This window comes from Ursus americanus, chromosome 14, assembly GCF_024610735.1.
Source record: "Ursus americanus isolate L20-20 chromosome 14, mUrsAme1.1.p, whole genome shotgun sequence".
NCBI classification, from domain to species: domain Eukaryota; kingdom Metazoa; phylum Chordata; class Mammalia; order Carnivora; family Ursidae; genus Ursus; species Ursus americanus.
The window spans coordinates 21,149,944-21,438,301 of NC_142140.1; the positions used below are offsets into that span (position 1 = coordinate 21,149,944).

Below are 288,358 nucleotides of genomic sequence, written 5' to 3' on the forward strand. Positions count from 1 at the left end.
TCATCATTCCTCCTTCAGTTGCTCTTGGATTTTCAGAAGAGATGAAAGAGTTATTTGTACTCATTTGTACTCATTACTTTCTTCCCATTTTTTCTTGAATATACTTCTATCAGGACTTGGCTCCAAATGTTCCACGGACATCACTACAATCCAGGTTATATATGCTATGCACCTCACTGCATCCAGTGATCAGTTCCTGGTCATCATCCTACTGGATCTGTCAGCAGCATTTGACAGTTGATTACTCCTTCCTCTTTGAATCACTTTGTTCTTCTCTTGGCATCCAGAAAAATCTGCCAATCCTTTTAAGGCTGGGCCTCAGACATCCCAGAATATCAGTTTTGCTGCGTTTAATTGGTCAAAGCAAGTCATAAAGGCCAGTCTAGAGTCAAGGGAAAGGAATATAGACTTCACATATGAGTGCACAGGGAGGGAAGGAGTTATGGGTAGCCATCTTGGAAGACTATGTCATAGACCTCAAAGATAAGTAGCAGTTAAATAGGTGGATGAAGGAAAAGGGGATAAGAGGAGACAAAGGGAATTGGTCCCATTTAACCAACATGGTCATAATTTAGTACAATATGCTTATAATGCAGACCACCTATTTTATTTTAGATTGAATTTGTGACAACATTCCCTTCCCATTTTCTTTTCTGCACCCCCAGAATAAGATTTACAAGATTTCAAGTTATCATTTTATATTAGATAGATTTACTTACGACTGATTAACAAAAATATAAAATATCAAGACTAGTACTTTTGCTATTTCCTCAGGTTTTCCCACATGGATCTACATAGCTGCCCCAAATCAAGGTTTTATGTTCACATTCAAGGCAAGCAGGTGAGCATGGGATGGTGCTAGTCATGGCCGTTCCTCAGATTTCCACAGCCACCTTTTTATTCTTATATCAAGGACTAGAACTGAGTCACATGGCTGCATTTAACTATAAAAGAAATTAGGAAGTGAGTAAATAAATTTTCTCAGACTATATTTTATTTTATTTTATTTTATTTTATTTTAATTTTATTTTATTTTATTTGTGAGAGAGTACAGAGGGAGAGTGAGAGGGAGAAGCAGACTCCCCCCACTGAACAGGGAGCCCAATTTGGGACTTGATCTCAGGATGCTGAGATCATGACCTGAGCCAAAGGCAGACGCTTAACCGACTGAGCCACCCGGGCACCCTCTCAGACTACACTGTAGAGATATCAGTGGAGAGGAAAGTTGGACTAGCTTTTGCATTCATGAATTTATAGTGATTTCTATATAAAAGAAAACCTCCCAAAACAAAATAAAAGGAAACAAATAAAGATCTATCTTTTACAGCATGAGTTAGGAAAATTCTTCTGTACAGGACAAGATAAATATTTTAGACTTTGAAAGTCATACATTTCTGCCAAAAAATACTCAACTGTGCCATGGTAGTGCAAAAGCAGGTATAGACAATATGTAAGCCAATGAGCCTGTGTTCCAATAAAACTTTATTTACAAAATCAAGTGGTGGGCTGGTTTTGGCCCTTGGGTGACTGTTTACTCACCCCTGCTTTAGAACACTAATTTTAACAAATATATGCCCAACCTACTACATCCTCAGAGTCCTCTGCTTCTACTCACTGGTCTGCACAGAGCCACCCTTCCTATTGGTGACCAATGTGCCAAGAAAGCATTCATCACTTCATTGCTTTTGTGGGTAGGGAATTAACAAACAAGCAATAACAAAACAAACAGAAACAGGCTTAAATGTAGCAAATGTAAAATCAGGATTTCATTACAGAAAACGGTCTCTTTTTTTATAATACATTTCAGTCACGTTCTACAATCAAATTTCATGTAGGCCCTTCAAGTAACTCTTACATCTTGATGATATTAAGTTGGTTGAGAGGTAAGCAGAAGCATTTCATACAGCCCCTACTGTAGGACTGTTATGATGGACCTTATAGCCATAGCACAAGAAAGAGCATATTCCTAAAAATTGTGTACTCAAAAACTTCATCCTTGGTAAAACAACTTCAGTGCTATTTTGAAGTTCATGTGACCCGATTGTTACATTTTGCCCTTAGTTAGTCAGAATCTTTAAGCTCAACAGAATTTTCCCAAGTATGGTATCATCATAATAGCTGAAAAGGAAAACGATTCCAAAAATAACTTCAAGTTAATTGTGCAGGTGAGAAAAATATATCCACCTCCACATCAACCAGTGCCAAATTGTCTGAGTGAAAAAATAAAAATCTGGAAAGAGAGCAACTAAGCCCCAGTACAAAATATGCCACAATATACTCAGAACACTACTTATTATTACAAACAGCATCATTTCAAGCATTCTACAGGACAGAGTCTCCTTCATAAAAATTATATCAAAAGAGTTTCTTTTTGAAGTATGTAAAAAACAAAATGATTTGTGCGCATTCCTCTATCCAATAGATTATTTCCCATGTATGGCATGCAGCTTTCGTGATTCTATTTTGTCTTATATCAACCTTCTACACTGTAACAATAACTGCTTAAGTCTTTTTTTTTTCAAGAGTTTAATTCTTATGCTAAAAAGCTCTTTTGGTGATCCAATGAGACCAACTTCTGGCCGAGAGTTAGATACAATCTCCACTATTTCCTCTCCTTGCCACGTCCCCCTACTTGTTTCCAGAAAATCTATAATATGTAATGATTTAGAATTAATACCCCAATTCCCTAGATCTTTTAATGAATTCACTTACACTTGGGGGTCTGACCAAGGCATCTGTTCATGAATAGTGGAATGGTTACCAAATCCTGATGGGGAAGGCACGATGCCATCTTTTCCTGAAATACATCCCAACTGAGAAATCAAGTGCCTCATGCCTGGATTTTTTGTGTGTCAATTTTTTTCATTAACTGAAAAAGCCCCTTTGGACATTTTCTTCCAAGCTACCTCCCTTTACCCTAGTATATCTGCCACTAAGATCCAAGATGTGATACTTCCCTCATGCATCTACGCTAGGACTTTACATGAGAATTTAGCATCTGAATCAGTTAATAGCCATTGCTACTCCAAATTTCAGAAATCATTTTTTTAATTACATGGGGCTTCACTGACACCTCCAAATTCCCCATCTGCCAAAAACTTCACATGAGATGAATCATAGTCTAATTCCTGCCGCACCTCCAGTTAAAGTAGTTGATAATGGATAGTGTAATATACAATCTCTATTTCTTTGGTTTGTTTCTCCCTTATCACATATTCTATTCAAGTTCAAGTGGATTTATTTATTTATTTTCATTTTATATACTTAAAAACGAAGTTAAATCCCTTCGCAAATGGGATATAGTCTTAACAGCACATGTTTTCTGTTTCCAGTTGCCTCAAGTAAACCACTTAGGGGGGGTAACAGTGGCTGATAACCTAACTCCCCTCTTGAAATCAGAGAGCCAGACAGAGCTGTTGACTTTGAAATGGGAGACAAGGCATGCCAGGGACCTTGACAATCAGTGGAACTTCTGTCATTGTATGTCTGGCTTGCATTTAAATTGTTGACCTGGTAGCATAAGGCTGCGATTTTACTCACATTTTCCAGGCTGCTTCAGAACTCTCTTGCCAATGGTATTGTGCGGTCCTGCTCCCTAAGCACGGAGGCAAGCAGCCAGTGTGATTCTCCACAGTGAATAACCTTCCTAACTCTCGCAGATTTGTGACCCTGAGTCTGGATGTTTGTTCAAAAGCTTACCTCATTTGTTCTGGGCATCACACTGCTTGTTCAAAACTCATGATGGAAAAACACTGCTGAAAAGAGACTATTAATAGTGTCTTTCAGCACTGTCTGACACTTGTTAATCTTTACCATTATCCGTAGGAATTTTTCAAAAAACAGAATGTGAACTCTGCCACTATGTAAATCAAGTTAAGACAATGTATCTGTCCTTTAGGAGCTTACACTCAATAATGGACGAGAGTGAAGAGAAAGAAGCTATTGAGTTACGGCCGCTAACGAGGTAGTTCTGTTTTTGACATCCGTCACCACGTAGGTCATGCCATTAGTCAAAATTTTCACGATTGACAAACCATTGCTGTGGCCTCCCAACTCACATACTCACACACAGACTGTCCTAAAGTACCCGCAAGGGGGCGCCAGGGTGGCACAGTGGTTGAGCGTCTGCCTTCGGCTCAGGCGTGATCCTGGCGTTATGGGATCGAGCCCCACATCAGGCTCCTCCACTATGAGCCTGCTTCTTCCCCTCCCACTCCCCCTGCTTGTGTTCCCTCTCTCGCTGGCTGTCTCTCTCTGTCAAATTAATAAATAAAATCTTTACAAAAATAAATAAATAAATAAATAAATAAAGTACCCGCAAGAACTCAGGAGCCGATGGCGTTCCTGGTGTCTCCTCGTCACTCTCCTAGGGCCTACCAGAGTGCGGAATGCAACCTGGCCCTGAACTACATCTTAAATGAATGGAATACGTCTAACCTCTGAATGAGTTTACACATTTTGGCTGGTTTCCCAGGAACCCACCCACACCTACAACCATTAAATGCTCTTTGGCTAATGGCTGTGCCCAATTTAGGCCTAGGTCTTCCATCATGAACATATTTGTAATGATTTTGAGGAAGTATTCATATTTGATTAGCACCTCTTAGATGACAGGCCTTTTTCTAGTTGTCCTAAGAACATTTTCTCTATTAATCTTCACAATGGATTAGCAAAGTAAGTATTATTATTCTTATTTTATAGAAATCCAGCCTTAAAGAAGAAGTCGTCCAAAGGGTGGAGTGTCAGGACTGGAACCTCGATGTTCAGACTCCATTACCCAATGCTCTTACTTGTACATCACTTTGCCTCTCAGGGTGTGTGGCCCAGGCTTTCCTTGGAAGGGATAGATACGTTCTTGGTTGGAGATGTCTACCACTTTGGCTAATTCATTCCCTGATGCCTACACTGTGTTATCCCATATGTTGGCCACTATTAAAATTGTGTGTGGCTATTAAAATTAATTGCAATTGCATAAAATTAACTTCAGAAGTGCTCACTAGTCACATGTGAACAGCACTACCTCATTGGATATGGAAGTTCCATCAGATCACAACAGCTCAGTAGGAAAAAAAAACCCTTATTTTCTAGGACTCTATTTTAAAAATCTGAATTCTCCCACCTTTTGATGAGAGACAAAAGGTAATTTACGGTGAGCTTCTTCTTTATTCAGAGTCCTCAATGAACCTATTAATTAAAATGTGTCTTTCGTTTACAGTTATTGTTGGCCCCCTGCTCGTCAGAGGTGTAAGTGCTTCTCCTTGGCAGTGACAGTGGAAAGGGACTTAAAATAATTTGTGCCCCTGCCCTTTTCTCTGCCCCTCACTTCCACTTCGAGAGGGAGCTGATGGGTGTCCAGAGATTCTTTTGGAGATTCAGATCAAAATACCTCAACTAAACATCTGGCCTCAGGTCATCAGATTGACCCATATTTATCTCTCTGATTGCAAGGAGGAAAGCACCCAATGTTTCTATATTTTAATACATATCTAAAACTGTGAATAGGCTTTGATGCATTCTTACCATTTGTTTTTTTGTTTTCAGGAAGTCTTATTTATTAATGTTATTATTTTTTAAGTAGACTCCAGGCTCAGTGTGGAGCCCAGTGTGGGTCTTAAACTCACGACCCTGAGATCAAGACCTCAGCTGAGTTCAAGAGTCAGATGCTCAACTGACAGAGCAACCCAGGTGGCCCTTACAGGAGGTCTTAAAAGGTGCACTAGCAGCCTTCAGATCATTTTCATTTTCCATTAAGAAACACAAAATTCCAATGTGCTTTATTAAAATTTTTCACCACATATATTACACTCCAATTTCTGTTTTTTAACTGAAAAGGATTGATTAAATCAGCAGGTAACAACAGAATCGTGTTTAAGACTCAGTATGACTGGAGTAGATTGTTTTATTCCTAGGTGCTTTTTGTTGTGGTTGTTGGGTTGTTTTTTTTGTTTTTTTTTTTTTAATCTTGCAAGGGTTGCTATCTGCTGCCTTATTCAGTGGCCCTCAAGCGGAGCAACGTTCACCAAGGATTTTATTGGTCATTTCACTCCCCACTGAGGACACCTAGAGTAAAAATACTCAAAATGCCTCAAATGATGTTGCTTAATAAAAAAGGACAGTGTTGCTATAAGAGAAACAACTGGTTAGAGGTGAAGGACCTAAAGCACAAAGCACGCCCTGCTGTAACACTGTTGGGCAGATTTTATAGGCTCGTTGTAACTTGTAGCAAAGTTAAAATAATAATGCTTTGGTAGTAATAATACCTTCCCTATCTAGAGTGCTTTTCATCTATGGTTAGCCTCAGGCTTTTTGCATTCTATATATAGATACCACTTCAAACACCGCTGAAATCCAGTTACCTTTGGGGTGGAACCAAACATCCTCCCTCTGCCAGCAACATTACACAACAGTTTTCAGGAGGGAAATGAAGAATAATTTCTCCTGTTGAAACTCCAGGAGGAATTTCTGAGTGGGAAGAATGTAATTTCTAAGTTAGACTTGGCACTGACACCAGGACTTAACACCCCAATTCATAAGAAAGTGGGTGTGGAAGCTTTAAAGAACATGAGGGGTCACCGCTATAGTTTTATTCCTCAAATGATTAATTATAGCATTTATAAAAAATGAAAGCTATTTCCCAATATGACTTCTTGCTTCTTACCTGTTAAGCTTGAGAGGACCATAAGGGTTTTTTTTTTTTTTCTTTTTCTCTTTTTTAAAGGGAAAACAATTATAAAAATACACCTACACTTTAAACCATGCAGACTGGTCAATAGATGTAACAAATGTACATTACGCCCTGCTGGGCACCGGAGGAGTGAGATAGCTTTGTATGTAATTTACTATTTTGTTAGTTTATGATTTTCCAAGTAGTATAAAAATTAAATGTAAAAACTTTTAATGAAAACTATTTATGCTTTGGGATTCCCCCTGTCTAATCTTCTATAGAAAGGATTATCAAGGGAGGTTACCTATTGCAGAAAAAGGATGGAAAAAGGGGATGGGGACGAAGAGAATATGAAAGGGCAGGAAGGACCAATTTTCACTTACCGAGAAGTAAAAAACAAACCAACAAAAACATCATCACCCACCTTCATCTTTCAAACTAGAGAAAGACTGAAATACTTCTTTTTTTCTCAGATGTTCTCTCTAATTTTCTTTCAAATTAATCCCTCTCAAGTCTTGAAAAAGAAAGGGCCTCAGAATCTAGATATTTTAGACTAAAGCTGTAATTTGAACTATATATGAACTGAAATCTAGTTCATAGGGAAAAGACCGGAAGAAAAATGTTTTACTTCCCACTATTCAAAGTAAGGATTTGGTTTCTTATCCTCTTGGCACAACCACATTATTCTTTGAAAAATACCTTACTTTCTCATACAATCTCCAAGATTCTTCAAGGAGCTCCGAATTCCTTTTAGAAAAGAATGGTACTTAGAGACCACAATCTGAGCAGTTAGTACTCATGACAACTAGGTTGTCAGTTTTTCTGGAGATTTTCGGTGCACAGAACTAGGTGTATTTAGGTACACAGAGTTGTAGAAACAGGGTATCAGCAAAAAAAATAAATTTTTAGTGAGTCAATTTCCATTTCAAATATAATGTTGCAGAACATATAAATTCTTTGATTTTAGTAATTATATCTCCCTTTTTCTTACACCGAAAATTCAGGGTTTGAACAATATCCACGTAATTACTTATCCTGCAATATATGTACTATAGACTCAAATAATAAAACCGGAAATAACAAAGTTTAAAATATTTTGTAGTCCTTAAATTTTTGATCTTAGGATCCAAACTAAGGTTATATAGTCAAAACCCCTTTGTAGAATGACTTGATGACATTTTTTTCTCTTAGTTATTATGTCTCCAATGCTTGATAAAGATTTACTTACTTCAGTTTAACTTTGTAGGTCTTTTTTTCTTTGTGTCTATAATTTCATTTTTTCAAAATATAAAAAATTTACATCCAAAGTCAAAACTATTGAACAAAGTATATTCAGTGATATCTCTCTTCCATTGCCCTATTCCTTCTTTTTGCCATTGTTAACCATTCTTATTAACTTTAATGTACACTTATTATTAACTTTCACCAACACAAGCAAGTACACCATATATTATATTTTATGCCTTTGAAAATCAAAGGTAGGGGCGCTTGGGTGGCTCAGTTGGTTAAGCTTCTGCCTTTCACTCAGGTCATGATCCCAGGGTCCTGGGTGGAGCCTTGGGTTCCCTTCTCAGCAGAAAGTGTGCTTCTCCCTCTCCCTCTGCCCCTCCCCTACCTGTGCTCTCTTTCTTGCTCTCTCTCTCACACACACAAATAAATAAAATCTTTAAGGAAAAAAAAAAGAAAATAAAATGTAGCATACATAGGATTTTTTGGCATTTTGCTTTCTTCGCTGTAAGGGGAACAGACACTGGTCACCTAGATTCCCCTTTGAAAGAGGACCATTTGCTCAGCTGCTGGAAATGATGTAAGTAGATGATCTTCAGGTGTTAGCCCCTTCACGGATGCTTCAGCCACAGAGAGCTGTCTTGACCATCTCCAGTGACTGAGGAAGAAGGTAAAAAAGACCTGCCAATGTCCTAATAGAGGACGTTGATGCATCATTTTAGCTCTAGAGCTCCTTGTGGGATCACCTAAAATCGTTTGGCTTCTCATTGCATAACTACTCCCTCTGCTCCTGTATTCACAGGTGTTGATCCAGGGACACTGCTATAAACATTCTGCACACTAAACTCTATTTCCCAAACAGGGCTGTCAGATTTAGCAAATAAAAATACGAGATGCCCAGTTAAATTTGAATTCAGATAAACTTTTTTTTTTTTTTTTTTTTTTTTTTTTTTTTAGTGTAAGTCCTCTACAATATTTGGGGCATGTTTATACTTATCCTAAAGAATATAAATGATCACTTTACAAAATATTCTACAGATCATTCTGCATTTGTGTATTTATCTTTTCTTCATTTATTTTTGCTGCTCATTGTAAGAATTTACTGGTAGCTCTTTGGATTATTTACCTTTTTTTTGCCATTACATACAATGTTACAGTGAATAACCTATGCATATATCATTTCATACTTGTACTGTTGCACTTTGGGGTACATTCTCAGGAATCGGATTGCCAGATTAAGAGTAAATGCATATGTAATTTTTAAAAATATTGTCAATTACACTTGATAACGGTTGTGCCAGCACGGTATGATGGAAAAGACAGAGATCGAAATGTTAGCATTGCTTCGCTCTGGATCAGGGGGTTACTGATCACTCTTACTAGTGTCTTTTTTTTTCTAATGCATTGCATGTGTAAAATTAGTACCACTGTTTTTAAGTGTGTATATATTATTGTTTGAATTTAAAAAATGAAAAACTCTCCAAAAAAATAAAAGAAAAATGGGATCAAGTTAGAAACTAATAGAGAGGAAAAGCAGACAGAAGTTGGAAGCATTATTCTCTAAAACCTGAATAGTATGGTAGAAATAATTTCTAAAAAGTATTTGGCAAGAGGTATTAGGAAATTTCAAAGTGTTTGTGTATTTTCATCTTATACCTATGCTTTTAAAGCCATTTCTAAGAAAATGGTCGGAAATGTGGATGATTTATATGCAAAGTTGTTCATAGCACAAATTTTGGACACAAGTAAAATACTGCGTGGTTATAAGAATGAATATTATTTTTAAATAATTTAACTCAAACCTGCTATCAAAATAACAATGACAACCCAAAGGAAAATTCTCTGGAATTTTATCACCCAGGCCACAATTTCCATTTGTACCAAGAAAACTTCAGTGCTGCTGCATGCTTCTGCAACTTGTACGGAGTTACAATAACACAGAATTCGATAGTCTGCGTTTTACAGAACATACGATCAATATGTTTCCATTGTGTTACTGCCTTGGTGTTTCTTTCTTTTTTTTTTTTTTTAAGATTTTATTTATTTATTTGACAGAGAGACAGCCAGTGAGAGAGGGAATACAAGCAGGGGGAGTGGGAGAGGAAGAAGCAGGCTCATAGCGGAGGAGCCTGATGTGGGGCTCGATCCCATAACGCCGGGATCACGCCCTGAGCCGAAGGCAGACGCTTAACGACTGCGCTACCCAGGCGCCCCGCCTTGGTGTTTCTTACTTAATTCTCACCCCACTAAGATTAGCCTATTTACTGGTGGGTTTGTATCCTTCCTCACCTTCCTCCTTCCTCACCTAAGTTATCTGCACAAATTCACATGCAGAGAACATTTTGGTCATTGCTTATTTTTACATAAATATGATCATTCTTTAGACATTTCTCAAGAAGTGGCTCGTTTCACTGAACATCATGTTACAGACATCACTATGGTCACCGGATATTGTTTTGTTTTGTTCTTTTTTTTTTTTACATGATATAATTTGGATGATTTTTATTTATTTTTTATAATAATTTTTATTATGTTATGTTAGTCACCGTACAGTACATCTCTAGTTTTTGATGTAGTGTTCCATGATTCATTACTTGCGTATTGTTCTAAATCACTCTTATTTTTGCTAGCTGAATGATCTTTCCTAAAGTGGTGAATTTTCCCATCTATTGACATTCAGGATGATTACAAGGTTTGGGTGCAGGGAGAGGTTTGTTTTTGTGTTTGTTTTGTCACTCTATGCTAAATAAATATCCCTGTACATATCACTAGATAGAATGCTTTAGATAGAAAGGATTCCCAGAAGTGGAGTTGCTAAGGCAAAGGGGATGCTGTTTTAATTTAGAATGCATATTTCCATAGCATTCATTCATTCATTCATTCATTCATTTTAAAGATTTATTTATTCATTTGAGAGAGAAAAAGAGCACTGAGCAGGGGGAAGGAGCAGAGAGAGAGGGAGAAGCAGACTCCCCTCTGAGCAGAGAGCCTGATGTGGGGCTTCATCCCAGGACCCCGAGATCATGACCTGAGCCAAAGACAGATGCTTAATGACCCAGTGGCCCCGCCATATCACTTTTTAAGGTCTATACCAATAAACATTCCCACCAGCAATCTATGAAAATCTCCTTCTCCCATGTACTCACCAGAACTTTATTAATTTTTTTGCCAGTCTGATGGGATGAAAAGTAGTATCTTATAGTTACTAATGAAATAAAGTGTTCTTTAATTTGTTTATGGGACTCTTGAATTTCCTCTCCTGTCAAATGCTTATTTATATTCCATGATCATTTTTCTACTGGGGGCACATGCCTTTTGCTCACATAATCGTAGGTATTTTATACTATTATGGCTAATATTCTTTTTCTGTCATATGTGTAACAACATTTTCCTCCAGTTTATCATTTGTCTTTTGACTTGGTTTTTGGCATACTTTAACATGCAAAACTACCTTTATGGATTTGTTTCTTTTATGGCTCTGAGTTTTCTGTCTTGCTTAAGTTACTTTCCTTCGCCCTGAAGTTATAAAAACATTTTCCTAAATTTTGTTATCAGGTTTTTGATTTTTTTTTGAAAAAAAGGAAAACATTTAACCTTTTGATCCATCTGGAATTTATTTCTATTTATTGGGTGACGTGGGGGTCCAAGACCGCTGTTTATCCAGATGGATAGCCAGTTGTGAAAGCACATTTAGTAAATAAACCACTCTTTTTCTACTGAATCAAAGTACCATCTTCATTATATTTTAATTTTCTAGGTATACTCAGGCGTATTTTTCCACAGATATATTTGTCTGTTCTAATGCTAATCCCTTCATATTTTGAGTATCATACTATAATACACTATATTTTAATTTTTAGAAATTAATCACCTCATGCAATTTTTAGTATAATTTTTTGGTATTTTGAATATTTTTTCTTCCACATGGATATATAGAGCATTTCACCTTTTTTCCTTCACTCTTTTCCAAAACATTTTAAAAGAACTTCTGATTGAGATTGTAATTTACTTACACATTAAGTTTTGGAGGCTTGACATTTTTATGATACATCTTGCTCTCCAAGAATGGCATGCCTTTGCTTTCTTGTTGTTAGTTTTGTATTTTCAACAGGACCGAATAAGAATATTAGTTCGATTATTAGGATGATATTTGAAAAGATTTTAAATAGCACTTAATAACATGAACTATTAAACCAAACAAAAACAAACAAACATATATTACATGGAAAGCATGATGCAATGAGGTTGAAATGCACAGAAAAAGACTGACAGGAAATGTTCTACAACATTAACAATGTGGCATGTCTGAGGAAAAAATTTGTAGATGATGTTTATCTACCACGTATAATTTTCTATATTTTCTAAACTTTTAATAGTGGGTTGGACCCAGAGCAAGTTTCGGGGTGAAAAAAGTATATAAACTCTTATATTTTGCTTCCTGAAAGAGGTGGCGAAGTAGGAATCCTAGAATCAATAGTGAAAAATAAGTGGCACCTCTTGCTGTGTGCCAGAGTCCCATTTTGTCACAGAAGGACCTATAAAAAACCCTCTATGACAAGGTGTCTGATGGATTCAGTCAAATTACATAGCACCATTATATGTGTAGAACGTTTCTTTCCTTATAAAACAGAAACTCTAAAATAAGCACACCAGTTCAGTCTTCCAACATAAGCATTATGTTGGAGTTCATGAGAAGTAATAGCAATTAGTGTATAGGGCATTTATAACTTCATTCCAACATATAATAAATGCTTCATGTGGAAATTTTGAAGGCACTTTACCTGAAATCACCAACTAGTCAAAGAATGAACTGGAGACAACGCCTAGTTAACTCAAAAAAAAAAAAAAAAAAAAAACTTTCTGTGAATTCTCTAGAAAGTATTTTGATGAAGGCTAAATTGCCAATTGAAAATTGTTACCCCTGAACAAACCCTATCAACACGTTCTTTGTTGTCTCATCTTCCAATATACGTCTGCTTTTGATTCTTTTGAAGTATGAAAATGAAAGATTGAAACATTTGGTACTCAATAAATGCAGGTTAAAAATTTCCACTATGAAAATGTCTCAAGTCAGCACTTTTTTTTTTTTTTTTTTTTTACCTTCTCTTCTTGGAAATCATATAATAGCAACATGAAGACAGAAGGGTGAATTGTCTGCAAACTCCATTTACAATGAAGCTAAGATAGAGATATAACCCTGAGATATACAGAGATCTGCCAAAGATAGCTTAGACTGGGAAAAGGTGAGGAGAATTAAAAAAAAAAAAAGTTGCTGAGAGGACCTGGCAAAAGTAACTATCAGCAAGAGTTAACAATAATACATTTCCGGGGCACCTGGGTGGCTCAGTCATTAAGCATCTGCCTTCGGCTCAGGGCGTGATCCCGGCGTCCTGGGATCGAGCCCCACATCAGGCTCCTCTGCTGGAAGCCTGCTTCTTCCTCTCCCACTCCCCCTGCCTGTGTTCTGTCTCTTGCTGACTGTCTCTCTCTCTGTCAAATAAATGAATAAAATCTTTAAAACAAACAAACAAACAAAACAATAATACATTTCCTGAAAAGGAGAGCCTCACCCTGTGGTGAAAAAAATTTCATATCCTGTATGAGCAGCAAGTGGGCAGAAAATAAAGTAGGCAGGGCTGGCAATAGAACAACCCTGACCTGGTTTGGTTCGGAGAAGTAGGAGCAGTGGGCCTCTACAAATAATCCCATTGACCCGCTATGGTTTAAGGAAGGGCATATTTGCCTACTTGTCTCTGTGGTAACAGAGGAGAGAGCTTTCTGGTTGTGAACCTGGAGCATCCCCAGCTGTTCCCCATCCTGAACTCTCACACCATGGCAAATCTCCTGCAAATAACCACTCAATCCTTTAGGAGTGATAAGAAAAATTCTAGAACGGTATCAACACAAAGATGTAACATGAAATCTGTGGCAAAGAACAGCAAACGGTTCAAGAGGAAAAAATATATTTACCATAAAATATTGCCAGGAAGCAGAAAATAATTCCAACCAAAAATATCACTGAGTGCTCTGAAAATGTGAGGCAGTACTCACTTCTAAGAAGACCATAAAGAAAAATGCGAGAGCCCCTGCATGAATATAAGAACATTATCAAAGCATAAATGCAAGAATTTAGGGGAAACATTGAGATATAAAAAAGAAGATATAAAAATGGGAGATACTGAGATATAAAAAAAGGATATAAAATGTGTGCATGGATAGTACTTAGAATAAAAAAAAATTGGGAGGGATTTTGCTTATGGCAAGATGAAGTAGATGTGCCTTTCACTGTTCCTCTCACTAATTACAACTAAAAACTCTGGACATAACATATATGTAATATATGTAGATATTGACAAACTGATTCTAATGTTTATATGAAAAGACAAAGACCTAGAAAAACCAATACGATATTGAAGAGCAACAAAGCTGGAGGACTCACACTATCCTATTTCAAGATGGAATATAAACATGCAATGATCAAGACGCTATGGTGTTGGTGACGAACAGATACATAGATCAATGGAATAGGAAAGAGTCCAGAACTAGACCCGCACAGGTATAGTCAATTGATATTTGACTAAGGTGCAAAGGCACTTCAATGGAGAGAGGGTACTGTTTTCAACAAATGGTACTAGAAAAATGGAAGTCCACATGCAAAAAATAATAATAATAGTGATGATAAAGCTAGATACAGATGTTAACTGTACACAAAAACTAACCGAAAATGTATCATACGCCTAAATGCAAAATGCAGAACTATAAGACTTTTAGAAGAAAACAGTAGAGAATATCTGTGCGCCCTTGGTTTTGGTAATAAGGTTTTCATGGAACACCAAAAACATAATCCAGGAGGAAAAATTTTGATAAGACAGACTTCATTCTTATTAAAATTAAAAACTTCTGCTCTGCAAAAGACACTGTAAAGAAAATTAGAACATAAGTGATGACTGGGAGAAATACTTGCAGAAACCATGATAAAGAACTTGTATTCAAAATATACAAAGAACTCTTAAAATTTAACAAGAAACAACTCAATTTAAAAAGTGGGCAAAATCACCCAACAGACACCCCGCTAAAGCAGACATACAGATGGCAAATAAGAATAATGAAAAAGTCCTCAACATCACTTGTCATTAGAGAAATGCAAATTAAAACACTGATATGAAACATATATTTGGCTTCAATTGACAATACCAGTTGCTGGTGAGGATGTGGAGTGACAGGAACTCTACCTCATTACTGGTGAGAACGCAAAAATGATGGAGTCACTTTGAAAGACAGCTTGGCAGTTCCTTATATACTAAAACAGTCTTAACATAGGATCCAGCGATTGTGCTCCTAGGTATTTACCTAACTGATTTGAAAAGTTATGTCCTCACAAAAACCTGCACATGAAAATTTATGGCAGATTTATTCATAACTTCCCATTAGTGGAAGCAACCAAAATGTCCTTCGACACCTGAATGAATGAACAAATTGTGGTACATCCATACGATAGAAAATTATTCTGTGATTTAAAAAAATGAGCTACCAGGGCAAAACCAAGGACTTGGACCAATCGTAATTATGCTGTTTCATGAATGAAGCCAATAGGAAAAGTCTACAGAGTTCATGACTGCAATTTGATGATGCTTTGGGAAAAGGCAAAAACGTTAAAAAGATCAGGGCTTGTGATACAGGGAGGAGGAGGGGGGCACCCGAGTGACCCAGACGGTTGAGCATCCGACTCTTGATTTCTGCTTGGCTCATGATCTCAGGGTCATGAGATGGAGTCTCCCGACGGGGTCCATGCTGAACAGGGGAGTCTGCTCGAGATTCTCTCTCCCTCTGCCCCTCCCCCTGATTGTGTGTGCTTGAAATAAATAAATAAATAAATAAATAAATAAATAAATAAATAAATATCTTTTAAAAAGAAAGAAAAAAAGAAAGAAAGAAAGAAAGAAAGAAAGAAAGAAAGAAAGAAAGAAAGAAAGAAAGAAAGAAAGAAAGAGGAAGGTGGAGCAGGGACAGTAAACTATCCTACAGACTGAGAAAGCACTTTGAGACTGGGAAAATGAAGCAAGCCACCCCATACTGTTTACACAGTTTTATTCCTGGTAGCTGACTGACGGGATCAGGCAGTTAAGGGATCCAGGCACAATACAGGTATTGCCCACCACCCATGCAGACCTCAAGCCACAGATTTTATGGAGCAAGGGGCATGGGGGGAGAGGTCAAAATGTAGTTATCTAAAGGGGATGCCACCTGCGTGTGAGTTTTATCTCCACTAGGTATTTAAAGCGGAGCCTTCCCTGTGCCACTTTAGGGAAGATCAGAACAAGTCTGTCCCCATTCCCACCTTGGACATACATTAACCTCCAAGGGACCCGGAACATGTAGCCCCAAGGGCGGTCATTGAACTAGCCTGAATAAGACAGAGGGCTAAAGACAGAGTCAGCATGGTCAGCACTCCTAGAGCTTGCCAGGTTTTCAGCAGGAAACACAGTGGGTTGCAAAAGCGCAGGGGATTTTTAAGCAGCAAAACTATTGTGTAAGATACTGTAATGGTGGATATATGATGCCGTATATTTTTCAGAATACATAGAACTTTACAGCACAAAGAATGAACCTTATTATATGCAAATAAAGAACATTAAGGAGGTCAGTAACTCACAGACTAGAATGAAGAGTGTGACGAACAATCTGAGTGCTTTGCCAGTGTATACAACTCACTGAAGGGGCTGGGGAAAGGAATGGATCTAGGTAACCAGAAATGAGTCGACTCTTTGAGATGAAAGACAAGAGAACCCATATATAAATACTATACTGTAGTTGATAAAGTTATTTTCTACACAGGTACTGGTTAACAATTCTGATAACTTACAAATGTTTGCTGGAAATAACGATAAGGTAAATGGATGGCAAATGATGGAAGTCAGGTTTCCTGCTGTTAGAAGGAGATTTTAGAGATAAGGAAAGGGGGGGAAGCTCTAATGATATATGTGATAACAAATGAGAATTGGACACAGTGTGAATGCATGTTTAGTCTAATATAGATACAGATACTTACATGTATAAATATTTTGAGATATATGTACATACAGGCATTAGTCTACATATATGTATTCCCTTGGTGTGTGAGCTGAGAGCACCTAGAAACAATACGCCAGTAGCAAGGAGCACGTGTACCTCCCAGATCTTGGTTTCTCATACCATCCTCCAATGAAAGAACCAGGGATCTTTGGAGAAATAGCTGATTCTAGAATTCGCGTGGGAAACATACAACATGAGCCCAAAGTATCTTCAACTAAAAAAAGAAAAAGAAAAAGAAAGGGAAAGGGAAAGGAAAAGGGAGAAAGAAAGAAAGAAAGAAAGAAAGAAAGAAAGAAAGAAAGAAAGAAAGAAAGAAAGAAAGAAAGAAAGAAAGGAAGGAAGGAAGGTGAAATTACCATAAGACCCAATAATTGCTCTCCTGGGCATTCATCCTGGAAAAGTGGATACACAAATGTTTTTAGCAGCTTAACTTTTTTTTTTTTTTTAGTTTATTTTTTTACTCTCAGTATAGTTGACACACAATGTTACATGAGTTGCAGGTGTACAACATAGTGATTCAAGTTCTCTATATATTATGCTATGCTCACCACACGTGTAGCTGCCATCTGTCACCATACAACCCTATTACAATGCCACTGACTATATTCCCTATACTGTATCCTTTATTCCCATGACTTATTCATTCCATAATTAGAAGCCTGGACCTTCCACTCTCCTTCACCCATTTTGCCCATTCCTCTACTCCGCCTTCCCTCTAGCAACCATCAGTTTGTTCTCTGAATCTAAAGGTCTGATTTTTCTTTTGTTTATTCTTTTGTTTTGTGTTTTAGATTCCACATGTGAGTGAAATCATATGGTATTTATCTTTCTCTGTCTGACTTATTTCACTTAGTATAATCCCTTCTAAGTTCATCCATGTTGTCGTAAATAGCAAGATCTCATCCTATCTGTGCTTGTGTAATATTCCATTGCATATGTACACCACATCTTCTTTATCCATTTCCCTATCAGTGGACACTTGGGTGCTTCCATAATTGGTTCTTGTAAATAATGCTTAGTCCCTTTATTTTTAATAACCAAAAACTGGAAACAACTCAGATGTCCTTCAGCAGGCTGATTATTAAGTAAACTACAGTAAGTCTGTATCCTTGCTTCTGACTCAGCATAAAAAGGAAGAAACTACTGATACAAGCAACATTTTAGAGAGATCTCCAGAGAATAAAGCTGAGTCAAAAAATCCAATCTTGGAATGGCGGGATGGTTCAGTTAGTTGAGCATCTGACTCTTGATTTCAGCTCATGAGGTCGTGAGATCAAGCCCCGTGTCAGGCTCTGCACTCAGTGTGGATCCTGCTTAAGATTCTCTCTCTCCGGGGCGCCTGGGTGGGACAGCGGTTAAGCGTCTGCCTTCAGCTCAGGGCGTGATCCTGGCGTGGTGGGATCGAGCCCCACATCAGGCTCCTCCGCTATGAGCCTGCTTCTTCCTCTCCCACTCCCCCTGCTTGTGTTCCCTCTCTCGCTGGCTGTCTCTATCTCTGTCGAATAAATAAATAAATAAATCTTTAAAAAAAAAAAGGATTCTCTCTCTCCTTCCCCCCCTTCCCCTCCCCCTGTTCATGGGTGTGCACACACTCTCTCTCTTTCTTGCTCTTAAAAAAAAAAAACAATCTTAGTAGTTTACATACCATATAATTTCATTTCTCTAACATTCTAGAAATGACAAAATCATAAAGAACAATTGGAGATTAGTGATTGCTAGGGTTAAGGTAGGTAGAGGGGCTTGGAGGTCAAGAATGAAGTGAGTATGGCTATAAAAGATCAATGTGAAGGATTTTCGTGGTGATGGAAACTTCCTATATCTTAACTGTATTCAAATTAATATTCTCGTGTGATATTGTAAGGTATTACAGTGTGGTATGGTATTGTATTACAGTTTGCATATGAATCTATAATAATTTCAAAATGAAAAGTTTAATACAAAATGAAAAGTTTTAACACAAACATCCAAATTACAAAAGCAATGAGCAAAATATTGCAAAGAACACAGGAATAGCCACTGTGGAAAACCGGGCAAAAGGTATGGACACTAGAGAAGAAAACACAAACAAAATAAGAAAAAAGGAAGTTTACATTAGAAAAATAATAACTACAGAATGTAGGAAAAGGAGATGTGACATCTGTATTATTAGAGTCCTCAAGAGAAGATCAGAGCAATGGAAAATTAATATATTTAAATATTTGATGCAGGAAAAATGTCCTGGACAGAGTGAGACTTGAGTCTCCTTAAAGAAAGTATATACCATGAACCATAGATAACTGGCCCCAAACAGTCAACATCAAAACCCATCTTTGTAAATTTTTTGGGACTTAATGATAGACTTTTGAAAAAGGAGTTTTGGTGGGGAGTAAGAGAAAAAGGTCAAGCCACTTTAAAGGGGAAGGAGATGAAGTTGGCCTCAAAATTTCTTCACAATGACATTTTTAACATCAGAAGAAAGTTGAGCAACGTCTACAAGATCAGAAAGTAAAGGATGACCCAAAGATTTTATACCCCTCCATGCTATCCTTCAAGAATAATGCTGTTAAAATACACACACATGCACACACAGTTTTGAACACCAAAGAGCTCAAACGATTTTTTCCATAAGCCCTTCTTGATAAAACTACCTGAGGACGAACTTCTCTAACAAAGGGATAATTGGGGAAACTGTAATGAAAAGACACTAGTGGGCATTGGATAGGTTTAACTATAAAAATAAAATTGAAATAAAGAGGTGCCTGGGTGGCACAGTTGGTCGAGCGGCTGACTCAGTTTCAGCTCAGGTCATGATCTCAGGGTTGTGAGATCGAGCCCTGCATTGGGCTCCATGCTCAGCATGAGTCTGAGATTCTCTCCCTCTCCCTCTCCCTCTCCCTCTCCCTCTCCCTCTCCCTCTCCCTCTGACCCCTCCCTGCCCCACTCTCTCTCTTTCTCTCTGTAAATAATAAATAAATAAATAAATAAATAAATAAATAAATAAATAAATAAATCTTTTAAAAAATGGAAATGAGTACTGAAATTAATCATAAATGTATGCTCGGCAAGGTAGAAATGGTAGAAATAAGTACTAGGGAGGAGAAGGGGAGGCAAGATGGAGATACCAACAGATAAGATCTCAAGAAAATGAACATTTATACATTTTTTTAAAAAACCCATAGCAAACTAAATAGAAAAAAAAAAAAAAACCCTAGAAATATATGTACAGATGATAGTATATTACATGGCCCATGTAAAACAATAAGAAAATATTAAAATTTCAAAAAATATATGGGAACAGGTCACAGATAAATCCCTCTCTCTCTCTCTCTCTCTCACACACACACACAAAATGCAATAATGCAATTTAAAAATATCAACCTTTAAAAAATGATAAAATTACACATGCTAATGAGGGCCAATGAAATGGACACTCGCAGAAAGTGCTGGTGGCATTGTAAATTAAAATGACTCTTTGAAAAGCAATGAATCACATATACACACACACAAATCTTGTACTAAGACCTTCAAATGTTTTTACAAAAAGAATGTTCATACACACTGACCCAGTAACTCTTCTCCTGGGCATCTATGAAAAGATAATTCTGAGCTTAGGAAAAGGCATACAACAATGCTATAATTTAATGAATACTAATTGTATGCCATTCATTCTATCGAGTTTTACATGCACTAAATATTTTAATCCTTGTACCTCTTTGGTACTATCGTAGGCACTATAAGAAGACACATTACAATACGGAAATGCTTATGAAATAGTGTAAGACACAAAGCAGGTATATATCAAACATATACAGATATATTCAATGATTGCTGCAACATAAAATCATCTAACAAAGGACCGTGTATAATCAAAGTCCAGAATATGTTTACCAAAAATTTTACTGGATTTTCTTTATAAAACTTGATAATATCTTTTAAAATTTAGTGAAATAAGTAGGGGGTGGGACGCCTGGGTGGCTCAGTAGTTAAACATTCAGACTCTTGGTTTCAGCTCAGGTCAAGATCTCATGGGTCATGGAATCGAGCCCCGGGTAGGGCTCTGTGCTCAGCAGGGAGTCTGCTTGAGATTCTTTCTCTCTGCCCCTCCCCCCTTGCTCTCGAATAAATAAATCTTTTAAAAAAAGAAATAAGTAGGTGGAGGAAATGAAGGAACAGAGGGAGGGAGGATGGGGTGGGGAGAAGTGCATACAGACTAACTAAATGCTAGTAATTTGGAAAACCATACCTAAGGACTTCCATAGGTTTTTTTCTAATCATTGTTCTAAAGCAGGGGTAGCAAACTGGCATCAATTTCATCACATGGCCTGCTAGGTAATTTTTGTTGGCATTTTGCAACTAACATATGTTCTCCTTTTCTCCTTTCTACTCTTCTTTTCCTTTCAATTTATTATTTTATTCTGTCACCCCTTTGTCCCCACTGCAGTCTATACTTGAGCCCATACATCTGGTAGATTGCTGCGTCAGAATGACCTGGAGTGCAGTGACACCCACAGAGAGACCTAGACCTCTACCCCAGACCTAGAGGTATCAGTATCATTGGAGATGATCCAGGAATCTGCATCTGTCATGTTTCCTGGGTGATTACTGCTCACACTGCACTCTGAGAACCACTGTTGAAGTCAACACAGAATGCTTGCTACTTCAATACCCATTGGAAAAAAGACATTAAGGAGAGACAGAACAGATCTTTCCCGGGTCTCTGAAATTCCACACGACAAGGCCTGCATATTGGGTTAGAGTCAGAGTTCTTTAGAAGCAATCTGAGGGTAAAAAGCAATTAAAGTGATTTAGGAACTTAAAGAAATCATACACACACACACACACACACACACACACACACACACACACATACACTTTTTACTAAGTTCAGGCATATTCAAATGGTACCATGTAGGTGGTCTTTTTCTCCCTGTCCCTCACTTCAACCAGACAAGCTCTCTGCTTTTAACTGTTTTATACTCCGTATTCCCTGAAATATTTTGTTTAATGAAATGTTCTGCTTCTCAAGGAAAAGGCTTGAAATATCATGGGTACGGTTCTACCACAGACCTCCTACCCTGATTTGCCATAACCACAGTACACAGAATAGAAGGTCAAAGAAAGACACGTTAGGGCTTCAGTAAAAGAAGGAAAGGGAAATCGCCTGCCCACTTGTTTTCTTCAAATTTAAGATTGATCCCTGCTAAGAAATTCAAGCATCTTAAACTTTACCTGTTAGATCAATTAATTTCTTATATTTGATCTTAGACTTGATCTTGTGGTCAACTGACCTCTAGCTCTCCTAATGTTTCATACAAAAGAAAATCCAGAACTTCCTTCCTTCTCCGAGAATCAATTCAAATATTAGATCCCAAATGAAGAGTCCCTGACTTCTCTAGTCATCTCTAGAGAGCGTTTCCCTTTTTGCTACTACACCTTACAGGTGTTCAATACAAAATTGCAAATGATGGTTTACATAACTATATCCCCTCTAGACAATGGCCAAGGTGTAAACATTCATCTCCGGAAATCCCGGCATAATAAGGTACATTAAAATCTAAGTATACATGCGTGAATCTAAGTATACAGTAAAAAATTCAGCCCTCTGCTCTAGATAATTCTACAGTATCTTCAGAACATATTAGGAAAGTGTTACCCACTTAAAATTGGTCTTCTATTTTGGGATTTGTTTTCTTGCTTTCTGACCTTCATTTGTGATGAAAATGTTTGAAGAATGATGTTGCCTGCTGCCGAGTTCATGTTGAAAAAGGCACTATATTGAGGTGCAGTTTGAAACATGACAGCATATGTAAATGTGTTTGGTGACGCTAAAAATACACAGATAAATGATACATGACAGCCACAGAGTATGCACAACTTTGTATTTATATAGTACCTACATGTAGACAGTAGGATTCTATTTATGCATTTGCCAAGAAAGGGAAAAGTGTCTACATATGTCTCGTAAATATGGATCCGGGCTCAAGCCCAATGCAGATGCTGCAGAGAGACGAGAGTGGAGAAAGGGCCGTGCTGCTCTGGGAGCAGGCTGTCTGTCAGATCACTTCCCCAGAATAGGTTTCTGGAAACATGAACAAAGATGATGGCCCGTAGACAACGGAAATTTATCCAAAGAGGATGAAAATTCTCTTCCATAGTGCTTTAGTATTGTGTAGAATTTCTTAAAATTCTTTGAGAATCGGTAATCTAGAAATGTCGTAGGTGGTTGCTTTTAGTTTTTAAAAGAACCGGAGCACCTTCAGTTCCTGAGTATGCGAAGACACGAGAGCTCTGCTTATTCCTTGTCTAGGACCAGGATAGTGACCCCGGAGGGCACTGCAGGCCTTTTCAAAGAAGGAAGGGTCCTATCACTGCTAGGATAGAAATACCAGGATGAGAGTTCTGGGTTTAGTACATAGTGTCTCTGCAACCTTGGGCTTCTGAGCCTGAGTTTTCCAATCTGTAATATGGGTGTGATTGAGTACCTGCTTCATAGTGGCGTTTTTAAAAAGTCAATGATATAATGCCGCAAAATGATTAGCACAGTGACAACAGAACATTTAAAAATGCAATACATGGTAACTATTCATTATAGTTATACTCTACGAATACTTGTCCTTTGAATAAAATAAGGTTTCCTTCTTCATTTAGAATAACATCAGATTACACAATATTTTAACGCTTTTAACCTCAAATAGGAATGTATAATTCCAAAAAAGCTGAGCACACACAAACTTTCCAAAAAATCTGGATTTTTTCCCCCCATTTATGACGTTTTATATGATCTTTCTCTGACAAGTGTTAGATTGTTTGGTCCCATTCAAAATTCAGTGATTGAGTTCATCTTATGATACTCAGAAAGTTCAATCAAATTCCACGTCTACCATCCCACTCTGCCTTCAGGTTTTCCTTGCAAATCAGTACCGGAAACCCACTCTGTGTGTGATCCAGGGTGGGGAGGCGGTGGAACAGAGTGCATTTAGTCTGATGAAGTGAACAAGTCCCTATAATCTCCTTCTTTCCCTCTGCTGACTAGTTTCAAGTACATAACTGTCATTTTCACAATAGGAAAAATGACTTACTTGTATCGTTGTCAGTTTTTACTTCAAAAGAATTAACATCCATAACCACTTGATTAGCATTGTTTCCAAGAAGGTCCTGGCCTTATTGTACATTAAACCGTAATGTGCAGTGATGCAGAGTCCATGTTTTGAATTTGGAAAACTTGGCTTTTTACAAGCTTAACTTCGCAGAGTCTAACCCATAGGAGGGACAAGAATCAAACAAAATGGTGTGCAGAGAGAAAGGATCTTTTGTCTTCTTCCTGTTCGTTCTCTGACTTATCTCATCCTCTCTTCTCCTCCCACTGCTCTCTAATCACCTTGTTCATTTCCTACGTTGACGACAACATAAACGGAATAGGGTGAAGGAAATAAAGGCTCTCACTTTGAGCAGCAAATGCCCTGATAGCAGTCTGTCCTGTTTATGAGCTCAAATTCCTTAGGTGGAGGATTTGATCTTTATAGTAAAACTAGTCCACATTGATACTGTTCAAACGTGAATCCCACAGCGTCAATTCCACCATCTATCTGACAATAGATCTGTATTCCTCTATCTTTGGAAAGCCTTACAAATGCACAGAAAAGTATATGCTAAACTACTGCCTGATAAGGTCTGGTATGCCACAATCACTATTCTCTCTAAAATAATTTTTCTCTAAATATCCCAAAAACATATTCCTGTTAAGCACACAAAAGCAATATCTTTGCATCGGAATTAATATTAAATGAGAAACCTAAATATTCTAAACAAGTAAACAAATATTCTTAAATGTTGGGGCTTAGCTTACAGAACAGAGAAAAGGCTCACTATAGTTTTAAATAATACCAATACAATTTTAATAAGGTTGTATTTTTTTATTAGGTATATTTAAACACTCCTTCTGATCTCTCATATTATACTCAGCAGTTAAGCAGCTTTATTTGTGGAGCTTTTGTAGCCACCTCATTTAACATTAGGTATATCTTTTAGTTTAATTAAAGCATTCCTCTTTTTCAGTAATAGTCAATTGTTTTCAGCTCACCCATTATGTATAATTGTTTTCTTTGATCCATTCAAAACCTGGCTATTTTTCATGGCTAATTAAATCAACACTTGACCACTGCATTTAATGCTCAACTCAGCTTTATTTCCAATCTTGCATACCTTGGCTTCTGCACATAATATGCCTTGAAAAGATTGCTCACATTATTAAGTTGCATACGCCTACAACTTGTCCCTGTAAGTAGAGGCAAAGTGTATATTTCAGGAATTCCAGCAGAGGGCAGTCAAGCAAGAATAATCACTTCTGCAAGAGAAGAAATTGATGATGATGTTTCCTGATATTTTTTCAAATCAAATTAACATCAGAGTATGTGTGTGTGAGTATATATGTGTGTTGGGGGCTGACGGTGGGTGGGACAAATGTATCCTTGGCGAGCCAACTCATTTCTCACTTAACCTCTTCCTCAGCTGAATAAGAGCCACTGTGTGCACAAGATAAGAGACAAGATATTTTCAAAACACTCCTCGTATTAAAACCAAAGCCATAAATTCTGTTACTACAACTGACATTTTTATCACTCTACTTTGGCTTCTTTTACATTTTATGGATTTTAAGAATAAGTTCACATCATTGAGGAAAGTAACCAAATTTTGAAGACTACTCCTTATCAAGAAATTATTGAAACACATTTTAATTAAAATAATATAAACAAAATTAGGATGGATTTCGTTTTCACAAGAAAAAAGATTTAGCAGATATATTCTCTATGCCTCTTTAGGAGACAGGAGGCAGAATTCCTCAGTCACAAAATGTTCAGTTGTAATATGATTAACAGCTCCCTACTGTCCCTGGCCAAGATGTTCTCCTCTATTACTTACCATCTATTCCTTTTCAGGGAAGGGTTCCTCTACCAACTAAAAGCACTGCACCAGGAATCACTTCCAGGGAAATAGAAATTCATTTCCATTTATTCTTATCTCCAGTGGTGTGCTGGTAAGTGGCTAACAACCACCTCTCCAGAAGGAAAAAGTTCTAATTTATAGCTTTTGCCAATTTCTGTATTGTAAATACTCCCATCATGGTCCACTTTGAACTACCACCATGAATTCACTGAACATGGACCTGGGAAGAAGCGCACAGTAGGACACAATTAGACTGTATTTCCAACCTACAGACACCGTAGCCATAAATAACTTCAAGATTAAAGAGTAAAATCACAAGATAGGAAGCGATGAGATTTGAGAATTTATTACCATTGTTTTTAATATAATTTATTTAATTGTAAGTTTGTATAATTTAACGGCTATGGTTAACAACTAGCTCACAAAGTTACTGAAAACTTAACTCTTGGGACCTGTACAGACCAGATGATCTTCTTTGGTGATTATTTTTTCTCCCTCTAGACACATATTTTCGTTTTTAATAATTTATATGACACACTCATGGGTTTTTTTCTGCCATATCTCTGGACATCTGTTATTATTTAGTAGGAAAAAATCAACTCAACTTTTAAAATTTAAATAATTTTATTTAAAAAGAAAAATCTCATATTCACAAAGGAGAAAGCATTATCATATTTTTATAAATTGGCATTAGCCCTATAAATAAATGATGAAAGCAAATTGGTCATAAATTATAATTAGATACTACTGTTTATCAAAAGCTTTATATCCAAGGCCTGTTCCCTTTTCATCAAAAAATACTCTACCAAGTTTTAACAAGGTGTTAAAAACATATTAGCACTCATTGAGACTTTCTCTCTGACATAATCAGAAAAATTGGAGCTGAATTAAGCTCACTATGTAATTCAGTGCTGTTAATTTTCTTGTCCACATCCTTATGCTTGAAATCCTTTAGGGTATACCCTAGAATCATCTCACTTTCCACTGGGGGTGCATATTCCTTGTTCTCAATATTACTACAACCATTCCCCAGTCATGCTGGCTTAAAACCCCCGTACAGTTTGCCTTCTCCAGATGTCAGGCCTATCGATTCTACTTCAAGTCAGTGCTCTTGTGTGAATTTGGGCAAATTACTTAATATTTGCCTAATCCAGAGTTTCCCACTCAGTTATTATGAAGATTAAAAGCACTTACACAGTAATTGCCTGGGGTGAAGTAAGTGCTCCCCAAAATGCTGGCTATCCTTGCTGCTTTGGGTGGAGTTATGATTATTAATAAACTTAGCTATGTGGTTTCCTAACACACAGCAAATTAAAAGCATTAAATTAGAAACAGACCCTACATGGGATTAGTACTCTTAGGGCAGAAAGAAACATTAGTTAATGTTGATCATTCATGAGAAAAGACGCTGTACAAAACAAAATTGCGGTCAGGTGTTTTTAAAGGAAGAGGAATGAGGAACTGTAGAGTGCCAGGGCAAGGAGCTGACATATCTCATATCTTGAGAATGTCATTAAGCAACAATTGGGACTTGCCACCAGGACTCAGAATTAGCAAGAGAAGTTTATAATATATTCAATTATCTGTTTACTTGGTAGGTTAGTGTATAGCACATCCTGGAAACTTTTTATTGACATGTTTAAATTTATTAAAGCTGGTGTATACAATTGGATAATATACTTTTGTAGGCATAGAAAAAAAACATTGGAAAAATAATATACCAACATCTTAATAGTTGCTATTTCTGGATGGGGAATTATGGGTGATTTTTATGTTGTTTTCTGTGATAACTTCCAAGTTTTCTAAAAAGAGTCTGTGCAGTTTTGTGATCCATAAAAGAAAACGATGTGTATTTTTAAAAAGTGTTTTTAGGGAAACAACTTCACTTCTTCAGAAACTTTGGTTAAAAATAATATTTGCTTCCACTAATATCACTGAGTCATCACTGTTAGATCTCTGATCACGTTGGTAATTCAGATTCATAGGAACATAAGGAACACATAATTTCATTAGTCTTTCCATGATGAACATTGACTTAAACTTATTTTTAATGATTATGACAAATTTATGATAAATTTATTAATGATTAGGACACATTTTTGAGGGGGGTCATTCTTTGCTGAGTACTTTTTCTTAGAACATGTGAAACATTGTAGATCAAATGTGGTGAGAAAACCTGGATTTCATAACCCAAAAGATTGTTGAAGGTACTCATAAAATCATGGCTCTGAATGGGATTTATAAACACTACCATAAAAACAATGCCAGTGATTATTAGTACTATCACATATTTAGTTCAGCTCTAAAACTCTCCAACTGTCATTTTTGTATTTCTGAGAGTGTTGCCAATAGAACACGTGTCAGATTAAGCTCCTTACATAAGTGAGGTCTTAATAATATTTTTTCTAGCTTTAGTAATGTGCAGGAAAACCCAAATGATACGTTTGAGTTAAAAAGTAAAAACCAAATAATATAAATCTTAGATATGTATAATTTGAAGGGTATTTGTATTTCCTCTCTAACTGTGGTCCTTCACTTGTGTTTATCTGCCTATTTGTTTGTCTATCATCTATCTATCTATCTATCTATCTATCATCTATCTATCATCTATCTATCTATCCATCCATCCATCTATCCATCTATCCGTCCATCTATCCATCCATCCACCCATCTATCTATGAATCCTTTCATCCACCATGAGCTCACTGGGGAAAGCTTTGACTCTCCCTAGACTAATGCATATTTATGCAAAAACTTACAAAATGCATCAAATGGTTCATGAACCATCATCTATGCCTTTAAAGACTCCCTTCTCTTTATCCCATAGCTTTCCATTTTTTATATATTACCTCCCGTTGGGATATTTTATGCATTAAGAAAATGATATGATCCTATGGTTCTGTATCTGTAAGATGTTAAGATATTCTCTTGCTGGTTTGCAAGGAATTTCACAACAATGTGCCCAGGTGTGGTGTTTACCATTCCCCTCTCCCACCATTCCTCATGCTGGGCACCCAGCCAACAGTTTTGATTTACAGTGTGTCTATCAGTTCTGGAAAATTATGCTTATGTTATTTATTTCATCATTTCTTGCCCTCTACTTTTCTCTCATCTCTCTTTTTTTTTTTTTTTAAGATTTTATTTTATTTATTTGACACAGAGACAACCAGCGAGAGAGGGAACACAAGCAGGGGGAGTGGGAGAGGAAGAAGCAGGCTCATAGCGGAGGAGCCTGATGTGGGGCTCGATCCCAGAATGCTGGGATCACGCCCTGAGCCGAAGGCAGACGCTTAACGACTGAGCCACCCAGGCGCCCCTCTCATCTCTCTTTTAAACTTACTCTTAAATCAATCCTAACAACTTTTTCTCATTGTTTTCTCTCATTTTTCCATCTCCTTCCTTTTTTTGTGTTACTTTCTAGAAAATATTTCTGACTTCAGCTTCTGATTTTAAAATTGATTTCCTTGCAAGTATTTTTCTTTTATTTCCCAAGAGCTTTCTTTTGATTTCTGGTTATTTATTTTAATACATAGTAACCTGTTTTTGTTTTATGGAAGCAATGTCATGTATCTCTTTGAGGATTCGTTTTTTTCTTAGAAAAATTTTTTTATTTACTCATTTGAGAGAGAGAGTGCAAGAGCATGAGCGGGGGGAGGGTCAGAGGCAGAGGGAGAAGCAGACTCCCCGCTGAGCAGGGAGCCCAATGCGGGGCTCGATCCCAGGACCCTGGGATCATGACCTGAGTCGAAGGTAGATGCTTAACCGACTAAGCCACCCAGGCACCAACCTTCGAGCATTCTTATTAGTTTTTCTTCTTACATGTTTTTTTCCTTGTTTGTACTCTCTGTATATATCTTATATCTGTATATCACTTTATATATCCAGTTGGCTCTTTCCATTTATTCATTTCAATATCTTTCTTCCTTGGAGGTTTTCCCCAATAGCTGGTGGTGCTCAGTCCATTCCTATTTAAAAATAAGCTATGAGAAACTGACTGGAAACTTAGCAGGGCTTGTTGACTGTGTCAGGGAATGCCATATTCCCGAGCAGATCTCCAGTGTCAGTATCTAGACATCTTTTCTTCACAGCTGTTCAGCTCATCCAGAAAAGAATCCTAAGGTCTCCTGCCTGAAAGGCTAGGGTCTGGTTGCCGGTGTTCGTTCCATCAGTCACAGGTGGGTGACTTATTTTCAAGTATAAGATTTCTTTTTATCCCTGTTTTCAGTCTCTGTCTTGAGTGTATGTTTACTGTCCTCCAGTCCTTTACTGTCCTCCAGTCCTTCTGTCTAGGGCCTCAAAGTCTTGGTAGATCTTTGTGTTAGTTCAGGTCCCCCAAGGAGCAGAAGCCAAGATATGGTTTGAAGTCCAAGGATTTTTATGAAGGAAAACATTTGTAAGAGAGAAAATGGAGAGAGGGTTTGGTAAGAAGGGGAAAACAGTCAGACCACGAGGCAAGGCTGACACCCACTGAAGGAGTGGGAAGGAAGGTTGAGTGGAAGCATTCTAGAATACATGCAGTCCAAAGAAGTTTTGGGAAGACTGCTGGGAAAGACAAATGCTGATGATTTTAATTCTCTGACTAGATTTTATTGTCTTTAAATTATTTCTAACATTTTGAGATTCTTCATTTTCCAATTTTATATTCATTTGACTTCATCTTTAATTTTCTTCCAAAGGTCTATTTTTTTTTGAATTTTGAGTATAAATCCATTATTTTCTTTTTTTTTTTTAAGATTTATTTATTTATTGTAATGAGAGAGAGAGTATGTGTGTGAGTTGGAGGGGAGGGGCAGAGAGAGAGGGAGAGGAAGAGAATCTCAAAGCAGACTCCCCACTACAGGGCTCCATCTCAGGACCCTGAGATCCTGACCTGAGCCAAAACCAACAGTCAGATATATATGAATGGAGGTTTTTGTAATTTGTCCTGTATAACTGACCACCCTGACCTGCACCCCTGCACGTATGCAAGCAGGCTAAAGAATGCTGTTTGTGAGATTTGTGATGTATGAGTGACCTCAGGAGCTTGCTTAGTTGACATCAGCCAGCCTCCAGGTCAGAATTGGCGCTTCTGGTCTGGATGCCAAGAGCTATAAATTTTGCCTTGCATCCCTGCAGCTCCAGGCTGGGCTGCAAGCCCTCCCCCCCTTCCCAGTGGAATCCGGGAGGGCAGGCAAATACACCCAGCCCAGGCTCCTTGAATATGTAAAGACATGATAACATAGGGATGCAGCTCGCTCCAACTGCACATAGGCAAACAAATGTTTAACTGCAGACCCTGTCATTCACTCTATAAATACAGCCCTTATGGGGATGGTCAGCTGGAAGTGTCACCCGAGGGAACGATAATCCACCCAGGCCTTTCCACTGGGACTCCAGCCTGGCTGTCTGCACCGGGCTTCCCCAGCTAATGAGGTTGGATGTTCTGAGTACCCGATTCAATGTATAACTCTGTCTTATTCTGCTTTACTGCTTACTATTGCCCTCATCTATGTGCAAATTTCCCTTTTCTTCTTTCTGTTTCTATTGGATTTTTATAATATCAATAAAGTGGTTTTTTTTCTCCTTTGAAACCGAGAGTACAGCAGCCCTGAATATTTGTTTACAAGAGGCGCTTAACCGACTGAGCCACCTAGGCATCCCAGTAAAGCCAGTATTTTCTAAATTTGACTTCTGTTTATTTTCTAATTAAATTTTTATTTTGAGATAACTGTAGATTCAACTACAGTCATAAGACATGATACAGAGCAGTATACCCCTAACTCACATCCCTCTAATGGTAACACTTTGCAAAACCATAGTACAATATCACACTGAGGATGTCTATACTGATATGGTCAAGATACAAAACATTTCCATCATCATAAGGACCCTTCATTTTGCCCTCCTACAGCCACACCTACCTGTCTTCCACTCCCACTGCCTCCCTAACCCTGGCAACCACACTCTGGTTTCCATTTCTATAATGTTGTCATTTGCAGAATGTTGTATAAATGGAGTCATAGGGTATATAACCTTTTCACATTATCTTTTATCACTTAGAACATATCCCTGGAGATTCATTCAGGTTGTTCCTTTTTGAGTTGTATTCCATGGTATAGATGTACCACTGTTTGTGTAATCATTCACCCATTGAAGGACATTCAGTTTGGGGTTTTAATAGATAAAACTTCTATAAACAGTCATTTATAGGCTTTTATATAAACATTACTTCTCATTTCTCTCTGATAAATGCCCAAGAATGTAATTCCTGAATCATATTGTAGGGGTATATTCAGCTTTTAAAGAAACTACAAAACTGTCTCAGAGAGGCTATACCATTTTCCATCCCCATGAGTGATGTATGGTTCATCTGGTTTTCCTGATCTTCTGACTATAATCCGACATTATTTATTTTATTTTAGTCATTCTGAGAGGTGTATAGCATAGCGATAGATCATTTGCCAGCTCTATGTCCTTGTCCGTGGAATGTCTGTTCATATCTTTTGCACATTTTTGATCAGGTTGTTTATTTAATGCTGAGTTTTGTGAGTTCTTCCTATAGTCTAGGTATTAGTGCTTTATCAGAGATGTAATTTGCAAATACTTTCACACAGTCTGTAGCCTAACTTTTCATTCTTTAACGGGAACTTCCACAAAGAAAAGTTTGTGTTTTGATGAGGTTTAACTCATTAATTTTTCCTTTTATAGATTGTTTTGGTATCAAGGCTAAGAATTCTTTGTGTAGCCTCAAAGGTATGTTTTACATTTAAGCCCATGATCTATTTAAGATAATTTTAGTACAAGATATAAAACTTAAGTAGGGTTCTTTGTTTGTTTTAAACCTTTGGAAAGCTAACTGCTCTAGTACCATTTGTTGAAAATAGTTTATTTCTTCCACTGTATTGGTTTTGCATCTCTTCCAGAAATCAGTTGAATATCTTTGTATGAGTCTCTTTCTGGGTTGTTTATCCTGTTAATCTATGTATCTCTTCCTTTACTGATACCACACAGTTTTGATATCTACGGATATATAATAAGGCTTGAAATGGGATGAACTCATTCTTTTTCAAAACTGTTTCATTCTGTTTTTAAATTTTGAAAATAATTTTACAATAGTCTTGTCTATACCTACAAAATTGTGTTTATAATATAGTTTAAAAATTATTTCCTCTACATAAATTTGTAATCACATCAATGTCAAGAATTTTGCTCAACTGTCAAACACATTTTAAAAACTTAAGCTGGAAAATCAATTGTATTTACCCATATTTTTGCTTACCACATTCTTCTTTCCTGACATTCCAGGTAGTTTCTTTTATTTACTTATTTATTTATTTTTTTCTGTTCGGAGACCTCCCTTTAGCCACCTTATGGTTAGTCTTCTGAGGATAAATTCTCTTAGTTTTCCATTATCTGAGAAAGTCTTGATTTCCCCTTCATCCCTATAGGATATTTTTGCTAGTTATAGGATTCTAGGTGGACAGTTCTTTTCTTTCAGGACTTGAAAAATGTGCCACTTACTTCTGGCATCCATGGTTTATCCTGAGAAATCTGCTGTCACTTGAATCATACTCGCTCCATAGGGCAGGCCTCATTTCTCTGTAACTGCTTTCAAGGTTTTTTTTTTTTTTTTTTTTTTTTTTTTCTTTAGCTTTTGGAAATTTGGTTCTGATGTTCCTTGGCCTTCATTTCTTTGGGTTTCTTCTTAGGGGTTTTCTCAGTTTCTTGAATCTGTAGATTTATAACCTTGCAACCCAGGAAGCTGGGCCATTGTTTCTTTGACTGTTTTTTCATCCCTGCCATTTTTTTCTCTCCATCCAGAACTGCAAAGACATGCACATTCGATCTTTTGTCATAGTCCCAAGGATCCTTAAAGTACTAACTTTTTTTTTTTTTAGTTTATTCTGTTGTTCAGATGAAATCATTTTTATTGTCCTCTAATCCAGCTGGGGAGCCTTGTTATACAGCCTAGTGAGTGAGGAAGGCTAGACTCCATTTTGATCCTTTGCTGGCAGGAGGGGGAGATGGAGTCCTTTTCTGCGGTGTGTGGCTAGAGCAGAATGATTACTGTGTAAAACATTTTGTCTTGCTAGGGTTTCCTTTCTGGTCATTTGGTTAGAGAGAGCAGGCTTTTGTTAGGATGTGTATGTATATGTGTGTTTGTGTGTGTGTGTGTGTCTGTCTGTCTGTCTCTGTGTGTCTGTGTGTGTGTGTGTGTCTGTGTGTGTGTCTGTGCCCATTAGCATTTCTTAGGAGCTAGCTTGTTCAGCTCCAAGTCTACGATATAGGAGATACAAAGAAAACCCAGGAACCCATCCCCATGCTGTTCTCAGCTCCCATGACCTCTAGGCAGTCTTCCTTTTGTCTCTCCCCACTTCTCTTCTCAGGCTATTAAAAATAAAAAATGTCTAGGAGGTTTAGTTGCACTTAGCAGGAGGAATAAGGCAAAGTGTATCTATTCCATCTTCCTGGAAATACAAGTATTTCTGTTAATTTTAAATCATTTTGAAACAGATCTTTATTCTCTGCCTCAAATAAAATGCTCTCCGTGTTTTCTGCTACAGAACCTTGTAAAAAAAGCCCGTACATTTTTTCTTCTGATTATTTATCATTAAAGAAGACAAGTTCTGACCAGGTATTTTTTCATAAACTTTGGGGTTTCTTTTTCATCCTCCACATGTCAGCTTAGATACTTATTCTTAGAATCTTTCTCTTGGTTTTTGAATTAAAGGAATGATATGAACTCCACCTGCCGTCTTCCCATTTTTCCCACTTTTATATTGGGAATATGTTTTTATTCCTGAAATTCACTTCTGTCCCCAGGGCATGATTTTACATGGTGGCCTAATTAAAAGGAATATCACAAATTATTCACAATACCTAAAATAGGATATATTTTTATACATTTTTATACATATATACATTATGAGAACGATGACAACATTTTTCAAGCCCTTTTTCCGACCCTTCAATACAGCAAACCGATTTCAACTTTAGCGGCTGTCTTGACTATACCCTCTGTTTAACTTGCTCTTCCCTTACATCTTTGCAAAACCGGTTCTTTCTCATCATTCAGGTCTCAAATCAATGTCACCTCCTTAGAAATGCTGTTCCTGACTGTCCTCCCAGTCTAAATTAGTCCATGCATTGCACAGTATTCCTGATTTCATTATCTTACATTATTTTCTTCATCGCATGTCTCAATATTTGCAATTACTGTAATTTATTTACATATTTTACATTTATTTTCTATCTTCTCTCTTGAACATAAGTTTAATGAGGAAGGATCTTTGAATTTGAATGAACAAATGAATGAATGAATAGCTAGTATGACACATTATAAAACAGTTATATAGTTATAATTAGTTTCGAAGCTTTGAGTTTGAATGAAGAAATGGCAAAAAAATGTTGCATATGGGATTGTCTTTCATAAATAGTCCTTAGTTCATTGTATCATAATAGATTAATGGTATTTCCTATATGATAACCTACTTAAACACACATTAAGAAATAAACTCAGATCTTAGAAAGCAATAGCATTGAAAGAAGAAAAGAAGAAAGAAAGAAAGAAAGAAAGAAAGAAAGAAAGAAAGAAAGAAATGCCTTATAACTTTGGCACCAAATTCTGAGGTAGAATATTTTACATATTTTGTTCAAAATAGAAGAGCTAAACAGATAATTGTTCTTTAGAATTTCAATATCCCTCCATGGAAGAAAATGTTAATTATTTTTAGCAAAAAAAAAAAAAAAAAAAAAAGTACCACAGGATCTTTGGGAGGTCAAAAAAAGTTAAAATAAGTAAACAGAACTGTATTTTGGAATAATAACTTTGGGGAGCAAATTCAGCATTCCAGAGATTTTAATTACCCAGAGGATTCCTCTCTGGCTTAAAATAGATCATTGTTAAATGGCTTCTGGTCTTTCTTATGGAATTTGGACCATCGTATTTCACCAGCACTCGTGTTCAAGTTTAAGTATCCAAAGGCAAAAAGTTTAGGGAAGGAAATTTCCTACTACTTTAATCAACGTGTCTACAGACTTTCTAATAGAGGATCCCTGTGCTACAATCATATTCACAGAAAGAGTGTGTTTTGCACTGACATTTGTTCTAATACCTTTTCTCTTTATTATTTGTTGGGGTGCACGAGAGAAAGGAGGATGCGTGTGCTAAGACAAGTACCCATTACTGTGGAGCAGTTTCACAGTCTCCTGAGTAAACTCATGCATAATTAGTGCGTAACATACTGTCTGCAGTACCTTACCTACCCCTGCCTGGGGGAGGAAACATTCAGGGCTTTGGGCCCATAATGTTTTTTCTATATTAAATGACCTCTTCTTCCACCCCTTCCTGCGCCCCCATCTCCAGATGGCCAAACCCAAACTGCCTTTCAAATTCAAGTGCTTTCGTGAGCCCCATAAAAGTGATTTTGTCTCGTCTCAACCTCCCTTCGTACTTGACTGATACCCCTCTCACTACAGGGAGTTGTGATATGGACAGAAAATCTTTATGGACACATGTTACTCTGCTAGATTGTAACTGACATGAAGTGAGCAACTAATAGGTTGCCAGCCTCTTCACACTCTTTCCCCGAACTGTTCCTCACTTTCTGAAAACTTCTCCCACGCCACGGCCCCAACTCTGAGGCACAGGCAACCTGGCCTCACCTACTGAGCCTCAGCTCCGTGGGGAGCAGCCATTGGCCTGGGGTGGGTATGTGACCTCACAAAAGCTGAAAAGGAGTAGGAGAGAGATTGCTTGATTTATTTATCATCCCCACATAGCTCAGACAGTAAGATCCAACCTGGAGACGGAATCGTGTTACTCATCTCCTCAAAGCCTCTCAGGGCTCCCATTTTCCTCAAGGAAAAAGAACCAGTCCTTAAAATAGCCTGCAAAGTGCCACAGGACTTGTGGGCCTGTTATCTCTGTGCTGGCACCTCTCAATCCTTTAGTTCTCTGTTCCAGGCACATTGGCTTTCATGCTGTTCCATACACCTGTTGCGTACTCCACCTTGAGACTTTTACCCAGATCATTCCCTCTGCCCATGACGTTCATCCTCCAGATACCTGCATGGCCACATCTCACACTTCTTCAAGTCTTTCTGCAAACATTATCCTATCCATGAGGCCTATTCTGGTAATTCTGTTATCCTGTCTAAAGTTGCAACCTCCCTGCCCTATTCATGACCCATGTAGTCTCCCTTCGGCATTTAACACTTTCTAACATTTTCCTTATATCTTATTTTTGATGTTTATTATTTATTGTCTGTGTCTATACGCTAGGGTATAAAAGCTCAATGGGGGCGGGTGTTTTGTCCCTTCTTCATTGCAGTCTGTATTCAAGTACTTAAAACAAGGCTTGGAGGGGTGCCAGGGTGGCACAGTTGCTTAAGCATCTGACTCTCAAATTCAGCTCAGGTCATGATCTCAGGGTCCTGTGATTGAGCCCCGAGTGGCTCCACACTCAGTGTGGAGTCTGCTTGACATTCTCTCTCTCTCCCTCTCCCCCTGTCCCCGCCCCGCTCACACTCTCTCTCTTTCTCTCTCAAATAAATAAATAAACCTTAAAAAAAAAAAACAAGGATTGAAATGATGAACATTCCATAAATGTCTGTGGGTTGTGTAAATGAGCAACTATTTTTTATTACGTGAACAGGAGAGTAGAAAAGGCAGGTCTGAAGCTAAAGACAACCATAACATGTTTATACAAGAAAGTCAAAGACGGAGGCAGAGGGGAGCTTGCTGTATTCTTTAGTGCCCTAGTTCATGCCTCCACAAGCTTCCTGAGGCCCTTTTTCACCCTCACCCTTAGGGCATAAGACACTCCTATCATATAAAGTTCTCCTATTGAACCAGCCCCCCAAATTACTAAGGCTTGACCTAGGAGTCTAATACAATTAAAAAGGCAAAAGCCAAGTGCATTTATTTCTTTTAACCACACTCTCTTGATTTGTCACAATGTCTTGCATACAATGCACACATTTATGCTAAATGAAAAAATGCAACTTTGCCTAAATGAAGCCTAACTTGCTAAGCTATTTGTTCCACAGTAAGGCATTCTTATATTGCTACTGCTTACAGCTAGAAATTCAGAGTGATGATGCATTTACTTGCCTATGTTATCTTAGTCTGGTTTGCTGTTAAATTAATTTCTGTACATTTCAGGTCAGTGTTTGTGGATCTTAATTTAGCCTGTTGCAATCCACCTAATGGCTCAATTCATGTTTGGGGTGGTGATATCCATTCCTCTTCTGCTTAGATCTGTAATCAATATACTATCAGTGTGTAATCAGCATGCCTTTGTGTAATGGTTATACATTAATTTCATTGCAAGATCTACTCGTGCATTCCTGAAGGAGTCAACAACTCGAAGCTAAAGCGTAACACATCAGAGATGATTGCTTTGCCCTTGAAAAGGGGACGCTCTATAACCGGATTATAGCTATACAAATACACAGTACATCTATAATGCCCAATTCTGTTCTTAAACACAGAAACTGTAATGCATTCTTTGTAAGAATTTTAGAGTTAAAATTATATTATAAAAAGATAGTTGTTGGTCCATCAAAGGGCAGGATTTGGAATATTGAGCCAACTCTGGAAGACTGATGACATGTTTCTATAATTTTCATTTCCTCCTTAGAAATTTCTGTTTAAGGGGGGCCTGGGTGGCTCAGTCAGTTAAGCGTCTGCCTTTGGCTCAGGTCATGATCCTGGAGTCCTGGGATCGGGCCCCATGTCGAGCTCAGTGGGGAGTCTGCTTCTCCCTCTTCCTCTGCCCCTCCCCTCACTCCTGCTCTCTCTCTCACTCTCTCTAATAAATAAATAAAATCGTTTTTTAAAAAAAGATTTATTTCCATTTAAGAAATGTTTCTTAAATAAATATATGTAAATATAAGTAAATATGACAAGTAAATACATGACAACTTTTTATAAGTAAATATATGACAACTTTTTCCTCTTCTTGCAATGTACCCAGTATAGAGGAAAGCTTAAATGTAGTTGTGCTGAATTTTTGAAGAAAAAGGACTCCAGGGGAAATATGAGAAAGAATTAAAAAGGGGTCTTTTGTATTTTTCTATTACATTCTCGGACTTTTTAATTTTCTGATGTTAGAAAGTCATGAAAGGAAGAAATGAAACTGCCTTTATTCACAGATGTCATAATTGACTATCTAGAAAATCCCAAAGACTTTACCAGAAAACTTCTTGAATGGATGACTAAGTATAGCAAAGTCATAGAATACAAAAATAAATTGCTTTCCTAGATAAAAGCAATGGCATTCAAATAATTGGAATTAGAAATTATAAAATATATATAAATATATAACATATAAAAATATATAAATATATAATAAATATAAAAATAATATAATTTATGTTTATAAACATATTATATATATTATATATTATAATAGACATTTGTAATAGCACCCAAAATTAAAATAATGAGGTAGAAATCTAACCATATATATAAGCCTTCTATATGTGGAAAATTACAATGAAAGAAATCAGATATCTAAATAAATGAAAGATGTTCCATGTTCATTGATTAGAAGGCCCGATGTCAATTTTTCCAAATTTGATCGTCACATTCAACATAATTCCAACTAAAATTACAGTGAGATATTTTGTATTTATTGATATGAATTCTAAAGTTTATATGGAAAAGCAAAAGACCTACAAGAGCCAGTACAATATTGAAGAAGAGAAACAAAGTTGTAGGACTCACACAATCCAATTTCAAGACTTATTATTAAACTACAGTATTCAAGAAATGGTAGTATTGGTGCAAGAACAGACACATGGATTAATGGACTAGAAGACGGAATCCAGAAATAGACTCACACAAATACAGTCATTTGATATTTGACAAAGGAGCAAAGGCAATGCAATGGAGCAAGGACAGTCCTCTCACCAAACAGCATTGGAACATCCATATGCAAATAAATAAATCCAGATATAGACCTTAATCAAAATTAACTCAGAATGTATCAAACACTTTAATGTAAAATGCAGAACTATAAACCTTCCAGAAGAACCCATAGGGGAAAATTTGTGTGGCCTTGAGTTTGATGATGAGTTTTTGTATACCATCAACAGCAAAACAACCTGTTTGAAAATAGACAAAAAGTCTAAAATGATACCTCATCCCAGAAGATATCCAGATGGAAAATAAGCATATGAAAATATGCACAAAATCATTTTTTAATTATGGAGATGCAAATTAAAACAACAATAAGAAACCTCACACTTATTAGAATGGCTAAAAGAAAAAAAAACTAACAATTGTTGAGGAGTACACAAAACAACAGGAACTTTACTTCATTGCTGGTAAAAATGTGAAATCGTACAGCCACTCTCCACGTCAGTTTGGCATTTTTTTTAAAAAAGCTAAGGATAGCTTTATCATATGATCTAGTAATTGTGCTCCTTGATATATATCCAATTGATTGGAAACCCATATCCACATGAACTTGCACAACAAAATCTTGCAGTATTTATGGAAGCTTCATTCATAATCACCAAGACCAAGATGCCCCTCACTGGGTGAGTAACCAAGCTGTGGTATATCCATATAGTAGAATACTATTCTGGGACAAAAAGGAGTGAGCTATCAAGCCATGCAAAGCTGTGAATCAATATTAAATTCTACTCCTAAGTGAAAGAAGTCAATCTTACATGCTGTATGATTCCAATCATGGGACATTAAGAAATAGGCAAAATGATGTAAATGGTGAAGCCCAGGGGTCCTGGGGAGGATGGGAGGGAGGTTTCAACAGGCAGAGTACAGGGGATTTTTTTAGGGCAGTGATACTATTCTGTATAATACTGTAATGATCGATACGTGATACTACATATTTGTTGAAATCTATAGAAATTTACAGCCAAAAGAGTAAACTTAAGTGTATGCAATTAAAAAAATAATTTAGGAAGTTGCAGAATTAAAGGATGAAATGAAAAATGTGACAAAGCTATCTGACTGTATTATAAATGTAGGAGACAACTGTATTGAAGTGTCAGGGAGAAAGGTGTCTACCTAAGTAACATTAGAAATAACTATAGTCTGTAAGACTAAAGGTAAAAGGAACTGTTCATATGTACTGAGCTACACTTGGTGATGTTGTTTCCTACGGGAACATGGGTTATCGCTTCTGGGACCACCATGCATTTATACTGTAAATGAACAATTTAATAAATGGATGACAAATGTTAGGAGCCAAATTTCTTACTGTTGAAGTAGGAGATTATAGGTAAGAAAGAGGAGAAAGCATGAACTATGTGAAAATGGGTTAGAGTTGGAGACATCAGGATGAACTCAAGTTTAATTTAATATAAATATAGGTCGTAGGAATATTTATAGATATAGGTATACAGAGGTGTTTATATACCTACATCTATTCCCTTGTTCTATCTGCAAGGAAGGCCTAGAAGCAAAGACATCCTGGTAACAAGCATACTTAGCACCTAGTTCTTGGTGTCTGATACCATCCTCTATAAAAAGGAACCAGAGATTCTCGGAGAAATGCCCTACTCTAGGGCTGGGGTAGCAAATATAGTAGGTGACCTGGGAACATCTGGTAGTGCGAGAAACTAAGGAAGTGCTCAAAAATACCCACAATGATGGAGGTATGTCTAAGGAACACAGGAACCAGTTGGAAAAGCTCCTGTTGGCCAAAGATGGGACAATTTTAGCAACAAAATAAAGCAGTATTGCCTTTTAATCTAAAATATAAAACAAATTTCCATGGGTCCAAAGAAATAAATAGAGTAAAAGAGAAAAATTCCACGTGTAGAAGAATTTCTAATAATTTTTGTACGTACTCCACCCTCCGGGAGGTGGAGCGAAACTCCCCACCCCTTCAGTGGAAAGGTGGGGGGAACCTGACATATTGAAATCAGTGTGGAAACCTGACAAACATTACCTCATTTGAGATTAGTATCAATGGTGATAAGCCAAATTGGGAGTGCATACAATTGATAGGACACGATGAGCCTCACACTTTCCCCTCTGTGGTCTTCCTCCCTAAACCCATAACCTCAGTGCATTAATGAGAAAGATATCAGAGAACTCTTAGTTGAGAGACATTCTACAGTATACCTGAGCAATGCTCCTTCAACTTGTCAAGGTTTATGTGGGAAGTGCCAAGGTCACCAACAGTGACCTCATGCAATGCTAGCTGGCCCTTGGCCACTGGTTGTCAATCTCTGCAGAAAGATGACATTTCTGGAAATTAAGGGTGTACCTCTCATAAACTCTCCGCTACATTCTGCGGCAGAATTCATAAACGACCACAAGACACTTGGGATTCCTTTGGAAAATGTAGCTTACAGTTATCCATTAATCAATCAATTTAGGGAAAGAGAAGTGGCATTTGGTTCTTCGGAAGTTAATGAGACACTAAGACGAACACTTTGGAAAGACGATAGTGTAACACCAACTACGCCACTGGGCACCATCGATATATTTCAACTCAAAACTGTAATCAATTATTCACGATTTCCAAGCCAGCTAAGCAGTTATGCTAAGATATAGATACTTTAAAATTTTTCCACTTATTAACAAGCAGTGTCAAATATGACAGCAGGTGTTTACTGCAGCTACTGAAGATATGAGTTTGAAGTGAGTCACCTAAAGTTTCTTATTATAGACACCATGTGATCTTCTCCCCAGTTTTTGCAGAAAGAAAAAAAAGTGCTTTCTGTCATTACTATTTCTGCCTGAAGAAAACAAAAACACAAAAAACAAAACTGACCCCAAACACTCAATGGTAATAGTAGTTTGTAACCAGAAATGATATAAACAGAATAAGCATTTCTATTAAAGGCTATATTCCAGAATACAGTTTGTTACTATTGTTCTGAAAGTGTGTGTTTTCCTTGTAATAATCCAAGAAGAAGTCTGTTTTGGGACTCAGAATGAAGACAGCTGTACAGCAAGCCTCAGATACCCACATATGCAAATGTTTGCTTTGGATTTGACATGTTCATTGATTCCCAGAGATATTTATTAACAGGCTTCATATAGTACTGATATATTGTAAATACTGCTGCATGTATCTAATATCAATAAAGCAATATTTTAAAAGTTTCTTCTTACTGGATTGCCTGTCACATGCTGGACACTGGGTCTCAGTAAGGAAACATCGTGATGCTCCATGGCTCCATTAAAGGCAAGGGTCTTTCTGTCCTTCTGCTCACTTTCCTGATTTGTGTCCTCATGGACACAAAATGGCCACTGTACCTCCAGTCATCACGTTCCCATTCTTGGCAGGAAAGAAGAAAAAGTCAAGGGGGAAAAGGCTTTTGCCTCATGAGGCTTTGTCTTCTTATGTAGGAAGGGAAACACTCCTTGGCAGTCTTATTCTTCCATGTCATAAATCACAACATAGTCACCTATCAACTCTTACACCTACCAGCAGTCAAGGGGATTGAGATCATGATTTGTTATAACCAACCAGGATCCAACCTCTGAGCTGAGGATGAAGGTAGAAACCTATCTTCCCTGAGACTGAGCAGTCTTATTCTCCCCAAAAGAAAAAGGTCAGAGTTCTGATCAGTGGAAATGAGGATGGTACAGATGGCCTGTTCAGCAGGCAAAAACAAAACAAAACAACCAAACACTTCCAGATGCTAGTGGGGGAGAAGTGGTTACACTTGGAATAAGTCCTTTCAGCTTTATCATAGTCTCTTACAGACTAAGTATGGAACCATAGCAGGGCCACGCTGAGAAAAGGGAGTGACCTGGATGTTTCTCTTTTCCCCTCATATTGCATCAAGAAAGTATATCCCAAAGCACCAGAAAGAGGTCTATATAAAGGATGTGATGACACCAATGCCAGTAATAATAATAACAGCACCAACTCACATACATACAATACTTTGCAGATATACACAATCACATTTTAACTTCATAGCCACCCAGAAAGGGACATCTGTCAGCATCATACACATGAAACAGAAGAGAGGATGAACTCAGAGAGGCTTACTAACTTGCTCAAGATCACTGTGCCCGGGGTCCTCAGACCACCCTCGGTTCAGTGATCAGCTAGGAGGACTCCCAGGACTCAGCACGTCATCATAGTCATGGCTGATTTTTACAGTGATGGGATATGAAGCAATATCAGCAAAGGAAAAGACACATGGGTGAAATGTGGAGGAAACCAGGTGCAAGCTTCCAAGAGTTCTCTCCCAGTGAAATCATACAGTATACATTTAATTTTCCCAGCAATGAGTTGTGACAACACATGTGAAATGTCTTCTGGGAAAGGTCAGGAGAGACTCAGTGCCCAGGGTTTCCAGTGGGGGTGGGTGATGTAGGCATCCTCTGCCTGGCACATACCAAGATTCCAGATGCCCTGAAGGAAAGTAGGTGTTCAGCATAAATCACACTGTTTATACAATCTCGGCACAGCCAGCCACTCTTATCATTTAGGGTGGTGGGAACCCTCTCGAAATTTGGCCAACATTTCAAGCAGGACTTTCTAAGGGCAGTGGTCTCAGGCCTGCTACTGACTCTTTGATGCACAATCACATACCTAGAATATACTAAAACTTGGACTCAAACCTGGACTTTCTGATTCCATATTCCATCACCCCCCTTTTTTCTTTTTGAATATAATAAAGGGAATTCATAACTTTAAAAAAAAGTCGGTATAGGGATATCTGCATCTAAGTATGGTTATGAGAAAGCAGGGGGCCAGACAATGCATATATCTTACCCAAGATTAAAAAAAAAAAGTAGGGGCGCCTGGGTGGCACAGCGGTTAAGTGTCTGCCTTCGGCTCAGGGCGTGATCCTGGTGTTGTGGGATCGAGCCCCGCATCAGGCTCTTCCGCAATGAGCCTGCTTCTTCCTCTCACTCCCCCTGCTTGTGTTCCCTCTCTTGCTGGCTGTCTCTGTCTCTGTCGAATAAATAAATAAAATCTTAAAAAAAAAAAAAGTAGCCTTTGCGAGGGAGTTACAGAACCAGGATTCTAACGTAGGCTTGTCCCAATGTGGGAGTTAAATTTTCCCCCATTAAAACACACTGCTTTATACAAATTCATCATATAATAAATATATTTGAAATGTAGTGTACCTTTTGATCTACTGAGCCATATCCCTCAAGAACAAAAACACAATTATAATCTTTACTTATTGGGAAGTATACAATCAAGAGCTTAATACCTTAACAATAACTTGATATCTACAAATTAATATATTTCAAAGGAACTGGAGAAATAAAATGGAACTGAATTTTAAATAAAGACAAAGAGATTAATTTAAAGCTATAGTGTGCCATGTGATCTATGGAGAAAAAAACATAAAAGCCAAAGTAATTACTGATTAAAAGATTACAAGACAAATGTTACTGTTTTGAATTTTATTTTTGTAAATTTTCATTGAGTACATGACTAGTGGAATTCCATTTAAAGAATCATATTTTTAAGTCAGTTTATGAAATGCACAATCATTATTTAAGTTAGTATTCAAGCCATATCCCAGCAGGAATAGAGGCACCTTCAAATATCCGCTATAGCATATGGTTATGCCAAGGAACGACAAAATCTCCCTAAATAAAGCTTGCAAAATGTCTATCATCATTGCAAGAAATTATAATAAAGTTTGGACATGCAAGATGTTGAGCATTTATTTATTCATATTCTTTGCTTGCTGCTTTTTCCTTGGGGAAAACGAACAGCTGAAATGTAGCCATAATGCAGACTATACAATAGGGAAAACAAGCACTTAACGGGGTAACTGCATTCCAGCTTCACTGGCCCACTCCTAGAGCAGGAAGCTATGGTTCTAAGAGGAGCTGGTACTCTCTGTGGTTCTAAATCCTGGAACACCAGAGCAATTATTTTTAAATTAAATACCAAAGAGCATGAGATATAAAATTCCCTATTAAGTTTAGATATTATTATTAAGTCATTCTAATTTTCTGTAACATGTGGAAGAATATTTGATTTACTGGTGGTAGCCTGGGAATAATTAGCAATCGATGAACTATTACCTCTTAGTAGGGACTCTACTCTTCAAGAACTTTCTCTCTCTCTCGCTCTCGCTCTCTCCCTGCCCCCACCCCCAGCACCACAGAGAATAGCAAGAACAACAAAACTCCACTATCTTTAACTCCTACTACAAAACATTCCAAAGAAAAGATGATGATTCTCTCCAAAGAAAGTATCCGGGAGGTATGGACATTGCAGAAAATAAAATGTCCCTAGTAAACTCAACTACTGGATTCTACCCAGTCCCAATTCAGGCATCATACTGCTGTAGTTTATTTTTATTGTACAACACTGATAAAGAACAAAAGTTGTTCATAAGTAGATGTCTATACCAATCAAAAGAACTAGAAAATGTTAGCAACACCTGGGTGGCTCAATCTTTTCAGTGCCTGCCTTCGGCTCATGTCATGATCCCTGGGTCCTGGGTTCGAGTCCGATGTCCGGCTCCTTGCTTAGCGGGGAGCCTGCTTCTCCCTCTGCCTGCTGCTCCCCCTTCTTGTGTGCCCTTGCTCTCTCTCTCTCTCTGGCAAATAAATAAATAAATAAGATCTTAAAAAAAAAAAAAAAAGAACCAGAAAATGTTATTTTCTTGAAGCTTGTCTTTATCTGCCTCCCACAAGTTTCTCCCACAAACCTCCAGGATTGACAGATATGTCCTTGTGTGGGAAAAGGGAACTCTGTGTAACATGGAAAACTCTAGAAAGGAAGTAAATTCTTGTATAACTTTAGAGGTACCCACTGCTACACTGATTACCCTCGTCTTACAACTGCCAGTACAGAGTACCGGTGAAACAGTTTTCAAAGGAACTATAATGAAATTGTAGAAAGTCATCAAATTGGTCCTTGCCTTCAAAAACTCAGGCTCTACTTACTTTTTCCCTTTTATATAACTTACAGGCAGTTCTTAGAAATGCAAAGAAGTTGATCACAATTTTCAAGTTAAAGCTACAATACATATTCCCAATTCAAATTGCAAGATTGGGAGATGTCCAAGCTCCCATATTTTCTGGGTGCTGAGTGCTGTTTTGTACAGTGATTCTTTTTTTTTTTTTAAGATTTATTTATTTTTGAGAGGGGGGAGAGAGGGGCAGAGGGAGAGGAAGAGAATCTCAAGCAGACTCCCCACTGAGTGTGGAGCATGATGTGGGACTCAGTCTCCCAACCCTGAGATCATGACCTGAGACGAAACCAAGAGTCGGACAGTCCACCAACCGAGCCACCCAAGCACCCCTGTACAGTGATTCTTGTAAATATAAAAGACCCTGATTGGCATTCTGCTTACTTGAGACTCCCTTCTGAGGAAGAACTTTCAGTCTTGCTGATGATACTAATTCCTAACTTCAGTTTGAAATTGTTACTATTCTAGAAGAATGCCTAGACCTTGATACTGTCTAACCATTGAATTCTTTTTCGTTTTCCAAGATGGAGCTCCCTGTTTTAGTACAACTATGATAACATAATGGGAAAATCAATTTGAGACTTATACCATATTTCAAATTTATTTTTTGGGGAGTTTGAAGAGTGAGATCCCTACTTTTAAGAAATCCAGATAAGCCCCTTTACCCTTCGCTGATGACATAATAAAACTGTTTTCTTGTTGACAAAGTGAATTTAGCTTCTGTACTTCACAAGCATGGTATTGACTGAAAATTACCCAGATAGGAGTGGGCACAAGTTCAAGGTACCAGCTGTACATCAATGTCACTCATAATGACAGTGCTGGACAGTCCCATGGTGGCTGAGTAAATAGGCTGTCTTTTGTGCAAAGCAGCTCCGTCAGTTATTCAACCTCAGAATGGTCCATTCTAATTGAGCCCTTTCTTAGAAATACTGTGCATGGTATCAACAACAACAAAAATACCTACGTAACATTTTGATGAAAACCTTAACAAAGATAATCATGTGCTGGTCAAAGGGACAAAAGCTGGGCATACACGTTGTTGTGCTTCACAACCAACCCCAAACAAGACAAAACAACGTTTGGAGATTTGAGGACTCTAGGAGCTAATGACAGCATTGCCTCAACATGCACTGAGCTGACTTATGTTTATAATATTGTGAGAGAAACAAAATAGCAAAGCATCCACACTTCGACCTCAAGGAATTTGTAGTCTAGTTGCAGATGAGATATACCCGCCAGGTGAGAAAATGACATTCACATAAATACACGCAAGTGCACTGTGCTAGGTGTTTCTTCATCTGAAGAATGTCTTTTTGGTCCATTCTACAGGTGAAGGAACCATGGTTTCTTACCCAAGAGGACTCATTTGTGGGTGAGGTGTGGAGATTAGACATCAGGTGACCCTGGAACGAAATCCATTTTCCTCCATTACATCACGCTGGCCTTGATGAGGAAAACCAGCTACTGAAACTATGTCACGAGGAAGGAGACAATCAAATGCCAAAAAAGTGGTAGGCGCTGTTTGTGCATAACTTTCAGGAGGAAGTAAGATTATAGTGGGATGGAAGACATGGCAGCTTCTTCATTAGAAAAAAATAGGGGATAATGCCAGCTAGCCAACAGGGTTTACTGAAAAGGTTTATTATTAAGTGTTTCAAATACCTAGCATGCTTTCTAATACACAGTATATCCTTAGTTTTGTTTTCGTATCTTTTTTTTTTTTTTTGGTCTGTTTGTTGCCACTCTGAGGGTACCATGAGAGTTGAGACAAAATACGATGCCCCACTATAGGCAAAGATTTTTAAAACCGGACACAAAAAGCACTCACCATAAAAGAAAAAATATTGATAAAGTAGACGTCACTAAGTTTTAAGAAATTCTGTTCATTAAGAGACGCCATTAAGAAAATAAAAAACCAAGCTACTGGGAGAAAATAATGCATACCTCTAACAAAGGATATGTATCCAGAACATATAACCACAGATTAATAAAGACAGACAAGCCAATAAATATATGGACAATAAACTACAACAGGCATGTCACAAATGAAGATACCTAAATGGCCAACAATATATGAAAAGGTATTCCACATCATTAGTCATCAGAAAAATGCAGTAAGTTACCACTACACTCACAAATATCTTTTTGTTATTGTTTTCATCAAAAAGTGTTCAAACAGGGTCCATGCATTGCATTTGATTGTTGTCTCTCAAGTCTCTCTTAATCTAGAATATTCCTGTTTTCTTGTCATTGCTTTAATGAACTGAGTAGGTCAATTGTACAAAAGAAAATATATTTGGGACTTGCTTGATTGCTTCTTTCTGGCATTATTTAAATTTTTTGCTACATTTTATATATATTGTTAATTAGATGAAATTAAATGTTTGATTAGATTTAAAAAATAATAAAGAGTAGTTAGAGCAGTAGGTGGGGCTTAACTGTAGACTGGATCCCACTTCTCTAGCTTATTAGCAGGGTACCTTTGGGAAAGTTTTTAACATCTCAGTTTCTTCATCTGTAAAAATGGGGGGTAACATGTAGTTTACAAAATTATTTATAAGGAATACAGAACAAAATAAATGCTATTAGGCATTGGGCTTACCACAGTGCCGGGCAAACGATTAAGCATTTCATGAATGAGAGCACTCATTTATAATTATTTTGCAATATTGAAGAAAAAGCAGGATTTAGCTCATTAGCAAAAGGAAGATACTGCCCTGTAGGTACAGGTGTCCAACTTATTCTCATTTAAATCTGAACTAGAGAAACACAGTCTTGAGTCTGTGCCCCCAGTGTGTGCGTACTTACCTACCTTTTGGACGCATGTACTTCGATCATGGGCTAATATCTCAAGGTGTTCATTTCTCAAGAGGTGGCATCATCATTAGTAATAGTGACTATAAACCCATATTTTAAATTGTCTTCTTAATAATTCTGAACTTTTTGGCTGATTCACGTTGAATATGATCGCATTATTGTTGGTGCCTCATGGTGAGACTGGCAAAGGGCTTACACGCTGAATAGTGGAAGCATGCCTGCGTAACTATACTATCTTCGGGTAGTATAGCTTAACAGAAATCTCTCTAAGCCACTTTTTTACAGTTAGTTAAGAAAAAAGCTAAATTATGTAATCCACAAATCCACTTCACCAAGCTCAGGTTACATTCAACACCTCAAATTATGCTGAAAGCAGTTGAACAAGTGAGAGTGTGTCGTCAATAGATTCCCCATGTAGAATTCCTACCTCGTGTCTGATATGTGACCGTCAGATAAATGGACTAGTGAGAAAGCCATTGATAACCAATATAGAAAATATTCGCAAAGTTTAATTTCTCTCTTTTATATATAATTTCTAATAGTTTCTTCACATGCTCCATCGGGTTATCCTGCCCACCCCACTCCATTTGAAGACCACTATTACAGAAACTAAAAACTGTTAAAGGTGTTTCATCAGAATTCAGACAAAAAATGAGCGGTTTGAAGAGTCCTATTTAGCAGCAATGTGTAGGGTAGTTTGGAAGGGTGAAAGAAGAATCAAGCAGACCAGTTAGAGGACCAATTTAGACTCTAGGCTCCATGTAAGCTTGAAAGGAATAAAATAAAATCAAGACCCAGAAGACTTCCCTCTATCCCCCCAACCCCTGCCCAACTCAGTCATCCTCTATAAAAATGGTATTTTTTTGGCTAGTATCAGGATTCCCATAGCAGTTCCAGGATGACATGTAGGTGTGACAACTTCTAATGAAGAAAACCACAAAAGTTTCTACTGAAGTCTTTTTTATGTAGTTTTTAAAAATCATTTTGGTATTTTAAAATATTTTATTATTTGTTTCTGATTATTGTTTATTTTTAAATTTAACTTTTAAACAGGAGAATACCCTTCCTAAAAGCCTCACATCTCATAGGTGGGAGTGGGTCATATGGCTCTGCTCCGGGTGCTAAAGGAGGATGGGAATGTGAGTCTCTGGCATTTCAGCCTCCAAAGTGGGAAAGAGGTTCTGTCAACAAGGAGTAGGGACCAACAATGGTTATGCAACATTTGAAGCAAGAGGCTAAGGATAACAGTGATAAGAGAAAAAGAAATTCCCAAAAGATAGTGTATACAGGAATTTGTGACCAAGTCAGACAGCCTGTGTGAGGATGACAAAGGAATGGAAATGACGTCAAGGTTTTGAGGCCAAGTGGTTAAGTAAAGATAACATGGATACAACAGGGAACACAGGAGGACCCACGAGATCAAAGAATAGTTATTATTACTTGTAATAGCATCGATTAAGAGTTATTAGGAAGTTCCTCAGTGCCAGACACTGAGCTAAGTCCTCTTTGTCTCATTCATTTCACACGCTACTCCTTAATCTGATGATCAGTAACCTCTTCCCAGAGATGGTAATGAGGTACTTGGGGGACACTAGGTCTGAGATGACACCTGGTCGCCTATGAAATAAGTGAAGACAGAAACTGAGGCTTGCAGTGCGCAAGAGGACTGGAGGAAGGGACCTGGGAGTCCTTCAGAAGGAGCTTAGCCTACATCTCCTACTAGCCTGGAGGGCCCAGGAGGGAAACAGAGTCATTCCAACATCATGAAGGAATTCTACAAGAGTCAGCCTATTTATGGGAGAGTTTTAGTGAAGAAAAAATACATATTTGAAGTGAAATTCTGGTAATAGCATTTGTATCCCCAAACCCATCTTTTCTTTTAGAACACTGTGTGTTTTGAATTAAAGAAAGCTATCCTAAAATATCTGCTTAGTGGACTTACATTGCTGTGTCCTTCACTTTGAAAATTTGTACAGTGAAAGAGAAAGCAACACTCCAAAAAGATTCACAGTTATCTAAACAAAGGTGGTTTTCATTTCTAGATCATTCATAAGATCTATCAATATGGAATTCACAAATGCCCCCCTTCCCTTTGTCTGCACATACAGTAGTGACATGGTAATTTAATTGTGAAGTTACCGTACCAAATCTCATGAGATTTTTCCAAAATCTCACGCTAGTACCATTTTGTTCCATTAACTTTTATAATCTCCTGGCACTTGATAAATTCTGAATTGTGCCATTATCTGAATATGACAGTCTTCTGTGAATAGAAGCAAATGGAACGTTATTCCTCCAATACTTTAATAACGGTAGAGATAAAGGGCAGAGATGCAAATTATCTGACAATTTTTAGAAATAAAAACAAATGCACCTTACTCCATCATTTATATAAACAAGCTGCTTTGAAAAGTTTAAGTAGATGAATTCTACATTTTAAAATGGTTAAATGCACTTCTCCGGCAAGATTTGTGTGTGCAGACTTTGTTGTTTTATTTTCATCCACAGTGCCTTGAATTTTCCAGTGAGGTGTCGAGAGCTATGTGGAACGCTCAAGCCTAAAAGAGATGGAATAAATTGGATTTGTGGGGGAGGTAAAATCTAGGGTCTGATATCAGGTGGCCCCAAGTCTTGTTCTGATAAGAAGGAAACAGAAAACACACATTTCTCCCCTGGAGTCCCATGATGTGATAAGCTGCACATAAGCTCTAGCCGTCCACAATATTAGATCATCTACCAGTACCAATTACTTCATGGGACTAAGTTTTGATTGGGCCAAGCAGGAGGGTTGAGAGTAATAGGAAATCATGCATTGCAGAGAAAAAATATAGAAGAGTGATAGAAATAAACAAAATGCTACAGGAGCTATTCCTGACAAGTGGGATGAGGGTCACTGGGCACATGTAAACAGTGTTCAGAGGTTTGAAGTGTTTGTGCTTTGTTTAAGAGGAAAAACCTCCAACTTCTAAATCCTCGTTTTCCCAAGTTTCGTATCACCATAGGCTAGTTGGGCATATTGTTATCAACTGAAATAAAACTAAATCAATTAAGATATGTAAAATGTTACACCCTAATTTAAAAGTAATTATGTTTTGTTTTCACTTATAAGTATATAAAATCACATCTAAGGCATTGCCTTTAGAAGCATCCTCAATTGCTCCAATCATACAGATTGTATACCATAAGTGTCTTTTTATAGTATTTTCTATACAAGTTGAAATGATTTGTTTAGATTCTATTTGGAATGCTTTATTGAGATGTAAGGAAATGACAGCATTAAAATAACCACTCACTATAATTTACCATTATTTTTATATTTAATTGAAAACCCCAAACATCCTCCCCTTTACAGATGACCGACTTTTTAAGAAGCAGCACTCACTCAAACAGCATAAATACCAAATACAGCATATAAACAACTAATTTTGATTGGTATGAAAAACTGTATAAATGAAAGTATGGTAGAATTAGTAAATAAGCTGTAATACTGATTTTCCCCCCTCTGGTTATTTCCTGGTGTTCTCTCTTACCTATAAAAGACCTCAGGAAATCAAAATGCTGTATTCAATGGTATTATATAAAGATAAATATAGATATACCACAAAGATAAAGATAACTTGTCTGAATATGCCATTTAATGTTAATTGTTCCTTTCACTTTTCATGTACATCAGATTACTGATATGTTCTCAAAGTTCTACAACTAATTATAGAAAAAGGTATGTGGGTTTTGAAAGATTTAGATCAACTATCACTTCATCATTAAGATTTTTAAATGATTTGACTTTTGAAAAATGTAAAAACACATTTATACATATTACTAGCTATTCCTTTTATCACTTTTGAAGTTTCTCTTGAAGTTCATCTATTCTTCCGGAATTAGGCTTATCATCACTTAATATAAATGAGGGAATTTCTGTCCTTCGTTACATATTATTCATTCTCTTTTTCAAGACAGGGTTAGTAGTCCTTTTCCATGTTGTATTACAGCTGTCTTTTTATTTAGACTTAGATTATGTTTTTTCCTGAATTAAAAAAAATTAAGTATCTAATAACTTTTTGGTTTTTTTTCTTTAAAAGGAAGGCCGACTGCTGCTTGCAGCCCCTCATGTGGGTGTGTCTGGGGTCTTGGCAATTTGATTACCTGATGTTCTATTACAGATGGACCTTGAGAGCCTGTTTAGAGGTTCTGGCAGGAGAGCACAGCTACTCCTATGCCCTTGACCAAAGAACTCTAGCGGGAGGATAGTCCTAGTCCACCACCTAGCAGAGCCAGAGCTGCAGGGTCAGGAGGGACACACACGGAATGATGAGGGAGGAAGGTGACACCTGCCTAGCCAGCCAGATCAGCCCAGTCAGCCCTGGCGATCAATGCGGTGACAGAGGCGGCCGCCAGATCCCGGCTCACATCCTACCTTGTAACTTTCTATTTCTATTGCCTATAAAAGTATTTCAGGATCTACCAATACTTGATAGATATCTACAGTACGTCTAGGCGTTTTTTGATAATTTATAAGATACAAAGTGAAAGTCTTTACTCGAAATATTTATTATTCAATTAAACTTTCTATTTCAATGAAGTTTTCAGAAACTTCAAGTAAGCAAATTAGACAAACGATCTTATTTGTTCCTCCCAAATTAAAATAAAGTAATACCTTTAAAATCCTTCCAAACATCTGATTTTCCTTTAATCCCAGATAACATGTCTATAAATGAGCTTTATGACATATGCTAAAATTCATCTTATCATTTTTCTTTCATAGACAGTGTTTTCTAATTTTGCCAGCGTATCGGAATCAGTTGAATATTTTTTATTAAAACAGTAAACTTTTTTTGTGTGGAAGTTATATTTTCAGTGATATAAGCCTATGGATTTTTTTTTCTATGATGCAATACTTTAACTATAGTTTTGTACAAATTCTTACTGAGATTCAGTATGTAGGATGAAGTTACTACTGATTGATTAATACAACTGGACACAAATTGAGTTTTGGAGCTTCTCTTACAGTACTTCCAATTTAATAGTGTTTAGAAAAATTGAGTCAAATAACTGTAAAAAAAGCTTTACCATTAACCTGCTCACAGATAACATTTTTTTAAGCTTTCTGAATGAAAAACATAAAGGAAAATGTTAATAGAGTTTTCAAAATCTAGTAACTTATAAAAGATATGAGGTTAATATTTCACTGTTATTCTGAAAGTTTCTGCTGTAAAGCTTAAGGAGTGCTGTGAGTCTTTTTTCTTCTTTAACTTTAAATATTTCAAAAAGTTTACTGCTATTATTATTTTAATAAGATAAATCACCACTACTGTATATATGCAAAAAGTGATTGCCTAAAATTTTGTACTGTGTTGCCTAAAATTTGTACCACATCTTTACTATCTAAAACATAAGAAAGGGATTTCTTTAAATATCTCTTCTTTTTTTTTTTTTTTAAGATTTTGTTTATTTTATTTAACAGAGAGAGAGAGACAGCCAGTGAGAGAGGGAGCACAGGCAGGGGGAGTGGGACAGGAAGAAGCAGGCTCCCAGCAGAGGAGCCTGATGTGGGGCTTGATCCCAGAACTCCAGGATCACGCCCTGAGCCAAAGGCAGATGCTTAACGACTGAGCCACCCAGGCACCCCTAAATATCTCTTCTTGTAACAAAGACCATTAGTAAATATGAACTCTCAAAAATGATAATAACAGTACTAGCTTAATTGCCAAAAGCATTTGTTGGACAGCTGATTTCTTTATGTTTCTTATGATTTATTTATTTATTTGAGAGAGAGGGTACATGCATGCATGCAAGTGTGCAGATAAGTAGGGGAAGGGTAGAGGGAAAATCTCAAGCAGATTCCTCACTGAGTGTGGAACCTGACGCAGGGCTTTATCTCACGACTCTGAGATCATGACCTGAGCTGAAACCAAGCATCTAATGCTCAACTGACTGAGCCACCCAGGTGCCCTGATACCTGATTTCAATTGAAATGGTCCCACCTCCTGCAAAATGGCAAAACACACTATTCCCTGGCTATAAACTAGGTCTGAGACTAGTGAAACAAATATAAAGATAGTAGTAGATCTTTTTTTAAAAAAATTTTATAAGTTTTTGATTCATGGTAAAATCGAGAGGTAGGTACAGAGATATCCTACATAACCTCTGTCCCCACACATACACAGCCTCTCCCATGATCAACATCTCCCACCAGACTGGCACATTTGTTGCAAGTGATGAACCTACAATGACACGAAGTCCATAGTTTAGGTTAAGTTCACTCTTGATGTTCTATATTTCATGGGTTTGGACAAATGCATAAGAACGTGTGTCTATCATGAAGATGTCATACAGGGTATATTCACTGGCCTAAAAATCTTCAGTGCCCCACTTGTTGATCTCTCCCCGCTGCCATCCCCCTCATGTCTACTAATCATTTTGCTGTCTCCATAGTTTTGTGTTTTCCGGTTATCATATAAATGGAGTCACCCAGTACACATCCTTTCAGATTGGCTTGAAGTCTGTAAGTGCAAACGTTATAGTCTGACTCTACCATGGCTATGTTTCTTTGGGATCCCACAACCTTAAGTTTTTACTCCATAAAGTAAGGATTCCAACAGCATGTATCCATAAAATTTAGAAAAGGATTAGATGAAGAAAAGCACATTAAATGCTTAGCACATTGTCCTATTGGACGTTTGTAATGGAGGTCTGCTGGTGACGAACTCTCTTACCTTTTGTATGTCTGAAAAAGTCTTTATTTCCACTTCATTTTTTGAAAGAAATGGTTTTTGGTGGGTATAGAACTTGTTGATTTTTTCCCCTCGATATTTAAAAAAGTTGCACCATCTTGTATTATTTCTGATGTCTATTGCCTGCTGTCATTTACCAATGTTTAGTCTACTTTCTAATGTGTTCTACTCTCTTAGATACCTTTAAGATATTCTATTAACATGAGTTTGAGGTAATTTGATGGGCTTTGATATAGTCATCTTTCTGTTTCTTCTGGTTGAGATTCATTGATCTTCTTCAATGTTTAACCTTATAATTTTCATCAAATTTGGAAATATGATTTCCCAGAAATTTGATTCCAACCATATTTCTTCAAATATATGTATTTTTCTGTTTCTCCACTCATCTTTTTCTAAGCCTCCGCTTCACTGAGTCAGTTACACTAAGTAAGTTATTCCACAGCTCACTAATCCCCTGTTCTTTTTTTTCCCCCAGTCATTTTTGTCTCTCTGTCTTTTATTTTGAATAATTTCTATTGCTATGTCTTCAGGATCACTAATCCTTTCTTCTTCAGAATTTAATGTGCTTTTAATCCCATTCACAGTAATTCTTTTCATCTCTAGAAGTTTAAATTGTTGTTGTTATTAATTAATTTATTTATTTATTTTAGATCTTCCATTTCTCTCCTATATGCATGCTTTTTTCTACCTTTTGGAACATAGGGAGTATATAGTCTCAATCGCTGTCTTGAAGTTCTTGTCTACGAATTATATTATCTCCGGCACTTCTGGGTCTATTTATGATTGATTCTTGTCCTGTATATTACAGGTTGTGTTTTTTGCATCTTTGTGTGCCTGGTAATTTTTTATTGGATCCCAGACATTGTCTTTTTACACCTTTGAGGGCTGGAGGATTCTTTTTATATTAAATATTTTTCATCTTTGTTCTGGGACACAAATACCCTGCATTGAACCTGTAAAATCCTCTTGGGAAGCAGGCTGGGGCAATCATAGAGCTCATCTCTGTTTTCCTTCTGTCAAGGATCACTGTCCTGAACTGTTTTTGTCCAGAGTCTGATTTGTCCAGGTCTACTTGTTTTCTTGTTTGTTTTAGTTGTTTTAACTGGGGAGGGGGACATGGTAAATCTGGTTCTTCTTATGCAGGTATCCTGGAAACTGAAATCCTTTATTATATACCTGATGAATGTTAACATTACTGTAGTAATCATCGTCATCATCATCACCATCAACATCATCATATCATCATCATCAAATACGTACAGTGAGGCCTAAAAATAGTAAAACAACTTTCATGCATGACTGGCCATCAGGGAATAAATTACATGTCCATGAAATTGACATTTATGGGAAAATTAAATAACAAGACTAAGGGAAAGGTAATGATATGAATCAGGGAAAAGTGTCCAAAGTTTGATAAGACAAGGAGTAAGAAGACATAGAAGGATAAAGACTCTGGTATAAGTCTTTAGCCCTCCCACGTATCTCCTCAGAATATAAGAGGTGACCACCGCACTGAACTTCATGTGTAAGTGCCCTGGACTTCTGCACTGTCAAACCAAAAACAAAGTTTGCTGTCCCACAGAGGGGAAGAGAAGATTGTATAGCACCAAGAATATCCACAAACATTTATATTGCATTTATTCTGTCCTAGCAACTGTTCTAAGCACTTAACATTTAGTAATCATTTAATCCTACAATGACACTGTGACATGGATACTATCATTAATCCTCATTTAATAGACGAGTAAAGCACAGGGTGATTGAACAACTTGCCCAAAGTCAGACAACTAATAAGTGACATAGCTGGGACATCAAACTCATCATTTGAGGGGTATATTAAGAATTCCCACTAATTTGCGAACGTTACACTCTGTGAGTAAATAAGAAGGCCAGAAAGAAAGAATAGAGAAAGAAAGATGAAAAAGAGGGAAGAAAGAGGAAAAAAGGGAGGAAGGAGAGAGAAAGCGCATTAGAAATGAGATTAGTAATTCACAGAATTTAGAAATGCTTTGCAATCATGCTGATCCCAAGAAGACCAGGGTATGGCTGAAATCATCAATGTTGCTAGGATTTGGGGAATGGTCCTAGAAAAGGTGATGAACTAAAAAAGGTTTGTACAATCAACTGGATTATAAGACATGAGGGAAAACAATTCAACAGAAGGAAAGATGTGAACAGATCTAGAAGAAGGTAAGCCAAAGGGATTTATCCAACATTTTAGACTTACCTAGGCTATCCTAAGCTGGCAATAGTAGCCAATCTGTTTGTGGAGAGAGGAGCTGGCTACATGCCCTTAATGAACCTTCAATTATTTTTTGCTGAAGTTATATGTTCACCATTTGTTAATTCATTTGCTCATCCACTCTCTCCTCTATAGTTCTGCTACTCAAAGTACCTCCTGTGGAGTAGCAGCCTGACCATTACCTGCAAACTTGTTTGAAATGCAGAATCTGAGGCTCTATTCCAGACCTCCTGAATGTGAAATTACATTTTAACAAGATGCCCAGCTTCTATAGGCATGTGAAATTCTGGGGCCTGGGGAGGAAGGGGCCACAGGACAGACAAGGTCCCTGTCCAACCCCATCACCATTGTATTCTCAGGACCTAGCCCAGATCTACACATAAAAGCCAACCACACTTTTAAAAAATAAATTATGTCTACTATTAGTCACACATAAAGTCTAAAAAACAGCCCTGGCTTTTTCCTGAGTCTGTCAACTCTGAGTTCTTTGCTACTAAAATCCTACAAAGTTATTGAATGTGCCTTCCACTGGCACTGTAGTATTATGCCATGTTTTGCTGGCTACCGTTCCATGTGCATATGGCATTGTAGGTGGGACACCTCTCCAACTACAGCAAAACCTCCCTGATGGTATGGATTACTTATACTTCCCTTAGACAAGCCCATTAAATAGTGGGCTATATTCAGAGCTATCTAGAACATGCATACCCATGCAGGGCAGCCTATAAAGCAAACTGAAAAGACCTGTATACTACAGGGTATGGTAATGAAGTAGAAGCTTAGATGCTAAACTGACCTGAGGTCAATTCTGACCTGGAGGGAATGGTACATTTCAGAGTGCAGCTGTTCCATATATACATATGTAAAGCAGTGATATAACTCATCAGTTACTCCTACTCTTCGACCTTTGGAGCTTTCAGCCCAAGGTGTGAAAGAGTAATATAGAAAAGGATTATTATGCCATAAACCAGGCAAGAAAATTAAATATTTTTGTTTTGGTCATGTGTAGGCAAGAGGAAAGATAAGAGGCTGGTATTACATCCGACCACCTATTTTTCATAGAGAGCTTAAGTTAATAGTTCAGATAAGACTTCCTTTACATTGACAGAGACATGATTTACATTGTAATGTATTTACCAGTTCTCTTCAAGGGCTGGCCTTTTGTTTTTATGAATATGTATACACAAAGGTTAAATGTTGATGCTGTGCAGATGTAACGTAAGCCACACATATTTAATTCCTTGGAAAGGGTGTCTTGTGAGTGGACGAATAGAAAAGGACAGAGTTTGAAATGAGCAAATTACAAAGGAAGGAAAAGATTGCAAAATTTCTCTCCATATAAGAGGACTACATTACTATTCTAATAAAATATTTTAATATATTTTTCCTCTCGGAGCATCAATTAGTTAGAGGCTCTTTGGAGTTGATTATTTCCTCTTTTGAAATGTAAATGAACACTTGAAAGTTGAGTTTTATTCAACCTCTCTGCAATAACTTTTATCAGCTAATCAGATCCACACCTAGTTGAGAGATACACAGCCCTCTTGCGGGAGATGACTGAAAAAGAAGAGGAAATATATGGAACCAGACGAAGTGCTTTCAGTGTTTCTCAGTGGTGAGGCAACTCCTTCTGGGTAGGTCATTTCTTTACTGTGCAGGGTCTTCCTTGTGTAACGCCATGTTTAGCACCCTAGGCTCCTCTCCTTTATATGCCAGTGATGTCGCCCAGTCATTATGGCAACCCAAAGGCAATCCTTTTGAGAACCACTTTCTGCTTTATCAAGAGAAAATAAGTACAACAAAAAGGAGCCTTGTCTACTATATTTTGCAATTTTGCCTGGGCTGGCTCTAAAGTATCTCGTGTATCACAGAAATAGCTCATCTACACGTTGACACCCAAGTTAAGATACAAAAGATGTGTGGGGACCGCCCCAAGCCTGATTTTCCTCCATTCCACTGAAGCTAAACTGGTTCCAGCTTTCAGTATCTAATACTTTTTCTTCCTGATCTCATTGCCTTTTTCACCATTCACATATTCACCTTCTAACTCAACACCAGGAGGGAAAAGGAATGGAGAGAAGAGAAGAAACATTTCCTCTCTTACCTCTTTTCATTGTCATGGTGCACTACACTTTGTCTTTCCTATGCAGGATATGTTCTCTGCCACCAGCCTTTCTCTTGTGGTTCAATATCTCCTGAAAAGTGCTGGAATGAATTACGCTGCATATCGGCACACATTGTTCTTCACTATATTCCTATTATCACATCCCCTGTTTCCATTTAATTTTGACTGCCTAAATAGGATTTTAAGTTACATTAACTCTGTACTCAGATAGCACTTAGAAATGATGAGAGCCAAATGTTAAGTGACCGAGATTATCAGAATGTATTCCAGTTGTTTCTCAAAGTGTGGTTTGTAGACCACTAGTTCCAGGGCTATGTTAACAGACACTACCCAGAAAATGATTCTGTTGTCAAAAAGTTTAAAGAAGGCTGGACTGAACAAATTACTTTAATGCATGCTAGCTTTACAGAGTCTTTACTGTGGGAGGGAGGTAGGATCTCAGTGAGGAGATGCAGAGTAATTTCAGTGTTTCCCAAATGTATTTGCCCACAGAGTCAACTTTCCCACCGATTACTGGAGCAATAAACAAGAAACAAACGATTCTAGTCTCTATGCCATTTAAGCTATGGGAATACAGACTTTCAGGGCTGCTGACGTGGCCCCCCACTGCCCCCGTGCACTACATGACTGTAGGAGGTGGTGCCGTTTATCTGATGCAATGTAAATGGTGCGCTTTTTCAGTCGGAGATCAGCCAAGGAGCAGAACGACCAGGAGGCTCATACAGTAAGGAATCTGTCACCAGGATTTGACCTTACACAATTTGGGCAGCTGGTTAAACTCTAGAAAGTTGCTGGTTTTGCTCCTGATGTAGCTTCAAGTTGGCAGAGAAAGTAGTCAGGAAGAGAGGGGTCCTTGGGAAGTCAAGGATGACAAGGACAAGCTGGAACCCGCAAGCTTGAGCTGGAACTCATGAATTCGGACAGGCACCCGAGTCCATTCTCACTGCCTCCGAATGAAATGGCTGTCCTACAGGAGATGTTAGTTTCCCTCATCATGGAGATAAACACACCACCTCCCAGGAGATGGAGAAGCTGTAGGAAGATGCAGGGGAAAATGGAAAGTCGCAGAATGGTGGCCGTCCATTCTGAAGGGAGCCAGCAGCTATGGAGCAACGAACAGGCAGGAAACACACAAGGGGCTACTCTAACCTTCCCAGTGAAAGGTTGTCTTTCAAATCTCCCAAAAAAATATCTTCTGTAGCCCATTCTAACTGGATATACACAAGGAAAGGAATTCTGGGGCACATAGTTCAGCCTAGCTAAGCTGACATATTATAAAGTCACCTCATGCAGCCTGGAGTTCTGAAGAGCCCAGTCTGCAGAACTGCACGGGCCAGCCTGAAGCCATTAACCACGCAGTGGTACCATTCCTACCGTGATAAGAGCTGCAAAGACAAAGTACACGTTGATGGAAGGGACTATCCCTAATGACGCCATGCAGTCATATCAGGGCAGTTGGCAACTGGGAGAAAAGAGCTGGCAGTGATGAAAATTTTCCTTTCAGTGATCCTAGTTTAAGATCCATAAAGCCTGAATGCAAATCCCAATCTGTCACTTACTAGTACGAAATGAACACATTCATAATGATTTTATTTCCTTCTACCTTTCACAATAACAAAAAATCTTAGGGTTTACATTTTTCTTAACTATGCGACTTATAATACAAGAAAAAGAACCTGGTACTTTTTAATTCTCCAAAAAGCAAAGAAAATGACATTTCAATCTATTCTGTGGAAGAAGAAACTTCTCCCTTTCTCACCTTCACCTATTCCTTCCCATATGCAAACATTATTTTTTTAAATCTCTGCCCACTAAAATTTTCTTATCTCTTGTCTGGAAAACCCACTTCCCCCCTTAGAATTTGTACATTAACAATTATGTATTCTTAGATCACTGTGGCATTACCTATGTAGGTCCTGTGTGGTTTTAACTTTATTAATTTCCTAATTTATGGATATACCGATATTCTTTTCCAATTAGTCTCTATGGCTCTTCAAAGAATTATTTTATCTCAGATAACATCAAATAAAACAGCTTATAATTTTTTATTTGCTTTATAGTTCTTTAAAGGATACAAAGACATCATTTGTGAATAGCTGATCAAATGTTAGAATTTCTCTTTGGATCCCAAAGTCCTGTTAAACTGAAATTGTATTTGAAGTTCAGTTTATTTAAATGTCCTGCTTTAAGACTGACCCGTGAGAGGTGGACTAGAGAAAAGACTGATCAAGATAAGATTTTTTTTCTTTCTCTCTCTTGGGTTTAAAAAAAAAAAAAAGTATTCCTCACTGATGTAGGTAGAAGACCAAGTACGGTATGAAAGAAATTATAGTTGTCTGCCCTACTTGGCAGAGAAGATCTTGGAACTACAAAAGCAGAGACATAGCCAAAAGATGACAAAGAACAGGACAAAACAGGAGGAAAATAACCGCATGCGAAAGAGACAGACGTTTCCAGATGTTAACATTTAGGGTGAATTTTACCGACATCATGTATTGATTACAGAGGACTTTGTCTTAAGCATCATGATACCTCCATCAATAGTATCTATTAGTTTACATAATCATTTTAAATAATTACTAAGAATTTAGCAAAAGGTACTGCACTGTAAGAATCAATAAATCAATACCTTCTTATTAATAAATAATTTTAAGTAATTTCTAATACAAACTCAGTAAACAACATTCTATATTGCTGCCATCACTGCCATCCAAGTATTTCAAAATATTTAGGTTTTGAGTGAGAAAGCAATGCTGCCACTTCTGTAATTGATTTTTAAAATAAAATAAACTGAGTTTGCAAATGTACTAAAGTTCACTATCTTTAAAAAAAATAGTCCACATTTACAGGACGACAGTATGCCTCTTCAACTCTACAATATAATTTTGAGAGGTTAAGGGGGGTAGTGTCTTGTCTTACTGTCTTTTTCCCCTTTAGAGGGTGTTCCAGCAGATTTTGGTTGCTCAAAGACCTCATAGTAGTCAAATGTAAGGATGAAGACAGTTGTAAACTCCATCTGCATACCAACTAGTCCTTTAAAGGTTAAGTTGTATGTTATAGGATAAAATTGACTTCATAAGTATGTGGGTGGTATGTTTTTAAATTGCATTTTTTTTAAGATCTTATTTATTTATTTGCAAGAGAGAGCTCACAAGTGGGGAGGAGGTTATCAGAGAGAGAGGGACAAGCAGACTCTGCACTAAGCTTGGAGTTCAACGCGGGGCCCGAACCCAGGACCCCGAGATCATGACCTGAGCTGAAACCAAGAGTCTGACACTTAACCAGCATCCACTAATGGCACCACTTATTGTGACTAAGGGCCTTGTTCCTATTTCCTGGCCCTTAGCCCTTCTCTCAGACTTGGATGAAGTTTGGGATTCTCTCCAGGTTGTCCTCAGAATACATCATATGATGAAAAATACTCGAGTCTTTCCACCTAGTTCTCCATCTGCTATTGATACTTGGATGTCATGTTGGATGCAGAGATTTTTTTACTAAGTCTTGAAAACCACTAAGGTGCTTCTGGGAAAGTGGGCAAAGGTCTATTCTGCTGCTATTCTCCAGATTACCTGGAGATCCTACTGTCCCAATCTTTCTAGGATTATCTAAGACAATAATGCACCAAATTCCTTTTTAATGAACATTCAGCATCTAAACCATAGTCAGACAGCCCCTTCAAACTCCCTTCCTACTCACTTGTCAAAATTTAATTTGGTGGGGTGATTAGCTCAAACACTTTTAAGCAATTTTGTATTCTTACCTAATATGTGATTTATGGCTTAAATGTGATCTTAATTCTTTGGTACTTATCATAAAAAGGACTTGCTTTCGAAACTACTGATTCTTCTATGAACTTAAAATAAAGTAAAATTTGAATCACAAAGATAAGACATCCTTTGTTCTAGGTTCATCTGCCCTGCACCAGGGGATGCGAAAGAAAGCTACCTCTGATGTCTTCTTGATAGGAAGGACAGTGGTAAAGGAATTTTTAAAATTCCTTATACTTTTGATCACAATGGAATAAATGGCACTGTACTTGCATTTCTTCATATATAAATGAGGAAGCTATTTTCCAACATTGGACAACAGGCAGAACCATACTGTAATTCTTGAGAGTAGGAAAACACAAGTGATAAGCTATACATTTGCTCTACCTCTTGTCTTGCAACCCTTTCACTACCATAGTGCAAGTAGATGGAACCACATAGAGTAGCAGATGTGCTCAATTGAAGAGGCAGAGACTGAAGTTTGGGCTAGTGAAGTGCCTAGAATTTTCAAAGTAAGATTCTGGAGACGAAAGAGTGGCACAAAGTAGGAAAGGGGCAGAGTTCACCAAAAGTAGTCTTGGCTAAGGTTTTGGCTATGCATGCATAGGATAAGACATAGAATATCTCACAAAAAGCAGCTTCTCCGGGGCTGAGCAATTCATGTGGCTACGGTGGTTAATATAGCATTAGAAGACACTCTGGCCCAACTAGAGTGGACGTATCTCACTGACCACTTTGGACATTTAGTTGAGACCTAGAAAAGGACATAACTTGGCCATAACAACCAGATCTTTTAGCATAAGCTACATCATAAAACTAAGAAAAGAACTAAAACTGACCTACCCTAACAAAACATAAAACCAAGACTGATAGTATACAAAGTATGTGCCAGTAATGTAACTGTTTGCTAGAATAAAATTCAACACTCTCTCAAAGAATGCAGCAGAGTGTAGGACTCCCTACAATGTATCATCCAAAATGTCAAGGGTATAGTAAAAAATTATTACACACTTGAAGAATCAAGAAATTGTAACTTATGACCAAGAAAACAAATAGTCGGTAGAAGTTACAGATGTTGAAGTTGCCAGATAATGACTTTAAACTAGCTATAATAGATACAATTAAGAAATTGAAGGAAAAGATGGTGATGATGACAGATAGGTGTTATCAGCAAAGAAGTGGGAACTATTAGAAATGACAAAATAGAATGTAAATTCTGGTATATCTAAAATGAAGATATATCTAACATCAAATATATATGGGATTACCTTAATAGTAGATTGGGGACTATGAAAGATGTTATTGACTTTGAAGGCAAATCTACTGAAATTACCTTCCGATTGAAGAATAGGGAGCAAATGCTGGGAAAATGCGAGCAGAGCCTCTGTGACCTGTGTGAAAATATTAAGGAGTCTAACATATGTGTAATTGGAATGTTAGAGGGAGAGAAAAGAGGGAAGGGGGCAGAAAAATATCTGAAGAAATAATGGCCCCAAATATCCTGAAGTTGGTGAAAAAGATCAATCAACTTGCAGAAACTAGAATCTCAGAGAAACCTAATTAGAAAAAAAAAATACTAAGAAAATTACACCCGAACACAGTATAGTCAGGCTGCTGAAAACCAAAGAAAAAGAAAAGAAAATTAAAGCGACCAAAGAGGGGAAAAGACATGTTAGATGTAGGATGGACGGAGGGAAGAACGTAAAGAAGGGAGGGAGGGAGGGAGGAAAAAACTGGCAATCAAGAATTCTATATCTAGGATAAATACCCTTCACAAATGGTAGTGAACTAAAACGGTTTTTAGATAAATAAAGCTGAGTTTGTCACCAGCAGACCTGAACTTCAAGAAATGGTAAAACAAACAAACACCCAAAAACAAAAAAACAAAGAAAAACCCCCAAACCCAAAAAATAACCCTCAAAACCAAAAAAAAAAAAAAAAAAGCAAAACAAAACGACAACAATAACAAAATAGCTCTTTAGGTTGAAGAAGAATGAAATCAAATGAAAACTGATGTCTGCTGAAAGGAATTGAGGAAATGACAACTGTGTAGGTTAACATTAAAAGAATTATTTTTTCCTTCTAATTTCTTTAAAAGACAACTGACTGTTTAAACACACACACAGGAACACACACACATACGTGAACACTGCCTGTCAGATTGTAACATTTGTAGAGTACAATATGTGAAAATAATAGTTTAAAGGAGTGTGTAAGTGGAATTACACTGTTATAAAGTTATTACCTTTAACATGAAGTGGAACAATATTTACACTATGTGGACTGCATTAAGTTAAGGAGGCATATCAAAATTCCGAGGAACCAAAAATCTTCATAATAAACCCACTAGTGAGTGTCATTGACATGTTTAAATCTTTTCTCAACGCCAGCCAACATCTAAGTCAGTAAAAGGAACTCTATAAGATATAAAAATAATTTGGTAAAGGTAAACAGCTCTTTTTAACGATCTGGCATGAAACAAGGATAAAACTTACTGCATTTTATATCCCTGAGTGTTATTTCTTGAACCTAAACTTTTGATGAGATCTAACATCTAATAAATCCTGGAATTGGTACGCCCGTGGTGTTAGCTGTAACCTTTTCCTGGGAAAGCCTGTGTTACAAATATGGAATTTTTTTCCTGTTTTATTTACCTTTGCCTCTGATGTTTTGGACCGACGTTTTTATTTACTCCCTGTGTATTTTTTTGTCTTGAGGCCAAAAAAATCCCAGAGAATGTTAAAAATGCAAATATTTGATGGCATATATCAGTCATTATAACGGTTATTGAAACCATTTTAAGTAACTGTACTAAATAATATAGAAATTCCATTCTATAGCAGAAAACATACTGCCAAAGAATAGCTCAACTTCCTATAACATTTTATTTGGATCCAATCCACTAATCCTTCAGAAAAACTCTGCTCTACAAATTACATACCTCAAACACAAAAATCTGCTTTGGCGACCTCTCTCCACATTCATTAATATCAGTGTCCCATCACACATACAATTCCATTGTTTTAGAAAAAAAGCAAGTGACAATGTAATGATCTTGAAGACAACGAAAAAGACTAATGTGATAGCACATAATTATTTTGTAGTTTGTAAGTTTCTAAGAATTTGTCCATTTCTTCCAGGCTGCCCAGTTTGTTGGCATATAATTTTTCATAGTATTCTCTTATGATTGTATTTCTGTGGTGTTGGTTGTGATCTCTCCTCTTTCATTCATGATTTTATCTATTTGGGTCCTTTCTCTTTTCTTTTTCGCAGGCCTGGCTAGGGGTTTATCAATGTTATTAATTCTTTCGAAGAACCAACTCTTAGTTTTGTTAATCCATTCTACTGGTTTTTGTTTGTTTGTTTGTTTTTATGTTGTTTCTTTCTGCTGACTTTAGGCTTTATTTGCTGTTCCTTTAGGTATAAGGTTAGGTTGTGTATTTGAGACTTTTCTTGCTTCTTGAGATAGGCCTGTATTGTAATCTATTTCCCTCTTAGGACTGCCTTTGCTGCTGATAGCACATAACTGTTTCTCTGTTAAGGAAGGCTCTAGCTTCATGCATTCAATTTTATTATTTTCTTTTTATAGAAAGAAGAACATGAAACATACAATGAACTTACAGATTTTTCTCTCGGCAAAGATTGCCTTCTGCTGGATAGTTTGTCCTTTAAGTTTCTACCTTTAATCAGATTTTGACTAGGAACTAGAAATGCTGATGCATGAGTCAAAATAAAAGGAATAGAATTATAAAAAGAGTACATTCAAACTTACCCTATTTAGAAAAGATAAACTAACATAGAATTTAACAAGAAAACTTGAACCTTGAAATCACATCCTTGGGTTTGAATTGTTTAGCTCGTTATTTTAAGTGGACACAATGAACATAATTTGGGCAAAGGGTTCTTTTTTTAAATATGTTCTCCTTGAATTCTGGTCAAACCAGCCTGACTTCTGAGGCTGGTTTGTCACTTTTTACCTTCATTTTGGACCATCTATTGTTTCCATGCTAGGCCTCAGATTCATTAGACTTGGTTTCTCTTCACTTCCTACCATCAACTGTGATTTATCTCATTCATTCCAAGGCTCAGTCCAGCTCAAGAGGCTGTTTTGTGGCCCAAGGACATCTCTAGGTGAATGAATAAATGGTTTAAAGGTTGGCATGAGTATGCACTACCCTTAATGCAGTGTCTCACTCGCAAGGACACTAGTGATACGTGTTTGACACAGGAAAAAGTACGTGGTGCCTATTCTTACCATCTTTACTGATAAAGTAAATGAAGGAAATTGAATATGATATTTCACGTCTACAAGTCTCATATGATTGCTAAAACAAAGACGAGAATAGAATTCAAAATGAGATGTCTGATTTCAAAAAATGGTGCTCCTCAAAATAAAACTCCATACAGAAATTTTAAGTCATGCCAAACATTCTTAAAGATCAAAGCCAATTGAAAAGGCAAAGGCAAAATCAGAGGGCAGGGAGAGGCTAAGCAAAAAGAACGGATAAAACAAAATAATAAATATTCTAAGTGTTAGAACATGTTGAAAATAATATCAGCCAAAATTAGATATTTCCAAATTAGAAATGGATTTTATCTTCCTAAAAATTCCCTCCTCAGGACAACTTTTGCAAAGGGATGTTTAAAGTTTGCAATTTACTTAACACTGGTTCTCAAGTAATTGTGTCATAGTAATTGCAAAAGTGAAACAAGTGGTAAAGATGTAGATATCAAGGATAATCAGAGAATAAACCAGAAGCAAGAGTAATCTGTAATCTCAAAAGTAAGAAACGTGACAGGAGTTTGAGTTATGGACTGCTCTTGGGACAGATGATTGGAAAATAGTTTAGATGAAATTAAATAAAATCCATAAAAATGACCACAGGATCTGACCCTGGAAGCATCAGGCTCATGGGTCAAAATGGGTTCCCTGCCTTAGAACATGAGAAAAGAGGTTAGATGACTTGTAACCCTATAAGATCCAAACTCCATTTTGAATCTTAAAAAATATATATATATTAACCATACATTATTCCCTTCTGGTTGCTTGACTGTCTCTTCTCCACTAGCTATTTGTGCCTTACCTCTTCTTACTTTCCATGTTGTCTCTGTTCACTGTTTTAAGATTGCCATAACTGCTATTTACCAAATTTCTTCCAGGCCCCACTAATGCATAAATTTTTAGATAATCTGCTTTTCCAAAGAACAATGTCTAAACTATTAAGGAAATTAGGTCACCAAATTAATGAGTAAGGCACATAAAATGCTACAATAGAACGTACCCACTTAAGAGAGAAACTCCTCTTTCTTAATGCCTCCCCTATTCCAACACTTACCCAAGCACTTTATCTAATAAGACCACTTTCACTTTCTTTTACTGAGAAGAGTCCACTTTTCCAGTGGTGTGCCCTCCTCTTCATGGCCACAGGCCAATCCAACTTCATTGGACTAGAAAAACAAACAAAAAACCCCCCCTAACTATAAGAAAGATACAACCTAAAGGAATTTTGTAATAGGTGTATCCTAAGACTTTGGGACAAAGGAAAACACCATCAGTTGCATATGCTGGTTTTAATTCATTATTAATCTGTAGAATATACATTTTCAACCCAGATACATAGTATCTGTGAGGTTCTTATGCTATAGAATGTTCTCCTCTATAGCCAAGAAGGCAAAACAATTTGAGGAGAGGTATTTTTTATATAATAACCACAGAAAGAAATGCATGCTATGGGAAGTAATGTCTACAAATAGTCACTATTTACTGCAATTAAAGAAGCCACACACTGAGCAAGATACAGAAAATGCTGAGATCTAGCCTGAGCCCTCACAGGTTTACAGTCTTGGGAGGAAGATAAGATGGGTTTATGTGAGTCCAAAATGGAGATGATCACACCAGGAGTCCCAAGTGGGATCGGAGTAGGGAGCAATCACTTCCGGGTGAGAGGTATCACAAAGGCTTCAAGGTGGGAGTGGAAATGGGATTTTGAGGAAACATTTCTGGAATGTTAATAACAGAAACGGGCAAGTTCAAGGAACAAGAGCATTACAATTAGGTTGGAGTAAAAGGTTAGGCACCTGGAGAAATATTAGGAATCGAAGCCACAGTTTCAACATGATGTTATATAGAATTGACCATTCGAGGCCTTCCTTAGTTGCCTGAAGAATTTTATCTTATTGATAATGGGAAGAAGTGAACGTTATCTTAGTATGAAAACTGGATTATCAAGGGAGTTTTTAAAAATGATGAAAACTGGAGCCAAGTGCAACAAACGAAGTTGGTAAAGGAGATGAAATGGGTACAAGGTGATCAGATAGCAGACGGTTGTCCGGGGACACTGGAGGAGGAAAACCTCTTTGGGCCACAAAATAAAGATTATTTTCCATGATGGGAAAAAAAAAGACAACACTTAGGAATGATGGACTATTTATCGTCAGGCATACCTAAGGATTATACTTCTTGTTGTTAACTTTTGGTTGAAAAATATATGATCTTTGACTAAGAATCTAATGACAAATCCTCTTTTAAAATGTTACTCCAAATCCTTTTTGGAATATGTGCAGACTCTCAAAAAAAAAAAAATTTGAAACATTTTCTTGTTGCCTAAAAAATGTTAGAAAAACTTGCTTTTCAAAATGTCAGCTGCAGGATGGACTTCTAGAGAATTTCCCTTCCTAGAGATTTCCCTTCCTTTTCTTTTAACCCACATAGTCCGTGTGTATTTTTCAGTATGTTTTTTTCTACATCCTCTACAATTAACCCCCAAGTGATGAATGGCGGGTGTGGAAGGAAAGGGACTAGAGAAACGGTCCATTTGAAAAGAGTTCATTACTTGTATCCTATTTTGCAGACTGTCCTTTTAAATAAGTGCTAGCCAGCAAAAGGTTTTTATTGTTTTGAACCACAGGCTTTATATTACCTTTAAAAAAAAAAAAAAAAAAAAAAAACCTTTCAGCCGCAAGTTAGATGCTTCTGGCAGCAAGACAAATCTAGCACCACCCAGGGAGGGAGTGTATTTGCTTCTCCGCTCACTTCTGGCAGGGTGGAGGAATGCTGGACATCCAGAAACAACAAGGAAGGCTGCCCAGAGCATCGCCAGGCTGCTCCCCTGCCCTGCACCTTGGGCCTCCTCTTTTGGGAACACACAGGTGAGTTGCACTGAGATGCTGATTCCAGTGGAGCATCCTTGCTCACTGGGAGCAAGCCACTGAAGTCAGGTGCAAATGCACTGAAGGTGCATTCACAGGTCTCAGCACCTTCAGGGAGCTCCACTTGGCCTGACTTAGGTTGTAAGGTTCTCACTGGATCCAATAAATGGCTGAAAAGGTCCTTTTGAGTTTTATTATTGGTTATATCTTTGTATATCACTTTGCAGCATGCTTTTTTATAGACTATAAAAAAGACATTAAAACAGCAACTGAGTGTTTTTTTCACAAATCTGTGACTAGTTGTTAATCTGTTATTCTTTCGTATTCAGAAATTATTAGGTCTTATAACCATCTTTACTGCTGAAAAATGAACCATCATATAAAGTTTAGTTCTCACTGTCAATGTTTTAAAATACTACAAATGGAGAAAATGTAAGACTTAACATTAGACAGCGAGCTGAAAAATTATAGAGATAAAATTTTCCTATAATATGGCAGTAGTCTCTAAATATAAAGCTCAATGTTATAAATTCGGGCTCTTAATGAATTTTTTATATCACAAATTCTGTTTCCACTTAGATGTCAGAAACTGAGCTGGAAAAGATAAAAGTAAGAACAGCTGAGCATTTCGAAAATGATAAAAATAACATTTCTTGGTTAAAGGAAGGTAAGTCCTCTTGCTGTTGATTTTCTATCCATGGGAAAAATTGTGCTTTTGTTTATTAGCAAGAGGTAGTATGGGAAAAGGAGGAAAATGTCCCAAAAGCTCAAATAATGTTAGTACTTCTGGTTTTCTTTTTTTCTTTTTCTTCCTTTTTTCTTTCTTTCTTTCTTTTTTTTTTTTCCTTTTGGCCTAAGTGGTAGTTTGAGTGCTTTAGTATTGAAATGTTTTTTGTATGCCCTATGCTGCAGTAAATGCTGATTATTTTGTTGATAAGAGAATATACATTTTCAACCCAGCCACGTATTATCTGTGAGGTTCTTACACTGTAGATGCTCTCCTTTATAGCCAGGAAGACCAAATAATTTCAGGAGAAGTATTTTTTAAATAATAATCACAGAAAGACGTGCATGCTGTAGGAAGTCATGCCTACAAATAGAATCACCATTCACTGTAATTAGAGAAGCCACCTTCCCAGGGGAGAACGCTGGCGGCCACGGGCCTCGCGTGGGTAAGATGGTTGCTTGAAATACACACAAATCGATATGTTCTCCTAAGATGAGTACGAATGTGTGCACTTTTGAAAATACGTAGAAACTCGTGATTATTTACTAGAAGGTTTGGTTTTATCATCTTTTCATTTTATGACTATCTTTAATGCCTCTTAAAAGAAACTGAATTAACATTTTATCCCAATAGATACGGGCCCTGTAGGTTATTGCATGAATCTATGCAATTGTAAAGAGACTCTGAAGTAGTTGCCATTCCTCAAAATTGTTTTACAAGGTCATGGGGGGCTTGAATGTTTATGGCGAGGAAGCTCTACAAACCAAAACAATACTAATGACATCAACCACACCGACACTGGGTATCGAGGATGACGCTGAGTCATCATACCAATCCGAGGAAGCAGTAACTATTCCTAATTTTCAGATGAGAAAAGAGAATTTCAGAGAGTTCAAGTAAAATTGCCTCAAATCACAAAATTAGCACATGACAGAGCCGGGATTCGATCCCAGACGGTGGGACTCTGTAGTTTGTGAATTTTACCACTGCCTTGCCCCCGTTTCAAAGGAAAGATACTTAACTTATTGCGCAGGGCGGGGCTGGGCTCAGATGGTTTTTTTACAGGGTTTACATCAACACCCCCACCTTCACACCCTCATATCTGCTCTGATCCTTAATCCCACCCTCATTCAAAAAGTGTTGACTTTGTAAAAAAAAAAAAAAAAGAAAAATAAAAGATCATTTCTTCCGCCATATGACCCAGTAATCAAAATTAATGGCTGGAGTTCATCTCTACTGCAGACTCTGCTTCTGGAGAAAGGCTGGTACAGACTCAAAACAATTTCAAAAAGCCACAGGGCAAGAACATTCTCTAACTTCTCTTTATTAAATATTTTTAAATGGGATGTTTTAAAATACAACGTGGAAGTGAAAAATTGAACTTAATGGTCAGAGATCCCCCTATGTTTTTCTTGTGAACCCCAAACCCACGAAGACAGAGGTGTTCTTCGCTACCACTTAGAGCGGAATTTATATTATTTATTTTTGCTTGAGTTGCTCCAGGCTATAGATGTCTCACACAGAAGTAATGGTAAAATTGATAGAACAGTCCATTGTCTCCTGAAGAATTTTTTAAAAAAAAAATTGCGTCCATTAAGTACGATTTAGGCATTGAATTCTTGTAATCTATAAAATCTAATTTCCCAGGTGACCTGTTTTATCCCATTTGGACACTTCATTTAAGCTATACTCAAATTATGTTTACTATATTTCATAAAAGGAAATTGAGCCAGATGCTAGATGACAACATCTTAATTGGGAATTATCAGGATGAGTTAGTTTTCGAACATAACTGTCTTTTTTTTTTTTTAATGTTAAGAAAAAGTATATGTGCCGGCTAATTATTTTTTTTTTTAAGGCAAACTGGTGCAGTAGGAAGAACAGAGCATTTAAAGCAGACGGGTGTGGTTTTTAAATCTCAGCTAAGCTATTCATTAGCTGTGTGACTGTGGCAGGTTACCTAACCTCCCTGAGCCTCAGATTCCTTACTTAGCCAGGGACCACGATACCTGCTTTGTGAGATTATGGGGATAAGATTCCATTATTACTGTGGGGTTTCTTTCCCTTTTTAAAGCATGATTCAAAATAAAGTAACTATGTTTTTTGAGACCTTGATTCACACTTCAAACAGTCTGTAATAGTAACAGCCCTGTATATTCTTATAGTATTTTACATAAATTCCTTCATTTAGTCCCTACAATAATTGGCTATGTGGCAACATTGTCCCCATTTCACAGATTAAAGTACTGAAGTTCAGAGAGACTTTGGATCTGTTCAAACTTGCAGAACAATTAAGTGGCAACCTGAATCTTTTTTTTTTAAAGATTTTATTTATTTATTTGAGAGAGAGAATCAGAGATAGTGACAGAGAGCACGAACGGGGAGGAGAGGAAGAAGCAGGCTCCCCGATGAGCAGGGAGCCTGATGCAGGACTCGATCCCAGGACTCTGGGATCATGACCTGAGCAGAAGGCAGATGCTTTACAGACTGAGCCACCCAGGTGCCCATGGCAACCCGAATCTTAAACCCGGTTCTAAATTCTGTTCTTGGCCTTCATCCACTTTGTCACAGTGACTTCTCCAATGGTTATCAATCCATGTTTTAAATGTATCAACCCCTCGCTTTCAAAGAAATGAAATCTGATGCTTTAAAGTTGTTCAAAAAATTTTTTCTTTTCACAAATGACAAGAGTAGCTGCTTCTCACACCACTGTGTCTCTTGCCTGCCCCTGCAACTTCAGCTGAATGCTCCCTGTTGTTACAATGTAGGGAATCCTAGCAATGCCTAATTAGGGTTGGGGTCAGCCTGCCCTGGAATCACCTACAGAAAACAGTGACCTCAGGGTCTGACCTCAGAGTGAGCGTGCAACTCACAGGAATCATCACCGTCATTGCCAACATGAGAACTGCTATGCCTTCTAACTTCTCAACTTCAAACGTGAATTCAGTTTATCCAATGTGACTCGACATTTCTTAATCATGGCATTACTGGAGACAAGGCATGAGCAGGGTAGAGAATCATAAAAAAAAAAAAAAAAAAAAAAATAGAAAAACAAACACGGTCCTGTACTCAAGGGGTTTATCTAGTTGTCTTGCGTTTGCCTGAAAGGTGAAGAGGCTCTTACTTACCTTCCACTTGCCCTCGGGTGGGGATGGATGATCCCTTGTGCCTGAAGGCCTCAGCAATGGTGTCAGAGAGCTGGTGAAAGCCACACCCAGGGCTGCGATCAACAATTAGAGTAAAAAGTGTTTGAGAAACATGCAGGCAGGCCTGAAAATGCACTCACTGTCAAATTAACGGAATCTTACTTGATTTTCTACCCAACCGTCAGGCAATCTTGTACCACTACTAAGCATCCTTTCTTTTTATAATAATATTTTTTTATTATATTATGTTAGTCACCATACAGTACATCCCTGGTTTTTGATGTAAAGTTCCATGATTCATTAGTTGCGTATAACACCCAGTGCACCATGCAATGAAGCATGAGAGACTATGGACTCTGAGAAACAAACTGAGGGCTTCAGAGGGGAGGGGGGTGGGGGAATGGGATAGGCTGGTGATGGGTACTACTAATCATCCCGCCTTTAAATGCCAGACTTTCAAATTTGAGATTTATCAGATTCCTGGGCCCCCACTTAAAGAATTCAGGAGTATTTAGGAAGCCCAGGAATAAACACTGAAGAGCAAGACAGGTGCTTCTGAAGTAAGATGTGCACAGACCTTACGCGGAGAAACTGTGTTTTAGGACTGTCAGAGAAACACAATATAATTTTGAAATATGTACGAGGCAAGATGAAGCATGATGTACAAGTGTGGACCAAAATAGGTGAGAAAGGAGATCTTAAAGGAGCTCAGGGTCTATTTGTACGGGTGGAGAGGAGGAGATAGACGACCGGGAGCGGAGGCGTCAGGGCGGGAAGACCCTGGTTTGGTGCATGGGAAATGGGCGTGTTGGCTAGTCATCTGTGAGTGGGTTAACACAAACTGCGGGGAGCAAACAGACTGAGTTCTGACTACAGGTGAAGTCGCTGGACACAGGTTCTGGGTTGTCACGACAGGTCTGAGGGCAGGGACAAATATACTGAAATGGGATTTGGGGATATGGATCTGTCACTGCTGTGTGGAGCGGAAAGGGACAGGCAGAGGCAAGGTTAAAGCAGGAGGGACGGTGATGGCTAAGACAGCAGTGCATTCATTCCGTAGCCCAGGAGTGAGGAAAACAACCTGGATAAAAGTCATAACAAGGAGAGGAAGAAAATAGGCCCAAATGTGAAAAACTTTATGAAGGAAAAATTGATATAACATAGAAATTGGGGGGAAAATTACAGGTGGAATAAGATGGCATGTAATACCCCATTAAGCCAGGGAGCATTCTGGGTAAGCATTTTAGTGCTTGTACCTTACACCATTTGATACGGAAGAGAAACATCAAAATGAAGGGATGGAAGCCTTTAAATTGTTGCCATTTGCAGTTTAAAATCACAGCATCGCCAGTGTTTGAACGGCACACAATTTTTTACAGTGTCTCCGGATTTTTCAGGAGAAGATAGAAATCTGGATTTCTGGGTGAAATCTCCAGATTTCTAAAAATGAAGTAAAAACAACAACAGCAGCAATAATAAAGCGCCAGGCAGGACAAATGACGGCAGGTTCTGTGAGTCTTTTGTAGCCCGGAGGCTACCAGTTTGTAACTTCTGTCCCAAGAGCTTGTATCTCTAAACAAAATCTATTACAATGTCCTGAAAGGCTCTTTTCCATACATATCGCTGCACTGGCACAGATATATATAAATAAACACACACATTGATAGGTATGAGCAAAGACAAGTGTTTGAACTAAACAAGATAAACTTAAGAACCTTGAAATAAAACTTTGTCCTTCAAGAGACGAGCTGTCTATAATTGTCTTAGTGCAGCATTCTCTTTATGGGTGTAATAAGCAGAAGGAAGACCAAAATCATCCCAAGTTAGAAGTGTGCCCTCAGCGTACCAAGGCATAGTTTCATAACCTAAGTGGGTGTTCACTCCACCCGACAGTTGTTAAATTGCGAGAGGCTCCAATGAGAAAATACGTACTTGGAAATCGGGTGTGGTCAAATAAAAGGAGGAAGGAAGGCAACACATAAGCTATGTTCTCACCTTCCATAAATACCAGGAAGAAAAGAGCATGAAAAATGAGAATTCTGTAGTTATTTTGAATTCAGTATAGCTCCTTGGTGATTGCAAAATCATTATTAAATACATTTTAAAGTAGACTTCCCTAAACTTATTTAGCATTGAAGTGGAGGGATCAGGTCACCAATGACTTGGCAACTTGAAAGCACTGGTTATCATTGAAACAGAATTCATGAATATTAGAGGCTAGTAATCCAAGATACTAAAAACAGCCTCGAGGTCCCAAAAGTCATGTTCCCCAAATTCCCTTTTCAATAAAATGCCAAGCCTCAAATCCATAATCCAAGCATCCCACCTCAGTCCTAATCAATGTTTGTTCGCAAATGAGACAGCAAAGTGAGAATCTTACATTTATTGACATTCACACATTCACTGGCCTTCCCTTAATCCCAAGGGAAGACAGTGTACTTCATTTGCTCAAAAAATAATTTCAGACCCTGAACATTCAAACAGTTCTAAATGCATATTTAATTCAACTCAGCAACCCATTTGACGGGGCTCTTCTAAAACTCACAGACAATGTGTTAAGCAAAGAAATAAAGATGCCAAAGACTGAAGATGCCACAGTCCCTGTCCTCCAGGAGCTTATGTATTTAGGTACTTTATTATAATGACTACTAGTAATCCATACTAATAATTAGTAATCCATACTAATTCTCTCCCTCAGATAATTCTCATTTGTAAAGGGGCTTTTCTTGTGCCTACCTTAAAAATTAAGACATGGTAATATCCACCCATCTCCAATTGTTAACTGCCACAAATAGCATATCTTGAAATGCCTCCTCCTATGTATACACACAAAATGGAATCATTAGCTCTTCTTTCTGTACTCTTCATTACCTTGTAAAAATGTGTTACCTCATAACCAAAATACAGGTGAGTAAAAAGTAACAGTCAAATAGAATGTTGTTTTGTTTTTAAACACAGTTGAAAGGGAAAATTAGATGTGAAAGTAGGCCCTTGCAAGTCATATAAATAAGAAAACAAGTACGAGAACATGATTCATTTTACAAGGGTAATTATTTTAAAGCTTGGAAGCAAGATGATGGGATAGGGATTGGCATGGGGAATTATTCTTTAGAATCAGAAGAAGTCCTGTGGCAGAAATATTTGAGTTGAGACCTAAATGACCAGAAGGAGCCAGCTGTGCTGAATCTGGGAAAAGCATTCCAACAGGGAGAAGAGCCTGTGCCAATACTATGGCTCAGCATGGCTGGAGGGGAGGAAAGAAAGTGGGGCGGGGGGAGGCAAAGCAAGGTGCTTAAGTTGGAAATAATGTAGGACCTTGCTGGCCACAGTCAGGAATTTGGATATTTTTTTCCTCATTGGAATTAGAAGCCACTGATGATTCCAAGCAGGAGAACATACACTCACTTAAATTGTATGAAGCAAAGAGTGTATGCAGAAATAAATGAGAAGACATTGCAGTTGACCAAGCAAAAGATGACAACTGGGATAGGATAAAACTTGGAAGGTGAAAGTGGGAGAATAGGGATTGGGATCTAGTTGGGAGGTAGGGCCGACTGAACCCGCTGGTGCATTGGTGTGGGGCAATACAAAGAAAGGAGTCAAGGCTGACTTCTGGTGTGAGACACTGCATGACAGTAATGCTGAATGGAGAAGAATGAGAGAAAAACTGGCTGGAGGTGAGAGAATCAGAAGATCTGGGTGGGTCAGTTTAAGTGTGGAATGTCTTCGAGGCATCCCCATGAAGACTATCAACCGAACAATAGGATATATGAGACCAGTTGTTCACTCTAATGTTGATGGGGAAAGTCTGCTAGAGATTTTGCATAGACCTAAGAATGAGAAGGCATTTGTTGATGGGGAGAGTGAAGGAAATGAAATAAAATTTCAGGTAAAGGACTAAGGCAGGAAAGAACATGTCATGCTCTTTGTGAATGAATGAAAACAAAAGTGTCTGGAGCATCTTGACCCAAAGGAAGGTTGGCATTCAATGAGTCTGGAGAGTTTGCTCAGGAACAGAGCTTCGAACCTTCCATAGACCTTGGTCAGCATTTTGGATTCCAATGCAATCATTACCCTGGAAATGCCTGCAAGAGATATATTTTATACCGTAGTAAAAATATCCCACTACATTTTATTCTCAAAAGACTCTAAGGTAAGAGACTAACAAAGGACAAGACATTACATTCAAAATCTAATAATTACAAAATAATTACAAAAAAGCTTTAATAGTTTTTATTAGTCAGGGTTCTCCAGAGAAACATAATAAATAGAATGGATGGATGGATGGATGGATGGATGGATGGATGGATGGATGGATAGATGATTGACAGATTGATTTATTATGACAAGGGACTGGCTGACACAGTTATGGAGGCTGAGGGGTCTCATGATCCATTGTCTGCAAACTGGAGGCTTAGGAAAGCCAACAATATAGTGCCCAACCAAGTCCCAATTTCTGTGAGCCAATGATGTAAAGCCTGGTCCAAGTAGCAAGTTCTGAGAAACAGGAGTGTCCAAAGGCACGAGAAGATAGATATTATAGTTCAAGTGAAGAGAGAAAATTTACCTTTCTTCTGCCTTTTTGTTTCATCTAACAGATTGGATGATGCCTACCCACATTGGTGAAAGCTTATTAAAAAAAAAAAAATCAGACTACAAATACAAGTGTTAACCTATTCCTGAAACAGACTCATGGACACACCTGAAATAATATTTTACCAGCTACCTGGGTATCCCTTAGCCTAGCCAACTGACACATAAAATTATTCATCACATAGTTCTTGAGAAAAAAAGTAACAGTGATTTTAGCTAAATTAATAAAAAGAGGAATTTATTGGAAGGCTTGGAGGTAGCTTACAGTCTAGAGGAAATATCCAGGTCCAGAATGGGCAGGAACCAATCCAGCTCTGGTGATCCAGATAGCAAGACTTAACAGCATCCTTGGGTCACCACTCCTAGAACAAATTGGCTCTACATACTTTTCTGTCCTCCCATACTCAAGACTCCAAATCCCAAGGAAGAAAACTCATTAGCTTTGGCCATGAGTCCCCCTTGTGGTTAGGCAAGTCAGGGAACCTTGACTGACGGTACCACAAGACTGCATCTAAAGGGATAGAGATGCTTCGTCAGAGGGAATTCGGCACCAGAATAGAGGGAGAACAGATGCTGTGTGGCCCCCAAATGGTGTTGACTCTGTGAGCCAGTACCCATGATCTGATTTCCAGTGTTTTTTTCCGCAAGGGAAAATATTTTCTTAAGAACCTGACATGTGCTGTTGATGGAGCGCTGAACATTTCAGGAAGGAGAGTACTTACTTTAAATGTATTGGTCCTCTACTGAAGTTCAAGTGTCAGAATCATTTTGATTCTCTGATAAACTTATTTTATGTTTAGAAGGTTCAGTAAAAAATGAGATATTCTGTGTTCTCATAGGTCAACAAATTAAATTCCAGTGGCATGTCCTACAGCTGACGTTTGAAATTTCTTTCCAACTAAGCCTATAAAGTAGTAAGCTCATTTCTTATAAAATGATGATGTTGATCCCAATGGAATGGAAGGCCTACAAGATGCCGTGTCAGCCTTGAGACTATGACCAGATGAATTAATCAGTGCAAAGTCCCTATAAGTTGTTAAACAGCAGATTTAAGGACTCTCTTTCAACGATGATAGGGCAGTACATCAAGTCCAGAATGATCTTAGCTCACCATTATTAATTGCAGTTTTATGAACTAGGAGTGAAGCAATTTGTAGAGACTGGAAACCATCTCCCCTGTCTTAACAGGAAGAAGAAAATTGTGGATAACTAGAAACTTCAAGAGATTTACTCCTTTCAGTTGAGATGTTCAACAGACACATTCGTTTTCTATACGTCACAACAGCTGTTGACGTGGTCCACTTAATCAACATTAGTAGGAAGAGCCATCTTTGAGCGAGAGAGAAAAGTCCCTTATGTTCTATGCCTCAGGAATAAGGACATTCCATTTCTTATAAATTCTACAAAGAGATACTTTATTTTTATATGATTATGGCCCATTTCTTTCAGCTTAGGAACAGCATTTAGAGGGAATAGACTCTCTAATAAAACGCACCTACACTAGGTGTTCACCAGACCATTAGTAAAAAAAGAAATGTGAATAGAGCAAATGAAGACATCACTCTACAGGCATAAATCATTTCAACCATTTTAGCCATTATTTAAGCCTGTCGAAAAGTAAATGTGCAGCAAAGACGAAAAGCAAGGGCAATGACGGTAGTTTTGCCAGTGTCTAACTTCAAGAAAAAATAGAGAGGACAACTCATAGAGGTGTAGTATTAAATAAGACATCAGGAAATCCTTCCTCTTGAGCTGAATTTCCACACCAATGTGGATTTAAAGAGCAATAATTACATTGCAGAAGGTAAGAAAGGTGCTTTGTGATGTCTAATCTCAAACAACAGACAATAGGACAGGAAAATCTGCATTTTAGCTCTTCTTTCACTTACCAATTTTATTTTCTTTTTAATGTGTAGAATAGTCAACATGACAGACAGGAAAACAAATTTCTTCTGGAGTTACCAAAAGATAGATGCTAATACTAAAACATCTTGAATATAAACTGCATAAACACAAAGTACACATAAATAAACTCTTCCAGAGAAAAAACATATCAAAAGTTATATGCAGGCCACGGTTAGTAAAAAGGAAAAAACTCCACTCTATGCATGTGTCTTAAAACTAATTTCCTACAACACTACATGAGAAATCAGATTGATAAGATAAACCATTCATACCATAAAACAAGTACAAAATAATATGAAATTGAGTAAACTCAAACAGCAAATGTTTTGATTTCCTACAAGGCACAGACTTAAATAACACACTATGACTCCCATGCCAAGGACCTTATAATTCAGTTGGGGAAAACAAAATACCAACAGTATATCCTGTTTGCTATATGATTCAGACAGGAGCAAGTTTGGAAGTAAGCTGTATTTAAATCATAGAAGAATGTCCACAAACCATTTGGATGGACTCTTTCAGTATCAAATCTCTCACATACCGAACCATATGGGTACACCCAATTCCTTAGACAGATACAGATTTCTCTTAAGATTATAACAGTGCTTTTTGCTTCATCTCATCTTTAATGGATTTAGCAGAGTTGATTTAAAACAACTATACTAAGGAGTCATTTGAAAATAGCCGAGTTCATTTAAAAATAATAACTTAGATTCATTACATAGTTTCTTAAAAGAAAAGACCTTTTGTGTAAATGTCCTTTAATGTATTACCAGCCCTTTTCCTTAAAAAGAGAGCGAGAGAGAGAAAACAACTGATATCCTCATTTTAAAATGAGGAAAAACTATAACATAAAGAGATAGAGATATTTAATAGATAGTAAGGGAGTTCATGTTTCCAAGGGAGATTCATAAGGGGATAATTTATTCCATGAAGAGAGAAAATTAAGGACTTTTTTTAAAAATTAAAATAACAACACAACCTAGAGGTATAGTGTATTTATAGGTCATAAATATATTGAGTGTCTAAATTCAGTACTCTGTTAAGCCTCTAAATACTTGTAGGCCAACATCTACTAATTAAAAGACAAACTCTCGAGTCTCAGTCTTTCACGCTAAATGATCAAGTGTGAGATCTGTAACATAACTTGCTCTCTAATAGAAGAATGTGCTCTGTCTCGGTTCTACTTAACGAAACCAGTCTCATCTTAGACTCCCCTGGGACCAATTAGCAGAAATAACTTGATCTTATCGTTTAGAAATCAGTAATGCTCCACAGGAACCAAATTTACATTTTGTTTACTTATAAATATTTTTAAATTTTTTTTCCAAATTTAAATTTGAAGACACTGAACAGAAAAAAGTCACATAGTTTAAAAATTATATATGTACTATATAAAATTATATATAATATATAACTATGTATAATATACATAACTATACATATTACGTATATAATACATATATATATGACTATGTTGCTCGAAAACATATTTTATTCCATTCTTCTCTCTGCCCTTCCAACAATACATCTGTTGACTGTCTTCTGTTTGTCAGATTACACAGTATTTCTATGAGCCAAACATAAATAACGCTCTAGGTGCCTACAATCAGTGTATGTGTGATTGGAGGGGGAGGTGGTAGTTGAGGCAAGTTCACCATAAGTCAATAGATTTAAATAAAGCAGAAATGTTTAAGTATTAGATTGTGAATTGCTCTAGGGCAAGAGTATATCAGGCTTGTTTACCTCTTTATTAGAACATCAAGATAGCCCCTAGAACACAGGAACTGCTAAAAAAATGATATGAATAAATGAATATACAAATAAATTTCAAAAATTCTATGACATTCAGAGGTAGGAAAAGTACACCTAGAATCTGGAAAAAGTGGGAGTTCAGCCGAGCTATATAAATAATTTGTAGGGTTTTAATAGGCAGTAGCATTACAGACTAATGAATATGATGATCTAAAGTGGAGACAGAAAAGTCCAGAGCGTTCAGAGAACAGTAGTTATGTTTCGCTGGGTGAAGGATATGTGTGGGAGAGCAGGAAATAAACCTTGGCTGTATTATAAAAGATTTTGAATACCACGCCAAAGAGCATAAACCAAATATCCTAAGACAAAGAGAAGTGATCAGACATATCTGGGGTTGAGGTCAGGAGAACAGGAAGGACCTAAGGGTAACAGAATCAACTCTGAGCTCTAGAAAACATTTGTGATTTGAGGATCTTCGTGAAGATGGATTGGAAGAAATAGAGGTGAAGGGTGGAAACAGAGTGACTTGTTAGAAGCTTGTTGCATCCACAGATGAGGAAGAATGACTTCCGAATTAGGAAGCTGGTTGCCAGGGCAATGGACACAAAGGTACTAGCATCCAAGAAAGTGCTGGTCCCAATGCCTTGGCCATAAACTGAATATTAAGGCATAGAAGGAAGAAGGAGTTATCAGATACTATAGAAAGCTTCTGAACTGAAACTTCAATTTCTAATGTGTGTGTGTGTGTGTGTGTGTGTGTGTGTGTGTGTCCTTATGTAAATAGTCTATGTTTATTTCAGAAAAATTAGAAGATGTAAATAGCCAAAATCACTCCAAATCCTACCATCAAGAGATAGCCACTTTACATCTCTCTTCTGTATTTTAGATTCATGAGACAATGTTTGCATGTGTGTTTGTATGCATGCATACAAAATTAGTAATCAGTAATTAATAAATTAACAATTTTAATAAAATCTGATTACGCAACATATTTAATACTGTGTTTTTCTTGTCAATGAATATGAATTCCTTTCCAGATGAATATAGATGTACAGCATCATTTCAACGGTTATACACATGGTATTCCACTAGTGAAGTAATAAAATATAGACAACCAATTTCCACGTTTGGATATTCAGGTTGTTTCCAATGTTGTGCTCTTGAATCTCACACTACAACATCTACTAGAAGCTCCTTGTAAGTGAACGAAGGAAAAGCACCTTACAGAGTCCTCACCCCTCACCTCTGTTCTACAGGTGACAATTTCCAATATTTTGTGCATCAGGACATCGGTTAAGTTACATGACAGCCACGTGCAGAAGGCCTTAGCGTGCTTTTCTTCTATAGATGAAGAAAGTTAAGTCAGAGATGTTTAGATAATTGGTCCTAAGTCTCATGGGTAATGAACACCAGGACTAGGTCTCATTCCAGGTATTCTGATTCTGAATCCAGTGCTTTCCCGTTATGGACTCTGCTTTGAGATACACTTGAAGGTAGATAACCCATAACCCCTCACTGGCACTCATTTTGACAACTAAAATTAAAGGAGCTGGGAGAAGTTCGGAGAAGTCATGCAGATGATGCATATTTCAACCTATTATTCTATTATTCCTTTAGCTGGATTCTCTCAACCCCTATCTTCAGCCCGGTCATGGTGACTTGAATGGGAAGGAGGACTTAGTTATGACATCAGGCAAAAATTCAGAAGCCAGCTTATCTACAGATTGTAGTGATTAAATAGTTCAGAATGAATTACCCCTCTGTCATATTATACTGCATTCATATTTAAGAGATAGCAATTGGAGTCCAGCTCCCATAATTCCCAGTCACTTAAGACACAAGCGAGTTATAAGGATTAATCATTTTAATATCTTCCTGTTGAAGTTGGCTAACTAAACAAAAAGCATGGCCAATGGAGGAGGGAAGTGGCTATCTTATTTTGTTTGTTGATCTTTGTGAAACAAGCACTTGAAAATAAAACATACCACATCAAAGCGTGGGGCGTGGGGGAAAAACTAATGGCAGAATCAACTATGATCAGATTATGAAACAGCAATATATTTTTGCATGGGCAATAAACAGATCAAAAACCTGCAAACTAAAGGGTATTTAGATGCCAAATCTAACTTTAATTTTCAAATATCCCTATCTGGTCATACCATCTCTCCAGCAAGAAAATTATATTACACACAGCCCTGCTTCCTCATATTCAGCAAGTAGCAGCCCATCGTCGACCCTAGACATGACCTTGACTTTCCCTCTTATATTTAGAATTTTAAAAAATTTCTCCCTTTAAATCTTTAAATAGTAGGATTTAGCAAAGAATAAAAGACACCACTCTGCAAAAGCTTTAAGCCAGAAACAAACACACTTCAGCTAGCCATTACAGACACTGCATCCATTGTATTTTTCAATTATGAATTAATCTCAGTCATACTTTGGTGATCAGAAGCCTGTGAGTTTACAATAATAATATGTTTTAGTTAAAATGATAAAGCTTGGAGTTCAAAAAAGCTAGGTAGTCAAATGATACTTTACAAATAACCGGAATTTTTTTTTTTTTAAAGATTTTTTAATTTATTTATTTGACAGAGATAGAGACAGCCAGCGAGAGAGGGAACACAAGCAGGGGGAGTGGGAGAGGAAGAAGCAGGCTCATAGCGGAAGAGCCTGATGTGGGGCTCGATCCCCGAACGCCGGGATCACGCCCTGAGCCGAAGGCAGACGCTTAACCGCTGTGCCGCCCAGGCGCCCCTCGGAATTTTTAACATCTACCTTAGAGAAGGAAAACAACAGTAACAAAAGGCTTAAGGAAGGATTTTACTTCCTCACTTTACATAAGGAGAAAACAAAGGCAAATACTCTTCCACTCTCCAAGAAGAATTGTAATGAAGCTCAAGGAATTGTGATTCCCCAAATACGCTTATTGTTCCGCAAGGTACCCAGACGTATGCAATAATAAGCATCTGTATTTCTGTCCAAATGAAACTAAAGACATTACACGAATTTGGCATTAGCAAGCAGAGAAACTAACTGAAGAACTTGGGGGTTAAACAAAGGTATAGTCTAATGACAGCCCTTTAGTGGCTCGAATATCTAAACTGTTCATTTCCACCAAGACATTCAGTCTTTTTGCGGTTTGTAACATTTACCTTACAATCCCTATCTCAACTTTCCCTCGCATATTTAAGTAAACAGGTAGGCTCTTTGGTTCTTTCACTTTGTTTTCATAAGGACTCATTTTACAGTAATTAACTATCCAGAGCCAAGCAAAAGAATTTGTACAATTATTAAAATTGTCCAATGTTAAATTCAATAAGAGAAGCGTGCTTCAATATAAATTTAGTTTGTTCTCTCTTTTTTTTAAAGATGTATTTATTTTAGAGCGAAAGAGAGAGAGGGAGAGAGAGAGAGTATGAGCACCAGTAGAGGAAGAGGGGCAGAGGGAGGGACCCTCCAAGCAGATCCCCCACCGAGCATGAAGCCTGACGAGGGGCTCCATCTCACCACCCTGAGATCATGACCTGAGCCGAAATCAAGAGCCAGACGCTCAACCTCCACCCACTGAGCCACCCAGGTGCCCCTTGTTCTCTTTTTTAAAGTTACCAGGGCTCAGAGAGAAATAGGTTTGCATTATTTCTGAAGAAATGTCTGATAAGACATGATAAATACCCTCACTGGTCAATCAACAAACATTGGTAAAGCCATGATACACTGGGGGACATGGACCAGAGCCTGGCAACACCCTAAACCACATAGGCAGAACACAGTACTGAACAGCATGTGAGCGAAGCTATACTAAGAGTAATAAGAAAATGTTAAGTGGCAGTAAGCACAGAGGGGGCATGATTGGATGTGTCTTTTAAAAAGGCACATTGGCAGCAATGTGGATGGGAAAGGACGAAAAGCTGATTGGTGGATGGCAGGTAGGAGGGCTTATGACAGCCAAAGTAAGAATTAAAAGAATGACAGTGTAAATGGGAAGAGAAATTTGAGAATACGTTGAAAATTAGAATAGTCAGGACTTCTGGTAAATTGGTTCTGGGGACGAAGCAGACAGAGACAACAAGGGCAGCACCCAGGTTGCTGGGAAAATAATCAAGCTCTTTGCTCCATTGGAAACACAGGAATTACAGTGTATACTCCACCTGGCATGAATTAAATAACAACTTATTTTAACTGTTAAAATTTACCTTTAAAAAAATTTTAATGACCTTATCTGAAATGTATGTTAATTAGTGTCAAGGTGTTAGAAGTGATAGGTCTAGAAACTGGGTCTGAGTATTTTTCAGACTTTGATGAACTAAAACAAGGTCCATCATAGTCTCTGGTAAGTTTTGGAAGCAGTAGTTAGCAGGAAGAAATTATCATGTATAGTTTGTTTCCATCTCTTAGGGAGACAATCAGCCAACAATTTAGACAGGGAAAAACAGCATAGGGTTTAAATTAAATTTCATGCATCTCATGTGTCAAACTACAATTTATTTGGGGGATTATGGGAAAAGGAAACCTAAGGTTTGTAAGAGATGCAAACAACGCCTTCGTTTTATCTTTGCCTTATTGCAAAGTGAGGAAAACGTTCTGATAAACAAGGCTTTCCCTTTTCCCCATCAGTAAACATGTTGCTGCTTTGAATGAACTGTCAGATGTACAACAGTTTTAGAATTCTGCCGGTGTCTTCAACAAGTTGCCACCCTCCTTAGACACTCGCTTAATTGGTGTACAAAGAGGCTGTGAGGACAACGAGACACAGGGTGGGGGTCGTATGCTGGGAGCTTCTGATGAACATTTGTACTTTATTTCATTTCATTTGGGAGAAGGTGGATGGCTGGTTCCTTTATTTTGTTCTGTTTTTGTCCTTTGTTCTTTGGCCACTAAATTCTCTCCGGATGCTGTCAAGTTTTCCCGTGATGCCTGAAAGTGGGGAAGCCGTCTTGTCACCATAAAGTTTGTTATCAGACTGATAATAGAGCTACACACCTAACCAGAACGGCCCAGGGGGGAAAATGGGAAAGGGGAAGGGAAAGGGCACAGGGGAAAAAAAACTGTTATAAAAGATGTTGAGCCATGGACTTGATCATCCTTGAATGCCCTACTTATGAATGGGCACACGAGAAACACATTACCTTATTTTCTAAGCCAGCTTGAGTTGGAATTTTCTGTTATTTCCAGATGAAGGCTACTTTCCTGAATGAGCAAAAATGAATGAAAAGTACCGAGCACCCAATAATAACTACTATTATTATTACTAACTTACTCTTTTTTCTCATGGCTTACTTTTTAGGTCTCTTCCTCCCTTCACCTGACCCTTTTGAAACCACCAGGGAATGTGTGGTTTCTGATTCCTTTCTCTATTTCCCTACACATCCACACGGTGTCTGGCAACAGGAAGTGCTCATAAACATTGTCAAATTGAAATGAAATGGAATCTAACCATCCTCGCTATTAAAAAGTCTTATGTGGCGACAAAAACCAAGCTAACGCCATTTTATCTCCCCATAGCACCCAACTAAAACAGAAGTGTTTAGTTTTCACTAATCTCTAACTAAAATTTAGAATTCCCTTCGATCATAAATACAGGCAGTATCACAACAGTGGTATTGGTGACAACTGTGATTTTGTGAAGACCAGAAGTCACAGATATTTTCATATCACATTATAATTGTCTCTGATATCTCAAAATGTTGTTTCTTTTTTATTTTAATTTGATTTTAATTCCAATATAGTTAACATACAATGTTATATTAGTGTCAATACTGTTTACTCTTAATCCCATCATTCGCATTCAGTTTCTAGTCTTATTTAACTTAACGATAAATATGCACATAGATTATCAAAAAAATTCAAATATTTTGCTAACTGTATGTAATTGGTTTTGTATGTATTTTTTAATGCATTTAAAATATTATTCTGAGGAGGGGTCCATAGGCTTCATCAGGCTTCCATGGCACAAAAATATGTTAAGGATCCCTAACAAGCAGAACACTTCCTGAAATCTGAACAGTGGGGCTGGGGAGCTGGGTTGGGTAACACTGAGCCTCTGCCCCTCCCATTATATAATATGCTACTGATTTCCTGTCCAACAGCACAAATCAAAGGCCTGAGATTGCGTGACCAACAACGTCTTCCCTTCTTTCAAGGAGATAATCATTTCCATTTTTAGTAATCGATTATATATATCTTTCTCTTATTAAATAATTTTAAATCATAAATATACTAAGCTTATTCTGAAAAAGTTGTTTCTGTAGGAAATATAACCATGAGGGTAATTCAGCCATTTAAGAAAAAATCTGAGGGGCACCTGGGTAGCCAGTCAATGGTTATGCATCGGACTCTTGATTTTGGCTCAGGTCAGGATCTCAGGGTTGTAAGACAGGGCTCTGTGCTGGACGTGGAGCCTACTTAAGATTCTCTCTCTCCTCTCCCTCTGCCACTCAACCCTAAAAAAATCTGAACAAAACTCCTATTTTTTTAATAAAATATCAGGCCATGGAAGCCTGATGAAGCCTATGGACCCCTCCTCAGAATAATATTTAAAATGCATTAAAAAATACATACAAAACCAATTACATACAGTTAGCAAAATATTGTATAATCATGAAAAGGGGATTCTTCCCTTTATCCACATATATATAACATATATAGATATAGATATAGATATAGATAACACCTATATCTATATAGATATATATTATCATATATATATAGTTTTAAATATCTGTGTATCATTAAAGAGAACATTTCATAGGTGTCATACTAGAAATGAATTTTTGTCAAGTTATTAGGCGGCATGAAAGGGCTATTGCTCAAAAAAAGAAAAATTCATCCCAATACAAGATACTCCTACATAAAAAGTACGTTGAAAAGTATAACAAATACAAAGTACTCCTACATGAAAAAATTAAAAAACAAGTTTATAAACTTTCTTTTCTCAATGTCTCTCAAACTAAAGGAGTCAGACACACACATAGCTTGAATCCCATCTTTGCAATTACTTCGAGATTCACTTAACAGTGATTAACAGTAATTAAGTTCACCATGTATCAGGCACAGTGGCTGAAAATAGCGATCAAGGGGAGTAAGGCAGGCACAGTAACAACACTCAGAGGCCCCAGTCGAGCTAGGCAGATATTACTTATTACAAATAATTGGCTAAGCACAATTGATATCAATATTATAAGAGAAAATCACGGGGTGTATATTCTCACTTAATTCTTCCAACAACTCTGTGATATACGTACTACTATCTTCATTTTGTAAAAAGAAGCTTGAATTCAGAGATATGATGTAATATGTCCTAAGGGGGCCACAGATCTGCCAGTTTAACAGGGGAGATTAATACAAAATTAGTCATAAAGCAATAACTTCATAATTAATATTAATCATATTTATAATTAATAATACTAATGTTTACCTTCTTGAGGAAAGAGATCATTTATTCATCTTTCAAGCCATCATGTCTCATATATGATAGATAGGACTCAACAAGGGAATGACTCTTAATTAAAAACAAACCATTGGGCAAACTTAAGTAGGAGATGGAGAATGGGAAAAAAGAAAGTATTATACTCCTACATTCTGCCAGGAAGTCAACAACAAGATCTGCAGATGCAGACTACACATCTTGGAACAAAGTAAGGTTCATCCTTAGTTTAAAAAAAAAAAAAAAGGCACCATCTGGTTTATAATGGAAGTGATGTTTATAATGGAAGAGGCTACGCCTGTGTGGGGGTTGGGGTTTAGGAAATCTCTGAACCTCCCTCTCAATTGTTTTATAAACCTAAAACTACTCTCGAAATTGTTTTTAAATTCCTTAAAAAATAATAAATAAACAGACAAAGGATACTTACATTACTCATTTAATGAGCATGTATTATACGGGTAACAAATACGTTAGCATCTTGAACTTTGTGGTTCTAATCTACTGCCAGTGAGGCCTAGGATGCTGTGTCGAAGAGGATTCTGAGTGGGATAAGGGGAGCAACTCTGTCTTGAGTACCAGAGGGAAGAATGTCAGCACACTTGCCAAAGATCTGCCCTTTTTGTCCACTGATGCTCCTGGCCCTGGGCTAAGAGTATTGTCTCTTCTCAGGAGAATCTCCGAGTATAGTGAGAGATAAGGGCCAAGAAACAGAAAAAGTATGATATACTATGACAAGTACCAGAACACAGCCAGGTCAGGACTGCGGGCCAGTCCAGAGAAGGGAGATAAGAGTTCTGCATGGAAAATTAGTAACTCATATTAGTTCTAATAACAGTGTACACATATCGCTTGCAATTTGTGTGCCATTGTCCTAAGCACTTACATGTTTGAATTCATCGAATTCTCTCAAAAAACACACAAGATGGCTATTTGTATTACCCCCATTTCACAAATGAGACAACTGAGCTCTATAAAATAGAAGTAATTTGCCCAAGATCAATATGTGGTAAGTAGGAAAGTCAGGTGCAAACCCTTATGGTCCAGAACCCTAGTTGTTAACCATTAAAATGGGTGAAAAATACTTTTTTTTTTTTTTTGCATAGGATAGGTGTCCTACAGAGAGAGGTAAAATTACTTTAAGAATATGATTTTCTTTGGTAAGAAACAAGTGATTTAGAACTACAGTGATTAAAGTTTAACCCACGTAACATTGTCAGTAAAACTTCAAAAACACGGATCAGCTACACCAATTCCATTTACTCTTGATGTTTGTCGTTCTTCAAAGACTGCTTTTCTTGCTTTTGTTTTTGTTTCCAGAAAGGTTAACACAAATAGGTAAAGAGTCAAATACGAATTTTGATAGTTTACAATTTGGAATTGAGTTAACCTCACTAGAAAATTTAGGGCAAGATTACAGAAAAAAATCATAAGAATGAACAAGTCAAATATCTTGGCCTTGTCACTTTTCCTGCTAGCCAACGTTCGTTATGTCTGTCTAATGAGATAAAAACTATAAATGAAACACCACATGACCCTTGCTTTCATGGAACTTTAACTAGAACAAGGTGACAGTTTTAAGAGTTGTACTCATGAAAACCAGTCTGATTGGGCTTTAAAATCATGTTCTATTCAGGACGTTAAAAAGCCATTAGCCAGTATTTTTGCCACCCAAACACTATGGAAAGGCCATCTGTTTAAGGGGGGATGACTAACATTCAGGGATCAGAAACAGAGTTAAGTTTAATAATCTTGCAAGATGATTAACAGCACATATATTAACTGCTTAATTTTTGACATGTTACACATTCTTTAAAAAATACATTATTTATGGGGCGCCTGGGTGGCACAGCGGTTAAGCGTCTGCCTTCGGCTCAAGGCATGATCCTGGCGTTGTGGGATCGAGCCCCACATCGGGCTCCTCCGCTATGAGCCTGCCTCTTCCTCTCCCACTCCCCCTGCTTGTGTTCCCTCTCTCGCTGGCTGTCTCTATCTCTGTCGAATAAATAAATAAAATCTTAAAAAAAAATACATTATTTATTCACCACCCAGATTTAACAGATGTTAACATTTGGCCATATTTGCCTCAGATCTTCCTCCTCCCCCTCCCCCTCCGCCTCCCCCTCCCCCTTCTTCTCCTTCTTCTTCTTCTTCTTCTTCTTCTTCTTCTTCTTCTTCTTCTTCTTCTTCTTCTTCTTCTTCTCTCTTTTTAAGAAATAAGCATCACATACTCCTTATTCTTACTCTGTATGAAATCAGGACTCTAACTGGCAGCTCCCTTAAAATTCAGACATCCAAACCCCAACCCTTATCATGATAATAGCTACAAAGAACCTGACCCAAACATCAATCTCTTTAATCTGTGCAAGGCCCACAGAGGGAAGTGGGTGACCCAATTATGTCCATTGTACAGATTAGGTAACAGGGACAAAGAGAAGCTGAGACTAGTCCTCAAAGTCCTTGTTCTTTGCATATGTCTATAGTACCCAGGAAGAATAATGATATCCATCAGTCTCAATAGTAACTACCCAGACTCAGCTACTTCCAAATCCAGGTCCTATTCATTCCACTATTATTGAGCATTTACTATCTGCCAAGCACAGTGCATTAAAAACACAGACCAACCAAAAAGCAATCACTCAGAGTACTGCATCATTTTGCAAGGCTTCTGCAAATCTATTCCAGTGTCTTCCCATCTAATAAGGCTGGGATTTACAGGCATCTCCTGCCACAGGACTGCTTATGTTCCTGACCACCTAGTGCTGGTGTCAGTGCCAAAATAAGTAGATTCTATTATTTGATTATTAATCACCCCAAAGCCATTGCTGGAGAGAATCCTACTGAGGTTTCTAAGCACTAGCTCCCAAACCCTTGATGATTGGGATATTCAATTGCTTCTTCGGTCTCCTGCTCCATTTGTCTTGTTACCAGAGTCAGTCTTGGTGACAGGCATATCTTGGACACCCAAAGTTTTTAAGACTTATCTTTTATTTTCCCTTTTCTTGTTTTGTATTGGTGAGAAAATATTGACAGATTCGTTCATTCTACAAATACTTAACACCTCATTTTTCCAGCCACTGTTCTAAGTTCTGTGGAAGGAATAAAAAAAAAAAGTCATATGTGTTTATATTTTAGTGGAGAATGGTAGGCAATCAACAAACAAGTATATGGAATGGCCAGTGTTGAGACGTGTTAAGGAGTAGAAGCAGGTAGGGTATAAACTGGTTAGTCAAGGAAGGCTTCTCTGATTAGCTAACACCCTAGCAGAGACCAGAATGAAATAAGGGCAAGAGCCATGTTTATACCCACAGGGAGAGAATTTCCAGCATGGGGAAGAGCAAGTGCAATGTCCCTGAGTCAGGAGAGTGCTTGCCATGTTCAAGGCCAAAGAGGTAGGATGAGCCAGGTTGAGTGGTAAGAGTGAGGGCCGGAGGGGCGCCTGGGTGGCACAGCGGTTAAGCGTCTGCCTTCGGCTCAGGGCGTGATCCTGGCATTCCGGGATCGAGTCCCACATCAGGCTCCTCTGCTGGGAGCCTGCTTCTTCCTCTCCCACTCCCCCTGCTTGTGTTCCCTCTCTCGCTGGCTGTCTCTATCTCTGTCAAATAAATAAATAAATAAATAAATAAATAAATAAATAAATAAATAAAATCTTAAAAAAAAAAAAAAAAAAGAGTGAGGGCCAGAGAGGTTAAGCGGCTGGAGAGAAGATTTTAGATTTTAGTTAGGGAGGAATGAGAAATCATTAGCACGTGTAAGTAACATGATCTGATTTGTGAAATTTAGGTGGTAGGAATAGTGGGAGAACACATCAGATTCCAAGTGAGTCATGTGTCTGTCCAGAATGGCTTCAATTTCCAGCTAGGACTTGCCACGTCGAGTACACAGGGTGCCCAAGCAGATCAAGGGGCCACCTGTGCTGGCATCACTCCAAGAGCTTTTTAGGCCTGAAGATTTCATGAGATCCACAAGATAGGATAAGCCAAAATTTCTATAGCTGGAGCTAAAGAATCTGCATTTCAAACAAGGTGCCCTGATGACTTAGGAGTGTAAAAATTTTGGACAACTCTGAAGTCAGGGAAAGCTTAGCAGGGAAGAGAATTATTGAACTGAGTTTCAAACACAAGAAAGAGTCAACCTGTGGGGAAGAAGCAGGAAGTGATGATGGAGGAGGATGCATCAAGGAGAGGAACCGTCATGGATAAACACTTAGAGACATAAAATATCAGCTGATAATTCGATTCCTGCATTCGATTTGACACAACTGGAGTGAGCTTTTTTTTTTTTTAACTTTTACCCTGTGCCAGACAGATATGTGGTCTCATTTTATCACCCCAATAACCATGAGAGGGCCTTTCATGAGAAAGGGAAGTGAGGGTTAGAGAAACTAAGTGGCCTATCCAAGACTACTTGGCTACTAACTGGTAAAGGCAGAATTGAAGCAAATATGGTTTAACTCTGAAGCATGGGACCTTAATTATTAGGTTGAGGAGAGTCAAATAATGAGGTCTGAGAGAGAAAAGAACGGATCAGGAGGTCCTGAATGCCTTCCTATAAGCCAAGACACTAACTTGCTACTTGTGTCATTTCATTTGTCTTCACGACAGCCCTTTGACTTGGGGTGTTTTGCTATGCTTTAAAAAGAGGAATGTGAGGCATAAGGTAACATAAATGACTTTACCAAGGCCACTCATTTATCAATTGGTAGAGACAGAGATGTCAACCTAAATCCCTGTGATTCTAAAACTTGTGTTCTCACTACCTCTCTGTGGCCCAATATATTCTCCACACATGCTCAAGTGTACATAGAAAACATATGCCAAAGCTAAGTGTATTTTTCTTGCATTTTCTGTACATGCAGCATATAAAAGCATTTTAATCTATTAAAACAATAGTGCTGACAACACAACAGCACAGAGCAGCTGGAATTTTCCTATGCTACTGATGAATGTACATTTTGAGAAAACCACTACCCAAGGCTAAAAAAACCAAAATCCCATTGTATAATACAGCAATTCTAATTCCAGATTTATCCCCAAAAGAAATGAGTGTTGATGCCTCTTGCACAAAAACATGTGCAAGAGTGTTCAAAGCAGCTTTATTCAAAATGGCCACTCAATGTCGCTTAATAATAATGTAGATAAATAAATTGTGGGATAGTCCTGCAATGAAAATAATACACAGCAATAAAAAGAATGAACTGCTGGTACATGTAATAACATGGGTGAATCTTACCAATATGATACTCAGCAAATGAAGATAAAGATAAAAGAATATACATTATATGGTCCCATTCATATGAAGAAGAGGCAAAAGTCATCTACAGTGATAGAGTCAGAATAATACTGTAGTTATTCTTGGGGCAAAGGTGCTGACTGGGAGTGGGGTGACAGGAGCTGTCTAAGGTGCTGAATGTGTTCTACATTTTGAAGGGTAGTGGTTACATGGGCATACGCAAAAAATTAAGTCAATCTGTATGCTCAAGATTTGTGAACTCTATTATACATAAGTAATATCTCAATAAAATTTTAATTTATAGCATTGAGAAGCCAATAAAATCTGGCCAGCTGGCTATCAATAGTCATCCTCTTATTAAAACCGAGTTCCATCTTAATTAGATCTGTCTCATACTTTCATCCCCTGTAACTGGCACATAATGGGACTCAGAAAGAATTTACATAACAATGAGCACAGGCCTATGACTTTACCCAAGTTCCCACCCATCTTCAAGTGCATCCATCCTTGTTCCTCAGATGAACCATAGGCCATGGTGGCAGCAGACCCTTCAGCCCAGGACGTGATAGAACCATCCCCATACCTGGCCATACTTTCATTAGAAGAAATAAACTATAAAACCAAGCAGCAGTTTTGCAATATGACACAGCAGTATTGCTTGCATTAGGCCAATTTTCCACTTATGACAGCAGTAATAGCACTAAAAGCCAATAAAAGCGGCCTGTTCGTTCAGAGATCGGCTTTTATGGCTTATTCTAAATATTATCAAGTGAATCAAGAGCCGTCATTATAGTGTCTAAAAAGCCTTCGTACCCTGTAAGCAAACAGTGTGACTTTGACAAATAATCATTAGCGTGCCTGTGTGAGGCCAGTGCAGGGGGAAAAAAATCAAACAACTGATACTTCCGTTTACATAAGTCATTAAGGTAATGTTGGTTAGTTTCAGAATAAACAAAATGGATTTCATATGTAAAATGACATTCTATCGCTTTCCACAATCACAGCATTTTTTAAAGTCTCATTTCTAGGCAGCGGAAGATATGGGTGGCTTTAGTTATTCAGGGCTTCTCGGTCCTTATGAGCATATAAGAAAAGTCCAATAAAACTTCTGAGGGCTCAATCACACAGGCTCAGCCAATATTTCTCATTTAAAGTAAATCTCAATAATTCTGATCGCACTAATTTCAGATTTGGTGATTACTTAAGCATGTCATACTAAAAATGACTTGGGTTATAAGGAGTTCCTTAAGAAAAAATAAATAAATCCAGTGAAAACGAAGACATGTTTGTCTTCTTAAAGTGAGGACTTTTCCTGGATTATAGTTGAGAATATAAACTTTCTGGAGGGTAACATGCCAAAATTAAAATTGACTGGATCAGTGGTCGGCGAAGTTTTTCTGTAATTGGCCAGATATTTTCAGCTTTGCGGGCAATACAGTCTCTGTCCCAACTATCCAACTCTGCCATTGTGATGTGAGAACACAGACAGTACATAAACTTGTAAGTGTGGCTGTGTTCCAATAAAACTTCATTTATTAGGAAAAAAATGCATTCAGTTGTGTTTGACCGATGGTCCATAGTTTACCCAACTCTGCACTAGACTCTACGATGCAATGGGACTATACCTGCTTAATTCACCATGGTATTCCCACATAGGCATCTAGTACAGGGCACAGGTTAGATATTTGGTAAATATTTACTAAATAAATGCTGAATAAATCATAAGCCTTAAAATTTCATATAACTCATTGGTCAGCCACCTCTACATGTTGCCTTAAGAAAATAATCATAAGTGAATGCAAATTTTGCTATGAGTCCTTGTCACAGTTTTTCTTTATAATAGCAAGACAGCAGAAGTAACGATAATGTCCAACATTGGGGGAGTTGATAAATAAATATTTATATTAATTAGATGGGATATTAATCACTCGTTAAAAATGATATGCAATATTGAAAGAATATTTAACACCATTAAAATATCTTCAAATACATGAAGTAAAATTTTTATTACAACAAAAAACTTTATTCCATTAAGCAAATATTTATTGAACACTTACTCTATACCAAGCACGCTATTCTAGACACTGAAATACAGCAGTAATAAAACTGGCAAAAATCCTGTCCACATACAGCCTACGTCATGCTATCTTAAATAAGTATGATTGTGTTTTTGTTAAAAAGATCATATGTGTGTGTATATATATATATGTTTTTGTGAAGTTTGAAATGTTCTTCATCAGAATATTTTTTAAAATTAATTGTGGGCAAATGTAATCATGGGTAATTTTATTGACTAAAAATATTAAAACTGATTAGGTAATACATATTACATCAATAATAAATAATCTGCTTTTAAGTAATTATTGCCTAATTAAAAACTCATACGATAAGATACAGAAGTCCTTATTTCAAATGTAATTTATTTTATTTACCAGGCCCTCATACAGCACTTACACACACACACACACACACACACAACACTGCTCTAAGTACTTCACAAACAGAAACTTTCTTAATCCTTGCACCAACCCTATGAGGTAAGTATTATTATCCCTAATTTACAGATGAGGCTACTGAGGCCTGAGGGCTTGGGTAAGTAACTTGCCTAAAGTCACAAGACTAAGCAATGGCAAGGCTAGGATTTAAACCCAAGCTAAATGGTTCTAGGACAATCATGAATACTATTTGGAAACAAAATACAAAGCAGATAATAATTTGTTAATTTCAACTTTTTTGTAAGTTAAAGTTTCTAACATTTTTAAAATTATAAGATCAGTGAGAATGATGAGGTGATACTTCTGACAACTATAGGAATTTTTGTTTGAAAGTTATAAATGACAGCTACAGACTTAAATCACCCAGAAAGGGCAGTTTATTTCTGCAGTGAGCTTTGGAAGACAAAAATCTTTGTTACCACAGAAAAGTAGTTTCACATGGTAATAGATTTTCTTCTCCCTTTTTATATAACTCATTTTGCAAAACTGGTAAAAATCTCTAATGGAACTAATCCAGAGTTTGGAGGAGTAGTAAGATATTTGGGTTTTAAAATTAAGTCACTAGCAATATCTAGTAATTTTTACAACATTCCTTAGGGCTCCTAAGTTAGTCAATTAGTTTAACACTAATTATCTGCAGAAAATACTTTTCAGACATATCATATTAAGAGCCCAGTTGATGAACAATGTTATTAAAAATTATATATCAGTGCTCATTTCTGGCAGATATTTATTCTACATTTTTAAGAGTTAAGTTTATTTTGTTGAATATAATGACTCTAAACCTTGTTTTATTTTCATCAATCATAATTCATCTGCAATCAAAAGCACCAAAATGTTATAACCTGAACTGCTTCATTAAACTCCACGATTCAAAAAACTCCACTCTTTCCAAGACGTGCGTGCGCCCACACGCACGCACACACCTGAGCGCGTGCACACAGAGGCAGCTATTTGTTGTACTTATAATATTTATAGCAATCTCTTGTTTCTGAAAGGCTAATAAATTTTGGTATCAAAAGCAAATTCTGGACTACACTGTACATTTCACTACTAAACAACTCTGAAAAAAAGACCGTCCTTTAAAAACTAATCATAATTAGTAATGCTTGCCGTTGGCACCATACATTGAGAAGGGCAACGTCTCTGTGCAGCAGAGATCTATGCCTTGGCTTTCTCCCCTCTGACACTATCAAAATGCTTTTATAACCCAAAAACAAGACCCTGCATTTCTTTTTTAAAAAGAATCTTTATAACTCAGACTTTACTCAAGTATTGACTTTTTCCCAATTAGATGACATTATTGTATTATCTGGAGTTTACTGTTTTAGGGAGGATTTTTCTGGAGCATCTCCCAGGTGATGGCAATCATCCTAAAATACTCCTGGAGAGAAACAATTCTGTGATCTCATCCTGAAGCTTTTAAGACTTCCCTTTGGATTAAAGGTTTTAGCATCTCATTTTTAAGAAGAAAAAAAAAGAGGTGATAAGTATTATATAAACACATATTTCTTTAGAGCAATCTTCAGAGAAATTGTTGCGTCAAGAAAGTTTTAATGAACTAGCTAGGCTTAGCATACTTGTTATTCCACTTCTGGGACCAGCATTCACATCTGCACAAAAACTCACATATACCTTTCATGTCTCACTGATCACCAGGGTAAGTCTCAGCTTTGGCAGTCTTCAGGATCTTATCCACCGTAAGACAGCCTTTCTCAGACAAAACTCAGGCGTCTGGCTGGACTTGCTTTGGCCACAGGTAGGCAGGAGTGTGAGAAGATTATCTATCTGGAGGTAAAACGAGGAGGGAGGATACTATTTGACACGGACCTTAATGGAAACCAGTCAGAAGGCACAAAGCCTAGGAAGGGCTCTTCAGAGAGTTTGTGCAGATGTTGTTTGCTAGCTGTCTCTTTATTGGAGTGATCTCAGATCTCTTTTCCATTTCTGTTCCTCCCCAAAACCTTGCTGAAAAGAAAATTCTAGCTCAGTGACAGAGTAAATATTCCTTTACACTTGTCAATGGGAACTTAGAGGAAAGTGTGGAAGAATTCAGAGGAAGGATAAGAGGGTTTCTGCATTCCAACCATGCTATAGTTCTATCTAAACTCACAATTTGAAAATGTGATATATATAAGTATATTATATGTAAATATATGTTTATATTTTATGAAATATATAAAAATATCTTTTTTATAAAGTTAAACATGCTATTATCATATGACCCAGCAATTTCACCCCTAGGTTATCTCCCCAGGAGGAATGAAGACGTATGTCCACAGAAAGACCTGCACAAGAATGTGCCCAGTAGCTTTCTTCATATGAGCCCAAAACAGGGAACATCCAGATTTTCATCACAGGAGATCAGATAAACAAATTGTGGCTTATTCATATAATGGACTATGCCTCAGCGTTGCAAAGGAATGAGCTCAGTAACATGGATGAATCTCAGAAACATTATGTTGAGCGCAATAAAACAGACACGAAAGGCTACACACTGTATGGCTCTACTTACATGGAATTCGAAGAAAGGCAAATTAATCCATAGGGACAGGGAGCAGATTGCTGTCTGGGGCTGCCCGATGGGAGGCATTGTGACCTCAGTGGGGCAGGAGGGAGCTTTCTGGAGAGATGGAAATGTCCTGCACCTTGATCATGGTGGTGTTTTCATTTGCCAAAACTCCACTATACATTTAGGATAGGTACACTGTATTGTATATAAATTATACTTCCATAAACTTGACCAAAATAAATGACAACTCTTGGCTTGTGATGGGGATGATCATTATTGCTTTAAAAAAAAAAAGGGTTTGATCACAATTTTAGCCCCTATGAATCAGGGCAGGCAGGTCACTCTGTTGTGCTTTCTCGTAGGTTTTTAGTGTAAACAGTCTTGGTGACTGTGATGCAAGGCTCATCCCTGCCCCTAACTGTCTGTGAGACCTCCTTAGATGGGTCAGTTAATGTACCAGGGTCTCAGTTTTCTCCAATGTATCATGAAGGTAATGGGCCAGGCCAAATTTGCAAACTGGTGGCCTGTGGTTCACATTTGGTTAACATTTGCTGGTCCAGGGCAGTGTGATTCTTGTAGTGTAATTCTTGTTAAATATTTGAATTAATTACGAATTCTTAAAAATCAGAAAAAATTCATAGAAATTCCAGGCTTCTGGCTTCTGTTGAAAAGCAAATCTCTGATGGTACTTAATCTGCATCCCAAATGGCACCAATTAGCTGGAACTGATTAGCCACAAATCTGGTTACCCCTGTGTAATATTCTCCAGTTTGCCGGTTCTTACCCGGCCCTTATCATCATTTACATACTTGCCTAGTCCCTGTCATTTGGAAACCCTAAATTAGAACAATGATAAATACCTGGATCCTTAAGATGTAAATACAATTTCCAAGCTTTGATAAATGACCTGAGATCCAAATTTAGGGATGAAATTTTAATGTATTAAAAATCAGTTCTGGGGCGCCTGGGTGTCACAGCGGTTGAGCGTCTGCCTTGGGTTCAGGGCGTGATCCCAGCGTTATGGGTTCGAGCCCCACATCAGGCTCCTCCACTATGAGCCTGCTTCTTCCTGTCCCACTCCCCCTGATTGTGTTCCCTCTCTTGCTGGCTGTCTCTATCTCTGTCGAATAAATAAATTTTAAAAAAATCAGTTCTGCAAAGTCACTCACTCGTGCATATACACAGAGAAAGCACTCCACGCTGTGAAATTCCAGCCAGCTTTTTGCAAACACTGGAATAGGACTCAGCACAGCCACATATGTACTAGAGAAAGTTTCGGTAATTAAAATAGCCCAGGAATTAGACTGTGACCATCAGCCACTGATCAACAAGTGAATGAAACACAAAATTCAGTCATGAAACAGATCCTGTCTTTGTATGTGATGGCTCTGTATCTTTCTTGTTTTGTTTCGTTTATCATTTTGGGTTCAGGATTAAATATTCTTTATAAAATTATTTTGGAAACTGTTCCTTTTTATTCTGTCTACTTTGAAATATTTTATGAAGTGCTGGGATTAGCAATACCTTGGAAATGTGAAAGGACTCATCCGTGAAATCAGCTGGCAATTGAGACTTCAACTGCTTTTCTCAAAGTTGTTAGTCTATCCTGCTTGTCTACATAGTCCAAATCTAAAAATAATCTGGAATTTCTAATTTATTTACATAACTCTGTGGTTTATATTATTATATTTCTCAGAATTTTGTATTCTGTGTCTTTCCTTCCCCGCAGGAAAAATAAACTCTTGACTTCACTTTTCTTCTTATTCTTATTCAATTCATATTCTTGCTTCCATGTGTCTTCCTCTCTTGTCTTTTCCTTAGGATCATTTTCCTTTTCAATTTTCTTGAGGTGAGTAGTTATCACTCGAGAATAGTAATTTTCCTAAATTTAAATTTAACTCGTAAAGGTTGGATATTTAATATCAGTGCCTTTTTCCCCCTAAATACAGTGTAATTTTGTTTTGATTTCTTCTTTGTCCTACTAACAATTTGGAGAACAGTATTTAAACTTTTAATTGGATGGGCAGTTCTTTTTTAAATTGTTGCCATTAATTTCTAATTTTATGTCACTGTAGTAAAATACAGCCTGTATGTTTTCCGCTTTGCGGAATTTATTAGTATTTTCTTATGATGTAGTATGTGATACATCATTAGTTTTTAATTTTTGTAAATAGTGAATGTGGATATTCCAAATAAATATGTCGCAGATATTTTGAAAGAATATGTATTTTCTGATATAATTCCACCTTGTAAGTTTTATTCTCCCAATCTTTATTTTATTTATGTATAAATATTTGTGTTCTTTTTAACATTTGGCAGATCAATAAAGGGATGTTAAGATTTCCTATGACAACAGTATTTTTCTAATTTCTCTTTATATTGGACCTTGGTAATATACAGGGAGCTGAAACCTTTTTCTGGTTCAATGGAGAGCACTCTGTTCTAATTGCTTTCATTGTTCATTAGTAATAGTGGGCATTTTCTGTGGGTGCTTCTGAAAAAAATAATTCTCATAAATTGAGAGTTTATAAATCTATTGATACTAAATATTTTATAATTATAGTTTAAGATTTTTTTTTTGTAAATGAAAGGGAAATATTTCTGAAGCAAGTAATTGCAGATAAAGTGGATACTTCACTGAGGTGCTTCTCTAAAGGAGTTGCCAGAATCAACAGCTCTTTTTCTAATCAGCTTAAAAAAAAAAGTTGTGGGGGGGGATACTAAGAATTTAATGGTTTGAAAGAGAATGCTCAGAAATTAGAATCAATGCTCAGATTCCCAAGTCCACTTTTCAGAAGGTGAACTAATCCCTTGAATGGATTAGTACTCATATCAGATTCCCATTTTTACTTAACAGAATTTGTTTCCTAAAAAACAACTTAGTTCTCACCTGGTGAAGGTCTTTATCTTGAATTGTGTGCCATGAAGCTGCCATGAAAATGCTATTTTTTTAAAAAACAATCTATATTACAGATTAGAGTCCACAATCCTACAAAGTTCGACTACCTTATTTTAGAACATGATAGAAACAGAAATACCTCCACAATACTAAGATGCGTCCATCCTTTTGCCCTTGATAAAAATGAACCTTTCCTCACTATTTGAGAAATACGGGGGTAACTAAGTATAAAATTGTTGTATAATTAATCAGAGAATATTTTTAAATTGGTTTATAACAACACTCCCTTCTCTACCCCTCACCCCCCACCCCAAGCCAGCAATTTTGGGGAGTGACCCAAATGAATTTGACACAACACTCAGAAGGAGGCTGGAATTGGTCATTCATGAGAGCTTGGATAAGAAAAACTATGAGAGGCAAATGTTGGCAGTGTTCATCCAGGCATGTCTATATGTGAAGACTCCTCGGCCAACAAAACTCCAATATCTTATCCCACTGCCAGACCATGCCTCTCATGAGGATGGACGAGTAAGATCAATGTTCCCAAACTTCTACTTGATTTTTTTGGACATATTCATGTAACATCTGTACTGATGTTTACTAATTTGCTTTAAGACTGATCCATGTTTCAAAAATTAAATAAATACATTTTAAAAGAAACTACATATCTCTGTGATAAGTAAAATTGCAAAGCAGTTACAATTGCCATAAAATGTTTACATAAAAAACAACTACAGTTGAAATAAAATGTCATTCAACTTTATAAATTAAAAATTTGACATCATGTATAAACACATATGATAAAGGATGTAATCAACTTATAAAAATGCATGGCTAACGATAAGTTTGTCAATGAAAAGAACAGAAGTATTTATACATCCTTTGTAATAAAAGGACATTGTATTTAAGGCTACTTAATTGAAATTAAAGATATAAAAACCAAATAAATATAAGAGCCTTTTCTGCTGAGTAAACTTTTGGGTCAAAAAACAAACATCTCACATTCTCTTTTTCTTTTAAAAATGCCTACTCATCTTGAAAGATCTAAAGAATACTATGGAAATGTCCTTTATCCACTTAATGTTGTTATTTCATGTTAGTGAAGCACCTTGATCACATCTTTCCAGTGTCTCCACATAATGTGACAGATATCTTTATGGAGCTCTTTAGATGAGTTTATGGTAAGGCTGTTCAGAGGAGGGAAAAAGCTTTTGTTATTTGTGTACTGGTTAATGAATGAATAAGGTTAATGTATTTTCTATCAGGTCTCTTGGGGGTACTGTCTCTGATGCAGGATAAACTAATAATGCTATCATTTATTAGATACTCATTAAAAATAAAGCACTGGGGGGGCACCTGGGTAGCTCAGTTGATCAAGCCATGACTCTTGATTTCGTCTCAGGTCATGATCTTAGAGTCATGGGATCAAGCCCCACATCCGCATCCGGCTGCCTGCTCAGTGGGGAGTCAGCTTGAGATTCTCTCTCTCTCTCCCCCTCTCTCTCTGCCCCTCCCTCTGCTCAAGCTCTCTCTTTCTTAAATAAATAAATCTTTAAAAAAAGAAATAAGGTACTGTGTTTAAACACACCTCATTTCAATCTCATTTAATCACCTCATTTAAATGTTACAATAACTACAAGAGATAGGTACTATTATTATCCCCACTATATACCCAAGTATACTGGGCCCAAGATTTACCTAAGGCCATGCAACACATAATGATTATTTCAACTCCAGAGCTATGCTTTTAACTACTGCCTTCAGCTGAATCACACCTCAGGGCTACAATTCCGCCTAATTCTTCCCAAGCCCTCTGAACAAATGGATATGGTTAGGGGCCCTTTAATGTACAGGCACACCAGAACTACTGTTTCTAACTATCCCCACTCTTGATGGTTCAGCCTCACTCCAAAAGTCACAAGGTGGTGGGGAAATTTCATTTATGAACTATGTATTAATATATAAGTGCAGGATGTTGAGGTGAGGTGGCATGAAGCAGGGCTGAGGGAAGATGGGGTGGTGTTCTTTAAAGTTCCACAGTCAAAAGAGATGATGGATTTCTCTGTTAGCTCTTTCCTCCTTCACATCCACTCCAAAACCTATACCCTACCCTGGTCTTGCCTACCATCAGTGAGAAAAATAGCACAATTTGGGAATACTTAACTACGTCAGTTTTTCTGCCTTTTTTATTCACATAATTCTTACTAATCCTTTATGTCTCAACTTAAATATGACATTCCTAGAGAGCTTTATCTATCCTAGCTTACTTTAGTTTCTCCCTTGATACACAGCCCCCAAGAGTTCCCATAGATCCTTATACATTATCCATCATAAGATTTACACGCTGCTGTTATTCCTTGTCTAATGTTTGCCCAAGAATTCTAACAGCATGAGACTGCATTTGCCCTGTTTACTGCATTTAGCAAAGTAAATGACCTATTGTAGGTGCTCAGTAAATATTTGTTGCATAGATGAGTGACACAATGTATGGTCTGATGTCAGCAACTATTTGATTCACATAATTCTCTTTGCTCAAATTCCAAGACTCCATAAATGAGTCTTCAGGTTGTGTCTTCTAAGGGAGAGAAGGCACTGCTCATGTGGACTCAGGCACTTTGATGCTTATGGTTGGTCTGTAAATTACCAAACTGAAATTCAGTTCTTAGACCTGATGAACCTATTGCTGTGAGTAGGTCCCTGAAAAATAAATCCACTCTTAGAACATTAAACAAAAGCACATTTCTAAGAATGTAAAGATGATAAAATACTACAGTATAAAAAATTACAAAATAAACTCAACTAAGGAGACAACTAGTATCCCCCTGACAAGACCAGGGCCTTTTAGAAGTCAAGGGAGGTAAGGAGAGCCTCAAGCCATTGCCATTTTTCCCCCTAAGGCAATCTACATATATTTTTTTAATTATGAAGAAATATGAAGTCCTTTTTGAAAAATTTATGCTATGTTTGAAATGTTTATATTTTTAATCACTTTCAAAGTAATGCTTTATGTAAAGAGATAAAATGCAAAATGATTGTGCTAACTACAAGATAATTACAGAATTTTAAAAGTAATGATAATTCAACTTACTACTTCCAAACATAAGGGCATAGGAGGATGTGAATCATTCTTCCACCTAATATTAACAACCAGAAAACTGGACAAAATATAGGAAATAACTATATTAGATATTGAATGACAGGAATTTCATGATTTTGATCCCTGGAAGAAAGGAAACCAAGTGCATCCTACCATTATCCAGACCTCCTGCTTGAGGGTAATCTCTGGACTGCAGTTATAGAAGGGGGAACCCAAATGGAGCCAGGTAATGTCAGTGAGTTGAGGAACTAGAGACTGAAAACTGGAGAGGACAAAAAGGATAGAATTTGAAGGTCAGAGAGCCCAAAAGAAGGGACCTATGAAGAGAAATATTTGAGAAATTGGCATAGGAGTCCATTTCCATCCTATATGTGTAGTATGGAAATCCCCCGAGACTAGGCATGACAAATTTTCTGGGAGACAACAATTATTAGAGATCTGAAAGCCAAACGTTTTTCCAGAAATTACTTCCAGGCTGAGAATTATTTGAATTTCCACCAGCCAAAGTGGAAGAACTTCTGTGAACACATGGACAATCAGAAGAGACTCCGGGAGAGTCATATTTTAGAAGAAGGGCTAAATTAACCCTAGAGTAAATATTACTATAGGCCCACCCTAAAGTAACTTAAAAATAAAACTTAGAAGAATTATGCTGATCACAATTAATTTAATTGCCACTAGAAAAAGTCTAACACACTTAGAGGAATATAAAAATATCCAGCCCTTGATAATATAAAATTTACAATGTCTAGCATAAAATAAAACTTACTAGGCAGATGAGGAAGCAGGTGATCCATAACCACAAGGAAAAATCAGTTGATTAAAAACAACCATAAATGACAAGTATAATGGACTTTACAGTCAAGGGAGTTAAAACAATTATAATAAAGCTGCTTCATATGCTCAAAGAAGTAAAGGAAAACAAAAATGTAATTGGGAGAGAAATGAATTGCAGAGAAATAAACCAAATGAGATATCTAGAGGTGAAAAAATGCAACACCTACTAAAAAATTTCATTGATGTAATTAAGAGTAGATTAGATACTGGAGATTAAAAAAGTAATGAACTTGAAAATATAGCAATAAAAACTCTCTAAAGCAAAGCACAGAGAAAAAATATTGAAAAATGAAACAGAGCCTTATTGACCAATAGGACAATATCAAGTAGTCTAACATAAGTGCAAGTGGAGTTCAAAGGAGAGGAGAGAGATAACAGACAGAATAAATACTTGAAAAAATAATACCTAAAGATTTTCCAATTTGATTTAAAAAAATAATAAAGCTAGAAATCCAAGAATCTCAAATAACCCCGAGCAGGATAAACGTAATGCATGCACTAAATCTAAAGTCCAGTTATGTGGGATTCCTGGGTGGCTCATCAGTTAGGCATCTTCCTTTGGCTCAGGTCATGATCCCAGGGTCCTAGGATTGAGTCCCCTGCTGAGCAGGGAGCTGCTTCTCCCTCTGCCTGATGCTCTCCCTGCTTGTGCTCTCTTGCTCTCTGACAAATAAATACATTAAATCTTAAAAAAATCATAATAATAAAGTCCAGTTATGTGACCCGGCATAAACTACAGAGTGAATGATTCCTTGTTTTTAACCTAGTGGTACCTCTCTATACATGTGTCACATATAATCTTATGTAGAAATAACTTTTAAATTATTTTAATTAACAGTAAATAAGGCCCACATGAAATGACCTTCCAGATTCCCCTAAGCCATCCTCATGATAAACTCCTCTGCATTTCCTAAAAATGCTCTGACTTCATTTTACAGAGACTTCCTAAGAATGTTTCCACATCTTTTAAAAACCTTGTATTGAAGTTATTGTCCATTATGGTTTTCAACAACCTAAACATATGTAGCTACTTAAATTCCACTTAGATTTTTTTCCTCATCACAACTTATTTTATCAGATGATAAGTCTTAACAATGCATCATTTTCCATTTTTCTTTGGCCCCCAGGAATCTCAGAGTTACATTTTATTCTAAGTCCTAGTACCTATTTTCACTCAAAAGTTCTTGGTACAAGTATTTATCCATCCCCATTCCTCCCTTATATGGTCCCTTCATCATTATTTGATGGTTCTATTGAAAGTAGAAATTGTTAAAAGTGGTGAAGAGAGCTCCTTTGATATGATCTTATGTAAAAAGCTTTCATTCATTGAACTCCTCTATGCCCTAAAAACTGTGCTGAGGACTTTACATGCTATCTCTCATTAATCCTCATAGCAATAGTGCCAGTGGTGTTATTCCTCTGTCATCCAGGTGAAGAAAAACAGGGCTTTGAGAGGTTAGGAACTTTTCAAGGTCACAGGGCTCAAACTTATTTTGTCTGACTCCAATGGTCATGTTTTTAACCACTATCTTATCCAGTCTCTGCACATTCTGGGTGCTTGAGGATAATAATCACAAAACATTAGGGACGATGGTAGCATCACTACCAAGAGAAGAAGATTCAAAACTATGTTAATGGGCAGGAGAAAGAAAGATAGTCAAGGGAAGTTGCATCTGAGATACTGAAAGGCCGCCTGATAAAGAGAGTGAAATGACTGAGGTTTCAGATTTATCATAAGTGTATTCACATGCACTTTTTTGAAGCAGAGATGTTAGAATATGACGAAGAAGGGAGAAGCCAGCAGAGCAGTCAGGAAAAAGCTACACCGTACTGAATCCCTTAATTTAAAAGCAATAAAATCATGCTTTTGATTTTAAGAATCTAGGATTGACCCAAGTGAATCATTTAAAGCTTTGACCACCCCAGGTTTTTGAGTAAATTTTAAACAATGCAAAAGGAGAATAAACTGAAATACAATATTTTCTGCTCATGGACATTTGATTTTTGTGCTTTTATCCAAAATTAATGGAATTAAACTTTAAACACAACTCAAGTGTTTATATTCTTACTGTTTGAGGAAGATCCTTCTGCAGGTTTTGTGTGGTGACAAAGGGAAATTTTCAAGAGATCTGGAGTCCACAGATTCTGTGAATTTTATGACCTTGAGGACCTTGTGTCCACCCAAAGCAATGTTGAGGTCTTAGTCCCCAGTACTTCAGGATGTGATGCTATTTGGAGATAGAAACAGGCAGGTGTAATTAGTTAAGATAAGGTCGTGCTGGAGTAGCGTGGGTCCCTGATTCCAACATGAGTGGTGTCTTTGTAAGAAGATGGCCATGTGAAGATAGAGACACACAGGAGAATGCCATATGATGCCAATGACAGAGATTGGAACTATGCAGCTGTAATCCAAGGAATATGGAAGATTGCAAAGTACTAGAAGCTAGGAAGAGGCAAGGAAGGATTCCCTGACAGGTTTCAGAGGAAGCAGTGCTCTGCCAATACCATTATTTTGGACTTCCAGCCACCAGAACTATGAGATAATCAATTTCTTTTATTTTATGCCCCTCAGTTTGTGATATTTTTTAAGGGCTGCCGCAGAAACTGATATGAAAGCTCACTGATACAGTCCACACACATGGGACTTTCAGGGTTCAGGAGAGTTAGAAAAGAGTAGAAAGTAAGTCTGGAGGAAAAAATAAAAAATATCCAGCAAAGGGATAATCTAGAAAGCCCTACTCAGCTCTAACTTCTGAGACAGATGCGGCTAGAGCAGACAGGTTCCTGCCATTCAAGAGCTCCTGTACTACTTCTAACGTAACCTGGACCTGAGTGCAAGACTTGACTCATTACTTTCCACTGATAAAGGTCCGTTTTCTTGAAAGATAATGCAAAGTTCTAGCACTTACTTGTTAAGCTTTCTAGCCTTGACTATAAATAGAGCGCATCTTGGCAAATGGCTAAAGTTGGGGCTGTAGATCAAAGAGACACTTGATAAAGGCCTTGTCTTCCATCCTGAGACAGTTGGGATATAAACTGCGAGCAACTGGGAGCCACTGGTTAATTTTAAGTTTGGGTTGACCTGGTATCTACATTATCTTGGTCTAGGTCGTTAGCACTAACTTCGGGACTTTCTCTGTTTTACCTCTTCAACTTTTTTTTGTACTTTGAATTGTTTCTCAATTTTACATTTAAATTTCAATTATAAAAATAACAAGTTCACTGTTAGAATATGTCTACAGCTTTTTGTAAGAAAAGAAAAATATCAACTACAGCTAGCCACTGTCAGGATTTCTGTGTGCTTTCTTCTAATTTTATATTTTATTGGATAAATAACATTGTATTGTATGGTTCTGTTTTCCTATTAATGGCTATTTATATAATTTTAAAGCTTTCATTATTTAAAAAAATGCTTCAGTGCACACTCACACATAAAGCTTTGGTTGCAAAGTTTTTTGTTTTTGTTTTTTACTTTCCATAGATTTCCAGTAGTTGACTTGGGTTAGAGCACATGAATATGAATATATTTTTCAGCAAATGACAGAGATTCAGAATTACTAACTTTTAAATGAGACTCTACTGGCTCTTATGACTGGACAGTCTAGGGATTGCTCTAGAGTTATGGCTGCATCCAGAGTTTATGATGTGTGTGTTGGTGTGTGTATGTGTATATGTGTGTGTTTGCCATTTTTTTTCTCAAAGAAAGTTGTCAAGTGAATATACTGTAAATATTTTTTCTTTTTAAAAATATTTTTCCATATATGACTTGCTTTTTTATTTTCTTAACGGTCTTTCAAAGACCAGATAGTTTTAATTTTGATAAGCCCAGTTTATTTTTTATTTTTTATATTTTTTTTTAGTTCATGCTTTTGGTGTCCTAAGAAATCTTTGCCTACTGTAATGTTCAAGTTGCAAAGTCTTTCACCTATGATTTAGTCTAGAAAATGATACTTTATATATATATATATATATATATATATATATATATATATATATATATATATATATGACAAATTTGGGGTTAATTTTTTGTGTATGTTGTGAGGTGAAAGTTCCGATTTACTTCATCTGTCCATATGAATATCCATATATTCTTGGTGACAAGACTAACCATCTTCCTCACTAAATTACCCTGGCATCTTTGTCAAAAATCAGCCATTAAATAGGCTTTAGTGTAAAGGTCTTATACACACATCCTTAAATTTATTTCTCAGTAGTTCATGGTTTTTGATACTGTTGTTAAGTGGTATTTTCTTCAAATTTATTTTCCAATTCCCCTCCCTCCCTTTCCCTCTCCCAGTCCCTTTCTTCCCTCCACTTACATCTCTGCCTGTCTATGATTCTTTTTTTTTTCTTCTTATTCTTCTTGGCCATATTGACTTTGACTTCTGCCACAAACGGGTTGTCTCCAAGATGAAATATGGCCACTGACAATCCTAAACCTAATCCTTTAAAGCTCAAAGGAAAAAGGAAAAAGTTCTTCCCTGTTAGCTCTATCAAGAAATTCCCAAATAAGTCTGTCCTGAGTGACTGAGGTAACAGATGTTAAGAACTTGGGAAGAGTTTGCCATAGAAATCTCTTCCTAATATTGACAGAGGGTGCTGGGAAGAGAAAAAGCATAGTTAACCAGGTTCTCTACAATAATTATGATATCTATTATCAAATTACTTTCCAGAAAAGTTGTGCTGGTTTGCCCTTCCATAAACACTGTATATTCTCTTTCATTTTTCATAATCTATGCTGGTGTTTATTTTCACTACCAAATCTCTAAATTTTATAATACTTACCAACTATGTTGTCCTCCTCTTATTTGCTTAACCCACAATTTCCTTGGGCTTCACAGTGGGGAAAATTTTTAATCCATTTCCTATGGAACTGAAAGCATCTGCTAAAATCCTATCTATCTAAATAAATTTATTTAAGCCTCTAGCTGTTAACAAAGGGGAAGTACCTGTCAACTTTGAATTGCAGTATTAGTATGTTAAACATGTTAGCAGCTCTTAAACTTGCAAGTAAATGATTAATAGGGTCATGTCTCACAGTCAAAATGAACTAGAAGACCAATAATATCATTTGGCCCTTTCCATTGCTTCTTCATACTTCTAGAAAAGAAGAAACATATCCCACAACTATAGGCTTTCCTGTGTAATGCATTATTTAATTTACTGGTGGAACAGGGAGTGGCATAGGTTTTCCAACGTATCAACTTCTTTAAAATCACTTGAGTTCTGATATACAACACTTAGAAGAACTAACTGAACAATTGGGTCATGAGATCCTCAAAGAGTTAACATACTTCCCCAAACTACAGTTGGAATCATAAGCTTTGAATAGTACAATTTACAGCCCACATTCCATCTTAAAGAAAGCTTAAACATTACTTTATACAATGGCTCGTCATAGGAAGGGTTGATAAAGAGGCCAAACCATGTCTTGCAAATAACCAGTACATTTATGTATGACCCAGAAACCTGGTAATATAGATACCTAGATACATGCATCTCTGTGACTCAGAGACCCTATAACATAGATACATGTAATCTTGATTCATATAAAGTGGCTTTATTTTTACTAGCAATAATTTAGAATTATTATTATTAAGGTTTTAACATTTCCATCTTCATTACTAGGACCCATCTTAAAGAATTTTCCTTATCATGGAGAAATTAATAGATAAAATTCTTTGACCTTTCTGCTTCTTGCCCCATTACCTAGAACCCTGAATTCTCAATATATTACTACTGTTTGTATTAAAAAAAAATTGGGGGATGGTATTATTACACCTGTAAATTAGTTTAGCTCTAACGTAGAGAGAAGAGGGGGTAGAGCCTGATTCTAAATTATACATTTTAAAAATTACATTAATTGTAATTACAATTACAATTGTAATTGTAATCCATCCAATGAAATGGTTTTTTTTTTCATAAAATGCTCGGGATCTACAATTTTACATATGACCAAGGAGTTAGAGTATTTTCCAAAGTGACAGAGGTTTCCATCAGTTGTTCCCTAATCCCAGTTGCTTAGGGAGTAAAGCAAAGTTGAAGAATAGGCCACGTAAACACTCCTGAATCACAGAAGCAGCACGCTCGTTCCATATCTGCTTTTTATGAACCAAATATCAAGAACAGCCCAGACTCATCTTCAGCCCATTTATTTGTGTATTTGTCATGCCTATAAAATTACAAAGTATTTTTCATAGTTTTGTTTTACAAAAAAAAAAATTACCAGTCATTATTATAATCTACTTTTCATCCTGTAGTTTACTAATATTTTAAATTCCTTTTACTCTTCTTGTAATCACCTATCTCAAAATAACTTCCTTGCTGCCAAAGGACCAGAATAATTGGAGAATCTCCTTGCTTACTATTTTCATTAATTGAAATGTGCACCTCTAATTGGTCCCTAACTTTCACATGCATGTCTCTCTTCTTCAAGCTGGCTCCCACTCCTTCCAAAAATTATTACTTTAAAATTATAGGAAACAATCTAAATGCTTTTAAGCCTATTACTGGTCCAGGAATATTATGAAAACATTAAAGAGAAATGTTAAAGTGGGACAAAATGGAGACCATTGCATATAATTAATTCTCATTTAGAGGATGTTACATATGCATAAATCATGTACAGAAGAACGCTTAAGGACCTGCCCATAGTTTAACTACTGTGCGGGGAGGGGGTGGTGCGGACATCTCCATTGAGGTAGAGTGGTTGAGAGATGACAGGACTTCTAATTTCATTTTAGAATCTCGGGATTCTTGATGCCTGATTTCACAGAAGAAAATTGCTTTTCACTTTTTGGTTTTTCAGTGCACTACCTCTGCCACCTCACCATTAGGGAAAATAGACTTGTATTTATTGTTCCAAAGACTTCTAAGTGAAAATTAATTTTCCCCAATGTTTGGTGGAAGGGAAGTCTAAAAATGTCTCTTTGTCCTTTTAAATCTTTTGTATCTAAGAAGGATTATGTTATTTCCATTCATACTCACATCTGTTTATAATAATGTAAAACTTGCATAAAACAAAATAATAATTGAGAATAACTGCACAGATTGCATAAAAATTAGCAATTTTTGAATGTTTGGGGTTGAGCTTTTTTTTAAAGATTCTTTTAAGTAGTCTTAAAATATGACTTTAATTTATCCATTAAATTCAACAGAATTCAAATAAAGAATTTACAGCTGTTAAAATCATCCATTTGACACTAATGTTTTATCATTACTATTTAGCAGACACTTTTTATAACCAAAACTAGGTTTTGTTATGTACAATTGCCAAAAAAATTTAATATTCTGAAAAGAATATTAAAAATATAAATATGCCTACTAAACAGCTATTATTTGAATCAGACTATACAGATCAGACTTATCTTTGCACTTGTTAACCTCTTTTTTTCATTCTTATGAAATAGTTCTATTATACCAATGACCAGAATAGAAATTCTTCTGGATTTCATTTTGTTTAGTTTTTGGACATGATTGTGCATTTCTAATATATTTAAATGTTGTTATCTCCTGAAGCAGAATTTTTTCCTTTAGGTTTATTTTTTGCAAGAGTTTCGGACTTCTCTAAATGGGTTATGGCATAGTCTTGTTGGAAGTTTTATGTTCTCTTGCTCTTCTTCTGTGTTTTTTTTTTTCCTCCTTAGCACTTACAACAATCTGAAATACTGTTCATTTTACTTATTTAGCTTTTTTTATGGTCTGTTTCATGAACTAGAATGTTAATTCCAAGAAGATTTCTGTTTGTTTTGTTTACTGTTATATCCACAGAATCTGTAATAATTCCTAGCGGATAGCAGGTGTTTCAAAAAATTCTTTTTGAATAAACAAAAGGTTATACAGGACCTGTATGACAAAACCAGTTGAAGCCAAACAGCTACCTCTTATAAATAGGGCATATGTTCTCCAGTTTATCATCAATGTCACATTCCTATTACCTGGCCCATTTTATTGATTTATGTTCTTTGCTTGGCTTTGCTTAACTTTTGAGATCGTAACTTTGGAATCATGCTTCTAATTTACTACTCTCCAACCTATCGTAAGTGAACTACCTCGCTTAATAATCCATTTGAAAGGTATTATTATAATAGTTTATATTATCAGTTGAGACTAACCTCCCCTTTCCATCACCCATTTAAAAAAGGTCACGTATCAATCCATGGAAGGTTTATGGAACACTGGTATGTCCCACCATACCCCAGTGGTAAATCACGGCATGTGATACGTGTACGTTAAGCCTGAGTGATATATTGGGTAAGAGTTCCACCCAGACTATGCATATCTCTACTTCATAAATTATTTCAAGTTTGCAAAAACCTATTTTGTTCTATTTCACCAAATAACAGTTCTGGGTATTGATCAATTACATATGACTCGTAACTTTATTTAAGCTTTTCTAGTCTATATGAGCTAAACTCAAACTGTATTTTCCAAGCTAGCAGAGAGCCAGAAGACTTAATCAAGAGCAGTGGAGAAGTCTTCCTTTAGATCAGCACCTTCTCACCTACACAGAATGTTGTTGTTTTGAAGACACTGGTTAAGGAACCAGAATTGGGCACATTGTATCAGCTGGATAGATGCCATAATAATATTGCATAACAAATCACCCCAAATTTCAATGGCAAATGACAAACAGCATTTATTTCTTGCTTGCATATCTTTGAGTCAGCTGCAGTTTGCCTAATCTAGGCTAGGGGCAGTAGGGCTCAGGTCAAAGCTACAGAATGGGTCCAAGTCTGCCCCACATGTCTCTCATCTTTCTTGGACCACAACTATTTAGGCATGATATTCTCGGAGCAAAAGGTAGGAGTTCCTATTTGCAAGTATACTGCTCTTCTTATGGTCTTTATCTTGACCAAGTCATCAGACAACACTAAATTCTCCAAAAAGAAGCAGGGATGTATACTTCACCTAACACAAGCCAGAGCAAGGGCTTGCAGATACAATGCTATTTGAAGGAGTGAAAACTTTAGACCAATAAATCAATGTAATATACCAACTATTATATAAAAGTAGACAGAGACCTGATGTATCTATATTATTAGACCTCAGTGTGCATGGTCTGATGAAATAAAATTCTGGTGGTGCCCTTAATACGGCAAATATGAGCGATCAATATTGGATATGAAGACTGAAGACTGTGGTAAATCACTTTACCTTCTGGACATTAAGGTCTAAGAACTCAGATGGTAGAACTGAAACTCTACAAAGCCCAGGCATCTCAAAATCCTGACACAGCAATAACCACAGAACTTGAGGAGTCACTTTGTCTCCAAAGATGTGGGCAGAAGCCACCTTTTTGCAATTTCTCTAATGGAATTACAATTAACCACAAGCTTGTTGTGGAATAAGGCTCCACTGGGTATTACAAGTTTGGCTTAATGAATACAATTCGATAGTGTACAGCATAGTCTCGTCGTCTCTCTGGCAAGGTATTTAAATGGTGATTTCACGAAATATTACTTTTGACCAAATCACATCGGACATGTCGTTATTTTATAGTTTGTCTTTCTCTAAATAGATTAAAATTTATTGAAGATCACTTTTTCAGCCAAATGTGCTATAGAGTTTTGATAAAGCCTTTTTATTATTTGACAATCTGCCCACTAAACCTAGCTTCCTCTGCAAAGAACCGTGTCCTGAAGAAGAAATTCATGTTTATCTTGATAAATCCAAAGGGAACACACTATGTTCTTGGTCCCAAATTGTAAGATGATTCCAGGTCAAACAAAGAATTGCCAGTGGAAACTCTGGATATTGGTATTTGAAGTGTTGTGAGGAAGCTGGAACTTTTTGCGAAATAAAAACATACAGTAATTTAAAATTACACACATTCACGAACAAACCTTTGCCAAACTGGCTGCTTAGAGACTGTTTTTTCCACCCAAATAGTTTAATGGCTTTTAAGTATTAGTTGAAAATATTTACCACCAAGTTCAAGGAATGTCCCAGAATTGATTAAATTGGGTTGGAAAACACTCTGAGTTTTTTTTTAAAAATGATTCATTATGAGGAAAAAATAATGTTTTCTTGTCAGTAACAATAAAATCTGAGACAAGCTGTGGCTTCTTTTCAGTTGCCTAAAAAATGTCATTGACCTGAGTAAAATTATAAATAATTTCTAAATTATGGACTAAGAAGAATTAATAAATGAGAGAGATTTAGGGCTTTAGCTATAAAAGATGAGAAGAATTAAGAGACCCAACTCGAGAAGTTGTGAAAAAGTGCTGAAACTTCAAATCCCTCAAAATATTTATTGAACAGAAGAGATTAACTAGCAACAAATTGAAAAAAAAAAAAATCCCTTGGCTTAAACCACTAAATAGAAGAGGCGGCATAAAATATGCAGAACCTGACCATTCTCTTTGTTTAAAAACAATAACATAATTTTTAAAAAAATCCTCGAAGCTAGCTCTCTTGATTTTCAACTGAAATAGCTCAACACCGGCTGGACTAGTAGATCTAATTATGTGCTGTAACATAGGCCACTTGGTGTACAGCTCTTTTTTTTTTTTTTTTTTTTTTTTTGCTAAAAAACTCCCCAGCCCCCTCAAGAATGTTTTTCATTAGAGTTAGCAAATAAAGAAATTTTGGTTCTTTATTTTATGACCACTGGCATCGGTGGTTACAATTTAAATAACTACCGTATCTTAGCAACTCTAATCTTAACAAAATAAATACAGCAAGGAGCAAACAGGCTCCATGCCACACTAGTGTCTCATCAACATCCAAAAAAGGGAAAGGGGGAAATAAACCGAGGATGACTCTCATCGCGCTGGTACTCTGGGCTTGGCAGCTTTCCCTATGGCCAAAAACATTACATTTCTTTCCATTTTCACAGCAGGGGCACCTGCAATGATATATTTTAGGAAAAGATTTACTTAGACTTACAGGGGTAAGCACAAAAGAGGTAGAAAAAAGGATGATTAACCAAAATAGGAAGATGAGGGGGAAAATTGAAACTTAATTCATTTCTTCTCCCTTTTCTTCTGGGACATGGTTGTCACAGCAATGATAGCATCTAGTAGTTGTCTCCTACAATGCCTCTAAACCAATGCTCATACTTGGACAGCATGATAAGTTCCTTCCCTTAGACACTAAAGCCTCAAGTAGCAACAAATTATGACTAAAATAAGAAAGAAGGCATTCAATAAATCTTGAGAGACTGAATGAACGAATCCAGTTCTGTCCTTTCAAACTGGTTAGGAAACATCAGAGACACGAAGCTCTTGAAACCACTTCCTACTCCTGGATAGATTACTTAAGTGTGCCTGGTGTAGAATTAAATCCTTATTATCTTGGTCCAAACACACACATCAGCGTGAAGTCAACCTGATGCTATGCATTTTAAAGGGAAGAACAGGAACTTTGTGCTTTGATGGGCTTGAAGAATGGACTTCCACACCATGATTTCCTAGTTCTGTGAACTTATAACAGTACATTTAATATTTCAGAGAGTCAATTTCTTCATAGCCAAATGCGATAAAACTCCATAGGAAAGGAAGATGGCTGTAATCCTGCCCACTGGAACAATGAACGTAAAGCTACCTAGTCCATTTCCTTATAAGTTGATCTATCACCAAAAAAGCTAATTCACTTTCCTTCCCTTGATTTCCTTTCATTGGAGTCATACAGGCCACCATCAGCAAACACATCACATATGGTGGCCACTCAATACAATCCTGTTTTATATTAACCAGGTTTATCACCACTCTCCAGAATGTTCAGCTGTTGAATTCTTTGGTTCATTAACTTTTGAATTTGTTATATCCTGTCCATCTCTAATTACAAATTGACACTTTGTTTAAGCTTTCATTACCTCTTGCTTGGACTATTGATTGTAAGAGTCCAAACATTGCTCTTCTAACCTAATCTTGCTCCTTCCAATCTGCTGCTAGCATTCTCTTTCTAAATTTGACCCTCTATTTTCCTACTTTAAATTCTCCTTATGATGCTTAAGGTCTCCAAGTTCTGAGTTATCCATATTTCTCAAGTCCTATTTCCTGGAATTCTTTCTACCCTGAACCTTACTCTCCAGTCAAATGATTTTGCTTCTAATGCAGCTTCATGACTCAACACTCTGGTAATTGCTGTACCCTCTACATAAACTGCGATTTGTTTTTTATTTTTATTTTTTTTTACTTTTTTTTGGCCAGTTGATAAATTCTTTCTGAACCAAACTCAAGCATTACCTCCCCAGTGAGGACACTTCTGGAATTGCATTATAAGGTTGATAACATTCTACTTGAACTTTGTCTTCACAATATCCTATGTCTTTATAGCACTTTGTTACATTTACTTCTTTGTGTGTCTCTCTCGTTAGACCATGAGTCAAAAAGTTCTGCAGTCATGGGGCACCCAGCTGCCTCAATTGGTAGAGCATGTGACTCTTTATCTTGGAGTTGTGAGTTTGAGCCCCATGTTGGGTGTAGAGGTTACTTAAAAAATAAATAAAAATCAAAATTAAGAAAAATAATGACAGAGTCCTGAAGTCAGAGATATGGTTTAGTACTCCCATTGCCCAGCAAAGTGCCTAAATATAGGAGATGCTTGATAACTGTTAGTCTATCTCTACTATTAGCCTCCCCCCTACCTTTTAAGTAATAAAAAGATGGTTGAATTGGCTTGTTTGGACTTTTATTTTGATCATATTAACTGAAATTCTACTTTATTAATGTAATGTCTAATGTAAAAAAAGGAATAAGCTTCTTTTCACCACACACACACACATACTCACAGATATTTATACTTTAAAAAACAAAAATGTGATGTTATTTTTGTGCTTGATGAACACTTCTGGTTTCTGCTTTCTTGATAACCAAAATCCTATTCTGTGTGTTTGTAACCTTGAGTCTTCTTTAAGGTTCTATCACACTCTGCTTCTTGTTACACTCACTCCACACCTCTCTCACTTTATATTTCCTTGGGAAATGTCCATAGCATGTATACAATAAAACCAAAATCAATAATAACAAGGAGGAGGAGGATGAAACGACTTCTGTTTGCTATTAAAGCATCATAGAATTCCAAGTTTCAAAAGAGATGTAATTTTATATATCACAATTTTAATACAATGGAGCTGCAGGTTGGGTCTGTGTTTCAAAAGTTGGCTCAGTACCTAAGATAAAAATTTTGTACATTTTAAGTCCTGTAAGAAAATTCTTAACTTCTTCAGATAGTAGATAATATACATTACATAATAAAGAATACATATGAAGTGCTCAAGAGTATAAATCAATTTCTCAAGTTTAATGTTTCTGTAATATACCTTTCCTGGTGGGGTTAAAAAAAGTCTTCACTAATTCTCCCCATCTCCAGGAGAATGATCCTTAACCATCCAGATTTAATCTAAGAAATACTGCCAGAGAAATACTGCCTATACCTCACCACTAAAATGATATGACATTTCACCTTGTGTATGCTGAAGAATATTTCAAAATAGAAATTAAAACATAGAAAATTATCATTATGTGTGAAAAAGGAGGAAAAGGAGACAAGGTTAGAAGAAAGGAGGGAAAATAAATTCAATGGTCAGAGAATAAATTCACTGAGGCAATATGGCTTGAGCTCCTACCATCTGCTTGGCACCATACCTGGTTCTCAGGCAAATAAATTTAAAAAAAAATTCTTTATCCTTCATGGGCAGTCAGGGAGACAGGTACCCACCAATTATTATGATATAACTTAAGCATTATATTGTTTGAGAATATTCTCCCCAGGACCTATCCTCACAAGCTTTTAGCCCAGTCATGTCTAAGTCTAATATCATGAATTACTATTCTGTAAGGAAGAAAAGAGTTTTATAAAATTTTAAGTTGGTAAGTTTATTTAAGAACAACAAAAAGATCAAACGCTGTTTTTTTTTTTTCCTCTAAAAACTTTCTTTACCCCAACTGTAAACTGCTTTCTAAACAGTACACAAAGCCTTGCTTTTATAGTTAGGATTGCCAGACTAAATAGAGAATGCCTCATTAAATTTAAATTTCAGATAAATAACACATCATTTTTTAATATTAAGTATGTTCTACATATTGCATGGGACATACTTCTACTAAAACTTATGGATTGTTTATCTGAAATTCAAAGTTAACTGAGCATTTTATATTTTTATTTGCTAAACCTGGCAACCCTATTTTTAGGGGTGCCTGTCCAATCTTTAGACTCTTCACTCTGAGTTTACTGTGTATAGTTTTAATGGATACAACGGATCCCACAGTGACTGAGATACAAAGCAGGCTACTCGACCTTGTGTTTACAACAGCACTGTTTTTCAAGTATGCAGACTCAGACAACTATGTTCCCAGCTTACTTTCCTAGACTGCTTCTGGTTTATCACACAGGTAACGAAGTGTGACCTTTATCCTTTTTTTCCTCCTGAAGAAAATAGAAATTTTCTAAAGGAGGAAAATTTTCAAAAATTAAAAACGACTATGAACTATTCTAGAATCCTAAGGCTGTCAATACTTTATGCTTTTAAATAGTTGCCATGGTTCACCCCAGAAGCATCTGCATACTTCTGTGGGTTTTTTCATGGTGTGTAGTGAACTTTGATATCTTCGGGGAATAAAAGAACTCTCTGTCTATCTACACATATATATTTAACAATGCAAGTTATTGTTATATAAATGTAGGCTGTTGTCAATTTCAGTTCCCTGCCATATCAAAAGAACAAAGCAGGCAGGAAGAGCAAGAGGATGATCTAATATGCCTACGCTAATAACAAAGCCAGGGTCCTAAATTGGCAATGGCAGCCCTCTCCGTGGAGATTGTTTTTAACACCAGCAGCAGACATTTAAAAAAATCGGAGGGTGACAGGAAGAGTACATTTTAAATTGTCAACCTTCATGATGTCCTTTTGAAGAATAGCAATTTCATAACTCAGGGAGCTTTATTTTGCATTTGAAAAATATATATATATATAAAGCAGTTTGCAGTGTTATGCAAGACTCCATATTCAGAATTCTTTGTAGAAATCAAAGTTACTTATTCTCTACTGTAATCGTTTGTCCTTTTATTACCCGATTGTTAGTTAAGGTTGAAATCAATATTGAGTATTAGTACAGAACGAAAACTGTTTTCTATTTCAGTTACTAACAAATTCACTTAAAGAGGCTGCCAACCATATGGTATTTCTTAAGCATAGTTGAGGTCCAGTTTGTAATTTCCTAAAGGTCACCCACCTTTCTTCTTCTCCATGGCATTAAAAGAGTCTGCTAATAATATTGTAATATTTTGTTCAAGTTTTAAGTTGCTTCCTCTTAAGCGGTGAGAGGAAAATGTTATGCAAAAGTAATTTTATGTCACCAAAATGTCATTTGGTCTTTTTTTTTTTCCTAATTCTCTTCTTCTTTTGAAATAATTTTAGAAAAAAAAAAAACTCTTATAAAAATACAGACCTAATGCCAAGAGAAACGCATTGCAAGTACCCTAAATAGTTAATGTATTTTCTAAATGAATGATTTAAAATAGCTATTAAAGGAGAGGAAATGAGCTTAGGTTTCTAGTAATGACTTCTCCTCTTCAAAATGAAATCTGTAAATCCCTGATTGCAATTCCAAATCCCCAAAGGACCAGCAGTTCTGGGACCAGGGCTCACTGGCTTTATGTCTAATAGCACCAGATAAGTAGCATGATTTTTATATATGTAATTTGGGAGAATATTCGGAATTTATAGACCTGGAGACAATTTATGAATGAATTTCTTTTTTAAAGTACATTATTCTAAAAATCAACTTTTCTACCCAAATGGTAAGCAGAGCACATAGGAATGTGAGAGGCATGGATATATACGTACAGAGACATATGTATGTGTATTTATATATGCATGCACACACATGCACAAAATATAAGTAGCATCTTATTCATAAGAGCATAATGATTCAGGCTGTGATTGTTAATAAAAATGCATTTCTAACCATCAACTTTGAGTCTATTATTCTAAGTTAATTGCATTTGCCCTAAAGAGACTTGCAGCTGGCTGCCAGCCTGTTTGTGTCAGTTTCATTTTATTCATCAGTCAATCTTGTCTTTTTACATCCCATATATTGATCAAATAGGTTTGTTAGCATACCTCGCCAGCTTTCACAGCATTTAAAAAAATAAAGAATCATCTTGATATGACTATCAGATGAGTTTGATTACTTCATTCGTTTCCATGTTATCTTAATTGCTATTTCAGGAGCACATAGATGCCCTTTTGACAGGCCCATGAGATTGCCATGAAATTTAACAGCTGTAACACTCAAGGAGGCACTGAGAAAAAGTTAAATGAAAGTTGAGTGTGTAAGTCGACACTGCAGTGGTCAGTGGCATCCCAGCTTTTCAGGGGGAACAGAAGGTGCTAAACGTTAATTCTCTACTGGAGTGCATCACAGAGTAGAAAGCATCTTGTTAAAATTCGTCCTCCAAAGAGGTGTATTATTAGGTGGTGAAGTGGATTAAAGAAATAAATGGGCACCATGTTCCCATTTGAGCCAAAGAAAACCAGGGGGGGAAACCGAAGAGCAGGGAGGTTAGGGTAGAAAAGTAGTTAAGGTGGAAAATCTGAGAAGAATTAGAATCTTCCTTATGTGAGTCAAGTAGCACAGAGGAGAGATAAAAGGCATCACGGGGTGAGGAGATAATTAGCAGATCAGAAGCAAAGCAGTTAAAAGGTGACCCTTACCTCCTCTGTTACTCGGTCTAAGAAACTATAGACAATTATTACAGTATTTTCTCCAGGGATGTGTGATACAGTTCCTCCACATATCCTCCAAGATACAAAGCTCTCTCAGCATTGTCATTGCATTGCTTGAGTTCAGTGCTTTTTATGGAAATTCCTTTACATCATGCCAGCCTTGTCTTTCAACCTTGCTTTAGATCAATGATTCTCCAATGGGGTGATTTCACCCCCCACCCCGGGGACATTAGGAATACTTGGAGACACTGGGGGAAGGTGTTCCTGGGCTCTGGTAGGTAGAGGCCAGCGCTCCACAGCCCACAGAGCACAGGGCAGTCTCCCACAACAAAGAATTATCCAGCATCAAGTGACAATAGCGCTGAAGTTAAGAAACCCTGCTTTAGAGGGATGACTGAAATGCACTTAAAGCTAAAAAACAAAACTACATCACAGTTCAGCAGCGGTGCAGTGAGTAGGATTTAAGCAACTCTGAGACGCAGAGCTCAGTACAGCCGCTGCACAGAAAATTTCACACTTGCCTATTAAATAACACAATTCATTACCTAGACCCCAGGAATAGTGGAGCAAAATACAACCCCGATTTTGAGGAGAACAAAGAAAAATGAAAATCGTTGCTTGATAGGAGACATTTCAAAGACCTCCAAGACAAACCAACTGAAAAATCCCCAATAAAAAGACTCAGCAAGAAAATTGTGTCACAGCCCCTAATCCTCAACGGCCCTTAACAAGATGCTCATGAGCCAAAGACTCGTGTCTGCAGAAGACAAAAGACATAGAAAGCAATGTAGTCTGGAGAAGGATTGTCATTAAGAGGCAGGAGAAAGATAAAACAGATTCCTCAACCTTACAATTAGAACTCCTAAAAATAATAACCACAAACGTGCTAAAAACCATGTCACGATAACTGTTTTATCTTTCTGCTCCCGGGCAAATTAATATTGAGGTGAGGCCCGGGGCAAGGTTTTTAAAACCTTTATTTTTGATGGATGCTTTTTACCCCACCTGACTAGACACCCCAGCCACCAAACCACTCCCTGGCACAGATGGCCAAGACATTTGCTTTTTCAAATACTCCATATTTCCACAGCCACCCACCAGACAAAAATTAGATTACCAATGCTTGTGTAAACTTTCCAAGCTCTGACACAATAAGATTCCAGGAAATGTACATGCACAGCTAAAAGCAGCATTATACATAATGCACTGTAATTCCAACAGACAAGTTGCTATCTTCGATAGATATACACATTTTCCATGCCAAACACATGAACGTCAATACATTTTTCTCAAGTTAAAATGGAAACCATTTAACAGATATAATGGGCACAATGAATTTCATTTTGCATTACTAATGCACCAGCAGTGAAGGAGGGAAGCTCTGACAAGGATTGCAATGAGACCAAGAAAAACAGGAAACAACTTAGAAGCTGTCGTTGCTGTCCAAGTTATTGCCCCAAAGCGTGGTCATGGAACCCAAGGGATACTGAAATTTCATATCCTCAAAACTCTAATTCCACATAAACAAATTTTCTGTTTATGGGGGGGGGGGTAAAACGTAGACATTGATACAAAAAGAGCAAGAGAGTGTCCCCAGGTATTTTTCCCACCGTTCCTGAAGAGATGTTACCTTCTCTTCAGGGGTATAAAGGAGAAACATCGCCCTCAACACTCTTTCTTCATCACTGTTAGAAAAATGGCCAAAACAAGAATACACATCATTGGCTCTTACCCTTCTTTCAAGTCTTACCGGCATCTTACCTTAGTCAGTCACTGCACACTGAAGGATTTTTTTTTTTTTTTGGTGCCATCTACTCGATTTAGGTAATAAAGCTCTAAAGCCCTTAATAAATGTTACCATGCAGTTTAGAATGAAGGTTTTGAGCACCAGGTTATTGGAATCAAGCAAACTTCAGTTCCAAGCCCATTGCCACTACTTATGAACTGAGTAAGCTGGGGCAAATGACTTTGGCAAAATTTCAGTTTTTCCATCTGTAAAATGGGTACGTGCTCCCCACGTTGACAGTTTTTAGGAAGGATTAAATGGGGTCATGTGCATAAAGCATTTGGTATCTTACTGTCCAGCAGCAGCAGGGAAGTGATTAAATATCCTGGTCCTTCCTGGGTTCAAACCCCAGCCACCACAGCTTCCTGGCTCTGGGAACTTCGATATGTTAGCCCCACTAAATCTCAATTTCCTCATCTCTGAAATGAGGACGATAATAATAATAATTACTTAGAGGATTGCTATAGGGACTGAAATAATAAATATAAAGGGCTTTGTAATCCCTAATACATTTCGTCATATTCATTCTTTCTATCATATTTACAAAGGGGATATAAACCTCTTTCATATTAGGCTCTGCAATAATGGGGGGAAGTATCTCACAATGCAAATGTACATACAGAGAAAGACCTGGAAAGAAACCAATTAGATGAAGAGCATGAGCCTTTCTTCATTATATTTATCATGCGTTCCAGCAGTGATTTGCCTTGCTTGGATTTTATTTTTGCCTTCAGAAAACAAAAACACATCTCTCCGCAGTCAAGTTTTAAAAGTGGAATATGACAGTATTCAGGAAGATCAGACCGAGCAATATTTCCAAAACACCCCCACTCCCAGCAACTGAGGACTTTTTCCGCTAATGTGCCAAGTGGTACCTCACCTAATGACAGCAGCCAATGCCCGGACAGTCAGTCCCGTGGCTAAAAACGTTAGGACAGCAAATTGGTTTCGAAGTGTAAAAAATGGCGGACACACACAAAAATGAAGAACATCTTTGGCTGTGAAAGGTCAAGATGAGTTAGCAAGCTATTAACTTGGCTCATTTTTCAAACTTTTATGAGAAATACTCAGTGTTTCCAAACTGCTTATCAAGATCCTAATTCTGTCATCTTCCAGGCCTATATTACTGAAATTTTTAGAACACCACTTAATATCTTAATTGTTAAATTACAGTGAGGCGCCCTGGAGGATGAAAATAACTCAAACTTCTAGCTTATTTCCATCTTCCCATGCAGAATAAACTTTTCAAAATGAGGGGCTTGTGAGGTGCACCATGTTTAGCCAGATGAAAGATAAACCAGATTGGTATGACAGTCAGCAATAGAAAGACAAACAAATTAAGTACTTATAATTAAAGCTTGAGGAATGAAAGAATTCACACTTTCTTCGAGCTATTATTTCAGACAGTCTGGTGTCAGAATTAAAAGCCAACCAGTGCATCTGTTTATATTGCCAAGGATTTTCACAGTAAGAAGGGCTAGGAAACACATATTTTTTAATTAGGGTCCAAATTCCAAAGAACACCAAAAAAATAGTATGTCAAAAATATATGTTCTTGTGATTTGTATTGTTCAATGTCTAAACAAAGACAAAAAATTATGTTCCTTCCTTCTCCTTCACAAACACAAGTGAAAGAATAAAAAAAAAAAAGTAATTCTGTTGCTTTGGCCACAGACTCCTTTTTCTGTTATCCTGCTTGCTTCTGGCTTAGCTACTGCTTTTCTTTCCCAGGATGAAATAATATAGGAAAAGCCGATTAAGGAAGGCTTCATTCACACAGAAGGTTCACCAGGATGGCTACGTTACCAAGCCTTAAAAGCTGAATTACAATGGCCACTTAAAATGACCATTTTACACTTTAAAGTAGGTCTTTTATTTTAAAAAATTGAGTTAGCTCTTGACTTACATTGAGCTTTGAATTAAAATAAAGTCCTCTTTAAAATCTGTGCTGATGCATAGCACACTGTAGTACTCAAATCTATCACTAACCTCTTTTTACCTCTCACCCGCAAAATTGGCAGGATTTCAAATATCACTCTTTTGGTCAACTGGGGGGAAAATCAAAATAAAAAGTAGTGTTCTGTACACAAAAGTGAATAGACTTCATTCCCTCATCTATTTATTCAACAAATACTTATTGATCATCTACTATTTGCCATACCCCGGGCTCACTGTTGGGAAACACCAAGTTGAACATAGACATTAAGGCATCTAGCAAATCATCGACTGACCCGATCTCTAGTGGGAGAAGTACAGCATTCTAGGGAGGCATTTACCAGTAGAAAGTTGCTGACATAGACTTGAGAGATGATTGGCCCTTATCTTTTACTTGACGGAAGAGGAAACCAAGATTTAGAAAGATTGAACCACATAATCACAGTGCCCTGTAGTGGAAAAATCACAGGACTAGAATTCATGTCCCCAATTTCAAATCTTGTACTCTTTCTAGAGCTATATACTTCACCCCCTAAAATGACTGCTATTTCCCCAAAACAATAATACGAAGCCATGAATGTCAAGACAGTTGACTAAAAGTTGGAAATGTGCTTTAAGAACAGAGAACAGAGTCAACATCCATCATAATTTTATGGCCTTCTCGATGGTGGAAAAGGACAGTTAGGGGTCAGACCCAACTGGATTCTAATCTTAAATCTATTAAACTTAACCAGCGAGGGGACACTGGGCAAGACTGGAACTCTGGAAATCATTTGGCTCTTTAAAAAATATTTTCGAATCAGGATAACAATGTTTACATGAAAGGCGTAAATTTCATGAAATAGTGGAATTGAGTAGGTAGTCAAGATACATAAGTTTCCGTCCCCTCTTCTCACTGTTGTAAATTGAATAAAACTGATAAAAGACCAGGTCAGCAGAAACCACATTTCAGTTTCTTGATTTCTAACCAGTCATTTTAGCATAAGATCCAGCCTCCAATTTTAAGCCATTTTTGTAGATCATTTTTGGCATACCTTCACAAAATTAAACATTTCCATTCTGTGAACATTTTGGGAGTTAGAAAGCAGAGACTAAACAATTAAATTTAGAGAATTTCATCACCATACATCCTCTAAAAAGAGATGGGAAGAAAATAGAGTCAGAAAAAATATTTAAAATTAATTAAACCTTCTATATCATTTTCTGAGTCTCTCTCCATTATAAGGCATACAAATTCAACTAGCTTAGGTAGAGAGAATTTGGAGACTCACTTAACTTATCCGGGATGTCCAGGAGTAGACCAGCTTCAGGAGTAAGTAAATCAAGAAATCCAAATGATGAATTAAGTGTCCTGTCTATACCTTTTTTTCCTCGGCCGTTTGGCCCTGATTTAGGCTTTCCTCTCAGACTTTTTACCCATGGCGGGAAAATGGGCTTCTGTCAGTCACGAGCCTACGTTATCTTTCCACCTCACTAAAGAGCAGAGAACCCTCTACTTCCGGCATGCTTATCTCAAGTCACAGGGGACATCCTCATTGGTACAACCTGACTCTCGTAACCATCCCACAACAAACTGCTGTGGCTGGTCAATGGAGAACGTGGGTTCCCGTGTCACTGTGCCCAGAGCAGAGTGGGCAAGGCCATTCCACTCAAGCTATACACAGTAGGTCATCCACCCAAAAGTGGGGTTCTCTTTGCTGAAAAAAAAGGGGGAAAGGATTTTGGAAACGCAAAAACAAAGCAAAACAACAACAAACAAAACAATGGATATCCATGGGAATAATCCTTTTTAATTTCTTTTCCTTTAGGATTATCCAGCTCCACTCAAAATCCTCTTGGAGATCCTGGTAGGTTCATCCCTATTTCTCTATAACAGCTTCCTATACTGACTGGTGGGCACTTTTGATACAACATAATAAGGGAAGAACTCCATCGTTGTCCACGTCCACAGTACAGCTGATAGAGCACTGGCATGCAAGTCATCAAATATCTGCATTAGTCGAGGCACGCTGAGATATGTTTTTGCCTTGAAGGTGCTTATAGCCTATCTCTGCATACATGTTGGTTCACAAAAAGTTAAGAATCATGTATTTGTTTATGCGATACGTGCATTCAGAATCTACCATACATAGGACACTATGTTGAGCCTTGTGGGAGTATAAAAACCTCAGTATCTGTCTTCAAAATTGGGGAATCTCTTAACGATGTCACTTTAAACTGGAGTTAGCGTAGAGGACTCCCTGTGTAAGTTCACGTCTGAACTGGGTTTTGGAGGATCAGTAGAAGTTTCACTGCAAGGCACAGCAAGAATAGCCTGCACAAAGAGGCCAACAGAGAACAGTGTGAAATGTGTTTCCTCATTCAGTTAAAAGGTTACGCATCTGAGAGGGATGGGAAATAAATAGCAAGGTAGCTTTTAAGGATTCATCAGTAAGATCTGTGTAAATAGGGTGCTTCTCTATGAGGCAATACTAGGCAGTAGGTCTCAAGCAAAAGGCAGATCTAATTGGGCACTTCTCCAAGACATATTAATAAGGGGAAAATTCCAACTTCACATTAATAAATACAGTAACGTGCACTTACATAAAATAAAAATCAAACATGCATGTGTTCAGTAATGTAGATAAAATGTCTGTAAAAGAGTTATCCCGAACTGATAATAGGAATCATCTCTGTAAAGAATAGTAAGAATGAAGCAAACATCAGTGGTGGAGTGGGGATTTTGCTTTTAATTTTACACTTCCGTGTTGCTTTTTTTAAAAATAATAAAACTGTATCTACTTGTTACTAGCATAATTAATATTGTTTCCATAAAAGAAAGTTTTCTATTAAAACAACAGTCAAATTGCTAGCAGGCTAAGGAGTCTGGTCTCTTAAAAATTAACAGTATTCTTGTTTTTGGTTTCAATGGGGCAGGTAGCTAATAACTTGAGGTACAAATTAGGATGAATAATATTTTGCAGGTAGAATTCTTTGGAGGTTATTACAAATACATGATACCTATATTTTATATGTGTATATGTATATATAAATTAAAGATACAGGTTAGGCATATATTTTTATATAGGAGGCTATCCTAAATGAACATGTATAATAAAGAAATAAATATATATAATTGTAAATATATAATGAATCTATATGAATGAATAATGAGAGAAGGAAAGAAGACTTGTTCTTTTCTACACATAGGGATTTAAGGTACCAAGAGATGTCCTGAGGATGTTCTTTTGGGTGTTATCTTAAAGATAGGAAATCTGGATCTGGGGTCATAATGAACTGAGTCTGATTTCAGTTTAGATTTGGTGGTGATCTACATGACGATGGTTGGAAAAAATGAATGAGGTCCAAAGGTCCTGAGGGATTACATGAGATCAGCAAGGGAAGGGTGAAGGAAACTGAAACCAACGCTTTGGGAAAGAACATCCATTAGGAGAAGGGGAACAATGCATTCGCTCACTCATTCACAACTAATAGTTTTCGAGGACCCCAAGCTCAACACTGCTGGTTTTGAGGACCAGAAAAATAGGAGGGAAAAAAAGGCATGGAGACTGTCCATGGGGAGCTTATAGCCACTGGAATGCAAATACTGACTAACATTAAAGGAGCACTTCCTGTCTTTACAAAGGCATTAATCATAACATCAACCTTTAGAACAACACTATTATCACCTCCTTACTATGGATGAAGAAACGGGCACTTTATCTTAAGTCTTAACAGCTATGAAATATCAGGGACTTGATCTGAACCCTAAACTTGTCCTCCACCACAACACATAAACAAGTGGAACACCGCTTCCAAAAAAGTGGTCCGTCAAGCATCATACGAGAAACATCAGAATAAGAGAAGAACCGGAATTCTGTTAAAGACAACAGGGATGGAGGCATGGGCCCGACTAACCATGTATCAAAGAGGAGGAAAACTGATTAAAGATCATTGATTTGGCGAGGAGAAAGTCATGTATTCACTTGTTTATACATTCAGCATGCAGCATCACATGAGCTTTGAAAGATGAGTTTCGTTTAAATGGGGATGGAAGTCAATTGTGAGGGATTAAGGAATGAGTGAATAATGAAGTAGGAGGTGTTAAGGACTTCTCTGAGGAAATGGTGGAAAAATTAATGCAAGAAGGATTTGGGGCTATGGTACATGTAAGCATACATGCAAAGGGAGGAAGGAGGCAGTAGGGTGAAACTCAAAATACAGAGTAAGGGGACAATGGTGGACAAAGATAAGTCTTGTGGATGGTGAGGACATGGGGATGCAATTCCCTGATACATGTGTTCCACTTTAAAAGGAAGAGGGCCTCTTCTCCTCTGATAGGGTATAGAAAATGTAGAGGAAGAGACAGATACTGCAGTTAAATACAATCATAGCAAACTGTACCAATAACATTGTATACTTCTGTGGGCGGATGGTTTCAATTTTTTAATATTTTTATTTTTTATTTTTTATTGAAGGATAAGTGCCATACGACACTGTATCAGTTTCAGATGTGCAACACAGTGATTCTATATTTATATCCATTACAAAAGGGTCACCAAGTAAGTCTAGTTACCATCTGTCAGCATACAAAACTGTTACAATATTTTTTACTATATTCCCTATGCTGTACATCTCATTCTCAGGTCTTACTTGTTTTATCACTGGAAAATTGTACCTCTTAACCCCTTTCACCGATTTTGTCCATCCTGTTACCTCCTCCCCTCTGGCATCAGTTTGTTCTCTGGATCCATGAACCTGTTTCTGTTTTTTGTTTGTTGGTTTGGTTTGTAAATTCCATATATAATTAAAATCATATGGTGGTTGTCTTTCTCTGACTTATTTCATATAACACAATGCCTTCTGGGTCCATCCATGTTGTTGCAAATGGCAAAATTTCATCTTTTTTATGACCGAGTAATATCCCAGTGTGTATGTATGTCTCCACGTGCGTATATACACCACATCTTCTGTATCCATTCATCTACTGATGGATATTTAGGTTGCTTCCACATCTTGGCTATTGTCAATAACGCTGTGATGAACACAGGGGAGCACATATATTTTCAAATTAGTGTTTTCATGTTCATTGGATAAATACATACAAAAGAAGTGCTGGATTGTATAACTGTTCTACTTTTAATTTTTTAAGGAACTTCCATACTGTTTTCCTGTGTGGCTGTACCAATTTATATTCTTAGCAGTACACAAGGGTTCCCTTTCCTCCACATCCTTGCCAACATTTATTATTTTGTGTTTTTTTGATACTAGCCATTCCGACAGGTGTGAAGTGGTATCTCGTTGCAGTTTTGCTCTGCATTTCCTTGATGGTTAGTGATGGTGAGCATCTTTTCAGGTGCCTATTGGCCATCTGTAAGTCTTCTTTGGAAAAATGTCTGTTCAGGTCCTCTGTCCATTTTTAAATTGGATTGTTTGTTCTTTTGATATTGAATTATAGGAGTTCTTTATATATTTTGGATGTTAACCCTTCGTTGGGCATATCATTTGCAAATGTCCCCTTCTATTCAGTAGGTTGCCTTTTCATTTTGTTAATGGCTTTCTTTGCTGTGCAAAAGCTTTTTACTTTGACATAGACCCACTGCTTTACTCTTGCTTTTCTTGTCCTTGCATTGGGAGACAGATCCAAAAAATGTCACCCAGATTGATGTCAAAGAGCTTACTGCCTATGTTTTTTTTCTAGGAAACTTCATAGGTCCAGGACTTACATGTGAATCTTTAATAGATTTTAGTTTATTTTTGTACATAAGATAAAAAAGCGGTTCAGTTTCACTCATTTGCATGTAGCTCTCCAGTTTTCCCAGTACCACATACTGAGGAAACTCTCTCTTCCCCCTTTGCCTCCTTTGTTGTAAATGAATTGATTATGTAAGTATGGGTTTATTTCTGGGCTCTCTTCTGTTCCATTGATCGATGTGTCCGTTTTCATGCCCACACCATAATACTGTTTTGATTATAATTGCTCTGTAGTACAGTTTGAAATGAAGGAGCATAATTCCCCAGCTTTGTTCTTTCTCAAGATTGCTTTGGCCATTTGGGGTCTCTTGTGATTCCATACAAATTTTAGGACTACTGGTTCTAGTTCTGTGAAAAAGAAATCAATATTTTGATAAGGATTGCATTGAATGTGTAGACTGTTTTGGATAGTACGGACATTTTACAATATTAATTCTTCCAATCCATGAGCATGGAATATCTTTCCATTTATTTGTGTCATCCTTAATTTCTTTCACCAATATCTTATAATTTTCATAGTATAGGTCTTTTACCTCCTTGGTTCAATTTATTCCTAGGTATTTAATTCTTTCTGATGTAATTATAAATGGAATTATTTTCTTAATTTATGATAGTTTGTTAATAGTGATAGAAACATAATAGATTTCTGTGTATTGATTTTATATTCTGCAACTTCACTGAATTTGTTAGTTCTAATGGTTTTTTGATGAGTTCTTTAGGGTTTTTTTTAATATCATATCATGTAATCTGCAAATTATGACAGTTTTACTTCTTTTCCAATCTGGATCTTTCATTTGTTTTTCTTTTCTAATTACCGTGATTAGGACTTCCAATACTATGCCAAATAGAAGTGGTGAGAGTGAGACTTTCTGTCCTGTTCCTGAACTCAGGAAAAGCTTTCAGCTTTTCACCATTGTGTGTAATGTTAGCTGCGGGTTTGTCTTATATGGCCTTTATTATGTTGAGGTACATTCTTCCTACATCCACTTTGCTGAGAATTTTTATCAAAAATTATGTTGAATTTTGCCAAATGCTTTTTTTGCATCTATTGAGATGATCATATGATTTTTACCCTTTGTCTTGTTAATGTGGTGTATCAGGTTGGTTGACTTGCAGATATTCAACCATCTTTGCATCCCTGAAATAAATACCACCTGATCATGGTGCATGATGTTTCCAATAAATTGTTCAATTTGGTATGCTAATATTTTATTGGGGATTTTTGCATCTGTACTCACCAGGAATATAGATCTATAGTTTTCTTTTCTTATAGCGCCCTGTCTGGTTTTGGTACTAGAGTAATGTTGACCTTGTAAAATAAGTTTGGAAGTGTTCCTTCCTCTTCAGTTTTTTGGAATGGTTTGAGAAGGATAGGTATTAACTCCTCTTCTTGAAATATTTGGTAGAATTCACCCATGAAGATTCTGGTTCTGAATCTTGTTAGGTGGTTTTTTTACTATTATTATTACTGATGTAATTCAAAGTTGTCCAGTTTGTTGTCATATGATTGTAGTAGTCTCATAATCATTCTTTTTATTTCTATTGTATCAGAAGTCTGTTCAGTTGTAACTTTTTCTTTTTCATTTCCAATTTTATTTATTTGGGTCCTCTTTATTTGTTCATGAGTCTGCCTAAAGGTTTATCAATTTTTTTTATCTTTTCAAAGAATCAGATTTAGTTTCATTGAGCTTTTCTACTGTTTTTTAGTTTCTATTTCATTTATTTCTTCTCTGATCTTTATTATTTCCTTCCTTCTACTAACTTTGGTATTTCTTCTTCTTTTTCTAGTTCCTTTAGGTAGAAGGTTAGATTGTTTGAGATTTTTCTTGTTTCTTAAGGTAGGCCTTTATTGCTATAAATTTCCCTCTAAGAACAGCTTTTGCTATATCCCATGGATTTTTGGAACATTGCGTTGTCACTTTCATTTGTCTCAAGGTTTTTTTTTTTTTATTTCCTCTTTGATTTCTTTGTTGATCCACTGATTGGTCTAACATGTGACCTATCCTGGAGAATGTTCCACATGCACTTGAAAAGAACGTGCATTTCAATGGTTTTGGATGAAACGAGCATTCTCTTTATATCTATTAAGTCCATCTGATCTACTGTGTCATTTAAGGCCAATATATCCTTATTACTTTTCTGTCTGATCCATCCATTCATGTAAGTGGGGCATTACAGTCCCTTATTAGTATTTTGTTATTGTCGGTTTCTCTCTTTTTGTCTATTGATATTTGCTTTATATTTAGGTGCTCCTATGTTGGGTGCATAAATATTTATCAGGGCTATATCCTTTTGTTGGATTGATCCCTTTAAGGGTACTCATTATGTAATGCCCTTTTTCATCTTTTGTTACAGCCTTTATTTTAAAGTCTTTTTTGTCTGATAAAAGTATTGCTATCCCAGCTTTCTTTTCATATCCATTTGCATGGAATATTTTCTCATGTCTTCACTTTCAGTCTGTGTGTGTCTTTCAATCTGAAGTGAGTTCCTTGTAAGCTTCATATAGATGAGTCTTGCTTCCGTTTTTTACCCATTCGGTCACTCTAGGTCTTTGATTAGAGCATTTAGTCTATTTACATTTAAAGTAAGTACTGATAGGTATGTCTTTATTGCCATTTTTCTCAACTGTTTTCTGGTTGTCCATGTAGTTCATTTCTGTTTCTTTGTTCTTCTTTTTTTTTTTTCCTTATGATTTGATAACTTTCTTTAATGTTATGTTTAGATTCCCTTCTCTTTATTGTTTTATGTATCTATTATAGGTGTGTTTTTGTGTGTGTGGTTACCATGAGATTTATATATAACAACCTATGTATATAACAATCTATTTTAACTTAGTGTTCACTTAAGTTTGAATACATTCTAAAAGCACTACATTTTTACTGCCTCCTCCCACATTTTATGTTTTTGATGTTATATGTTAAATCTTTTTATTTTGTGTATCCCTTAACTAATTATTGTAGATGTAGTTGATTTAAACCACCTTTGTCTTTTAACTGTTATACTAGCTGTAAAGTGGTTGATCCATTATCTTTACTGTAAGTTTGGCTTTACCAGTGTGATTGTTTTTCTTTCGTAAGTGTTCTTGTTACTAATCAGTGCTCTTTCTTTTCACTCAAAGAAGTGCCTTTAATATTTCTTATAAAAAAAGTTTAGTGGTGAAAAAATCCTTTAGCTTTTGCTTGTCTGGGAAACTCTTGACCTACACTTCAATTCTGAATTTTAAACTTACCGGATATGGTATTCTTGGTTGGAAGTTTTTTCCTTTCAGCACTTCGAATATACATGCCACACCCTTGTGGTCTGCAAAGTTCCCCTGCAAAATCAGCTGACGGTCTTATGGGGGTTCCCTTAAGTGTAACTAATTGCTTTTCTCTTGCCACTTTTATGATTCTCTCTTTAGCTTTAATTTTTGACATTTTAATTAGGACATGCCTGTATATGGATCTTTTGGGGCTCATCTTATTTGGGACTTCCTGTTCTTTCTGGATCTGGATGTCTGTTTCCTTTCTTGAGTTAGAGAAATTTTCAGCTATTATGTCTTCAAATAATTGTTCTGTCCCCGTCTCAATCTCTCTTTTTTCGTTCCGGGACCACTATAATGCAAACATTAGTGTGCTTAATGTTGTCCCACAGGTCCCTTAAACCATCCTCATTTTTAAAAATTCTTTTTTTCCTCTTTTCTGTTCTGTTTAGATGATTTCCACTACATTTCCTCCAGGTCACTGATCCATTCCTCTGAATCATCTAGTTTGGTGTTTATTCTATTTTATTTTATTTTATTTTATTTTATTTTATGTTATTTTATTTTATTTTATTTTTTATAATAATTTTTTATTATGTTATGTTAGTCACCGTACAGTATATCCTTAGTTTTTGATGTAGTGCTCCATGATTCATTATTTGCATATAACACCCAGTATTGCATGGTGCACTGGGTCTTACACGCAAATAGTTTGGTGTTTATTACCTCTAGTGTATTTTTCATTTCTGTTATTGTATTCCACAGCTCTGATTGGTACTCTCTTACATTTTCTATTTTTCGTTGAAGGTCTCACTGTGTTTATCCATTCTTCACCTGAGTTCAGTAAGCATTTTTAGGATCAATATTTTAAACTCTTCATTGGGTAGATTGCCCACCTTCATTTTGCTTAGCTCTTTTCCTGAGGTTTTGTCTTGTTTTTTCATTTGGGACATATTCCTCTGTTCTCTCATTTTGCCTAACTCTGTGTTTGTTTTTATGTATTAGGTAGTTTAGCTATATCTCCCAGTCTTGAAGGAGTGACCTTACGTAGGAGGTGTCCTGTGGAGCCCAGAAGCACAATCCCTGAGCCATCAGAACCAGGTGCTCCAGGGGTGTCCACTGTGTGGGTGGCATGTGCCCTCCTGTTGTGGCAAGACTGTGACTGTTGCAGGAACATTGGCCTTCTGTCTGCACGGCCTGGCCACAACTGCTGGGGGCACAGTGGTGAGGAGCATTATTATCCTATTAGCTGTGAGGACAGCTGAAGTGCAGTTTGCACAGGGCTCTCAGAAGGGCGTGGCCCCTGGCATTCACGGTTTAAAGAGAGGATTCAAAAATGGCACCCACTAGTGCCAGGATCAGCACAGCAGAACAAGATAGCAAAAATGGCTGCCTCCACATCTCAGTCCCTGAGGAGAGGCTCAGCTACCTCCTGCCTCTTCAGTAGGTGCACCAAGATTAGCAAGTGGGTCTCCTTCATCTATGGTCTATGGACTTTTCAATCTGGTGTTTTGTGCTGGTTTCCAGGGTGAGTGAGTCTTCACAAACCCTTTAAAAGCAGTTTTCCTTTACCCACAGTTCTATAGTTTTCCTGGGTGTATTCCCTATTGGTTTTCAAAGCCAGATGTTTTGGGGGCTCATCTCTCTTGGGTAGGATCTAACAGTTAGGGTGCCTGATGTGGAGCTCAAATCTCTTGCTCCCCAGGAAATCTTTGAGACCCCTCCTACCCATAGAAAACTGTTCTTGGGGTGTGGCTTTTCTTTTTTTTTCCCTGAGACCATGTCTCTGCCTCTTCTACCCATCTCAGTGCTGTCCCTTCTTGTGCAGGCTCTATTTGTCAAGCTCCTAAATCCCCTTCAGAGGGAATTATTCCATATGAGTCTGTAGATATGTTGTGTCCACAGAAAGAGCTGAGCTCAAGATCTTCCTATACTGCCATCTTGCACTCTCTCTATATGTCCACTTTTGAATAGTGGTTCTCAACCATGACTATACATTAGAACCATCTTGGCAGCTGTCACAAATTTTGATGTCCACAGTGCATTCCAGACCAATTAAATCAGAAAAATCTCGAGGTTTCTTCTGGCTGAGGATATCTGAGGCCAGTTTTAAAGAGAAGCTGGCAGGATTTAACTAGGTGAGAAGAGGGAGGCATTACATATGACAGTGGCTTGAGCAAAATTTTAAAAACTAGGAACCAATGAAGATATTAATTCATTTAAAACAAAGGAAGAAGAAGAAGTAGGGAAGACAGTAGAAACAGTAGTATGTGTGCAGATCACATAAAATCATTATAAATTTCTAAATTACTGCAAGGTAGACATAGATGCATCCCATTACTTATGATGATAAGCTGTATTAAGCACAGAGATCTTATCACTACTAGTCACTTTTGTATTTCCAAACCACTATCAGCATCCCTGGCATACAGTAGATGTTCAATAACCATCAGTTGAATAAATACATTGAATAAGTAAACAAATGTATAACTCAGACATCAGCCCAGGAATCTCTTCAAGGGTCTAGAATCCTTGAGAAAAGCAGAATTGCCTCCTACCCCATCCCAAATTGCTCATTGCAAGCACTTTTCCACACCTCACTCATCTATCTGGGTCCTCAGCTGGCTTTACTGGATATGATTTCAATCTCTTTGTTCTTCATGTCATCAACAATAGATTATATCTAATAGATTTGTACTAATGTATGACAAAAGTGAAAAAACAATGGGATGAGGGCTTTGTGATCAAAGTACTAGCTAGGAAGCAATTTTAGAACGATCTTAGATAGCCATGTTGTTAACGATGTCACTTGACCATCCTCTTTGGCCATTATGCCATTCTGAGATCTTGCCTCCTGCCATGTTACTACACTCCTATTTCTCTCAAACTTCACCAGTACCACCCAAACCACAAATTCCAGCTTTTTCTTCCATAGGGCAATTTAACTAGGAGTATCTCCTATACCAGGGCTTGGGGAAACTCAGTTTTAGTATCCAACTTTCTCAGAAATTATTCTGCCAAACCAAAGTTCAGCTATTAACCCCATCTCTCTTAGGGCCTCAAACTTTTATAGCCAACTATGATTTTAAATGGCAAATTTTTTTCTTCTTTTTATAGAAAAGAATGAATCACCTAGGGAAGACAAGCAGAAAATCTCCAACACATTAACAAGTGAGGACCCATGAGGGAATAAACATTCATTATCAGTAGTTCACAAAACAATTTGTATTCACATGACTGTGAAGAATAAACCTTCCCTTCCTTGCTAAGGAGTCACAAAATGAATGTCTTTGTCTTAGAATGTCATCACTATATCCAGTCACATTAGTGGTTGTGTGAATACAGTGGGCACTCAACACATGTGCACTAATCTTGAGGATAAAGGGTAAAGGTGAGATACTCTCTGAGATTTTATACCTTATAATAATAGTGGTAATAATAGCTACTTTGTATGTCCAAAGTCGTTTAAAAGCATTAACATTTCACATGGTGCACATCCTCAGAAAGCAGATCAATATTTATTCTTCCAAGTGTGTCGAGTATACAGTTGGGGCATCTGGAGGTGAAATCGTCACCCTGCCAGTGTCAGCCTCGGAACTTGGAAATCACATCCCCCAGTTCATTATGTCAGAAGAATAAAGTGACCCTGGCCAGTTGAACATATTCATTAACGGTTAGGGGGAAGCAGGGCGGAAGGAGCAGACAATAGACTTTGGGAGCATCCAGCGCTAACTAGCCTTCGAGAAAACAGGACTATTATTTGGCATCACATCAGTTTGGGAAGGGAAAAAGCCATGAACACACACACACACACACATCACACTTCACAGCAGGCCTGTTTAGCCCTTCCAGATGAGAATTTATCCTTGTGACTCTTGGTCCAAGTAATTTCATTGCCACTAATTGGGAAGGGTAAGAGAGAGTAGAAGGGACTACCTTTTGCCCCATCTTCTCTCTCTCTCTTTCTCTCTCTCTCTCATTAGTGTGTGTTTAGCTGATTAAGCAAATCAACCTTAATTAGTAACTAACTAGGAAAGAACTCTGCAAGGTTTAAACAGCATCAAAACCCACAGCCTGTTCTCAGAGCCCATTAAGAAGTAATCATCCAGCGCAACTAACAAGTCACTCAGACCAGACTTTTGTAATTTGGCTCTTTTGTTCTGTCAGTTTGAAGAGCGCTGTGCATGTGATGCAATTTAGAAGGGAGCTCTTTTAGAGCTTTCACTCAGGAAGGCGTCGGGAGCTCTGGGGGTAGAGCTTAGCTCAGAAAAAAGGGAAAGAATTCAAGTTTGCGTTGACAGCTTGATCCCAGAGAGAGATGACTGGCTGCTTGTCGAGCAGGTCCTCTGGGTGTGGATGAGGCAGGGGCAGGAGTCTTAGTCTTAAGTGAACGTGTGCCGCCAATGTTAAAGGCACAATTACCTTCCCGTGTACTGCTCACTGTTTGCTACTGCTGTTTCCTTCCGTAAGACCTCTTTTCCATTGCCAAGTGGAGCCTGTCAGGCGCTAATATTTTTCATGCACGTTATACATACTAAAATGCTCTTGTGTGTTTTTAATAGATTTACAGCTGATAACAATAGGGCTGTTTTGTCACGAAAGGTAACAATGTGCTTGTTACAAATGCAGAGCCATGGCCCGTGTGGATGTGCGTCACAGCTGCTAGTCCCTTCTAAGGGTCAATCCAGCTCCTGGGAGCAGGAAAAAGTAGCACAGGGAATCCAGTTGAAGGTCTTTTTATTCAAACAGAAGCTCACTGTTTGAATAAAGAGCCTTGTTGGTTGAGACCCTCTTCTCCCACCTGGGAGGAGGATAACACAAACACGGTGTGGCGGGCGTGCAGAATCCTCGTATTTGAATGTATCCTTGGCCCTTGTGTTCATCATGGAACGTTGTCTTCAAAACTCAAGGAGGATGAAGGGATGGGATAAATGGTTCCATAGAGTAAACCGTAGAGGAGGTATCCATCAAAAAAATGAGAATCCTTGACTAATAACTTACAGCTTGCTATTATCACAGCCCAATTTTGTTTTTGTTAAATGAGACCACATATGCAACAGTAAATAACAAATAAGTGACTTCTATCAGCCAATTCCAAGAGATATTTCTGTCGTTATTCGAACATCCATTTGGATAGACTTAAAAAGTGTGTGTATATAAGATTCATCTATTATTTGCCTAATTATAAAATGAGCTGGTGGAGGTTTTGAGAACCAAATAAAGTTCTAGTGGGGTCAAAAATAAGGGCCTGATACCAGTCTATACCCAAATACATATTTTTATGAAAGGACATGCTGGTGAAAAGAATTTCTGTTATTATACTCAGGGTAAAATGGATCTTCTACATTATTTTACAGAATAAAGGGAACTATGCTGGTTGTTATTCAACTGTGTTTACCTTCTTGTAAGAAATAATATGAGACATTTGCTGCTCGACATATATTATCATATCTACCAATGGGAAACAATATACTGTTAAGTGGGCAGCTCTCGTGTCTAACAGCATGGATTCAAATCCTGGCCACACTATTGTTAGTTCTATGATCTCGAGTAAATGTTCCCAACTCTTGAGCCCCAATTTCTCAATCATTATAGTGGGGATGGCAGTAATGGTACCTACCTCATAGCATTTCTTATAGGATAAAATTATATAAAAAATATACTCTATTCAAGTCCTGGAATTCAATATATAGTCAATACTTTAAAAATTATTATTCTATAATAAATACTGAAAATATTCATTACTTAATTCACATATGAGTTGTATTGCATTATTAGCCAGATTTATTAAGAGTAGTGGCTGTAAAAAACAAACACGACATTTCAGTGGCCTAACTTAATAAAAGTTCATCCCAAGCCACTCAAAGCTCAATGCAGGTAGACATTTTTGAGTTGCTTCCCACCATGTGGTGACTCAGGGATCCAGGCTTTTTTATCTTTTGGCTCTGCTATCCCCAGGGGCTCTTCAGTTTTCTACTGCATTCTTTTTTTTCTTTAAATTCAATTAGCCAATATATAGTACATCATTAGTTGCAGATATAGTGTTCAATAACTTATCAGTTGCTTATAACATCCAGTGCTCATCACGTCAGGTGTCCTTCTCAATGTCCATCAGCCAATGACCCCACCCACCCACCCACTACTGCATTGCTTAAAGGTGTCCATTAAATAAAGAATAAAATGTGGAGAATCATATGACATAGGTTAGAGGACAAACTTGCAAGTGTGGCACATCATTTTTGCCCACATTGTTTCAGCCAGAACCATTTGCAGGACACCCCCCAGATGCAAAAAGGCCACTGGAAAATGTTGTTTAACTATGTGTCTGGAAAGAAGTACATGCAACTCAGTATGCATCCAAGTCAGGGCATGTCACCAACGTAAATCTTTATGAGCTAAAGATGGTGTTATTGAGAGTATTTTCCTTAGTCGTGTTTGAAGCATGGGGTACACCAATATATGTAAAGAAGGAACTTTCTGAATACATAATGGTCCTACATATATAGGCACTAGCACTGTTGGCCACAAAATACTCTTATACACTCACCTGACTTGGCGGTCTCTGGTTTTTCTTCTCCTTCACTGCTTCTTCTTCTAAAACGTGTACCAGGATGCTGGTAACAGAAAAAAAAAATTTTTTTACCAAAAGTTTCATGCAAAAGAAAATGTGCATCCTTCCTATCCTCTAGATTTATATCTTGATTTATCTTCTCTGGGAAGACCTTTTAACATGGAGGCTGTGAGCATCCCTCACTGGTATCCCCGTAACATCTGTCGTAGCATTTTGTACATGGGATTCTCAGTGTCACTTTACTGGACTTGGGTATTGGAAGGTATCTGAAGACTGACTTGGGTTTTTACTGGAGTTTTTCCTCATCTACTACAGTGTCTGCCAGATAGTGGACAATACCACTTACCAACGGAATGAAGGAATTTGGGGATATAACCCAGCTGTACATTTTTGGCAGTAAAGAAAACCATAATACAAATAAAACTTGAATACTGTCTATCAAAGAATAAATGATTCATGAAAATACACCAGTAGGAAGAATATACATTTTTCTTTATTAAAGTATAAAACTCTCCGTTTTTTTGTTTTTAATCTTCAACATTTAGCACCATACTTGTAAAAAGTAAAAAATTTTGACTATTTTATCAGGATCCAGTCATTGGCTTGGGAAATATTTTCCTTTCCTATGTGTGTTCACATATTTTAGCTAGAAGACAAGGACATAACAACTGAGAGCAAGGGTCCCAGGGATTCTTCTCCCAGAATGTTTGTGCTATCATTAAAAAACTGAGACCATCTCTGACTCTCTATTAGTGAGACATTATTTTTCTGGCAACCTAACATTTGTCATAAGACAAACAGTTCCTTTTGAGGGATAGGAATGAATACTTAAACTGCAGATAGTTTACTTTTCAAATTAAACTTTCATCAGAGACAAAATATTTTGTCAAGGTTTTTTCCATTTACAGTGAAACACAGCATGATATGGCATTAGGTTTCTTCAGTATTTTTACATTATTGTAATATTCTAGACCTTGTGACAGATAGTCACCTTTGAAAAACGTCTTGCTTCATATCAAAACTTCTAAAACTTAGGGGCACTAAAGACTACTGGTAGCACCTTATCCAATCCCAAATAATGAAATATTTGGCACAGATTATTCTAATAATAGTGGCAACCTATTCAAATTGAGATTAAAGTTTCTCCTTTGGGTAAAATTTCTATTGCTCATTAAGTACTATCATAATACTACTATATTATCAATATTACCCATTACAGTACCTGCACAAAGAATGTTACTATTTACCTGTAACATCTACTTTATCAGAGGCAGTGCACCATGTAGTTAAAAGCTCATCTTCTTTTCTGAAACCAGACTTCCTGGTTTAAATGCCAACTGTACCTTTCACTATCTGTAATGTTAATTCACAACTTCTGCTATCTCTCTGTGCCTCAGCCTCCTCATATGTAAAATGTGGATAGTGATAATGTTTAGTCCATAGGGTTAGGGTAAGGATTTAGATCAGCTTCTACATCGAAAGCCTTATGGAATATTGGCACATCAACAGCCTCTAGAAACATTTAGCTATCATTACCTATTGAGTGAACAATACATGTTCAACTTTTCTATGTTCTTATTTCTGTTTTTCCCCATCCTTTTTTTTTTGAAATTTTTAAAGAATATTTATTATATTTGTCACCATACAGTACATCCCCAGTTCTTTTTTTTTTATTAAACATTTTATTTATTTATTCGAGAGAGATAGAGACAGCCAGCAAGAGAAGGAACACAAGCAGGGGGAGTGGGAGAGGAAGAAGCAGGCTTATAGCGGAAGAGCCTGATGTGGGGCTCGATCCCATAATGCCGGGATCACGCCCTGAGCTGAAGGCAGACGCTTAACCGCTGTGCCACCCAGGCGCCCCCATCCCCAGTTCTTGATGCAATGTTCCATGATTCATTACTTGCATATAACACCCCAGCGCACCATGCAATATGTGCCCTCCTTAATACCCATCACCGGCCTATCCCAATCTCCCACCCCCTTCCCCTCTGAAGCCCTCAGTTTGTTTCCCAGAGTCCACAGTCTCTCATCGTTTTTCCCCATCCTAAATTAATCTGTCTTCTATCCTTATTTGTCTATTGAAATTGTTCTAACAAACATCGCCGAATTGCCAAATTCAGTGGTTTGTTTTCCATCTGGAAATATTACTGTCTTCTTTGTAGTGCGTGGTCCTTTTAACCAGACTCTTTTTCTTAAACTGTTCTCATCTCTTGAGCCAGGAGAAGAGGTATGGGAAGAATCAGAGAGACTGATATCACAGTGGCTCAGAGAAAAACAGTGTAAGGAGAAGGCAGAAACTGGTTTACATGTTAATTTGAAAGAGAACAGTCAAATAACAAAGCCTAGAATCTTGGACTCCAGTCTACTTTCCCCATAATGCATCCTTCATATTGGCCTTTCTGAGACAAAGATATGATCTTGTTTTATTCCTACTTAAAACGTTAACTTCGGGCTCTTCAATAGGAGTTAAAGGAATTTGGACATAGTTTGGGGACGGGGAGGAATGGATCACCTGTATCATATGTCTGAATATAGTGCATTTTTCCAAGAGAGGATCCATATATTTCCTTGGGGTCCATCTGCTCCTAGATCAAGAACCACCGCCCCAATGGCTAAAGTCTAAAATCCATAAGAAAAGATAAAAATCTTCACCTTAACTCTCACCAGTCCTTCTCTCTCCTCCCCTCATCTCCACCATGGTCTTACCATGCTCTACTAAACACCGGTTTTCACACTTCCCAGTTTTAGAAACTTTTTCTATTCCATGGACTGTCCCTGCTTTTAATTGCCAACTGGCAACTGAATACTAATTCTTTAAGACTCAGTGAAAATTTCATCTCCTCTTTGATGTTTGTCTGCATGACATCCAACATAATGGCAAATTCCTGAATTTTGCACCCACAGAACTGTGTGCATACCTCTAGTATCTGCTTATTGTATGCTCCTCAAGTTGTCTGAATGCCTGCCACCCCACTGAATAATGAAGTCTGAAGGCAGGGCCAGGTCTTATTCATCTCTGTGTATCTACCGACACTTAGCCTATTGCCAGGTACTTTATAAAGAGCCTATAAATGTTTCCTAAGTGAGTGAGTGAATTCCTGGCTGCTGTCCTACTTCCAATTCATCTGTTACGTGAGGTACTGTATGGTCTTCACTTAAATAAATGTTGGTTAATCCACATAGCTACCATAGCTTTCCATATAGAGATGAATTCAGGAATAAAGTGCTATGCTTCACACCACTTTGAAATTGTTGTAAACCATGTCAAGATCACATCAATAACCAGCTTGGTAGTTGGTGAAGGAACAATGGTTTGATGCCATGCTTTTTAAGTGCAAGGACGCCAGCACTCTCTCCCACAGCCTCATCTGTCAAAACATCACAAGGCTCGTTGTGATGTTACTTCAACAACAGCCCCACCATATATGCTTGAATTGTTAGAGAGCAATAGTGCAGGACAAGTCATGTACAGAGCTAGAGGGGGAGAAACTGAGTCAGAAGCAAGTGACCATATTTTTAAAGACATAAATCTAAAGTACTTTTGTTCTTAACACTAAAATATACTTTCACTCCATTGTTTCATCTTTGTGGATTTAAAAAACATCAAACCTCTTTTGATCTGGAGGAGATAGAAAATTTTCTTCTGAGGGTGTATGAAGAAGTTAGAATTAGGGATGCTGCTGGCATCTCCATACAGAGGGAAAGATTTTGAAGCAGGGAGAACATAAACAGTATACACTAACTCTTGACACACCATTGCTTTCTTAAACTAGAATAATAAAAATTTGCAAATGAACAAAAGAGTGGGAGGTAGATATCTGATTTACAATGTTTTTGAGATAAAGAACACTATAAAAAAAGATCAATGTGAATAATAAAGCATTGTTAACTGAGTCATGACATTTCTATTCTAGTGACAATTGAACAGCAGAACTGCAAATGAGCACCTTGTGCCACTTTCAAAGTGGAAAGAAGACATATAATTATAATTCTTACACTGACGAGAATTCGAGAAAATCTGAGGAAAAGTTTATTGAAAAACATATTGACATATCAGTATTATAAATTACTTTCCCTTATTAAACCAAAAAAAAAAAATTCTTTTGTTGGCTAGCTCATTCTGGCACAAAAGGTGTTTCATGAAAAGACATTCCTGCCTTAAAAATCCTTCTCTTACATTGAAAACTATCTACCATATATTTATTCCGTAACTTTCTCAACATGCAAGCTATATCAGAGAAATATATTTTCAAACAGTTTTAACCTCCATTGTCTTGAGCGCCTGTATCAACATTGTCATGTCACTTACCGAAAATCCTCACGGAAACCTTGTACTTAGTCAAAACTCATGAATCTATTTTAACACCCTTTGCGAAAGTAAAAGAAGATATAATATTATGTTTTCACTTAACATACATTTTCATCCATCTCCTTTCTCTGTTGGATGGTTCACGGGGGGAAAAAAACTGCAAAAATTACAGGGACGTTATCAACTGTAGTGTTTTAATAGAGAACCGAATGGAAAATGGCATTTTGCTGAGTGAACTTCTAAATGAATTAAAAAAAAAACAACCCAGGAGGGTGAATTTTCTCCTGATGTTTAACCCCACGGAAGTCTCAGAGGGTAGGCTTCCAAAGGTTGAAGGAAGCTCTCTAACTGACCCCATTACTGCCTCTGGCGCTCGGGAAGGCGAAGGGGCAGTTGTAAAGTCAGACACAGAGTGAGCACTGCAGAAATTATAGTGTGGCATTAAATGTATCCTCTGCAGGGTGCTTCCCTATCTTCAGAGAACACACTCATTAAGTGCTGCCAACAAGAAAACTAAGCGTTTTTCTTTACAAAGAAGTGCCACCTTTTATGGAACATCTGGAGCTCATCCAAAGGGCTTCCAGAATAGGTGGGAGAACATAATGAAGCAAAACGGCTCAGCCACTGAGGTTTTCCCATCAGCTGCAGCGTGGAGTCATGGCTACACAGGAACTGGGGTTACTCATCTGTCATTATAATGTGCTTGGAAGACCCAAGAAGAATGCAGTGTGTCTCGTCTATGTAACATCCTCAGAGGGCACTTGGAATCCGTCTGCAAAAGGGTTACTTACAAACTTAGAGGAAAATATATTTTGCTTATTATAGTTTACTAATCCAGTTTTATCCACACTTCCTTATTTCCCCTCTGCCTATTAGCGATAAAGACACACTGGGGATCTGGTTTTTACATTAACCTGGTGTTTTCTACAATGTCTGTTGTGATAAACAATAAAGATTAAGACATGCGGGAAATATATAGATTACAAATATCACATTCTTGTATACATCCAATGCAGATAGCCTCTCAGTTTATATTCAAAGAAAGAAAACCTCAAGAGTAGGCAGGGAAAAGGAGAGAGCAAAAGTCAGATTGACTAAGAGTATCAGAGAAAGAGCACAATAAAAGAGGAACAAAGATTAGTTCTAAAAGAGTAATAATAAAAACAAATTCATCCATGAGGGGGAAAAAAAAAGCCACTGAAAGAACCCCAAAGCAGCCCAATATTCGTTTGCATGTGAATTAAGCTGAATGCATGCATGCAAGCTTGTGGTTGACGTGGTTCTGTTCTGTGGTGCTCTTAAACTTGGCTCGCACGCAGTGGAAAAAGAAATTTCTTAGACTTAAGTTTTGGAGACGAATCTGGGACAGGGCACCAGCCTTTACAATTCGTTATGACAAGTCCAGAGTACAAGAACTTGTCAATAGAGTCCTCATGTTTCTAGGAAAAGACTTCAATCTTTCTGAATCGAGGCGCTACAATTAGTTTCCTTGAAATCGACAAAGTTTGCTTAGAAAGGGAAAGGGACTCATTTTTATTCCAACTAAAACTTCTTAATCATATGTGGGGCCAAATTACTGGACTCAAGTGTTTATATCCACGCTTTGCACTTATCTCAGTGGATTTTAAGGCATCTGTGCAGAGATAGATGGTAGGAAGAGTTTGAGCGAACTGGGTTTGAGTCCTGGCTGTGTTACCTTGGGCACAAGGTCAGTTTCAGTTGCTTTGTGGCTCATAACAGGTGCCCAATAAATGAAAACTGGAGCCAAAAGCCTTGCTTTCACATATTAACATCCTGCTGCAAATAGATTAATACAGAATAATGAGAATCACCTGAAGCAGGTGGCAGACGTGTGTCCATAAGACATGGCAAGTTTTCCATCACTCTCTGTTGAACAGAATGTACTTGAAATTAAAGTCCGCCCCTCCTGGGAGTATAACACAGCAATCAGTGTTTTAACACGCACTCCAGGTGATTCCGATGAATGCTGAAGTTTCAGAATCACTGCCCAGGTATTATAAGACAAGATCTAGGTGGGCTCATGCCAACACACTGCATAAACTGTTTACATAGTCCAGCTGGACTCAACAAGCTGATCACCTGCAAAGGTGTTCCTCTCAAAGCAACCTTGACAATAGCAAATGTACTTTCTTTAAAACATCAGCAGTATCTTCTGACTTACGGAGCTCTCTTAGAGAGAAAAACAAAACAAAACTCTCCTTTAGTCTGGCACGATCATTGAATTGGACTCACCTGGTATATTTATACTTGTTTGTATCACCAAGGGACAACTTCAAACAAAGTATGGCTGGCTCATTTCAGGTTTAAATATTCCATTAGCTAAGTAGTAAGTAAGTTCATGTAATCCAGGAGGCCCTATGGTTCCATTTTAAGTATTATTCCTTTAGAATTTCTGTTACTGTTTTCAACCTTTTGAGCTTCTGCAAATGTATTTGGCATTCAATTAAAGTGAGATTAATCCAAAGCAGATGTAGCAGTAGCAGAGCGCGGCTTTGTTGAAAGTCTAGCCATCCAAAACGCTAAATTATAAGCACATAGACACAAACAAATCTATAAATATCAATTATTTAAAATTATTTAAAATGCATAGTCTTATATCACTCATTTGACAAAAATACAAATGCCAATGAGCTCTGAACAATGAAGTATAATGACTAGTTTTACCTTTAGGGCAACATAAAAGCATTTCAGAAGCTGAAGACCTGGAATTTCAGAGTCCTCGTCTCCGGTTGCCAAGAATTCCAATTTTACCCAAACCTCCAAGACTATTGCTGTGACTGCACTCCTACCTTACTTAGATCTTAGACTTCCAGAGAAAGAAACCAGCAGAACCTCTTTGTCCTGTCAGCCTGAGGGGAAGGATACGAAACATAAAAGCACCTTGAGAAACCTAAAGCATAAAGGGTGGGTGTGGTTAATATTCTTATTTACTAAACTGGTCGAGCCAGAGCACTCCCTTACTAGACCTACAGGGTGTCAGCCAGGCTCCAGAGCACTCCCTTACTAGACCTACAGGGTGTCAGCCAGGCTCCAGAGTGGTGTGGTTTTTTTTTTTTTTTTCTTCTATGACAACCTAATTGATCCAGCTTCTTAAAGGGGCAATCAGGTGATGAATCCACCCAACTGATAGGATGAGGACCAACCCTCAACCTCTAATTGAGCGATGCCCTGTAAATATGGAAGATGGCCTTAACAATGATAGCTTGACATAATCATATGCATCAGAGTCCCAGAAAGTGGGATAACAGCCAAATACTCTTATTTCCCATCATACACAATTTCACTGTCCTTTCCACCCCCCCCCCCCCCCCCGCCTTCATTTGAACCTTGCCTCACTGGGGAATTCTGACCAGCCGTTAGTCATTAAGCAGAATTAACACTGGCACAAAAATCAGGTGACAGATGGCATAGAAGTGTTGCCTGTGGGCAGTCTACCTGTTGACATGTTTGGCTCCTTCAAATACACCATAAAGTCCTCCAAAGGCACAATTATGCCTCACTCACCTTTGTATCCCCCACAAATGCCACAGTGGTTAAGAAGAAAAACTATAGCTACCAAACACCTAAATTCAAATTCTTACTCCGATCTTTACTAGCTTAGGAATACAACCGTGAATAAGGCACAGCCCCCTTCCTCACTAGGAAAACTGAACTTGTAATAACTTCCTCATTGGGTTATTGTGAGGATTAAATGAGAATCCATTCAAAGCTTCTCATAGTGTGAAGCAAATGTTAACTATCATTACTTTTATTATTACAGCAGGTGCTAAATGAATGAATGAATGGATGAATTGGTGTGTGGGAAATGAAACTGACTGACATCTACAGTTCATTCCACATCTGAAATTCTGTAATTCTATTGAGTTTCCAAAGAGCTCCATCTCTGAAAACTTCTTATCTGAAAATATTGCACCAGCACTGGTTACTATCGTGCCTGATTCGGAGGCAATGTAATATACGAAAGTGCACAGGACTAGAAGCCAGAGAACCATATTTAAGCATTCGATTACCTGCCATTTAGTAAGCTGACACACACCTACATTCATTTGGCGTCTATGCCAAGCACTGTGTTAAGCTCAGGGACACCAAGGCATAGGCCCCTTCCCTCAACAGTGGGGAAGATACACTTATCACAGAATGTCATGGAAGCACAGAAACGACCTTCTTCTTCACAGATTAGGGAAGGCTGAGATGTCGGCAAGGGCAGAAATGGGTTTCATTCGTCCTTGTACTCCCAGGACCTGGAAGGATTTGGTTGACAAATTGTTGTTGAATAAAGTACCATTTCCTCGGAGTCTTGAGTAATGCTCAGGAGTTCAGCAAGGTGAGACAAGAAAGGAACTCTAGGTAGAAAGAATGACCTTGTAAAGGGCATTCACAAAATTGGGAGGTGTGAATGTACATGTGTGGGGAGGGTACTGTCGGGAGGAAGGAATCACAGAGAAATGAGACAGTGGCTATGAAAGCAACGTGAATTGAAAGCGTACAGCTGTTTTGCTGCTGTGCTGATCTCTGCCCTGATTCTGACCTCATGGCATCCACATAGCCCAGAGATGGGTCCCTCATTCACCAGCTCCAGCGTCCTGTCCAAAACGCCTTCATTCTCTCTTCCTTTCTTTATGAAAATATTTTAGAAATTCACTTAAGAACAAAAATATACAATACTTGCCTTCATCATTCTTTTTGTTAAAAAAGGAAATATTTCTAGCACTTTCCAAAAAATAAAATTACCAGTGTCTACACACTGACCACTCTAGCCACTAATGTTTCCATTTGACTGTCTTCATTCCTAATCCGCATCAAGATAGTACGTTTCAGCACTCATTTTAAAGATCCTCATTTTTAATTTGTCATTTGTAAAAGGACTATGTCTTCAAAGAAGCAATATATCCTTCTGAGCTTTTATGACAGTCCTTTGCACTGAAATGCTCATTTCTGAAAACTTGAAAGATTCAGAAAGATTCAGAAAATTGGAAAATTCATGCTCATTTGGAAAATTCAGAAAACACTTCTGTGAGGGGAGGTTTTGTTGGAGAATCTTTCTTACGTGTAATTTTCAGGTTACTGCCACAATCAAGAATAAAAATTAATCATGCAGAGGTTTCCTTACTCTACAGCCAGTTATCATCCTAAAAGGAGACCAAACACTTCCACACACTTCCTGGTTTCTGGCTTTGTAGCCTCCAATGAAAGTTGGTTTTGAACACTGAAATTCACCCCAACTGTCATTGTAATTCCTGGGGACGATCTGTCATCTTTCCTTACCTCAGTTTCTCAAATCTTGAGTTCCTGATTTTGTTTTTGCTGTCTCACAAAGTGAAAATATGACTCTAAATCGTTTTTTCAAGAAAGTTTTCATTGCTTTTCTCTGGGATAGGACATTTTCTTCTGACAGTGCATGATGAGAATGCCTTATTGGGCTTTCACACAGAAAAGTCGAATGGATTGAGGATAAAATTATCAAGGCATAATTTTATTCCCTCAAAATTGAGAAAATGTTGTACGGCTGTTTTCTGGCACTTAGTTTTATGCAAGAAGGATTAGGGGACAACCTCAAGACAGTTCTTTCTACAGTTTTGCTTGTCTGCATGTCTGAAAAAGATCTTTATTTTTGTAATTCAAAATATTTTCTAGGATTGTAGGTCTCATTTTTCTTAGTTTTAAGCAATGAGGTACACACTCAAAAATTGTTTCTACTTAGAACATACATCCCAGGATTATCTTTGAACAAAGCTTATGTTTAAATTGCTTTGGTTCCTTCTTTGGAAAACTCGTTTATTAGGCGACAGCTGTGTGCTCTGACCCATGTATCTAGCATCATTTTTGCTATCATACCTTGAATCCTGTGTTTTTTTATTTTTGAACCATGGGAAAGTTGTTCATTTTTGCTCTCCACATTACTACTGATATTTTCTGCCGTGTCAGTTCTGTGTTTTGCTGCTCCTACAGCAGATTTTAATTCTCTAAGTACAATTTTGACTTTTTCAGAATCTTTAATTTCACCATGTACCTTTGGATCTCTCCTCTAGACTTTTCAACTCAATTTGCCTCTTGAGATTATCTTCTCTTTTCTTCACAGAGCTCTTCATGCAACGTAATGAGAACCTTAAATCGTTTTTGAAAGTTTTCTTCTGTTTCTTGTGACAAATCCTATCTGGATTGGTTAGAGTGACAAAGAATTATAGCTCTCTGGTCAGGTCACAAAGCACACCTCTTCAAAAGCCATGGCAACCCAGCTTTTGGGTTCCTGAGCCAGGAACAGAGAAATAAAGGCTGTTCATTTCCCTCTCATAAGTGCCAGATTGATTGAATTCTTCAGTTCAATTCTAATGGGTTGATATGTAATGTAAATATTCCCCAGGTCAATAGAAGATGGATTTTGTGGATGTGAGCATTTTTTTTCTATATTGTCATAAATATTTTAGAAGGAAGCTGGCAGAAGGTGTATCAAGGCTTGCTAAAAAGATATTTTAAACTGGAAACCTTGATTACAATGACTATTTGGCCTCTGGAAATGATTTTTAAACCTATCATTATGAATAAATGCAATAATTGGACACTTTTTCTAAAGGAGACTTTTTTCCCTTCAAATGGCCCAAACACTCCATAGAATTGTCCTGTTATTTTTTAGACCTGAAATTTTAACCTAACTTTGTGCTAGCTTGTTTTAACACTCTCAAATATATTCAGGACAGTCTACCTTAACATGCTTGAATGTTGAATATTTTATGCTTGGACAAAGAGCAAACTGTAGGTCTTCCGCCAAGCACAGTCAATGCACTTGAGTATGGGTTACCAAAAACGCTGGAGATTTTTTTTTCTATTTATTGTTATAGCTCAAATCCTTGTGTCTCTGGTAGGCTTTAAGTGACATAAATATGCATTTCCATCTGCACATCCTTGTCAGGAATAGTTCTGCTGGGAGGTGTTATGCCACCCAAGTACTTCCAGAATAGAGTCTGTTAATCCTGTTACCACTATAGAAACTCAGAGGAAAAGTCTACTCAGGCCACTACTGCAGCTGCTGTGGCTGTAAACGTTCCAGCAACCACACCCTGGGTACCAAAAGGAAGCATAAGAAAATTGATTTTCCTTCAGGTGGAGGGGGATAGAGAGAGAGCTGACCTTGTCTATTACTTAGATTAGGGGTCTCCAAAGTTTTTGTCGTAAACTTTTATTAGTAAAAAACAATGGGGGGGGGGAATAGCAAGTCCACTATGTATGTGTGTGTATACACACACACACACAAGCACACATATACACACACATCCACGGACACACACACACACAATGGACACATATACTGCCATATTAACTGCTATATACATTATGAAATATGCAAAAATAGCTATTATACTGGGAGTTTTAAGAAGTCAACGTAAACAGATGCTCTAACCCCATTGGATAGTTTTGCAATTCTGCTAGGTCTGTATATGCTACTTTAAAGACCACAGGGTTAACTTCTACCAGGTGATTCCACCAGGAAAATAAATCTTAACCCCCCATTTTGATCCAGAGATTTCCTAATACACTGAGCATACACTGTAGGCAAAAGGAGTTGTGAATAAGCAGGTCATTTGCTTCTCCTGGTTACTTCTTGCCCTTCCTTCCAGTGTGGCTTGACTTCTGGCCTCTCCAGGATCTCTGTGTAGATCATATCTCTATTCTTCATTCACCCAGGTGTATCATGGGTGGATACTAATTGGTCAAGGCCTCAAAAAACAGGGAGCCTCCAAAGTCTGTTAACTGATGTGTCACCTCAGAGCCCTTGTGAAACAAAGGCAAGAACTAGCTAAATAAACCAAATTCAACTGTCAATCGTCCAATAAACATTGTTCAATAAGAGTTTCTTGATCTATAACCACAAAATGAGTGTCTTTACCTACCTAATCCTGCAATGCAGATCTCAGAATTGTCCATGAATCTAGGTGTAGAACAAAGATTCCCCAGAAAGGCAGTGAATATGAAAAAAATCTTCTACCTCTCACGATAGCAAAAGACTATCTTTTTGGATGTACACAATTTGGAAAATTGACTCAAAGTTCTTTTCAAACTGATAAAAATAAATTATTTTACTGGTAAAATCTGGAATTGGCCTGAGAACAGCAAACTTCTTCCAATCACTGTTGGTGTAAGTATAAATTGACACAATCTTTCTGGAAGGCAATAATTAGTACATTATATTCAGACCTTTAGAAATATGACCATTGATGCAATAAGTTATTCTCTATGAATTCAACCTATATAAACAAATAGATATATGAAAAGATTCATGAAGATAATGTTTAAGAGTATTTAAAGTAGCAAAAATAGGAAACAATCTATTTTTTTTATTGAATGGGGAAATTGTTAAATAATTTATGATAAACCACGCAAGAAATGCTATGCATTCTTTGACTCCTTAAGTACCAACTATGTCCCAAGTCCTCTTGTAGGATATAGCAATTAATTAATACAAAGTTCTCATAAAGGTGATTTTTTACTCAAGGGTAGAAGAGACTTGAACTTCATAAGTGAATCAACAAACACATAAACTAAACATTTTCAGAATACTGGAAAGCACTATGAGGACAATGAGACCTAGAACTGGCTGGTGGTGAGAGCCTGGGACTACTTTATGTATGGATTTCTCAGCCTCGGCACTACTGACATTTGAAACCATAGTGTTTACATTTTATTTGGGCAGGGTGGGGGAGAAGGAGTTCTCGTGCCTTGAAGGAAGTTCAGCAGCATCCCCTGGGCTACTCACCCTACTAAACGCACTCACCCCAGTCACGACAATAAATCATGTCTCCAGCCGTTGCCAAAATCTGCCCCCGTTGAGAAACATTGCTTTAGATTTAGTGTAAGAGAAGGCCTCTCCCAGGAGGTGACAATGTGAGCTCAGACCTGTGGGTGTTTTTCAATAATCTTTAGGATATAGAGAAATGCTCCTGATATAATGGTAACATATATGAATATATTCAATAAAATCCTGATACCGTTTTTCTTTTTAAATCTCTATCTAGAAAACAATATAGCATCATGGCTAGAAGCATGGACTTGGAGCCAGATGGCTAAGTTAAAATCTCAGCTTCATCTCTTTCTAGTTGTGTGACCTTGAGTAAGTTACTTCACATCCCTGTACTTAAGTGCCCCAGCGAAAAAATGGGGATGAAACCAGTAGCACCTACCATAGAGTTGCCGGGAGTATTAAATGAGTTCATATATGCAAAGTTCCTAAAAGAGTGAGTGACACATCTTGGAAGCACTGTATATAATATATGTGATACATTAAAGTGAGTGACACATCTTTTAAGTAGTAGATATATGATATTTATATTAGAATATATTAAAATTAGTATATGAATATATTTTTCTATGCTGATTTTAAGATATATAGTATACACATATTCCAGATCTGACATATATATAGATATATATACACCAAATATTTCCGTTATCTTTTTGTGAAACAAATACAAGAATGTGTTAATAATGGTAGAATTATAGGGGATTTTATTTTCTTTGTGCCTTTTTATATTCTTCACAGTTTTACAGATATAAATGCAAATGTTGCCTTCAAATCAAAATAAAAATTAATATGTATTTTAGCACAAAAGAGAATTTTTAGACTTTCATCAGTATTAACTGGCATATCAAGAGTGGGGGAGGAAGACCGATGGAAGATGTGCTCAGAAAACCTGTCCCAGGGAAAATGAGTCAATTGTCAACTGAAAGCTGAGACACCCCGCATTCAATCTGTCAGTCAGTTCATCAGTCATCTGAAATTTATTTAACACTTGCTTTCTGCCAGACACTGTGCTAGGTGCCGGGAAATCAAAGATGAATGGAGCATGCATTTCCCCAAGGAACTCGCAACAGGAAGGGGAAGAGAAATACATCCACAATTAACCACAGTACCAAAAAAAAAAAAAAAAAAAAAAAAAAAGGATATCAACCCAGACCAACCCATTGGTCTCCCAATGGGAACCATTAATTTCAGGAGGAGTGGGGGGCATTGCACGAAGCTTCACATAGACAATGACACTTGCATTGGGCTCTGAAGGATATGGAAAATGCAATCATTGGTTGGAGTTCTGGTTTTGAGCACACACACCCAGTGCCTCCCTTAATCAAAACTCGTGAGGTCAATTAACCTGGAGAGAGAAACGTCAGAGGGACACAGGAGATATACTTCAGAAAAGTATTTTGATCTCCTGCCTGGTTTCATAATGTGATTTACGGAGGCAAAGTTTGACTGTCACAGGAATTACAAGACCTAAGTGCGAGTACGAGCTCTGCCCCTTACCAGCAGGGTAATCTTGGGCAAAGCACTAAAATCTCTGACCTTCCATCCATTTCCTCATTCATCTAATAGTGATAATAATACTTTGCAAAGCTGTTGTGAGCCTCAAATGAGATAATGCAAGAAAGAGACTTTAAGTGGCATTCGCTTCATTGGGATGAATAAATTGTGATGGTTTTAACATAATAGAGAATATTTTGAATAATTATAGCTTAATTTTTAACATTTATCTTTAAATACTGACAATAAAAAAGCAACCGTATATGTAATACCAATTAGGCATGAGTTTATAGCCTGACTGGCTTCACTGAGTTTTTTTAAAGCCCTAAACCTATTACTAACCCAAGTGCATCAAGCTATAAAAACTGCTAACCAATTTGTTTTTTCCTGAGATAACATCATCTTTATTTCTTGAGACACTTTATACAAACATTAAGCTGAAGGTAACGGCATACAAATGAATTGGAGACTCGTAATTGCAAACTGTTCTCACATCTGAAGAGCCAACCACCTCCTAGGACAGAATTTTTCCTTGTTACAAGCTTAGGAGCTGCCATAAAAGTATATCACTTAGCCTGCATCTGTCTACAGGTGCCAAGCGTACTACAGGGGAACAGAAAACAGGTAATGATCTAGAAGCGTTAGGCCAAAGACCCCACTTCGGTCCCAAAAGGTTGAAGATGCTTTGCAGGTGCGGAGGAAGCTTGGCGAGGGGGCCGTGCTCAACCATATTCTCTCAGTGCTTTTCTCCTCTTTAATCCTTTTCACCTTGAACACTCACTGCTATTGTATCGGGACAAATAATATTCTTTTGCTTTTACTCTCTTTAAAAAAAAATAAAAGATTTACTAATGCTGATGGAAAAGGCTTAAAACGTCCCCTTGTCATGGCCCTCGATAAACATTTCATCTAATGTTTTTTGCGGCAGGGTTTTAGTTGAAGCACCACAGAAGACAAAACAATGGTATATAAAACTGCTTTAACTTGAAAGGCTTTAAAGGACATCTTCTCACCAGAGCTGGCATTTGAAAATTACAAAAAAAAAAAAAATGTCCAATATCTTTACCTCATTTTTTCTACTCCTCTCCAAAAAAGAGGTTTAACAAACCCAAGATTTTATTTTGTCCAATTTCATAAGATATAGCAATGGAACATGCCATGAGTAACTTATTTCCAGGCATTTCAAAAAGGTGAGAATATTTGCACCCCTTAGTTTGAACAAATTATCCCCCACTCGGTTTCCAAAAAAGAAAATGTGTTAAGTACCAATCACCTTTCAATATGCATCTTAGTATTGAGAAGTCCTCATCTTCCTAATTTTGTTCTGTCTCTAACCAAAAGTATCAGGTCCCAAAATTGTACTCAATATAAGAAGAACAGTGCCCCACACCTCTAGAAGCTGGGACTCTAGCTCTTTCTCATAATTTTCAGCAAGTTCCGTCATGTCTAATGCTCTTCAATGTTGCGTTCTTGTCTACCAAGCTATGGAAAACACAGCCCATATATTCTAGTCTAACAACGAAAATCATTTCTGACATTTGTGTGAACTTTATAAACTTTACATAGAAAGGGAAAAAACCCTTTTTTCTTCTTCTTCAGCGTTACTTCAATTAACTACATTTACTAACCATAACTATTTGTTGATGGTTTGGGAGCTTATACCCTGAAATGTCACCTGCCTGCTTCAATCTGATTTCAACCCCAGATAATTACAGTATGAAATTCTAAGTTAGAGGATAGTTTAAATTCAAGGGAAAATATAATTTATCATGATAGCTTCAGAAATGGCCCATACTTTTGAAATACACACTGACTTCAAACATTTTGGTCCAGAATTAAAATCACCTTGTGTTTTTTTTTTTAAGATTTTATTTTATTTTTATTTGAGAGAGAGAGAGAGCACACACAGGGAGAGGGAGTGGGAGAAGCAGACTCCCCACTGAGCAAGGAGCCTGATGTGGGGCTCAATCTCAGGACCCTGAGATCATGACCTGAGCCGAAAGCAGACGTTTAACCGACTGAGCCACTCAGGTGCCCCCAAATCACCCTGTTTTAAACAGTTATCTGACAACGTTGGCGTAGGCTTCTGGAGTTTACTACTTACAAGAAAAACTTAACACCTTTTTTCTATTTTGCAATAGAGTGCATAGATTAAATCAGAACAAGAAAATGGGAAAATAGTCTGGTAATAATGAGCTATTAACATTTGGTGTGTACATATGTGTGTGTGTATGTTTTGTTTTTAATGAGTAAGACGATCAGAAGAATATTACTCAAAATATCATTTCGATTATAGTGTACAAGATATCTTGGGGAGGGTTGTCACCATAATTAAGACCAATGATGACAAAAATAGTACAGACTTAAGAACAGAGAGGATTCATCTCGAGTAACCGGTTCTGATGGGACTGAAAAATCTGAAATGTGCTTGTAAGATATTTAAGAGAAAAAATAAATGAGAACTGGTAAATATTTGGATGGAAGGATGGTGAATTCAAAGAATATTTTGAAGCACTGGGAATTTGTTAAAAATGACAATACAATGAAAAGAAATTGAATTGTGGGGGCGCCTGGGTGGCACAGAGGTTAAGCATCTGCCTTCAACTCAGGGCGTGATCCCGGCATTATAGGATCGAGCCCCACATCAGGCTCCTCCGCTAGGAGCCTGCTTCTTCCTCTCCCACTCCCCCTGCTTGTGTTCCCTCTCTTGCTGGCTGTCTCCACCTCTGTTGAATAAATAAATAAAATCTTTTAAAAAAAAAAGAAATTGAATTGTGGGTTTTCAGGGATATCCAGAGTTACCCAGTTTGGAGAGAAGACTAGGGCCTAGTAGAAAGAGATATACTACTTGTAAAGATCAGCTGATAACTCAAGTAAAATGTCCAGTAGTCAGTGACAAGTGTGTGACTACAATTCGTGATAACTGTAGGCCTCTTGAGGACCAAGACCATTTGCTATTCTTCTCTGAATCTCTCAGCACCCAGTACGGGGCCAGACATATAGTTTAACGCTCAGTAAACGTGGCCCAGCTGGCTGATGAACTGCACAGAGTTTCGGGGCCCAGCTTCACAAAGAAAACAATTAAATTGTGAGTGTAGACAAATATGACCTTCAAGGGTAGGGTACAAAGAAAGGAACTAAGAGGACAAAGATAGGAATAAAGGAATAAATATGTTGAAGGACCTGGGAGGGAAAAAAGAAACCAATAACAGAGACAGGGCAGGTCAGGGAATTAAACTGAGAGAGAAAGGAAGGGAAGGAAAAAAAAAGGAAGGGAAGGGAAGGGAAGGGAAGGGAAGGGAAGGGAAGGGAAGGGAAGGTTAGGGAAGGGAAGGTTAGGGAAGGGAAGGTTAGGGAAGAGAAGGGAAGGTAGGAGGCTGGGAAGGGAAAAGAGAGGTAAGGGGGAGGGGAGAGGAAAACAAGAATAGAATCGGGAGAGTCAGGAAGAAGAGATGCTACTTATTCACAATTGGAATGCATATATATAAATATATATATTTATATATATGCACTCAAATAGAGAATGGATACAAAAATTATAGTCACATTTAGTGAGCAAAAATGAAAATCATTAAAATGTTTCCTTAATAACTTAAAGTAAATAAATTAATAGCTCCTGTCACATTGATTCATCTATTGCATGTGGGCACTCAATAAATGTTAATTGAGTTAAATTAATAACATTTGCTCAATGGCAATAAAAAATTAATTAACTGTCTGTCTTTTCTGTTACTTAAGTTTATGCCCATTGGTTCTGCAATTACTTCTAGCCCAAACATGAATTTTCTATTTCACTGACTTAAGATACACTTAAATTTTTTTCCCTGAGAAATAGAGTTGAGCTTCTAATTTTTGTCCTAATTTTGGTGTTTTTTTTTCTGTTAAAAAATTATTTTCTCTAAGTTAATGTCAAGAACTATGTATAACATCCCAAATATAGTTTCACGAGTTCCTTATTTAATTCCAAAATCGTTTTCTCTGCAGGAGATGTGATACCACTTTTTATACGTTTCTCCTTTTAGCCTCTGCTACTTTATAATACTTGGGATACAATGTCAAATAACACCGCGCAAGAGGAATCCGGTGAAATTTATTGTTAGCTTTCCATCTATAAAAGATGGAAGATGTCAGTAACATTCACCCAAAAATTGTGACTCACTTCAGATGTCAGAATTCTGGGTTGAACAGACTGGGGTCTGAAATGCGTGTATGTCAGATGATTTTCTAATGAGCAACAGATAGTTCCCACTGGGGAATGAAAAAAAAATAAAAATATAAACAGAGATAGAGAATTAAAATAACTTTATGAATGGCAGTTTAACTTCTCCACAAAATTCTCTCAGTACAAACCCAGTGGCTCCAAATGGTTGCTTAATGTAGCATACCACTTAGATTCAAAATGCTATACTTAAAATTGTCGCAAAATTAAAAAGAGAATCATATACCACTTGGCTGTATACAGTATTCTCCGCATGTTCTTCCATTCCAGTAACCTCTATCCAACATTTTTTTTGTTACTGAATTACTTTGTGCAAAAGCAATTTAAATTACATGCAGCCTGACTACGTGTGATAATTTGAACTGATTGTTAATTAATTCCGTAAGTAAATAGCTGCCGTAATCTCTATATTCATCAAGGTTGTGTTATCTACCAGCTCTTTCCGAGCCGCTCTCTAATGTACAGGATAAAGCAGCTGTCACTGAAGATGCAGGATTCCCTGAGTGTGCAAGAAGGTAGTCCTGCTTTGCAGAGACCGTTCAGGGAGAGAAGCATCTGGAAAGCTAAGTAACCTGCGAGGCTAGATTTGGGGTCTTTGCCACATCATGCATGGGATTTAGGGGTCAGCGGGGTCTGCTGATATGCAGTCTCAGCAGCTACGAAGCGAGGTAAAAGCGAAGAACAAATCAGAGACGATGTTGTACCCTAGAGAGACAAGGATGAGAGCGGAGCTTTGGGAAGACACCAGGCCTGGATTCAAATCCTAGTTCTGTCATTTGCTAATGAGGACTCCTGGGGCAACTTATCTAAATAAACTCTCTAAGCGTTGGTTACACTCCCTCCTCTGTTAACAGGGAATACTAGTCACTCCCCTCTGTTCAGGGAGGTTGACAGTATCTGCCTCCTGGAGCCTTTGTGATGCTTCAGGGAAATAAGGTTTGTAAGCTTGTAAGCGCTAACCGGAACCTGACATAAAAGGCGTGCAACAGTGCACGTGAGTGTGTGTATAAAGCGGTGGTTTGGATTTCCACCTAGGTGACTCTGCCCTGGAGGGGAAATTTGGCAATACCTGCAGACGGTTTTGTGCGCCACAGCCTAGGACCATGGGTGCTACTGGTATCCGGTAGGTAGAGGACAGGGACGCTGTTAAACATCCTACGATCTCCCCATGACAATTCTCTGTCTCCAAATATCAATACTGCTCCAAGGGTTCTAAGGCATAATCGGAATGGCTATCTCTTTGTCATGTTAGCTAATTGCCGGACACTTTGATATCCCAGAAAAATAAATTATTATTTTTATATCATCATCATTACAACGTTAATCTGGTGAATCTTTCTGGGATTAGAGGAAGTTTAGAGTTCCCCAATCGGTTGAGCTAATTCCATCTATCCATTATTATGTTAATTGCTATTAATGATCAATGTTTTCATGGACCCTAATTTCCTTCAGTCCAGTTTAGAGTGAATCAAACCACAACCAAGAGATTTAAAGCCAGCAACATAAGAGGTAGGAAATAAAAAGCAACTTTGTTGAAAGCCCAGGCTGTTTGGAGGCTGAGAAAGAAACAGGACAACTGCGTATGCCGGACTAACAGCTCCCAAGGCAGTCAAGAGCCTTTGCAGCTTCACATAGGGACCGTCAAAAATCCCCCAGGGGTTGTGAGCTGATCTGCTGAGGATGGGAGGGGTTGCCTGAGCTTGAAAAAATTCCAAAGTTTTAAAAGATTTCCCAGGTTATCTTACTCATTAGACAAGTCTGTGGACCCAGGCGACAGGACCCAGTAGAGATTTCCATCTGCCTGAAACAAAGCAGCAGCTTTGGAAAAGGTGATGAAAATGGATGCTGGCAAGAATATACTTCTTGCACTGAGCTGCTGTAAGCATGATGAAACCCAGGTTGTGAGTTGTCGTGTTTATCCCAGTCACTCAATGAGCGTTATTGGATCAACCAGGCATTGGGCTAGCCACAGAATGCAAGTCTGCAGAACGCGTCTTCGCCATCTCCCAGTGGGGCCACCAAATGACCTGGACTGCTGCTGGTTCAGGGCTTAAGGTGTCCCTAGGAACTGGCTGGTCTGCTGGTTTGAGAATACCTTCTGTTAACTCTTTCTCCATCTTCGGATTCTGTGTAATGGGTATAGGTAAGTTATGACCCAGACTGGTTATGAAACACACTAACACGATTTCATGGTATGGTGCTCTGTCATACACTCCTCAATATTGTGACTTAGCTATTTCTTTGCTGATTCTTTGATGCTTGTCAAAGCTGGGGACTACACCGGTCTTAAGCGCCAATGTAGCCCCCGTGCCCAGCCCAGTGCTTCTTAAATAGCAGACCCACATATGATTATGTGAAAATGAATGAATGAATGAATGAATGAATGAATGAATGAATGAATGAATGAATATGGGAGCTCTAAAATACATGAGGCACCTAGGCCTTCTTGGTCTTTTCTATGCCTCTCCAAACTAGAATCTCAAGGGTCAAGGACTTTGCCGGGGGTTCCCTTCCAGGTGGTTATATGGAAATAAAATATATTCCAAAAAGCACACCCCCAAAAGCCATATAGACACTCACCTGACTAGGAGTCTAACAAATGTCAGGGCAGGGGAAGGGATGGCAACTGAGAGTGTCTGAGGATAGAGAACAGGTATGAGCAGATAGACGGTTCATTTATAACCACTTCTCTTATACAGAAGAGGAAACTGAGGTTTGTAGAACCAAAGAAATAAAGCAATTTGACTGGGATCACATCCATTATTGAGCAGCACTGTCTAGCATCTAAGACCCTTTTACTGCTTCTGGGATCCAGAAAACACTTTGACCATAAGCTGACAACAAACTATGAGATCTCGTTGCTCCAAGTGAATGATATCTTTGATTCTCTCCACCCAGCACTTTAAAAAAAAAAAAAAAAGCCACAGTAGAAATAAGTGCTACAAATTACTGTGATAGGGAAACTTGTACTGTGTATAAAATTTTATTATTATTGCACTTTTCTATTCTTACTTATAATTTTGTTCAAAGTGATTCGGTTCAATGATGCTTCATTCTTAAATAAGACCTTATTCTCACAAAAGTCTCAAGTGTGAAACTTTCTGCAAATATCCATTCTGAGATCACTAGGTCATGTCAACTATAGTGGGTTTGTGTATGTGTGTTTTCTTTTTTCATCTAGATACGCAACTCGCAAATGAAAAGCATGCAGACGAGAAACCCATTAATGCTATCATTATAAATTCAGTATCCGAATTCAATATCACAGATGGACCAGCCAAGGAAACCCCCAGTGAGAAAAAACTGTCAGAATCCAGCACATCACTGTCCTCCCTCGAAGAATGCCAAACGAAATTTTCCTACCTCCAAACTGATACTTCAGTTCATCAGAGAGACACTGATGGTATGTTTCTCAGAATCAACCCATCTCTAAATAAAGCTCCCCAACCCCCAGCCCCTGTAAAATCATCACATATGCTGTTAGGAAAAAAGAGCCTTTATGAATATTAAACAGGAAGACTTCGATTTGAAAACCCTGGTGAATGACACATGTCAAGGTCACTCTGCAATTATGAGGTGCTTGGCAGATTGTTTGCTCTCAAAGCTGGAAATCAGAGGCAAAGTGTTTTAAATAGCTGGAGTGAGGTATAATCATTCTTGCTACGGAGCTATGAAGGGGATAAAGAAAAACGACAAACTTTTCTCAAATCTGAGACTATTTCAGCCCGTGACGCTAGGCTGAGAGGAGAAGAAGGCAGAGTAGAATGGTATTAAAATGCTGGAAATGTATAAATGCGGACTGTAAAAAATATCAAGATGCTTACATCAGCAACCACGGTTCATGCCTCTAGGTGATATCACTTCCTGGGCATTCTGATCAGTGCCAAGCTACACCCAACCACCCCTGTGTATGACTATAAAAGGCACATTCCTTTTGCAAAGCCAATTTCAAATTGATTTGGTGTGAGATGGTCATCACAGTCAAGTTCAAAGTCATGCTCTCCACACCAAGACATATGTAATTTTACTCAGGTTGCTGTACGGTGCCCTTTATAGGAGACACAAACCATTCAAGAATTGTGTAGTGTTCCATAGCTGCATTTGCATTTAAAGAAAGCTTACAGTTTCTCAAAAGAAAATATAAGAGGGTATAGTTTCTAGTCTATATTTAAATTAATATTTACTTTTTGAAAATAAGGAAAAAATAAATAAATGGACTTTGTGTAACAGGAGCTTAGGAATCACATCAGTTTAATTCCTGGCTCTGAAATTTATTAACCGTATAAACCTGGATAAGTTTTTTACCATCTCTGAATCTCAGTCTTTCAGTTATATAATGGAGCTAGGGTGTTTTGAAGACCACATGAAATAACAGGTATAAAGGATCCAGTACAGAACCTGGCACATAATAGATATTTAATTTTTGCTTTCATTATGGTTACGGTTTTAGAAAGCAAGGGGAGAAACTTCTAACATGTGTTCCTTATGATCTTGCTCAAACATTGTCATGGCTGCTTTAGACCAGAAGCTACAGACACAACCGCTTGCAGGTGCCAGGAGATGACGTGAATAATGAGTTAGACTGGCAGTGAGCAACAGGGATTGGTGAGGACTGGGGCAAAGTGAAGTGCACTGCCACTACTCAGCTCAGGCTAATTGGGGCCAGAAGGAAATAGAGGCTCAGAGTTGCCAGCTCCAGACTTTTATGTGAATCACCAAATTTTTTTTAGGTGTTGGCAATAATTCTATTTCTTTTATGCAGCCCCAGACACTCCCAACAATGCCTAGCTTGGGGCCAACTTTGGCCGGTGGACTGCCAGGTTACAACCTCAAATTCAAGATGAAGCCCACATTTCTGTCTTTGCTGGAGTTTGATGCCAATCAAGAAAAGAGGCAATGCAGGAGAGTTCTCTGAGACACTAGAAAGCACTGTGACACAAGAGCATTTTGTGGGTTGACTCAGGGATACATGTCATGGATATTGGTTTGTAATGACCCCCAAAGTAGGAACTGCCATTGGACCTATCCACGTAGTACAACACAGTACCCTCCAGAACCACTCTGGTTTGTCCTAGCAGGGATTCTGGGGAAAGGAGAAGGGCTGGTACAGCTAACATGATACCTGAACCCTTGTATTCTCAGGGAAAAGCCAAAGGACCGCCATTAAAATGACGGCTGGTACTCAGAAACCTCATGCAGGAAAGGCAACACTTACTGTTTTTTTCAAAAGAGCAAAGGAGATTCACAGGGACAGTTGACTTAGACCATCTTTCTTAAGCGCTGGCTGAGAGGCCGGTACAACCCGGGAAATCATGATTTTAGGCTGACAACACAGGTAAAAGCCCACTGTTCCCTTCCCACATGGTGAAAATCCCCACACTGAGGGAAGAATTTTTGGTACCTGGATAAAAGAGAGAGCAAAATATCCCAACGAAGGCCCACGAGTGTCAATAAGAAGCTCTCATTTTCTCAAACAGCAAACGTCAAGGATATCAAGAGTTAAGTCAGAGAATTTTTATAGTAATTAATTTAAGGATGCAGAAATTGAGAGCTGGGGTCATTGTTCGTACTGAGATAAATACAGAAATATCTTTCAGGAACAGCAGGGGAAACAGAAGGGAAAAGAGAAGATTGCATCCACTTTCATGTAGTTTGTGGTTAATTTATTTTCAAATGTATAAATGAGTGCATAGGAATGGATGCTTAATTGCTAATATCTATTATTTATATACATTGCCCCACTTAAAACAGAATGGAAAAGCCTCACACATGCAGATTTTGTAAAATGTGTTACATCCATTAGCACAGTTCATGGTGTGTGCTCTGATGGGAATTTAAAAGGATCTTTACTGCACATCACACACTATGTGCTGCAACATTACTTTATTATATTAAATTGGGACTCATCCTGTGTGGTCCCTTTCCCGAATAAAATGGAAAAAGTCCAGAGCACTGTCTGTGTCTCTGCTCTGTTGCTACATTCTGATTGCAAAGGCATCCCTGTGGGTAATAAAATCAAGGATACACACAAGACTTGAAAACAGCCTCCTTAAAAGGAAGCCTGAGAATATACCTAATTGATGTATAATTTTGATTTTGAGACGTCTCATCCAGGTGGAAGAGGAAAATCATAAATACAAGATACCTCCAAAGAATAGTCTTAATTACACCATGGACTACTGAATAAAATGATTACATTTTCTACACTGTAAATTTCATACAATTAAAGGCAGTAGTGTCACCTTTTAAAATGTTTCAATTTTATAATTATTTCAGTTCATTTGCTCAGAAAAAAACATAAGCACAAATTTACTAAGTATCACCCAAATCTAGTCATCCTCGTTCTAAAGAACTGACTTGAACGTTAGTTGTGCTTGTCTGAACTTAAATAGATCTTGACATATTTAAGTAGCTATTAAAATTGATAACATCAGGGATGGTACCCCAGCTAGAGAAAAGCATTCAGTCACACTTTATTTATTCCTATTCTACATTACCGACTTAAAAAAAAAAAAAAAAAGAACTCAGCGTTGGAGGAGTGGGAGCCAATTTTTATACTTTCTGACCAAAAACTTGGAGTAATTAGTCAGAGTCGCTGTGTAGGGAATCTCATGATTATGCTGAATCTGCCGGGACAGCACATTAACCATGAACATATTAGGATACTGGGTTTGGGCCAGGTTTATTTCCCTTCTTTTTTTTTTTTTTTTTATTAGTTTGTTTGGAGGGGAGGGGTAGGGAAATTGTTGTTTATCTGGGGCCACTTGTGGGGGAACCACATTCCTGCTACTTTGGATAGTGATGCCCAAATGAGCAGGTGGTATGTTTCCAGAGCCGAGGAAAGCTGTAAGAACTCCAGTGGACAGCTAAATCTGCCTCTGTCCCTCCCTCCTCTTACTCCCAGGCATCAGGGTAACAAGACCGAAAGCTGGGAGGGCAAAGCCAGGGAGTATGGGACCGTGACCGTGAGACTGACCCCAGGTACTCTGGTAGAAGCTCCTTGCATTGTTACCTTTTCCACTCTAATTAAACATGATCCTTTCTAATGAGACAGATTCTCCCTCTTAATTAGCCAATCCCCAGCTGTACATTTAGCACCTCTGGAGGCCGCATTAATCCTTCAGTATCATTAGGGTCTCGCTTAGCACATTACAGCCTCGATGTCCTAAAGGTACCCTAGGGCTGTGAAAAGGAAATGAAACAACCTAGGTGGGTTTTTGTCATGGCTTCTTGCTCACAGTCAAATACCACATTTGGCTGCTCGGCCTGCAGGCCTTGGCTCCCTCTTGAACCTTCTCTGATCCAGACTTAACAAGGCAAGAGGAGGGAGAGAGAGATGGGTATTGTGAGAGCCGTGATGAGAGCCCAGGCCAGGATGCCAGGAGGGTCAAGAAAGGGACCTCAACCTGCAGAGTCTCCTTATAACGCTATTAGGAGAGGTGAAAAGCCCAGTAAGGGAACAGTGAAGCCACCCAGACCTTAGCAACCACGCTCTCCCATCTCTTCCCTTGGTCCCTCCAGCCACTAGTAGATGACTAGTCCTGGCCTTCACTCGTGGGCCACTAATAACTAACCATTACTAGACAGACCACCAGCAAGTGGCATTAACAAGAGCCGCAGAAAGAAAGATGTTCAGAAAGAGGTAACACCAAGGGGAAGATACAGGTACTTCCGGAGATACCACTCAAAGCAGAGAGAGAGAAGGGGAGAAACACCCCTGGCGTTCCCTTTTTCCCACCCTCCATTTCCTGCCACTGCTTCCCACCAGCTGAAGCTAGCAGGAAGCCATTGACAGAACCTGGAGGATAGACATTAGCAATCTGAGGAACAGAGAGCAGAGCAAGGAGAGGAAAGGGAGCAGGCCTTCCATGAGCCAGCCACGTCCTACGCCACGCTGGATCATGGCAGACGAAGCGTGAACCTTCTAAAGGGCAGGCCGGCTAAAGGGTACAAAGCTCTGGAGGGGACAGTTTCAGTCAAATCATGGTTCCTCCATTTTCTGTGCTTCTTAAATTCCCGGAGCCACAGTTTCCTCATCTCTGAAGGAACAGTGATAGTACTCAACTCAGGCTTATTTCAGGACCTACGTGAGCTGCCTACAATGTGCCCAGGATGGCTCGTCTGCTTCCAATGTAACACTAGCTAAGAGAGCACAGACTTTGCATTCAGAAAGATGGAGATTTGAACCACCCCCCGCCCCCGCCCCAACCACCTTACGGCTGAAAGATTCATGACGGTCAGGGACAATCCCTGAACCTTAGTCCCTTCACCTATAAAATGAGGACCACTTTATTTATCTCCCATCATTCATTTTTTTATTCATTCACTCAACAACAGATACAGCTGTCTTGTAACTCAGGTTCTTGAAGAGGGGGAAACTCATCAATAAATTAATTAGTTTCATATCATCCTATGGTCAGTACCATGAAGAAAAAATAGAATGCTAGGAGAGTTTCATGGCACATAGAAAGAAAATGTTTTAAGTCGAAGGCTCAGAGGTCGAGTAGGAATCAGGTCAAGCTGTGAGTGGGGAGTATGGAACACAGGCCAAAGAGAGAGCATGGGCAAAGGCTCTCAGTTGGGGCATCCCAGGATCTGACGCTGAGCCAGTGTGGCTGGAGCGCAGTGAGTGAGGAAGACAGAGGATGGGAAGCCAGAAAAACCCATCACACAAGCTATGGCAAGGATGTGGGATTTTAAGGGGAGAGTGAGCTCTTACCATCTACAATGAAGAACATCACAGGAGCTGATGAATTTGAGCTGGGCTCGTGTAAAAGCAATGTGTTAGATAGGAGCCTATTGCTGTTGACCTGACAATGGCTGATAGTGGCTGGAACTAAGATGGTGGCCCTAGAGGTGGGTAGAGGCTTCTGGTTTTCCCATACCGACTTGAGACAGAACAAGTGGAACTCAGCAAGGAAGTGGGTGGAGGACGGTGGTATGATGGGGAAAAAGGGAAATGACAAGAATGAGTCCCAGCTTTCTGCTGATTTCATCCGAGTGTGCAGGAGCCATTTACAAGAGAAAGTCAGAGGAAGGACAGATGTATGGAATGGGGCAAGAGAGAGATCTGGATGCAATTTGACCTCTGTAAGTGGGAGATGTCTTGAAGACACTGCCGAAGAGACACGAAGTAGGCAGACAGATGCATAGAGTACTTTTTTGGATGGGCTGAGAGCAAGGGTGCTAATCACGGGCTATGACTTTGGGTATCGTGTTTATTAAACATGAAAGCCCCAAGAAATACTGCAGGCAAAGGAAAACACACCCATTGAGGAATAGCGGAAGCCCAACTCTCTTTTCAAACAGTTGCAAATTTCCCCCTGAACTGCTTATGTTACTTTTGTGCAAACAAAAATTGCCCATATGCAAAACAGTTTTGCCTGCCTGTGTAGAATTATGTAATATGCCTTTTAGGAAAAGTTTTCAATGCTCTTGAAAGTTCGGAAAAATCTGTTTTCAATTCACCGATGTTGCCATGTTTTTTTGGGCAAGAGGCTTTGCCTTTTATAACCAAATAAAAAGGACTGACTTCTACACAGAAAGAAAAAAAAAAAGAGCTCTTCTATTCTCAAATGCAAACTAGAGAGGTAGAAGAAAACAAATGCCAGTTTGGTCAAAGGATTAGGCCAAACACTTTTGTGTCTCTGTGTGTGTGTGTGTGTGTGTGTGTGTGTGTGTGTGTGTGTGTGTGTAAATAAAATCTACAGTGTACATCAGAAGCAGAGACCTCCGGAATCTGCCAGCTTGAGAAAACGCTGGCAAGAAGAATTAAACCAAAGATTATACACCCTCAGGAAAGGACAAGTCCATTTCACAGATAGGTATTTCACACTTTGATAGGAACCACCAGCTCCCACCCTAACTTGCCTGCAAACCAAACTTTTCGCCTCACATCTCCATCTACAGAGGATGTGATCCCACTGGATCACGTTCATATGATCATAGCCTAAGTCTGTCTCTTGAGTCTCCAGCCTGAGGCATAGGGAGCATTTGCTTGGAATATTTTCTACTGAGAACTTCTTCGCCGGAGGCTGCTAGCGTAGCCTTCTTGGCATTAGTAAAATTTGATGAGGTTTTATGCTCCATATCTTTGACCACTAACACGCCCTCTTCAGAAATGCATACGTGAAATAGAGTCTAGGTACTGTGCTAACTAACTCCTGAATTTTTGTGGGTGGTGTGTGGTGACTTATATGGGTGAGTTGGCCACATGCTAGAAGCTGGCTCTAAGTGAATAAAAAAATACACCCTGTCTGGCAAAGAGATGAGTACATACACCCTAGAGGTATTGTGGGCTATGCTGCCTACACCAGAAATACTTAGTAATGGCCACAGCACCTGCAACAATATACGGCAATTAAAGTCATCATAAAAGTCACAGTGACGTTCTTCACCAGCGTCTTATTGGGAAGAAAAAAAAAGAGGGTGTGAGGCAGGGAAGGAGGGTGGGACGGAGGCAGGAAGGAAGATTTTTGTTTGCCTATATGCAAGGCCACTTTAGACCTTCATAGAAGGATTCTAAAGAAATCTTCAAAATATTTGTTCCCTTTTAGAGCAAGTGTCCATGTTCTCCCTCCTCTGAAAGATAAACAAATAGATGAGCAATAAAAGTAAAAAAAGTTTTCTGGAAACTTGTTGGAAGTAAATGAACAGGGCTCTAAGAATACTCAGAACCCTTTAGCAGATGACTCCAGGGGCAAAATCTCTCCTGCAGGCTTGTGCAGTCTCAGCCAACTGAAATCTGAAAACCAAAAGTTATTAACATCAACATTCTTGGTGAAAAAATAATAAATCCCTATGAAAATCTAACTTTAATTGATCGATAAACCCATCAGGAGGAGGAATTTTTTCTCCAATTCATGCCAGATTGTTACTTTCAACCATCAACATCTCAGGATACTGACTTTAATTAATTAGATGATGTCTCATGTAAATGCTTACCTATCCATTTATCAAATGCTCACGTTTTTGAGACTTTTTTAACTAAAAAAAAAGTTATAATTTTAACAAGAGAACCGCTACATCTTCTAACTAATTCCCTTTATGGAAACAAAAAATATAATAATCTATAACCCATCACAGCTGTTTGGCTAGAATTACCAATTACCTTCAATACCTTAGAGATACTTTTCAGATTTTCACAAGTCTGCATAGTAAATTTTTAAACCAATTTTCTTAAAGAGGATTGAGAAGATTTCTCCTCTTTTAGGCATATGATGATGTATTCCATTTAGCATGAATATAAAATCAAGGCTTCACGTTAACTGGAGGACAAAGGACACAGGGATTAAAAATAAAACACAACTAACATCAAAACTATGATTATTTAAAAATCATTTATATTAGGTTTTGAAATGTGCTTTCTGCTTCCATGTGAATATGGGTGTTGCAGATTTCTGGGAATCCACACCATACAAATGACAAAGCCTTGTGACAAGAAACCAGAAGTTTGTACAGTCTCTCCTGGTCCCCAACGCTAATTGCTCCCGAAAGCTCTCTGCACTTGGGGAGGACCTGCTATTTTTCAGACAGTTGCAAGGTTTCCAAACAGATAGCTAGTTGTGAGGCTTCCCAGCACCTCTCCAGGCAAAGTAAATAAAGGGGTTTAGAAAAGTGACAGCACTTTAAATAACCAGATTATGTGGAATCAATAGAAATGCTCAGGAAGTTAATAAAGCAATTACTTAAGTAGAGTGAGTCCTGCATGGGGGGGTGGGGAAGCTTGAGAGAATAATGGTGTACATCACCCCTATATGGACAATTAAGAGTTGGCTGTAAAATTATCAAGCACACATGCCTGTCCTTCAGAGATGCCCCCATATGGACCACTAATCATTTTTTTCTTCTTCTTCTTTAAACAGAGGAGTGTGCCTCCCTTATCCTCACCTGTCTGTTTTGCCAGTTTTGGGACTGTCTTCTGATGCTCCCGGATACATGCGAAACGGTGTGTACCAACCTGTGCTGCCCCTCTCACAGGTATCACCACACCTCGGATGAAAGCCACGCTCGGAACGATTGCAATTGCAACTGTGACATGGACTGCAGCCTCTTTGAATCCTGCCACGAGACCAGCGAGTGTCTGGAGCTGGCCATGGAGATTTCAGAAATCTGTTACCGCTAGCACAGCGAAGTTAACCACATTCTGGCAGTCCCTTTGGCCCCACAAGGAAATTCCTTGACAATAAGACTGGGATTTCTATGTGCCGAAATGTAAGGACCGTACACGTTTCTTCTATGCTATAGACCATTTTATTCTGCACCTGTCTGGCAAAGCTAGAACTGTCAACTCTATGGTCTTCTTCCAAATTTCATAACTGCATGGCTCACTGAAAAAGAAGGTCTTGATCACATGTGATGAGCAAATCCTGAATACTTCTTAAATGCCATAGGTACAAGGTGTTTCTTGACTGTGAAAGAGCATGCTAAACCCCTCTGTGTTATTGCATTCATTGGCTTGCATCATGGATTCAACTTCATTCACAAATTCAGGACAAATTAGCGCATTCTTTTAGAATTGACACACATTAGCTCGTCTTTGTAATGGACTCATGCATAAACATTATGCATTGTTGGTTATTATTAATAATGTATTGTATAACATCATTTTGTAATTAAAAATTTATTTATACAGTCTCTTAAAATTCACTTATATGTACAGTTTAGGTAGGAAAGGGAATTAAATGAATTAGAAACCATGTTCCTGTAATTACAACAGATGTCTCTAAGACATCTCCAGTGAATTTTGAATACGATGTACTTCCGGAGAGTACTGTAATTCTAGACCATATTATTATACGTCTATGACTATGTCATAACAGGCCATACATGCTCTTAATTTGTTACAGAAACGCTCTTCTTTATTCCACTGAGCAGCAATGGGAATTATATGCGAGTTTCAAGAAAATGACCCCAGATAATCAATTCTTCATTTTCCTCATTTCTGTTTGTCAGGTACAATAAGCAACAGGATATTAAAACAGAATCATGTCATTTCACTAAACTATCACTTATATAGGAATCCGAAAGAAATCCACGGTTAAGTACTTACTCAGCACCTAGTTTTCTAATAAAGCATGTGCTTCAGAAATTATATTTTTTCTTTTCGATAATTACAGTAATTCATAATTATGCTGAGTACCTCCTCATATTTACAAAAATTTTTTTAGAGATGCGGTATCAACTTGGAAAGTGATGTTCAACTCAAACAAATTAAAACAAACCGTTTTGGGGGAAAACACATCTAGACTGGAGTTATTTTAGAATCCTCTTTACTTTCAGTAGGCATGGCATTGCTCATTAATGTGTCCTTATATATTCCCATGGAGATGTCTCAATATATTCACTGAATATACATATATATGTATACACACACACACACACACACACACACACACACACATATATTCAGACAAAGAACACAAAAGTGAAGTAAAGAGTAGAGGGAACTTTCCGTAATCTAGTCAAATAACAAAAAGTTCCAAAATAATCTGCTTTTGCCCAACTTAGGTAATTTCAGGCAAAAGCAACATTTGTTTTGTTTCTGTAGTAAACTACCACATTTTGCTACTCTGCAAAAAATTCCTCCAAACATTGAAAACTATTGATCTTTAAAAAATGTCTTTAAGCTGCCTGTAGAAAGGTATTTAACCACTCCTGTCTTGTCCTGACAGCGCAGGGCATGCACGGTTAATGCGGCTTCGTTCCTCTTTGACAATCACCTTATCCACAAAGCCCAGAGCATGACAGTGCCCTACACGGCCTAGGAAGCACTTCGGTCTCTCTGCTTTTCAGGGGTTCGAGGACAACTCTATACTCTATGCATAGAACCTACAGCTCATTAGTGGGGGAAAAGAAATTGATTCTTAGAACAGAAAGGGAACCTAGGACTGTTCCAATTCAATATTCTCATTCTCCGTAGGAGAAAGTGGAGGCCCCAAGAGCTAACTTATCCAAGACCACACAGTGAGTTAATGGAACTGTTAAGAACTCCAACTGGTGGCCTAATTTTCTAACTACACTGCACGACTTAATAGTTCTGCACTTCTGAGCCCAGCTGGGACCCACTGGTACAGCTGCTCCAATGGTTCAGATATTAAAATACTACCAGACCGGCTCATAAACAGTTGTTACCTTGTACCTCCTTAGCATTTCCTCTATGCCCCCAGGCACCCTGGCCCCTCTCCAAGCACCCATTCCACCTCCCATGGTCCAGCCCCTAAAAGAACACACAGCGCTGCACGGTCTCTGGGATCCTGTCCCAGTAAGATGGTACCCGGTGTCACTGATCAGGCCATGCCGCATTCGTGTTAAATATTTTGACCATCATCACTTATTCTTTCCAGTCTACGTACCCTTAAATTGTGCAAAGATTATGCATTTCAAATGTGAATTGAATGCTTGTCAATTAGAGATGTAAAAATTGCCAGGTCTGATTTTATAATGTGGTCAGAATACTACAAGATTTTTCTGCGGTCTCTCCACGGTTAGTTAACTTGTTCCTCACTTTCAGAATTCACCGTGCTATAACAGAAAGGGTCGGTTATACAAAGTATGAAATTTCTTTTCTTTATAACCAATAATAAAACATCATCCTTTTTGCAAACATGAATGGCTCCTTCAATTGAATTCTTACAATAAAACATACGCAGCTGGGAAAATGCACTTGCAGAGGTAAGACAGATGAAAAAGGAATGTGGTTATTGATTAAATACAGGTATCAGAATCTGAGAAGGCTCGGATTTTTTTTTTCTATGACTAAGGCCTGTGATTACAAATAAAGACGATGTTATTCTTTAGAATGGGCTGCTTAGGGAACAGAGTATTCCTATTTAAGGAAGCACATTAGATAAAAAAGATTTGAAAACAGACCACATTTATAGGGAATGGAGAACAGAGATTTCTTTTCCCCCCAGCACTGTAACAAGATAGTTACATTGTCTTTGCTTTGCTCAATGGATTTTTATAAAACCATTGCTTCTCTAAAAGCCTACAAAATATGGAAAGCAAGGAAGAAACAAAGTTACATTTAACTTGCTAATGAAATTTTCTCACTACAGAAGCTGATAGGCCTACAAAATTAATTACCGAGGCTGGACAAAGTTAATAAAGGAAAAGTCGCTTCAGTTTTTTCCAAGGAAGTAAGAAAACGTTCAGGCAGGGGCACTTTACAAACAGGAAACACCACATGAAGACATATCAGCATGTTTTGAAAAATAAATGTGTAGGTGGAAATGTCTGAAGGACAGAATTCATCACCCAACGTCTCCAAACTCCTCCCTCTACGACACGGAGCTAAGGAGTAATGTGTACATTGAAGTAACGTAGATTGACTAGAAGAGCTTTGCCCATCACATGGGGAGTTCACCCAGCCACACAAACTGGTGACCTGTGATAAAATTTAAGTACTTGGTTTAATAGTTTGCTGGGAGTTCTCTGAAGAAGTGATCTGAGCTAAAACCTAAAGCGTTGCCATACATAGCCTCACGTGATCTGTGTGGACAGGCAAAGTCAAACAGTATGATTATCTAGCGATTATATCAACGTGGGACTAAAATTGTGTTGTTGGGCCCCTCTGCATAGGCCGAGATAGCCCCTAACATCACTGGGAAGGAGCCCAAACTGTGGGGAGAAGGGGAAGAATGAAGACAGAGGAAGGACCCGCATCATTTTTTTGGATATACAGCTGACTCTAGAACGACGCAAGCGTTAGGGGCCCTGAACCCCTGTCCAGTCAAAAAACCTCATATAATTTCTGATTCCCCCAACACTTAACTACTGATAGCTTACTGTTGACCGGAAGCCTTACTGATAACATCAACAGTTGATTAATACATATTTTATATATGGATGACGTCCAGTCTTCTTATAGTGAAGTAAGCTAGAGAAGGGAAAATGTGACTAAGACAATCATAAGGAAAAGAAAAACACATTTACAGTACTGCGCTATATTTTTACAGTACGGCCCTGTATTTGTTGAAAAAAAAAATCCACATAGGCGTGGATCTGCACCGTTCAAACCTGTGTTGTTCAAGAAGCAGCTATAAGTGCCACCTTCTGGTCTACCATCTTGACATGCTTCACAGTCCTGCTTGTGCCACCATCTCTAAAGCAGTGGCTCTCCATTAGGGGTGGTTGTCCCCCCTCCCCCACCAAGAGACATTTGGCAATGTCTGGAGACATATTCGGTTGTCACGATGGAAGCAGGGGCAATGCTACTAGCATTCAGTGGGTAGGAGCTAGAAATGCTACTAAACATTCCACAACACACAGGACACCTCCCACAACAAAGAAAGAGCTCTGAAAGCCTTCCTATCAGTCTCAGCGAACCATCACCAAATAGACAGTAAAACGTGGCTGGAAATAGAATTGCCAGTGAACCCGGAGGATGCCCCGTTCCCTTCAAATTTCAGATAAACAACAAATAATGCTTTAGTACAAGCATGTCCCAAATATGGCATGTGACACACTTATACTACAGAAACGATTCCTCGCTTATCTGAAATTCAAATTTAGCTGGTTGTCCTATATTTCTATTTGCTAAGTCTAGCAGCCCTAGTTCAAAAGACTCCACGTTTTGAAAGGGCTCTCTAGAAGGAATGATCTTCCAGCTCCCTCTGTGTCTCTGAGAGGAGTTGTTTATCTCTTTGGTCAGAGGCCAGGACATTCATCGGACCTCATTTTACAATGTGGTATAATTTAGGTCAGGGAGCTTGGCTTAAAGATCAGATCCAAAGGATACTCATTGACCCTTCTGCCCCAGGCTGACACTATGACCTTCGTCTAAACTGACCTCATCTTATTCTCTCTGCTTCCCATTTCTGAGAAGGGACCTCAGCTGAGGGCTATTTGGATTCAAGGTGTAGAAAGCAGTAGTCTTTACTTACACCTTGATAACTAAACCACATTTTTTGGTTCAGTCTTGGCCAGAAAGATCCTTCTCAACTGATGTCTGCACACCTATAAGGGGATATTTTTTCCCTATCTGTTTTCCTTTCTGTATTGCTTGCTCTGTCAGAACTCTGCGGGGAAAAGGGGTGAGTGAGCGTTTCTTGGCCTGGACCACAATACCATCTACTAACGTATGAACTTCACTGTGCACCCTTATTGTATATTTCGGGGTTGACCAGAGAACCTGAACGTGTTCCCTTTACTACATTATTCCTATTTATTTTACAGATGAGAAAAATACCCAATAGAAAATATTTGATTAAGTGCTTTATATACATTACCACAGTTCTCTAAACAGCTCTTAAAATAGATGCTGTTATTAATCCCATTTTCCTAGGGGAAATAGAGACTTAAGGAAATTAAATAATGTGTCTGAGGTCACACACCAAATAAGCAATAGTCACGAGGTTTGAACTCAGATCTATTCATTCCAAAGCCCTGTTTTCAATCACTATGCCTAAAAGTTGTACATATGAAGAATGATCAAACCAAGCCAAAGTTCAAGTATTCACTTCTAAAGCAAAATCAATCAGAAAAATAGAATGACTAACATAATATAATAAAAAAAACATTAAAAAAAAAGTTTAGCACCATCCAAAAAAAAAAGAAAAATATAATGACTAGATTCAAAGAAAACCATTCGCTGATGTAAATGTTTTAAAAGTTGTTATCCTGTGCAGTGATTAGAATTTGGAACATCTTCAAAATGCTTTTAAGATATGTCCCCAATAAGTAATAAATGCAAAGTCAATGTATTGCAATTTAATCTTTCTGTCAGTAGCTTCACCCCATTCATCTACAGTTATGAAGGCTTACCTTTTAGTGTTCCATTTTAGCCAAGCAACTTTGATCTCTCCCTCAAAAATCCATCCTGCACACAGCACCCAGGCCAACCCTCATCAGCATTCCACAAGGGGTGCCAGGAGCATGAACGTTTTTAATCAGTCAACAACACTACAGTCAACCAAATGCATTCTGATACTTAGACCTTTTATCTCAAAAGCTATGCAGAAACCAAGGTCACGGTAACCTCTTTTATGGCTTATTGTTCCTCAAATGTACTTAGAGTGAATTTACAAAGCCACAACTTATTGTGTGGATGCAGAGCTTTCACTAGGTTCAGCCCTCTCTAACATCTACGTTGTTTCCTCTTTCAGCGCTTTCTGCCTGTGGGTCCTTATTTAATATCAAGTTCCCGTAAATTTTGTAAAAAATAAAACAAGAATATTGAACAAGATTTTCCCAGTAGCTCTTCAGAAAGCTGCATTAACATCTCAAATCAGTGCCGAATAGCTTTGCAATACCGGGGCAGATCCCCTCAATGGGGGAGGAAGATGAGAAGGTGGGACAGTGCCAGTGTCATCACTCTGCCGTTGTGACAATCAGGTCATTGCCAATGTGGGCATGTCAGGAAACCACCTTGCTCAGGAGGTGAGTTTGTGGAACCCCCAGGAAGTGAGGTGGGAAGGTGGTTCTCAATGTTGTAGAAGAGCCTCAGCAGATCCACAGATTCCATGAAATTCATTCGTTTTTTTGATGATTCTCATGCTAAGCAATAATATGCATAAATGTATAGTTTTGATCTACAAGTGACATTTTTACAATAATGTATTAGCAATGTGTTAGAAATAATTTCGAGAACAGAAGTACCTGCATAGCACCCAAATCATCCTGCATGCTACCCATGGTACTTGTAGAACATGCTGGAACACTAGGTTCAACGAAAGCCAAGAGTGAGACCCATTCAGCGACTGCCTGACTTCAGGTAAGAGCTAGTGCAGGCCTGGACTAAGGGGGTGGATAAAAACTGAATCGTGGGGGAGGAAAAGAAGAGGCAAGAGCCATGTTTAGAAAGGGCCTTGAAGGCTAGCTTGTGTTTTACTTAGGAGCAGATGGAGAGCCATGGATGAATGGCAGGGGATCCCATGATTAAAGTGGTGTGCGAGGAAGCCCAGCCACGCAGCAGCGCACGGGGTGGATTATGGCAAGGGGAGACTGGAGACTGACAAAGGAGCACTTGCAGGAACGCATGGGGTGATGAAGGCCTGAAATAGGACGGTGACAGGGAAAACTGGAGGGAAGAGATGGATGGGAAAGAAATTAGAAAAGGACCATTAGTCCTTCCTCAAACTCTTCTTATTTTAAGACTCAAATATTCCCCACTGTCTATCACATATATGAGTCATGAAGCCATTATTTTCATTAGGGAAGGAACGGGTTGGGGAGAGGGGAGATCTATTCCAAGTGGAAAGTCAAGGTATATTTTTAGCTACATTAAGCCAGCCTTCTGCTGCTCTGCACACTGATGTAATTCCAACATAAAACATAATCTATAATATTCCCGGGGAACAAATCCAATTCTGGGTCATATAAATTTTCATATAAGTCCATCACAATTCATTCCCAAAACATCTCATTCTCTTTGAAAGCTGGAACTGCAGCAAGTGATCAAAAAGAGTAGTTTAAAATTGCTCTGGAATTTCCAGAGATGTTAAATCTAACCTGCCTACGGTGTAGGACCAATCCCCCAAACTTTAAATCAGAAGTAAAGCATTTTATGTTTTAAAAGATATATTCCTCAAAGTTTATCACAGTGTATTAAAGTCAAATGTGAGTTATTGCTTACCAAATCTGGAGCTGATGTCTCCTCTTGATTACCCTAGGTAGGCGAGAATAAGTATCTTCCAACCAACATATTTTTTACCTTTTCATCTGCCTCTTGCTATTTACAATAGAGTGAAAAATAATAGCCAAGGAGTGACTTCGCAGGGTTGGATGAAGTGCAAATCCCATCTGACTCTAGCCGAAATTGTATTCCAGGCCCCTGGCAAGTTCTGCTGCATGGAGAAGAATTATGGAAACTGACTTCTCAATAACTGGATTGGTCCTGAAGGAATAATCAGTGAAAAGTCATCTGATAAACTTTCAGTCCATTTACATTGGCTTAGAACCCAGTGTCTATATTATTGGTCATGCCTGCAATGTGCTTCTTTCTACCCTTGCTGGGGCTCTCTGCATGAGGGAGGTAGCTGGGCCATAAGCAGGATGCCTTGTGAAACCCTAGAGTGAGCAGAAATTTTATAACTAATGTCATTTATACAGGGGAAATTCCCCCCAATCTTCTGATTTTATCTGTTGTAAACATAACAACTGTCCATAATTCAAGATTCCTCCTAGGAGTTGAGAGAAGTAGGAGAACAGAGGACATCCTTTGCTTTAAAGCTATCTTAGAAGGGTCAGACTTCTCTGTGGGTGTGGCAGAGTACCGCCTCGGCAGTCCAAATCAGAAGAGCGTCGTGAGGTTCACAGTTTCAAGCGCCCTCCCTTCTGGTCTTTGGGGTGTTTGGGCTATTAGGAGGCTCCTGCTCCAGAACACTCCATTAGAATCCAAGTGTATTCCACAAAAAGACTTCACGTTAGCCTGTATTACCAGGGAAGAAGGTTGAGGTCTATCAACAGACTTGAGGTCAACTCCTGCCTCCCCCATTGACCAGCTAAATATATTGAATGAGTAACTAAACCTCTTTGAGCCTCAGGTTCCTCATCAATAAAATGTGGTTAATAGCACTATCCCATGGGTCATTGTGAGGAATCAAAAAGATAATTCAGCAAAGCTTTTAGTGCTGGTTTAGTGCATCCAGTACACTTGCTAAATTTCAGCTACAGTTATTGTTAGCATCACTACCAGGTCGTTTGTTTTCCCATTAGAGGAGAGATGTCTACATCTTTATTTCTTCAATACCCTACATCATACCAAGCTTTGGAGACCTACCCCTTTTCTAGGACACACTTTTCGTTATTCTCTGGTTCCTCTCCCAGGAAATGAGCACTCTACTACCCATATCTCTTTATTTTTCTTTTCTCTTATGATATCGTATCCTATTCTCCAAAATTAGGATAATACTTATTATAGCAGGTAATCTTAATAACCACAAACAGGTGCCACGGCCCATAGGAATGGCCTCTCATGCATTATATCACTAAATCTTCCCAACAACCCCTGAGGAGGGTGTTACGATCCCCACAGTACTGATGGGAAAGTCAGACTTGCAGCATTTACATACTTTTCAAATGCCAAGGAAACACGATGGCAGAGGAGAGATTTGAATGTAGTTTATCTGATTGCAAAGCCCATGTTCCTAACCTCTTAAGCTGTGAGGCAACCATGCCTGGAGGCCAGGCTGGCCAATTTGACACTTTGAGGATTTAAAAAGGTAGGGCAGTGGGAGTGCCTGCCCCCCTCCTTACCTGGTGACAGGGACTTCAATGTGACCCCATAGAGTGCTTGACACATCCCTTGTGTTATGGAGCAGAGGTGGACTGCCCTGTTTCCCAGCCAGGAAGTCAGAGGGGTGAGCTGCTTTGCAGCTGAGTGAGGGAGAGTGGCCTCCCCCAGGGAAAGCACCACTTTCCAGGGTGAGCCCAAGCAAGGAGCAGTAGAGGTTAGGCCAGATGTGGTGTCCACAAAAACCAGGGCATATTTAGAACTCTCCCTCAGCCCAAGGGGGCCAACCAATATAATCAATTTGCCAATCCCTTACCAGTTGGGCACTGCCGTGAATGGCCCCATTCCTTTGGCAGTTGCCTTGGGCACTGTTCAGGGTACGCGGGACACATTATTATTGCATTAACCAAGTCTCTGTACCTCAAGGGCAATCCAACAACCTTGGCAATGCTCCATCCCACAGAGGTACAATGGTGGCCACTTTGGCGATGCACCCACTTTGCCATATCTCACGAAGGGTCAGCTTTGAGGGCTCACTCCTGGGCTCGGGCATCACCTTTCTGATCACCAGGGAGTATCAGTGCCTCATGAGCCAGGATGTGGAAAGCTATGAGGACTGCCTCAGGCTCTTGCAGGTGAACCCAAATGTCCTGACACACATTCTGACCCCAGAAGGGCCACCCATGATCACACGCCCCTCCGTTTCCCACTGTTGACGAGAGGGTCAGTCCTTGCAAAACAGGCCAACTGTGCAAAGGCGGACTGGCCAGGGCTAATGAGTGAACACCAGCCAAACCGCTCCAAGTTCAGTCCACTGGCTGCTGTGGTGTGTTCCTTCCTGAAAGACTCTCGCTGGAGGAAACGGGGCACACCCCTAGGAGCCCATGTTCTTGAGGGATGTGGAAGGTTTCTGTCCCCTTCCAGAGCTGAGACCAAAAATCCTGGGGGTCTTCTTTTTGTTCGTGTCTCTGCCATAGGGCCTCGACCGATATCTTCCAGAGTCACAGACAGGTGTATCTAACTCGAAGAGCAGGCCTGCTTGGGAGAGGCCCAGAGCTCTCATCTGTTTCATTAGCATTTCAGCCTTCTCAAAAGTAGTTTGCTGATCTGACCCCTATCCCACAGGTGTCCTTTCTTTATGGGGGGTGGTGGGTGGGAGGGGCATACAGGATGGAGGCACTGTGCCACGTGGGGAATAAACACTCTACAACATTAAAATCCCCACAAAGACTTGGATTCCTTTCACATCCTTAAGGGTTGGATAGGCTTGGACTGTATCGGTCACAGTTTCTGAAACAATGCATGTCTTACCCAACCAAAGACTCCCAAAAACTTTATGAGGCTGCCTGGGCCTGGAGTTTTCTGTGGGTTTACTGCTCATCCTCTCCTTCAAAGACGTTCCAGCCAAGACCACAGAACGTCCTGCAACAGAGGCAAGTCTTCCCATGTGAATACTGCATCACCAGTGTAATGGGCCCATTTCACTGATGTGAGGAAAGAGAACGGGCTTGGGCTCCCATCCCGTGTAATTCATTCCACTTCAGTGCAGTCGTACGATCCTAGTTAGCAGAAAATTCGAGTTCTCAGCGGCTTCTCCATGAATCTCCTTGAAGAGGAAGCACTTTTGCAGGAACGCTTTTGCAAAAGCATCAGAATGAAACAAGAGCTGTCTGATGAGAGTTTCTAATAATGCAATCGACCAGGGAATTTGATTATTTCTGGGACGTACACTTAAAAATCAATTAATTAATAAATTCATTATGGCTGATAACATACCAGGATATGTCAGATTTTTAGGAATTTCATATAACTTCTAGAACACATATTAACCATTTCCATACAAATATTTCCTAAGCAAAGGTTAGCATCACTTACTTGACAAGGCTTCCCATTTACCGTAACATATCAAATAAGCTCTGATGAGTTCAATATCTCCGTTTTATAGGGGAAAAAAATAAATCTTTTGAGATGTTCTGGGAGACCTCTGAAAATCCCAGTGTTCGTTCGAAGGCAACAAGACTTCACTTAGAATTTGATTTGGGGGAAGTCTGTAAAAAAATATCAAAAGGTTTTGTGTGCCTGGGTGGCTCAGGCGGTTCAGGGTCTGCCTTTGGCTCAGGTCATGACCCCAGGGTCCTCCAGGGTCCTGGGATGGAGTCCCACATCGATCCCTGCTCAACAGAAAGCCTGCTTCTCCCTCAGCACCCCCACCCCCGACCCTGTCTCGTGCACGCTCTCTCTCTTGCAAAAATAAATAAATAAAATCTTTAAAATACATATTAAAAGGTTTTTAAAACATTTGATTAGATAGGATTATAGGTTATAGGTCACAGTGAAACAATACTTAGTTATCCCTTTAGCCAAAATGACAAAGATTTCAAAGGCAAATACAGAAAGTTACATGGTTGTAAAAAATAACTTAGGTCTTTTAATATAAAAGACTGTTTTCTTTAGCAATCAAAGGCATGATAAAGACAACATGAAGCATAGGAAATTATTTTGATAAAACACAGAATCTTTGTTTGCTAGGCAGATTACTTAAAACTTTTTACTATCCCATTAAGAACAGACCAGTAGTCCAAGAAAACTTTGTCCTCCTAGCAGATGAAAGAAAATTGTTTTACTTTTACTTAAGTATACTATTGATGTTAAAGCCTATTTTTTCTTTAAGTCAGTTAAATAGAGCTATTTTATGAATTTATTTTGGCATCTCCCCCACAGGTAGAAAAACATCAAATACATCGCCATAGACAGACAGACACACAGACCTAGTAGCTTTCATTCTAAACTGCAGCTCTTGACGAGTAATGTTGTGGAGGCTGTGAGGAGTCTTGGGGCAAGAGAGTTTCCCTAGCAATCGAGTATTTAAAAAGCCTCTTTTCAGGAAAAAAAGGAGAGAAGAGAAGAGAAGAGAAGAGAAGAGAAGAGAAGAGAAGAGAAGAGAAGAGAAGAGAAGAGAGAAAAAAAAGAAAAGAAAGAAAAGAAGAAAAAAGAGAAGAAAAGGAGGAAGGAAGGAAGGAAGGAAGGAAGGAAGGAAGGAAGGAAGGAAGGAAGGAAGGAAGGAAAAGAAGGAAAAGAAAAGCCTCTTCGACCTCCTCCCCTCTTTTTTTTTCAGTCTTTGTGGGCGGTCTCGGATACCTCCCCGAGGTGTGCTGTTTACATTTCAAAGACGTGATAAGATTCACAAAATCAAGAGACAGAGAAAGAATGAAAGGTTTCTCCTAGGGGTTTTTTGGGGTAGAGTCTCCTATTACTAGAAGTCTAGGGTAATTGCTATTTAAAATTTTCCTTCATATCAGGGGTCAGAAGGCATGGGACATTGCATCTGTTTCCTCCTCAATCACCCCAACATCCTCCTGTTCGTTTTCATCAGTTTCCCGTGGACTCCTCCTCTTAGCACCTTAATTGGGCTTTGTCACAAGCGCTCAGACCTTCATCCCAGGCAGCTTGAACCCTCCTAGCTTTGCGGAACCACACACTAAGATCTCCAACTTATCATCCTACTCCCCGGTGCCACCCGCAGCTCCCGAAGCCAGCAGAGGAGGGACACCCACCCATCCTTCTCTAACCTCGGCTCTTCTTCCAACTTTCTCCCCGGATCCTCAGCCTCTACTCCGGCATCAGCAGCCAGCCCATGGTGACAGCCATGTCTCCCTTGACTTGGACCACCACAGACCAGCAGGTTCCTGCACCCACCCAGCAAAGAGTGAAAGTTTCTATCGAAGCCTTAACTGGGTTCAGTCACATACTCCATCCAGATACCTCAACATCACATTACTATCTCAAGGCTGTATTTTGGGGCAGCTTCTGCCAGCAAGGAAGGCAAATGGAATACACAGTCCAAGGACGGGGGACAGAGTGGGGAGCATCTGATTGGCCAGGGTCCAGCTGACACATAGACAGGTGGTCGGGTCCTCTAGATGACCTCCCCCGACAGAAGCTTATATAATATCTACATATGCTTTAGAGGGAAACTTCAATCATCGGAAATTTCTAGGCCTCTTAATTATAGGGGAGAAAAAACAGATCAGACACTCATAGCTACAGCTTAGCACCTACATGAAACCTTCAGGTGAATACCCCAGCACGTGAAAGAGGTATTCTGAACCTTTTTATGACTGCCTGCAGTTGGTTAGACGTGTACTGTGGATGAAATTTTAATATGGCCCCTCTTTTTGTGGTAAAATCCAATTAAGTCTTTCTTTAGAATGGGGGCAGAGCCACATTTTGTGGGGACTGATGCTTAAAACTTGGGAGAATCTCTGTAAGAATGAAAAATGCAAAAATACCTTAGTTTTGCAATTTTGTAAAAAAAAAAAAATTAACAGCTTGAAAGGAGCTCAGCACAAGAGAGAACCCCAGAAGCCTAAGTTTCATTAGCTTCAAGGTAAATTGCATCTGTTTGGGATACAATAGAATAAGTTTTTCTTGTACTCTATTGATAGAGATCTAGACCTCAAAGGGACAAGGAATTTTACAGCTAATCTGAAGGGGTCTCAGCAGGGCATTTGCACATGCTAGCATTCCCCTTTGGTGTAAACAGTCCTGTCTTACAGGAAAAGGGCACTGCAAACTTGGCTGTCATGCTTTAGAACAGTACACTGCACATAGTCTCATCTGACAACTTGAGAAGTAAAATTTGCTATGCCAAGAGGTCTCTCAGACTTCACTTCAGGATTCTTCCCAAGGATTCCCCGTAAAGGTGACATAATTGCACGTAGTTATTCCAGCAAGTGCTTACAACTAAATTATTCAGTGGGAGCTGAGACTCCAAATTTCAGTTTTGACTTACCCTACTGTTTTCATTTCTTCTTCAACATCTTTAATTTATGGTTGTCTGAAAATCTAATTAGTTATTAATCCTTAGGAATTATGTGCTACAAGCATGATAAGAAACCAAAGAGGACTAAAGGAAGGTGAAAGAAGAAGATTTAACTGAAAATTTTATTCATAATGTACTTCTATGTAGGTGGGGGCTTAGCCACAATTACTGTAACGACAATTAAAAAATAAGACCCTTCTTCCCTTCTTTAGCTAAGCAATGGTATCTCAGCACTTCCCTAAGTCGGTTGGGCAGCATAGTAGTTTCAAGAAGATACTTCATGGAGAAAGCATCCTAAGATCCAGTGGTATAGTATTACTCCTTCTTGAAGATTCATGGGGCACTTTAAAGGCTCTGAGAAGTCCTGCAGCAAAAATACCCTGCACACATATGTTTAGCTCAGCATTTTCCAAACATATTAACTAAAGAAACCCGTCTATTAATAAGGGCACACATCTCTGAAACACTGATTTAACATTTTGAAAGCATCATAGATGATGCACTTCCTTGGGTATTATAATTCTTTCAGATAGCTGCACAAGACAGTTTTTCAGAGAAAATCAAATGACCCAGCCCATCTTTGCAACCACACTCCTTCACATCGGCATCCGCACCAACATGGAGCATCCATCTGCTTTAGCTCACAGAACTAAGATTTGGAAATCTTTTCAACATGACATCCAACAGGAGATTTTGATTCTGCCACAGGGAAGTAGTGACACCCTCTCTCTTCTTATTTTTCTCTTTGTTTCATGGCATGCAACTTGCTCTTTCCTTCCGTGTATCCCGTCCCTCTAAATATGTATCTGTGCTCTTATTCTTTTTTTTTCTTTTAACTGCTCTCCATCTGAAAACCTTGAAAGTGCTCATTTACTGACTGATGTGGCTCCTAAGACTTAAACAGAGTCTTCGGGGGTGCCTCATTCAAATTATGCCACCTCACCTTCTTCCAAGATGGCTCTACCTTTTAGTCGCAGTTCTGGCAGGCCAGCGGACACAGGATAGTGGCTGGCTTTTACAGAAAGCTGCTCCCCAAATAATAAAGAAATCATCACTTCCAAATTAATTAGTTACATGCGAGATGCAGCTGCATATTCATGAACTCCTCCGAAAAAGAACCTCCTTGACCCCCGAGAGGCAGAAACCCCTGCCGCTGGGGTAACAGGGTTATCTTTAACTTCATTCCAGGATAACTCATTTTACACGAGCCGCTGAGACTAGAGAAGGGAGTGCAACATTTATTCTGGGAATTATGGAATATTTGGCTCTTCGTGGTTCCTGCAAACTTTTCAAAAAGGACCATACCGATCCATCCATTATGCACACTCGTATTCACCTTTTCCACTTAAAGAGTCACGTAAATTCTCTCACTGTCACTTCCGTCGCCTGGTATAGAGATCACACTCAGATCTCATAGTTACAATAACGATGAAATGAAAAAGTTAATGGGAACCCCTTAGGAGAGTGGCTGGCGTGTAGCAAGCATACAATAAAGAATAGTTATTATTTCAACCCAAAAGCATGAGGAGGACTCCAATGCCTACTTTTCCCCACATTGTGAGAGTAAGAGGGACTTTGTATGCGCCAGTTTCAGTTTCGATGAAGTTGGTGGAGTCTTTCTTTTGTAACATTTACATATAGTTACCCCACAAAATCTAATTAGTCATTAGTCCTTTGAAATTATGAGCCATAGCATGCTAAGGAACCAAAGAAGGCTACAGAGAGGGAGAAAGACGAATAGTTGGCTATTAAATGTTCATTCATAATGAACTTTCGTATAGATAGGATCTAAGCCACAGTTGCCCTAAATTAGCAAGAAATTTGCATCACTGAGAACAGTCCTGCCGTTTCCATTACACGGAACCTGTTAGATTTATGTTTGAGTAAAATGGAGCTAAATTGGGCTAAAATCACATTTGGGGGCCTCGCTATAAATTAGCCTGTGAAATCATTGAGATTGAGGTGAAATTTCCAAAAGCTTCGTCTTCATTGGGAAAATGAACAGACCAACAATTCCTGAGTGTTAGCTCCACCCCACTCCAATCTGTTACTTTTACGTCCAACGTCAAAGGCAAGCTCTCCTCATTCCAATTGTACCCTGAACACTCTCCCCCATAAAATACGGTTTAAAGGCCAGCTGCAGTGTGGAGCCTTTTCTCGGAGCCTACAGTTTCAAACAAACGACTGGGCAGAAGCCAGGATCTATATGGGCTCACGAAGACTGTAAAACATTTGGTGCCTAGTGGAAAAAGACGCCTGTGAGCTCTGCCAGACGTTTTCAGTTTTCTTGCACCTGTGCCAAATGTTTTTCAGTTCCCCTACCCCTTTCTTTTGAAGGGGGGGGGGTGGAGCAAGGAGTGGGGAGATAAGCAAGCTTTCCGAGGGCATATGCCATAGGAATTGAAAAACTTGTTACCACCATTAGACACTCATTTCCTGCCCGGTCCCCTTTCTGAAGGCAAAATGAGGACTTCCAGCCAATCTTGGTACTGACATTCTGAGCGTTTGTGCCTACTTGACATTCATTCATCCTATCCTACATCCCCCTGGATTCTGAAGACCACCTCCCCCCCACCCCGACCCCCTCCCTGCAGTCTGTCTGAAACCTCTTTCTTGAACTCTCAGTTGAATCACCCCTGCCCATCACAGACACTAAATTGCCAATTATTTCAAGGAAATAATTTGCACGTTGAGACAGTTTGTAACATGCAAAAATATGTGTGGAAGAAAGTATATGTTTCTTAAAGCAAGAACACCCAAAATGTTTTCGGATGAAAGTGTGAAAATGTCTAAACATAGATGACATGATACAGATCATGAGAAAGTCAATTTGAAATTACCCTGGAACCTTGTGATAATGTTTTCAAAAGAAGGAGAATTCAGGGGAAGGGAGGTCCTTTCCGGACCCTGCACAGTAGAGTTGAATATAAAGAGTTCCACAATGGTGTGTTTATTCCTCTGCATCATTTCAGTGAGTTCAGGAACTCTGAGTTCCCCCCTCTCCCATTTACAGATAAGGAAACTGAGGGTTAAGATTAAGTGTATCAAGTCATACACCTAGGGAGCAGAGCTTGGACTTGAGCCCGGGTTTTGTCTCTGAGCTCTCACACATGGATAGGCTGGCCATGAGAAGCCCCTTCAGCTCTTAGAGTTGTTGATGGAAGAAAAATCACACTTAGAGATTCATTCCTTTGGCTTAAATGTGGATCTCTGTTAAGATGTAAATGTTCTCTCAAGACAAAATATACAGCTTCATAAGCCACTTCTCCTATCAGGAGTAAGAAAATTAAATCCTTTTCTCTGGGCATGTTTCACCAGATAGAGAGGGCAGATGCATTCCTGGGCTACTGCAGACAGCAACAAAGCAAGAGGACAGCAGCTGCAGACGGGAAGATGGTGCCAAAGAAAGCTCTTAAAAATGTAAACTAAAACTTTTCATGTCCTTGCTTAATACCTTCAATGTTCACCTATTGTTCCTTGATAAATTCCAAGTTCCTCACCATGACTTACACCATGATCCTTGCACAGAGCTTCTAGCCTTAGCAGAACCAGTCAGTTCCCCCAACACAAGCAGCTGTTTTCTACCACAGGCCATTTGCTTTGGCTGTTCGTTCAACTGGCTAACTCTGATGCACACTTCAGATTACAGATTTTGGTCTCTTTCCCCTGAAACCTCAATTTCAATTAGGAGGCCTCTGCTTCTGTTTCTTAGCACCTTTCTTTTCCTTCATGCCACTTAATTCAATTTCTAACTCCATGAGGGCAGGGACAATATGTCTTATAGTCCCTGGTACGTAGACCCTGGTAAATAGTTCCTAGTACAGAGTCAGAATGGATTTCATATCGTGTGAAAGAATGAAAGGGTACAGGGCAGCACGATCTACTTTGATATTCCTGATTGTTCAGTGTGGAAAAGAACATCTCAAAGTTCAGCTAAGATCTTAAATGTTTGCTTGATTAGACACTAGTGCACTTAAAGGAGATCCCTGCTTATGCGGGTCTATAAAAGAGACTCTGGCCTGTAAAAAGGTCTCAGGTCTTAGATATCAATTTTCTTCTTTTTCTTTTTTTTTAAGACTTATTTATTTATTTGAGAGAGAGAGAGCATGAACAGGAGGGGCAGAGGGAAAGGGAGAGGGAGAGAGAATTGAAAGGGGGCTCCATGCTGAGTGCAGAACCTGACCCCGGGCTGGATCTCTTGACCCCAAGATCATGAGCTGAGCCAAAACCAAGAGTCAGATGCTTAACTGACTGAGCCACCCAGGCACCCCTTCAATATCTATTTTCTAAGGCCTAGGTGTTCTGTACCTGTATATAATTCCTACATACATATGTATTGGCACTTACATTTGTGTTACGTATACTGCGTATAGATAGTATGTATATTATATAATATATAGGTGACAATCAACATGATTATTTTGTTATTATTGTTATTATTAGAATGGTCCCCACTGGCTTGGGGACTTGCTGTGTACTAGACACTGGCTTAGGCAATTTATATGTATTATTTAAGTTTCATTTAAAATAACATAAAAAGCATTACTATCTTCATTGTACATATGAAGAATTAGGACCTATCATGATGAAGGTATCTGACTGAGATTTCTTAGAGCCAGGATTAAAAGCTAAGAGTATTCAAAGTCATTTATCTTCAAGGACAACCGACTTCCAGTTCATTATTCCAAAGCAAAATTAAACACGCAAAACTAAACAACAACAAAAAATCCTCCTCTTCATCCATCAAAATTTCCTCTTCTTACACACCCCCCACACACACACACATCAAGCTCAAGTAAAACAACAAAAATCTATCCTCTGATGAGAGAAAAAGAAAACCACCAGGAAAATGAAGACCCCAGGCCTGGTAAAACCGTCTATGGACATCTCGTTGCCACACACATCCCTCCACTCACGATGTCCACTTTCCTTAGGAGTTGAGCCTTTCCCTAAAGACCTGTCAAGCCTGTCATTGTGGTGCAGGGCTTCTCACAGAAGCTCACTGGCCCCACGCACAGACAGAACAGAGGGTATTCCAACAGCCAGTGGGCAAAGTGAGCTCGGCGAACTCTCGAAGATCATTTTTCTCATACACAGGTAGAGCCCCGCTTGGAAGCAGAGCCCTGGCCTGGGAGGTAAAGATCCTAGCGCCCCTACCCTTCCGCAGACAAGAAGGCCTCGGTCAAAGGAGGTATTGGGTGTTGTCAGGGGAGTACTCAGTGTGGTGTCTGCGTGGTCAGTGGAGACAAGATGGTGGTCAAGGGCAGCCAAATGGACAAGAGGCTGGGCTGCTCTTCCCCTGCAGCCACCGCGCCTCGGTCTCCGTCTCAGGCACTGTGATCCCATGAATGCCTCCATTTACACCCATCTAACAGTCACTCAACACACTCCAGAAGCCGGTCATTGAGCGCTGTGCTCCGGGAGATGTTGAAGTGCCTAAAAATTCCACTTCTTAAAAAGAAGAGGAGCAGAGGTTTCAGAAGGCAGAGGGGGAAAGAGGGAAAAGAAGAAACGGAACTCCATGGGTCTAGAACTCTGACAACCCTTCCAGCTTTGAGCTCTCAACTGCAGACTCCTTTAACCCCCCACACCTGGATCTGCCCATCCTTAAAAGGAGCATCATTCCCCGGCTGCCATCCTCAGGAGATTGTCCTGATGTGTGATTCCAGAAGAAAAAAAAACTTAAGTGGAAACTGCTCTATTAGCTGTGAAGTTCTTACTGTTGCTCAACGAGCAACTGAAAAATCTTTTTTCCTAGTGAGGCATCTAATCATTCCTCATGACCCATTAGGGGAAAATTCTAAAGGCCCACCCAATGGTATTTGCCGAGCTCGAAACCCCCACCCAGCGAAGGCATCCTTCACCGTGCCATGCCCCAGTTGCGAAACTTTAGTCCTTTCTCAATTTAACGTATTTTCTTGGGTTGCAGAGACTCTCCCACTAACAGGCAGAGGGTGCATTAGTGGGAGATTTATGCTAATATCTCAGCAGTGGAAATCAGGAGGCTTGCTATATTCTCATTCGGTCGGAGACAAGTAGCCCGGGTACGTCCTTTAACAGGATTTCCAGGAAGGATACTGCAGCTTAAGAAATGCTGATTTGCTGGCATTTATGTATTCCAGGAAGAGGGCTGTCTTAAGTGTATCAGAGCCTAGAGCAGAAAATTATTTTAATGCCCCCTCCTCCCTCCACACATCCCTAGCCTAAGAGGAGAGCAGAAAATATCCACTGGTGACTGAAATGCTGGCCCTGGCGAACGGCCTGGAACCGTTCTGAAGAGCCCTCATAAGACAATAGGACAACCCTTCTGGAGAATGGGGGTGCTATCCATCCCCAGCAACTGCTCCTAAGATGGCCCTGCCAGCATGTGTAACGGCCAACTGGTTCATCTTGCTAACTATAACGCTCAGCATATGGGGAGGGAGTGTTTATAGATATATACATACACCATACATTTTTCACAGCAAGTACATATAGAGACCATCCAACTGTATATTTTGCAGACATACAAACACGCACATATATTGTCCATATGTTCAAACAATTTTTAAGCTATATCATGAACAAATAAGGATCTCTTTTACAATAAAAGTTCCTAAAGGTACCGTCGTGGGCACTTCAGAGCAAGTATTTTTGAAATGAACAGAAGCGGGCTTGAATCCCAGCTTTACCTTTCCCAGCGACGGGACCTCTTCTATACGATGAGAATAATATTGGGACCTTCCTCGCAGGATATCTGTGAGCACTACGTGGGATTATATATGTGAAGCATGAAGCACGTTGTCTAGTGCAAGGTAAATTCACAACAAAGGTGGACATTATTAATACTAGATGCCAAACCAGGCTGTGACCAGCAAAATCGTTCCGAACCAAGAGAAGTCAAAACAAATGGCAAGATACTAGAGAGCGTTCATCTACGGCATTCCACTTACCTCCCCTCCTCTCCTTCTCACGTACCGCAGCTGCATACCTATCATGGTACCTACCCTACTGTAACTCTCCCCCTTCATTAGACCATGACCTTCTTGGAGTCAGGAACCGTGTATTTTTCATCTGCATTTCCCCAGCTTCTGGATCAGAGATCGGTTCGTGGTAGGTACTCAATAAATACTGATTGAACCAACTGTAATTATTAACAGATAACACACGCTATGCAGACAGATCTGCAAATGCAAAGTGTCAAATTCGGTCAGTCAGGGAGATGGAAGAATGTGAATTATCACAGTAAAAGCTGATCTCCTAAACAAAGAAGCCCGCATCAGGAAAAAGAGTACAAAAGAAGACACATACTTTCTTCAGACATTGTCTTTCACCGAGAATATACAGATGTACGTATTCTTTCTAATCTTTTAGGATAACGCCAAAGGACAAGTGGATATGTGAAAAAGTCCTGCATCGTTTTGCTTGCATAGACGACCTCGTTAACACATCATCAGAATGTTCAGCCTTAGCTCTTAAAGTAAAGAGCTTACAGACCCTTAAAAAAAAAAAAAAAAAAAAAAAAAACTTGAGTGAGGAATTCCTCTAGATATTCTATTTTGTGTTGTGGTGAATTTGGTGAATTCAAATTCTTACCTGAAATGTGAATCCTTAATGTGCGAAGCTATTATGGCTATGCTGAATTTGAGTCTTGGAACAGTGACAGAACGATCTCTAAATGAAATGTGCTCTTGAATGGCAAACTAAAAATTCAACCTAATTACCATGTGCAAAGGTGTTTTGGTGGCCCAAAATAAAGAGCAACTAGGAATGGTCAGGGCACTCCATTTTAAAAACTAGCTTTCTCCCAGGAGGACCCTGGCCCCAACTTATGTACTACCATCAAAAGGGATTTTTATGTGAAGATTTCCTTGTTATTATGCAATAGTCCTGAGCAGCTTACCATATGAAGTCATTCTAAGCCATTAACACCTCATCAGGAATTCATTATCCAGTCATTTGGCAGAATTTCTAGAGGAGATTGCAGAGGGGAGCGGGGTAAGAGAAAGAATAAATCCAAATCCTTGGATAAGATCTATGAAGTCACACCCAAAGTATTATTTTTTAGCGCCATGGATTTGTGGACCTGGGTCAGCTTACAATATCCACGTCCCTAAGGTGGACACTATAAATTGTCTACCCAGATGGATTCCTGCCACCTCGCTCATATAGCGCACGTGATTCATGGGACTCAGGCGAAGCTTTAGGGGCAGAGTCCTAGGAGAATAAACCAATCAAGGTGAAGCAGTACCCTGGTACCTCTGATTGGTCCATGGGTGGTCAGGTGACCTAAACTGAACCAATCAGACTAAAAGGAAAAGGTATTCGTTCTCACTTTTCTTTTGGCAGGAGTAAGGAAATGAGGTGTCTTGGTTGCTATTGACAGCCACCTGATGGCCATGATTAAATCAATACCATACCTATGTTCAGATCCCTGACAGAAAAGAGAGAAAAAGAACCAAGACCTCTAATACTGTTAAACTACTGGGTCAATTAAAAAGCAAACCTATTCATCTCTAGACATACTGTTAAGTGAGAGATAATTTTTTAATACATTTTTATACTTAAGTCAGTTAAATGCCAGCTTTTGTGATATAAAAGAAAAACTGCATTAAGTGTCCATATTGATTTTAAGATGTAGTTCAATTTGAAAACATTAAAATGTATATGGGAAGGGGGGGTGGTACTTATTAGAATTTGGGAAATAAGCTATATTACAAAAATAAGTTAGAATTGGCTTGGTTCATGATTTTGAAATTAGAATGTCCACTTCGGATTTACGATCTATAATTAGAAGTGGTTCCAGTTCAGTGGTTATTCTTTCATAGACAGCTGCCTAAAAAATCTTAGGCCTCGTTGGTATTAATTGAGTAGATAATTGAAAGGATGGAAGATTAACCTTTTCTCGATTTTTCATTTGTAAGTATATGAATACAATAAAACTAGATTCTCCGAGAAAAATAGACTGTTGAGAAGACTTGGAATAAAAATTCTTTTGAGGTATCATGAAGTACCTCTAACTCACATAATTGTTTTTCTTATAACAGATGTATATTTACCTAAATCCAGAGTTATTAAACAGCTGTCCCCACTTACAGGATTCTTGATCTCCACACCACATCTCACTTAGTTCCTTTCTTTCCTATGCCTTCACGTGCATTCTATTTTGGCTCAACAACAAGCTTAAGTTTCAATTGCTTCGTAAAGCAAAGAATGCTTCTTTTCCCCCTCTATTCAGCCACTTAAGCTCTTTTAAAAATATCAAAAAATGACTCCATTTACCATTGAGACTCACCTCGAAAGGTGAAATAATGGTTTCCTGGAGTAAACAGTATCTCTTGTCACCTTGCTCCACACTGTCTTACTAAATACTCTGGTGTAAGAGCGCTTGGTTGAAGCCCGAGAACAAATAACAAATCCATATCATCATCCAAAGATACGCCATTCAGTCAAAAAATGGAAGCTACCTCATCACTTAGGGAAAATACGAGAAATTACACCAAACAGGATGCTTCATGAAAAGAATGTTCAACTAATCCAAGAGAGGATGTCATCTGGGGTTCTCACTCCAAGCACCTCTCCTGGGGACCTCATTTTTGTTTTGCATTTTTTTTAAAGATTTTATTTATTTATTTGAGAGAGATAGAGACAGGCAGCGAGAGAGGGAACACAAGCAGGGGGAGTGGGAGAGGAAGAAGCAGGCTCCCAGCGGAGGAGCCTGATGTGGGGCTCGATCCCACAACGCTGGGATCACGCCCTGAGCCGAAGGCAGACGCTTAACCGCTGCGCCACCCAGGCGCCCCTGTTTTGCAATTTTTAATCTTTATTTTTAACATCAGCCATTTTGATTCCCCAGATACAGAAACGGGGCCCTGATAACACGATATGATAGAGCTAGCTCATGTCTCCATTACTTTAAATGTATAAAATTGTTTCTCATGTTGAAAAGTTAATAAATAGCACCTTTAGGAGAAGATGTTATGAATATTTAAGGGAAAGCAACTCTACTTTTTTAACCATCTTCAGAGAACAAAATTAAATAGGGACACAGTTTTTACCTAGCTAATGTAATTGACAAGATAGTGGAAACAAATGGTGCAGAATTTCAAGAGGTATTAAGTTTTGTCATTTTGGCACCGGATCACTGTAATCCATCAACAACTCAAAGAAAAGAGTTTAAAAACGATTTTGCAAGAACCATCCAGTTTGAGCATATATGAATTCTACTATTTCTTAAAAGTACATGAAACAGGAAGTAATGGGGGGGACGGGTGTCAAGGATAATATGATGCCTGCACAGGTGACTTACCAGTTAAAATATACACTTGCTTTTTTAGTGAAAGTGGATTTCGTTTTTTACTACTGTGAAAAACTTGGGCAAGTTATACCCCATTTCTTGAAATAGTCAAAATATGAGAAATGGATTTTGAAAAGGCAGGACAAATAGGAGGTATTCAATACGTTTTTTAAGAATTAAGCTGAATTGATCAATGCAGCACCACATCGGCCATGTGACAAAGAGAACAGAGACTATTTTAAAGGGAATTCATGCTGAAAAATAAATGGTTGAAGAAACAGTAGCTTGTACTACAATCTATTAAACTCTCAATGCATTAATACAATAGGGTAATAATATCTCCATCAGTCTAAATTTAGGCCGCTTATATTTATCCAAGAAGAAAAATGCAATAGGCTGTTAGTGGTTAAGCATGCGAGCAATAATTTATATATCCTCCTAATCCCTGCGTAGTGCTGGATCATCTTATGTAGATGGTTTCAACATCTTCAGTAGGAGAGAACCAAAATGAGATTAATTCATGAGGATGCTATGAGGCACGCTTAACTAAGAGAAGAAAGTTCTTCGAAAATCAAAGTTCCAATAAAGAAGAAAATAACTGAAGTGTAAAACCAATAATTGCCCTAAACCAATGTCTTTTCAAAACAGTTAAATAACCCCTATGGAAATGTATCTCCTTGATATGATTTCCTTCCTTAAATTAAATACTCAAAAAGAAGAAGAAGAAGAAGGAGGAGGGGGAGGAGGAGGAGGAGGGGGAGGAGGAGGAGGAGAAGAAGACCACCACCACCACCACCACCACCACCAACTACTACTACTACTCAGATTTTGGAAGTGTGCCTAGCTGAAAATTCTGAAATTCCCAGGTTCCCTTTCGGCTGTGATCAGCTATGAGAAATAGTTCTGTTGCATTAGCTTTTAGGGAAAATATCGTTATCTTTCTAAAGGACACGTCCTGCACGCATTGCCCTTCCCACTGCCCTTAGCTCTTCCCACTTCGTGGTTAAGCTCCCCTGACTTGAGTTTCCAAAAAGCCAAAGCCACCCGTCACCCAAACATGGGTCTGACATCTCACAAGCAATTTGCTATTATTAAATAGAATCTCTTCAAATCACCTGAATATAAATAAGCACTCGTAAGCCAACTAACGTAATGAACTTTTTACCCCTTTAAATAACCTGAGAAAGCTGGCCGAAGCAGTTTCTTAACAGCACTGAATTTCCAAGGACTTAAAAACGAAGCTTTGTTTTCTCTTTCTCATGGATGCAGGTGGGACCATAAACTTTCTAGCGTGACCCAGGGAACTCCCCATGGCTAACATGAGACTGCCATCTAAAAAGAAAAAGACCACTCGTGAAACAAAGTAACAACTTGGGGAGGAAAATCTGTTTGTGTTCCAATAACTAACGAGACTGTAAGGAATTTAAAAATATTGTACCTGGCCTGTGGTTACGCACTGAATAAAAGCAAAAGATGTAAAATATGACACTTAATTGAACAAAGCTTAATAGAAAGTTCTCTGTAATGGGCAGCATTATTTCTAAAGGATCACCACAGCTGTCCAGATGAAATCCTTGCCGATTCGGTAGTATCTCCTCGTTAGCTTACTTTCCAGAGAAAAATGATCACATCACTGCTGACTTTTCAAATCACTTATCTGTACAAACCAAATTGCTTCCAATTTAACCTTAAAATATGGAAACTTGCAACGTGAGCTTCTTCAAGGAATGCTCTCTCTCCTCTAACATAGCAGGTGTTTTCCTGAAACCCAGGCCAGGGGGCCTGAGGGCAGTTCATTCATTTTTGAATATCCAGTGATTCTTATTTAGATTTTGTTTCTTGAAAAGAGTTACAGAAGGTTTAAAGGACAATAGAGCAAATCCCTAAATACACACATGGAGGTTACAGTAGGAGAATATCAACAGCTGTCTTTTTTTTTTTTTTTTTTTTTAATGAAGATCATTCGTATTGGAGTAAAAATACTGGGAGTAAAACTCCTTCAAAAGACTTTGGCTTTTAAGCTAAACCAGTATCTGGTTATTTGGTGCCTTTTCAAGATTATTTCAGCCAAAACTAATACTCAGATTTTCCATTTTCTGCGGTACACATTTTGAAAGTGTATTTTTATTTATAGCAGTATATACAAAACCTGTAAATGCTTCGAACAGTATGGGTTTGCTATGTTGGAAGAATTTTTTTAAAACTTATATTCACAATATCTTCCAGGAGAAATATATGGCAATGAAGTTAAGCTTTAGCTAACCTAGACATAACTCTTAGGTACTCCCAGATTTCCTAGTGATCAATTCTCCACACCTGTCTATCTCTGACACTTTGATATACAAATTTCACTTTTAAAATTATGATGTTCATAGGGCCTCCTGAGAGAATAGTCTTCTTAATTTGTGAGAAAAAGAATAGAGAGGAAAAAAATAGTATGGGGGAAATTTTTTTTAATGTGTATTTTCTGGACAGCAAGAAAGTAGGCAGTTATTTCTGGAACTCTTGCATTGCATTAAAATATCACAGAGCCAAATTCTGCCCTCCAATGATTTTTCTTAAAGTTACTTGAGTCCATATGTTTCTAGAAGCGGAATTTGCTTCATTGCATTTCAAGGTCTATCTTGCAGTTATTACGCAGGCAGAATGTCTATGAAATTGAATTTTTGTTTGTGTAAGAACAGTGTATTTGAATATTTCCCTAAGCAAAATGTGGTCAAAGACTGTGGAGAATTAGGGTTAGTGGAAAATAGATCGCAGATCACCAAAACATCTCTTTACTTTGCTAATTTTTCCTACAAGGTTTCTCCGTCCACATGGGAAACTCCAGGAAGACTTGTGAGAACACAGAAAGTAATGTCTAGAGAATTTTTATGTGTGGCTATCTCTGAAAAAAAAAAAAAAAGACAATGGCCTTTACAATTTTCTTTTTAAAAAAATGTCTCTGTTTAGCTGGTGAATAAAATACAAATGTCTATGTAAAGCACCATAAATGTAAAGTAAGGAAAAGGAAAATCTACACTGCAAGGATTCTGCTTAAAATTGTTATTCTTGAAAGTCTGGTTGCCAATTTAATACCATATGGCCATTAATTGTGCAGTATAACGTAAAATATTATGTGCTTTTCTGTATAATTAATGAATTTTAAGTTGAAGAATTTAAAAGAGACAAAAAATTATTCCGCCAGATTCCAGACATTCAGGAACCTCTATATAAAATCACAAATCTTCTTTTAAGGTTTCTGAACATTTGTCATTTTTCCTGTAAAGCTATATTCATCTTCATACCAAAAGTACCTGTTTCACTTTTCAGATAATAAGGGGGAAAAAACTCTCCTACATCTGCACAAAATATGTCTATCCTCATTAGATCCATTTTCTCAATTAAATTCAAGTTTCTCTGTCCAAAAGGCATAAATCTGGGTATTGATTTAACTATAAAATCATGAAACTCCCGGTAGTCTTCTAAAACCATTTTACTTGGATGAGCATATAAGCTTTTAAAATATCAAGTTATTCCAGTATTTAATACACATAACTGCTTCCAGAGGGCTAAAGGCAAAATAAGGCACAGCTGCTTTTCCATTTGAAAAACTGCAACTAGCCTACTAGCCAGTGTCTTGCTACTTTCTGGGGGTTTTTTTTAAGCGTTTGCTTCTATTTTATTCAGCATGAGTTTGATACCTTCTGAACATGAACCATATCACCAGCAGCCAAAATCAATAACCTATCTAATCAAGGCCCTATAAACTAACAACAGACCCTCGGTGCTCTGTTCCTATAAAATGTAGTTCATTCTAAGTCTTTCCTTCCAAACCAGTCTAACTTTAAATTTATTATCCTCCTCTGACAAGGTTAGAGCATTGTCTACTCAGAGTTCTAGAAAGACCCTTTTGGGGAACAAATCAATTACCTCTTGCACAAAAAAAAAAAAAAAAGAAAAGAAAAGACCTCTCTAAACTCTCCTTGAAGTCTTTTTATTTAGCTTAATTTTCTTTGGAGAGCAAGGAATCTTCGCCATGAAGACTTTGGGCAACAACCCGCCACTCCTCTTCAAATAAAAGTCATGTGTAAATATTTCATAGGTATGTCTCTCGTGTGAATTGCACAATATGAAAAGGAGATGTTACAGAAATATTTCCCTAAATCATACCAAATAAGAAATATACACATTTTTCTAAATCCATGAAGTTTTGAAGTATAAGCCACAAATGCTCCTTGTATAAAAGCTCGTATGCTTTTTTGATATCCTGTAAGCTGTGGCTGAATAGCCTTCACTCAATGACTTCATAGCGTAATTGATACTTTTGTTTATTTTAAGCTTCTTCAACTGATGTTTTCCGTCTTAAAAACTGAGAAGGATTTTTGCCTTGAAAGATTATTCATAGGTAGCAATATAAGCAAAACCAAAGTTTATCCAACATTTTTTTCTCCTCCAGATCTGTGACATTAAACACATGTGTGCAAAACCACTTTTCATGATAGCAATTTTCCTTTTATATTTTAGTTGTTTAATGAGCCTTTCTCCCCAGCTAGATTCTGAGCTCTTTCTGGACAGGGACCTCTATGCCTTCACCTTGTTGCTGTAAGATTTCTGTGGAGTAGAGCGATGCCAGCACAGCCAGGGATACATACACATCTATTGAACTGGATGGAAACCAGCAAACACGGAAAACAGCTGGAGAATTCGAACCAAGTATCGGCAGGGACATTGGTGTGAGTTCCACATGTAACCTTTTGCTTCTTGGTAAAATATAACCAACAGCCCCCTTTAGAATTGTGCCAGAAATTAAAACTCGGTGTAAGCATAATAAACAAGAAATGTGCTAATAAATTGATGGACAAGCAGAAATGATACTATCTATTGAGAACCTGCCTAAGGAAACGTAATGTCATAAAAAGAGGCCATAAATAAGTATTGATATGGAAACATTTGTGCTGACGTTGGCTACCAATGCTAAGTCTAATAGCGTTCTTATCTGCTCTCATTGATCTCACCAGCTTGCGCTTTTTTTAGGATCTACTGAGAGCCCCGTATTTCAAAGAGCTAATCTCTTTCGCCCCTTTGTTTACTGGCTTTGCGTCCATTCTCAGCTTTAGTGCCAAGGCAGGCTTTTATTGAATATTCACTGTGATCCAATTTATAAGCATATGACTCTTTCTGATGGCGCAAGCTCTGTGTGCTGGTTTTCTTTGAAAGGTGCCACTTCTGACCCATGATCCATAGGTTACGACTTGTTTTGCCAACACAGGTTATGGATGGTTCTTATCGGCCACCCCTCTTTCCCTTAATTCCCTTGGGATCAACCACACACTCATTGAAGATAGCAGCTGGAGGAAGGAGAGGATCTGTGACTGAGAAATATTGAAGTTCACTAGTCTGTATGATCATTGAACCTATGCCTTTGAACTCTTCAAGCCTGCTAACTAATGCTCTAATTCAGATACTCAAAGATGGACTAGGAACGCATAAGGAGACCACTCTTTGCCCTTGGATTCAGAATATATGAGTCTTTTGCTGAGCGCATTTTGAGCGCAGAAACAATGCTTTATTTTTCATTCCTTTAAACTATTTCTGGGAGAGTGGTTCCCTGTGAGGGTGGCTCTCTGTGATTCAAAACCATCGTCTTTTTCGCATTCGGATGTAATCCAAAATCAATAGCTTTAGCTACTCTCCTTACAAGCCGTTCAAATGATCCTTCAAATGCAGTGATGAGATGACATTAGCACCACCTGCAGTGACCACAGGCTTCTTCCAGCATGAAGTCTATCACTGTAGCCATCTCTAGTGCGGCCCATTACCATGAAAGATTTAACAGCTAGAGCGCCATAATGCAGTCGGTGCTGATGTTCATCTGGCTCTGTGATGCCCATTTGCTCTCCTAACACCCTTTATGCTGGCAAGAAAGCTGATGCATCTCGTTGACCAAATATCCAAGAGATAGAGATCTCGCAGTAAGAGAAATTGCAGAGTTTCCTAAGAGGAAGCTGAAAGGAGCACACGGGCCACGTTTTTCTCAGTTCAGTTTCTCAGTCACCATGTTCTCATGGGCATGTTGCTAGATTTGTATTGTCCAAAATATATTGCTCACCATGTCCAAAGGCCGTGAAAATATAGACTCAATTGCACTTTGAAACATATGGCATTAAAGCATGGTCTTTATTTTTCTTAGAATGTTCCACAAAAAGATCATCTATTAGAAGATGCTTGAATTCTGCTCATGTTATTTAAAGGCAAAAATCACTGACTACATATCTGTACCTATTACTACAAGGCAAGTAACAAGCCATTTACGTTTCCCTTGATCTGCTTATTTAATATTTTTTGGCTAACTATAATTTAATACGCATGTATATAGAACTGTGCTGTCCAATATGGTAGCCCCTAGCCACATGTGACTACTGAGCACTTGGGAGAAGGCTATTCCAAATAGAGATAGGCTACACATGGGCTCTACACTGGATTTGAAAAACAAAAAATTTTTAAAAAGAAGAATTTTGTGTTGATTACAATAAAATATATTATAAAAATAATTTTACCTTTTTTAACCTCTTTAATATAACTACTAAAAAATTTTAGATTATGTATATAGTTCACGTTTGAAGCTTGCCTTATGTTTGTGTTGAACAGCATTAACTAGAAGAGGGAGCTCGTTTCAGAGGTCAACTAACTCAAATAGTATCAATGAAAGGCAATCATTTCTAGCCCCACCCATTTCCAATATTTTCTTTCCCTGAAGGTGAAGGAAAAGGAAATCGAAGACACTTATTGTACAAACTATGGACCTCAATGATTTAGAATTTATTAAATTTTTGTTTGAGGCAAGTATTCAATGTTGAAGATTCTAAAAGAAAATGGACACTTCTTAAATTGCCCTGGCAGATTTGGACAAGTTTAGAAAGAAGGAAAGTTCTTTATCATGATAAAGGGCATCTATGGGAAACCTGCAATGAATAGCCTACTTGCTGCTGGAAGACTGAAGGAGATGCCCTACGATTAGGAACAAGCAGCAAATGCTTTCTTGCCACTTCTTTTCAATGTTGTTCTGCAAGTGCTTGCCAGCACAATCAGTCAAGAAAAAGAAATAAAAGACATCCAGATCAGAAAGAAGTAAAACTCTCTGCATTTGCAGATGCCGTGTCCTGTATGTAAAGAATCTTAGGGAATACACACACACACACACATACACACACACACACACACACACACACGCACACGCACACATTAAAACTAAAAAGTAATAGCAAGGTGACAGGATTTAAGGTTAGTATACAAAAATCCACTATATTTCTAAATACAATGAACAATCCAAAATAAAAGTGTACTTTCACAATAACATCAAACAAAGAAATAAAATCCTTAGGAAGACATTTTATTTAAAAAAGTCCAGTCATACTTGGAAAATTGCAAAACATTGCTGAAGAAGATCTAAATAAATGGAAAAACGTTCCATGTTCATGGACTGGAATACTCTATTGTTACGAAAGCAATTATCCCCAAATTGACCTATGGATTCAATGCAATCTCTTTCAAATTTCCATCGGACTCTTTTTGGTTTTGTTTTTCAAAAATCAACAAGCTGATTCTAAAATCTATTGGAAGTGGAAAAGATCTAGAACAGCCAAAGCAATTTTGAAAAAGAACAAAGTTGGAGAACTTTCACTTCCCAATTTCAAAATTTACTAAAAAACCACAGGTATTAAGACAGTGTGGTATTGGCATAAATATAGACATAAAGGTCAGTGGAGCAAAGCTGAGTTCAGAAATAAATCCCTATATTTATGATCAATTGATATTCAAAACGCACACTAAGGAAGTTCACTAAAGGAATAATACCTTTTAAAATGGTACTGGTACAATAAACTATCTATGTTCAAAAAAAAAAAAAGGAAGAAAATAGACCCTTACCTCACAACATACACAAAAATTAACTGAAAATGTGTCATAGACTTAAAAGAAATAGCTAAACAACACAAATTTTAGAAGAAAACAGAAAGATCTTCAAGAACTTCAAAGATGTATTACATATGACATCAAAAGATTGATTTACACAAATTTAAGGGCTATTTGTTCCAGCTCTTTGAAAAATGTCATTGGTATTTTGATCGGCATGGCATTGAAAGTGTAGATTGCTCTGGGTAGCATAGACATCTTAACTGTGTTTATTCTTCCGATCCATGAGCATGGAATGTTTTTCCGTCTTTTTGTGTCTTCTTCAATGTCTTTCAACAGTGATCTATAGTTTCTAGAATAGAGATCCTTTACCTCTTTGGTTAAGTTAATTCCAAGATAATGTATGATTTTTGGTGCTATTCTAAGTGGAATCGATTCCCTAATTTCTCTTTCTTCAGTCTCATTGTTTGTGTATAGAGATGCAACTGATTTCTGAGCATTGATTTTGTATCCTGCCACATTACTGAACTGGTCTCTAAGTTCTAGTAATTTGGGGGTGGAGTCTTTTGGGTTTTCCACATAGAGTATCATGTCATCTGCGAAGAGAGACAGTTTGACTTCTTCTTTGCTGATTTGGATACCTTTTATCCCTTTTTGTTGTCTGATTGCTGTTGCAAGGACTTCTAGTACTATGCTGAACAATAATGGCGAGAGTGGGCATCCTTGTCGTGTTCCTGAACTTAAGGGAAAGGCTTTCAGCTTTTCCCCATTGAGAATGATATTCGCTGGAGGGTTTTCATAGATGGTTTTTATGAAATTGAGAAATGTACCTTCTATCCCTATACTCTTAAGGGTTTTAATCAGGAAAGGATGCTGTATTTTGTCAAATGCTTTTTCTGCATCAATTGAGAGGATCATATGGTTCTTGACTTTTCTTGTTGATGCGATCTGTCACACTGATTGATTTGCGAATGGCCCTGAATCGCCAAGGAAATGTTGAAAAGGAAAAACAAAGCTGGGGGCATCACATTGCCTGATTTCAAGCAATACTACAAAGCTGTGATCACCAAGACAACACGGTACTGGCACAAAAACAGACACATAGACCAATGGAACAGAATAGAGAACCCAGAAATGGACCCTCGGCTCTATGGGCAACTAACCTTTGACAAAGCAGGAAAAAACATCCAGTGGAAAAAAGACAGTCTCTTCAATAAATGGTGCTGGGAAAATTGGACAGCTACATGCAAAAGAATGAAACTTGACCACTCTCTTACACCATACACAAAGATAAACTCCAAATGGATGAAAGACCTCAATGTGAGACAGGAATCCATCAAAATCATAGAGGAGAACATAGGCTGTAACCTCTTTGACATTGGCCACAGGACCTTCTTTCATGACACATCTCCAAAGGCAAGAGAAACAAAAGAAAAAATGAACTTGTGGGACTTCATCAAGATAAAAAGCTTCTACACAGCCAAGGAAACAGTCAAAAAAACTAAGAGGCAGCCCACAGAATGGGAGAAGATATTTGCAAATGAGACTACAGATAAAAGGCTGGTATCCAAGATCTATAAAGAACTTCTCAAACTCAATACATGAGAAACAAATAATCAAAACAAAAAATGGGCAGAAGATATGAACAGACACTTTTCCAATGAAGACATACAAATGGCTAACAGACACATGAAAAAATGTTCAACATCATTAGCCATCAGGGAAATTCAAATCAAAACCACATTGAGATATCACCTTAAAATGGCATAAATGGACAAGGCAAAAAACAACAAATGTTGGAGAGGATGTGCATTCCCACTGTTGGTGGGAATGCAAGTTGGTACAGCCACTTTGGAAAACAGTGTGGAGGTCCCTCAAAAAGTTAAAAATAGAGCTACCCTATGACCCAGCAATTGCACTACTGGGTATTTACCCCAAACATACAGACATAGTGAAGAGAAGGGCCATATGCACCCCAATGTTCATAGCAGCATTGTCCACAATAGCTAAATTGTGGAAGGAGCCGAGATGCCCTTAAACAGATGAATGGATAAAGAAGATGTCATCCATATATACAATGGAATATTACTCAGCCATCAGAAAGAACGATTACCCTACATTTGCAGCAACATGGACAGGACTGGAGGAGATTATGCTAAGTGAAATAAGTCAAGCAGAGAAAGACAATTATCATATGGTTTCACTCATTTATGGAACATAAGAAATAGCAGGAAGATTAGTAGGAGAAGGAAGGAAAGAATGAAGGGGGGCAAACAGAAGGGGGAATGAACCATGAGAGACTACGGACTCTGGGAAACAAACTGAGGGCTTCAGAGAGGAGGGGGGTGGGGGATTGGGCTAGCCTGGTGATGGGTATTAAGGAGGGCACATATTGCATGGAGCACTGGGTGTTATACGCAAACAATGAATCATGGAACACTACATCAAAAACTAAGGATGTACTGCATGGTGACTAACATATCATAATAAAAAATTTTTTAAAAAAAGGTTGATGTATTAAAAAAGTTGATAAAGTGGACTTCATCAAAATTCAATATGTTTATACTTCAAAAGACATCATTAAGGACATCAAAAGACAAGCAACAGACTGGGATAAAATATTTGCAAAACTCATATCTGACAGAGTACTTATATTCAGAACATGTAAAGAACTCCTACACCTCAACAACAAGACAAACAATCCAATCAAAAATGAGCAAAAGATTTAAAGAGACATTTCACCAAAGAAGGTATGCAAGGTAGTCTAATAAGCACATGAAATGATGTTCAACATCATGAGTCATTAGAACAATACAAATAGAAACCAAACGTAGGTGTGATTTTACACTCCCTGGAAAGGCTATACTAAAAAAGATAGTCAATCAGAAATACTGCAAAGATACGGACAAATTGGAACCCTCAGACATGGCTAGTAAAATGATACAGTCACTTCGGAAAACGGTTTAGAAGTTCCTCCAAATGCTAACATAACCCTATAACCTAGCAATTCCACTAGTAGGTATATAGCCAAGAGAAATGAAAACATATGTCCACACCAAGACTTGGACAGGAGTGTTCTTATTGGCCTCTTCTATGAATGACTGTATACATTTGTAATAGACAAACATTAGAAACAATCTAAGTGTCCACTGGCTGGTGAATGTTATGCAAAATGTGGTGTACACTCACAGTAAAATACTCCTCAGCAATAAAAAGGCATGACCTATGAATACGTCTCACAACATTGATGAATCTCGAAAACATGCTCCGTGAAAGAAGTCCAACACAAATACTACATATTATTATATAAGTCCATCTATATAAGTCCCAGGAAAGTCATGAAACAGAAAGTAGATTAGCAGTTGCTAGGAAAGGGAGCAGGGACGGGGAGGGCTTAACAGTGAATGCATGTGAAGGATCGTATTGAGGTGATAAAGATATTCTAAAGATAAGTGGTTGCCCATCTTGGTAAATTTACTAAAAAATTCGGGAACGGTACACATGAAATGGGTGAATTTGAATACGCCAAATAAAGAGTTTTTTCCCCTAAAAACAAACAAACAAACAAAAACTTACAATCTGGCATTTAAGACCCTACAAAGTCTGGTGTCGTCACACCCAGAACCAAACAAAAACAACAACAAAAACAAAACAATAAACTATGAGCACAGAAGAGTGTGAACTCTAAAGGCAAACAGATCAGGGTTCAAATCTGATTCCATCATTTACCAGCTGTGTGTCCTGGGTGAGTGATTTTACCTCTCTGAGAGTTACAATCCTTGCCTGTCAATAGGGTTAATAATAGTGTCTCTTTGCAAGATCGTCCTGAGAAATGGAAGCTGGGCACTCAAAGCATTGAGCCAAGCTAAGCAGAGTAAATGCTCACTGATTGGTAGCTAGAATTCTTAGCTACATTTCCAAATTACTTCCAGGCTTTTCCAAAATGCTGGGCTATTTCAGGTAAGCGGTTGCTCCTAGGGATTCCTGATTTGGCATATTGTACTATCATTCTCTTCACCTAAAGATCTCTACCAGTCCTGCTTACCAAAACTGCTCATTCTTCAAGATCCACTCATCCTTTCAGAGCATGCCATTCCAGGGGGGATGCTTCTCTTCTAAACTCTTCTATGAATGACTGTATACATGTCACTCATGTGATTTATAACACATGACACCTTTCCTTGAGTGTATAATTTGCCATCTACCTTTCCTTGAGTGTATAATTTGACAGATGTGTTTTCACAGTCTCCACTGCCTGAGGCCATGGAAGATATCAAACCCCAGAACTCTTGACTAGGGAGCTCGAATGTAACTCTCAGTCCTTCCATAGCACCATTCCAGGGAGCCAGAGTGGTCGGACAGCTATTTACTACCCCTGCATCCAGATTATATCTGTACAGAAATAGATTTACATCGAGAAATGCTCCCTGATTTTGGAATGGATAAATAAAAATGTTTAGGAAAAGGCAAAAGTCTTATAAAATGCATATTAAAAATTTACCCAAGCACCTGATATCTTCTTTGGCTGTGAGACAAAGAAACCCAAGCCCATTTCTCTTTTTCCTGCTTTCTAAAGGGTTAAGCCCTGAAGCCTAGTAGAAATGAACTCGGTAGGAATAGGCAAGAAAATAAATTTCAGTGTGTTAAGTCCCTAATTTGTAAAGAAATCCTGAGCCCTCTCTCTTGAACTCTCTCAATATACTGCAAACACATAGCAGTGCTTTTGTGAATGAAGCAATGCCTTTTACTGTAGTCACAATTAATCTGCCGTATTAACAACTTAGCAACACTCCGTTTCTTAAAATAGAAACATACGTTGTGAGAAATGTTTCCTTATTTTACCTCCTATAGTTCTTTCAAATGAAAAAAATCAGACATTTTCCAGGAGTTTAGACATCCAAATTTCAACCAGAAGACCTGTCTTTATCAAAGGAAACAACTGCTCTCTCTTAAGATTTGTATTCTTCAGACGATTTCTAAATTGCCCCCTTCCTTTTTTAAAATACCTTACAACAGATAATGACCTACATCATTCCCCTTTTTTGTCACTTTTGATGGGATCTTCACTTTTCTGCTTCATTCATTAGTCTTCTCTCTATCGAAGTATGAGTTGTTGAAAAATTGGATAAAACTTCACGGTAGCTCTGGTCTGAGAGCAGCATTTTCCTGGCCTCGCGTCAACATGATGAGCGTGACCTTAGATGAGAGCCTCAACACATAGGGAAATCAAAACAGCCACCCCATGTATCATGAAGGTATTTTGGGACAGTAGCTGAGCCCACAAGTATGAACATATTTAGTGATTTGGGATCAAACTCAAGATCATCATATGCTTGTTACATTTCTTCCTTGGCTCTGAATGGCCCGACCCACCGGAGACAAATCCTCATCTCCCATTTGTCCCTTAAAGTTCAAAGGTATGTTGGTTAGTAAATTTCATCTTTTTTTTTTTTTAATTCATTAAGTAGAGGAATGGCCTTCACAAATTAAACCTAGATCTTTCTGTTTGGAAGGAGGTAGGCAGTTGGAGCAGAGGTTTATATTGAGTCTTGGCTTCCATACTTAAAGCTCTGAGCAAATCACTCCAACTCTGGTCAGGGTCCCCATCTGCAAAATGGGAGTGAATATCATAGGTTATAAAACCCTTTAGTGCTGCTCAGATGCAAATGCTCATTAAATATTTAGTAAGTCTGTTTCAAAAAGATGCACATTCAATATTTGAGGAGCTCTAACACCTCTTAGCTCTATTACTTATTCCACTGTGTACTTCTCAGAGAGCTCTCCTCTGCCCTCCATCCTTAGCAAGAACTGAATTTTCAAAACAGAGTGGTTTTATAGGAACAGAGGAGGGGACAGGGAGAGTTAGACTGATTTACAAATATACCAAAATTGAAAGCAGATTTCTCAAAACTCTTGCCTGTTATTATAGCAAAATATGGGAGAGATGGGTAAAAAGAAAGCTTCATTACTGCCCAAGCCAATTTGACTTGTGCAGAGCTAATTAAACATGTCTTGAGTATATAAAATACATCATCCCCAGATAACAGCATACTGTTAAGTCCTTCATCTTATTAAGAGCTTGCATTAATGCTTCTTCAACATAAATTTCATACCCAGACAGGTACGATTTGAGACACCTCACAATAGGAATGACCTAAATTAGGGTGACAGAGGCAAAAGATGGATCACCGCTGCCTGTCTCAATGAGAAGAGGAATGAGGATTCCATCTTCCATTATTGTCCAATTCTAATGCGCTAACATTATTTTCTGAAAAAGCTTACTTCCTCCGGCCTTGGGGCCCCTGGGAGCTCTGCAGAGAGGGAAGGGATTTCACAATCCAGAGGGATAAACCCCAAACCCCAAAGTCATAAAAATCAATGCTGAAGGGCCCACTGAAACTTCACACTTGACAAATGAGGAATACAAAACCAAGACAAGTGTCACGTCTACAGGTATGGACACTGATAGCTAGTATTGCATTCTGGGAGTAAAGAAAGTAAATAGAATATAAGCAAGATAGCCACGAGGACCTACTTGAACATTACAAATAAGAACAAATAAAAATTTAAGAATTAATCAAGGAATTACATCAGTTGACCTGATTGGCCCATGCCTTTCATATTTTCTACTACCTACTTGACTGTCTTAAAACACTCTTCTAGCTCATGACCCCCTACCCTTTGGATCTAGTGTCTCCAGCACATTATTCCCCTAGCCTATATCTAAATACTCCCTTTTTGATGCAAACTTTCCCCCTTTGGGGTGCCCCCTCTCAGCAGGATCAAAGGTGAAGTCAAAGCCAAAAAGAGCACCATGACTCAACATAAGATTCTACAAAATAGCTGGCAGCCCAGAACTTTATCACCTTAACTTGCTTGAAACAAGCTCTGCTTACATAACTCCCTGGAACTTGCATGATCTCCCCACTGCTAAATAAATCAAGGCCAAACTTCTTCAAGGAGACAAATATTCAAGGCCATTCACTCAGGTACCAAGGCTCATTTTCTCTTATTTTCCTACATTCTATTCCACAAGTTCTCAACTTGACTATACACTGGCATCATGTTAGGAGATTTAAAACCCTGTGAGTCCTCAGACCCCACCTCAGACCAATCGAATTATAGTCTCTTGTTGAGGAGACGGGAACATGAGAGAGAAAAAGCAGTGACTGAGAACCCAGCCTCTGGATCTAGACAGCCTGGGCTCAACACTTGGCTACACTACTTATTTGTTATACGATCACAGGCACGTTCCTTAAGCTTCTTCTTTTTTTTTTAATGTTTTTTTTATTATATTATGTTAGTCACCATACAGTACATCCCTGGTTTCTGATGTAAAGTTCGATGATTCATTAGTTGTGTATAACACCCAGTGCACCATGCAATATGTGCCCTCCTTACTACCCATCGCCAGTCTATCCCATTCCCCCACCCCCCTCCCCTCTGAAGCCCTCAGTTTGTTTCTCACGTTCCTTAAGCTTCTTATGCCCCAGATCACTCTCTACAAAATGAGGAAAATCACAGACCACTTTTGTAGGGATATGATAAGAATCAAAAACACGAATACATGCAGGGCACAGAGAATTATGCCTAGCACACAGAAAGCCAGAAGTAGTGTTGTTATTGCTATAGTTACAGATGTTGGACAGGGATATGTCTATAAGGACGAATATGTTTTCCCTGATTTAAATTTAATTCAATGCTGCTTCAAACAGCCCCTGAACCTGCCTTGAAAGAGTCAGTTTCAAGGAGGGCTTTGGTATCACAAAAACATCGCTGTTTTCAGTGTTTTCACTGAAAACAAACATCTTGAAAAAAAAAAAAAACCACAGGGTGTGTAAAACTTTAAGATATGATGCTAAGTGAAATAAGCCAGACACGAAAGGACAAATACTGTATGATTCCACTCACATGACATAACCACAGTGGTCAAATGTGTAGAGACAGAAAGTAAAAATGGGGTTGCCAGGGGCTGGTGCTGGGGAGGGGAGAAGTGGGGAGTTGCTGTTTATGGTGCAGAGTTTCAACCTGGGAAGATAAAAAAACTCTGTAATCGGATGGTGCTGATCGGTGCACAACAGTAAGAATATACTTAATGCCACTGAACTCTACGCTTAAAATGGTTCAAATGGTAGATTTCATGTTATGTTATTTAACCACCGTAAAAACATGTTAAGAGTAAAAAAATTCACAGGAATATAGAATGTACATTGCTTTCCTTGATTATAAGATTACGGTCAATCTATTAAAAACCCATTTGTATTCTTTTCACTCTTTCGTGTTCCTTGGGCCATTATTTCAATAACTTTTTTTTTTTAAAACTTATGACCTCACTTTTAATACGTACAATGGGAAATTGACCCAACCACAAAAATATTTCTCAATGATATCCTTTGCAGTGAATTGGAGCTATAGAGAATGCCCTGTGACTTCCAAGGTTTCCCAAACAGAAAATCCTGAGCATTAATGAGTAAATTTTCACTGACACTGTACAGTTTCTGTAGAGTTGACATTTGATTGATGCTGTGACAGCTTTTTTAAACCTTATATACTGTTAGTGCAACCATATTAGAGACTGCTCTTGACTTTGTAAAGTCATTTAAAAAAAAAAAACGGGTAGGGTGAGGATTAAAAAATACTTCATTGACATCCCAAGGGCACTTACATTGACAGAATAATGGCCCTCATTTTGGGATCATTTCCTTGGAAGGAAATGCGTGCGTGCGTGCGTGCGTGTGTGTGTGTGTGTGTGTACACATATATATATATATACCCTTTCTGGGGACAATGTGTTGCCCCTGCAACTCCTTCAGATTCATTAAAGGGCCAATGGAATGACGACTTTGCGTACATTTACGCACCATGCGAGACACTTCTACTGAAATTCAATTGTGACTGTGAATGCTTCAGACCAGATACAATTTTAACATTTTCTGCTACTGGAGTGAGAAGACCAAATAGCTATTTCAAATTCACATTTCCCTTTTCCAATTGATCGTGGCACTCCCCCTGGAACGCCCCCATGTTACAACAGCTCTAACTTTCCAATTCATTTTCACTGGAAAAGTCTAAACATGCAGCAATCCCTTCTACTCTACCAGTCACTGTGGTTCCCCTAAGGGTATTTTTGTGTTGAAGTAAGTCACTGAGTGGCAGACTGATAGCTTTTTGTCTTCCGAAGCTCATTGACTAAGAAAATAATACACATAACGGCAGCCTATTTCAACAATATCCCAAGGGGAAACGAGTCTGTTGCCGCCCACTTTTAGTGATGGGGATAGAGAGGGTTAGGGAATAAAACACCTTGAGGGGGGCTACAGAAGAGAACATACCAATACTCTAGGTTTTGATGGAAAAAGTAAAAAAAAAAATCATAAAAACTGTGCCTCTTCAGAAAATATAGGATGAGATACCTACTGTCACTTCTGATTAGAAGAGAGTTAGGAAAAAAGATTCCTGGTAATAGATACGTCACTGAATTTGTACATTGCTTTACTAAATGAAAATCCAAAAATGAAAGGGACATCAAAACGACTCTTTGTTATTCAGAGGACACCTGTCCATACTTTCCGGGACTATCAATGCTCAAAACCATACAGTTGAAATGATGCCTTTACATCCTCCCTCCAAGTGTTTGATACTATTTTTTCCCCTAATGGCATTGCAAACCAAGTGTTCAGGTTCAATTCAGAAACATTAAATTTGAAGGATAAACGTATTTCTGTGTCAGGTGTCATAACTATATCTTATATTTTATAAATATTTTCACTTTCACCTGTACAAAAGCAGCATAATTAGGAAAAAGGTTCAAGGAGCATGGAATTATATTTCTGTTTATGGTTTTATAAACACAGCTCTGCTTTACTTTCAGCTCTATAAACTGCAGCTGTAAAACATCCTTAGCACTATTTGTTAATAACCTGACTTCATTTAAAATTGCTTCCTTCCTTCTGTACATGTTTCTTTCTTTTTTTTTTAAGACTTATTATTTTTTTTAGAGAGAGAGAGAGCAGGGGGAGGGACAGAGGGAGAGAGAGAGAACAGAATCCCAGCTGAGCGCAGAGCCCAACCAGGGCTCCATCTCACGACCCCAAGATCACAACGTGAGCTGAAATCAAGAGTTGGAGGCTTAAATGACTGAGCCACCCAGGTGCCCCAATTTCTTTATTTTCCAAGGACACCATCAAGATGAGCAGAGGTGAAGGCCATTAGTCCCATTTTACGAATGAAGACAATGAAGTTCTTAGAGACAGAGACAAAGGAAAAGGTAAACACGTCTGTCCAGCATTTCAACTAGAGGGACAGATATCTATAAATGATCTTAATGGGAATCCTGAACGGACCACAACTCAGAATAATAGGGCATGTCACCCTGGCAACACCTCCAGCATCTAGCTCCTTTCTGCACTTCCAGAACCTGGAGCAGTGAGCAGAGGGACTAGTACCCCAGACATCCCCACCCCTTCTCAGAGGTCTGATCTCCAACTCCATGGGGGCCTTCCTCCAACTTCTGGGTTTGAGAAACTCAATTTATTACCTCTGTTTCTCTAGCCTCAGGCACAGTAACTGCTTCCTGTAGGTAGCTCTGTGCTACCTCAGTTTCCCCATTTTGATTTTTGAGTCTTCTCAGACCTACTTAACCAGTGCCCTTATGAAATTCTCTCTGTTGAAATACTGAATGCGCATCTGTTTTCCCAACTGGACCCTGGCTAATACAGACACGTTGACCATGAATGAGATGCACTCACTTGTACATTCTGTGACTCTAGGAACACAAAAGTTTACATTTTTAAGTGTCGCCTGATTTAAGAAGCTAAATACTCATTCACGTTATTCTGGGTTCTCAGAGATTTGCCATATGTGACCTTCAGTCAGACAGCAGCGAGCACCTGCTTTTCTTTCACGTTCCCCAAGTTCCAGTGCTAACTTCTCTTCGCATGAACATTTTCGAGAAAGAGGCCTACCCATCCCTGAAATGAAAACTTTGGTACTATACAGGTAGTTTACTTTCACTCGTGCTCTTTATAATTACCTCCAACCTTGCACGTGTGACTGCCTCCAGAGGTACAAGTCCAACAGTTATATTTCTCTGGAATAGTGAAAAGAATCCTGCTAATCTACTATAACTTTAAACATAAGGCCTTTGAGGCCAATTCAGAAACAAAGCCAAATATGGTTCAACTTCTCTAAGCCTCAGCTTGGTTTATATTTTGCAGTGCTTTAACTAACAACCTATTTCTAAAGATTTCAAGAGGTATGTGATATTTAGACAAAAACTAGTTCTAGCAAAATAATATTCTGATGAGTTAAGTGTAAATGAATCAGAAACATAAGAACAATATTTCCCTTGAAACACACAGGGATTTAAAAGTTAATGGAAAAAGTGCTGGCAACTCACATCTAGAATTGTTATTGAAACCAGGATGTTTGAATAAACATTAGACATTCAACTAACTCAAACTGAAATGGGGTTCACCAATCCTTAATTATAACAGTGCTCGAAATGATGAGGAAACATCTCACATTCAAGTTTCAGACAGAAAGCTTACTTGGCAGACATATTTCTGGTTCAAGAAACCTCTACAGTCATATTATGGCAACCAATTGAGATATTAAAACAGACAGTGAAGTTTTAAACTCAATCTGGCAAGCACCATAAGAAAATAACTACCAATTGGAAACTTAAAAAATGAGAAAGAGTCAGGAGTATAATAAAACTTAGTCAGGACTAAGTTTTAGAAGGAAGTTAGAACAGGACACATAATTTAGAAAGACTATGTCTTCTTAAATGGGCTAATACTGAACTAATCACATAAGAATCTGAAGAGTGGTATGTGTTCAGTTTCCCCCTGCTCATTCTGGGGATTGTAATTTCGAGCGGCAAATTGAAAAGGCTTCTAAGTGGGAAACAGACCGGTGATGGAATTTTAATGTCTCTGATGCCTAATGCCTGCATTAAACTAGTAGTGGGCCAACCGGAACTTCTATGACCAGGTGGTCAGCTTGGGACAGCAGAACGTGAATTCATAACAGCTTGAAAATCACCTTTGAGGTTGTCCGGAGCACTGCTTGAAATAAGTCAGAAGGAAAGCTAACTGTACCATGCTTGCAAAACCTTAACACGCATCAGCCAACCTTAGCTTCCATCAGAATCACCTGGAAGCCTTGTTAAAGTGTACATTACTGGCTGCCACCCCCAGTTTTTGATTCAGGAGCTCTAGCTTGAAACCCTAGAATCTGCATTTCTAATCATCTCCCAAGTGAAGCTGATGCTTCTGGTTTGGGCCATCCTTAGAGACCACGGAATCACACGTGAATCACACATGATGGCTAAGGACCATTCTAAGCCACTATGAACTGGAGAAGCCCGCTGGCAAGTGCAAACACCCTAGAAAATGGCTCCAGGGTTTTTGCTCTAATTTGTTCCCTAATAGACCAGAGCTGCTTGAGGAATTTGCCGAAAGAGAAATGGATGAACAATTTCACCACAAAATCAGCATAAACGCTTTTTAAATTAAATATGGCACACCCACAAAAAGGATTTTTAAAATAAACTGAGAGTAATCCCACTTGACCTTCTGTTGTGGGATAATTTTCAGAAATTCAGATTCGTCTGGTAGTCCAGTTTCCGAAACTGATCAATCTCTAAAATAATTGTGATTGCACCTGTTCCTGTGGGAGACAAATGGATGTACAGCTCAGCCAACCCGCATTGCTCCTCACCTTGCAACAACAGAATTTTCATCACCCCTCTTGCTCCTGGTGATTTCACAGAATCTCAAATGGATTGACCTCAGAAATCTAACTGAAGACATAGTTTCTACAGGAATCACTTCTACAAGCTCTCGGGCAAGAGTTTCCATCCTTTTATTGAAGATCTTCAGGAATAGAAAACCAAATACCTCTCATGGCAAAACACTCTTCCTTTCTCAGGGAATGAACATTTCTGTATCAATATGAAACGTGTAACATTTACTCCCAGCAGGCACACCTGGGTGGCTCAGTCAGTTAAGCATCTGACTCTTTATTTAGGCTCGGGTCATGATCTCAGCCTTCTGGTATCTAGCCCCATGAAGGGCTCTGCGCTCAGCTCAGCGGGGAGTCTACTTGAGAATTCTCTCTCTCTCTCTCTCTCTCTCTCCTTCTGCCCCTCTCCCCCTGCACACATGCACTCGCACATGCTCTCTCTCTCAAATAAATAAGCCTTAAAAAAAAATGTACTCCCAGCAAAGGCCTCCTTCTTACCCCTTGCATCGGATGGATATCCAGGTCTTTCTGTCGGTTCTACTGCTTTCACATGCGCTACCTTTGTATATGTCTGGGATGTTGTTTCTATATCCATTTGGATTTTTTTTTTATTTAAACTGCAATAATATTGACTTTTTTGGTGTGCACGTCTATGAATTTTAACACAAGTACAGATTTGTGTAAGCACCACAGGCACCTACTGGAGAGTACCAAAACTATAAAAACTCCCGCATGCCATCCCTTAGTCATCGCATCCTTTCCGCACCCCTAAACCCTGGCAACCACCGATCTACTCTTCATTACCAGAGTTTTGTCTGGTCAAGAATATTATAAATGGAATCATACAGTCTAGGACCCTTTGAGACTGACTCCTTTCACTCCGCATATGCTTCGAGATTCATGCAAGTTGTCTTGTGTATCGATAGTTGCTACTTCTAATGGCTGAGGACTTCTTCACTGTATGGATTCACCAGTGTGTTTTTCCATTTACCTTTCCATTTACCATTTTCCAATGACCAATATTTGGATTGTTTCTAGTTTTGGGTGATTATGAACAGATCTACTATAAAACTCATGTATGGCTTGTGTGTGCGTGAACGTAAGTCTTCATTTCTCCAAGGTAAATACATACTACGGGATAGATTATATACTTAATTTTAGAAGAAACCACCAAGCTGTTTCCCAGAGTGGCTCCATCATTTTGCATTCCCATCAGCAGTGTTTGAGACTTTCAGTTGTTCCACATTCTCACCAACGCTTGATAGAGTCAATATGTTTCCTTTTAGTCTTTCTAATGGGAATACAGGGCTATCTCATCTTGGGGTTAATTTGCATTTTTTTTAATAGCGAGTGATACCAAACATTTTTTCGTGTGCTTACTTGCCTTCTGCATATCCTTTTTGGTGAACTGTCCACGATTTTGCTTTGCTCATTTTAAAATTTCTCACTTTTTTTTTTGAGAGTTCTATATATCAATCGATATATTCCTGTGTTTCCCCCTATTTAGACCACTAATATGGCAGATTACATTGGTTGGTTTTTAAAGACCGAAGTCCCAGAATAAACTTCACTTGGTCATGGCATATTAATATTTAAATACTGCTAAATTTGATCAGCTAATATTTTCCTAGGACTTTTTACCTGTGTTCATGAAAGATACTTGTCTATGGTATGGGGGTTTTGTTGTTGTTGTTGTTGGGGTGGTTTTTTTCTTTTTTTTTTTTGGTACCGTTTTTGTTTGGTTTTAGTATTAGAGTAATTCCGGTGTCACAAAAGGTGTGGGGAGGTGTTCCTTCCTCTTTTCTCAGGGAGATTGAGCATAATTGTCATTATTTCTTCCTTAAATGTTAGGTGGAATTGGCCAGTGAAATCGTTTGGACTTACAGATTTCTTTCTCAGAAGGTTTTAAATTCTGAGTTCAATTTTATTAATGGTAATAGATGATTCAGGTTACCTACTTCATATTGGGTAATACTGGAAATTTGTAGTTTTTTGTTTTGGGGGGTTTTGTTAGAGAGAGAGAGAGCACTGGAGAGTGGGGACAGGGGAGGGACAGAGGGAGAGGGAGAGAAAGAGTCTGAAGCAGTTTCCATGCCCAGCACGGAGCCAGATACAGAGCTTGATCTCATGCCCAACCGACTGAACCACCCAGGTGCCCTGGTAATTTGTTGTTTTTTAAAAATGGTTTATTAAGTTGTTGAATTTTTGTATCCTGAATTGTATGTACTATTCCCTTACTATTTTTTTAGTGTCTGTAGTGATTATTTTTATTCCTGATATTCAGAATTTGTGTCTTTCCTCTTTTTTCTTTGTCAGTCTTGTTAAAGAATTATTAGTTTTATTGATCTTTAAAAAAACAGCTTTAATTGAATTTATTGCTTTTTTATTTACAATTTCATTGATTTCCTCGCTTTTTATTATTTCCTTCTTCCTGCTTGTTTTAGGTTATTTTCTTCTTCTTTTTCTAGTTTCTTATGGAAGAAGTTTAGATATTTATTTAAGATCTTTCTTTGTTTGGGGGCACCAGGGTGGCTCAGTTGGTTAAACTCTGCCTTTGGCTCAGGTCATGATCCTAGGGTCCTGGAATCAAGCTCTGCTTTGGGCTCCCTGCTCAGTGGGGAGTCTGCTTCTCCTTTTCCCTCTGCTCCTCCCCCTCTTTGTGCTCTCTCTCTTTCCTTCTCTCTCTCTCAAATAAAAAAAATCTTTAAAAATATATATATCTTTCGGGGTGCCTGGGTGGCACAGCGGTTAAGCATGTGCCTTCGGCTCAGGGCGTGATCCCGGCGTTCTGGGATCGAGCCCCACATCAGGCTCCTTTGCTGGGAAACTGCTTCTTCCTCTCCCACTCCCCCTGCTTGTGTTCCCTCTCTCGCTGGCTGTCTCTATCTCTGTCGAATAAATAAATAAAATCTTAAAAAAAAAATCTTTCTTCTTTTTAACATAAGCACTCAATGCTATGCATTTTCACTTAAGTACTGCTCTAGCTACAGCCCTCAGATTGGTATGTTTTCTACTTTTTATAGTTCAACATATATTCCAAATTTCCCTTGAGATTGCCTCTTTGACCCGTGGATTATTGAGAAGTATGTTGCCTAATTTCCAAGTTTTTAGAGCTTTTCCTCTTACCTTCCTCTTATTAGTTTCTAGTATAAAACATTATGGTCGTAGGATGGTACATACTCTATTAATACAAAATCATTTTGTATGATTTCAATTATTTTAAATGTGTTAATGTTTGTTTTATGACCTAGGATAAGATCTCTCTCGGGTAAGTTCAACATACTCTCAAAAATACTTTTATTATATATATTTTTTTTGATGGAGGGTTGTGTAAATGCCAATTGGATTTCAGTTGGCTAATGGTATTATTCAGTTCTTCTACATCCTTGCTGATTTTATGTCTACTAGTTTTTTCAATTACTAAAAGAAGAGTCTTGGACTCTCCAACCATAATTATGGATTTTTAAATTACTCCTCCCATTTCTGTTAGTTTTTACTTCATATATTTGGCAGTGCTGTGGTTACACGGACCCAGCATGTGAAAGCATTTGGTAGGGGATATTACATAGAGTTTACAGTAACCTGACCAGATTTATATGGCTGGGGTAGCATTGCATAAGAAGGAAGAAGAAGGGAGAAAAGCAAAAGGTAATGGGAGAAAAGTGGAGAACAGATTATAAATACACTAATATACCAGTAACAGTTAGTTGGTGGGCAATGGGGAATAACTGCAGACTTTTAAGCAGAAAATAGCATAATCAGGTTTTTCTTTCATAAGTATAACTTGAAGAATAGTGTGGATAAAGTGCAAAATCCCTTAGAGTGAAATGTGAACATAAATATAGAAATTGTTAAATTCTAACTGATAGACTTGAAAATCCAAAGATAGAAGGGATGTGATTTCTTAATTTTGGTCAGAGAACCATTAAAAAAGAAATGGACCTTGTATACACCTAGCAGTGCTGAGGTCCACTAAAGTTTTCTCAGTTATGAGTAGAAAGAGTAGAGAGAATTATTTTATATATAGCTGTTTGGCATATTCATTACAGATTTAGCATTAAAAGTTTAATGGAAAGGCCAATTTGCCAATTTGCTGCCTGTCCCTGTGAATGGACTTATTAATAAATAATGCATATTTTTTAATGAGAAAAATGATGGTCAAGGTAAAAATATAAAACATTTTAATGGGATGCCTTTACAAAAGGTCATTGCCCTTTCTAAATATTTTTTGATGACTTCTTCCCAGGAAAGCTGTTTTTAAATGCACACACTTAAGCATACAATTAGTCCAAGCGGCCTAAGAATATCTAAGTGTACTTTGATAGGAATCCAAAACTGTCTCCAAAAATGCTTAGCAAGAGGCATAGGGATGGTCCAATACTTACGTACTTATAAAGGTCTACAAATAAGAATAATAAATAAGTACTTCTCATTTAAAAAAGGGCATAACAGGCAGTAACCAGGCAGGACAACAGAAAACAGTCGCCACGCCAAAGAAACACTGAAAAGAATTTGAAAAGGAATTATTTACAAAGATGTGGGCAAGGATCTGGGACACCAACAAGGAATGATGAAGCACGTCAAGGCTAGCAACAATGGGGCACTCACTCTTCTGACCTGAATGATGGAAGAGAAAGAGGTGCTTTCCAAAGGATGCCCAAGGGTAGCTACAGTTGAAGAAGAGAATCCATTTTACACTCTACTCCCCAGCCGGGTATTAATTCATTCTCTTACCGCTTAGACCCTGCCATTGGCCAAACCCAACAGAACGTGATCCATAAAGGTAAGCTTCCCGGGGCGCAGAACAAGGTAGAAAAGTGTAGAGACTGTATTCGGGGCTAGGGTAGGCAGGCAACTGAAAGCATTAATAGGTACATGAAATAAAAATGTCCTATGTACATATTATAATTGAAATAATTCCACCTCCACTCCCAATTACACACACACACATACATTCACACATATACTCACTTACTGGGTCTACTCATTAAGAATTTATTTCTAGGTCTCACGTGTACAATTTCTTTCACAAAAATGCAAGCCCTTGATTCTCCCACTGCCATTGAAAGATGAATGCTGCATATTAGAATTCCAAGCCCAGATGTTTCATCACGTGGAGAAATTATGTTACCTTCTCATTTAGTGTAAGAACTGTACTTGCCCTCTGTCCATCATCCTAACTGATGGGGCTTGGCGTTGGGACAGCAAATGGACAAGCAACAGGTCTAAAACTCTGAAGTTCTCTAAGTGCATCTGATCATGCAACTCTGAAAGTAGCTAAATGTCTCAATGATTTAAAGTGCTTGAGGCTTTAAGTGGTTCATTCAGAAGGCACACCGAGATAATTCTGCGTCCTTATCTTTTTTTTATCCTCACTTGATCACAATCCCTCTAATGAGATGAAGGGCTTCTTCTCAGTGAAATAGGGACTCGAGCATGCTTAAAGCAATTGAATTATGTGTCTTTGGTGCAGGTGCTTCACAGATTTGCTACTTTTTATATCCCTCGGGCTGGGGCAGAAACCCATTGGTCTTGTGCCCTGCTGACATGCTGGGACCTCACGCGGGGCTTGGCATACAGACGGTGCCCAATGGATTTTTTTGAATAAATTAACAAAGGAACTAGACAGGCAACATGGCACTAGGAAGAACATTGCACTATGATCCAGGACTTACTCTACATCTTGGCTCTAGCTTTTTCGCTGTGTGGTGTCTTCAGGCAGATCGTTTAACTTTTCGGGGGCTCAGCCTCACAGCCATAAAATAAGGATAAAACCCCATCTTAGGTGGAGTTGCCAAAGCATCATGGAAAATGACATGTTTGAAACTGCTTAGAAACTGCAAGGCATTCTAACATACACACTATTTTTGCTACAAAAATTGGTGGCCAAACTCCAAAAATTAATTCTTGTATCTACTAAAATTAATGGTGTGCATGTCTTTGACTCAGCAACTCCACTTCTGGAAGTCCATACTGTATAGAAATAAATATGTGTAAGGACAGCAATGGTTATAATGACAAAAACAACGGGAAACAACTTGAACGTCTATTGGAAAACTCTCTCTCTCTCTCTCTACACACACACACACACACACACACACACACACACATATTATGGTATATCTACACTACACAACTATACTGTCCAAACAGCAGGCACCAGCCAAATGTGGCTACGGAGCACTTGGAATATGGCTAATTCAAGTCCAGGTGTGCTGTGGGGACAAAGTATACACTGTACATCAAAGACAGCATGAAAAATGAGCATGTAAAATGTCTCATTTATAATTTTTATACTGATTAAATGCTGAAGTGATATCTTGGAACTGTTGAGTTAATTAAAACATAATATATTAAAATTAGTTTTTCCTATTTCTTTTTGTGTTTTTTTTAACGTGGTTGATAGAAAATTTACAATTACATTTGTGACTTGCATTGTATTTTTATTAGACAGCACACTACACATCAGGAGTTGACAAACTCCGTAAAGGGCCCAATAGTAAATATTTTAGGTTTTGACAGCCGTAAAGTTTTTGTTGCAACAACTCAGCTGAGTTGAGGATATATAAACGAATGAGCATGACTATGTCCCAATAAGACTTAATAATTATGGACACTAAAATGTAAGTTTCATAAAATTTTTACATATCAGGAAATATTTTTCTGTTTCAACTTCCCCCCACCATTTAAAAATATAAAAATGACACTCGGTTCAAGGAGTATGTGAAAACAAGTGGCAGGACATTTTAGACCACAAGCCATAGCTTGCTTTAAACCATTCAACAGTACTGAAAAGAATGGAGTAGGTCTCTATGGACTAGACGCACTTTCTCTAAACTAAAACAGCCTATTGCGGAACAACATGTAGACTAATATTTCATGTTTCTAAAAAAAATGATTATGCTTGTATGTTTACCTAGTGTTCTATGACCAGACCGCTATAGGAGGATACATACCAAACAGTCTGTCCAAACCGTTACCACTGCACGTAAGATCGGAGGCAAAGAGGGAGACATCTGCCTCTACTAAGTGCTGCTAATGACTATCATCATGTATGACTCATAACTAAATTTCCGATAAAATAATACGTACTTAAATGTCAGAAACCATAAAAGTTCCATCATGTATAGAAAAGGCTTCATCATTGAAATGTTGATATAGATGCTTATTTCCTGTGACAAGTTTTCTTTTTACCACAACTACAAAAACTGGGGAGACCGACTTAGATGAGAACAAAAAATAATGGTATAAAACATTTTTAAGTACAAGGTATTACCGACCTTCTTTGCATTGCTTTTCCATTGGTACATATCGTTTGGCTCAAATTCTACCCCTTAAGTGACTAGTTCTACCCTGTACTATGACTAGTTATAAACACGTAAACATCATCTGGGTTCTTGTTAAAGGTATAATGGTTCTCCTAAGCTTTTATTTGTTCAGAACATAATTAATCACGTTATTTAGCAGACACCGTCATTTCAGTTTGTACTCATTATCTATTGCTCAATAGCAAATTACTCCCCAAATCTCAGAGGCCTAAAGCAGAAATAAAATATACTCTCTCACAATTCTTGTGCTTCAAGAATTCAGGAGTAGTTTAGCTGTTGGTTCTGACTCAGTCTCTCCAAAGGCTGCAGACAAGCTATGAGCCAGGGCTGCAACCATTTGAAGGCTTGACTGGGGCCAGAGGATTCATTTCCATGATGGTTCACACAGATGACTATTGGCGGAAGGCCTCATGTCCTTGACACATGGACCCCTCCATAGGTCTGCATAACGATCTCATGGCACGGCAGCTGGCATCTCCCAGAGAGGAGTGATATAGAAGAGAAGAAAATGGAAGCTACAATGCCTCTTATGGCCCAGCCTTCAAAGTCATGCATCCACAGTATCCTATTGGTTTACAGGTCAGCTCTCTTCAATGTGGGAAGGGACTACATAAGGGGTGTGGATATCAGGAAGCAAGAATCATAGGACACCACCTTGGAAACTGGCTACCAACCAGTAGTCAAAAATATTTCGAGATAGCCAGAGGCATGGCCTAAATCTAGCTATTAGCCATGTGTTACAAATGGTAATCTGATTGCATTATTCTAATTTTGTTTGTAGCTGTATTGCAGGGGAAAAAAAATCTTTATGTTATACTGAAAGCATACTTAACTATAACTTGTCAAATATATGACAACCAACAAATCAGTGCTGTTAAAACACTTAGAGAATTCAGGGTATTTTATACAAGCAAATTATCTAACTGCATAATTCACATGCAGAAGTGAAAAAATACAAGTAGTAAAGCATTAAATGGAGAAAAATTATATTGTAAAAATTACCTGCTTTAGCTTATTGTTTTCCTGACAAAGTGGTATAGCATAAAAAGTACAAGAAGTCATCTGGTAAAGAGTTAAGTTACTAACCAGTGTATAGAATGTATTTTTGGAAAAGAGATTCATATGCATAGAAAAAAGACTGGAAGGATATAGACCGACATGAACAGTGGTATGTCTGGGTGTTTGCATTGGGCACGATTGTTCTCCTTCTTGCTTGTGTGTTTTTATCTATGATGTTCACGAGAGAACATGCATTAATCACTTTTATAATAAGCAAAGACTCATGTACAAATGCTCACAGTCCGTTTTTCTGGTATGTATTAAGTCATTTCTGTTCCTAAATTGCCTTTTGAATAATTTTATTTGATATCCCTAAATCACTCTTACAAACCAAGAAAGGATAAGTTACCTATTCTAACATTTATCCCCGAGGCCACTAGAAGCTCACTGTAAACCTGTGAAACAAGAAGCAAATTTCATGTACATTACCTTACTGTTATGCTCAATAAGGTCAAAGGTAAAGGTGTTGCCTCTTTCTGGTCCATAAAATATGGATTGCTATTTTCAAAGTACATCAACACTGGTAATAGCTATTCCCATTAGTCAGTCGCATAATCTTATGAAATATTGACATGATAAAACAATGCAACTGAGAAAAAACCAATAGAGCACACGTTTTATTGACAAATAAATGCACAGGCTTAAATTGTCTCTCACCACCTTTATACCTGATTGACATGTTATCAGAAAAATAAAGATTTAAGCTGGCCAAGATCAATGATTTCAGAATGATTCTTTAGTGCTTCATCAGATAAAAATACAAATTCAATCCAATCATAATTCACATTTGGGTTCATGCCACTTTGACAGTTACATTTTATGGCAAAATGTACTTTAATTTTATATTCAAACCTTTTCCCAGCTTTTCTTAGAGAATTCACTTTTTAATTTATGATACTTCCTTGCTCAGTTCAAGCTTCATTCACTTTTAGATACTTTGGAAAGATAAATAACTGACAAACTCTGCCATTCATGAGTAATGTACTGCCCGTAACTTAAGAAAATAAAATAGGTGGCCAAAGAGATATATTTGTGTTACAAATAAATATGTATCATATGTAAAAGTAATAACAATAAATTAGAAATATGTCATCAAAATGCTTTCCTATTTTTCTGAGCTTAAATTATATACTGTAATATATTGTTAGGTCATACGCATTTTAGGAATGAAATACCTCAGTTGTGGCTTATGCTGAATATAACTATGTTTGAATGTAAAGTGTGCAAGTTAAGCCACATATTTACATCTGATTACAGACTGCTACTTTCCATATGTATCCATTGAGAAATACTTTTTCTTTTCCTTTCTTTTTTTTGCTAAAATATGTCATCACACCATTAATCAACAAAAAACTTGAAAGTGAGGACATCTCCGTGTAGGACTTAAAACTTTTCTCCAGTGTATAGGCCACGGCACAATGAGTGCTCTTTATAAGAACAGTAACACTAACCATTTATTGAGTACTTTCTATATGCCAGGAATACTGCCAAATAGAGTCTTCCACGTGTGTTATTATTTCATTTAATCTTGTAACCTCCTGTCAACGTGGGAAATATGACTTCCACTTCACCGAGGAAGAAACTCACATCAGTCTGAACCCAAAGCCTGATTTCTTAACGGCTAGGCCACGAAAAACTAATTAATGTGTGTATATTGGTGCCCTATCTGCTTGTTTTTCTCGGTTATTCACAAGTGGCATCATCAATAGGCACATCATTCACCGGATGTCACGGACTTATATCGAAATCAGAGACTAGAAGCTTAAAGTAGCCCTTTAGAGGACCTGCCTTGCAGAGCCAACCTTTAAAGAAATTGCAAACATTGCACATCATCTCCTATTTAGTCTCTAGATCTGATTATAAGCAGAACATTTCAGGCATGGTCAAAAATCGCAAATTCTACTACCTTGAGCTCACCAAACCCTGTTCTTCCTTTTAGTGATTGGGATGAAATAAACAATAGAAGGGAATAGTGAACATGAAAGTGACTTCGCCATTGCCATGCTGCCCTAGACAAGGGACCAAGCCAATCATGGTCATGCCGCCTCCCTCCTCCCCACCACTGCCAGTCAGTAAGAGTCTTTGGCCATGAGACATAAAGAGAAATCTCACTGGGGCTAAAGGGTCGCGTCTGGGCAAAGTTCCTGCCCCTAAGACAGAACCAAAGGGAGAGATAAAATTTTTCTTTCTTCTAGATACTCTTGTGACTGGATAGAAAACAGACTTCCAAAACATTTTGTTGCCAGACTAAAATAAAGCTATCCTTAAGAATGACTCCGTGAAGAGATGAAGAGCCTGAGCTCTTTGATGACATCATTAAACCATTGAGAATACCAGACTTAGAATTTAGCTAACCTCTAGGTTCCCTGTTAAGTGAGATAATCTATCTTCTATATTTTTAAAACTAGTTTGAGTCAAGTTTCTGTTACTTACACCCACAAGCACCATACTTTCTATCCATGGTGACCAAATAACGATCATACACTCGGGCATTCAAGATCCTTTTTAAATGACTAGCGTTCCACTTACTACACCTGAGTAAAAAATTATCCCAAAGCTTAGTGGCATAAAACAGCAAGTTACTGTGCTCACTGATTCTGTGGGTCAGGAATCTGTAGGACAGGGCACAGAGGGAAGTGTGTTTCTGTGTTTCATTGCATCTGAGGCCTCTGAGAGAGGCTTGAAAGTCCTTGGAGTCCTCAGAGTCCTTGAAGGCTGAGGGCTAGAGTCATCTAAAGGCTCATTCAGCCAAATGCCTTATGACTGTGCTGGCTATTGCTGCAAAGTTGGTTGAAGCTGCTATGTGGAACATCTACACGTGGCCTCCCCACGTGGCCTGAGCTTCCTCAAACCATGGTAGCTGAGTTCCATGGGTAAGCATCCCAAAAGAGAGTGAGGACCAGGCAGAAGCCACATCACCTTTGATAAGCTTACTTCAGGAGTTACCCAGTGTCACTTTCACTGCATTCGACTGCTCATGGCAGTTACCAAGTTCCACCCAGTTTCAAGCAGAAGGAACAAGGAAATGCCACCATCACATTGGAAGAATGGCACATGGGATGGGATTGGAAAGCAATCTGCTACAGTTTGCCTTCTGGCCACGATCATTCACATCTCTAGCATGTGCAAAACATACACATTTCTCTCCTGAGAACTTCAAGTCTGATTACAAAATCAGGTCAAAGTCAAGGACCTTCACACATGAATCAGATTCAGGTACAGATGAAGTTCCTCAAACACACGTTCTTAAATATAGCCCCTTATGTACATTCCTCTCCGTCTTAAGACCCGTGGATCAGAGGCAAGCAATCTACCCTTGACGCATCCAACATTCAATGGTGGAATTGACACAAAGTAACTGCTACAGTTGGTCCCTGCTCATTAAGGTGGGACAGAGGAGACCTGTTTAAGATCCTTAAAAGCCCTGTCGTTTGTTTGAAGCACCACCTTAAACCTTTCTTCATTCTTAATAAAGAGTTTTACAGTCACACTCCTGCATTTATCTTTATAAAATGTTTTCTTGACATTATCCTGGATTTGATCCCCAACTGGAAAACATTTCCTAATTTGAGAATCTTAGAGAGTCTGGAATGAGAAACAGTTTTACTTTGAAAATTGGAAAAGCCTGGCTCCTTTATGTTTGCTATAAATTTTACTCAAAAACCGAACAAGTTCATGAGGTACCTTCCCTATTTTCCACATTCCTACAGGTAACTGTGTGTTAATAAACGTGTTGATAAACTTTCTACCCCCTACACCACTAACAAAAGTCCTTGACTTTCAGCTTCCAGTATCATTATCCTCATGTTCTTTTAAGACCTTTTAAGACCTCACCAATAGTCTCTTGGAGGGCATGACTTCTGCTACCCATGTATCCTTCTCAAGATCCTCCAAGAGACCTGCTAGGTCTCCACAAAGAGTATCTTCATGGCCCTTCCAACTTCATCGACCTCTTAGTCCCAAAGCCACGTCCATACACTTGAGATTTTTGTTATGGTACTTCTTCACTTTAATACAAAATATATTCCTGTTATGATGGTTACATATTAAATTACCCCAAAACTTATAGGCATAAAACAATCAGTTAATTATGCTCACAGAATTATGACAGGGCACAGCCGAGGTGGCTTATCTTTGTGCCATGATTTCTTGGACATCAGAAGGAAGACTCAAAGGCTAGAAATTGAATCATCTGAAGGCTCACAGGTCTTACCCCTTGAGTAAGAGTTCATCTTGGGCTGTTAGCTGGGACACCAACACATGGCTCTTCTTTGCGCCTTGGCCATCCTCAAAACATGTCTCTTGCATTCCAAAGCAAGAGTCGTGAGAAAGAGTAAGGTTTGGCAGAAGCCACATCACCTTTTATGAATTAGCCTTGGAAATCATTCAATGTCATCTCTGCCATATTTTATTGGTTGAATTACAAAAGCCCACGCAGTTTCAAGGTGAGAGAAAAAGACCTCACCTATTGATGGTACAGTATGTGCATCATATTGTAAAATTAGTATGTATGATAGAGTATATAGATATGGCCATGACGGAAAATACAATCTGCTGCAGCAAGCTTGGAGATCTGCTTGGTTAGGGATAATTTTACATCTATAGACTATAGTTTATAAACAGTCCCCAAATCACTGAATCACTGGCTGGATTAAAGACGTGAGTCTGACCTCTGTCTGGGTCATCCAGAACAAGATTCTATTCCTTTGTATGCCTCAATATTGTTATTTATAAAAGAACTTGTTATTATTTATAAAAGAGATTTCTTAAATAGATGATCTCTAAATTCTTTACAAGTCAAGTATTCTATAACTCATCTATTTTAAAAGATGCACAAATATTTTCCACCAGCTGATATATGTGTCATCTTCATTACATATTTTTGCTTAAACATCAGTGTTCTCATCTGTGAAATGAATATAACAGTGTTTACCTCTTAAGGTCATTATAAGAATGAGAAGATATAATATATGTAGAAACACTTGAAACAAAACCTGAAATGAGGTAAGTACTCAACATTGCCTATTTTTTAATATTCAGCCACGTTCTGAGAACCATGCTAGTCTGACCATTTGGGAAGCATGTAATCCCAAAAAAGGCTACTTTTATTAAAATAGTAACCCAGATATGTATAACCTCAGCCTCAAATAAGTATGAATAGAAATTATTCTTTTCTGTTATTTTTAATAGAAAATATTTATTGGTACCAGGCCTGATGTTAAAGATTTGCATGCATTTAGGGGCGCCTGGGTGGCACAGTGGTTGGGCGTCTGCCTTCGGCTCAGGGCGTGATCCCGGCGTTATGGGATCGAGCCCCACATCAGGCTCCTCCGCTATGAGCCTGCTTCTTCCTCTCCCACTCCCCCCTGCTCTGTTCCCTCTCTCGCTGGCTGTCTCTATCTCTGTCAAATAAATAAATAAAATCTTTAAAAAAAAAAAAAGATTTACATGCATTTGATGCTTACATAAACATTATACAGTAGTTTTTAGAATTGAAAATTACTACCTTTACCTACCCCATGAAATATTACTTTTTAGACTGCTGTAAATTCTCTATATTTTTTAAGAATTCTCACTTTTCTGAACTACCAGATATACCAGGCAAAATGTTTGAGAGATACTGAGCGTTATTAATAGATATCATTAGTAATAAACCATAATGCTAATTTCTTGCCCCAAATGCCTCTTATCTTGCTCCTATGAAAAGAATTCCTTCGTCTGGCCTTCTCCGCTTCATGTCACCCCCCGAGCATATCCACCTCTTTATGAATTAAAGAGGTGGATAATCTTAAGAGCAATATGAAAGCAAATGAGGGTCTCTACAATAAAAATTTCCTAAAACGAGACGTACACAGAAAGTCTCCTAATCATATGATATCCTTGTTCCAATCCTTGTCTTTTGAAGAACCAAGCTACTTCTTAAAATAGAAAATGGTTTTAAAAATTAAACTGGTTTCTTTCCCCAGGACTTTTCAGAGCTAATATTTGAGAAACCCCAAGAAGGCTCTGTGAAGCATGTCCCATACAGATTTAACCTTGACATGCTTTTCTTCTTCCTGTTGGACGCTATTCACTGGAATACAATTCAGGGACTGGTGAGAGGAACTTATCAGTAATTGACATAATGATGTCTGCTAATCAGATGGAGAAATGGTCGTCTTGACTTGAGAAGAGGATAAGAAGAATGAAGGCATGACTTGGTAGACCATCCCGAATGGGTGGCACACAGAAGCACTCGAGATGTCAGTATCAGCAGGAAGACAAGAAAGCCAGCAAACCGGGAACAGGAAGAAGGAAAACCCCTCCAAATATGTTTATCTCACTTCACACCATTTTCTTTGAGCCTCCAAACTTCTACAGGCCATTTGATTCATTCAAGATGTGAACGCTAACATCCTGATCCAGGGACTTCCTCCAGGCCGGTCCTGACTAATCTTTATACTCCAGAGTACCGAGAATCATTGATAAAATGTGGGGCAGAGACTAATTCAGGGATGGCAAATAGGTTTCACCCCAGCTTGTCAGTGCTGACCAATCACAGTAGCTTCCATTCCTTTTTGTTAATAATATATATATTTTTTAAACTGTGAAAGCGTGAGGCACCTGGTGGCTCAATGGGTTAAGCGTCTGCCTTTGACTCAGGTCATGATCCCAGGGTCCTGGAATTGAGTCCTGCATCAGGGTCCCTGCTCAGAGGGGAGCCTGCTTCTCCCTCTCCTCCTGCCACTGCCTCTGCTCGTGCGCACGTGCTCTCTTTCTCTCTCTCTCTCTGTCCAATAAATAAATAAAATATTAAAAAAAATAAAAATTGTGAAACCTTGTATCTCCTTTGTGATATGAAGGGAAATGGAGCCACTATAAACCATTTAGGTCAGCCTTGGGTTCAGGTGCAGAAAGTGGCAATGTATGGCCTTTTTATCTGCCATCCTACACTAGGGGCTCATTAAGTTCTCACAGCTTATGATGCCAGGACAATCCTAAAAAAAAAAAAAAAAAAAATGGACCATTCCTCTCTGCATGCTGTCCTACTATCATCCCTAGAAAAAGGAACATAGCAAGAGGAGTCTGAAAATTAAAAATAATAATAGTGACCATAAAGCTTTGGCTATATACATTTTATTCTTCCTTTTGGAAAAAAAATAACATATTTTATTTGTGAAGTTTTGAATTAGATACCACCTTCTCATTGACATAGACGCCTATACTCTTCAATGGAATAGCCCTTGTCATTATTTAAGGCACTTATTCACGTAAGTATGATACAGACTATCCATCTTTGACAATTCAAAATGTTCCACTTAATTTTACTTGATTAAAATTGTAATTTTTTTTTAGCCTTGCTCAGCTTTTCACAATTGATCTTGTCATATAAGGCAGTGAGTCCAAATAACAGAGAGAAAGAGAGAGAGATTTTTCAAGTGTTTTTAACTTCAAAAAATTATATGAAACTTCCTTTTGATAGATCATTTTTTATAGTAAAATGCACTTAATGATATGTCTACTATACTTGCTTTTAGGCAAATTTTGTAGAGAATTGGACCCTCAAATTTGGCAGGTACAGCATTTTAACAGTCTAATCATGAAGGATGCTTCCATGTCAGATAAAAATACTCTCTGCTAACATTAGAAGATTTGGACATTTTTTTGTACGTGGTATTCCCCAGCACCTATGGGATGGGCTTTTTAAAAATACATGTTGCTTCCCCAAATGGTGAAAATCTGTGATTAGTCACACCACTAATGTATAGGTTTATCCGTTAGTTCATTGAGCACATATTTCTAGAATACATACTCTGAGCCAAACACTTGGAGAGAAAATTGAAGAGAAATACATTCATTAATTTCATTCATTCATTCAACAAATCTTTATGAGCTAGGCTTTGTGCTAGAGATGTAATGGTGAATAAGACAAGATGCTGTCTGGGGAGACAGGCAACCAAATAATCACAATGATGAATCCCCAAGATGAGAGAAAGTTTGAGAAACCAAAGCCAAGGGGCACCTGGGGGGCTCAGTTGGTTAAGCATCTGCCTCAGGTCATGATCCCACGGTCCTGGGATAGAGCCCTGCATTGAGCTCCCTGCTCAGTGAGAAGCCTGCTTCTCCCTCTTCCTCTGCCTGCCACTCCCCCTGCTTGTGTTCTCTCTCTGTGTCAAATAAATAAGTTAAATATTTTAAAAAAGAAGAAGAAATCAAAGCCAAGAGAGTTGTGACTTGAGCAGGGCATTCAGTTAGTGGATGAATCAGCCTCTGGGGCATGGGGCACCCCAGCCACCCATCCTGCTCAGAGGTCACAATATCGAAAATGGCTCCACTTTCTGTCCTCTCATTGAGCGCCAGGCACTGGACTGTGTGCTCATTTCATCTTCACAGAGATTATTCCATTTCATTCTGAAAGCATCTCAAAATTATTTTGGAAAGAGAATCTTCAGAGGCCTTCCAAAACCTCCCGGTTTTAATCTTTTTGTTCCTCCCCTCCTCCCCCCACCCCTGTCCAGCACACGTTCAGATCTCTGAGAACAGATCTCTTCTTGCCCGTGAGCCTGGAGGGAGGTGCCTTGGAGGTTTTCAACTCCCTGGCTCAGGTCCCCACCCAGGGACCATGGGAAGGGTTAATATACCCTGCCACTATCACAGAACGCTGGCTTCCAAGCCTGGCTAAATACCAGAAACACCTAGGGGTGCCCTAAGAATAAACATTTCCCAGAAAAGCATGATCTTGGGTAGCAGTTCCCAAAATACAGCCCCCGCTCCACGAGCATCAGCATCATCTAAGAACTCATGAGAAATGCAGAATCTCGGGCCCCATCCCAGACCCACTGAATCAGAAAGTCTGGGGATGCAGCCCAGCGATCTATGCACTAACAAGCCCTCTTGTTAGTCTAAGGCACTAACCATTGATCTTGAAGTTATGGGATGGGTGCCAGGAATTATTTTAAGTACCTCGGGTAATTTTGAAGGCTAAAAAGTTTGGGAACCAAAAGGAAGAGCGTTCACCACATCTCAAAACACCATTTTGGAATGCCCCAGGGAGGTAAGGTAAATACTGAAAAAAAAAATTGCGGGGGGGGGGGGAACCCTTGGGAATTAAGAAAGGTAGAGAAATTTGGTAGAGGACTCACAAACTGAAGCGTACTGCTATTAACTGCAGCACATTCAAAACTTACACTAAAAGATTTTTTAAAACAACATTTATTTTGCAAAATAATTCCATTTTGAGATCTAGATTTTTAGGTTATGGATGCTAAAGCCATGACTTCTAAAGGAAAACAATTTAAAGAATATATGCCTACTAACACAACAAAATAAAAATTATTTAAAAAAAAGAAACTACATGGATAAACAAAAAAATAAATAAAGAATATATGCCTGAAAGAGGAAAAATAGCCCTGTTGCCAGAGTTCTTGACCTTGAATAATAAAATGTGTGATATTTTTTCCTGTTAGTTTTTCTACTTACATTTGATGTTACTTTAAATTATTACTATGGGGGCACCTGGGTGGCACAGTTGGTTAAGTATCCAACTCTTGATTTTGGCTTGGCTGTGAGAATGAGATCGCCCAGTGTGGAGCCTGCTTAAGATTCTCTCTCCCTCTCTCCCTCTGCCCCTACCCTCCCCCACCCCCCACCCCTGCTCTCTCTCTCAAAAAAGAAAAAAAAAAAAGAAAAATTATTACTGTGCTTTAAGTATTTGTAATATGAGTATACCTTTGCTGATTGAGCATACCTATGTCCTTTATGTGCTTTAATAATTGAAAATTAATGGAAAAGAGGTACAATCTAGGAAGAACATCACATTCTTGATTGTAGGCTGCTTGTAGGGCAGGTGAAAAATAAAATCCTGGGGAGGGAAGGCTTTTTATTTCTTAGTGAGAGCAAAGTAAAGGGCCCACAGAGGCACTGTAAGAGGATACACTTTTGGAACGCAACAGATAATCGTTAAATCCCAGGTCTGTGGAGACCCTGGTCAATGCCATGGTCACTCTGAGTCTTTCATGAGATTCATGCCATGTGCCTGGACTGTACCAAGTACTTCACGTGCATAATTGTACTTCCAAAAGGAAAAAAAAAAAAACCACTGTGAGTGGGACCATTAGAATCCCCACTTCAGATGACAGAACAAATTTAAAGAGGGTAAGCCACCTGGCTGACTCAGTTCTGACCGCAAGCAGCCTGTCTCCAGTCCATGTCCCCTCCTTGTCACTATCCTGCCTCCCTCTTGCCTGTCTCCCATGCTACCACAACACAACATGGTCCTGGGAACACTCGGGAAATGTGGGGCTGTTCTGTCGGTTTGCTGTACACACGGCTTTTGCTTGGGACGGCTCAAGGCTTCCAGAGCCCCTTACAACTCTGACATATATCACATTTTGAAAAGCTGACATATATCAGATTTTAAAACCATGCTCAACTACAGAGTAAGCCTAAGAACCTTGAACAAAGTTATTTTTCTCACGATGACTGCGCAGATGCTTTGTTAAAAGATTCAAATGTAAAGGTTCCTTAAAACAAATGTTTATTGTTCTGGCTTCGCTTGGTAAGCTAAAAACATACATATGGCGCAACCCGGGGCTGGCCTGCTTCAACCCGATTCCTTGAAGGTGAGGACTGGGGAGCGGAGGAGAGGCAGTAGTTCCTTCTAGACATTTTCCCTACTCGGGGCTTAGGGGAGGTATGGCTGGGAGGAGGAGAAAGGAAGCTGCCTTCTACCTGATCTCTGCCTGCACTCATCACTAGACAGCGGCAAGACGGAGTCCGTGTAAGACACTGCTCTCCTGGGGTTTGAATATGCTCATACCAACACAGGTTTGGCCACCCTAGTCAAAAAGATCTTGGAGTCCCATCCCCAGAACATTTATTTAAGCATGGAAGCATGGCTAACGTTTTAGGTCTTGTGTGTGTGCAGGAAGCCCTGCTGGCAGAGACCCAAGCAATGGTTCCAGAGTTGTACACGTCAAGCATGTGGCTACCGTCATGAACATCGGCTAAGAAGAAATCAGGCTTTTGCAATGACCCAAATATAAAAAGCTGTGTCTGGCTCTTTGGGTTTGGTTGTGTCTGGAAAATGCAAACTCCTCACCCCCAGATCTCTCCGTACGTTGCCTGACCAACTCGCCTTCTAGAATGCGAGTTCTTAAATGCCACGGATGCCTGGGCTCCATCATGAACTCCTCACCTTGTTCTGAGCCTTCCATATGAGACATCTTTTGTGACAAGTGTGGGGAAAATGTAGCAAGAGTTAAAAGTGAATCTCTTACCTCTTTGAACTGTTTTCTTCGTACTTCGTGTACACAGATACACTTTTGATGTGTTAACTAGAAAATCTGACTAGAAAAGAACAAAGCAGCTGTCACTGGAAGGAAGACACTGACAAAAAAAACCACACAGTCCTTTATTGAAGAACTGTCAAGCCCATCCTACAGTGCTGGGGTTGTCTGTGGTATTTATCAGAGACCTAGATCTGATGCAGGAAATTAAAAATAATAATAATAAATCTGTCCACTGGACATTTATGAAAGGGATCTAAAATCATATTACATTTAAAATACCCAAAATGTGTATTTTCACAATCCAGATACAAGGTTGTTTTTATTAGTTATTTATATTTGTATATGCATGTGCATGCTTTCCTAATCAAAAAATATCCATGTATACAAAGAGAAGAAAGGGATACATGTAGATAAAATGTCTATGTAAAGATTAAAAGCATATACATTTTTTCTCACTGACAGGAATCTTTTAATGCATTTAAATGTTTTTTTCTCAATGTAACTTTCATTTTACTATTACATATAAAATTGAATCCTTTAAATATTTCTGAAATTAGCTTAAACAAGGTCCTTCCAAACAAGTGGATTTCTTTATTTCATGTTTCTCTACTGACTCACAATATTTTCCTGAATATCATTCCCAGCTTTAAGGTAATATTCATGCTGTTCTTAACTCTATATTTGTTACTTATTGGTTATAAAATGATGTGTCTTATGTGCCATTTGGGCTCATTCCTAACTATTGGACTGCATAGAATTTAATAACCTTTTTCTAAGCAAATATACCGTATGTAACAGCATGGAGTTTGTTTGTTTGTTTGTTTACATAATCCCAATAGCATGAACATGAGGAAAAAAGAAATCTGTTAAAGATTGCACAGGAAAACAATGCTAAACATAACTGGAAATAGCCCATATATTCAAATGAATGTATGTCCTTGTATTTTTCGGCCACGATGCTGATAAGATAGTAGGCTTGGAGGCTTCAAATCTTAGCTGTATCATTCAAGAGCTGGACTACCATAGGTAGGTTAGTTAACTTCCCTGAGACTCAGTTTCTTCATCTGTAAAAGAGGAAGGTATCTACCTTACAACAGATGTCTAGATGGGAATAAAAGAGGGGTCCACAACTAAATAAGTTTGGAAAATGCTGCACTAAACAATTCTTTCTACACTGAACAATATAGAACAGATGACTGAACAGAATGCAGGGCTTCTCAGAGCCTTTCATAGACACTAAGGTATCTTTCTCATCACAAATACAACCCAATCTTCAGAACTCCACAGTTCTGGATTGACCTGGAACGCTTTTATGGTGAGTATTTCTGGAGATCAATTGTTTCTCAGAGTTTGAAAGGGGGGTGGGGAGGATTTTAAGGGGCATCTTAAGTCAACAGAAACCCCTCTACGGTACTCTGGGGCTTATCTGCATAAAGACGATGTGACAAGAACTGGGGGACTCTCTGCAAATTGAGGTCACTCTTGCTTTAGTTGCAAAGTGATTCTTGTGGCCTGAGTTGACAAGTGGAGTTTCCTGTGTCCATTGGGAAGAAACTCTCCGGAGGACAAATTATTAAGTAATTCGGGATTTTTTTAAATGAAGAATTTGAAATTCCCTTCTAAGTGGTTTATATGTATTTACGTGAACCAAGCAAGTACCTAAATTTAGATAAGACAAGTACTGGATGGGAGTCTGATGGCCAGTGGGATGAGTTTTACAGGGTTTTCCATCCAAAATGAACCAAAAGGAAGATTCGCAGGCAGGAGAGGGCTGTACCTTGAAACCGCGATGTCTCGTTTATTTTCAAAACACTGCACTGAACAACGGCTTTATCAGTCTCTCTAATGTAACTTTTCAATCAGTTGAAGACAGGAAGAATTGATGATTAATTTCTCTCCCTTTTGAAAATTCTGTCCTCTGAAAATTCCAACATTTTCAAAGGATCTGATAAATAATACCAAGTTCATTGGCATTTCAAACAGACAAGACACTTATCTATTTTAAACCATTATGAATGTCATATTTCCATTCAAACTTGGGAAGATCGCATTTTCAGCTACCAACCAACTATGGAAAAATCTTGCAGGCAACAATAACCTCTTAATTGAAGATTTCTCTTAAAATTATTTTTATAGAATAATGTGGGTGTTATCCTCCTGAAAAACAAAATTACTTTTAATGAAGCAGTTCAAAGTCAGGGCAGGGAAAGAGCAAAGAGTTTCCTTGAGGTTCTGGTGACAGTTTACATAAAAAGATGTTTTATTTTCTCTTTGCAGGGTGTACACCATCATTTTGTCTTATTATTCCTGACATTCAGTTCATCAGATTAGCATCTTTGTGGAAAACAAGAAAGCAATTAAGGTTTTTGCTCTTTATTCTTCGGGAGACAGAGATTTTGCTTTTCCCTCAAAACTCCTAATGATGAGGCAGACCTGGTCAAACACCAAATGCACAGATTTTAAAATGCAATAAAGATAGAGCTTTAATAATTTTCAATTACAGTTATTCTGCAATAATGTTAGCGAATCTCATCTAAAAAGTAAATTATTCATTGAATAGGAAATGGGAAAGCTTGGGGATTGTGTGACTCTCCCATTTAAAGTTTCACTAAGATTCTCCTTGATAAGGTTCTTTTAAAAGATTACATATTTTATACTTTGTTTCTATCCCTTTTCTTCATTCAGGATGCTGTTTCTACTTTTTAATATACTTTTCTAACAAAACACGGTAGTTACAGAGTAGCCATTCAGAGGGATCTATTCAGAATAAGTATTCATTCACTTGCTGCCAGAAATACTGATAATATGATATTTTTTTATTTCGTTTTAAGAATACATTTTCCATTATAAGCAAATGAAACTTATAACCAAATTAAAAAAAAAACTATCATTGGTTTTCATTAGAAAATTGGCAAGAAAAAGTCTTGCATGTTGTCTTTGCATTAGCAAAGCTTGCCTCTCATGTAAATAAATAGATCATTTATTGGAAAGTGCAGACAGAGAATACAGCAAAACTATAGAATCCCAGAAAATACTTCAAATCAAAATAAAATATGACACAATGAAAAAAGGGCAATGCAGACAATTTCCTTTAAAAAAGAGAAGCGTTGCCCTGCTCATAGAACTTGAAACCAAATCATTCACTTAAGCCCTTTTTTTCTACTTCCTATGTAGTAATTTCTAATATTTGTGCTCAGATAAATGTTAGTTCTCGCCACCTATCTCCTCACTCTTCTTTCTCTTGCCATGAATTTGGTTACGTTTGTTAATCTGTCTGCCTTCAAACTGAAGAGGGTGTCACAAATTTAACTTCATGATGACGTGTGGGCAAAACTCCTACAGTGGAACTCGGGACCAGAAGACCCTGCATTCAGAATTCTAGAATATGTTCCAAACTTTCCCAGGACTTATGGGCAGCATTCTTGAGTTCAGTAACACATGAATCTGAACTTTTCATACACTGGATATCACCGGTTTCTCTCACAAACCTGAGCTAACATGTTTGAGATGACAATGTTGTGGGATATTTGAAGGCACGAGTCAGACTGAGTGGTTTCCATTGACTATTATTTTAAGTGGGTGGGTCTTCTTTGTTTGTTTCAAATCTTGTTTAAGGAAAGCATTTGTTTATCCACTTCAATGGGCAACTACATTAGGGTGAGATTAAGTGAATTATTTCCAGTGTCTCTAGACATTGTTCCAGCTGGAAAGAGAAATCCCTTAAACTGCCTCCATCTATTAATTTAACTCATTCCATTTTACAAAGTGCTTTGGGTTCATTACAATGGCACATACTTTAAGGACAAAACGAAAGAAATGGAATCCACATTCTGCCTTAATCAGCATCCCTCAGCACTACCTCTCTAGACTAGATATGGATGTTGAAGTTCACTAGCTTAATTTAATTTACATACTTAATATATATTTAAGTATGTATTCATACATGAATATCGGAGAAAGGATCTTTTTCATGAAACTATTCATGAAGAATCTTTGTAACGTTAACTTTTATTTTACCACTCTTTCTGAAAAGCTCTTTACTGAGAATATCTGGGTAGGTCTAACACAGCAATTACACACATGGTCCTTAGGGTCCAAGAGATATGGGTTCGGAATCTGTCTTGACCAAATATCAGCAAGCTTTAACTTGCCATCTCTAGACTTTTGTTTCCTTTTTTTTTTTTTTTTGAAATGGAGAGATAGTAATAGTAGCTATCTCAGGGGTTATTGAGATGATTCAGGGAGACAAACACATCTGAAGTCCTCACACCAGTACCCAGCATACAGCAAGCCCTTAATGAACCTGAGCGAAAGAATAGTGAATTATGATAATGAATGACCAGAAATAATAGGCATCTTTTGCAATCTTGTCAAAGTTTACCTGGGCCAACTGAAATAGTGACCTGGTGTAAATTTAGTCTCCTTCAAATCCAGGCCTATATATTTGATTCCATCATTTTCTGTATGATTTGCAATTTATTCTTTACTGCTTTCTCTCTCCCTATCTCTAGGGAAATATTGGCACAAATTTCTCTGATATGACAAGATTATGTTAGTAACTATAAAAAATGCTCATCAAAAATATGAAAATAAGGCACCACCTAAATGATCGGCCAATGCCAACACTAAAGGAAGCTCTATCTTAAACAGAACTTGCATTGTGATTTAAAACCTCCACTAAAAAATTGACATAATACTTACATAGATACTAGACTTTAAATTATTTGTTAAGATGTGTATGTAATTTAATTGCACTTTTCTGAGTGTACATTATTTTAAAACATTAGAATTAGAAAAAAAATAGTATTTTTCAACAAAAAATAAAATAAAACCTCCACTAAAATAATTAATATCCATATATATGGTGATACTTTGAACTCCACGTTAGTTATGCTTGAATGACTATGGAACGTGTTTTATCACAGAAATTCAGTGTTCTTCATCTTTACTTGGTCTCTGTCAAAGATGTTTCCTTAAAACTCTCTTCCCAATGTCCTGATTTCTCAAAAATTCTGCTTTTCCCTAAACTCATGTCTAGAGATATGAATGAGCACAGACTAAACAGAGTCAGCAAGAAGCACAAAAATATAAGCACTGTTTGTGAAACTCTGTGACCTCTACCCACTTTAGTTCAAATGAGTCTCTTTACAAATACAGTAAATAGAAAAGTTACTAAAAATGCCTTTGATTCATGTGGTTTGATGCCCATTTGCATAAACAACTTATGTGTGACTTCTTCCCTTTTAATTTTTGTTTATATTTTACTCTAGTTACGAAGAGGCTTTGTTGGAGAAAAAAAAATTGCCCAATATTTTCTACATGAGGCCAAAAAGAACATTAGCTAAGAATACAGCAACTGGATGTCTCATCAATTCCTCCTGAGAGCCCATTAAGGCAAGAAACACAGGGTAATGCACTCGTTGTAATGTTCAACAAAATGTAAAATAAGGTTCGGTTTTAAATATTCTTCTTATGAACGCATATAAGTAGACTAGCACACACCAGAGATTTAGGCTCACAAGGTCTACAGGCTACTCAAGGTTCACTCTCCCTTCCCACATGCCCCTCAGGCGGGCATAGCAACAGAGATGAATGAGTTGGCACTCCAGTTGGATCCACTTGTTAATTCCAACCTCACCACGGATCCCTGTTGTCTTAGCTCAGGCTGCGGTAACAAAATGCCATACACCGAGTGGCTTAAACAACACATATTTATTTCTTATAGTTCTGGAATCTAGAAGTCCGAGATCAAGGTACTAGCAGATTCAGATCTGGGTGAGGACCCTCTATCCCGGCTTGCAAATGACTGCCTTCCCACTACATGCTCACAAAGCCAAGACCCTAGGGACCCTAAGGACACTAATCCCATCATAGCGACTCCACCCTCACTGCCCCACCTAAACATTATTCCCCTCCACAGGCCTCACCTCCAAATACCATCACACTGGGGGTTAGAACTTCAACATAGGAGTCTGAGGGAGTACAAACATTCAGCCCATAACACCTGTTCCGGGGTCTCACTGTGCCGTATCTGACTTTCAAAATCCTAGCAGGGGATCAACTTGGACACGTCACTTCTTATTTATGAATGATGTGCTAGATCGGATCCCTTAAGGCCAGCTCTCCCTTCATTATTTGAATCAGTGGTGAAGTGAAATGTAAATATAGATGCGTTCAGATAACTATGTAGTGAGATTTGAGTATCTACATTTTCAAAAGCCACCCAACTTTGCCTCTGTCTATATATGCGGATTTTATAGAATTATAAAGTTGGTTTGTGAGCAGTTATGTGGATATAACCTGGCCATTATCTACTCTGGCTTTTAGGAAGTATGCACATGATCAAAATATCAATAGCCTAATAACATGGAAAAATTGATTTGGGGAAAACAAGGAAAGAAAAGCTTTATGTCATAGCATTATCACAGCTAATTAACACTTTCATGCCTTTTGAATTTCTATTTTATCATCAATTATGGTGTGATAAAACTTCATAATTAAAATAACTATACCATATGCTGTTATATGTGTCCATTTTGTCCTAAAAGGAGACATATATGTCCTTTCCTACACTTTATTCTCAGCCATCTGTGAAAACGAATCCTGTGGCAAACACGGATCAGCAGTTCCTCAATTTGACGTCATAAAGCATTAAAATACTCGGAATCCTACATGCAGCTATGTTCGACTGCTGTTACTTCTTGTTCATAGAAGTTACTCGATACTGGGGCGCCTGAGTGGCTCAGTCGTTAAGCGTCTGCCTTCAGCTCAGGGTGTGATCCCAGCGTTCTGGGATCGAGCCCCACGTCAGGCTCCTCCGCTGGGAGCCTGCTTCTTTCTCTCCCACTCCCCCTGCTTGTGTTCCCTCTCTCGCTGGCTGTCTCTATCTCTGTCAAATGAATAAATAAAATCTTAAAAAAAAAAAAAAACTTACTCAATACTCCCAAATAGGTCTCTGTGAGTTTTCCCATCTATCACGAGAAAGGCATTTTATTAGGGTTCTCAAGAGATTAAAAAGTACCCAAACCCACTATCACAGTAGGTGCCTTTATATTTAAGGTCTATCTTTTGAAAGAGTATATAACTGGAATTATTTATTTATTTATTTACTGGAATTTTTTTGAACCAATGTAAATATCAGACTGTCAAGTGGCAAATTTATTCATTTATATTAACTGTGGTTATTAAAATATTTGGATTAATTTCTGCCACTTTATTTTACAAATAGTAACCTATTTGCCATGCCTTCCCTTTGCCTTTCTCATGCTCCTTCCCAACCAAGAAAAAAATATATATATCTTTTTACGCTGGAATTTTTACCGCACTTTCTTCACAATGTATAGAAGCATTTTAGGTGTACCCAAGAGGGCTTGAACTCTGGTCAGTCATGCTTTCTGGTAGAATATGGCAATTCAGTTTGGTTTTTCTCCCTCTACCATATTAGTCTTTTCCCTTCTATCAATATACTTTCAGGTTGACTCACATAATTGCCAATATCTTGGACCACCAGTGTTTCTTCCATCCCACCCTTTCCCTCCTGGGCTTCTGTTTCCCTCTTCCTAAGCCCATCCTTCTGTGATGATTTTCACAAGCTTCTTTGAGAGAAGATACTCCTGAATAGTAGACGAGCTGTATGCCTAACTGAAGGCTGGTAGTTATTTCTCTCCTCGTGTCGCAGATTTTTATTGTCTTCTCACACCTGCTACTACTTGTGAGATTTGTACTCTTAGTAGGACCCCTGCTCCTTTGGACGAAATCTATCTTTTCTCTCTAGTTGTGTTTAAGGTTTTCACTTTATCTTTGGTGTTCTACAATTTATTCACAATGTTACTAGACGGTCCTTCTGTTTGTTTACCCTGCTTAGGATTCAATATAACTCTTCAATCTGAAGATTTATAGCTTTTATCACTACTTAGAATTAGCAACCATAATATAGTTTTTCTCCTATTCACTGCATTATTCCTTCCAGAAAATCCAGTGAGCTTCTTGGACCTTCTTATTCTATCTTGCATATCTTTTAATGTAACTTATTTATTTTCCAAATCTTTATCCTTCAGGACAATGATTGGAATTATTTCTTTGTATCTTTCCCTCTTTCTCCCTCTCTCTTTCTCTCTCTCTCCTCTCTCCTCTTCCCCCATATATGTAATCTGCTATTTGACTTATTTACTGAGGTTTAATTTTATGGCCATATTTTTTATTTCTGTTACAGAAATTACAGAAATCAAAATTGCCTGTTCTTTCATTGATTCTCTTCCTCCTCACACATGAAGACTTTAAATCAATTTAAACCTACTTAGATAACACAATTTTATAATCTCAAGGTCATTTTAGCATCAATCCCTCTGTTTGTAGAGTCAGCTGATTCTCCCTAATAATGGAACATGTCCCTGTGTGATCTTTAATTTTTTATTGTGAATACATCTTTAGTTGAGGTTATTTTTCTGTAGAAGTTCTATGTACCATGAGTTATGGAAACAACGCCATGGTACTCCTTATTGGCCTGATAAGTGGTCTGAGCTGTGTATTAAGCTCCCACATTAGTGTTAAGAGATTAGGCTCATGTCTTTAAAGATAATAAATAGACCTGCTATTTTGCTAACCACTCTAGACATGATTTCTTCTGTTCATAAGTCCTTGATACCTAGATATTTCCCTTTCTTTCCTTTTAACTCAGCTATTAATTGTTTTTAAAAACTGTTTTTAAAAAACGTTCCTATCAGATAGTGGTTGTTCAATACATAGCTGTTGAATAAATGACTATGTGAAAAAATAAATATAGGGATTTGTCTAGAAATAGGGGAGAGGAAAGATTAAGTTATGACTTCCATTTAGAAAGGGCTTGGCGAACATCTCAAAGAGAGTATAAAATAAGAGCACTGGTTTTAGAACCAGAGATCCCTGAGTTCAAGGGCGAACATCTCAAAGAGAGTATAAAATAAGAGCACTGGTTTTAGAACCAGAAATCCCTGAGTTCAAGGGCTGGATTCATTAGCTGTGTGACCTTTTCTTTGCCTGTAGTATGGGGACATTCTTGATAAATGCCTTACAGAACTATTGTGAACATTACATGTGGGAAAGAACCCAAGAGGACACACACAATCCTACTAGTTAGAGTCTGGGTTTCAGGGAAAGAGAAGAGGAATGGAAGCTGTAGGGCATAGATCAAGCTCTTCTCCTGTATGTCATCCCATTATCATTTATAAATGGACAGGGGAATGGGAATGCAGACTTAAGCACCTCTGGACCTGCTGTTGGCCTACTTTAGCAGGGAGATTTCAAGGACTCCTTCTAACAAGATCAAAGCAGGCTCCGTGCAGCTAGGACCTCAGGGAATGACTATCTAAGAGAAAAGGGGAACCCTGAGAATGGTGATACGTCTAGTCTGGGTGAATGACTAAAAGGTCAATCAATCAACAGGACTAATTACTTTGGTAATTCAGGAGGACTTGTGTTAATAATGAGTGCTTATTATTATAGGGGATCTCTTCTGGGTTTCAACAGCAGGTCTCAATAAGTGACACTCTAGAAAGTCTGTTTGATAGAAGGGTGGCTCCAGGTGATCCAGATGGAGAAACCACAAGAATGTAAGGACAAGATCTTACCCCAGAGACGCAGAAGCTGGAAAACTCTAGATCATGTGTCATCAGTGGAGGAAATAATGGTCCAAGGGGGCAACAAATGGTTCTAATGGGTTTAAAAATCTCAGATATCATAATGTTTTTGTTGCCCTCCAAAGGGCCACAGAACATAAGCAGATGTACAATATATCTGGAGTATTAAAATATGATAGCAGGGGACGAGTAACAATTAGGAAAAACATAGGTAAACTATGCCAGGCTTGGTACTGGCTGAGTCCGTCTGTAGCATTAATGTTGCGTCTATAAACTTAGCTTTTCACATTGACCACTCAAGAGGTTACTTCCCTCTTGTCCCTATGCCTGCAATTTACTAGGCTGCCACTAGGGTGCGTTGGTCCTATTAAAGCCCTGTAGCTTGAACAGTCAGACATTCCGTGTGTGATTAACAGAGTGAGGGATTAGCATGCTTTTTTTTTTAATTCTTTATGTATATCTATACTTTTTTTTAAATGAAAAAGAGCTCTTAATTAAAACAGTCTAACATAACAAGCGTTAGTAAACATTAAAGTTTAAAAAACAAGAGGAAAACACATTTAAATCTAAAATGGTACCTCTGACTGATTTTAGACTAGTGTTAATTACTGTATAAATTAAATTTAAGGATAAATATAATTGTTTCTAATATATTTTTAAAGGCTTTAAATTATATAGTGTGGAGTGAAACTATGACTGAATGAAACTGATGATCCAGGAAGATGTACCAAGTTTATCCCTCCTGTGTCACCTAACACATTGCTGAATGCCTTCCATGTAAGAGGCATAAATTCAAATGCTTCCTAGTTAAAAATTTCCACTACTCTGGTTTATACCTTTTTTGTAATTTATAAGACAGAGTCACCTCTCAGACGGCAATACATGGAATCCTCCTTCTCCCCCATCCTCCGTTTCCTGTTAGTTCCTACGACAAACTTATCTTCTTTTAATAATTTCTTTTATAGATTATCAAAAGAAATTTGAAAAGAATTAAAATGTCAATTAACACACACACACACACACACACACACACACAAATAACTCAAATGAACAAGACCGAAGAACTTTTGGAAGGAGAACTGAGAGCAAGCAGGTGGGGTAAGGGACAGCTCCCCACTGCTTACTAAATTCAACCCAAACATCTTCCACTGGCTCTTAAGGTCATTTCCAACTTTCTTTCAACCAAATCCCTGAATGAAATCTGCACTTCGGCCAAACTGAAACTATTCCCAACTTATGACACATAAACTCCTTTTCCTGTCATGTCTTTTTTCTGAGTTTCCTTCCCTTTAATCCATTTGCATCTCAGTCCACACCTCACAGCCCCATTTCTACACACCTGATCCTAATGAATGGTTCAAGTCTAGTTCAGATGCTACCTGCTCTATGAAGCCTCTCTTGGGCTCTGCCATCAGATGTGCTCCCTCTCCCTCTCTCTTGCCTATGAATCTGATTAATCTTTACTTTGGGTCTTTCTTAGATCTGATATCACTTGGAAGAGACTCCATTTTATGGGGATTTTCATGTGTCTATGCTCTATCTCTCCCGTCCCACCCCACCCACAATGGAGTTTAAGTATCGTGGTAGCAGATCTGTGCCTTATTCGACATCCTTCCACGCAGCCCTCAAGACAATGCATTGCACATAATGGGTGTCCAACACTTACAGGGGACGCTCTCTCTCAGGCTAGGGCTATGTAAGTGAGTTGTGGATGTCATTCAGATTAGAAGTAGTATTTGCAATTCAATGTGAGCTCTTCAGAAAATAGCTCTTATTAGGCAGGGATTTTTGTGAATCATTAACAGGCAACAGCAGTACTAGGGATTAATTTTAATAATATTTCTGTTATAAAATTCAAAGGTGATCTTAACCAAAACATGTATATCCCAGACAAGTGTACCTGTTGATAATCCCAGTGACCAGAGCTGAATTTTAAGACTCCTCCCTGAGTTGGAAAGACGTGTGAAGCTTTGCCACTCCAAGTGTGACTCAGAGACCCTCAGCATGGTTAGAAATGTAGAATCTCAGGGTTCTCTCTAGACTTACTGAATCAGAGCCAAATTTGAACACATATACACAACAGAAGTTTAGAAGGGCTGGTTTCAATGGACACTGATTAAATTGTTAATGTCCATTTATTTCCATTTATTTGGATATGCATTTATGTTCAACTCTATTAATATCTATAAATGTATTAAATGAGCATATCATAAAAGCTTGTTCCATGTGTTTCCTCGAATGTAAAGTCAGAAAGTTAATTGCATATAATAGAAACACAAAATGAAAAGGAATTAAAATATCATGTCAAATCACTGTTTCTTATATTTTGCCTTCAGATTTCCAAAAAGCAGCACAGGGAAACTAAGGAATATGGCGGAGCATCAACTACATAGTCGTTTCCCAAATTTCTCTGCTCACGAGAGAGTGGAAAAACACTAAACATCAACATGACAGGGTTGGAAGTGAAGAGGCAGTTTCCCAAGTGGGGCTCATGAAATCCAAATTGTTTGATTCAAGTCTTCAAGGGGAAGAGGAGGTTCATCTAACCTCCAAGGAGAGACCCACAAGACCCCTGAGAAGAGTAGAAATATGGTCTCCCTGCCATGCTGACACCCTTAATTATGGCTTTTGAGCTTTTGATGTTCTGACACATAAATAGCTAAAAATTTGCTTTTTCATTTTGTGCACTTGCAAGTTGGAAATGTCATCAAGTTTCATCAAGATTGAAATGGGGTCCAATTTGCTAAAAATGCCTCATGCATAAGGAAGTTTTGTGCTCTCTTCCACATGGGAGTCAGCCTGCACAATACATTATGCACCTCGTGCTGGAAGGATCTCGACATGCCACTCAAATCCTGAAATGGAGGGAGCAGTCACGGTCTTTGCACTTTCAGGGGGAGGGGTCCCCCTAGCCCTCAAATATTCAATTCCCAAATAAAATGGTTCTGTGTACTCACTACAAAAGGACTGATGTATAAACTATGCCTATAGCTTCTCCTTGCTCATTATTTCTGAAGCACAGACCTTTATTCTGCCATAGCGCGCCCCCAAACAAAGCAAGGCAGGCTAACGGCAAAAAATAATTGCTATTCTATGTCCCTTCTGCCTTTAACAAAATATAAAATCAACAACTTTTCTCTTTAACAATGGGAAAGCAAAGTGAATTAGTCAAGGGAAAGACTACCTTCTTATGATTTCACCTTATCTTTATAATTGGGATTATATTTCCCTTGATTCTGTCAAGAATCTCTCCTTGCATAAGATTCTGTACCTAATAACAAACTTTTAAAAGGGCTTGAGTAACTCTCTGGGTGGACGTGTTTTTATTTCTTTCTCCAATGTTGATTTTTCCCCCCTACTCCTTTTCCCCTGAATCCATACACCATTACTATTTTAAATACTCATAGTGTGGTTCAAGGCTGTTAGAACCTACATCAGGGGTCTTTGCCGCCCAGCCATTCACATCGAAGAGAACAGGATCATGAAGTCGTCAGATGATGTCCCACTGGGACCCCACATCTGAAAAACCAGAGCCTGAAAAGCAACAAGCCTCAGGCTTTCCAACCCACCCACAGAAGATACGCACCAAAGGCCTTGGCATACAGCTTGAATGCACTACCACAAGGTAAAAGTTCTGTGGGATCTCTTGTTGTATCCAAATCTCATACCAACTCTAGATTTTGTTCCTTAATCTGTTTATTTTAAAGATTTCAAATGTATTTTTAAGCTCCTTGCCCTACAGTCTAACTGGCACTTTTTGAAGTTTTCCCATGCTTCCCAGCGCATCTTGACCAAGTTCTTCTTACCGTGGGGTTGCTCAAACCCTCTCCTCTGCATTGAAAATGAAGGATTCAGGTGATTGTAACAGTTTCAAGCTTCCAATTTTACCCAGTACTTTTACTTCCATTAGCATCATCAGAATATTAACAGCCAGCATCAATTGAATATCTACTGTATGTGAGGCGCTCTCTAAGTCCTCACGCATCACCTCACTTAACAGTTAAAACACCCCTGTAAGCAAGAATGGTTAGCCCCACTGTACAGAGGTGGAAACTGAGGCCTAGAAAAGTTAAATTACTCAGTATCACAAACAAGAAAAACAGATTTGGGCTGATTACTACAGCGTACTGCCCATTCCTATTTGTTTGTCCCATAACCCGGAAGGACTTCATCAGACTCCACATTCAAATGAGGAAACCGAGCCTCCCAGCTTAACACGACACAGTTAATGAGCGGAACAATCAAGCCAACATCTTCTGACTCTAAGACCATTGGGTTTTCTGTTCTACCTCAGACACTCAGATCATTTGCAGTTCTACATTTCTAGAAATCTACGATATGAATAAAGCTTAAATGAATCAATAGAACACGAGGAAACTTGGAGTCTTTATTTTCATGCAAATAGCCTCAGAATGAAGGTCAAGACATAAAGATTCAATGACCTTAATTGTAAAAGAATTAGAAATTCCATTAGTAACTATCACAATTTAATAATGCTCAATTTTTTCCAAGAATGGATAATAGTTACAGGAAATTATAGCAACCTCTTAATTTCTAAGACTATTTTTTTTCAAGTGCGTTTTCCTAAAGATTAGATGCCTTTTCAGCTCCCAATAACAAAAAGGTTGAGTAAGAATTTTTGCCATTGAGAAGTTTTCTACCTTCAAAACTGTCTAAAACAGGAGTGGACTATCTTGTACAGTAGTAAGTTCCCTGTCCCTAGGGGAATTCAAGTAGAAACTAGATGACAACTTGTCAAGGATGTAAGAAAAGATATTCACAACCTCTTAGGGTGGCAGACTTTTGAGAATGGCATAAAGGCAATGGACATTCTCTCCATAAAAATGAGTACATGTGCAAAATTTTGCATATCTTGGGGTAAGAAGCTTTGCTCTGCCATGTCTATACGGCAGGAAATCACTTGGCTTGGCATGCACCCCATGTATCTAGGTGTGGATAACAACATGTAAATGGGGAAGCTTTTCCATGAGCCGTATCTCATCTCCCTTCTTCACCTGGTTTCCTAATACACATGGAAATAAGTAGTTGCAATCTGGCATATTTCGCGTACCCTACGTGGTAATTTACTTAGCTTTTTTTTTTCTTTTCAATTTGTTAAATCAAGAGATCTCACATAAAAATTCAGATTTCTGGGAAAAACATGAGAGGCTTGGGTATCTGTGGGCCTGCATTCCAGCAGGACACCAGTTTGCAGCAGTTGTGCGGAGACCGGAGAGCATGCCTTTGGATGGGGCAATGCTGCTTGGCCACAGCCACTCGTGATTGCAGCCCTAGGCGTGTTCTAACTCCCTGATGCTTCCTATTTCAATATGCTCTTGAGTTTGCAATCCTTGAAACAGAAGAATGATTTTTGGTCAAAGAATTTCCAAGCTGACTCTCCAAAGGGCTCGTCTGCTTCTGTTTAACTACAGTCTCTCTCAATAGAGAGACACACTATACATTAGGAAGGGGGAAAGGTGAGCTTAGGGCCAAATCAAACATAAGAGTAGAGAATTCTATGCCTTTCACAATCAGAGCCTAAGAAACAACAATATATTCATTAATTTTCACTCCATATGCCCATTTTCTCCTGTTGAATACAAAGACTCAGTAAGCATGCATTCAGAAGACCAGGCACAAGATGCAGTCCTCTGAACCTCCCCCCCCCCCCCCCGGAACTGACCTTTCAAGAGCACTGACTATGAACTTGAGTCTGGTGCTATTCATACCAGAATAGAGAAGGATTTTCCCTCCTTTGCCCAATTCATTGTGTAGAATAAAACTCCCAGCATAATGGTCAAGAAGGGAAGAAGGATCTGGGATAAAGGAAAGGACCTAAATGAGATGCTCCTTCTGGGGTCTTGCCACTCAACCGCAAACTGGGATTCCCAGAAAAAGTCCAGGAATGCCTAAAAAACTACAGGTGGCCCTCAAGTCTCATAGAACTCGCCCTCTAGTACGTACGCATTAAAATTAAAGCACAACGTCAATTGTTCTTAGAGCAACTGATGCACAGACCTTTCCAGCAGTGACATGAAGGCTGTGTTACAATTCCTCGGAATAGCAATGCAGGGCCGTTGATTTGAAAGTTGTATTGGTTCTTACCTCATTGTTACTAAGAGCGGAAAAGAGGACAAAAGGATGAGACACCGATCCTACTAACAAAAATTGTAGATCTCATAGACTTAATTCAAATAAGACAAAGATGGGGTCCCTAAACAATCTAAAAATGGCAAGCATTTCCCCTCAGTTGAAGGCTCCCTGGACTTGAGTTGTATGTGAACGATGAAGGAAAAAACTTCATTACAGAACATACAGGAGATGCTGAAAATACAACCAAGAGAGAAACCAGTGGATGCAGGTGAGGAATTGATCATTTCTTTCTAATACTCTAGTACTGGAACACTGCCACGTCTTCTTGTATTTTAAACCCTCATCACCTGTAAGCAGTATTCAACTTTCCCACATTTTACATGGTGGGTATGATTACAAGAAGGCGTTATGGACAACGTCAGGGAATTATAATTTTAGTTTTGTTATTCATTGATTTTTCAGCTTTATTGAAGCCACATAACCTGTTCTGGTCTGTTTCCTCATCTGTCAAGTGAGGAATTCTATCGTCCCAGAGAAAGCAGAAGGACAAATGTAACTGGATGTAAAAATGTTGGACAAGGTAAAATACTCTTCGGATGGAAGGTAATACTAAACACGGGAGCCTGCTGCTGTAGAGATCATGTGATCATCTCACCTAAAAACAGAACTCATAGACAAGGAAGTTACGTTTTTTTTCTTAATGATGTTGAAAAAGGACACGTTTATTTTATCTTACTTTACAATCACCTTTTATGATTTTTCATTACAGAACACCCCTAGTATTTTCTCAGGTAAAATAATCAATATGCCATCTAGAAAATAAGTGATCAGAGTACTGGAATATTTGTTTACGGCTTCTATCCTGTCATTTGTTATTCTAACATTTATAGCTTTAAATATTAGCCCCATCTTATTTATAACAACATTGGATAACACTACTCATTTATCTATTTAAGAAAGGCAATTTGGAGGAGGGGTAGTTCTGGTGATGGCAATTTGTCATTAACAGCAGTTCTAATTAAATAACCTCATCTACACGTGACTGCACCATCTTGTGCATTTTCCCCAAGACTAAATATCCTCTAAACCATAATAATCCACCAGATCAAAAATTCAGCTGCTTAGGAAAGTGAGAAAATAGTGATTTACATGTTACACTTTAAAAGCTTCATCAAAGCTGTAATAATTTTGTTGGATAAACAATATGATTCTTGAGATTAATAAGAATTTCTAAATATGAACAATATGTACCCTGAGGAGAATATTATCTAACAAGGAACTGATAAATTATGTTGGGCAAATAATCTGCATACTAAAATGTGTGTAATGGAGACAGGAAATTAAATATTGAAATGTGTAAATAATACACAGTTTGGTGTGTTGGGGGTTTTTTTTTCCCCCTTAGCTGGGTTAAAGCCCGGCTTCAAAATTATAGATGTCTCAATGCATGTTCTGGTCATTCACACAGGAAAAAGAGTAGAGTAAACAGAGGTGTGTCTCCGATCCAGGTTTACACTGGGCATGAAATCGTTAAGTTCTTTGTTGAGCTCCGTTTGGAATAGATACTTGGGAAAGATTAGGGGGAAATATCTACGGAATTTTTTCTAGGCTTCCAAATATTACATTTAAGGTTTTTGGGTTTTTTTTTTCAAGTTTTTTTTCATCTTTGAAAACTGGATAAAATGCTGCTGGTTCAAAGGACTATGATGATATGGAACCCAGTGGAAATGCTGTGAGATTAAATAAATCAGAATGTTTATATAGGACCTGGATTCTCTAGCTGAGCCCTGGCTGAAAATTTCTTCAAAAAGCTACCTCACCACCCATTCCTGGTAGGCCTTTCAGGCAGACTTCCCCAGAGTCAAACGTGTGGATGGCATAACCCATCAGGCACTATTTCTGGGAAAAGAGAAGCTACACGTCTTCCCAGGTCTGTACAGGGGGCTATGCAAGTAGAGAGAAGTGGCACGAGGCGGGGAAAAAAATCTTCCTAAAAGATTGGTTTGTGAAAGAGCAATAAATGTTAGCCAGGCAAAGAGCACGTAACTGCACTCCAAACAGAGGGAACAACATAAGCAAGAACTTGTAGGGATGAGACATATTTGCCAAAACATGAGTAGGAGGTGGAAAATTTTTAGAAACAAGACTACAGGCAAAATCAAGGCCAAATTATCCACATTTGCCATGCTAAGAATTTTAGATTTTTAACCTGAAGGCAATAAAAAACAAGTTGGACAAAGATATGAGTAATACTGTCCACACACATAATTAACAAATGATTGGTATCCTGAATATATAAAGAACATTTACAAATCAATAAAAAGACAATCCATGGCTCAGGGGGTTAAGCATCTGCCTTCAGGGGTCCTGGGATCGAGCCCGCATCAGGCTCCCTGCTCAAGGGGAGTCTGCTTCTCCCTCTGCCCCTACCCTACTTGTGCTCTCTCTCTCAAATAAATAAATAAAAATCTTTTTAAAAAATAAAAATAAAATAAAAAATAAAAAGACAATCCAATTGAAAACTGGACAAATATTATGGACAGGCAGTTTCCAGAACATAAAGTCTAAATGACCACAAAATCATTTGTCAAGATTATTAGTTGTGGTAGAAATTAGAAAAATGGAGATTAAAACCCAATGAGGTATCATTTTTAATCCATCAGATATAAAAATTTGATAATACCAAGGATAATGGACACATAGAGCAACAGAACTGTCATATACTATTAAGAGTAAAAGGGTTCAATTAGAGAGAAATTTGGCAAACATCAATAAAAGTTCAGGATACCAACACCCTTTAACTCAACAATTCCTCTCTTCATCATATACCTTGGAAATAAGTCTCACCTGTATCTATAAACATATGTGCGTAGGAAACTTTATAGGAGTGTTATTTACATTTTTTCAAATATTTAAAGCATATTTCAAAAATGTGTTTCAAATACTTATATTTGAAAAAAATATAAATAACGTCAATGTCTATCAATAGGAAACAGCTCCAAGTATGGCATATTCAGAGTGAAATATTAAGTTGCATGGAAAATGAACTAGAGCCACATATATCAAGGATGAATGTCCTACACATAAAATTGAGCAAAGAAAAGAAAAAGCAAGCTGCAGAAATATATAAATCTTCTCATGTGAGTCGTATGCCAGTTTAAAACATGGCACATAATAATCTATATTGCTTGGAGACATATAAATAGGTAGTGAAATATAAAGAAAGCCATGGGAATCAGGAAGGATAATTGTCACACTTCAGAGAAGGGTACCTTTGCAGGTAGGTGGCAAAGACCCTGGGACTTTCTGCTTCAACTGGCAACATTTTCTTTCAAAGCAGGGTGGTAGGGATAGGAGCATTCATTACAATGTTCTTTGTACATTTTTATGTGTTCAGAACACCTCGAAGTAAAATTTTAAAAATAAAAAGAGAGACAGAGAGCTCACTTAGGTAGCAGGAAGGAAAATGGAGTGGGGCGGAGGCCAGCAGGAAGGAGAGGCAAGCAGCAGTGAGACCAGCCTCTACTTGCAGAGATCAGCTTTCTCCCAGGAGGAATGGACAAGACGCTGACTTTGCCTGGCCTTGAATCTCAGAATTGACGCTGTGAGAAACTTATATCCCAAAATATCCACAAATGGGCAAATGTGGCAAATGAGACATACCCTTAAAGCCGGAGAGCACAAGATAACTCCGTTCTAGTTCAAAAGTAACACCAACTTCCCTGCGGGGGGAAAATAAACCTAATTTAACCTTCTAACCCCTTACTCCATATTTATTATGTGTTGATAATAACATGGGGGATGTTGTGAAGATTAATAAATTCATTTCTCCAGCTTTGTAGATAGAAATGTGCTCCGTAAGTATTTTAAGAACTATGAAATGGCTTGTTTATTCCAGTGTCCCATTCAGCCATTCCTTAAACCTTATCTCCCACTCCTGCGTTTTGAGATGAATATGGGGTCTTTGAAATGACGGCTCGTAACCCTTGGGGATTATGCATTTTAAGCACTGGTTCACAATGAGTATGTGACCAGATATATGTCACATAGGAGAAAGTCAAAAATATAATCCCTAAGAGGTTAATGACATAAATTGTATTTGTAGTTTCAATTTGCTGCAATAATTCTGAAGACTTTAGAATAAGTGACTTTGGCCTTAGTGCCCAATGTCTGCCAATACAAAGACATTCTGATTGGGGGTCCATCAGGAAAAAGCTAGGGTTTGGGCTGGAAAGCAGCAAATCAAGTCATAAAATTCAACGGAAATAGAGACGATTCTCTTTATAAAGATAATTAAAGAAGTCTCTTTGAATAGTTTTCCTAGAAGCAGATAATGGTTTATATCAATTCACCCATACTCCCTGGCATAGCCTCCTTTTGGAAAAAGCTCATACTTAAATAAGGCTGGCTCTCTTTCAAGGGACAGTAGCACTCATGGCCTAGAAACAAAGTCATGAGTGCCCTCCGAGGCTCACATCTCTCTTGATCTTAGCCTTGTTATTTCCCTACTTGAACAAATAATTCTGGCCATTTTGTGATAATTCCACATTTATTCATTTATGCCACAACTATGTACCAAACGTATGCCTTCACACCTTTCCTTGACCAGCGGCATTAAAGCCGGTGGTTGGGTGGCCTCCCGCATTCAAGTTGGGGGTCGGCATTTCCCAAACGTGTTGTATGATGCTAACAGGTGATCGTTTGCCTATCACCGTTCCAGGAGAATCACAAGTCACACTCATATTTTCAATGCAGAAAAAGTCACAAACTAGACTTACTTTGGTAATCTAATGTTTCTCAAACTCAACAGACCGTGGACATCTGTCACCGTTTCATAATACACTGGAATTACTCAGAACAGGATTCGGTAAACACTGTTCTATATAAGCACCCTGTGACCTCATTACTAGCACAAAGAGCCACATAGACAGTGACACATTAATTCATCAAATGATGTGGCAGGCAGCTTCTAAGATGACCTCCCATGAGCCACCTCTCCTGGTACTCGTGCCCTCGTGCCATCCCCTCCTTCCGAGGATGGATGGGACTTGTGACTTACTTCTAACCAAAAGATAGGATGTCACCTCCATTATTTGTCACAGACGTGACGTCTGTCTTGTTAGCAGACTGCCTCCCTTGCTGGCTTTGATAAAGCAAGCTGCCACATAGGAGAAGCCTACAAGGCAGGAAACTGGGAGTGGCTTCCCTCCCATAACCAGTAAAAAATGAAGTCCTGCCAATAATCACGTGTGCTTCTACTGGGTGTTTACCCCAAAGATACAGACGTAGTGAAGAGAAGGGCCATATGCACCCCAATGTTCATAGCAGCAATGTCCACAATAGCTAAATCGTGGAAGGAGCCAAGATGCCCTTCAACAGATGACTGGATTAAGAAGTTGTGGTCCATATATACAATGGAATATTACTCAGCTATCAGAACGAGTTCTCAACATTTGCTACAACATGGACAGCACTGGAGGAGATAATGCTAAGTGAAATAAGTCAAGCAGAGAAAGACAATTATCATATGATTTCTCTCATCTGTGGAACATAAGAACTAGGATGATCGGTAGGGGAAGAAAGGGATAAAGAAGGGGGGGTAATCAGAAGGGGGAATGAAACATGAGAGACTATGGACTATGAGAAATAAACTGGGGGCCTCAGAGGGGAGCGGGGTGGGGGAATGGGAGAGGCTGGTGATGGGTAGTAAGGAGGGCACATATTGCATGGTGCACTGGGTGTTATACACAACTAATGAATCATCGAACTTTACATCAGAAACCAGGGATGTACTGTATGGTGACTAACATAATATAATAAAAAATCATTAAAAAAAAAATAATAATCACGTGTGCTTAGAAGTCAACTCGTACAAGCTTCCGATGAGACCTCAGCCTTGGCCAACACCTTAACTTCAGCCTGGGGAGGGCCCCTGAAGCAAAGGGTCTAGCTGAGCCATGCCTGGCTTCCTTCCCCATAGAAACCATGAGATAATAAATGTGGGTTATATTAAAGCCGCTAAGTTTTAGGTAATTTGTTACGCGGCAATACACAGCTAATTAAATTAATTAATTATCTTTCATGCATCAGTGCTGTGCTTGAAGATCTATAATATCACCCCCTGATCACAGCTAACACTTACAGAGCCTTACCACGTAGAGACACTGAACATTCTAGGCACTTTGCTCTATATTTTCTCATTTATTCCTCACAAGAACCCCTAGGACCTATCACTGCCCACATTTTATAGGTGAGCAAGGTCAGGAGAAATTGAGTGACGGCCAGCACCTCGTTTCTGGTTATTGGTAAGACCAGACAATGAACCTACTTCTGAACTGTGATGCTATAATCCCACTGACAAATGCAAAATGTGTACTGTGGTGAGTTCTACAAGGAAAAGTTTTGTGGTCTTGAAAAAGGCTATAAGAGGGGATTTAACCCACCCAGGCCATAAGAGACACCTGAGCTGAAATCTGCACAATGAGTAATGAGAGTTTACTAGAGACAGGCAGGAATTCCAGGGAACAAGGATAGCGAAGGCCATGGCCCTGGGGCAGGCAGAAACCATGGGACGCAGAGGGAACGGAGTAAGGCAGACGTTGGGAGTAGGGCTGAGGCACCGGGGAGAGATGAGATCCAAGACAACATACGGTATTGTGGACCATGTCAGGGAGCTGTGTCTTCATCTTAAGAGCAATGGATGGAATGCCACTGGAGGTATTCAACAGGCGTGAGAGGGAGCAGGACGCCTGCATGAGCCTACCTGCCCTTGAGACTACCACCGCAGATTCGAAAAGAGAACCGATTGAAAGATGGACGAATAGATGTCTGAGGCTATTAGGTTAGTCCAGGCAGGGAAAAATGGTGGCGGCCTCAACCAAGAAAGAGGGGGTGGGGAAGAGAAGCGGGCACAACCAGGAGATGTTTAGGAGACGAAAATCAACAGAGCTTGGATAAGGGGAAGTGAGGGAGAGTTCAAAGACGGATGACTCATAGGTTTCAGCCGTGCACCACTTGAATTTTCTATAATATGCACCAACTGCAGACTGATGGTTATATGATTTCCAAAGTCAAAGTCAGCGCCTCAGGAAAGTTGGCCCCTGGAGTCAGGTTTGTGGTTTCCCCATATATCACAACATAAAACACAGAAAACGTGCTACAGAAGGTTAGGGGTTGCAAAACATCCCTCAAAGGCACCTAGGGGCTTTGACTGAGGACTTCAATCACTCATTTAAAAATCAAACAGCTTCGGTTTTAGAAAACAGATTTGTTTAATGAATGGGCTAATATAGCTTTGCTCCAGGCATCATTTCAAACACGCTCTGCAGAAATATTTCCAAGTCTCATTTTGCATCGCCAAACGAGAGCACCAAAGAGCTCTGCCCAGCCCGCCCCACCAGACAAGCTGCAAGGAACTCCGCAAACCTCACTCCTTCCTTCCACTGCTGCCCAGGGCTCCTGTGTGCACCAGACCCCAAGCCCCATCCCTGCATCCAGGCCACAGGACATTCCTGAATGTCACTCAGAGAGGAGGCCAGAGTCCACCCCGTAAATACGAAACTAAGTTTCTTTCATTCTGAAGATGGTGATGGCACAGATCTTGCACGAAGCATGCTATCTCGTTGTCTAGTTGTCCCCAAATAACTAAGCCATCTTCCAAGCCAGGCAAGAAGAGTCACAATCCAAGCCCACGGCAGCCCAAGGTAGCACAATCCTCTAGAGGCTTATGGCCAGTCCAGAACTTTTCTCCAGCCCCCATTTAGTTTTTGCTGGCCTCGATTTCCTTATCTACACAATGGGTGCAATAACAGCTATCCCTAAAGTTGCTGTGAGGGTCGAGGGAAGTGATATCCAAATGTTTCACACACTGCCTGAATAGAGTATGTTCTTTATAAATGTTCGTGATTATGATTATGCCCTGTCTGATGATATTCAGGAAAGGAGTGAGAACACGGAAGGTAGAGAAAAGACGGCCCTTGGCTAAAAGAGCTTCACACTCCAGGGGAAGAGACTCAGTAAAAATGAAGGCTTGTAATAGGAGCATCAGCAAAGATATCCTGCCATGCCCCTGACCACTCACGTCCCTTGACCCCTCCCAATGTTCTCACTGTTCTGATCCCCAAGAGAGGCCCCCTGGGGAGCTCTGGCACAAATCTGCAGAAATACATTTGAGGAACACAGATCTGGTGGGAAAAAAAAAACACCAGATAACACATCCAGAGACCTCTGCCTAAGAACTTAATAAAGCAAATCACTACACTTGTCTGTCTCAGGTCCCCTTCCAGAAATGAAAGGAGCCACAGTCTGATCTATACACAAGGGCGCATCTGCATTTAGGAGAGAATCAGGGGAGATGCTACGTGAACAGGTCCCTGCAAAGCAAAAGCAATGCCTGTGGTGTGTATGAGACGCCTACTCTGTGCTCAGCAATGCAATAGAGGCTGAACAGGATGCAAAAGGAAACCCTGCAAGATCCAAGCTTGGGGACAAAAAGAAAAAAAAAAAAGCTTTCTCTTCGAGTGGGACAGTGACAAGCAATTTTAAAGCCCAACAGTGCAAAGCAGAATACAGTAAAATGAGAAACAACGTAGTAGAGATGATCGTGTTGCAGGATTCTAGAGCAATGAGAGAACCGTAAGAGGAAGTCATCGTAAAGGACAGAAAACAAGCACTGGCTGGAGAAAGATGATCGCATGGAAAGTAAAGGTCGTTGCAGGAGAAAAACAAACCAAGCGATGATCCAGAGGAGGAAAGAAACAGGGCACATTTGGAGGGAAGTGAAGGACATGAAAAATGAACATACAGCTCTGAAGAAGCATCATCTTTGAAAACATCATCAAATCTCTTCTCATTTCATTGCTTAATTTCAAAACAGGTATGACTTGGCACATGGGAACCCTGAGGCCCACAGAGGTTCATCTCCCAAACAAAGCCAACCAGCAGAGTAGGGACACAGGTCTCAAAGCCACATCTTCCGTTTCTTATTTTTATACTCATCGCAGACATTATGGTCTCTGGCTCAATGAAGAAGTGAAAAAGCTAGTCTCTTTCCTTCTTCCATGAACTGAAAGAAGGCATCCCAAAATGCAGGCGGCAACTGGAGTTCAACTGAAGATTGAATCCAACATTACTAAGAGAATAGTATTCTCCTGATAATCCTGCGTGTGCCCATGCCACGTAAGCTATCTTTGAACACACATCTTCTTTTAGAAAAACACAGTTTAGAGTGTTGAAGGCTGCTCCATCCAGCATCTATGATGTGCTCATCCTCTGAGTCTCTGGTTTCTGGTAACATTACCAAATATTTGCATGTCACGCCCCACCATGGACCTTTCCAGCCTTCTGGACTGCATGACAGTCCTACGGAAGGCAACGAACTTATTAGGCTCTACATGTATGCCAGTATTCTTTAATATTGGAAATGCTTACTTTCAAGATGCTTTATCCATACAGTTGGAAGGTAGTTGTCGAGGCGAGCTTCAGGACTTTGTGGTACCAGTGAACAACAGGAAGTCAATCCTGATCAATAAATCTCTACTTCAAATCAGCAACGTACCATAAAAGTTGACAAAAACTGTTCTGGCTTTAGCTGGCAGATGTGCCCAGGTGGTACCCAGCCTCTGGACAGACTTTGCAAAACCAAGGGCATCCCACCACCGTAAAATCATTGGTGGCTGGTTTTCATTGAAAGCCCTATGGCTGAGCGCAGAGCGATCCGGGAAATACAAGTGCATTAGTGGGAAAGGCGGCTGTGACCTCCGCCTGAGGGCTTCACACACACAATCATTTAGGGTCCTCATCTCCCAAGTGCCTTAGAAATGGGTGGAAATTATGCAGGCTGGGCCATGTTGCAGCCTCATCAAAAATAGACTTGTACATTTTTCCCCCTGAGGTCACGTGTTAGGTCACCCAACACAAGGAACACTACGCGAAGCCATCCAAAGTGTCGATTCACCCCATTTGTATGTGGTCCGTGATGGATGGATGAGCAGAGATTAAATGAGACCACTTTCTCTGAGGCTAACGTAAGTTACAGTTCCACTTACATGTCAAGCCTAAGCATAATATTAACATATACATTGATCTGGCGTTTTTAGAAGGGTAAAAAAAGGATTTCTAATAATATGGCACTGCATACAAAATTTATCTAAGTAAATAATTATTTTTAAACCTAAGATTTAGGCAGCTTTAGCATTCCACATTATGCTAATGCTTGACAATTACTAAGTGTGGGTATCAGCCAGTGGTTTTTTTTTTAAGTTTAATTTAAAGCAATTTGACACGGAAAGGTTATTACTTTAGTTGCCAATAAAAGCTGTACTTTTAACATAAGTGTACAGTAGGCCCTAGGGTATGTGACTATTATCTTTCCTGCAATTATGTGGTGTTCTACATAAATGTTAAAAAAAAAAACTTAGAAATATCGAAAGTACTAACTTAGATACAATATGAAAGTTGAATAGAGAGAGAACACGGAAAACCCGATTATTTTAGGCACAACATGGGTTGAGGTTTCCTCCTAGAGGTTATATTGGGAACAGCACCAGCTGGCTTTGAATAAATTAATTCAAACTATATCTTAAAAACACACACTTAGCAACCAGAATATCGATTTTATGAACATTCTGTCTTGAGATGCAGTTGTTCAATTTCACAAGCTAAATGCCATTAACAGTAAGAGCAAGTCTCTGAACCAATTAACCTATTTTCTGGAGTTGCTGTGCCACCAAAATAAAAGAACATTTCTCAGATGGTATTTGCCATCCTAAGCTTTCATATGTCCCCAAGAAAAGAAAATAATTTATTGCCAGGAATTGGGTAATCTACACTTTTCTTCCTTCCCTTGATCTTTTAGGAAGATAGGACTTTTACAAAACAAAACAAAATAAGAATATTTTCTTCTTAAAAAGACAGAAGACAGCCCTACGCCAGCTCACCCCCCTTTACCTTTTTACATTTATCTCTGAGGTGCTCATATTTAACTCATGGGGGGAAGTCAAGGAAAAGAGGCTAGAAAAGAATTTAATCAATAGCTCCTGTCAATTTTTCATTATTATGGGATACTCCCTTCCTACCATAGGAAATCACTCAAGAAAAGTAAGGCCAGCAAAGACAGGGACATCCACCCAGCCATCTGCTTAATAGGAACATTTAATCCATCAAAAGAGGCCCAAGTGGGGCCTCCAGGGAGATACAGGGCTGAGGAAGATGGAGTCCCGCACTCTGCCCGTGAAGATGGACCCATGGAAGTAAAAGGCGCACCTGACCATCACCTTATCACCCCTCAAAATAACCCAAAGGGATAGGTGGTATTCTTTTTTTTCTTTTTTTTTTAAGTAGGCTCCACAAACTTGAGATCAAGACCCTAAGATCATAGACCTGGGCAGAGATCAAGAGTCGGACGCTTAACAGACTGAGCCACCCAGGCTCCCCAAGGGCAGGTGGTGTTTTGATAGGCATTTCCCATAAGAGTGAGCCAAGGTCCCAATGTGACTAGTGGTTGGTCATCCTAGGCCTGTCTGCCTGACCTTAGGACAGTGAAGCATTTGGAAGCACAGGCTTTTCTGCATTTGAATCCCAACTTCATCATTCCCCAGCTGACAAACCTCGGCGAAATGACTGTGCCTCTGTTTGACTCAGTCTCCCTATCCATAAGTTGGGGATACCTGTGTCTGCCTCAGAAAGTTGTGACAGTACGGTGAGACAGTACACTCTCGGGACCTGCCGCGGGGTGTGCCTGGATTAGTGAGTGCCGATTCGCTTCTTACTACTGCGGCTCACCACATACCTATCATCTCTCTTGAATAGAGAACTTCGTGTCTGGTCTCTTTGAGAAACTCCCAAATAAAGGAGCCTTCCAGGAACAAGGTTGGAATAGAACTCAGATACAGAAAGGCATACATTCTCAAAGAAGCCTCGAGAGCAAGCAGTTTGTTTTTTCCAGCATCCTCTTTTATTGCCCCACTTCAGCGCAGAGGAGACCTATTTTTAAATTTAGCAACTTCTATTTTGACTCTTTCTTAGCGGCCCCGAGGGTCTGCTTGTCTTTTTTGCTGAGGCACAAACTTGGATCTCCTCAGGAGGTTTGCGAGTGAAAACAAGCGTCTGGCTAGAAAAGGTTCCTGCCTGCCCCACCCAGCCCCGACCTCCCAGTCTCTACCAGCAGTAACTCTCATCGGAAATCTGAAGGGATCGCTTTATTTCCCTAGCATCTCTACTCCATCGGACAGCAAGAATCATATGTCAGGAAGATGTTCACAGATGTGCGAATACAAAACTACAATGGTACCTTGGAACCGTTTGATATTCACAATGAAACTACCGTAGAGATATCATCACCCACAGTTTCAAGAGAGAGGAAACTGAGGCCCAGCAATTGAACCACAATGGCCCACCTGTACCAAGTACACATCACATCTGTGGTCTGACCTTCTTCACAGAGCCTCCCAAATTTAACAGAGAAGAGCCAATCTATATATGAGAACCTTCTCTCATTTTAATCTTCATCATAAGCCTTACGTGTCACCCCAGTTACTCTCTTATTTCCATTATGGATGCACCATGGCAAACACCTGTTATATTTGCCTCCCTCCCCCCTGAATGTAATATCATCACAGTGTTCCTTCAAAACCATCCCTTATCAGTTCTCAGTCCATGTGGCTTACTTAGTGGGTCTAACCTGCTCCCAAGATTGGGTGTAGGCACCAATCATGACCAGACCAGAGGGACAGGTTCAGCGACTGGCATGCAACCCAGGCCTGACTCCTGTTTGATTCCACTGGAAGGATTGGAAAGGAGGAGGTGTCTTGATCATAGGGTTGCTCGCATTCTAGACTACGAGCCTAGAGCATTTGGAGACCCTAAGGGAAGAGAACCTACCTGCAAATGAAGCCATCACAGAGAGGAAAGTAAATGGAAAATAGAGAAGAAAGTAAATTTTTCTATCAACATTCAAGCACCTGGATTCAGCCATGCCTGAAGCAATGCTATCTCCTAGATTTTTCAGTTAAGAAAGCCAATTTACATTTTAACTTACATCAAAGTGGGTTGTGTTTCTTGGCCTTCTCCATAATACACTCATCAACAGATGCCTACATCTGTGAACACGCTGCCCTCCTTCTGAGTTATGACCTGCCTTAGTGTGTGCCTGCTATACAGAGAGGGTCTGGAGAGCTGAAGCGCCTGTGATTCTTTATTGATCACTCCTGGCACATTTCTCCCAGTCCTTAGGCAGTTTGAATGATAAATAACAAAGATGATGCCTTTCCCAGCCCACTCCATTTCTTAAATAGGAAAGCCACCTTCCTCTTTTCTCCCATCCTTAACCCTGAGTGGGGAAAGAGCTCAGGTGTCATCTCTGCTAGTGAGAACATCGGTAGGCTCTGTGTGGAAGAGATCCACAAGACTACTGAGTCAATCAGGCTACTTCTTCTCAAATTTGGGGTCTATTTTATGCCTATGGGCACATTTGGAGGAAAAGGTCTTAGGTGAAGATCTCCAGGATGGCAGGAATTATACTTCCAAGTTGCACGGTACTGGCTGCTTCTCCTATAAAATACACTTGAATCTACTGGGAAATTTTCTAAGATCTTTTCCCATCGAATTAAATAAACTAATGTTTATTTGCAGATACAATCCTCAGCTGGGAAGTGGTCACCCTGGACAACAACTTATGGTCCAAAGCTAGCAAGCCAAGGTCAGAGGCTGAGAAGTAGCACTTCACCAACTTGGACAAAGTAAGGGACTATCTTTCTACCAGTGGCCACTAGGAACATCTCAAAGAAATAGAACATGGCAGAGATCTAGGCAAGAAAAGCTCAGTGTAGTAAACTCTCTGTCTTCCAAAAGAAAGGTTTAAGACCAATTAAGGGTGGCCTAAGGCTCAGAAATGGAATCTCTTGGGCTCAGAGAGAGTGGAAGTATGGTGCATGGACTTTTCACACAACTATGGCCTTGAATCCAAGCTCAACCATGAGCTCTGTCATCTTGGGCAAGTTACTTGACTTTTTCTAAGCCTCAATTTTCCTCCTCAGATAAATGGGATTAATAAAGGTGTAAATGTGTAAAACCCAGAGGACATTGCTTTGCACGCAGGAGGTGCTCAACCAACGTGAACTCTGCCATCAGAACTAATTATAATCGACACAAGAACCAATTATATGGAAAGTCTTCTCAAACAAGGACATTTGAAAGAACTCAAGAACAACATAGTCCAGGACTCGGGAGCCTAAATTTATAGAATTATAAGAAGCTGTTTCTAGAAAGGACAGAAAAAATCTCATCAGGCCTGAGAAAACTTCCAACCAAAACCTACTTCAGGCTGGAAGTCTGAGCCTCTTTTTCTAGCATCCAACCCAGACAGGGCCGAAAAGAAACCAGGGAAGGGTACCTAGTAAGCTTGATCTGCCAAGACAATAGGTAGGAAGACCTCAACTATGTTAGATTTTGGGCAGGACAAGCTCTGTTCCCTGACTTTGTATGATTTTCTTTCACTTCAGTTTCTGAGTAACAGATCCTTTTGAAAACACTCAAAATTGTCTTGGTTTAAATAAGGGAAAAGAATTTTCACACTGGAAGCTTAAGATAAAGGGATTGGTGCACCCACAGAGGATAGCCATGAGTCCACAGAATAGAACCGTCAAGTATAACCACAACATATGGAGATGTGAGAAGCGGAAGGAAAGCCGTGGTCCCAGAGATAGTTTCATGAGGAGATTTTATTTGTCAGTATCAAAGTTTGCTTCCCTCAGTGGTTTTCTTAGTGATAACAGATTGACCTCTTGTTGAACTGACCTGCTACATCCCGTAGCAATCTCTTGGAAGATTTTTGGAAATTATACAACTGCCGTGATAAATGCTTACTTGAAAAGGGATGCTTTTAAGAAACCTTGAGTCAATTCTTAGACATCCATAAGCAACCTAGAGCTCGGAATGTTGTTTTATGCCTTAAACAGAAGGCCTGGAGCCATAGACCATGTCTGTGATTTCACGAGGTGACCGGGTTATGGCTTCTTTAAAAGACTAACTCAGTTCAATGTAAGAGAACTTGTCCTACTGCTATGCCAGTCACATTAGTCCTTCCCCTATTTAGGGGGAACTCAATTGAGAAATTAATAGTAACTGTGTTATGACTTTGAAGGGAACTGAGACAACATAAGTCCTTGGGCTTAAATTGGGTCCGTTAACAATGATCATATTATGCTTGTTAAAATTTTAACAATGAGGACTTTACTCTTCAAAATTAGGAAGCGATGTGGAATTTACTTATAAAATTTGGAAAGAGAATGGCACCTGGGTAGCTCCATCAGTTAAGCATCTGACTCTCGATCTCACAGTTGGAAAGGGTACCTGCTCCATGGTTTGATTTGAGAGGCATTTGAAGCTATGCCACCTCCAAATACGAACTCTTGATCTCTTTTATTAGGCATGGTAACTAACCTTCTTCCCTACTCCCTGACTCCTTCCCAGACATCACCCAGCCCACTCCCAACCCATTCTTGAGGTAAGACATTCTATTCTCAAGCACATGCTGTGATAATGCACATATTTTGTCCAGAAGGGATCAATTTGTAACCCATTGCTACAGATTCATTAGTTTATCAATTTAATTATTTGGTTAACTCTGCCATGGTTCAATTTCCATCTGTGAATCAGATTTAATAATTGTACTTAACTCATAGAATTGTTTGTAGATTTAATAAAACAATTCATGTAATATGCTCAGAACTCAGTAAGTGCCCAGTAGATGTTAGCTCGTTTTGTGGCTGTTGCTACTGTTTGTAAGTGACAAACTGGAAGTCTCACGGTTGAGGATAGAGAATTGAAAAGCACAGAAGTAACAAGGAACGTTCTGTCATGCACGCAGGGAGCTGTCTAGTTAAGCAACACAGCACAGGGGCCAGGGGGCGTGGGGACAGACATGAAGGCAGTGGGCCTTGTACCCCGCTTCTGTTATCCTACTTCTAAACAAATATAACTTCTCTCACCCAAATATATTCCCTGAGAAAGATGGAAAGAAAATAATCTCTTCAAATTTCATTAAATGGTTCACGGGCCACCTTTTTTTTCTCCATTCTAAGTAGAACCAGGCTATATGATTTAAACTCTCCTAATGAAAGATTTTCTCAGCTCTGTTAATTAGTGTCAGTTGCAATGGTGGTTTCTGTTTCAAATCCATTCTTGTTCTCACTTTATCCTTTCATGATTCTAGGAAAGGCTGCAGCAGGCAACAGGTAACCCCAAATAAATCCTCTGTAGACAAAATGGTTTGGGTGAATTCCTGAGGGCCCCACTCAGGTTTGTGTATTGATCCCATACTAAGGAGCCCCACAAAAAGTGAGAAAGAGGCATACAGCAAACAAGCTGATGGAGAAGTATTGAGGTGGAAGAGTGTGATGGGGAACAGAAATACACTTAAAGAGCCTGTGCTGGTCTATCTCCTAGCAAATATGAAGGTCTGTGATTGGGATTCCAGTTATGCCTGGATTATTGAATTGGCCTAATAGTAGAAAAGATACCTACATAAGTGCATTTCATCTCTACTCATTCATTCATTCATTCAACCCATACAGCTTCTACTGTGGATGTAGCTTACAATTTCACTGGAAAGACATCAAAATTACTCATACAAGAGGATGGATGGATGGATGGATGGATGGTTAGATGGATGGATGGATGGATGGATGGATGGTTGGATGGCTTGTTGGATGGCTGGTTGGATAGGTAAGTAGGTAGATACTGGGTGATAAATACAAGAAGTTTAAGTAAAGATGAGATGACAGTTTATGATAGGACTGATTTGTTCAGGGAAGAGAGGTTATATTCCAAATGACATTCAGAACCAACATCTGAGGAGTTCGTAGCACTTAGCCAGGTTAGGTTTGGGGAAAGGAGAGCAAAAACAATTCTAGTCTGCTCTGCATCGAAACACATCTCTTCCTTGATGCCCACAGCACCAAAAAGCAGCCAAGGAAACCCAGTGGGAGGACAGCTCATCATCAAAAGCCCTGCTGCTGTCTTTGGAGGTGGGAGTGGCTAGATTTGGAGGGATGAGGTGGGGCCGGAGAACTCCAGCCCTTCCTTCAGTGGAGAGAAGTCATGGCTGTAGGCAACATAAAATCTGTGGGCAGGAATGACTTTCTAGAGGGGTGCCTGGGTGGCTCAGTCATTAAGTGTCTGCCTTCGGCCCCGGGCGTGATCCCAGGGTCCTGGGATCGAGCCCCACATCGGGCTCCTTGCTCCGCTGGGAGCCTGCTTCTCCCTCTCCCACTCCCCCTGCTTGTGTTCCCTCTCTCGCTGGCAATCTCTCTCTCTGTCAAATAAATAAATAAAATCTTTAAAAAAAAAAAAGAATGACTTTCTAGAGTTCTCAGCTTAAACAAGAAGAGACATGACCCACAGCACTTGCTGTAAAGACAGGGAGCTGACATGTAGACTTGAAGCTTTGGAGTCATGATATCCCTCCACAAGTATTTAAGTTACAGTCACATGTGGCTTCGGAATGAAAACCAAATGGCAAATAAAAGCCTTTCGAGACAACCGATTCTGGCAAATACTTGGAATGCTGAGCTCTTTAGTAACAGTGAATGCTTCTTCTTCCAATAAGTCATGTTCCCCTGGGTCATTCCATAGATCGACAACGTCCTTCAGGGTCCTAGACTTGCCAATAGTCAAGGGGAGAGAGATGATTATTTCAGCTCCTTGGGGCACCTGGGTATTTTAGTTGGTGTTTAGTTGGCAGCCAACTCTTGGTTTTGGCTCAGGTCACAATGTCAGGGTCCTGGGATCGAGCCCCGTGCCAAGCTCCATACTCTGCACGGATTCTGCTTGAGGATTCTCTCTCTCCCTCTGCCCCTCCTCCTGCTCATTCTCTCTCTGTCTCTTTAAAATGAATAAGTAAATCTTTTTTATTTTTTAAAGATTATTTCAGCTCCCTTTGGGTGCTCACTTGGCCAGCTGTTTCACACATCAAGAGTTAGTACCCAAATACACAGACCCAGTCACAGTCTAGATTTGAATCTGAGCTCCAACACTTGCCAGCCAATGTGATCTTGAGCAAGAGAGCTAACCTCTTTGCCTCAGTTTCCACATCTGAGAAATGGAGACAGTGAGAGCACCTTCCTCATAGGGGTGTTAGGAACTGGCAATGATATACAGCAAAGTCAGTATGAAGAGATGTTAGAGCAGAGTTTGCCCTTAGGAGGCGGATTGCTGACCCCCCCACAGACACCCCATGGAGGGTTGTGTTTAATAAATAAGGTTCAGAGAAAATCAGAATGCCCAAGAATGCACAGCTCAGTGAGCGGCCCATTTTTTCCCTCTCACTATATTGTTTCCTGTAAGCACTTGCGAGTGTGTGTGAAGGCAAGAAATGGCCCAGAACCCACTGTGGTTCAAGGGCCTGTTTTCCTCAGAAGGCAGACAGAGTGGTAACCAGCAATGATTCCTCCCCAAACCACCTTACCCAGCAACTCGTAGCCCAAGACCTGCTTATCCTTCACTTTCATTTAAACACCATTAAGCATCATTTTTGCAGAGATGCTCCCTATCACCGCCCTGCACCCCTTGCCTAGGTTAGCCCCTTCTGATAAATGGTCTTAAAAACACTGGACCTTTTTTTTTTTTTTTTTTTTTTTACTATTGCTAATCACAACCACATTGAAATGTTCGTTATGTAATTATTTGTTTAGACTCCATTTCTTCCAGGAGAATGCAAGCTTCATGAGAGCAGGAAGCAGGTATCTTTAGTAATCTATCTAGCCTTAGACCCCTGGCATGGCATATAATAGAAATGTAAATGCTTGATGGGTGAACAGACATTTGGTTCAGGAACAATGGATACAAAGGTGGGTAGATACTGGGGCACCACACACTGGCCATAACACGATCTTGTTAGCAATGGAAGCAAAAAGACCATGAAGTCAAAAGTTAAGTCGCTTATTTTTTCTACCATCAAAATAAGTTCACACGAAGTATTTACTAAACACCGCTTCTCTATTAAGCATAAGGGAATTTGAACATTTGTGCATATTTTAGTGAGGGATTTTTATTTTGATACTGTTTTGTGAATACCAAACCAATAACCTAATAGACTGAGGTTGCCTGCCCAGAAAGTTAAACTACCTCAATCCTCTGGAAAGAGTCCAAGTGTCAACATGTTCTGATTTCAGAGTTTAGAATTCTAATTTAATTCTCAGTACATTTTTAAATTAAATTTTAGGCATTTTTTATGTGTTTTCAGCAATTTAAAATTAAATTTTAAGCAAGTGTCCATTACATTATTAACAGATGGAGGCAGCATTGTTCTCATTTAAGCCAGGGCGGGTCTCCTAATACCCACCTGCCTTGTCCACCCTGGCCCTCCACACCACACCGCACCACACCACACCACAGCACAGCACAGCACAGCACACCACACCACACCACACCACACCACACCACACCATGACGCAGCCTCTCAGGGAGGCTCTTAGGACCCAGGTAGGGTTCTAAGGAACCCAGTTTGAAAATATAGCCGATACTAGCACAGGTGATGCCCTCAAATATCAGCTACCCGCTCCTGTGCTGAGATCGCAGGCAAACCAGCCTCTCACAGCTTTATACCCTCACAGCAAAGCAATGAGGTGGACCCATCTCCCTTTGAGTCAACCCGTAAAGCCATCTGAGTGTCCCCCTCATCATTTCAGCTACAATCCTTCCCTTAAATTCATTCTTTGCACAACTGGAAAGTACCTGGAGTAAATAATGTGTGGTACACATTTGCAATTTTAGATGTGGCATCATTTCTATATCTTTTCACTTAAGTTCTAACTTCAGGGGAAAGACACATGCATACACATTTGCACTTTGTAGAAAAGTACAGGATTTATCCAGCTGAAATGAGAGAGGCTTCTGGCCTCATGGGACCAATGCTCGTGAATTTCTTTAAGTGACTTCCTTCATTCATTCACCTTGAAAGTCTTTCTTAATCCTAAGCTATAGTACTGTAACTCCAGAGTCAACACATTACATTCGTTGTGTCAGTCATGGTAAACATGTATCTGCTGGTTGCCTGTCCAGTGCCAGGCTGGCTAGAGACAAAGGGCAGGAACAGCGAAGAGCCTGCCTTCATGGAACTTACAACCTTGTCAGGGCAAAGATGGTTTCCACTAAACACATCCATTAGAAAAACATTAGTAGTGATGAGAACCATGAAGAAATTAAACAGGGTGCTGGGATAGACCACAACAGTACTTACAAACGAGCTAAAATATGGGAAGGGGGCCGAATCGACCCATATAGCCATTGAAACCTGCTGAAAGTCTTAGACACAATTATTGCAGGCAGTAGAAGTCAACTGTATTCAAACATTCCCCTCATGAGCTGTGGGCTCTGGGTGATCCTTATACTTGGTAGGAAACACAAGAACCACATTTCCAAAGCCATCAGTTTGTATTTTTAAAAACTGCTCTTCAGGATAATTGTTGCACAATCATGAAGTTGGTTTTACCATGTGTGTAAATAGATTCGAGTAAGTTCTAAGTTACCATACAGATGACAAGTTATAGGGCATGGACGCAACAGAAGGGGAAGAAACAATGCTTCTGGCAAAAGACCGCAGTGGAGTTGGAAGCGCAGAGCTATGGAATTTAGAGTGAAGGTACATGATTCAGAATACTGCTGCTAGTAAGTGTTTTATAGACAAAACTGGTCTTGAGGGGAAGTGCCATTTGGATAAGCAAATAGAAGCAGAGCTGCAAGTCAGGTGGAGAGAATGGTACCCACAGAAGTACAAAAGCCGTATGTCCCATCTGTCTTTCCATCCATGTGCCTGTCCACCTGCTGTTTCCGTCACCGCTCTAAACGCTTTCCCTGCCTTACCTCCCTCAGTTCTTCCAATAACCAATAGGTCACAAAGGATCCATTATTACCCCATTTGTTTTAGGTTGGGTTCCTGACAAAGCAGAGCCTAAAGCAAGAATCCAGGCAGAGCCCAGACAGAGCAAGGAGAGCGAGGCATCTAAGCCACAAATTTTAGGGGACACTCATTCTTGGGGTTGTGCGACTCGCTCAACCTTAATGGGGAACTTGCCCTCACATTTTGTGCTCTAGATGCTTTCCTCTGCTCATCGGGATCCTGGGTCAAGCTCTTTAGGCCCAAACTTCAGTAGCAGGAGCGAAGCCGCCTAGTGAAGCTAAAAGAGCCGGTGGAGACGGCGGTCCCAGGCAGAGTCTAGCAGTGATCTGAGTCGTGTTCTGGAGGACAGGAGCTGGGCTCTGCTACTCCCTGTAGCAATAAGACACTGACTGCCCCAGAGGAGGACACAGGTACCATCTGTCCCCTGCAGCACCCAGGGCCCGTGTGCCCGGCTGGCTGCGGGGATCCCGATGGGCCACTAAGTCCATCTGCCACACCATTTTGAAGAAGAATCTAACACTTCCAGAGGCAGCAAATCTTTCATCACTGGGTCTCTGAGAAAGCCCTGGGAGGTAGCATTTGCCCACTTTCCTGGTGTAAATACTCCTAACCAAGGCTGATTTCGAGCTACCAACTTGATCCATGAATGTGGAGTTGGCCGGAGATGCACCCGGTCCACGCCGGCGGACCCCAGCACACCACCGCGGGAAGCTTGAGCAACGTCCCGAGACTCAGCGCGGAAGCAGCAGTTGATCTCAAGCAGCCTGACCCCACAAGTCAGCCATAGCCGCAAAGCCACAGTGCACAAATCAGCAAACTTTTCCCGTAAAGGGCCAGAGAGTAAACGTGTTCTTCTTTGCAGCCTGTTGCCACTACGCAATTCTGCTCCTGTCGTGTGAAAGTAGCCACAGACATTACAGAAAAGAAGAATCTGGCTCTGTTCCAATAAACCTTTATTGACCAAAAAAACAAAACAAAACAAAACAAAAAACAGGCAGTGGGTCAGATTGAGCCCACGGGTTATATTTTTCTAACACCTGTTATAGATGTTATTTAGTTATTTTTATAATACGTAACATCTGCTATTTAATGATAGAGCATGGCCAGCACTAGGGGGAGGCAGGAGAGATATCAAGGATACAAACTTGAGGGAGACACTTCTGTGGCCACGAAAGCAAGTGCCTCCTTAAATGTTGTGCCCCAGTTACCTTTACTGCCTTGCCCTAAGCCTGGCCCTGCGATTGAGGTATGTGACCCAGACTTCTAGATGTACTGATCAAGATTCAACCGGTCAAAACTGAACCCTTGAGCACCAAGAAACCTAACACACGGTTTCATGTGAGCTTGCAAAAAGGCTGGAAGGGCTAAAGAAGCTGGCAAGATGACCAGCCTGTCAAGGGACCTACTACACCTGTCTCCTCAAAGAATCTAAAGAATGACTCTTGAGGCTGCCCACGGAACGTCTGAGTTCAAGGATACAGAGACACAGGCATGATCCAGGATCCAGGCCACTAGCACTGTCACTCGACCTTCAGGAAGTCAGTGAATGGCAGAAAACACTGCTGTAAACAGACCCAACACTTCTAGGCTCATGCCTGCCAGCAGCAACAGCTGAAGCTGCAGGAAAATACCCCTGCCTTGCTTCGACCTTCCAAACAGCATCTGCATGCACCTGTGTGAACCTAATTTTCCTCCAGAACCCTAGCTGCAAGGGAGTCTGGGAATTGTGGATTTTAGCTGCCCAACCCATGGCACTAGAAGGATAAAACTCACGATAAGTGAGAGTTGACCAAATCCACCATAACAGGCATCCTAAGAAACGTCTAATTTGACGAAAGCTTAGGAGTACCTGTCCAACAGGCATGAGACTTCTCCATGACAAATCCAATTCCAACCAGAAGTTCCTGCTCGTAAAGGAAACACCAACACTGCCCCTCCACCACCACAAGCACCTATAATGGGATTGATGACAGGGATCAGAAGTTTATAGGATGATGGTGTAAGATGGATGGGAAGAATTGCAGCAGGAATAAAAACCTGGGTCAAGGGATACCAGGAGTGGTGGCAGTGAGTAGGAGAAGAAGGAGTAAAGTTAGGAGTCCTTGAAGACAGTAGAAGGCTGGCAATTGCAAAGAGGTGAATGCAAAGGGAAAGCTGGGAAAATGCCTCACATGGGTCATTCATCCTAAGGGAACCATTGCTTTGTGACCACTGTATCTATTACTAATGGAGGAAAACTACCGGCGTCATTCCCTGAGGTCGGAGATGTGTACAATTAAGTAATACTAAGCCTGTTACAAATACAAAGCACACCATTGGGTGCAACTCATAATCATTTCCCCTGAAGAACAAAATTTACAAGTCAATAGAAATGGAGCTAGTGTCTTCCAAAAAAACGTTTTTTGCTTTGATATGTGATTCATACAAGTGTACGTTACACGAATGTAATTAAGACTCACCATAATGAAATACCTTTGAATCCACCCACGTAACTTAAGAAATGCACTAATGAAGCTGCCTGTGTGTTTCCCCTGGTATTTCTGACTCTTCCTCTTTTATTATCCCAAAGTTTATTTTCATTTCCTTGCTTTAAAAAATATCTAGTTTTATCACACACTTACGCAACCTGAAATAATTCCAGGTTTGCACACTTTATGGATAGAAATTAAGGTTATTGCTCACATACATTTGTCAAAACCTATGTATCAGAATGAGAAAATGAATAGAAGTCAGGTCTTCCAAACAGGATGAAGAAAAAAGCAGTATCCTCCAGACCAGCTTCAATCTTATCATTTAAATAAGTTTTCATTTTAAAAAAATTATTTTAATCACCAAATCTTTTTAGATAGCTAGCCTACTAAAACAGTGGCTAATTTTAACTGTTTCTCATAATGGTGAGCCAGTCACAGAGTTAATAAAATTAAGCTTCCTTCATTTCTCTCGAAGTCCCCCCACAAAGAAGAGCCGTAATGTATGAAACGCAGCATAAATACGTGGCAGGTTTTCAGACTGCAGCCATCACTGATTTGTCACACCGCCTCTTAACAACATATTTATATTTTGCAAAATGTATAATTTTTTTAGCCCCTGAACAAATATATTTACATAACTGTGTCTAACGAGAAATTACATTTAACTTCTCAGAAATGACAATAACCAAAACCTGCACTGCCAATTCCACTTCATTAGTGTGGTAGAAATGCATTCCAAATGTTAATAAAAATTCCAACATGCTGATAAATTAGAGCTTCTAAGGAGCATGTGACACCTTGGTTAATATATTCAACCTCAATTATATTTCTCTTCAGCACCCTGTTATCTGGAACCTTTGCTGGCAATCAGAGGTGCTGTTTTTCAGCGGCCAATTTTCTAGATAATGTAGCTTATCAACACTGTGGGTAAACTTGCCAATGGAATCAGGCTGCACTGAACCACACACACGCTAATTGCATCCCTTTTTTATGCATATTTACAGACTGTCACTTCAAAGAAATCAGTGGCCCATTGAGGCACCCAGTTAGCTGGAAGAATTGCCTCTTGCAAATGAAAATTAGCAAACAAGCTAGTGATAAATATGAAATGAACAAAGTATAAAAATACTGTTTTGTTCCGCAACTTCCTTGTCATCCCAATTTATACTCCCAAATAGAAGGGGTTTTGAACATAGCATTTGCCTTTTGTTTCAAATGAAGACAGAAAGAATTCTTCCTTAAACCCACTAACTAGGTAAAAGCCCTATTAGCTTTCCCCTCTTCTCCCACGCCACCCCCACCCCAAATTTCTATTCACATAAACAGGTTATTAAATCCCGTATTAGATTTGCTTTGGAGTTTGAATAGACAAATGACATGTTAACACTTCAGAAACAATTAACCCTGGGAACTTAATTAAGTTCTTTCTGACTTTAAGGAAGCACATTTCAAAATAATGCTTCTAAACTCTCTGAGTTTGCTCAAAAATAGCAATGCTTTCCCTCTCTAAAGTATTTCTAAGTTCTACTTAACAGCAGAAAGCTTTGCCTGGCTATATATGGATAGAGGTTATGGTGTTATGAGCCTGCTGTAATTGGACTCGGAGTGAGTATTTAAAAAAAAAAAAAAGGCAGGTATCAAAAAAATAACAATAATTTTTTAAAAATTTTTTTCCCAAATCCCCAAACACTGTCCATATATAAAATAGAAAACGATTTTATAACCATGTCCTGGGAGCTCTGCACAAACAAAAATACTGAGATATGGACTGTGTGTTGGTCTGAAATCCTTTCCTTTGCTCCTTAGAATAACATTTTGAAATCCTTCCCTGCTCCAACAATGTTTTTCAGGCAATATGAGGTTTTGGAAAGCATGTCATTTTAATATAAGCAGGTCATTTTAATATAATTAAAAATAAACCACATACCAATAAAACTATAAATACTTTAAAGTTCTTGTGCCAAACTGAGCAATTTAGAGGGGCAAACTCAACAAATAAATGGCACTTAAAGTCTTAGCTTACAGCAAAGGTTCAGTGAGACTTTATTTGGTTTGGAGGAGTGCACATCGCTCCTGCCGCACGTCACAGTTTCAACACACTCCTCAATTCTTCTCACTAACATGGGATATACAATGTCATTTGAGAGTTTTTGTTTTTTTACAGGGCACAAGCAACAATATAAATATTGATACGAACGCTGGGAAAACACTGTTATTTTAAGAAACACACCACACCTACATGCCGACTGCTCGTTTCTTACACCAGTAGAGTAGGGTTCTTTGGTAAATGAGTGCTCATCTGGGCGTACTAATTTAGACAATTGTTTTACATCACCTTCCAAATTGCAATATAATTGCATGTGGATATGTCTGTTTCCCTGCCCGGACTGGGAACTCCTTGAAGACAGGAATCAGGTGTTCTGGAAAGGTGAATAAGACACAGACCCCCACCATCTAGGAGTTCGTGATGTATGGGGATGGGGGGGTGGGGAAAGACGCTCACTTCTGCAGCTCTCCTGTACCAGGGCGAAGAACAAAGAGCTACGGGCTCCAAAGAAGAGACCAGTTTATTCTGCCCAGGGGGATTGGGAAAGAAATCACACCAGTGATGACACTGGCATCAGATCTCACAAGATCAGTAATGTTTCAATCCGGCAGGAAAAGGTATTTTAGGCACACTGACCCATGCAAGCAAAATAGACAACAGGAGATTAAATGGACCATTCGTGGAAGAGAGATTTTTGGTGATGCTTAAAGCTGAGCCTGGGGGAGGGTGGAGTGACAGGAGCACCCACACAACATATAAACAGAGAGAAAGAGATCTAAATTTTATGTATGAATATGTCACCTTTACCTTGTATTTACTTTTGCTCTGCAGAAGACAAAATGTAGGGAAGGCTGTATCAGCCTTTCTGCAATAGAAAAGTGCTTATGAAGTCTGTCCAGAAAATACCCGATTAAGGAAAAATTTATAACAATTTTAATGTTTAAAGTTTGCCTGTATTGCTATCAAATTTCGTAAAGACATACTCACATGGCAACTCTCTAGGGGTTGTCTATAACACTGTCTATAACACAGTAAGGCTGATGTCAGAAGACACAAGAAAATCTTATCACCTTACTCTGTATGGACACACAGAGGAGTGCACTATGTCTCAATCACTCTTGAATCCGAGTCAATACTAACAAATTTCTCTGCCAAAGGGGCTAATTGAAATGTGGTTCAATCTTACTCCTCAAAATGTTTGGAGGAAAAGATAGCAATTGTATTTAATGTGGCAGAGATTTTTAAGGTTTATCTAAAAACCTAGTTTCTTGAAATGGTTTTTAATTTTAACATTCTAAAAACCCTGCTTTTGTGAATGGGCAAAAAAAAATTACAAGAGATAAGGAGTTATATAATAGCAAAGCTAGTCGGTTGTTTTTCAGAGAAAATTTTTCAATTGATTAATATATCATTCACTATTTCTTACCTATTTTATAGTACAGACATTGCTTCTAGAACGTAAATGGCAAAATAATAATAGTAATAATTAATAATCATAATATGCCAGCAGCTAATAATTTTAGGACACTCACTGTGTCAGGAACTGAGCCAGGGACTTCATTTACAGTATGCAGTCTAACCATTAGAACATTCCTGCGAACTAAGTATTTTTAAGCCTTTTTTTTTTTTAATAAAATAAGAAACTGAGGTAATTTCTCTCGGCCAAGATTGCTCGGTGGTTAACGGCAGAGCCAGGATTGCAATCTGGGTCACCCTCCCAAGCCTATGGCTGTAACCACTGCAATCTGCCACCTCTTTCTTTTTAAAAATGAGCTTGCCTGAATTTTGTTTGGAAAAGAAATCTCGAGAGGGACAGCAAAGAACAAAGAGTGGAGAAAAGGAAGAGAGGAAAAGGACAGCTGGGAAGCAAGGAGGGGAAAGTCAGCAAAAGCAAGAACCCCATGCTTCTGGGAGCTTCCCATTCTCCACACTTTTTTTTTTTTTTTAAGATTTTATTTATTTGTTTGACAGAGATAGAGACAGCCAGCGAGAGAGGGAACACAAGCAGGGGGAGTGGGAGAGGAAGAAGCAGGCTCCCAGCGGAGGAGCCTGATGTGGGGCTCGATCCCAGAACGCCGGGATCACGCCCTGAGCCGAAGGCAGACGCTTAACGACTGAGCCACCCAGGCGCCCCTCCACACTCTCTTATTACGGGTTCCCTGGTTTATTTCTCTGACAGATTATAAGCCCCATGAGGGCAGGAACTCTTATTTGTCTTGACCACCACTGTATCCCTCCGGCTAGATAGAACTGGCCAATCACGGGCACTCCATAAATAAATGAATGAAATACAACCATCTATTTCTTTTGTCTTTGTGACTTGAACATTTTGCTTTTTTTAAAAAAAAAATTTAAAGGATTTTATTTATTTATGAGAGAGAGAGAGGGAGAATGAGCATGAAAGAGAGAGAGAGAACCAGTGGGAGCAGAGGGAGAGGGAGAAGCAGACTCGCTCCTGAGCAGGGAGCCAGATGCGGGACTCCATCCCAGGACCCTGGGATCATGACCTGAGCCAAAGGCAGATGCTTAACTGACTGAGCCACTCAGGTGTCCCAACATTTCACTTTTCAACCAGCTGTTCCCTTGTTCTACGCGGCCTCAAAAAGAAATGTGCCGACGCAGAAGACCGCAAGGGTAGAACCATTTCATTACACTGTCTCTGTGCATTTGCGGTCACAAACTGTTTGGGTCTCCATAACGGCATAATGCTGGTGCCCTCAGTGCGGGCCTCCTAAGTCTGGCCACTAGAGTCCCGGGGCTCTGGTGCTTTCCTCATTTTTTTTTTTTTCCCATCTCCGACTAGGCACTGGGCACATTTAAAACGAAGAGTAGAGTTCCTCTGCCTCCTTTAACTTTTGAAAATGAAATTCCCTGTGAGGCAGTTTGAGGATAATACCAAAACCAGAAATTCTACCACTTTCAACATTCCACAGAGGTGAAAGATCCTTTTAACCATTTTTGGAAACCAAAAAAATTTCTATGTGACCCACCTAAGCATATTTTCAATGGGCCGCTGCCCCATTTCATAGTATCAATCAAGAAATCATAGGTTTTACTATGTCAACATTTGCTCTAAATTCTCATTTGTAGAAATACGTCTTTATTTCATAAGTGAAACCACCCTGGCAGTTAAAAATCTGTGTCAAGTATGTGAGCGTGTTCTGGTTTATTTTGCTCGTGCTTCATCAGACACCTGTTTTGTACTGCAATCTTCACTAAGAGGTTTTTTTTTTTTTACTTTGGTGATCTATTTGTTTTTCCTTTTCTCTCTTTTCCCAAGCCTTTTGCTTTTTGGATTAAACTTGCAATTTTTTATCTCTATTCTTGGATCCCTCCCCCTTCTCTCACTGGTCAGAAGGAGAGTTTTTCTTTGTGTTAGAATTATTCATGGGACCCACGCAACGAAGGCTGGGCACAAAATAAACTCCAGCTCAGAAAAAAAGAAAAAGAAAAAAAGTGTTGTTTGAAGAGGATGGCTTTGGAAAGTTCACCGAGCTCAGGGCGGAATAAACAGAAGTGGAACTAACTTGGGAGCAAGACTATTCTCAGAGCAAGCAGGCAAGCTGGTGGCCAGAGTGAAAAAGAACCTTCTGAACGTCTATGTTGTTTTCATTTCAGGACGTAAGAACACCTTGGTCTTTGCTGATTGCTTTCATCTGGGTGGTACATCTGGAGTTTTGCTAAACCCCCCAAAAATCTGGGACAACTTGAATAAAATGGGAAAATGCAAAGAGTTTGCTTAATATTTAAAGAAAACAACATGAGGGAGAGAAAGAGAGAAAGGAGGAAGGAGAGGAGATATCTTTGAAAGTTTCAAGAAATTAGGTAAAATGTAATTTGTTTGGAATATTTTTGACACAAGTCACCCTATAATTGCCATTTCTGCAAGGTGTCTCAATTACAGTAGTACAATGTAGCAGTTTAAATGCCTATACATTTTTCTGAAGAAGGAAAAAAAAAAGCCACAACATTGTCTATTAAGTGTCAAAAAGACTTTTCCTTAACCATAGAGAGCTTGGACAGAACTCAGGAAATACTTCAGCTGGAAAAGAAAGGTTAAAAGCTACCCTTCAAGCTATTGGAAAACCTATTATCAAATGTTAAAACCTTAAAAAAAAATCCATGAGCGTCCTTAGCACGATTACATATCTTTGTTTAGCAAAGGTTGATCAGCGTTGATGACCAAAGACAAACTTACAATAAATGCAGTCTATCTGCTAATTAGGAATCACGATGCTTACATTAAAAAACTCGAGGAGAACAGGTATCTGATTACGTATGTTCTCTCAATGCTGGAACCACATTTACTTACAGAAAACGCAGTTCATGTTTCTCTTTATCACTTCTCTAAGTCATAATGTCAACACTTTGGACGCTGCTAGCTGTCACTGTGTGTGAGAACCTAAGGAGGAGAAAAAAAAAAAACCAGCATAACTTTCCTACAGAAGAAAAACAGCGTGGAAAAATGTACACGGTATATATACATATGCAGACAACCTTTCACTTATTTCTCTCGGTTCACAGGACATAATGAGAATTAATTAGCACATTCCTAAACCATTAGCCCCAGTTTCCTAATGTGTGCATCTGCGCAGAACTGAAGATTTTGTAAAGAAAGGGACTGAAACCAGAAAGCTGGGGTCAAAAGCAGATGTACAGATGTAATGTATAAATGGATGGTCTGTGATTGTGTCTCTTTGTGATGCATAATTACAAATGATTTTAATTCAACCCCTTCGCGATGAGTTCTCCTTTTCCCCCCCTCTGTTCTAAATACAGTAACTACAAGCCCCCCAAATTCATCTCTTACAGACTTTGAAGATTTAAAAATTTCTCCAAAATGCCACATGTCAGTCAAAAAAGAAAATGATTGGCTTTTAAAATTATAATTTAAAGCACATTGACTAGAAGGTATGTTTTCGTTAAAATTTAACCCTTCTTTAAGCTCAAGCGTCTGGGGCTTTGAGGAACATACTGTGAGCTTGGGTTTTTACCTCCATATCCTTCTAAGAAAAAAATGCTACAAAATAAAAAGCCCAGAATTACAATGAACAGTAGCCTGTGTTAATATAATGTATGTCCTTCAAAATTCACCTCAATTCGGTACTGGCTGCTCATTCATTTGAAATACTCAGAAAAACCAAGAGCTCGGCACTTCCATCTGCAAATGTTTAGAAATTAAATCTAACAGGTAAGTTTTAAGTCATACAGGTATGGGAACCTAATTTTTTTGATGGAATCATTTTATATTCTCTGAAGGGAGTTGCTTTCTATGAAGTGTAACTTTTTTGTACTACAAATAATAATTTTGCACCATCGAAATATTCCATTAAAACATGAATTATTTTAAAAGAGTAGGATATTTGGCAAAGAAAATTCCTACCGTAACAATGCCATCCAACAAAACGACCGATCGTTCAAAACATTTTACTTTCCTTTTTCTTCATGCCAGCATTAAAAAGAACTACCTCTTGGTACTTACACAAATCTACACATGTGGTAAAATTTCATTAAACTGTACAAAACAATAGTGTACATCTAAAAACTGATGAAATCCACATAAGGTCTGTAGTTTGGTTAATAGTATTTTGGGAAAGTCGATTTTCCGCTTATGACACATATAATGATTATATAAAATGTTACCATTGGGGGAAGCTGGGTTAAGGGTATAGGGTACCTCTCTTCAGTTTTTACAACTTCTTATACATCTACAGTTATTTCAAAATAAAAAGTAGAAAAAAGTACCTCTATATGAGTTTTATAAGTCTGAATTCCCAGACATCGTGTTGCATTTTCCCAATGCAAGGAATTGAATAGATTCTCACTAAAATTCAGATCTACAAATTTTAAGAGAAATTTCTGGAAGGTTCAGAAATAGATCCTTTAATCTATTTAGATCAGAGGGAAGTGTGATGCAAGTATTATCATCCTCAAAGTCCTGATCAAGACTGTCTCTAACTTTCTCTGATTGTCTTATAGTTTCTTTACCCCACTCTCTATACTTACCCACTGTTCCAGGCAGAAATAACATCTCCCACATGGAGTATAGCAGTAAAGTTACTAGGTTGAGAGCCTATGTTCAAATCACTGCTCAGACACTACCTGCACAACCTCAGTCAAATCGCTTATCCTCTGAGAGCCTCAGTTTGCTAATCTGTAAAATGGAGCTAACAGTATCTACTGCAGAGGGATGTTGTGATGATTAAGTGAAGCAAGGGGTTCAAAGCCCTTAACATGGGGCCTGGTTTTGGGGGAGCTCGCTATCAACATCAGTTGCGTGCTTCCTACATAGCAGGGGACTGAAGTGTAAGGTAGATGGGAGCCCGAACCACACAGAGCTTCCTTTAAATGGCAGCCCCTCTTGTAAACTACATGATCTAACCTCTGTCTGAGCTAGAAACTCCCTTGTCCATGAAAGGGAATAATGATGCAGTGCCTGCATAGAGTAAGTGCCCAGAGCCAGACTATTTCATCACGGTTGCATTTACCACATTCTAAGTATTGCTTGTAACTCTGCCCGTTTCACTGCACCATGAGATCCTGAAAGGCAGAGAGCAGATATTACTCGATCTCTCTGTCCTCCCGCCCAGTGTTGCAACAAAGGAGATGCTCCTTTCGTGTTGGTTAAATTGTAATTTTTGAAAAGCTAATGACTGAAAAATAAAACATTAAGACTCGAAATGTGAACCACATCACAAAGGACCAGGGGACCAACTAGTGGGGTTGCCAGAAATGTCCCTTTTTTTGGTGATGTTAACCTCCTTCAAGTTTTCAGGCACTGAATTTATAAAGGTAACCCTCCTGGGGCCCTGGGTGGCTCAGTCATTAAATGTCTGCCTTCGGCTCAGGACGTGATCCCAGAGTCCTGGGATTGAGCCTCGCATCGGGCTCCCTGCTCTGCTGGGAGCCTGCTTCTTCCTCTCCCACTCCCCCTGCTTGTGTTCCCTCTCTCGCTGGCTGTCTCTCTGTCAAATAAATAAATAAAATCCAAAAAATAATAATAATAATAAATAATAAAAGTAACCCTCCAGGAGAGTTGTTAAGTTCTGGGTTACTAAAGACGGCAGGCACTCTCTAGCAACCCTTCCTCTGAATACTCAAAGTCCTGGAGTGAATGATCAGGTACAAATTATGCCTTCGAAGGATACCACAAATAAATGGTAATGCCTTTCCTGTCTTTATGAAGATATTCCCACATGCTTTTGGTGAATAATACCCTGGAACATGTAATAAATGCCCACAGCAATAGCCGTGGATGCCACAGTGCTCCTTAACAACATTTCTTCCTGTGCTCTTGCGTCCACACTGTGGAGGGGTCTTGCCATAATCCTGAAGTCGTTTAGAGGACGGGAGGAGGGTACTCAGAATAGTAGCTTTTCTGTCGCAAGTCCTTATTGACTGTGACTTGAGAAACCCTCATACAGATAAATCTAACCCCACAATAATTCAATATTTTTTTCTCCAAAACAAAACCATTAGCATTTTATTAGAAGAAATATTTCATCCCTCTGTCCCTCTCTCTCTCACTCTCTTGAAACATACCACAGATGTAGCACTCTGTGTGGGTTGTTAGAAAGTCAAAGAATATAATTTCTTGATTAATTGCCATACACAGGACCCAAGTTATGCACAATTTTGGTAGTTAACCCCACCACCTCCCATAAGCAGTTAC

The 288,358-nt window shown here is 38.6% G+C and overlaps 1 protein-coding gene across 2 annotated transcripts; it reads left to right on the plus strand.

The window, feature by feature from the left end:
- Window positions 1–71,521: 71,521 nt before the first annotated feature.
- Window positions 71,522–175,119, plus strand: MDFIC2 (MyoD family inhibitor domain containing 2). Of its 2 annotated transcripts, XM_087866640.1 has the most exons (5): window positions 71,522–71,593; window positions 72,173–72,260; window positions 130,419–130,457; window positions 166,177–166,398; window positions 174,860–175,119. In XM_087866640.1, exons 2-5 carry the CDS (start codon window positions 72,173–72,175, stop codon window positions 175,117–175,119), a joined length of 609 nt encoding a protein of 202 aa, XP_087722766.1. In that variant the 5' UTR covers window positions 71,522–71,593. The 2 variants fall into 2 exon arrangements, with proteins under 2 accessions (XP_087722766.1, XP_087722765.1); XM_087866639.1 differs by lacking the exons at window positions 71,522–71,593; window positions 130,419–130,457.
- Window positions 175,120–288,358: the final 113,239 nt, after the last annotated feature.

Excerpts from the sequence above, each read along its gene's own strand:
- MDFIC2 (XM_087866640.1), top strand. The coding sequence starts at position 72,173 with ATGTCAGAAACTGAGCTGGAAAAGATAAAAGTAAGAACAGCTGAGCAT. Across the intron at positions 130,458-166,176 it reads AAATCCTCTTGGAGATCCTG|ATACGCAACTCGCAAATGAA; the intron begins GTAGGTTCATCC and ends TTTTTCATCTAG. Across the intron at positions 166,399-174,859 it reads TCATCAGAGAGACACTGATG|AGGAGTGTGCCTCCCTTATC; the intron begins GTATGTTTCTCA and ends TTCTTTAAACAG.